Consider the following 288,358-nt stretch of genomic DNA (forward strand, 5'->3'; position numbering starts at 1 on the left):
GAGGCTGTCCTCGAAACAGCAGCCCCACAATTCACAAATGAGCGTCTTAACCACTATGCTAAAGATCCAAGTTCATCTACAGTCATGGTTATAGAACTTATACACAAGCTACAGTATATGGAACAGAACAATGAGAAAGTGTCCACTTTATAGAAACACGCCATGCTTCTATTGTCAAGTATGTTGTTATGTGTAAGATGCAGGGTGAGCTGTATCTCAGCTTTCACAGCGTAGCTCAATGCAGAAATTGAATAAAATCCAATCCAAACTCTTTATGCAACGTTCAAATATTCTGTTTTTCTTTCAGTCAAATTCAAAACAGGTACATATTCCAATGCAGGCTGTAAAAGAATAGCCCTTTTGTATAAGATAAACAATATTACCAATACAGAAATAAACATCTAATCTTGTAAGGTGTGTAGAGACTGTAGATGTGTACAGAGCCAGGTCCAAAGTGCTCAGGACCTTCATAACAATGGATCCTTACATGGACTGGAGTTAGGGCTAAGTGTGACCACCGACTATAAATCTCCTATTAACTAGCAATGGATTGCTACCACTGTCTCGTGTAGAGGCAGTATAAACCAGTGTTACAGATGGAATTAATACATCGCTGGATCCTTTTTTTTGTTGTTGCAGTGAACACAATTTATTTGTATCCTATTTTTCATTTATAACATTTTGTTTAGCTCTGCGACAGCTGTATTTCTTTACCCTGAGAGACATGATGTTACCATAGCCAAAGTATTTTAGTTTGAAAATGATTTGCCATTGCACATATTTTGTCTAGTATAAGTGATGTGATTGTGTACTGTATGTCTGTATGTCACATTTTATATGGTGAAAACAATAACTCCCGTGATGTTGCACCATCTTCACCAAACTTTTAACATACACTCCAAGCCTCGTATAGACGTTTTGGATTGCATTTGGCTAGAATCCAATAAAACTGATTTTATACAAATGTTTTGGGCACTGATTATGAGGAGGACCCTTTGTATGTGTGTGCCCTGCTTCATTAGAGGAAAGCAAACGTTTAACTAGTAAAAAAAATGAATCCACGTTTACCATGATGTAGGTCTTTTTCATTCAGCAGTTAAGAACTGTGAATTGAATGATAACACATTCTGGAATAATTTATCTTTACTGTACATCCTTTCAATGGTAAACTCCTCTGTCTGGATCTCTTCCAGCAGGTAATAAATGAAAGCTCTTTTAAGAGCAAGTTTGGGAGGAGTTGTATTGCTCTAGTCTGCTGCTTTTTAAAACACTTCTCATATACTGTTACAATAAACAGGAGTGGGTGCAGGCCATGAGGATTCTGCAGAATTACAAGAGAAAATCCAGAAAAAACATGCCTTTTCTATTTCAGCGTGGAATTCAGGGAACTGCGCATTTTCCAAGTTGCTTCCGCATATCTGCAACTTTCAGTGCGGGAAAAACCCATAGAGATATTTGAAGACACCAAACTACTTTATTTTTCACCCAATTTAGAATGCCTGAAATGCTACAACAGTCTCTAAGGAAGTGGGTGTCAGTGACAAAAGCATTATGAGCCGCATTTTGCGTAGTTCTGGTTAAAATAAATAAAATAAAAGACAAAGGTGTATTCAGTGTGCGTATGCGGTACGCAGTGTCTACAGAAGTACCATGAAATATTCCTGTCAGGACACTGAGGAAGTCAGCATCCCCGGCCTCTTTTTTTTTAAAGTAACAAAAAGGCTTATTCATTGCCAAACGTGAGCTACGTTAGATGTGTAATGGCTGCAGTATATGATACTGACCTTAGGTTTAGGGTTTGGGTCTTATTTTATTAACAATAACATGATAACCAATCAGAGTGCAGTGTCCTGACAGGAACATTTGGTGGTACCTTTGTAAGAACAGCGTATGCGATACTCCTAGCTGGAACTACGATTGCCTGAAGTTAAGTCGCTCATTATGTAACAGAGTTAACAGCTTAGGTTCTGTCCGTCATTGTAGCAGCTAGACTAAAAGGGGTGGTATTGTTGGAAAGCTTAGAAGCTCAGACTTCCCCCCCCCGTATTCATTTCATATTGAGGTTCAATGCACGATAGTGTTTTTTTTTTTTTTTTTTTTTTTTTTTTTCTATGATTACAATATATATAGCAGTGACCAAACCTGATATTTTTGGAAAAGGGTGTTTTTTTTTTTTTTACACATATTCTCATCTCTACCACATATAATATGCCTGGTCCAGTTGAAAGGACATTTTGTGTAAAGAGTTAAAAAAAAAAAAAAAAAAAAGAATGGAGCGCACATTTTTCTTCTGCTGCAGCAAAAACTTCATGTCAGGCAATGGCAAAAGCAACAGAGAGTGCTCTGTCTCAGTGATGAACAGATGTTAGGTCTCTGAAAGCAGCTTATTTTAAAGCAACACCAGTGTGAATGATGATGCATAAATATATTAGGTGTTTTAAATACTCTATCCTGATTGGTTAAAACAGGTCACATGGGGGTGTTGATATTACAGCATATCACCATGAGTCGGCACTTTTTTTTCAAAAACGGGCAAATAACTGGCAGATATCCATAAATCTAGAATTTAAAAACAGAAACGGCAGACATATTGGAATTTATCGCAATAAACATGACCAACAAGATTTATGTAAATGTTGAATTTTTGGGAAACTGAAGTGGACATGAGATATTAAATGAATTTGAATCGGACACCAATGATTAATTAAAGTAGTGAAAAAAAAGCAATCGTAAGTATTCAAAACTGATCGCTGTTCCTTCTCCCTGAACTATGGCGTTTCCCTATCCCATTTTGAAAATAGTTTCTTAAAAAATATCTCTTAAACTTTCAGCTTTTCACAAAAGATTTGGCTCCCTCTTAAAAGAGACTTTGGGGTTAAAAGATGTTTTTGTTGCCGTTGCACCCGCTGTCCATTCTTCAGTCCGCTTGCCTGCTGTCGCCACCAGACCCACCCTCTTCGCAGCTGTGTGATCTGATGCTGAGCATTCATCTCGACAGTTCCTGCCATACCTTTTAAATGAGTCTAGGTGCGAGGGTATCATGTCTTCTGTTGTGCTCTGCATTGTTTTAAACTGTTTCTTAACACTGGCCCAGTAGTTCTCCACATTACCAAGCTGTAAATTGCAAAGTCAGTTTGATAAGTAACCGAGTATACATGCAAATAACGTCTTTCTCGCCACTGTAAAGCTGTAGCACAAATCTGGTATGGATACCTCCTGTTACTACCCCGGATAACAAAGGATTATTAAAAACAAAACAAAACAAAACAAAAAAATACTAGCAGCACCTGATACTATTTCAGGACTTGTGAGGAAGGGTCTGCATGATTTAAAATAAAGGCAGTCTTACTTGTGCTGCGTGATTTAAAGGCAGACTCATTTGTGCTGTGTCATGATGAAAATGGGCAGTAATATTTTACTTTAAAATGTAATGAATAAACCAAGAATTACAAGAAGTGTAACGAATCAAAACTACACTTTCAATGGCAATGTTCAATTCAACATGTGAAATTATTTTTTAATTAATGCATTTTTTTTTTGTATTTAATAAAAATGACGTTGTGGGCCGATGACTCAATCCAGAGAAGCTTGGATGGAAGCATCCGTAACGTTTTTTATTTGGGGGGGGGGTTGTAATGTTGGTTGATCCATTTCCTAAGTGCAATAAGGCACTTCAGGGTGTGGGATATACTCTAATAGCCACAGGTCCCGAGGGGTTAAAGCCACATGGCTTCGCCTCATGTCTTATAACGCACCTGGGGCCTGTGGATATTAGAGTATATTCCACACTCTGTCGTGCCTTATTGCTTATATATATATATATATATATATTTAGGGGGGGGAATCCCACCAGCACACAAAAATGAAATTCAAGCCCTGCTATTGTTTTAATTCTATACAGAAAAGCCACATAATTACAAAATGTGAAGGTTATATTAAGTGAGAAGTAGATAGCAAGCCATCAGATTCTCCTTGCTGTACCCTAGTTTTACAGGTTAGATATAATAAAGAAGATACATAATAAGTTAAATGATAAGCATTTTTAAAGTCAATGTACATTGAGCATTATTGAGTGTTTAATAGCTATGGGTGATATCTACAGCAGCACCAGGTCCACTTGATAAAAGAAATGACAGATACCTAAAATTCCGCAACGCTTTCCATCTCAAATACAAAGTTATCATTGAAAAAGTCTTCTAGTCGCAATGTTTGTCATTGAACTTTATTTATTTCAGTATGTTTAGTATAGGAGCTCACATTGGAGACGGGCGCTCCCTTTTGTAGTGTTATTTATGGAGACCTTTACTACTCCTGTAATCTCTGCTCTGGAAACAGACTATGCAAACACAATGAAGACATTACCTGGCATGCCAGGAGCTGCTTTACTGGTAGTGACCCTGTAGTTTCATTTGCAATGAAAACTAAAGTGTCTCGCTGTTTACTTGGCTGACTGAGATTCCCTAAGTAGTTGCTCAGGGCATTTCTGGCATCTCACTCGCTGTCTCTCTCTTTCTTGGCTTGTGTGGTGGCTACATCTCAAGGTGGAAGAAAAATACAAATCTTGGCAACAGTTAATGTTAATAAATATGTTACTAACATGTGTTTTATTGTTTGTTAATGGGTTGTTAATGCTTAGTGAATATATGCTAACTTTTTTTTTTTTTTTTTTTTTGTCATTGCTTACTTAACAACTCTAGATCTATCATATTGTTAAAATGTCTTTTTGTTTAAAGGCATTTTAAAGGCTACAGTATTTCTTACAAGTTTTTACTTTAATTAGCTAACCATTTACAAACAATGAAACACACATGTCAGCATGTTCATCAGCTAGTTGTTAATAGTTCATAAATCTGTAACAGCGTGAACACAATCATATACATCATCAATTTAATTAAAAAAAAAAAAAAATTGTGGATGAAAAATAGGCAAAAAGACTGCAGTAGTGCCTAATATGCCTAATATGGTCAATGTTTGTCTCAAAGAAGGGTTCTATCATCAATAAAAGAAATGATAACAAATATTTCATCAGTAACAAATTCTACACGGTAAACTATTCTATACATTTTTTAATTACAATGAAATAGATACTGAATTAAAGAATCTGGCTTACAAAAGAGTTTTATACATTTTCACCAGCACATCCATTCATCATATACTTGCAGGTCTCCCCTAGTAGAAGCAGTGTGGTGTGCAGGGTGAGTCATACAGTCGAATGAAGGGCAGCGCCTGGCTGTGCGATGTCTCCAGCCTTCGCTGGAGATTCCGGAGGGAGTGTTGCATTGGTTAGGGAGGCAAAAACACCAGGGACTAATTTCTCTTCATCAGTGGACACCTGCAACATAACTGAAGATACACATGTGCTATAACATGTGTTTCTTCAAAAACTGCACATCTGAGCTAATGGAATTGCAAAAGTAATAAGATGGATGGAATTGTGTTGTTACTTACAACCACTTCCGTGTTTACACAGATTCCATCTTCCTTTACATGTAGTAAGCACAATTTTTTCGGGATTAAGTCTAACATGCCTAAAGTTATTGGCATAATGAATCGTTATGATTTGTTTACTCTAAATTAACTTGAAAGAATGCAAACATTTGATTTGCTAGTTAGTAAGAATAATGGTAACACTTCAGTTTGGGGATCTGTTATAAGTGATTATAAACAATCTATAAACATGTTATTAATTATGATATTAACAACTATAGAATATAAATAGAAATAATAAGACTATTATACACTTTTTCTATTGTTTTTTTTTTCTTTCTCTATAGTAAATTATAACGGATATAGTCTGTCTGCCTGTCTTTTCAGGTCAGTTTGCCTTTCTTTATCTGTCCTGCTAATTGTATGGGGCTGCTTTGCTTTTGTAATGCAGCTATTATATACTTTTGCCATTTCTTTTTGCCATTGTTTATAATCACTTATAATGGTACCTAAGCTACCAGAATAACCTGTGTTTGTAGTTATAAACCTTGCACCACAACGAAATGCAGTTCTAATAAATACTGTACTAAAGGAAAGAAAATAGCCTTACCGTTATTAGTAAGGGGGTAAATCGCACTTAGCAGACAGTAATTCTTTGCTTATGATTGCAACAATTTCAGGTTCTGCTCTGATGCAGAAAGACAGAGATGCTTTTACAGAAAGTCCTCATTAAATCCTCAGAGACAACACAGTGTCTGTGCAGTGACAGTGTAGTAGTGCTGTACTAAAGGGCTGTGACAGTGGTTTGAGTCACTGGTAGAATGGGACCACAGACATTACTGCCAATGTTTTCACAACAGTACGAACCAATACAAGCTGGTAATTTTTTGCAGTAATTCAGCACATTCCCATCAGTTCCAAGGGGTACCTTTTGATCATCTGCTTGATAAATTATACAATTTATCTGCAAACTGAAATGTTTTTAGTTTGAGATTGTATGTCTCCTGTCCTTTTTCATGTTTGCAATCATTCAAAGCGTTTCTTACTGCAGTTGTTGAACTACTGTTTTTGTGTTCAGCGCTGCTCCTGATGCCTGTCATAGACACATGAAAGATATGCTAGATCAGCCAATGTGTATTTCTAAAAGTAAGAGCCATACACTGCAGTCCACTAGGTGGCGCCGGTGCTTCTTTAGATATAGACACTACATTACATATGGACTGTTGAGGACATTGAGGCCTGTAACTGGGGACAGTTAAGCCCCTTTCGCACTGGCACATTGTACCCGGGTCAGACCCTACCCGGACCGTGACCCGGTGTCACGTAGATTGACTCCACGATTTCACACTGCTTTTTGAAGAAGCAGGGTGGACCTGGATGACAGAAGAAAGTACACAATGTGCGCATGCAATGCCCAGGAAGCAGCAACGTCCACATGACCGCCCTTTCATCTATGCTTGTTACGGATGCTTCCATCCAAGCTTCTCTGGATTGAGTCATCGGCCCAAATGTTGATTACAGCAAATGAATCCCTGCTGCAATCTGGCTCATGCTGTGTCTGACTCAACAGAAATATGGCTAAACACAATAAACAGAAACATTCCTTGCGGAAGTGAAACCTTCACGCAGACGTGGCTGTTTGTTATTTCATCAGCTTAAGAACAGCTGTGCTGCATTTTGTCTCACTCAGCCCAGGTAAAAGCGTGTTGACCCACATCCTGGGGTGGGTCACTGGGACTCGGGTCAACCGGGGTACAACCCAGGTAAGTGATTTCACACTACGCGAGACTGTGGCCCGGGTAGCCAGACCCCGGGTCCGGACCCAGGTACAAGTGTTAGTGTGAAAGGGCCTTAAGAGTACTTGTGTTATTCTGTTCTTCCACAAATGCCTCTCTGTTTGCTGCAGGTAAAACTAAATCTGTAGGTCACTGTTGTTTGTTTTTATTGACAGTGTTTTGTTAGCAAAACAGAATAAACAGAAATGTTCCTTGCGAAAGTGAAACCTTTACGCAGGAGTGGTTGTTTGTTACTTCGTCTGACTGTGAATGCCCATCATGCCTTTTGTCCTGCTCGACCCAGGTCAGTGGATTTACACTATATGGGTTTTTCACCCGAGCAGCCAGAACCCGGGTCGGGCCCCTGGTAGCAGCGCCAGTGTGAATGGGGCTTTAGTAGCTTTGCCCTTGTTTAGATCTGTTATTGTTTGTTAAATGTTACCTGGGGAATTTTGGAGAGAAAATCAGTCGTGCGTCTTTGTAATCACCCCCACATGGCGTCACCTGACAAGCTGCCTTTCAGTTCCCTTCAATATTTTGATGGCAAAATTTAATACTTAAGGTTACATAACCAGGAGACTCAGTATTCATAGAAACACATTTAACTTCAGAGCTAAAACCCTTTTTGGTACCTCATATTTTTTCAGACCTTAAAGTAAATTATTTTTGTTAAATGATAAAATAAGCTTTCCTTTAGATAGCGTATCATACATCTTCACCTTGGTGTGCAGCACTGAGTGCACTTTTATTGAAAAAAAATGTGAAGGAATTTTAAAAACTATTTAATCAACTGTCAGCAGTATTGACTGCATTTTTTTAATTCTTCTAAACCTTTAAGTAACCTTTCTGGAACTTTTTGTTTTCTGGGATGCTGTTCCTCGGTTGACAGCAGCTGAGAGGAGCTTCTACCTGAGTCTAAAATAAGAGGTGTTATCTAGAGGTTAGGACTGAGGACTGAGGACTGGGAGTAACTGTCTGGTCAACTGATTAGAAGTGAGGGACTGATAGACAGTCTGGTCTAGTGGTTAGAGCTGAGAGACTGGGGAGGCAGTGTGGTCTAGTGGTTAGAAATTAAGGAACTGGGAGACAGTGTGGCCTAGTTGTTAGAGCTAAGAAATTGGGTGTTAATGTTTCAGCAAGTGCCCACATAAGGAATGTCCCTGCTATTACTTGCAGCTGTAGGAGGTCATTCAGGTTATATATGACATTTATAAGCTATGTTATTGAGATGAGGCAAACCAGAAGATTAACAACATTCATAAATATGGTAAACCTTTCTTAAACAAATGAGATATTTACACTTGTGGTACACATTAATCAAGACTATCCATACTGATAAAAACTACATTTTAAAGTCTATCGACTTATTGAGAAGAAAGTAGTCTAAGCTGTAACAATAACTTTCTGATGAGGCTTTCACTTGTGTTACAATTAGGAGGGGGCCCAAAAGCAGGTCTGATGGACCCAGCTTCTTTCACAAGGTTCTTTTCACTAAGCTTTGCAAGAAAACATTGTTGTTTACTTTGATTGAGTGAACTGGCTGTAACTGTCGTTCATTAGGCCTTTTAATTTGGGGCATTCACGCATGACTCAGAACCGGGCAACACATGGGTTAACAGTGACTTCAGAACTGCGGACCATGAGTTCAGAGGGTTTTTAAAATAAAATTACTTTAAATAACCCATAGGTTTATTATGAAATAAAGTTATTATGCACAGAAAACACGCCTAGAGAAGCAAGCTAATCAAACTTAAAAGGCAGTTCCTCTGCAATGCCTATAGTTTATAGTGTAGGCCATTGGAAGCATGCTCAACCAAGCATGGACCCCATTTATCAAATCAAATTAGGCACTTCCACAAGCAATGGAGAACAAAGCACGACGCATCCTTTTGAACCCTTTCTTTTACTAATGCAGCAAGTGTTCTTTGCTAATAGAGCAAGACTTTAGTATCTAGGGTTTCACTACCAGCATTGACTCTCCCGCTTTTACTTTACCGAGAGCTCCATGCTGTCTTTTGTAGATGATAAACAAGAGATGCTTTTTAGACATCCCTTTGGAATTGGTAAGGGGGACATGATTGGTTAATACAGCTGGCTTCCCTGGAGGTCTGGGTTCAAGTCATAAAACACAAAATGTGCTGTGATTTTGTCCTCATCACAAAATCACCACATAAATGTATGTTGTTGCGCAAAAATACAGAATAGTTATACATTATTGGTCATGTTAATATAAAAGGTGGAGTGTCTTGAACACTGCACAAGCTAGGCTGATTTGCTTGAGCTGTTAGAGCTTAGTCTACTTCCTACTACCAGGGGTCAGAAAACATGACATCACACAACAAAAAGGATATGAGCATCAGTAAGTACTGCCCTTACAAAAGGTGCTTTTGTATGGCATGTTTCCCATGCTTACACTGTGCATTTACTGTGCTTCATCATGGTGAGCGATGCATTTTGAGGGTCCCTGTGTGGTAGGGCATGGTAAAGTAGTGTGTTGGTTGAGTAATGCGGTCAGTGGAGAGCAGGTTTGCATCCTGGCAGTGCGAAGTTGGCTGTCGTTGCTGGGGATTCCACAGGTAGCGTCCAAATGGCTTTGGCACTCCTGCTGGTTAGGAGGCAAAACCGGCTGGGATTGTTTCTCTTCATAGCTCTACAGCGGACCCTACTGGCCAGGCACCTGGTGAGCTCAATGAGACACCTGCAGGGCTGGTCTTGGTTCTTTAGAGGTCGGTAGCTTTTTTATAAGTGTTACCATAAATTACTTGTGATTTGGAATATTACACTTCTCCAGTTTTTTGCTATACCATGGTAAGCTTTTACAAGGGTTAGTACAGTTTGTCTGGCTCTATGTCCCCCACAATTCAGGGAGCATGGATGTGCACTATAGATCTTCAGAGCACAGGGATTTACGATGACAGTAGGAATGTTACTGTTATCAACAGAGAGTGTGAACAAATGTAAGGGCCATATATCTTCTAGTTACATTAACCCAAGCCTCCCAATGAACTGCTGACTGTAAACTTGTTAGCAACTTGATCTACTGAACACACAGACGAAGCAGCTCACAGCAGCTGACTTAGGGCAGCAGTGTGTGGGTTTCTTCTGCAGTAATAATGTGGAACGCCCTGGTGAGATCATTCTTAGAATACTGTGTTCCATTCTGGGCATCTCAATATAAAGGACACAGTGAAGACAGACAGCACAGTGAATGGAGACCCTTTTTTCACAGAGAGTGGAAGGGTATGGAATGGACATGTTGTTGATGCTGAATCAATGGGATCCTTTAAGACCAAACTTGACAAAGTTTTGAGAACAACCAGCTAATAGGAATCAGACGAGCACAGATGGGCCAAATGGCCTCCTCTGATCCATACATTTCCTTATGTTCTTAGGAAGAAGATACAGTGTATTGATTGATCCAAATACACATAGCTGTGGTTAACCTCAAGACTGAAGTGTACCATGAGGTTTAATGAGGCCATGTCTATAACAAACATATCCTTTAAAATACCATTTTCCTACCCCTCATTTACCTGTAACTTTCTCACAAGGGCTCTTTTTGTTTTCTAAGCTTATTTTCACTTCAACAACAAAAAGTGAGCTTCTAATTTTGTGACTGAAAATACACAGTCTGGAGAGAGCAGACCTTTTTTTATTGAATGACCCTGACCTTTGCCTTTTCCAGAAAAACAATGTGAAACTGTAACTATTCATCTATATACTATAGCACATGTGACACAAAGATTTGAAAGCCCACAATAGACCACACTGCCTCCCAGCCCCAGCATTAACCACTAGACCACATTGACACCCAGTCTCTTAGAACTAACCTTTAGACCACACTTCCTGCCACAGTCCCTCAGCACTAACCACTAGACCACACTTCCTGCCACAGTCCCGCAGCACTAACCACTAGATCACACTGCCTCCCAGTCCCTCAGCTCTGACTACTTTACTTTATAAAATGGCTTAAGTGGGCTGAGCACTTTGACAATATTCCAAGCAAAAGATCTCTTTACCTCATGACTAAGCTTTTGTTTCTTACATTACTCAACCTTTTCTTCTGGAGTGAGCCATTAAATAAACTAAAAACTATTTTTGCTTTGTGCCTAACAACGCCTGTAACAACACTTGGACAACAATACACATCTTGGTGTGTTGCAGTGCCTGAATGTCACTTCATTTTTCAACATGGTATAGAATACTGAGGGCTATGGGAGAGTGTTGTAAACACTAGTATATTGTAGGGTGACTGTGAAGCACTGTATCTTTAATAAAAAAAAAGAGCTTGCCTGCTGTTTTCAAAAGAATTCAAAACCAATTCCCCTAATTTGTGAGACTTGAAATTAAATATCATAAGAATGACATCTGCATAGCTTTGAAATGCCCTGTTCATTTTCTAGGTATACTTTAAAATACTGACCCCAAAGCCATAATGAACTGTGATGGAATAGCAGAGGGGGCAGCTGTTCTGTTGGAATTCATGTGGTTGGTCAAGGGCTACTGCTTTTATCAGAGCAGGTAGTAAATAATTAGTAGCACATCTTGTAACTCTGTGTCCTATTTTTATATTTGTAGTTTTGTTTTACAGGCTTAAATACAAATAAAAACTGACTTATACTTATGTATATCCAGGTTAGATCGCAGTCCCAATATTAATAGGGTTGTTTTTTCTGGAATCTTGTATTCTGTCATATCAGATATGAATAACAATTTGATTCCTGGCAGTACCATCAAATATGAAACAGAGTACCTGTTTTTGCTTCACGCCCTCAATGTGTGTCTGATGTAGATAACTTTATTTCACAGATTATTGATTTAGCGATACAAAGATATATTTTCAACTCCCAGGAGTAGATACATATTGTTTTAACTTATAAGAACAGGAATAACAAAGCGGCCTGTTCAAAATGTAAAAATATATCAATAAACAATGTGATTTTTTAAAAAAAAAACAATAACATATTGTACTGAAAAATGGTTTATAACCATATTTTTAAACAATGGGGCTGATTTTCAAAGACTTTTACTTTTGTTTTTTCAAAAGGACAAAGAGACCTTTTAAGGTTCCAGAACTGGAAATAAACACATGTCCACCTGTCTTCAACATTTGAATACATTGAAAATGACTTTTAACATGTTAAATCGTGTTGGAACCCAGCATATGACAAAATGTGTCATACGCATCATGCACATGGCGGAGTCATATGCAAGAAACACTTATTAACATATTATTGACGTATCCCCCCCAACTCAATACCACACGACCATCATGACAGTAAAAATAGACACAATTAAGCATTCTTACCTTTGTATAAATTAATGATCAGCAGACGAGCAGACTTTAGTGTCAGCCACACAAAGAGCACAGCGCGTGGTTTTCACTAACTGCTGTGCAGATATATATATATATATATATATATATATATATATATATATATATATATATATATATATATATATATATATATATATATATATATATATAAAATGTTTACTTTTTTCTATGGGTAAATATTGGGACTGTCTTCCTATAGATCAGGACGCGGGACATTTGCTAGGAAATCAGGACTGTCCAACCATATAGGGACTGCTGACATGTATACATTTTATTGCTTATTACTATTGTAATCTATGCAATACTTAGTACAAGAGTATATACGGTGCCTATAGAAAGTCTACACCCCCTTTCAAATTTTTCACCTTTTGTTGCCTTATAGCCTGGAATTAAAATGCATTACATTTTTTTATTTATTTTTTATTTATCTACATATCCTACCCCACAACTTCTAAGTGAAAAAAGTATTCTAGAAATTTGTAGAAAATTAATTAAAAATAAAAACTGAAATAGCTTGGTTGGATAAGTGTCCATCCTCCTTATAATAGCTGTGTCCACCCTCCTAAATTAGCTCTGGTCTAACCAATCGACTTCAAAATCACACACCAAGTGGCCTCCACCTGTGTAAAATTGTAGTGATTCACATGATTTCAGGATAAATTCAGCAGTTCCATTTCAAAGCAAAGACTCAACCATGATCACCAAGGCGCTTTCAAAAGAACTCTGGGACAAAGTTGTTGAAAGGCACAGAGCAGGGGATGGGTATAAAAAAAAATATCAAAGGCCTTAAATATCCCTTGGAGCATGGTCAAGTAAATTATTAAGAAGTGGAAAGTGCATGGCACCACCAAGACCCTGCCTAGATCAGGCCGTCACTCCAAACTGGATGACCGAGTAAGAAGGAGACTGATCAGAGAGGCTACCAAGAGGCCAATGGCAACTTTGCAAGAGGCTTTTATGGCCAAGACTGGTAAAAGAGTGCATGTGACAACAATATCCCAAGCACTCCACAAATATGGCCTGTTTGGTAGGGTGGTAAGAATGAAGCCATTACTCAAGAAAGCCCACCTTGAATCCTGTTTGAAGTATGCAAAAAAATACCCAGGAGATTCTGTAGCCATGTGGAAAAAAGTTTTGTGGTGTGGCGAAACTAAAATTGAACTTTCTGGCCTAAATGCAAAGCGTTCTGTTTGGTGCAAATCCAACACAGTGCATCATCCAAAGAACACCATCCCTACTGTGAAGCATGGTGGTTGTAGCATCATGTTCTGGGGATTTCTCATTGGCAGGGACTGGGGCACTTGTCACGACAGAAGGGAAAATTAATGGAACAAAGTACAGAGAAGTCCTTGAGGAAAACTTACTGCCCTCTGCAAGAAAACTGAAACTGCGACGGAAGTTCACCTTTCAGCATGACAACGACCCAAAGCACACAGCCAGAGCTACACTGGAGTAGCTAAGGAACAAAAAGGTAAATGTCCTTGAGTGGCCCAGTCAGAGCCCTGACTTAAATCCAATCGAAAATGTGTGGCATTACTTGACTCAGGGTGGTGGAGTCTTATCCAATTCTGATCTTTCAGTTTTGCATTTTTAATATATCATTTTTCTCTCACTAAAAACTTTTTTTTCCCCTGAACAGTGTGGAGTATGGTCTGTAGATATGTGGAAAAAAATCCTCTGTAAATGCATGAAACTCTGAGGCACTGACACACAAAATGTGAAAAAAATTCAAGGTGGTGTAGACTTTCTATAGGCACTGTATATACCCATATATATATATATATATATATATATATATATATATATATATATTATATATATATATAATATATATATATAATATTCTCAATTGCCTATATCAATGCTTGAACTGTTAACAACGTTATTTAAATATGAGCAAATACATACCATTTTATTTTCCTAAAATACAAAGAAGACAAGATACATTATATGAGAAAGGATTGTCAACTTTCTATTATTAATCCTGTCTCAGATACCTGCCTGTGGTTAATGTCCGATATCGTTGGTTCTGTGTAAAACCTGTTTTGTCAATAACATGAACATATTTTAACTGGCAACCCTGCACGCTTTTCCCTTTCTATCTTTCAGAAATGAAACCACCGGCAGAGGGCACTCTTGGACGACCTCGCTAAGACGCTTTCACTCTGTTCCCATGGCTCTTACTGACCAGAGACAGAAAACTAGCAATGCGAAGGGAGCTGAAGGAACTTGAGTACGAGAGAATAGCCTCTTTGCATTGACACACACTCACCTTGGACCTCGGAAAGTTTTATTTATTTTTTGGATGATGAACCGGACTGCGCCTTGGTTTTGAGAACTGTTGCGGGTGAGTGGAAGTCGCCTTTTACCTTGGACCTGGACCTGTTAAATCTAAAAGTTACACATCTTTTCAGTTCATGGGTTTAAATTACTACATGGACAATTTCCTTTATTCTCGGGCTGAGAAATTGTGAGGGATCTCCGGTCGCAAGTGTAGGGGACTCAACAGCGCTCAGTCACTTACTGACAAGGTAATCGTTATTTACAAACTTGAATTTTGTGGTGCTTTGCTGGGGATTTTTAATGTCTATTTTACCAAATTGTATGTTTTACCTAAACACTTGTATGTAACTGTTTGTTAGTAGTTTTCAACACACATGATGTGTTAATAGTTTGTAAAATTGATGAGCTTTTTTGGTTGTTCTTACTGCATAGTTTGTTTTTTGCAACAGAGATTGTGAAATATTTATCGAAAACCATAGAAACATTAGTCAATGTATGTTTATGTGCATTATAGTTTTCTGTTTTCTTTTTCAATGAAACATATTCATACATTACATATAAAGCATATACATAAAAAATTGGTAAAAAGCTACAGTATTTTTTAAAAATATATTATGAATGCATATAATTAATTAAGAAAGGTTTGAAGGTATGCATCTTTTTGTATACAACAAAAAATCTAGTCAAACTACTTATGACATTATATTCCTTCAAATATACAACTTCACAGACAGAACCGTAATATCATGATAGCATTACACAGTCGACAAATCCAGCAATTTATGTAAAGGTGTGCGTGAGTGAGTGTGTATGTGTTTAAAATCTGTACATTCACACTCGTGGATATGAGTCAGTCTCGTGTTTCACTTTTTCAAAAACAGAGAATAGTGTGGGCGTGAACGGAATGGCTCAAAATTGATGTCTAAGGAATGGTGGAGTTTGTTATGGTTGTGTTGACACAGTGTACAGCGGCTGTAGCGCCGCCTCTTCCGCTCTACCTGTGTTGTAGTTCTTTTACTTCGAACACGTTACACGGACATCATGCAGTCGGAATGCGTAAAAAAGTAACAGGTCTCTGCAACTTCTCATTTGCTCGCTTGGGTTCTCTGGCTCGTATTACCTGCAGGAAGGTGAAGCGAATCTTGACAATGCCTGAGGCGTCTTTCAGTGTGCGTTACATTGGAGATGCACCTCTGCACACCGCATAGCTGTCGCCCAGTGCCACATTTCCTAGATTACAATGCTCTGGTTTCACATCCTGTACCGACGCAGCAGTTTGATATGGCCCAGTTCCACGCATCTCACAGCTGCCCCAGGTACTCTTTGGATTAATTTGGGTCTTTTAGTAATGACGAATCCCCTAGTGCTAAGGTTCTTACCACAGTCCTTAAGTAAACGATTTTAAATCTGTATTTTGTTTTGCAGTGCATCTACCATATGTAGCACATCCTTTCATGTCAATGGCCATCCCTTGGTTGGACAAATTGGTTGATGATTATGAATCACACTGCAGCATCCAAATAATGCAAGGCAGCAGATCTGACAGATTTGAATTGATTTGTTGGTTGGCAGGTGCTTCTGTTTGTTCAATGAAAAAGTGATGACTGTATGTTCCATTATGGGGAACAATATTTATTGCAGAATTCCATCCTTATCTTGCTGGAAAGAACTAGAGGTGGCAATCATTGAGGCAAGTCCATACCCTTCCAGAACAATTTGATCATCCCTGGCATGTAACTTTGAACCAGTCCTGCCCTAGCTTCTCATTGCTGCCAGTCTCAATCATCTGATTGACAGTGTTATGGCAGGGGTTTCTAGTTTTTTGTCCAACACCTGTATGTTTCTATAGCAGACTACTAACTAACACAACATATGCAGTGAAAAGTATGGACTGCAATTGAGCCAGTGTCATGGAAAGGGGTCAGTGGTACCAAGTGTAATGTTTTTTTTGTCCAGCAGGTGGCTATGACTAAAACACAATGCAGGTGTTTATTTTCAGCAGATAGTTGTGGAAAGCTACAGTTTTTTTTTGTTTGTTTGTTTGTTTGTTTTAATAGAGATCATCTATAACTTTAAACATCACTTGACCTCTATAAACTAACATATGATTATCGTATGAATTATGTTAATTTAGGGCAAGTTTTATAGAAAAGGGGGTTTTATTATCTCAAATTCATTCATTCACACCTCATTTGGTATTCTCAATGATCTCAGTGTCTTTTTTTTTAGTTCCCCTTTTTAAAGATAACAGACTAAATGCATGTTATTACTTGCTCAGTAACACGGTTCTCCAGCCATTCTCACAAATACAATGGGATTATTATTTTTAAATCATCTAGTAAATTAACATGAGGGAAAGGCAGCTTCTAATAACGAGAAAATGCTTCGATTAGTATTGCAACATGCACGTTGAAGTCAAGCTGCCTGTAAACTTTGGATGTTTTTTTTTTTTTTTTTTTTTTGCAACTTCTCAAATCCTTTTTCTCTTGCTAGAGCTTTAATTGTTGATTTTTTCCAAACTTCCTCCTAAAAAAAACAAAAAAACCAAAAAAAAAACATTCAAACAAATAACAATGCATTTAGAATGTGAACCCATGTATTTCTATTGCTGCTAATTTATTTTTCACTGTAGTTGAAAGATGTTGTGATGTTCACTCAGACACTGACTGTGTAACATAAGTACGGTTTGCACTGCACACCAAGACTCCAATAAAAGGAATTATCCTAAACTGGCAAGGATCCAACTAAAGCCCCTTTCACACTGGCATGCTCAACCCAGGTCAGAACCTACTTGGGTCAGGACCTGGTGTCATGCGGGTCGGCTACGCAATTTCACACTGCTTTTGATAAAGCAGGGTTGACCTGGCTTACAGACGCAAGTACAAAATGCACGTGTTAGTGCCCCGGAAGCAGTTTGTTACTGATGCTTCAATCCAAGCTTCTCTGGACTGATGTTGATTAGAAAAAATGTTTCTTCATTCCTGCTGCAATCTGGCTCATAATGTGAAACCTAACGCAGGCGTTGCTGTTTGCTATTGAATCGGCTCACGAACGTCCGTCATGCATTTTGTCTCGCTTAACCTGGGTCAAAGCGTGTCGACTCACATCCTGGGGTGGTACGACCCAGGTACGTGGTTTCACACTACACGTGATTGTGACCCGGGTAGCCAGGATCCAGGTCTGGACCCGGGTAGGAGTGCCAGTCTTTAGGATATGGCTGGCATACCCCATACATACCCCACTCCATGCTCCATTGTAAGGTATTTGCTGATGTTAATTATAGATAAACATTGTACCCAATAGCTTGGAATAGGGGTTTTCAACCGGGGGTACAAGTAACCCTGGGGGTACGTCTACCACTCTTACTTGGAAAACAAAAATGAATGAAGAAAACACAAAAGTCGACAAAGTGCAAAGCGACAGAAAGTTATACAGAGCCCCTTTGGATAATGTTCATGCTGGCTTTAATAAAAAAACTAAATAAAGTTTGTCATTTAGTTATAGTTTAATCTTGAGGTTAATGTTTTTGATACAGTAAATATTTTAAATGGCAGACATAAGTATGCTGAGGTGAGAATAGTAACGTGATGTACATTTACAGTGCAGACTATTTTGTATTTTTTATAATGATTAATCCAAATAGAAAGCGAATACGAGTGTTTCCAAAGACATTCCTAAATACTGTCTTTTAATTCTGTGCAGCCAAAGACATGTAATTAAGTTTTAAGAATGAAGCCTACTGTTTGGCATTCTGCCTTAAACCAGCAGTTTGTCAATCCCAGACAGTTGTGAAAAATGATATATTAAATAAACAGGAAAGAATGTGTAATCAGATTATTCTGTATTATATTGCAATTGTGGTACCCTCAAAAGAAGACTGAAAACCCCTGGCCTAGAATTAGCTATCCTTTTTATACCACAAGTATTTGATATATGTCATTTAATTTAATTTGGGTTATGTCGAAAGCCATTATGATTGATTGTAACCTAGCAACCACCTACGGTTTAGTAACACAGTATATTATTTGTGTAAGTTTTTTACTTCTAAATTTTTCCTAAGCAGTTGCAGAATGAGCCTGCCCTGTATCCCCTTCTTTGGGAGTGGGAGAGCAGTTCAGTCTCCATGCTGAACCGGATTGCCTTTGTGAATGCATTTGTGATGTGTCTTGTGATGTCTTAGTGGACCACTGGAGCAGACTTACAGAAAAATATAGTGCAATAGCCTACTGTGTCAATACCTGTAGCAACACAATTTGTATTCATTTTTCCTAAACTTAAATTGAAAAAATATGTGTGTCCCTCACTGATCAGGGGGTGAGACGACTATTCTGTGTGTCCATCACTGATCAGCAGAGGTGAGATGACCTGTCTGTGTTTCCATCATGGATCAGGAGGGGAGAGGATCAGGCTGTGTATCCATCAATGATCAGGAGGAGGAGAGGACCAGTCTGTGTCCCTCAGGAGAGTATCACCCTGATGTCAATCGCAGATGGGAGTGTGCAAAACAATACAGTGTATCTGTAGAAAAGCTTTTGACATCATTATCATTAAGAGCACCAATATTGTTTTTTTTTTTTTTTTAGGAAACCGTTTCATGTTGGGCCCAGCTTGTGAAAAGAAAATCTTCCTCTGTTTGGAATCTCATCTTCCTGTCCAATACTTGGGAATATGGTAGAAAACTTATCTGGAATTCTGAGGTAAAAAGCCTTTTATATTGTATTTTTTTTTTTTATATATATTTTAAAAATTAACTATTTTTGATCTCAAAAGTAGCCTAAAATTTTACATAGACAATAAACACATGTTACATACTTACACCCTTGGCGGGGGATATGTATGTCACATGTAGAATACAAAAATAGCTAACTTTGGACTGATATAAAATTACTTTTTAATGACCTGGTAATATATGGAAAATGGATCACAACATTTTGTCTTCTGTTATAAAAAGTTAATCACAAACAATTTGGCACAATGAGTTCTGAGGGGACGCATCTTGTACCAGGTGCCACCAGTTTTAGCAATTACACTCATGTTAAATCTGCTCTCTTATAAACGAGTGCAATTAAGTAACAAGTTTCATGAGAGTCTGTAGGAAACCAGGATTGGGATTTTAGTGAACAAAACAAAGCATAGGCAGACATGCAGATGTTTTTAATATGAACCACAAATGAAAAAAAGCACCTTAGTGGGGGTTGTACTGTGTTCTTCAATGAATAGGACATAGCCAGAATACTGGATGCAGCATGCCACAAATAGGTACTGTACTTGTAATTCTACTTTTATTAACAATCTCATTGCTATTATTATTAGGCTTCCAAGCCAAAGCCTACTGTTATTGTTAAAGGTTTTTTTGTTTTTTTTTTCCTTCCCAAAACTTTAAACTGCTGCTGCTTTGAAGCTGTGTGACTGATCAGGTTTTGACTTGGCAGGTAACAAGCTGCAGTTGGCGCCTTGACGCATTTTTCGATAAAACCTTTCGAAATCTTCTTGGGAACCGGTGAAGCGATTGATCTGAAACTTGGCATCAAGTTTGCGAAGCAGAAGTTGCTGTGATAAATTTTAATGTCAACATGGCTGCCACAAATCTTATCGAAATGCGCCCCTAACAACAAACTGCTGATGTTTGAAAACCGTTTGTCCAACAAACTCCAAACTTGGAAGTTATCGTCCCAGTAACAGTAGGATACAAATATGTGAAAATAGTGATGTTTTGTAAAACAAGATAGCCGCCACTTATACGTTTACATTTGAAATTTAAACCTGCAACAGTTGACAAATTATTTACTTGACTAACTGTACTGTATTTAGTATTTGACTTGTATGTTTAATATACAACACTTGCACATTTTAATATATAATGCATGCACATTTGGTATTTCATTTTTGTTACCTTTCACCTCCCATAGTGTTTATCATTTAACAGAGGGTATAAAGAAGTTTGGATCAGAATCCAATATCATCCCTTACAAAAAAGTAACATACTGCAAGTATACTTGTGCCACAATTGTCTGGTTTTAGTATACTATTGATACCATTATACTATTCTATATATTCTACTTGCAATATACAACTTTGCATGCAAATAGTTCTCATAAATTTGACTTAGCCACAAGTTTGCCCAGTTATAGATTAGGTCCAAATCCTTTAGAATTAGCTGGGCTGTGGATTCAGAGTCCACTACCCAAGTTTGGTATCATCTGTAAATTTAACAATTTTGCAGTGTGTATAAGTACAGACCGTTGTGTTACCCCACTAAGTACACACCCCCAATCTGATTTTACAACTCTGCTTTGTGTGTTTTTTTTTTTTTTTTTTTTTTTACCAGTTATGTATTCCCATGGACACTTATCCAACTAAGCTATTTCAGTTTTTATTTTTAGTTAATTTTCTACACATTTCTAGAATATTTTTTTCACTTGGAAGTTGTGGGGTAGGATGTGTAGATAAATGAAAAAAAAAAAAAATGCATTTTAATTCCAGGCTACAAGGCAACAAAAGGTGAACATTTTGAAAGGGGGTGTAGACTTTCTATAGGCACTGTATAAAACCCATCACCAGGAGTAAATACTTAGGGAATCATGTATCAGTGTTAAACTTCATACACTTCAACTCGACATGCCGTACTTGTAAACATATATTTGTAATGCTTAATTGTAGTATTATGGCTATTTGTGGAGCAGTCAATAACTATCTTTTCATGTGTAGGCTACTTGACAGTTATATAGTCTAAACTGGACAATAACAGTTCATCCAACTTAGAATAAAAAGATCTGCCAAGTTAGCCCCATTGTTTTTTTTTTGTTTTTTGTTTTTTTTATAACTTGGCCTTTTTTGTAAATATCACGTCATTACTTGGCCAATACATTTATTCTAACTTTTTAACCAATGCTTGTTGTAATTTTAAAGTTTTTCCTAACAAAACAATCCTAGGATCTGAACCAATGCTTCCAGGAGACTAATGCCTAGAGAAAGGTCTTTAGACCATTAGGCCATGGTGGTCACAAAACATTTAATTGAAAAAAAAAAATGGTATAAAAAAGTAATACAAGTGAAAGTTGAAACAAAGTAAACATTTTAATATGCATGTGGTGGTCAAGTGTCTAGATTTGTAAATAAATATAAGTAGAAACAGACAATAATAAGCACCCAAAGAATTGTGATAGTTTTGTCGATCCATCAGTTGTCTGACAGAGTTCTGTATAGAGAGTTGCTTCCCACGTTCTATCTTGGCAGGAGTTACTGGCACTCTCAATATTTCAACTAGGGTAGATATGATATCCAGGATGTGGTACTGGGTCACTGGTATTCCTGGCATATTAATAGTAACTAATTAAATACTTGGAAATGAGCCCCAAGCTAAAATGAAAATCATCAGTCCAATACAGATACTAGCAAGTCCTTTTTCTTTCAGATTAACACAACATCTGTTGCCTTTTAACTTGTTTGATTATGGTTACATGTCTTTAATACACAATGGTATATGCTAGATACAGTGCCTATAGAAAGTCTACACCCCCTTGAACATTTTTCACATTTTGTTGCGACAGTGCCTCAGAGTTTCATGCATTTAAATGATGATTTTTTTCCACTTATCTACACACCATACTCCACAAAAAAGTTTTTTTTTTGAGAAAAAAATTGTATATTAAAAATGTAAAACTGAAAGATCATAATTGGATAAGTCTCCACCCCCCTGAGTTAATACTTGGTGGAAGCACCTTTGGCAGCAATTGCAGCTGTGAGTCTGTTGGGATAGTTCTCTACCAACTTTGCACACCTAGATTTGACGATATGTGACCATTCTTCTTTACAATACTATTCAAGCTCTGTCAAGTTCCTTGGAGAGCGTTGAAATTTTTGATTGGATTTAAGTCGGGGCTCTGACTGGGCCACTCAAGGACATTTACCTTTTTGATCCTTAGCCACTGCAGTGTAGCTTTGGCTGTGTGCTTTGGGTCATTGTCATGCTGAAAGCTGAACTTCCGGCCCAGTTTCAGCTTACTTGCAGAGGGCAACAGGTTTTTCTGAAAGACTTCTCTGTACTTTGCTCCATTAATTTCCACTTCTATCCTGACAAGTGCCCCAGTCCCTGCCGATGAGAAACATCCCCATAACGTGATGTTGCCACCACCATGCTTCAAAGTAGAGATGGTGTTCTTTGGGTGATGCGCTGTGTAGGGTTTGCGCCAAACATAACGCTTTGCATTTAGGCCAAAACTTTTTGCCACATGGCTACAGAATCTCCTGAGTGTTTTTTTGCATACTTCAAACAGAATTTAAGGTGGGCTTTCTTGAGTAATGGCTTCCTTCTTGCCACCCTACCATATAGGCCAGATTTGTGGAATGCTTGGGATATTGTTGTCACATGCATATTTTGACCAGTCTTGGCCATAAAAGCCTTTAGCTCTTCCAAAGTTGCCATTGGACGCTTGATAGCCTCTTTGATCAGTTTCCTTCTTGCTTGGTCATCCAGTGCAGGGACGGCCTGATCTAGGCAGGGTCTTGGTGGTGCCATACACCTTCCACTTCTTAATAATCGTCTTGACCGTGCTCCAAGGGATATTTAAAGCCTTTGATATTTTTTATCCCCTGATCTGTGCCTTTCAACAACTTTGTCCCAGAGTTCTTTTTAGTATTTTGGTTTTAGTATACTGTTGATACCATTATATTATTCTATATATTCTACTTGCAATATACAACTTTGCATGCAAATAGTTCTCAGAAATTTGACTTAATTTGCCACAAGTTTGCCCAGTTATAGATTAGGTCCAAATCCTTTAGAATTAGCTGGGCTGTGGATTCAGAGTCCACTACCCAAGTTTGGTATCATCTGTAAATTTAACAATTTTGCAATGTGTATCTTGGTCCAAGTCATGCATATAAGTGAGGATCAGTAAGGGTCCAAGTACAGACCCTTGTTTTACCCAACTAAGTACACACCCCCAATCTGATTTTACAACTCTGCTTTGTGTTTTTTTTTTGTTTTACCAGTTATGTATTCCCATGGACACTTATCCAACTAAGCTATTTCAGTTTTTATTTTTAGTTAATTTTCTACACATTTCTAGAATATTTTTTTCACTTGGAAGTTGTGGGGTAGGATGTGTAGATAAATGAAAAAAAAAAATAAAAAAAAATAATGCATTTTAATTCCAGGCTATAAGGCAACAAAAGGTGAACATTTTGAAAGCAGGTGTAGACTTTCTATAGGCACTGTATAGAACCTATCACCAGGAGTAAATACTTAGGGGGTCATGTATCAAGATCGACTTGCGCAGCACTAAATTGGTGAGTGTAAAGTATCGCTGTGCTGCAGCACAAATTTGACCACATCACGAATGTATTAATTTGCCCAAAATTAATGAGGCACAGCGTTGCCACATTTAAATACTTAAATACGCTACGCCGGTGTTCAAAATGGGCTACCGGTAGCACAGATTATCAGACAAATCTGAAAAATAGTGCCTCCCCTCCAAATGGGGTACCTCAATTGAACAATAAGTAGGTCATTTGGAGAGGGATAAATGACAGTTCAAAATGGGCTAACCTGTGTTTTTTAATAAAATGTACAGGTTTTAACCCACTAAAGCCTGGGTAGCTCATCTGGAGAGGCAGAAATGACCCGTGTTGACTAAGTGTCTTGACTTTGTATTACATTATTATTATACGACTGATAAAACCAAATATACATAATGAAAAGGATAACTTAATGAACCTAATAATTGTACATAATGAAGTAGCCGGTATCAAGCTATAATTTAATCATCAGGGAAATCAAAAAGGGTAATGTGAACCCTAAATACTCTCCCTTCTTCTCAGTACTCTTCTTCTGTTCCTGGGTTGTTCAGGAAAGTCAGGAGCCCGCACTCTCCATCATGTTATGACTGCTGTCATGATGCTCTTTCCTATTAGCGGCTTTCTGACTTTTTCTTTGTCCCAAATAAGTCTTATTTGTGGACCTTTTAGAGCTGGTGCAACTGTTCTTCCACTTCACAAATCTAATTTTAATATCACAGACGTCATTTACAAATGCGCCCCACGTACAATTTGCCCATGCGTATAATTAAGGCTTGACATGCCTTAAAATACATGGCTAATGAGCAATGGAGTGCATTTCACGGCAGAGCCCATTTTGGCGGTGCTAACACAGCCTTAACTTGCCAAAAGTGGCATGATAATACGGGGCAATTTTAAGGCCAGCGTAAACTCGGCGCTATGCTGTCACAAAAGCTTGATACATGACCCCCAAGTGTTTGTATCTAGCTAAATAATTCCACTTCCATTCATTCATTGATTAGTCTCAAATGTCCAGTTTGAAAAGAAATGCATGTTATACTAAACATGTATTAAAAAAATAATGACATATAGTAATGCTCTTGGTAAAATAAATCTCTGTTTGCAAGCCATAGTTTCAGTTTGTGTTGCTCTTGCTTGGTCATTCCAACTGCCCCCACCCTTTAATGGCTTCTTTCCCACCATAACCAATCGCGTGCTTCCCATAATGACTCACTGTCCGTGCTTGTAACCCAGAAGACTCTTCTTAGGTGAAATGACCTAGGAAGTGCAAACAGATATCCCAAGAATAAAGAAATGGAGAGCTTCCTTTAGCCTACAGTAGTACCAGGTTTCTTGTTTTGAAAGGAAAATACATATGTGTTATAACATGTGTTTCTTTCAAAACTGCCTCTTTATCTAATGGAAGTACAAAACAGGTAAGATTCATGAAATTATTCAGTTAGCTTCAATAAATTTAAAGGGGAATCGGAAATCACAAAATGTGAGGTCAGAACTGCAAACTGAGATGTATCTCAGATGATACCAGCTACTAAACTACAGTACAGTAGCATCTAGTAAAGACATTGTTAAGAGTTCATGGCACTGTTCTATCCTGTTACCTGGGCCTTATTATTATTGCAAACATTTGGATTATCAGTGGAATGTGTTTTTTTTTTTTTTTCTCTGTATTGTCCATGTTGGTTGAGGAACTGTATTCCCAGTGAGTTCTCAATACAATAAAACACTTTCCATAAAAGATCCTTGCCAGTAAAAAATGATTCCCATTGAAGCCCATGCCAGCATAATGCTGTAGTTGAACAGCGGTGCAAGTCAATTGGACTCTGTATTCCTACAGAGCTCCATGCCAGTAGAACAGTCTATTATGTAAGTAACATTATTAAATGTTATAGAAATGACCATTTACAGGTTCTCACTAATGGAGAGTTCTGCTCTCATTGAGGTCCAATGCCAAGAGTGCACTGTGCTTCTGCTCAGGACCTGTAGAATATTAACCACATAAGCTCAAGTCAACAGAATACTCTTTCCCTAGATATCCAACCACACTGGTTCCCAATCTGTCCTTGGTGTGTAAGAATTTACCCATGGATCACTTCCAGAAATCAACATATTTATTCCACACGTGCTACTTATTTAGACATGTTCAGTCAATAACTCTATTGTGCTTTTAGTACAGTCTTTAAATCTACAACAGTTTTGGGTAAATTTGTGTTTCAATTGGAAAAACTCACATTGTAGTGTGACCATTATTTAGTAGATGTGTAGATATCAGCCAGGATGTTATGTTAGGTGTAAACAGAGGCAGATTAATGGAGTGGGTGTGTGATAATGGATGAATGTATGCCTAATTTGAGGTTTTATTCAGGGACCAGCTGGGATTTACTGGGATTTAGTGCAGGCTAGTGCCCTAGCGTGATGGACACTCCAAAACATCAAACTCAAGTGGATGCAGTATTGCTAAATAGCAGCTATTAATACATTAATGATGACTAAGATGGCATTAGAAAACGGAAACACAAATTACAAATATGTAACTCTAATTTGAAAAACAAAGTGTCTTATTACAACTTTTATACAGTTAAAAAAAGACCTCAGCTCCTGCTATGAAACCGGCAAACTAAACAACATATGTTACCAAGCTACATCTCTCCTCAGCCAATTTTCCTCCCCAACCCACTGGAGTGCAAAGGTTGAACCAACAGTTGGATTTAAAGTAGAGAACTCTTGATCTGATGATACACTTCCACACAGTCATACTTTAACTGGGATGAGCCACTGAGAGCATTTAACATTATAAACATTGGCTTAATCCATTAAATAACACTAAGGAGCTGTGGGCCACAATATTGATAAAGGGTTAAAAAGATTGAATGGTGGTTTGTGAAATGTGTTTTTTTTTTAACTCTTTAGCGAAGCAGAACTATGCAAGATTTAGTCTCAAATGAAATCTATCACTTTATCTGTTTGGACCACTTGAGTCTCTCCATGGTTCTGTTGGAAACACTTCCAAGCACAGCCCATAAAGAACAGTGATTGGCTGGCATATCATTGTGTATGGTCTTTTTTAAAACATATTGCAAGGGTGGGACCATTGCGATGTCAATTCAATTTCCCTTGTCAGTTGATAGTGGAATTTCTTTCTCTAGGTGAAATGATAAAGGAAGTGAATTACTATCAAAAGTAAATCTTGTAAATACATATTTCTGTTTTTAAAATGAAAATACATGTTTATTATAAGGCCTGTTTCTTTTAAACAGTATATAGTGAAAGGAGCTGTGCGACAGGTAATATTGATGGGATTATTTTTTTGTTAGATACAACTATGTTAAGCAATCATGTAAAATGCTTCATATTTACAGGATGTTTCAAGGGGCAGCTCTGGGGATTTACAACTTGTTATAACAGCAATTGTCCATATTACCTGAAGAGAGCAGGCCCACTGTTATACATTTATTTGTCGTGTGTAGGGCGAGGTGACTGTGGAAGGGCTACTCAAACTGGTACAAAGAGACGCCTTACACAGTACATCTTAGTTTGTTATAGTTTATGATTTCCTATACACGGGATGACATCCGTACACAGTAGAAGGTGTACTGGATTGCTGCCAAATCCTTAATGGTGATTGGTTGATTTCTCACATGTGATTGATAGTTTAAATGAAACCTGAGGTTTTTGCTTTCCTGTCCTGATACCGGTCTTGTGTTTGATCTTCCCTACAGAGTTTCCATAGCCCTGTCGCTGATTGTGTCCAGCCTGGCGGTGTCTCAGCACTCTGTGGAACACAGAAAGGTAACCTCCTTCCCTCTTCAAATACATCTCAAGTAGTTCAGCACTTGAACTTACAGTGGATCTCCTCTTAGGGGCTGGTTAGTTAATAAGACTGACATCAGCACAAGAAATGTACAACCTCTAAAGAGCTTGAAAACATTTGTCTTTGACCCAAGAGGTTAAAGGTTCATGTCTAGCCCTTGCCTCTTCATTCAATTCAGTGGACATAGATGCCAAGCTGTTACAAACTGCTGCCTTCCATTTAGTTAATGACTCAAAAGGATGGTAAAAGGTGCTCAAATAGATCCTCTAGTAAAGTCTTTTTTTTTTTTTTTTTTTACACAACAATAGTCCTCTGGCTTCAGGTTCACTGTCAGTACCCGTATCAGGGCCAATACATACTGATCATTTTCTGATGATACTTTACATATTTTTAAATCTCCAAAATTTGAATAAACTGTTTAAAAAATAGCTAGTAACAATATTACACTTCAGTAGTCTTTTATTTGGTTATTGTATCATGGACTAGGCACAGAGAGTATCTAAGCAGACATTTCCTTAGTTCCAAGAGAGACAGACTGACAGACAAGAGAGACAGACTGGCAGACAAGAGAGAGAGACTGACAGACAAGAGAGACACTGACAGATAAGAGACAGACTCACAGACAAGAGAGACAGACTGACAGACAGTGCCAAGCAGTTATCAAGTCCAAAGGAGCGCCCAAAGTAGTCATATATTGTACCATGTTTGTTTTCTTTTGTCTTTAACATTTTAAAAATAGGGCATTATAAGAGTTTATTGAATTGTATTCAGTACATCTTAGAAATGAAGTTTTACAGTTCAAACATATTTTGATACCGTTTATATTTGGAATGCAAAGATGCAAGATATTTAATATTTTTAGTCATCAGTATTGATAGCCAGCTAGGAAGAAGGTATTTATTGTAGGGACATATACACATAAGTATAAGCAGCCATACTGTACTGATGGACAGACAGACTTAAAGAAAGCTAAATGCCAGTGATTGAATTAGAGACAGTCAAGCAGATATGGACAGATTTGGTAAGATCATAGACAGATGTACATAAGTACAGAAATGTAAGCCTTGTCAAAGAGAGCTTGATGTGTTAGTAAATACAAGCTGTGTATCGTGCTGTTTCCACTGACATTTTGAGCAGTTTGGAATATTTATATCAGCGAGGGAATGTGTTGCTCGTCCAGCTGTCTGACCTTAACTTGATCCAAAGGGTGACAGTGTGAGAGAGTTGCATTGCTCAGGAAGACAGGGGCAGGAGTGGTACTGTTTCTTCTACACTAAATCACTGAGCTCCTTTAATCGCCTTGTGGAAGGGTGGTGGGTAATTCATTTGACACAGGGGAGACAGAAAGGTGTATTTGGAAACAACGCACAGGTGTCCGGTTTTATTTTTTTTTTGCAATAATTTATTTTAACCCGCAGAGCGCGCTGCTGTCCGTGGCCTTAATACTGCCAACAGTAAACAGGACCATGCGGTTACCAATTCAGGTACAAAGTCCAGTGCACATGCAAGTGCTCAAAATAATAAGAACAAAAGGCGAAAGAAAAAGGGAATATAAAACTACAAAATAAAGGTGCTGCACTCGGCAGCGTTACCCTGACCGTCTCTACCCGCACTGTCCGGGTCTCCGTCCTACACTGCTGTGTTTCCTCCACCTATACACACTCAGGGTCTGGCCAAGGATTCCCCGATCTCTGTAATCTTTCTCTTTTCTTTTGGTTTTTTGTTTTTTCTTTCCTCTTTTTAATTAATGATTTGTTTTGTTTTATTTCTTTGATCTGGCCGTGCTCAGTCAGGTAGCAGAGCTTCCGCCAGCTGGCTGGCTCATTTTGTCTCGGAGGGGGCAGACCAGAGGGAACCCAGAGCATCATTTTATTGGTGCAGCAACCCCCCCAAAGCCTGCCCCTCAGCCACTCAGAGAGGAGGAAAACCCACACACCCTCTTTCCCACTTCTCCGTGTCAATGCCGTGACTGACAGACGGATATTGTAGAGCTGCTGCCCTCTTCCTGCAGCATTATGAATGCACTCAGAGAGTCGGCACAGGTCTCCCCTGTTACACACGTCTACTGGCAGTGTTCTCTGTAAATGGTTAAAGTGTTAGAAAGCCACACTAGTCCAGGATTCTGTCCTGGGATTCAGAACCCTCTTTATATATAATTTAACTGACCAGGTGCCAGGAATTTGAGCAACCAGACTCCAGCTGCTGTAACTCTTCCCTGAACTATACATGCTCATCACAGGATGGGTAAGCCTTACCTCAGTCATAGTCACACATTACAGGATGGATAAGTCTTATCTGAGTTAAGGTTTGCCATGAAGGATTATTCATGGAGCTATGGATGTAGCTGGTTGCTCAAACCCCATAGTCCCAGTCATTTAAATACAACACTTAATTGGGGAGGTCTGAAACCCAGGACTGGGTGCAGGGTTAGAGTGAGTTTTTAACTCAGGCAGTGTTGTCCTCTGAAAAAGGTTGTGTTACATGATTCACACTTCACTGCACAGCACACGTGTAATACATCAGGTGTAGAGAATTTGTCATGTTATTTTATAGTATGAGCTCTTAAATAGTCAATTACAAATTGGATACTGTGACAGAGAGCGAGTGAATCCTGGTCAGAAATTTTCCTCCCAACCTGTAAGGGTGCTGTATAACAGGAATAGTGTGCCCCAGACTGGATGGTATGACAGGTCATTCCAGGGTCAGTTGGAAGTCAGCCATCCAGAAAGGGGGCAGGGCATGACTAAGGGTATTTCAGAGGATGTGGCCAAGCAATCTGTTCGTTTTGTTTTGGTTACAAGAGAACAGACTGAAAACGTATAACCGTGAGTGCTGTATTTTGTTTCTGTTTATAACTGTTTATTAATAATTATTAGATGGCTAAACACACAGGAGTCTTTGCTGTCAAGCCAGCATTAAAATGAGGATTACAACTACTGCACCAAGTCTCTACTCTCTGTGTGTTCACCACCAGCACGGGAGCAACGTGAAAGGACACGGAGCCGTCCCTGGACATTGCCTTTGTTTATTTTGGTTTCGGGACTGAAACCCAGTATTATTTCGCTGAGCAAACTACATATTGGTGTGTAGTTGCCAGCACTATTATTGAACAATGCCAAACCGTGAAATGGAAAATAAAATAACTTGTACCATGAATTCTGTCTGTGTGTTATTATTAGACTGCATCACCCCTACACCTGTGCACTACTAACCACTTTGACACAGATGTCTAAGTGTGTCTCAGTTGTGAGCGAATCACAAAGTTCAATTGCAGACTGATTGATTCCATGAGATACAAAATTAAGTGTATGTTTGTGAAACTTTGAGGTGTCCTAAACTTAGCCCTACAATTATCAGTTATTTTTCTTTACACAGTGTACATTTCAATATAAAATAAAAAACTTCTGCTTTTTAATGCTTACCTATGCTTTACCATGTTTTCAATATGCTGTGTTACACTTTGCTATACTTTTACTATGGATTGAACAGTGTATTTAATACATTATATATTTCTTACTAAATGGGGATCAATATTTATGTTTCAATATACAATATCCAATTGTTATTTTACTTCTCATTAGTCAAGCCCTTGTGAAATGGCCGAAATATTTGTAACAGGGAAGCCCCAGCTGGGAGCTCCCCCCACTGTGTATATCAGCTGTACACTTTGGCTAATGAGGCACAACTAGGATATTGTCATTTTCAGAATGTAAGGAGATTTCCTCTTTGGGGAGTTTAATGAGATTTTGAGATAAGCTGAATCAAATCCCCAAGGAGAGTTTGGTTACAGCTGAGTTCCTGAGATGTGGAGGATTATCTGATGTTTTTTTACATGGCTGTGCACAACGTGAAACCTCTTCTTACCCAGAGCCTCTAGAGAAGAGATCAATTGGACTGCTGTGGAGAGCAGCATTGAAACTGCACTCACTAAAGCAGAAACTGGAAGAATAGCCATATGCTTTAATTAGAAAACATTGCGCTTCCTGTTTTTAGTTGTACAGTGAATAAGTAGATCACTGGGTTACTTCTTGCTGCTAATGAATGTTGTAACTGTACAACACCGTCTTGACCATCAGCCATACCCCCACCCCCCAGACCAATTCCTCTGTCCCAACCCACTTAGAAGGCTAACAAAAACTATTATTAAGTATAATCTTGAGCAACCTGTTTATCTGTGTACGTTTGTAAGTATGTCACTTTTAAACTTTTAAACAGAATCTTCCAAGAATCACACTACTTTCAATGTTAATGGAATAAACTGATTGATTGGTTGTTCTTGTTTTGAGGCTATTTTGGTTCTTCTCATGACAAGACATGTTGCATATTTACTGAGAGTAGCAACACAATATAGATCCAGTACCACTCAAAAATGAAAAGGACCCTCAGTTATTGCCTACAGGTCTGAACACATGGTGCTTGAAAAAGTAGTTCAGACACTTGTGGCCAACAAGTGTGGCTTGGTTTTTGTGTATGCAGAAAGAACGGAGACAGTGAACAATGTCATGCAACAAGTGACTCAGACTCCAGTTCAGCACCTGAATGACGGTGTGACCTTTTGATGCAAGTCCTTCGATGTCTCTTTGTGCCTTGGCCCTACCTAAGCTGTCAAACCAGGTGGAAACAGCAGACATCTTAGTTGTTCTGCTCCGTCGGGGAAATTAAGTATCATGAATAATTGAAGGCAAGTCTTTTATTTCAGCTATTAACATAAATCTCGATAATTTATTCATTTACTGCCAGTTAGTGATTTGGGGTTTTGGCACACAGATTTCAGACTGTTTTTAACTAAATTTAAATCTTGGTGGCAAGAAAATATACCCATTTTAAATGCCAATTAAAGCCTTTACATGTTGTTTTGCTGGATTAAGGTAATCAGCCTCTGGATACTAGGCAGGTACAGTTCCTCTGTGTCCTCATTTCTAATAGCATTGCCTTGTCTCCTTTGTGGCCTTAAGAATGAAGACACTGAAAGGCACACCCCACTGAATTCACAAGCCCCATGCCCTGCGGATTATTCTGCCTGACATATATTGGAGTAAAGAATTAGTCATTATTCTCATGAGAGCCTTCCTTTAGATTTAAATATGTTCATTTTATCACACACTTGAGATAACATATCTGATGTCCAAGGGAGCCAGCAAAGACAGCAGCTGTAGCGTTTCAGAAAACAACGTTAAGGCAGTCACACTGCAATGGCAATGGATCTGCATTGGGAATGGCACCACAATCTCAGTAGTATCAGCCATTGATGGCATCACAGTAGTAACTTGGCATGCAAATGATATGCCAAAATTGGTATGCTTCCGTTTCTCATTGCAGTTTGTTTCAAATCCATTGTGTTGCCTATTGTTGGTCATGCTATGATCTGCTAATGGTCCTGCTGGGTATTCTTCTGGGTAACACACTGGTATTATAATGATTTTTTCGAAAGGTATTTTTAGTGTCTTCGTTCAAAATCTGGACCCTTATTGAGTGATTGTGCCTGTCTGAATGTCTGCCTGTACAGGATAACTGGCAATTAATTTTCATCTTCTCCAAAAGTTTAAAGATTCTTTTAGATTCTATTTGGGTATAACCCTATGAAATGCAGATTTTTAGACATATAGATTTAATCTATACGTCTATACTTCCAAGGAAAGTATTGCAGCAGCTTAACTGTTATAACACAACACTTACAATAGCTGCCAACATGGGAAGCTATACCAAAATCTACATGGCAATTTAGCTGTTTGCACTTTCTCTGATTAATGTGTTACTGTAGCAAGTGAAACCTGATCTGTTTCATAGCGGCTTAACTAGGAGTAGAAGTACTTTAAGTTTCCATACTCTCTGTCAGATATAAATATACTGTAACAATTTGAAAAAAAATAAATGCAGTGTTTTGAAGAACCTGATGTGAGAAGAGTAGGGCCTGGTTAGCAAACTTAAAAAACAGCAATTTCATCAACACCTTTTCATCTGACAGAACACAAAAAGTGTACTGCTAAATCCTTTCGTGTTCGAACTAGTTTGTCATTTTTATTTTATAATAGAATAATCACAAGAGATGGATATATAACGATATTCAAACTATCAATTGTTTTCTGGGTACAATTGACAAAGCCTTGAAAAAAAGAAAATATAATTACAGACTATTGTATCTTTTGTCTTTCAGCTAAAGCCTTTTGCTATTGTGTTATTACATAAAGAAAATATATTATAACATATTATAAACATAACGGATTTGAAAATTAAAACTTATTTTGTACAGAAACAGCTATTGCTATGTTAATTGAAATACAATAAAATGTTATTTACTTTGATAGCTGGTATTATAAGGATTAAAAACAAACAAAAAAAAAAAAAAAAAAAACATACAATACAATGTGCAATATTATGCAGTTAAATAACTCAAAACACAGTAAAAACCAGTAGAATGTTTTTAATGTGAAAGCCAAAACCCAAGAATCTGATGCCCCCTGTATGTGTTTGCACTGGTTTTATTCACATGCAAGTTGAGAGACACTGTATACAGTCAAGCACACTATAAGGAGGCCCCCTGCAAGCTTTCCATCAATACAGTGTTCACTCTTATCTGCCAAGCAGTCCTGGGCTTCTTACAAGCCATGACTGACAATTGTTCAGGTTGTTGGGTGGTTGTGAGTGGAGTGATATTGGCTGTATTTGAAATCAGAGAAGAGTCTGCTGTGCCACAAAGCCCCCTTCGCCCACCCCTTAAACCTTTGTGTACAGTATGTATGCAGTTCAGTCAAACAGTGTTTCAAAAGCTAGACAGAAATAATGTATTTTGAAAAATCGGCTCATGCACCTGAGTTTAAATGACCAAACAGAAGTCTTTTCTCAAGGAGATTGAAAGTTTCAGAAGCACAGATTCTTTTTTTTTTTTGGTTTTGTTTTACCCATTGACATTTTGAGATTCTGAAGTCACTGCATCTCTATGAGCTGATTGTGTTGAATCCATACCTAGCGCCCTACTCGGCTATGTATTGTGCACGTTGCACACCCAGGAATTTGAAACTGGGTTCCAAGCAGGCACTCGAGTGTGGGCAGCTTGATGCTGGTGGTGACAGCATGTTGAATAGGTTGTCCTCTGTGAATGAGATTCAAGCAGCCTTGTCTGCACTTGAGACCAGTGCTTACTTCTGTCACAGTGCTTTGCTGAGGTAGCAGAATGCAGTATTAACAAGGAGTTTAGGCCACCCCGCACAGAATATCCTTGCTAGTAATAACACTACAGCAAATCTTTATTTTTGATGTGTGTTTTTGTATCTATTTAAAAATGGTACACCAATGTTTGAGCTACTTCCATGTCAAACTAATTAGAACCGGTTTGTGTGGTCATGTGTCAAATTAAATGTCCACAGTTATTTCAATTTAAATGTCCAAAGTTATTTATTTTCTGCTTATGCCCAATTTTTAATAAAAGACCCTAACACACCAACCAGTCAGGCAAAGAGTATCATGCCCCTTACAAACACATATAAGTAATTTCCTGTTTAGATCTCACATAGTCTCCACAAAGACCACATCCAGCCAAGCCCGCTTCATATTACTGCTGTTAATGTCACCTTCATGTCAACACATTCAACTGTCCCGGCAGATTTAGATTCAAGTAAGTTGCTGTATTGAAATGTTCTGACAAGTAGTACAGCAGCACAATATATCATACAGAACACTACTATTTGAATGTGTGCAGTTTTTTTCTTCTGTATGTAACTGTTGCTTTGCAGCACTTGCACAGTATAGTAGACTCGAACTGCATATTAATTGAGTACCTGGTACCTGTACTGCATTTTAAGTTCCGCAACAAAACAGGTGTATTGTTGTCTCAAAACCTCTCTTTTTGTTGTTTATTTTGCCAGGCTATTGTTGAACTGAGTCAACTCTTCTCATTGTCCCTGTTTTTGCCCAATCCATTTGAAGTGATATACTGTGCATTATAAAGCCAGCTGGTCTGTAGAACACAAGGCATAGATTAAAATACTGTTCCAGATAATGGCAGCGGAATGGATGTTTATTTAATGCAGCTCGATTCATTCATTGTGACATTCCGATTTTCGGCTGTAGTTACAAAAGAGTTAAGTGGATCCCCAGAGATGTTTGTCTTCAACATGACATCTTTAACATCTGCAAAGCAGCTGGAAACTCTTTATAACATTGCTTGTTATTGCTCAACCCCCCCCCCCCATACACTATACTGGGGTGCTGGTATGCAGATCAAGTACATGCTGTTCTTAAAGTAACCAGCACAGTGCCCACACACACACCATGCTGGGGGTTCAATATGTGAAGCCGGACCTCAATGTCTTTAACCTTCTCAATGCTGTCACACAAAATCTTTTTGCAATAAAAAAAATAACATTTTAATATTAAACAAAAATATTCTGTACAGTGATACAGATATCTAAGTATTATGGGTTATAGCTTAGAAAGGTTCATTTGCTCAGTAATTCTGCAGTTTCTCCATGCTTTTCTAATGCTTAAAATATGCATTTACCATATTATAGTTTGCCATGGTTTTTAATATGCTTTACCATATGCTTACCTCTCTGGGCTGTAGCATGTTTGTCTATACTTTAGCACATACAGGGCTCCCTCTTTATAAGGTTATAGTTTGGAGCCATAGTTCCAAAAAAATCTTTCCAGCACTGCAAGCTACTGCATCTTTATTTCAAACATGCTACTGTATATACCTGAATTGAATTTGAAATCTCAGAAGTGACAAAAATACTAAAGTAGGACTTCACATAACCAAAAAAAGCAGTGTTGATGTTGTGTCCCTCAAGGCTCAATGGGCACTGCTATAACCATTATGTCAATATAAATCTTGTTGTACAGTAGTAACTTGCCATTAGCACCTTGTTCAGCATGAGTACTGAAAATGTGGAATTATTATTATTATTTTTTTTTTTATATAAAATTGGGGTATAGTTCAGTTTATTCCTAAAACCTAAAACGTGCCTGCTCTGAAAAATAATTATACAAATAGGTTGCTTTCAAACATTCAACATTTTTTTTTTTACCCAAAGGAAATCCCTCAGCCCCTTAGTGAATGGTGACTGGAGTTGAAAGGTCAGGGTATTATTAATGTAAGGAAATGTAATATTTTTCCAGTGTATATTTAGCCATTTGGCTCAGTTTTATTTTTTGAGTAGACCACACAGCTGCAGAGCTGCGTTTATTGCTTCACTCAGGCACAGGCATGGACAGCAGACTGTTGTTATATCACAACATATTTAATAAAAAAATAAAATATATAGGTTTCCTGAAATCATCTACCCATTTAAGAGCGACATTCACTGGGGCAATAAAACAGTTGAGCTTTAATTTGCCCATCACCAATAAAAATATAACCTGCCAGATAGACCATGATGGAGGGATAAAATTAACAGATGCTATGATATTGTAAATGTTATGCCATGACAAGACAAAGTAGGTTAGTTTGAGTCCATTTAATACTCAATCATACATTCTGTCACTAAACCAGAAGGTGTGAGGACTTGGCAAAAGCGATCTGGCAAGAAATCAGAAAATCCAACCAATTCCTGCTAAATTTAAATAAAATAAAACAACAACGTGACACGGGACATCTCACCCCGCCTCGGGAGGAAAAATTAAAACTGTTCAAACTAAAAGAAACTATTAAACATTGAAGCATTTGTCATAAAAAGAAATAGTCTACTTCACTGAGAATTTGTATTCCTGTAGATAATTTTCAAAACTCTATTTAGTCATAGAGCCACCTTAGCTTACCTTTTTGTTTTCTTTACATAGAACTAGTCAACTGTTTGAAATGAAACAAATGAAGGCATTAGGCAGCCCAACCCTTAGAAAAGTTACCCATAGTAAAAGCATAGTAAAGTGAAATAAAGCGTTGTGAAAGCATAGTAAAGCATAAGTAAGCATGATAAACCCCAGATAGGTATTGTGAAGCATATTTAAAAAACAAAAAAAAAAACAAAAAAAAAAAAAAACATATATATATATATATATATATATATATATATATATATATATATATATATATATATATATATATATATATATATATATATATATATATAAGGAAACACCAATGAAGGCATAAGAGAACAAGGTTTGCAACGTCCTTTTGTGGTGTTCTCTCAGAAGGTATTATTAAATGTTTGAGAGGTATTGAAGAATCGAGTTCCTGGTGGTCTTTGTGGGGTCTGTCTTGTTACCATCAACATTTAGTATAAGAAGTTACATGTGGTAATGTGAATGTAGGTCACAGTCTATCATGTGTATCTGCCCATAGCACATGTGAGTTTATTTTACTTATTTATTGTGTATTACTTTATTATGTACTGCTTCCTTCATGTGAAAGAATGTTGAATTTGGATTTGTTGCTTAAAGTTTGTCTAGTGTTTAAACATTACTGTTCACTTTATAACAGGGGGTTTACATGCTTACAAAGAAACTCAATTTGTGCTGGTAGACTCACTTGCATTTTGCAGCACACAGTCCAATATTCTCTCTGTGCTTTCTCTGCAGGTCCCCCATAGGATAGAGGCCCAGCAGCATGCTCCCGATGGTGATAGGGGATTGTCGGGCTCCTGGGGCCGCTGGGGCCCGTGGACAGCGTGCTCGCGCTCCTGTGGAGGAGGAGTAATGGAGCAGACCAGGCCCTGCCTGCCAGCGTACCGCTCTGAAGGGGTAGGGTACCACCATAGCACCCCGCCGCTCCCCCCAGACAGAGTTGTGTCTGCCCTGCGCCCCTCTGTCCCGCTGCATCGTGAGGGCGTCCGGCCCACACGCTCCAATGGCACCCAGCACAGGAGAGCAGGAGCAGCAAGGGGAGGGCGATCTCAGGAACGCAGACCTGACCACAGGTACACATGGGTCTGGGGGCATTGCAAAACAAACAAGATTCATGTAAACCCTTTACAGTGCCTGTAGTGAGTATTCTCACCCTTGGACATTTTCACAGTTTGTTGTGTTACAACCTGAAATCTTGATGCATTTAAATGGGATTTTTTTTTCCCTTTGATTTACACAACCTACTCAACACTTTGAACACATTGTGAAACAACAGTTAATGAAAAAAAAAACAGAAATGTCTTATTTAGATAAGTATTCACCCCTCTGAGTCAATACTTGGTAGAACCACCTTTGGCAGCAATTACAGCTGTGAGGCTTTTGGGGTAAGTCTCTACCAGGTTTGCACATCTGGATCATACAATATTCGTTCTTTCTTCTTGCCAAAATTGTTCAAGCTCTGTCAAGTTGGATGGGGATCGTTGGTGGACAGCAATCTTCAGGTCTTGCCACAGATTCTCAATCGGATTCAAGTCCAGGCTTTGACTGGGCCACTCTAGGACATTCTCTTTCTTGTTTTTATGCCACTTACGCTTTGGCTGTGTGCTTGGGGTCGTTGTCCTGCTAAAAGGTGACTCTCCGTCTCAGTCTTAGGTCTTTTGCAAACTGAAGCAGATTTTCCTCAAGGATTTGCCTGTATTTAGCTCCATCCATTTTGCCCTCTACCCTGACAAGCTTCCCAGTCCCTGCCGATGAAAGCATCCCCATACCATGATGCTGCCACCACCATGCTCCACAGTAGGGATGGTGTTACCTGGGTGATGTGCTGTGTTGGGTTTGTGCCAGACATAATGCTTTGCATTTAGGCCAAATAGTTCAATTTTTGTTTCATCGGACCACATAATCTTTTGCCACATATTTTCAGAGTCTCCCACATGCCTTTTTGCAAATTCCAAGCAGGATTTTACATGGGCCTTTTTTTTTTCAGAAATGGCTTCCTTCTTGCCACTCTTCCATACAGGCCAGATTTGTGGAGTACCTCAGCTATTGTTGACACGTGGACAGTTTCTCCCATCTCAGCCTGGGAATGCTGTAGGTCTTTCAGAGTTGTCATTGGCCTCTTGGTGGCTTCTCTGACCAATGCCTTTCTTACCCAGTTTGGGATCTGGCCTGCTCTAAGCAGATTTGGGTATGCCTATACCTTTGTTTTCAAAGCTTCTTGGTCTTCATGGTAATATCTTTGCCTTGAATGCACTACCCAACTATGGGACCTTACAGAGACAGGTGAAATAATGTGAACCACTTTTATTGCACACAGATGGACTCCATTTAAATTATTGTTTGAATACTGAAGACAATTGGTTGCACCTGAGCTTATTAAGGAGAGTCATAGCAAAGGGGGTGAATACTTATATAACAAAGACTTTTCAGGTTTTTATTTTTTTGTATTTTTTCATACACTGAAAGTGTTGAGTGTTGTGTAAATCAAAGGAAAAAAATCCCATTTAAATGCATCTAGATTTCAGGTTGTAACATAACAAACTGTGAAAACATCCAAGGGGGGTGAATACTTTCTATAGACACTGTATATCCATGGTCTCTTTTCAATATACAAAACATCATACACTTCAGCAATGAAGGATGAACAGTCAAACTGTTGTATTTAGATTGTGCATTTAGCAACCCTTAAATTATTATTTAGTTTTTATTAAGATTAACTAGTCAAACTGCTTCAGTAACTGTGTGTAGTATGAAAATAGTAGCTTCAAAATAATACAAGATTGTGCAGTAAGACATATCTTAATGCACGTGTGGGTGTTTGCAATATAAGTCTTACTGCACATCTCATTGTGAGCTTTTGTGCTACATAGGCACAGCTGTTGAACAAAACTATAACCCTTCTATAAGAAGCCATGCGTTCAGGTTACTATTATGTTAAACGTTAGGAAGCCAGTATGAACATATATTTATCAGTAAACAAATCTTTAACCACAGTCCTTGCTTCAATGTTTACAACATTTGTACCATAAAATGTTTACTGCAAACAAATCCTTTTATGATCCACTTAAATACTGCAATTTAGAAATGTTTACTTCCAAAAATAAGCTGAACACTGTATTTTATTTACAACAGTTGTTGTAGACAAGGACAGTCAACAGAAATTGAACTCAATTGAATGAACAAATTGACATCTTGCGGGTCCTTGTGTACATATGTTTTTAGTATTGCTCCACAAAGCGGCACCTCCAGTTAGCTGAACTTTTGACAAGCCGACTCACGTGAGATTAAACCGTGCAATTTATAAAATATGCTGTTGTGACAGTCACACAGAACTCATAAGATTCATTGCACCAGCAGGTGCACAGCTCCCCTGTGCTTCCAGCCAGGGGGTGCTACCCCAGCACCCCTAGTGCCCACGCCCCTGCAATACACCTCAAAATAACGGGAAAAAAAGCATACAAACCATACCATTATAAATATTAGACTTCCTGCAAATTAACTCTCTATGTTCCAGTTTTTATAAAATGAAACTTATACATTTCTAGTGTTAAGCTCTAAATGTATTAAATATGTAATTATAAGTTATGTAATCTAATAATGACTTTTTGGGGGACTGCATCACTATTGGGGCCTTTCCTTTTGCTGTTCTATCCCATGAGCCTTTGTATCCCCTGCTCTAGATTAGGTGAGGTCATCAAACACATGCTAAAGAGAACAAGAAGACTTTTCATTTCTGTCCTGTTCAGTCATTATAAACAGTCCAGACTACTTTTACAACCAAAACTTATGAAAGTAAATGTAATATGAAGCCTTTTATACTCTGTCGCTGGTTTAATTCCAGACAAGGCTACAGTGACTCTTGATTGTTTTGCATATAACAATGGGGGGAGTGGAAAAAATAGCCTGGATTTTCCACTTTCCATAATGAAGTGTTGAAAATAATCCTTCATTTAGGTTATATCATATATATATATATTATATATATATATATATATATATATATATATATATATATATATATATATATATATATATATATATATATATATCTCAGTTGACGAAACATGCTATTTGAGTAAAAGGAAAACATGAAACAGGTGTAATTACAGAAAGTGTGATTATAGTATTATAGTTTTTGACCTTACTAAATGAAATAAGTCCTTATTGCAATGGAAAATAGGGCCCCAAAATACTAGTGATGGTGGAAAACAGGTAACACTTAGCGATACTTATGCACATGAATGAAGTGATGGCTTTAAAGTATTTAGATGTAACTAAATTGTCTTTTTTTTTTTTTGCTTGTATTTTCCAGAGGGAGAGGTAGCGGGCGGATTGTTCCAGGGAAGTATGGGTATGGGAAGGTCCCCTACATCCTCCCTCTGCAGACTGACGCAGGGCAGGACCCCTCCAGAGACCAGAGTCGGAGGAAGCGTCAGGCCCCTCAAGGTTACCCCAGGAGGAGGGGGCAAAGCCAGGGGTACAGCCAACAACAACCCTACCCAGGATCCTACAGCGGCTACCACACAGGCCCCCCGCATCACCACCTCAACCTCTACCAAGACAGTCTGACCAGGCCACAGTCAGCTGGGACCTCTGTTTACCAGCAGAGTCTATACCCAGGGAATAACCCCTCCATCCACCTGCCTGCTTCTCATGGAACTCCCAGCTCGTCGTCTTTCATGTGCGTGGGAGCCTACAAGCAGTATAAGATATGCAACACTGAGGTGAGTGCTTGTAGTGGCTTGTGAGAATTCAAATGTGCATCATTCTTGGACATTCCTGACAAAGGTCTCACGTTCTTATATGTTTAAAATAATAATAATCCCGTATTTAGCTTTTCAAAGTAATATTTGGTAGATTTTTAAGAAAAAGAAACCTGATACTTTCCAGATACTTCAAATTGGGAGGCTTTCAATGCTTGTATTCCCTGGGGTCAGGTAGGAAGTCACTAAGTGGTATTGCAAATTGGTACTCTCTTATGGATACCAGGACCACAACCTTATAATGCAAGACAGCTTCTCCCAGTGATGACACCCTGTGCACCTGTTGTTGGCCCATACATACACTTCCCTTCAATGTCTATTGGGACAGATATGTAAAGGCAGAATGCCTTACCCCACTCAAACTGCTCACAGAATATCTTTGGGATCACTATCCTGTCTTCAAAATGCTAAATGTTTTGGCAGTCACATTTGTTTATGATCCCTGCTTCAAATGGTTTGATGCCTTAGACTGAAGTCTAACTGCTGTATGTGCATTATATGACTGTGTAAGTATAATATATTACTGTACCTGCAATGTCATTACAGAGCAACTTTCGATTGAACCACTACATAATTTGTTAGTTTATTATATTACAGCACTGAAAAATCCTAAGGATTGAAGAATCCAGTTTCTTGTCCACCAGTCACAAACATGCATTGCAAGTGATTGGATTCAACCATACATTTTATTTTTATTTTTATGAAAATCCGAATTTGTTGCTTATGTGTTTCTGGCAATTCCAGAAAGGCTACAAAAAGCTGTCCTTGTCCTGGCATTTCTACGATCCATTCTCTAGCTACGGCATGCATTGTATTCACCCTTGACCATTGAAATGCCGAGAACCAACAAAGTGCATGAAGCTTGATAATATACGAACTCAGACAAATTGCCATGTGTATTCTTATACATAACATTTAAATACATAACTCATATTACAAACACCCAGTACACAACTTATCTGGAGCGCTGAGTACGACAGCAGATGGGTTTCTTTGAGAATTGAGCTGTGACGACCCTCTAAAGTTCAACATTTTTAATTCAAGCCAGGGCATGTTGCAGGGGAGCCTCAGGCAGCAGCATCAGGTACAAGACCCTCCAGGAAAATCATTACAGAAGAATGCATCCTGTGCTACTCCATGTAAATCAGTGGACCTTCACAGGCCCCACTCATCACCATCTGATACAATTTATACTGTTAGCTGCAACCAACAAACAGTTTAAAGTTTTAAAAGTTCTAAATCTGTCACACTGAAATGGTTGTGCCTGTCAATTCTGAATTGATGTTAGGGTTAGGGTTTAATATACATAAGTATATGGTAGAATGTATTGTATGATGAACTTCAGAAACCCTTGCAGTGTTTACAAGAAACGTTACTTTACCTTCATTGCAGCATTTTATTTTAAACATAATCCTGATTGTTTTGATACAGTCAAATATAGTTGTTCAGATTTAGCTCATTCCACTGTTGTCAGTTAGTCATAATTATCAGTTCTGATCACAACTGTGAATTACGAGCAAGAGCTGTGAATTATGACTTTAGGCAAAACATATCATTTCACACTATTAATATTTCAAAACTTGAAAAAAAAAAAAAAAACAGCTGAGGCTACAACAGTTCAGTGCAAGAAGGCATTAATCCCTTACAGACCTGCTGGACGGCCATCACCTGCTATCCCCAGGGGCTGGTCTCTAGTCAGCTCCTGTCAGTTAACCCAAGCGCCTGGCTGAGCTACTGAAGCCCTACCATCCTACAGAAATTTTATACAGGGGTGTTCTGAGTGTGCAACACATGAAGGAATTCACACTGCATAGTAAGAGCTGTGAATTTTATTTTTAAAGGACCAGCATCCAGTTTCTGGGATGATTGCACAGAAAAAAATGTGGGTTATTAGATGTTACAATGGACTTTGGACTTTTGTTCAGTGAAAAAATAGGATTTTTTAAATGCATGCAGCAGGACAATGAGTGCTTCTGACAAATTGCCCTGCTATTTTGAACTGCTGTATATAATCCTGTGTATAGTCTCTTCACATTGGTGAATGGTATCCTTCTAATAAAACTGTGTTAGGTGAACAGTAATATTAGGTTTTATCAATGCTTTGCCCAGTTTCAGTACCTGATCTGCAAAATGGCACAAAAAACTAAATAATGCCTGCAAGATACAAAATATTAGATCAATAGACTCCACTATAAAGTAGCAACAGATTATGTGCTGAGTGATAGAAAGGTTGTTGGCTGTTGGTGTGAATATGGCCCCCAGTACCTGGATTCCAAGCATGTGAACTGTAGACCTCTTCCCATGATCACTTCCCCCTATATATTATACTTGCAAGCCTACCAAGATGGTGGATCCCTCATTTAAAAGAATACCTATTAATATCCTGTAGGTCTGAGGCTGACTGCTTGAGATCATCAGAGGGAAACTGCACTGAGCACATTTATTTCCTCACAAGAGATAGATTGAAAAATCATTCACAGCATATTTAAACAGCCTGTTGTCTGTAATGGAATCGGCATCACGATCTGGGAAAGTGCAGTTCATTAATCCTTCCCCCTGAATGAATGAGATTAATAATTCACTTCCGTTCCAAAGTGAGATGCCATTTCCAGAGAGACTGGAAGAGGCTCTTGTATCACTCTTCATAAGAACCTGCCATTGTATATACCTTCACAGTGGTTGTCATTAATATTTCTTGAGGTAATCGGACACACAAGGACATTGTTTTTTTTTTTTCAGTACTAAACAAAACATTTTTAACCAGCATTACTGTATGTGGCTGAAGCCATGGATTATCTGATGTTGTGGCACGTTATTGAATATCTCAGGGATATCAGAGACACAACTGGAAAAACATCTGTATCAGAACAGTCTTCTTATTAGTATTGATCTTCATTTTTCGTACAGAGTATACTGCAGAAATGTGTACTTGCTGTCACAAGATCATTCACAATTTTTAGTTGGCCATGTGAATTTCCATTAAAAAAATGCATTGCATGTGCCAGAACTCATTACATCTTGATCTGATGCACAGCTGTGGTTAAAAAAAAAAAAAAAATTCAGAGGGATATTTTGGGTTTACCTTTACCTTTGCATTTACTAGAATTTAAATAAGAATTTCTCTCCACCTGCTGCTAATGATAGTTACAGACATTCAGTCCTGTTGCAATAAAAAGCCAGGCAAGACCATAAATATTGAACGAATGTATGACTTTGCATTAGGTCAGTAAGGATTAGTTTTAATGCAATTAAAGGCTGTCCGTTAATCATATTAATAAACACCACTCAATACAGTACAGTTGTAGTCACCCAGAAATGCTGTTTAAACTATGGGAAATGTCCCTGGGTCCCTTGCTCGAGGTCTTCGGTCTTCTTAACACCCCCCCCCCCCCCACCCCCCCACAACCCCTTCAAAAATGGAAGTTACAAACTAAACAACTGGTAGGAGAAAAACGGCGCAGAGGTTAAGAACGTTTTCACATAAAAACAAAATATGTTTTTCACATAGAAGCCTCTTGGTATTTTTGTTAATTTTTAGAAAAGCCTTAGTTTTCCTTTGGATAACTGTCCTTTGTTATCTGTGTTTCTATACAGGCGTGTCCACCAAATGGACGCAGTATCCGTGAAGTACAGTGTGCCTCCTACAACAACCAGCCCTTCATGGGCAAAGTCTACGAGTGGGAGCCCTTCACCGAGGGTAAGGCAGCTCTCACCTGCTTGCAGAGTGAATACCACTTCTTTTTTTGTTACTCTCTGCATTGACTGCTCGATGCATTTTCAAGGTGATAGGTCTTTAACTGCTGTGCCCACCAATTTCGCAGTGCAGCCAGGGCCTCTTAAGATCAAGTCCCACTGGCCAAAACAAATCTAAAGCAGAATTTGGATACACCCCCAGTACTGTAATCCTATGCAAGCGGCAAAAACTGATTTAAAAAAAAAAATAAATAAAAAATGTGCTTAACTGTATTTGATAGATCTTAACTGAGAGAAATATAATGGAATTTAATAGAGCAAAATGTTGATTTGCATCTTATGTATCTTAATTGGGCTTCACTGTGTGCTGACATGGTTCATCAGAGATTCAGAGACCCACATTATGCCAGTGCATCTGAAGTATAGTACAGTAGTGCAACCCATTATCTGTCGTGAATGCAGTCCTCTGTTTCTTATATTCAATGTTTTATAAAAGCAACAAGCCTGACAGGCAGATCTCCATGCTGATGTAATTGCACACATATGGTTTTGAAACCCTTGGCCCGTGGCCAGGTATGGAACTCATGTTAACATAATCATGAGCACCAAGGGACCCATTTACAAAGCAATGTGTCCACCGTAAAGTTTTATCCACTTTGTTTTCTGAAAGATAAAGCAATTAGCTAATGTTACAAAGCTAGTAAGAAATAGCAACTCCAGATCTACTGTAAATACTGCAACTGGTTAAGTTTCTATTAATCCAGCTGGTGTTTTCAGCAAGGAGCGATCTACATTGCCCAGACCTCTACATTGTATTTTAAATCCTTAGGCAATCAGGTTGCTCCCTTCACTCATATTCTGAGACCTTATCAGTTTACATACAGGGCGTCTCACATATTGCAGAGCTTTCAAATGCGGACTTGATATTTAATACAGCCAAAAAACCTGGCTTTTATTACTAATCTAAAAATAGATTATTCTTCCAACAAGAATACTGAGAATGATAAAGTTTGAAGAGCGTATAAGCAGGACAAACAGAAATGTACTTCATTCAAGGCTGAATCTTAACCCTTTTCAGTGAAGGTAATATTGTTTACCCAGATACCTTTAAATTAGGTGCTTATAATAAAAAAAAAAAAAAAAAAAAAAAAAAAAAAACATAGCATACTGTTATAAAACATATTTAAAGAATGCTGAAGCATTGTTAAGTATTATATAGCCCAGAGAGGTATGGATAAGTCTAAAAACATTTCAAACTATGGTAAGTGCACAATATAATACAACACAATATAAATGACAATTATGGAAAAACAAAATTACTGTGCAAATTTACTGTGGTAAACCTTTTCAAGGGTAGTTTCAGGTTCTCTGCAACATGTAATATGCTGGCTTTTAGATCTCCCTATATTAGGAATTCTGGCAGTTCTGCAATGATAGACGATTTAGAGGAATTTATATTGAAAAATAGACCTTTGAAAGGTAAGAAGCATGTCCAATCTAAAATCAGGATTCCAAGCATGACTGTAATTCACCCTGAGGGCAGACAGCTTTATCCATTTACACTAATTTTCTTGACTGGTTTGAGATATGACTAGCTGTTGTCCCTGAAATTTTGATCCCTGTACTGGGCAGTCATTGAAGGACAGCTGACTGGGTAGCTTTATTCAACTCACCCCTTCGCTTCACACCATTACCTTGCAATGCTTACTCTTTCTACCATCAGTGTATATAGTTTTAAACTTATTTTAAAATACAGTCAAATCTTATGTTGATCATTTTATCTGTGTGCCTGAATAATATTTAACTAACGATTGCTACTAAAATCGCTGCTACTAATTTAATCACTGTTTCTGTTTAACACAGTTGTAATGTGTGCAACCAGTCAGAAAGCTAATTTCAAGAAGCCTCAAGAATCTAAACATCGATATTTATAAGACTGTATATATACATCATCCATATGTCTATGGAAAATACATTGATAAATCTTGAATATATATATAATATGTAAGCACAAAGGTGTACTTTATTATTTTACATCAAAAATGGTGTATCATTCCTGTATCACTCCTGTTTGTAATCCCACGAGTTTTACCTGTAACCCAAGTCTGGTTATTTCACCCACACAAAACACAAACACTTTATGTGATTTTAGCGCTAGTGGTGCAAAGACAGTTCCTGTAGTAGAAAGGTGAGTGGTGATGTCCGGGTTTTACGTTGGCCTGCGACTACAGCTCCGGATCGTGTTTAGTATTCTTGGTGAGAAGACAAACAACACAAGACAAACAGTGTTATTACACAGACTAACAGAACACTCACAGTTTTGGTATGGACAATATGGGCAACTTCTAGGTTGTTTGAATTAACCATATGCAAAGGAACAGATCACTGAAGTTACGCCCCCCTATTTATACCCTCGCCCATGACCTCTAGGTTAACGAGCGCATCTGCTCCTCCAATCCTCAGATGCCACGTCGTCTACCGTCTGGGTCAGTGAACTTCTGTGCTGTAGCTCCGCCCCTTTCCTAAATGGCCGACTTCCACCTACCCTACGGAATAAATTGTCTTGCCATTTCCTTAAGGTTACTCTGTTCCTTTTTTCTAATGCCCTCACAGGTCAGGAAGGAGATCTAACACAAAACATCATTCGATCTCTGTCACAAGGCTAAATTGAAAACATTTACACATTTAAATGTTTAACCTCTAAATTATTGACACCTATAACCCCTGAGAACACATAAATGTTGCCATCTGAACATTGTGTTGCTGCGTTTTCTGTGTCTGAATCACTGCAGTTGTAGGCACACTAAAAACAGCAATGTCAGTTCATGTTATTTACCAGGAAGCATGTTACATTACAATATGTGATAGTCATCTCCCAGTTGATTACTGACCCAGGAAACCTATGCTAATTGTATTTTAAAAGATAATGTACACAAATATATCACAGGAGAACAATGTAATCCATTAGAGTTACTGTGAGGCGTGTGAGTAAAAATGGATTTTCCAGACAGTGATTTACGTGTAAAAATTAAAATTTTATTTAATATTACACGGAAAAAAAAAGAAAAATAATAAAGAAGGATGTGAGGGAGGGAGTGCTGGAGTAATCAAAAATAAAGGAACGGAAGCCTCTTAGTCCTCTTCGTGCTCTGCTTAAATCCAAAAATAAAACAAAAAGGAATAAAAACAGAAAAGAGCCAAGTTAGTAAGGCCTCCGTTCGTGACACAGTCCAAAACTCCCATGTACTTCCCTCCAGCCTTTTTTCCCCCGCCTCTGTTCCTTAGGACCAACCCCGAACACAGTAGCACGTTCTTTTTAGTATGCAAACCCCGCCCCGGTAGTCAGTGGATCACCAATCCCAAACTGACAGGTATCCTTAATTTCACTTGACTCCAGTGGCTGGAATTTATATACTCGTACTTCCTCCCCTCACCAAGGTGCCGCCCCTCAAAAAGATGACTTTTGTCATGGTCACAAGACCTTGGTAAGGGAAGTCCCGAGTTGGTTTGATGCCTTCTACTGTTGGGAGGCTGAATTGCAGACCGAAACCCCTTTGACTCATCACAGTTACTTCAACCATATGTGAGAAAAAGCCCAAGTCCTGTTAATACAATTATGGCAGCATTAAGATTCTTTTAGCAGAGGAATCTCCATCGTCTAGCCAGGCTCTGTACTGTATCTAGGAATGGGATAAAAAATAGTAACCTCGGTCTCCTGCATTAGAAATAAGAATGGTTTGACAGCATGCCTTTCAGTAAGATGCGTTTGTATGTATATGCTGAAGCACCTACAGTACTGTGATACTTTGGTACCAGGAGTCTTAATGATCTGCTTGTGAGATTCAGACCAGAACACTGTAAAGTAGTGTGATGAACACTAATAAAATACTTATACTAGCCTGCTTATACAATAATGGCGGAATAAGCTAAATGCTTCTCTAGTCAGTAAAAAAAGCTGTGCGTGCTGCAATTAAAAACAGAATTGGTTCTAATGGAGCTACGTAGCCTTTTGGATAATGTACTGTTTGAGTGTACAAAATTACACTTCGAAAGAAGATATGTGGTAGCCTACAATAACTGTGTTTCCAGCTTTCTTTAGGTGCCTGATAAGAACAATACATGTATTTTGTGGCAGTATCATAAGTTATATATCAATTAGCTATCAATCATCCTAGTGAAAGCATCTTATATGCTGTTGTAAATCTACAAATCTCTAAAAAACACGGTTTCAATTGCTCATATCTCATACACCATTTAAGAGGTTGACTTCATATATATATGTGTTGTGGAAACTAACGGTACCCTTCACTTATACTTCTGATCTGGTATGCCATATTGTGGCCCTGTAAGGTCTTAATTTTGGGTGATAAAGACCTGCTGCTTTGACATGTACATTTTTTAGGGCAAGTTTGATTGCATGGCATAAGTGTGTTCCAATGCTTAATACAAACACAACAAGGTGAGTGTGGTATACAGTAGCTAGCTATGAAGTTACCTAAGCTGTAGACACTACTGGAGTCACTGTGTTACAGGTATGGAAGCTGTGCGTGTGTGAGGCAGTTCTCAACACGTCCTGCTCTGAGCTGCACAATCCTCTCTGTTGTTCTTAAAAGCACACATTTTGAGGGAGGCGGACAGCAGCAGCGCTGGAATTTGGGCGTGAGTGTCAGGCCCCAACATTTCTGACATGTGAAGTCATCTAACTGGAATGGGGAGCAAAGAACCAACCTGTGAGCAGGTATACCCATGTACTGTACAAGTCATGTTGTGGTTTAGCATGCCTTCATTAGGCTAATATAGCGCTATACTACATACCACCACAGTGTTATAATGGGTTAACACTTTGCGTCCTTGTCCTCAAGAAGTAATATTAGCAATGTATTGGAGATTTCTTTGTAATTAGTGCTGGAAATTTCACAACACACAAGTGATGTTTAGATGAACTGTAGACTGTGTGGAGTTATTTGCAGGAGAATACTGGATTCTTCATCTGTTTTTCTCTCTTGACCACCCTATGGGCCTCCTGAACGAAAACACACTCCCCAACATGAACTCTTACTTGACCTTGGCAATGGCAATGTTTAGATGTTCCTGGTGAACGACAGCATTAACTGATCTTGTGAGCAAAGTTCAAAAAGTGGGGGAATCCTTCTTTGTCTTTTCTTCTTCTCCTTCTCATAAATACATGCACTTTGTATGAACTCTTTAGACGATTCTTTGCATTTTACCTCCATTGGGGTATTTATTTTAGAACAGTGGCTCTCAAACTTGAATCCTTGTTCCATTGGGGGTCCTCAAAGGTGGTCCAGGGATCCTCAGGAAATTCTAAAAACATCTCATTTGTAAAATATACATATTTGCAGTACTTACAATGCTTATACTTACAGACAATGATGTTCTTTAAACATCTTCTTGAATGTGGAAGGTTTTCTTTGACTTGTTGGTTTTTAATTGTTTTTGAAAAAGGGGTCCCCCCCAAACAAAAACGTTTAAGAACTGCAGACTATGACAGGTGTGTCAGGCCTTTGATAATAAACTTTAATTAAGCTGACTTTGATTATTGTCACTGCTTTTGAATCAGTGAGTTAGTGTTGATAAATATACACATCAAGTCACCTATGAGTGGACTTGGTTTGCATGATTGCACTTCTGTAGTGTACATGCTAAGATGTGTCTTAGCTCAGCTATACTATAGGGGTATTCGTTTTTTTTAAATAAAAACACATAGCCCGTGTCTGATTTCTTCTCAAGAAGGTTCTTTCATTTCTTCATCCAAACACCTGGGTCACCTCAGTCCCCCTTCTGTATGAGACACTAACCTGTGGCAGCTTCTAGGACCGATGCCACCGTGTGAAAGCTCTTAGTGCAGCTGGACTCAATGGCATTACAATAATGAGGCAGGCATGAAAAGGGGAATCAGGGTATTCTCATTAGTATTGCCCTCTCCCTCTCCACTGGAAACACCCCAGCACTCTCACTCTCACACACACCATACTCACACTCACACATAAACACTCGCACACAAACACTCTCAAACACAAACACTCTCACGCACACAAACACTCACACACACACAAACACGCACACACTCTCACTCTCACACACAAACACTCAAAAACAAACTCTCACTCTCACACACACAAACACTCACACACACACTTCCATAAACTGAATACCCAGCATTAAGAACAAGATGAAACAGCAGCATTTATGTCACTGGCGATAGATAGAACATGCATGGTACTTTTGCATGAAGGTTTGAATCCTATTTATTTTCTGGTCACATTCTGCTACATAACTTATATAATAGCTAACAAACTTAGTAACTGCATACCAAATAGACAGAGTCATTGCATAGCAAGTTCAGAAACCATCACCATTTTCCTTCCCCCTATACTGAGAGAACATGATTTTTTTGTTCCCTCCATTACAGGTGATTTTTGAATAATTCCATGAAAATAAAAAAAAAAAAAAAAAAAAAAACTAATCAGATTGGGAAAAATACAACATTAACAAGAAGACTTCACAAAAAAAAGGCAATGAGTTTGTATAGAGGTAATTTTGAATAACAGACCAAACTGACCAAGTGAAGAATTGTATTACTGTGTGAGAGTTCAAAAAGGAGTGAATGGATCATGAAAAAAGCTTTCATTCATGCATCAGACATCTGTGACCTTTCAAGCAACAAGAATATCACGTGAAAGGTCAGCAGCTTTGTGATATTGCCATCTAAAAGTATAGTTCCTACCCTGTATTTTTTATTGCAACATGGTACAGAGGTAAATCCTATGGTAATTGACTAATCTCACTGGGCTTTACCAATACTGGTACTCTCAACTTTGGTTCTTGAACCAACCCTTCAACCAGGGGTCAAAATGACATTTTTTCATAAAGCTGTATGGATTACAAGGTTTAAATCATCTCACTTGCAGGAGTCAGAATCCATAACACCAACGCATCACATCCCTTATAAAAGTTTCCAATAGTAAAAACATAGCACAATGTAACAAAGCACAGTGAAAGCATGGTAAAGCATAGGTAAGCATTGTAAAACCCATAGAGGTGTGGTAAAGCATGAAACGATTGAGTGCGAACAGCCAATCAGCTTCCAGATCTAGCAGGCTTCTGTTTTGTATAGATGCCCGCTGGAACGTTGAAGTGCTTAACAATGAACTATATTTTAAAATCAATCCGTGCAATACCGGCTTTTCCCCTTAACATTCTAATCTACAACTAATCTAGTAACATAAAAACAAAACTTCTTAAACATAATTTCTGACGCTGGTCTAGAGACAAGGGAAATCTGTCTGTTTCAGGATACCGTAATGAAGGCTCAATTCGCCGCTACTGGACAGCAAATCAACAGGGAAGACACAATTGGTCCACAATTCTGTTATCGGCTAGATCCAAACAACACTCTCCATCAAAAATAGCCAGTCAAACTTCCAACCCTGTTTCAGTTCTTTCTGCACCAACCAATGCACTCCCTGCCTGCTTGAATGACGCCCCGCTGTGTATGTCATTTTTCTATTCTATATGTTAGGGACTATTTTCCTCAGCAGAATGTTAACTGGCGAAATATCAGAAGTTCAAGGTAAATATGGGTTTTAAAGTTTTTTTAAAAGAGAAAATAAATAAATCATTTTCTAATAGCGATAGAGCCCTCTCGATGCGGGCTCTACCGTGTGGTAGATGACCTTGTCTTTCGTTAGCACCCTCGCCTACGGCTTGAGACGCATAACTCCAGCTGTGGTCATCTACCACACGATAGCGCTCTCATCGACGGGCTCTATCGCTTCATAATTAAAAAGCATGGCACACTATGGTAAACGTATTGTAACCATGGGAAAAGCATGAGAAAACTGCAGAATGACTGCAGATTTGCTGTGGTAAACTTTGGGTGACATACATTGGGCCAAATACTGCTGCTGACCCTAGGAAGGAGCTGCTACAAAGGTGGTTTATTAAAGCACAAGGCAGGTAGGAATGCAGAGACTCTATTTAGATACTATAAAACAGGTTGGTTAACTAATTGATTGATTGGTTTCAGAATGACTGAGGAACATTGTCCTTATTCTAAAATTGCACGTAGCTTCACAATGATTAGCCCTTTTCCATACACTACATGCATAATACAAGTGGAGTGTAAGCAGTAGTCTAGCAGTGAAATATTGCACAAATGAATTGTGAATACGCAAACAGATGCATAATCCAAATAATGTAAGCATACTATTAAATTCTTAATGCAAGTTTCAGTAAACCAAAACGTAAGAATTATACAATATAGTGAAGCACGGTTTAGCATAATAAATACAGTAATGAAGCATGGTAATGCAAATGCAGACAAGTACATGAATGCCAATAATACACTCAAAAAAAGCTACGTATATTTGGGCAAAGTATATATTTGAAGGAGGTACCATATAACTGCAGTGACAGAAAAAATAGCAGTGACAGAAATACTGATATATATATATATATATATATATATATATATATATATATATATATATATATATATATATATATATATATATATATATATACTATATGTATAGTATATATGCAAAGTCTGTTTTGGAAACCGAAAGGACGTTTCAGACAAAACACCTTTGGCTTTGCAGAAAATATTTAATTTTACACTATAATATAGATATATATTATGTATAATGTATATATATATATATATCTATATATATATATATATATATATATATATATATATATATATATATATATATATATATATATATATACATACACACACACTTTATCTACACATCCTACCCCACAACTTCCAAGTCAAAAAATATTCTAGAAATTTGTAGAAAATTTATTAAAAATAAAAACCGAAAAAGCTTGGTTGGATAAGTGTCCACCCCCATTGTAATAGCAATCCTAAATTAGCTCAGGTGTAACCAATCACCTTCAAAATCACACAGCAAGTTAAGTATCTTCCACCTGTGTTAAATTGTAGTGATTCACATGATTTCAGGATAAATTCAGCAGTTCCTGTAGGTTCCCTCTGCTGGGTAGTGCATTTCAAAGCAAAAACTCAATCATGAGTGCCACGGAGGTTTCAAAAGAACTCCAGAACAAAGTTGTTGAAAGGCACTGGGCATTTCAAATTGGCAGAAAAATAACAAAAATAATTGGCAATGACTAAATTAAAAAAAAACAAAACAAAAAAAAAAACTCTCGGACAAAGTTGTTGAAAGGCACAGATCAGGGTATGGGTATACAAAAATATCAAAGGCCTTGAATATCCCTTGGAGCATGGTCAAGATGATTATTAAGAAGTGGAAGGTGTGTGGCACCACCAAGACCCTGCCTAGATCAGGCCGTCCCTCCAAACTGGATGATTGAGCAAGAAGGAGACTGATCAGAGAGGCTACCAAGAGACCAATGCCAACTTTGCAAGAACTATAGACTTTTATGGCCAAGACTCGTCAAAGTATGCATGTGACAACAATATCCCAAGCACGCCACAAATCTGACCTGTGTTTTACTCAAGAAAGCCCACCTTGAATCCCATGTGAAGTATGCAAAAAAACACTCAGGAGATTCTGTAGCCATATGGCAAAATGTTTCGTGGTCCGACGAAATTAAAATAGAACTTTCTGGCCTAAATGCAAAGCGTCACATTTGGTGCAAATCCAATACATCGCATCACCCAAAGAACACCATCCCTACTGTGAAGCATGGTGATGGCAGCATCATATTATGGGGATGTTTCTCAATGGCAGGGACTGGGGCACTTGTCAGGATAGAAGGGAAAATGAATGGAGCAAAGTACAAAAAAGTTATTGAGGAAATCCTGCTGCCCTCTGCCAGAAAGATGAAAATGGAACGGAAGTTCACGTTTCAGCATACAACGACCCAAAGCACACAGCCAGAGCTACAGTGGAGTGGCTAAGAAACAAAAAGGTAAATGTCCTTGAGTGGCCCAGTCAGAGCCCTGACTTAAATCCAATCGAAAATTTGTGGCATTACTTGAAGATTGCTGTCCATCAATGCTCCCCAAGGAGTAAAAAAAATGGTCAAATATAGCCAAATGTAGATGTGCAAAGTTGGTAGAGACCTATCCCAACAGATTCACAGCTGTAATTGCTGCCAAAGGAGCTTTCAAAAAGTATTAACTCTGGAGGGTGGAGACTTATCCAATTATGATCTTTCAGTTTTGTATTTTTAATATATAATCTTTTTCTCAATAAAAACTTTTTCCCCTTAACAGTGTTGAGTATTATGTGTAGATAAGTGGAAAAAAAAAATCCTCATTTACATACATGAAACTCTTGAGGCACTGACACAACAAAATGTGAAAAAAGTTCAAGGGGGTGTACAGGCATATTATATATATATATATATATATATATATATATATATATATATATATATATATATATATATATATATATATATAGATATATATATATATATATATATTACATTGATTATTTGTTAAACTATAAGGCATAGTGTATTTTGGTCATATTCATTATTGGCTAATGTTCACTAAATGCTTGTATTTAACGTGTTTTCTTGAATGCTGTTTCTTATATTATGTGTAGTGCAACATTTTTGTCTGTGACAGTACAAGTTAAAGCTCTGTGAATAGGAATATGTTTCCAACCGATTTATCTGCTGCACAAATGTGAATGTCAATGAAAGAATAACAATTTTTAGTTTTCCTTAGTTTTGAATGTTAGTATAATGCAGCAGTTCTATGTTAAGAAATGGCCTGAAAGTCTGCAGAACTAAAGCCAATGCCACACTGTCCTCTTGTGGCAGTAAGCACTCCATGCACCTCAATTTATGGTAGTCTAATCTTCCCCACTGTGCATTGCCAATTTTTGATTAAAATTGTGAAAACTACTTCTAACCTTGATTTTCCTATGAGTGAGATTAATATCCAGCACTTTGTTCTGAGTGTATGTTATTTTGATTTTTCATTTGTTATGTTGTTTAAACAGTAAAGACACAACAAAGGTAATTATCAATTGTAATAGGTAATTATTAATCAAAATGCAAAATAAAAGAAAATAGTAAAGCAGAGATTAAAGATTAGAGTGAATGTATACAACACACGGTAAACAAAGTGTTAAAAAACTACAGACTACAATGCCAGTTTTAAGGGTGAGTCAGCAGTATTAAACTACTGGAAAGCCCAACATATCTCCATGAATTCTCAGTGTAAATGGCTCTGCAGTAAATAGACACCTTTTGACACCATTCTCCCCTGTTGTGCTGCAGTGCGAGGGGATCAGCGCTGTGAGCTAAACTGCCGGGCGCTGGGCTATCGCTTCTACGTGCGGCAGGCTGAGAGGGTCATCGACGGGACGCCATGTGATCACAACGAGTCGTCCATCTGTGTGGCCGGCCAGTGCAAGGTAGGGTGCCGTGGGTCACTGACTTTGTCTGTCTTTGCAATGTGGGTGACGCAACACAAGGGGCAGGTGTGTCAGTTTAAAAACACGGCCATTTGAGTCATCCTGGCCGTCGTTTGCTGGAGGCATGGTAGGAGGAGCCATGTGAGATTTATCAGTGCTGCTTCTTTAAGTGAGAGTTCTTTTTGGTGTCTGTAGGACTGCACTGCATGCAGTAAACATTTGTAAGGGTCAGTATTTGGCTTTACGGTAAACATATTAACTAACCATTCGATTTAATCAGCTTACACACTGGATAAGCCACAGTTGGATTTTATAAGAGCTTTTTTACAGCACCTGGGAATTGCATCAACCAGTACAGTTATCCATGGGATTACCTGTTGGCTGATGCAATCCAGAATGATTTTACAGTGCTGTAACATTCTCTAATACAATCTAGTTGGGACTTGTCCTGGTGAGGTTAGCCTATAGTCAAGTGGACACATGTTTTGGACGGTGTTCTTTGTCTTCATTGTTAATTGTTAAAAGAAGTCTCCCTAAGTGTACCATTTTGCAGTATCTCTTATCTTTTGAATAGGGCTCTTATTGTGTCTAACTGGGCCACAACAAATGAGCTTTAAAGGATTTGGTTGGGTTTGGCATGCTTTAACATGTAAATGATTAATTCATTTTATAAAAACTACTTGAAAACAACTTTTCAGATTATGCTTTGGGATGATTAACTGTTTGCTTTAAAAAAAAAAAAAAAACAATCCCCCCACCCCCCCATAAAAAACTCAATGTAATGAATATTTTATTACCTAACTGATCGTTAACTATATTTCAAATCTATAAAATCGGGAATCTTTGTAGGATATTACACACTTGCCCCTCATGATACTGGAATTCAAACTGAGCCTGAAGTTGCATTGGGAGTTTGAAGAGGTTTCTGGAGGGTAGACTTTGTGGGTTAGGGAAGTGAACATTGTAATCTAGCCAGCCAGACGACAGTATAGAGAGTCTAGGCACAGATTGAGGGCACAAGCACAGAGCACTGTTACTGTAACCAATAAAAACTGACAGTGTGCATTTGGCTTAGACTTTGACTTGAAATTCGTCTAAATGAGAGTTCACTGTACATTACTTAAAGTTACATTCACCAGTTAGAAAAGGATCATTACAGGTTATTAAATACCACAGACACATCACCATGGCTTAACTTCACATTCGAAATGCAGGTTTTTGCCCAAGTACTGAAATGAAGTCAGAATGGGCTGTATTCTAGATTGTAGAGAGCCCCATTGTGGGCCACCAACACCTCTGCATATTCTTCAGTAGCAAAACAGACCAGGCTGATTGAGATCTGACGAGAACCCAGGGGGCAGCAGACAGGACAGGAACTGTCTAAAAGACTTGAAGCTGAAGTGGATTTATTTACCCTGGGTACTGTAAATTACTGTGTGCCAGAGAACCAAGGAGCAGGGTCTTCTGCTTATAGGAACATCTGCTATCCATTTCCACAACACAACTGTGCCTTTCCTCTAGTGGTCCCTGCCACTTCTCCTTCTCACTCCACCTGACAGTGTCTTTATTGGTAGCCCTGGAAACTGAGAAGAGTCTAGTCTAATTACCCTCAGGACTAAGGGGTAGCACAAAGAGTGTCAACATGAGCTTCTCCAGCAGGCATGTCTTAAAGTAGTACAACCATTAGGGCTGCTTTTCATCCATTCAACTCCAATTATCTGTGTTTTCACAGTGATTACCCAATCCATATATCATTATCTCTATATTATAAAGCTAACAGAAAGTTGAACACTGTCTTAGGCCATCATGAAGTAGCATTTCAGGCCATAGAGAATACTGCATGGGTAGTGTATGCTATGAGGGTGGGCATTACATTCTTATTTATTTCTGGTCTTATTTTTAGTTCTGTGTTGCTTGTTGTGGACGGGGCTTACTCAAGTCTGTGAGTTATTAGCTCGTTGGGGTCGCGCTCTGTTGCTGGTGTAAATGAGTGCGTATTTCCTGTAATAGCAGGCTGGTTATTACAGGAAATAACAACTGGACGAGCCCATTGAAAAAAGTGCTCACCCATTAATATACCCCAGTAAAGTGCAAACACCTCACCACTTTGATTAAATTTTAATGCATTATTGTGCCACACCTGTTAGTGACAGGGGAAGATTTTATTCAATGAAATTAGTTGATAACATTTCAAAATTGTGCTTTTTCATAGCACCCTCTTTCTTATGAAACAATAATTCATATTGTAAGATATTTCTGTAGACTATAACAAAGTTGTGTTTAGGAATGTTTTATATCAAATGTCTTTTGCTGATCGGTGCTTTCCTTACACAGCGGTAAGTTGATTTTTCTTTCTATTCAACGTATTTCTTTCAAATGGTATCAGAAAATTAACAGCTATATCTCTATAGCTAACCTAAATAAAATAGTAAGTTTCTTTTAGACATGGCATTTGGTTGAAGGAAACAGTAACACAAACATGCAGTACAGCTCAAAAGAAAATGTCAGATTATCTCACGAAAAGTGTTTAATTTTAAATGTTTTTGAAAACAATGTCATATCACAAACAAACAGGTTTGATTAATCCAACGGATAATTACTTAATCAACAGAACTTGTCAAGATTAAAACCCCTAATAATTTATTGCCTGTTGAATGATTTTTCTGTTGATTTCTCTCCTGCACATGTTTAATTGAAAGCGTAAGGTTTGTGTTTAACCCTTTATATAAAAAGAAACACAGTGAAAATGTAATTCTGAAACCTATTACTGTAGAAGATTATAGAGAGTAGGGCTTCTTAAAACAACTCCACAAAAAAAAAAAAAAAAAAAAAAACATTTAAATACCAAAAATATGTGGTTGTTGAGGGTCAGTCAGGCCTTTTATTATCCACTCTGTGAAATTCATATTCAGAAGTAACATTACAAGGAGTAGTTTTTACAGATAAAATTACTATCTATCTTACATCTGGCTATCTGTATACTGTAATGAAGTAAAATTCCACAAGGTGGCACTATATGATTTGGCATGGGTTTTCATAACACTTAACTAAAGCAATAACTGAAGCTTGTGGAAACATCACAAAGAACAGCACATGCTGTCATTCAGAGAAACTTTTGGCCCTTAATTAAACAGCTGTCATCGGGACATCTTGATTTTATAATGTGTCTCTTCTTCTTTGTTTCTGAGTTCATGTGTTGGGACTGTTTGTTGTTGAGCTGTGACAAGTGTAGGTGTTAAAGTTAAACTGGAGGAATGATGATGAACATCTCTCATGTTCTATGTCTGTTAAAGTAAAAGTAACATTACGTAAAGTCATTAAGTAAAAGTACATTAAGTGAAACACAAATATGAAACCTTTACTGATAGCAGTAGACCTTCACTGTATGTGATATTATTTATCACTGTGGGTCTAAGAAATCAACAGAAAAACAGAAGGGAGACTACATCAAAACAAGGACAACAATTCAGGTAAAATAGCCATTAAATGTATTTATCTAAATGCTAGAAGTCTCAAAAACAAAATGTTAGAACTTGAAGCTATTGCACTAACAAGTAACTACGAAGTGATAGGTGTTACAGAAACGTGGTTGTCTGAGAGTGATGGAGACTAATGTAATATTAGTGGTTATAGACTGTATAGGAAAGACAGACATGACAAAAGAGGTGGAGGGGTAGTGCTATATATAAGAAATAGTCTTGAAGCCCAGGTGTTAAATCTGGGTGAAGAAAACAATGCCGAATCAATATGGGTCAGAATAATGGACAAAAATTCAAAGGGCATAATAATAGGGGCATTCTTTTGACCGCCAAATTCAGACACTGAGCAACATAATCTGTTATACAATGACATTAGAAATGCGTGTAAAAAAGTAGAAGCCATATTTATGGGGGATTTCCACTTCTCCCATTTAAAATGGGAAAACACGGTGAGGAGCATGACAGACAAAATTGAAATTGTGGAAATGACAAATGACTGCTTCCTAACGCAATTTGTCAAGGCCATGACTAGAGGGGAGGCATGCCTTGATTTAGTCTTTTCAAATAACGAAGACAATAACTAAAACAGAGGTCAGAGAACCATTGGCAAACTCAGGTCACAACATGGTGTCATTTGGAATGCTTGTTAAAACCTCAAGTAACAATTAAAGCTAAGGCTTATAATTTTAAAAAGGCAAACAATGAAGGAATGAAACAAAGACTAACAGAAGTAGATTGGAGTAAAATAGAGAAAACATTCACTGAAAAAGGATGGCTGTTTTTCAAAAATGCAGTACTAGAAAAATCAAAATCTAAAAACAAATCTAAATGTAAAACTAAAATAGAATGGTTTAATAGAAAAAAAAAAAAAAAAATTCAGAGGAAAAAAAGGTACTTTACGGAGAGTTTAAAAGGGACCAAAAACAAAGTACACAGAAAGAGTACTTGGAACTGCAAACGGAAGTCAAAAAGGAAGTTAGAAAAGCCAAGAGAGAGATAGAAATGAGCATTGCTAAGGGGGCTAAAACCAATTCCAAAAAGTTTTTCTAATATTGTACCAACAAAAGAACATTCAAGGAGGAAGTAAAATGTCTAAGAGATAGAAATGGCAAAATACAAATGGCAAAATCATAGATGAAGAGAAAAAAATAGCAAATATATTAACTTATTACTTTTCACAAGTTTTTACAAAGAGGATACAGACAACATGCCCCACATGTCAACCTGTTCCTATCCAGTTTTAAATAACTTTAGCATAACAGAGGCAAAAGTGTTAAAGGGACTAGGAGCTCTTCAAATAAACAAATCCCCTGGGCCGGATGAGATCGTCCCAATAGTACTCAGAGAAATGAAAGAAGTTATTTACAAACCACTAACCAAGATCATACAACAGTCTCTTGAGACAGGGGTTGTACTGACAAACTGGAAAATTGCAAACGTAATACCAATCCACAAAAAGGGAGGCAAAACCGAACCAGGTAACTACAGACCAATAAGCCTGACTTCTATTATATATAAGCTTATGGAAACTATAATAAGATCTAAAATGGAAAATTACCTATATGGTATCAGTATCCTGGGAGACAGTCAGCATGGTTTTAGGAAAGGGAGATCGTGTCTAACTAACCTGCTTGATTTTTTTGAGGATGTAACATTGACAATGGATAATTGCAAAGCATATGACATGGTTTATTTAGATTTCTAGAAAGCTTTTGACAAAGTTCCACATAAAAGATTAATTCTCAAACTGAGCACAGTAGGGATTCAAAGAAATGCATGCACATTGATTAGGGAGTGGTTAACAAGTAGAAAACAAAAAGTACTGATTAGAGAAGAAACCTCAAGGTAACCAGTGGTGTACCACAGGGATCAGTATTAGGTCCTCTGCTATTCCTAATCTACATTAATGACTTAGATTGTGGTATAGTAAGCAAACTTGTTAAATTTGCAGATGACACAAAAGTAGGAGTGCCAAACACCACTGCAGCAAAGGTCATTCAAAATTATCTAGACAGCATTCAGAACTGGGCAGACACATGGCAAATTACATTTAATATGCAGGCAATAGAAATCTGCATTATAAATAACATATGGGAGATACTGAAATTGAAGAAGGAATATATGAAAAAGATCGAGGAGTGTATGTTGACTCAGAAATGTCTTCATCAAGACAGTGTGGGAAAGCTATAAAGCAGGTTAACAAAACGCTTGGATATTTAGTGAAATTATTGAATTTGAATCAAGGGAAGTAATGTTAAAACTTTACAATGCATTGGTAAGACCTCATCTAGAATATTGTATACAATTCTGGTCGCCTCGCTACAAAAAGGATATTGCTGCTCTAGAAAGAGTGCAAAGGAGAGCAACCAGAATTATCCTGGGTTTAAAAGGAATGTTATATGCAGACAGACTAAAATAATTGAATATGTTCAGTCGTGCACAAAGAAGACTACACGGTGATCTGATTCAAGCATTTAGAATTCTAAAAGGTATTGACATTGTCGACCCAAGGGACTTTTTCGACCTGAAAAAAGAAACAAGAATGTTAGTTTACCTACCGTAAACCTGGTTCCCTGAAAGAGAAGCTGGCCACCAAACATTGTTATGGGGTACACTCCTGCCTACTGGTAGGTGTCACTGAGCTCATATATCAAAGCTGTTGATAGGAGATCACGTGGGTGTCCGACTGTAATGGCTGCATAGCTGCACCTCTCTGCAAGCCGTGGCACTATTTACTTATTTCAAATCCTAAAACTATCCTCTATAGATCTAAATCTGAGACACATGCAATACGCAGAAGGGAATAATACGATTAAATTCCTAGAAAATGAGATCCCTGAAATGCTTAAACATGCTTTTGAGGGGCCGTTAGAAATTGGGAGGGCTCATAGACCATTATTACCCAAACCAAAAGAGGGACAGTGACCGAGAGTGATCATACTGAAGCTGTTGAGGTTTCAGACAAAGGAGGAAGTCCTGTGCAGAGCAAGGGAGATGCGGTACCTGGCATGGAACGAATAAAACATTACGATATTCCCGGATTACTCAAAAATTCTGGCGGATAAAAGAAGAGCTTTTGCTTCAGTCAAGAAGGATCTGCATGCGCAAGGGATTAAAGTCAGCTTGCGCTACCCAGCCGTTTTGGTGATACACTCCTTCGCCACTCCTGAAGGAGCTTCAGATTTTGTTAAACAGAGAACACGAAGGCAGGGACTCAGAGCAATGCTAATGGCTGATATCAACCCTGGAGCGAATCAAGATTAGCTGAATAATTTCATATAAACAAAACTTATACCGGGCTGACACCATAAAATATACCCTGATAACATTAACATTATGGTTGTTTTTCTTTCTTTTCATTGGATGATACTAAAGTGGACATTATCAATCTGGTTATATAGTTGGATGACATTTGATGTGATGTACTTATACAGGGTATTTTTTTCTGTTCCTTTGCCCTGTCCCTCCTCTTCCTTTATTGCTGTTTTGGGTGATGTAAAAGTGAATAATTACTGTTGTTTTCACCACATTATTGAAATCTAGGCAGTAGCACATGTAAGTAGGGTCTGGTAGTGTAATTATTTAAAATTATTTACTTGAGCGTTATTAATGATCAAAATGTGCTACAGGTTGTAGGGTTAAATCAGTTTGATTATGCAGCTCACCTCTTCTTACAGAGGCAACAATAGGATGTATATGTATGTGTATGTATGTGTGTGTGTATATGTATGTGTGTGTGTGTGTGTGTGTGGTATATATATGTGCATGTATATATGTATGTCTTCCCAGCTCTTCTGCAGCAATTCCCAGAGATGTAGGGCACTTGTGGGTAGCATTGCTTTGACTCTTCTGTCCAGTTCGTCCCATACAAGTTCTATGGGATTGAGTTCTGGAGACTGGGCAGGCCAGGTAATTAGATTGAAATGTCCTTCACTTTTCTTCTTCGCCAGATAGTTCTTGCACAGCTTTGAGGTGTGTTTCAGGTCATTATCTTGCTGAAGAATGAAGGACTGCCCAACTAGCCATAATCCTGATGGAATGGCATGCCTCTGAAGTATGTTATGATAGCAATGCTGTTTGAGCTTGCCATGGACTTGGTAAAGATCACCAACTCTGTCACCAGCAAAGCAACCCCAGACCATGACACTGCCTCCTCCATGCTTGACAGTGGGAACCACACATGCAGAATTCATGTGCTCACCCTCTCTGCATCTTACAAATACTTGGTGGCTGGACCCAAATATTTCAAATTTTGACTCCTCGGTCCATAAGACCGACTTCCACTCTTCAAACGTACAGTTTCTATGTTTTTTTTGGACCAGGCAAGTCTCTTCCTCTTATTCTGCACTCTTAACAATGGTTTCTTTTCAGCAATTCTTCCAGTTAGGTCAGCTTCACGCAATATCCTCTGAACAGTTGATGTTGAAACATCTGTACTTCTAGTAGCACTTAGCTGAGGTTGAATTTCAGGTGCAGTTAATCGCCAGTTTAGCAGTCTTGTGAGTCGAATGAACTTGTTCTCTGATTCTGAGGTCACCCTTGGTCTGCCTGACCTTGTTCGGTCCTCATGAGTGCCAGTTTCTTCAAATCGTTTGATGGTCTTGGCCACAGCAGTTCCAGACACTTGCAAAGTTCTTGCGATTTGTCTTAAAGATTGACCTTAATTTCTTAAAGTAATTACAGACTGTCTTTTTTCTTTGTTTAACTGAGCATATTTTTTTCAGTTTCTGCTCCCTTACATTCAGCAATGACAAACTTGTGCCCAAATCAGGACCCTCACCTGTTAACAATAATTGGTGACAAAAAGTTAATTAGGTAACATGCTAGTTAACTCTAACAAAGACACTTTTATACTTAGGTCAGTGTTCTAACACCATGTTGTACACATTTCAGACTTTTAATTGATTTGGGCTTCAGACTAAAATCCCCTTGCTTTGGGTGACCATTTCATTGCATTTGACAAGATTACATTTTCATTTAAATAAAATTTTTGAATGCAATTCACTTATGGTTACCAGCTTATATAAGTACACATATCATATAATGAAATATTGAGTGTTTATAGACAAGTTAAAAGCATAGATAATCATGAAAAACCTGGTTTCAAGCAGGTGTACTCAAACTTTTGACTGGGCTTCAGACTGTATAATTTTGGATTCATTTTGCCTGTGTATTTCACAGTATTGTATATAACTGTTATAAGATCTTTTATACCTATTTCCTAATTATTGTTAATTGCAGTGCTGCTGCTTGCATTGCGTTGTATGTTGAGGTTAGTTTATATAATATCTGTTGTGCCAGGTTTGCTGGTGTGAGCTATTGTGGAAGACTGGAAAATTGCAAACGTAATACCGATCCACAAAAAGGGAAACAAAACTGAACCAGGTAACTACAGACCAGTAAGCCTGACTTCTATTATATGCAAACTTATGGAAACTATAATAAGAGCCAAAATGGAAAATTACCTATATGGTAACAAGTACTGGGAGACAGTCAACATGGTTTTAGGAAAGGGAGATCGTGCCTAACTAACTTGCTTGATTTTTTTTGAGGATGCAACATCGATAATGGATAATTGCAAAGCATATGATATGGTTTATTTAGATTTCCAGAAAGCTTTTGACAAAGTCCCGCACAAAAGATTAATTCTCAAACTGAACGCAGTTGGGATTCAAGGAAACACATGTACATGGATTAGGGAGTGGTTAACATGTAGAAAACAGAAAGTACTGATTAGAGGAAAAACCTCAGAATGGAGTGTGGTAACCAGCGGTGTACCACAGGGATCAGTATTAGGTCCTCTGCTATTCCTAATCTACATTAATGATTTAGATTCTGGTATAGTAAGCAAACTTGTTAAATTTGCAGACGACACAAAAGTAGGAGGAGTGGCAAACACTGTTGCAGCAGCAAAGGTCATTCAAAATGATCTAGACAAGATTCAGAACTGGGCAGATACATGGCAAATGACATTTAATAGAGAAAAGTGTAAGGTATGAAATATGTACATTATAAATATCATATGGGAGATATTGAAATTGGAGAAGGAATATATGTGTGTTGTATGTCTTCATCTTGGGAAGATTCATACATTTGAAAAGTGTTATTTAAATCAGGGAATAATGTTAAAACTATACAATGCACTTGTTATGAAGATTCTGTGCAGTTCTGGTACTCGCTAAAAAAGATATTGCTGCTCTAGAAAGATTTCCAAAGAAGAGCGATTAGAATTATTGTTAATCATATGCAGACAGGCTAAAAGAATTGAATCTGTTCAGTCTTGAACAAAGAAGACTACGTGGCGACCTAATTCAAGCATTCAAAATTCTAAAAGGTATTGACAGTGTGGACGCAAGGGACTTTTTCAGCCTGAAAAAAGAAACAAGGACCAGGGGTCACAAATGGAGTTTAGAAAAAGGGGCATTCAGAACAGAAAATAGGAGACACTTTTTTACACAGAGAATTGTGAGTGTCTGGAATCTGCTCCCCATAATGTTGTTGAAGTTGACATGTGGGATCCTTCAAGAAGCTGCTTGATTGGGATCAATAAGCTACTAACAACCAAACGAGCAAGATGGGCCGAATGGCCTCCTCTCGTTTGTAAACTTTCTTATGTTCTTATGTTCTTATGAATGAATCCAGATGACTCTGAATAGGAAGTTTACTCATCGCAATGTTAGTGTTTTTTGTTGATGTTTTGATCCCAGCTGTTACGGGTTTGCTGGCAATCGAAGGTATGCCAATGTTTCTATTCTCCTTGAAGATAAAGCATGGAAAAGTAGCTTGCTTTTTCTTTATTTGTCTTGTCTGCTTTGTTTTTTATTTGTATTCTAGATATGTCTGTCACTGTACTATTGGGGGAAGACTCTGCCATTTTAAATTCTACAAATTACGTATGACTGACAAGAACAGTGAGCCTGGTCCATGGAAGACAATTACATGGAATGTGAATGGCCTTAATCACCCTATAAAGAGAAAAAAAGTACTGGCTTATTTAAAATCATCCAAGGCAGATGTAGCTTTTCTGCAGGAAACACACTTGAATAAAAAGGAATCTAAAAAACTTACAAAATCTTGGTTAGGCAGGGCATACTCAAGCCCAGGTACTTCCAAGAGTAGAGGTGTGTCCATTTGAATAAATAAAACTTTAAATTTCTCCGATACCAAGGTCTTAACTGATTCTGAAGGTCGTTATATTATAGTAATGGGATTGCTTATGGGAGTTCCTGTCATATTTTGCAACATATATGCTCCTAATGCAGAATGCCCTGATTTCTTTCATGGGTTGTCACAAACCTTATTAGATTTGGGTGATGATCCAATTATTCTAGGCAGAGACTTTAACCAGATTATGGATTGGGATCTGGATAGGTCTAGGTCACATGCAGGCGCAGAGAGTAGGTCAGCAGCTGCAGTCCATCAGTTGTCCATGGACTTAGGTTTAAAGGATATTTGGATACTAATGCATCCACACAGTAGAGATTATTCTTTCTTCTCCCCTCCACACAATATTTGTACAAGGATTGATTACTTTCTTGTCTCACAATCTTTGATTGACATGACCCTTACCTCCCAAATTGGTAATATAGTTATTTCTGATCATGCTCCAGTTATCTTATGTCTCTCTCCTCTTTAGCTGTCCCAAAAAGTTGCAGATGGCATTTAAATACAGAAACACCTGTATTGTGTTAAACTAATAGAGAGAGAGAGAGAGAGAGAGAGAGAGAGAGAGAGAGAGAGAGAGAGAGAGAGAGAGAGAGAGAGATTGCGTTCTTTGTGGAAACAAATAACAGGGAGGACACCTCTCTTGCTTTCTGGTGGGATGCACTCAAGGCATGTCTCAGAGGTAGAATTATCTCTTACACCACATTTAAGAAAAAATGGCCAATCAGAAAACAGCTGAGCTGGAGAAGGAAAGGAAGTCCTTGGAACTGCAGTATGCTCAGCTGAGGGACCGAATTGTATTTAATAAAATAGTTACTGTTAAATATGAACTGAATAGGATTTATCATAGAAAGGCTGAGTATGCTTTATTCTGCATTAAACAATCATACTGGGAATCGGGTGAAAAACCAGGCCGCTTATTAGCCTATAGATTAAAACAACAAAACATGGGAACTTTATACAAAAGGGAGGAACCAAAAATTTTAACTGCACAAATTAACAAAAAGTTCAGACACTTTTATAAAAAAAGTATATACTTCTCAAGGCAAGCTAAATACACAAAATATAAATAGTTTTTCTGCTTGTTTGAACCTCCCTCGGTCTCAGATAGTGATAGGGCACTGCTAGAGGAGCCTCTTAGACTAGAAGAGATTGAAGAGACTATTTGCTCAGTGCCTACTCAAAAAGCACCTGGAGCCGATGGCCTGTCTGTTGACTTTTATAAAAAGTTTTCGGCCAGGCTTAGTCCTATACTGCTTGATATATACAACGATGCATATAGTTTGGGTATACTACCCTCTTCCATGCATGCAGTAATTATTTCTTTGATTAATAAAAAAGGCAAAGACCCTCTTAACCCTGGCAGTTATAGGCCAATTTCACTTCTCAGCGTGGATGAAATAATACTGGCAAAAATTCTTGGAAACCGCTTGGCACAGGTAATCAGGAGTATTATTCACTCAGACCAAACTGGTTTCATCCCTCATCGCTTTAGCACAGATAATCTTAGGCGTTTAATCAATCTGCAGTGGGTGGTGCATGATTGAGCTTTTCCAGTTATTGCTTTGTCACTTGATGCGGAGAAAGCATTTGACTGTGTTGAACAGATATACTTAGTAATGGGATTGCTTATGTATATCTTATGTGTATCATTTTGGCTTTGGTGAGTGCTTCATTAAATTGATCACTACACAATACAACTCTCCTTCCACCTCTGTCCTCACAAATGGTCTTTTGTCTGAACCCTTTGAGCTGCAGAGAGGTACGAGGTGATATTCTCTCGCTTCTGCATTCTTATTTTATTTTATTTATTTTGTATGTGTCTTTTATTTCTGATTATACATATAATTCTATGTGTGTTTTATCATGTAAAGTGCTTTGTGACGACCCCCGTTAAAAGCACTATGCAAAAATAAAGATTGATTGATTGATTAATTTATTGAGGGGTGCCCCTTATTTTCATTTTTTTTTACGCTGGCATTAGAACCCCTTGCCCAACAACTTAGGGAGGATCCACAAATTCTTGGCATTAAGATAGAGGACAAACAGTATAAGCTGATGCTGTATGCTGATGACATGCTTTTATTCCTATCGCAACCTGAGGTTACTATCCCTAAATTGTTGCAGACTATTGACTTATTCTCTGCCTTTTCAGGTTATTAGATAGATTGGGAAAAGTCTGAGGCCTTCCCGCTGTCTGGTTACTGTCCCTCCTCATTGTTCTCTAAATGGAAGTTTAGGTGGTCTCCTAAGGGCATTTGATATTTGGGTATTTTGATTACTTCTAACTACAAAGATGCTGTTTCAGAAAATTTTAGGCCTATATTAACTAAGATAAGATGGTCCAAAAGTTATCTTTCATTATGGGGTTAGATCATTTCGATAAAAATGATGATAGCACCTATTTTCTTTTATACATTAGCACAACTTCCATTGAAGATTCCTGACCCTTATTTTAAAGAAATTGATAAGTGTATTTTGGAGTTTTTGTAGGGCACTTCAAGGCCCTGCTTGGGACTTAAAAAAACTACAAGCTTCTCTCTTTATAGGGGGATTTGGCCTACCCAACTTTAAATGGTATTACTGGATGTTTCATGTAAAACAGATTAACATATGGAGACCTGGATGGAGGGGTGGGCCTAAGCCTGATTGGTATGATATGGAGGTAGAGGCGGGAGGTGGGGTTCCCCCTTGGTCTTGGAATTTCCAGACCCTGCGACCCAGTCTACAGGATCACCCAACAATTATTGTCACCCAAGAGGCTTGGTTTAAACTACTTGGAGCAGGGCACTGGGAACTTCATAAATCATAGAGATATTCAAATTGGTGGTAAAACAATTTTTTGGGAACAATGGAGTATGGCGGGCATTAAACATGTAACTGATCTTTCTCAGGAACACACAAAATGTTTTTTTTCAAAAGTTTCGCTCAGGTATCAGAGAATTATGGTCCACCAAAATCAGAATTTTTGAGACATCTTCAAATACAGAGTGCTCTTTCAAAGTGGTTGTGGCGACCCGCTGTATGCCCAACAGCTAACCCTGTGGAACAACTTTTAAGTAAACAGCTTGGTAGAAAAGGATTGGCCCCCAAAATCTACCGTATTTTACTGGATCAAACCCCAGACCCCTTAAGCAATGTGAAACATCAATTGGAATCAGAATTAGAAACTGAGATCTCCCAGGTAGAATGGAACTCATGTATAGAAAATCTGAATACAGCCTACCGAGAAATAGGCAATAGGTTTGTGCAGGCTAAGATACTACACAGATGGCAGTGGACCCCCAAAAAGCTGCATAGGCTTAATATTTCACCAGATGATAAATGCTGGAGATGTAATGGGGAGGTAGGTTCAATTACACATATCATATGGTCCTGTCCTATTTTAACTAACTGATGGCAACTTATCTCACAGATCATGTTTGAAGTTGTAGGAAAACAGTTCCCTCTTTCCCCAAAGCTTATAATGTCGGAGTTGACTTATCGGAGCTAACACATTTCCAGGTGAGGTGGATCACTTTGGCAATTACCACATCGAAACATATACTTCTGAGATGTTGGAAAAGTGATTCAGCACCTGCATTTGAGGATTGGAAATTTCACACCTTGGGACAAAAGCAGGGTTTTCACGCAGTGACCCTCTGCTACCATCATCGCAAATACGCATACAGGAGCTATGCACAGATAGCGCCTGCAGCTCATTAACCCGCTTTGCGGAGGGGATAGCCAAGAGGAAGGCTGTTTTCATGGACAGGGGCTTCAACTCGATGGAGTATATAGGCTCAAATGGGACCTGCGTAAGAGCCAATCTCAAGACTCCATTCGGGGAGAGTGGCCTTCCTAGGAAGGAGCAATCGGCGAGAGCCTCTGAGAAATCGGGTAGCTAAAAAATGCACGCCTGGGGACACTGAGTCAACGGGGCATGGCAAGCAGAAATAGCCGCTAAGTAAACCTTCAGTGTGGAAGGTGATCTACCAGCCTCGAGCAGATCTTGAAGAAACTGTAAGACGGCAGGCATGGAGATTGGATCATGACCATAGAACAGCAACAATCTTGAAAACGTTTCCACTTATAGGCATACAATGACCTAGTGGAATGCACCCTAGCATTCTACAGCATACCCATGATGATGTCTGACAGCCTAAAGCTGACCAGTTATCCCTTTCAGGGTCCAGAACCATATCTGGAGCCTGCCCGGCTCCGGGTGCCAAAGTCTGCCTCTCGTCTGACTGAGAAGATCCCTATGAAGCGAGATTTCCCAAGGCGGACCACTCAATAGCTGGCAAAGGGATGAGAACCAGATTCTCCTGGGCCACATGGGGGCCACAAGGAGAACTGAAGCTTTCTTCGACCTGACCTTTTCGAGAAAGGCCGGGAGCAATGGCAGAATCGGAAACGTGTAAAGGAGCGCTCTGGGCCATACTGGGCTAGGGCGTCGATGCCGAGTGGACCGCCGCAGCGGTGGAGGGAGTACAATAGGAGCAGTGTGTCATCTCTGCCAAAGCGAGAGATCGACCTGCGCCTTCCTGAAACATTCCCAAATGCGCTCCACCACGTGAGGGTGAAGCCGCCACTCCGATGGGTGCGGGCCCTCCCTCAAGAGGAGGTGAGCAGCCCGATTCTCCACGCCTGTTTGGCCCAAATCAGCAGCCTGAAGGATAGGTGGTGCAACTCCGGGGACCAAAGGCCACCCTGGTGGTTGACATATGCCACCACTGATTTATTGTCTGCGCGGATCAGCACATGTCTTTTCCGCACCATGGGTAGGAAGTACTGGAGGGCAAGGAACACTGCTTGCAGCTCCAACATGTTGATATGCAGGGACGTCCGGCGGCCCGACAAGGGTCCGCTGACTCCTCTGCCTTCGCAGACTGCTCCCCAACCCGAGTTGGAGGCATCCATCGTCACTACCCTGCGCCTCCATTCAGACTCCTTGGCGCAGGGGAGAGGTAACCTCCACCAGCGCAGGGCCACTGAGCAAGCAAGGCACACTGTCAGCTAACGGTGTCTGTCGCACTTGGGTTGCAGATGGAATGCATTGAGCCACGCTTGCAGCAGGCGCATGCACAGTAAACCCATCCTGATGCTGATATTGCTATGGCACAAGACAAGGGGCACCCCCAATCCATGTCGAGAGAGGGGGAGTTGGTGCTGGAGAGCTGCTACTCTGTCGTCTGACAAAACGGCATGGTGGACAAAACACAATACTTCAACAAATATGGCTAAAGGCTCTGTCCACACTATGCCTTTAAATTGTATTAGTTGCCTTTAAACTGGCTTAAAAGTGCTAAATACGGTTAGCATCTACACTACACAGTGTTTAATACCCGAGAACCGGATTCAAGACCACCACAGGGTAGTCTTGAGTGTGGTTCTAAATTAAATCGCATCAGGTAGTGCGGGTCATCAGAAGTGTGGACACTGTAATACCGAACTGCATTTTTTGTGCATCCTCCAATATCCCCAAATTCTTTCTGATATGTTTTGGCGTGTGGACATTACAAATACAGTACTCAGAACAGGTGCCTGAAGGAGCTGAGAATGACTATAAATGCTGCTGTACCATATACAATTTTTGAGGCTTGTTTCAAAATCGTGGATCATGGAGCGATGTGATCAGATGCCGAAATCAAGGCACATTGGTATCTGGAGCGATTAAATTAGTCAAGGAAAACTTCAGAGTTCAAAACGAAATGCACAAATTATAGTAAAATGTACCTTGTGTTTTTAAGAAACGAAGCCACAATGTTCATGCTAAGAAGCACTATATCTTCCGTCAGCACAGGCTCCATATTTTCTGGGTTGCTGGGTTGTAAACATGAAATACAGTGCATGGCGGGATAATGTCACATTAAGTCCCACAGCACTGCTAGGAACTGTAACCAGACTATTGTTGGCAGGGAAGATAATTGTCTGCTTCCCTGCCAACCCAAAACCACACTAATCATACATAAAACATTTAAATAATAATAATAATAATAATAATAATAATAATAATAATAATAATAATAATACAAATAAAAATACCCCATCACAGAGACACATACAATCAAAAAATCATAAAAAAGAAGTGCTGTTGTATTAAAATCATTAAATATTAACCCAGAGTATATTAAACATGTATAATTCACCCTGAAAATAACTTGTTTCCGAGTTGATTTAATTTGTAAACAGGAAGTCTCAGAGCCATATCACAGATACAAGAAAGACACGAAATGTTTCAAAACCCAATGGCACATAACTGATCGCTGGTAGAAAACAGCTGGAAATCGCATGCACATTTTGTACAGGAAGATTGTAATATGACAAGCAGAGTGTAAAAAACAACTAAGAAACAGGCTCTGTGAGGCCTTCATAATTTATATACTCCAGAAGTCTATAAATTGGATTTCGTCTAAGGCATTTGACAGCTACTTCCCTGCCTCTCTCTTCCCACCCCCTAACCCTGTCAAAATGTATATGTCTGTGTGCGCGCGTGTGTGTGTAACAGGGAGGTTGTTACGGAGGTGGGTTGTTCACTGTATGAAAAGCCGGACACAGAAATTGAGTTTGACTTGGTTCACAGGCACATAGGGTTATTGAAAGCATAGTTCTTGCAGTAGTATTTGCAAGGTACCTCCGCTTGAATACCAGCAATGGCGATACCTAGCATGGCGAGAGACAGAACAGGGAACCACATGATGTACCAGAAATGGTGACACCTTGGGCACATATACACAAACAAGAGTGTCAACAAAGTACAGGGGAGACGGTAACAAAACAATGCAAAAATAAAACACAACTAGAAAAATAAAGTTGACCTACAGGGGGCTGAGTGCTACCTCCACTAAAAGGAGGGTCCCGCTAACAGAGTATATGCGCTAACCCCCAACCCCCCCCCCCCCCCCCCGCTATACTGGTTGGGGATCGTGCCTCCGATCCTGTAAACTAACCCTAATCCAGAACAAGCAATAACAAGCCCTGGTTACGCACGCTGACTCTTCATTTGCACAGATTAACGGTATCAGATGCTTACTATTTCATAGTTTTGCTCTCCTGAACTTAAGGGTTTGCTTGGTTGCTTTTCAGCTGTCTCATTTTGCTGAAGTAGATTCAGTACTCTATCTTTTATTAGTCACAGCCGACATCGACATAACCATATATATATATATATATATATATATATATATATATATATATATATATATATATATATATATATATATAGGTTTGCAAAATATGATTTGGAAATAATGAAACCAAACACACTTAAAAGTCAATAACCTAACCTTAATTATCCAAATAGAAAACACTTTACAAACACTCACTGGTGTCAATTCCAATGTTTGAACTTTACACTCCTTGAGCCTATAATTGATGTACAGCTGTCTTGTACCCGGGCACTTGTAAACGATATGTGAACTTGGTCAAGTTGTTTACTAAAATCCATATGCTGTAGACACGGCGTCCACAATGCCTTCATAGGAAGGAGGGGTTTACCTCAAGGTCTGGGAATCCCCAGTGTAAAAGTAACCTGACTACTTACACACTGGTGTGGTTATTTATGGCCCCCACTTTGGGTCAGCAGCACAGACTTGTAATGAGTTTGCACCCTTCCTTGACCTTAACTTGACTTGGGGTCGGGCGAGACATGGGAACAGTTGGCTTGTGTAAACATGACAGTGCTGGAGTGTCTGAGCCGCTCTGCTGTGCACATCTCAGTCTCCTTCTTGATTGTAGGCTTCACTTCATATCCTTCTCAGCTGTTATCTGTGTTGGAGGCTCCACCCAACATCAATTTAAAGTGCTCACTCTAATTCACTTTAAAGGTCTTTGTGCGACATACTGAACAAAATAGGTAGCACTGCCACTGTTTAAAGTCACACCAATTGCATGTAGGGCATAAGCAGGCATTAAGGGTGGGGTAATGGGTGGTAGTGATGCTTCATTTTAACAAAGTGAATGCACGACTGCTTTCTAGTGATGGTTTTCTGCAAGCGTTGGCAGTCCACGGATATTAGTCAATGCACCCACTACACTATGGGACAAGAGTGTTGCAAGGACAACCACGATCATGCCCCTTGTGAAGCTACAGAGATTTTTCTCCAGTTTTGTTTTGTTGTTGTATAATCATTCACAGATCTCACACATGAATTTGTTCAGACGAGGGAATGTTCTTAATGTACTTCTGTAATGGTTTGGCTTGTCCGTGTATGATAGTGTTTTAGAACAAGCAAGAAACACAGCAAAAAACACTGTAGCTGTTTCATGTTACTGTATTTATATACCCTGCTTGTTTTTCTACCCTCCTTGTTCTCTGTCTAATGTGTTTTATCTGGCAACCAATAACTCCATGTGCTGATTGACTGTAATACCCTTTGCATATGTGTAAAGGGGTTATCACTTTCAAGTTTGGATACAATGACACACTCCTCTCCTCAACAACTTGTGACCGAGTGCTGTACTTTCTTATCATACAGGGACAGAGAACTGTTTTGGTTCCTTTGTCCTGAGTTGTCTGTAAATCAGCGTTCTATTTCTAAACATATTTGCCAACTCTATTGAATTTTTTTATCTACACATTATGGGTCATAAATCAACTGGGAAATACAGAATGGAGCAACTAATTCCCTAGTTGATTAACCTATGATACATGAATAAAAATCTAAAAACAATCAGGATTATGTTGAAAATATATATTGCTGCGATATAGACAACCTGGAATAGAGCAATGGTAAAGCAATGCGTTTCTTGCAAACACTACAGGGGGTTCTACAACACTAAAGGAATGGTAACCAACCAAACTCCGTAATCACGTGAGCCACTTAATCATTAGTCCCTTTTTCATTGCGGTGGAAGTCTTTTGGTTCAGAGCTTGTGCGTACAGTCTTCTCAAGAACAAAATGATCGATCAAAATAATTATATTAAATGGATTTAGGTGTTTCCTATCACAGTGGCCAAAATTCACACTGCACACATTCTTTTTTTGTATTTGACCCATATATTCCTTTGCTTGCATGCTTCACTCATATAATTGATTGCTTTGGGAAAGATGCACTCACACCATGGTATTAGGTTTCTGTCAGGCTGTTAGGAGAACGAGTGCATGCCTGGGAGCTTGCTGAATGATCGCAATAAGTCTGACAGGAAAACGAAGCCTTCTTTATGAGGTTTTTGATAGAGCAGTCAAGCTAAGTGAACCTTAAACTCCTGTAAAATGGTACTCTAAATTATCTCTGTGACTTCTGTCAAAAGACGTCACCTTTGTCCTCAGTGAAAAATCTTGCCACACACTTTCCACAGCTATGGTTGTGTTTGTCTGTGTCCAAACATGTCTGCAACTTTGGTGTTACTTTCACTATCACTAACCTCATTGTCATCAGAGTAAGTTTCATCATTGTCTTGGTCTGGCACATTTTCATGTCCAGATTCATCTTTCAATAACTCTTGAAAGTACTGCAAGACTTGCTGTACATTTTCACTAGACAATAAGTATTTTTTACAGTTGTTGATAAATACATCTGGTCTGAAAAAGTCTCATGTTGTAGCTATTCAAAATAAACCCAAAACTTTCAAGTTCAGAGGCTCAATCATATGATTGATCTCACGTGCACTGAGCTAAAACGTTCAAAATGTCAAAATGACAGCTCTGGTAGTTCTAGGTATAATGTATTATTTCTTCATAAGTTTCTGCAAGCCTGAGTCTAATGATGCTTTGAGACGTTTAATACATATATTTAGGAAAAGTAAGAAAAAAAAAAAAAACACAGATGCCTAGCTGCCAAACAGTGGAGAAAAATGCAATTAAAAACTGTGATCAGTCAAAATGACCCCCAGTAGTTCTAGTGTTTTTAGATCAATCAGCTACTAAGAATCGGATGAGCATAGATTGCCCAAATGGCAACCTCTTGTTTAGAAATGGGGCAACTTTTACAATTTAAAAACAATTTCCAACATTTTCTGCAGCAGTAATAAATGTTTGCTTTTATACAATATGTTACTGACATTGGGTTTCATTTGTCTGCCGACCACTGGAGGGTGGTATTATCTATGGCAGTTCTTAATGTTGTTATGCAGATAATGAAGGCTTTCACTGTGGATGCATATACTATATGGGTGTAGTTTTCAGCAGTACATAGAAATGACTGAACTTCAGCAGGTAATTGTTGAAAATGACAGTAAAAGTTGTGCAAGTCTTCCAGTAGCTGTTTTTAATAGACACCAGCACTTTATTCAGAAGTTTAACTACAGTACAAGTTTGTTCTTGTATCTATCTATCTATCTATCTATCTATCTATCTATCTATCTATCTATCTATCTATCTATCTATCTATCTATCTATCTATATATCTATATATATATATATATATATATATATATATATATATATATATATATATATATATATATATATATATATATATATATAGATATAGATAGATAGATAGATAGATAGTGGTTCTCAAAAGTATTCACCCTCCTTGGACTTTTCCACATTTTATTGTGTTACAACATGGAATCAAAATTGATTTAATTATGAGTTTTTGCCACTGATCAACACAAAAAAGTCCATAATGTCAAAGTGAAAAATTAAATCTACAAATTGTTCTAAATTAATTACGAATACAAACAGAAAAAAATTGATTGTATAAGTATTCACCCTCTTGAGTCAATATTTGTTAGAGATACCTTTGCAGCAATTATAGCCATGAGTCTATTTGGATAAGTCTCTACCAGCTTTGCACATCTGGACCCTGCAGTTTTTGCCCATTCTTCTTTGCAAAATTGTTCAAGCTCCATCGAGTTGAATGGGGACCTTTGGTGAACAGCAATTTTCAACTCTTTCCACATATTCTCAATTGAGTTGAGGTCTGGGCTTCGACTGGGCCACTCCAGGACATTGACCTTTTTGTTTTTAAGCCTCTCCAATGTGGCTTTGGCTGGATGTTTGGGGTCATTGACTTGCTGGAAGATGAATCTTCTCCCAAGTCCCAGGTCTCTTGCAGACTTCAACAAGTTTTCCTAAAGGATTTCTCTGTACTTTGCATTTTGCCCTCTATCTTCAGGAGCTTTCCAGACCCTGACGCAGAGAAGCATCTCTATAGCATGATGCTGCCACCACCATGCTTCACGGTAGGGATTCTTTGGTTGATTCGATGTATTGGATTTGCACCAAATGTGACGCTTTGCATTTGTGGTGTTAGGCTTGCTCTAAACATAGCGCTTAGCGTTGAGGGCAAAAAGCTCTATTTTGGTCTCATCAGACCATAGAATCTTCTTCCACTTGGTCTCAGAGTCTCCCACATGCCTTCTGGCAAACTCTAGCCAAGAATTGATGTGAGTTTTTCAATAATGGCTTTCTTTTTGCCACTCTGCCATAAAGGCCAGTTTTGTGAAGCACCCGAGCTATTGTTGCCGTATGCACAGTGTCTCCCAGCTCAGCCGTGGAAGACTGTAACTCCTTTAGAGTTGCCATAGGCCTCTTGGTGTCCTCCCTGACTAGTGCCCTTCTCACCCAGATACTCAGTTTTTGAGGACGGCCTGTTCTAGACAGATTCACAGTTGTGCCATATTCTCTCCATTTCTTAATAATGGACTTTACTGTGCTCCGGGGATATTCAGTGCCTTGGAAATGTTCTTATATCCTACCCCTGATTGGATGTTCTTCCAGGGTTCTTTGTGACTTCCTGGATGATTTTACACATTGCTCTTGGAGAGATTTTGGCAGGACTGCCACTCCTGTAAAGATTCACTACTGTCCCAAATTTTCTCCATTTGGACAATATGGCTCTGACTGTGGATTGGTGGAGCCCCAGTGCCTTAGAAATGGCTTTGTAACCCTTGCCAGACTGATAGGCATCAACAACTTTTTTTTCCAGAGGTCTTCAAGAATTTAATTTGATCGTGCCATGATGTTCCTCTAGAACATTTGTGCTGATAACTTCACTCTGATTGTTAGGGCCAAAGTTACTCAAATTTATATTGGGCAGGGCTGGCCCAAATCAGGCCTGATTGTTAACCAAAGTATTCGAACAGCTGACCCTAACTAAACCTTTAATTGGGTTGAGTTAACTAGGGGGGCTTTAACTTTTTCACACCTGAAGATTGCATGTTTGATTACCTTACACATCAAACAAATGAAAGACGCACCGAACTTTGGTTTCATTTTTTTTTTCTCAGACTCCCTCTATATACTACTACAACCCACAAAAAGATCTGACCAAATTCAATGTGAAAAATGTGCAAAAATTCAGAAAATCAGACAGGTGGCAAATACTTTTTCACGGCACTGTGTGTGTGTGTGTGTGTGTGTGTGTGTGTGTGTGTGTGTGTGTGTACGGTGCATTGCAAAAGTATTCATACCCCTGACCAATTCTCTCATATTACTGAATTACAAATAGTACATTGAAATTTCCTTCTGTTCGATATTTTATTTTAAAACACTTAAACTCAAAATCAATTATTGCAGGGTGACATTTGTTTTATGTTCGGAAATATTTTTAAGAAAAAGAAAAATAACGGAAATATCTTGCTTGCATAAGTATTCAACTCCTACACATTAATATTTGGTAGAGCCACCTTTCGCTGCAATAACAGCTTTAAGTTTTTTGGGGTAAGTATGTACCAGCTTTGCACACAGTGTCTGAGTGATTTTGGCCCATTCTTCTTGGCAGATTTTCCTACGAGGTTGTTCAGGTTGGTTGGACGACGCTTGTGGACCGCAATTTTAAAATAGTGCCACAAATTCTCAATGGAATTGAGATCAGGACTTTGACTGGGCCACTGTAGGACATTCACCTTTTTGTTCTTGAGCCACTCCAGTGTTACTTTGGCCTTGTATTTGGGAACATTGTCCTGCTGAAAGGTGAATTTCCTCCCAAACTTCATTTTTTTAGTGGACAGAAGCTCTTGCATTTTTTTCCTGTATTTTGCTCCATCCATTCTTCCTTCAATTGTAACAAGATACCCAGTCCCTGCTGATGAGAAGCATCCCCACAGCATGATGCTGCCGCCACCATACTTCACTGTAACGATGGTGAGTCTTGAGGCATGGGCAGTGTTAGGTTTGCGCCACACATAGCGCTTTGAGTTTTGGCCAAAAAGCTCTATCTTGGTCTCATCTGACCAAAAAGCCTTTTCCCACATTGCAGCTGGGTCACTCTCATGTTTTCTGGCAAACTCCAGACGTGCTTTCACATGGTACTTTTTGAGTAATGGCTTGTTTCTTGCCACCCTCCCATACAGGCCAGTGTTATGCAGAGCTCTTGATATGGTTGACTGGTGCACCATTACTCCACTCCCAGGCACTGAACTCTGTAGCTCCTTCAAAGTGATTGTTGGCCTCTCTGTGGCTTCTCTCACATGTCTCCTTCTTGTTTGAGCGCTGAGTTTTGAGGGATGGCCTTTTCTTGGCAGTGCCTGGGTGGTGTGATGCAGCTTCCACCTCCTGATTAATGATCCAACTGTGCTCACTGGGATATCCAAACACTTGGATATTATTTTGTACCCTTTCCTTAATCTATGCATTTGTATTACTTTATCCCTAACTTCTTTAGAATACTCTTTGGTCTTCATTTTTCTTCAGATTCAGAGCATTACCAATGATCCTTCAACAGTGGGGTTTTTATCCAGAAAATGTGACAGCAACTTTAATGGTTCCAGGTGGAGTTCAATGGTAAATTAAAAATATTTCCGAACATAAAACCAATGTCACCCTGCAATAATTGATTTTGAGTTTAAGTGTTTTAAAATAAAATATCAAAATATCGAAATTTCAATGCACCATTTGTAATTCGGTAATATGAGAGAATTGGTCAGGGGTCTGAATACTTTTGCAAGGCTGTATATATATATATATAATATATTATGAGGATGCAGGGAATATATTATATATAGATATATATAATATATATATATATATAATATAGTTGTATTTTGTCTGGTTGATTTGTCAACAAAAATCTATATATGCATAATGTCAGTTAATATTTAACACATAAACAGAGTTTGCTGGAGCGGAATGTTAATTAAATTTTTGACTGAAAGGTGATTTTCTTAATTCATCTGTGTTCAAACAGTTTGACTAATAACTGTTTCATTTTTAAATGTGTGCATGTTTTTTTTTTACGTCATGTATAAACTGTACTGTAAATTCACTTTATAAATGTAAACTGAGTTCCTTATCTGCCAGCTCTGTCCCTTAATTAAAGAGAGTTAGGAGAAAGCCATGAGGGTGAGTCTGAAAATCACACCAGTTTGAGAGGAGGGTGGAGGGCTTATTTTAATGCTATAAATGTTATCTATTGAAAGATACATTTTTTTTCTGTTTCTCTGAAACTATATACATTCCGTTGGTGTTTTCACCAAAGACATATTAAAGGCCCATTTATTAAAAAATAATACATATAAAAATAGAATGAAGTGAGGTCTGCAACAATTCAGTGTACACATTTTAGAGAAGTTGTATTAAGATCAGTGATATAAAGACCTAGACTGGAATGAAACTCCAGGGCCAGTGACTACTGGTTTGGATCATTAAAATAGGTCTTAGACCCTATCAGGTACATTGTGCTATGTATGTGCTCTCTTATATGGTTCTCCTGGGATTTAGTGGGGGAGCAGTAACAGAGCGTCAGGAGTCGTAACTCGCAAGGTTTCACCATGACTCTAGTCTATGAGTGATCTCAGTTTACTTTTTGTTACAGATAAGGATATGTCATCACATAAATACTTACCATGTTTGTGTGATGGGCGGATACGTCAATAACAAACAAGCCTTTGGATGAGTCTGTTATCCTTCACCGCTTACATCAATATCGTAAGCCATGGTTTGCATGACATACCTTGTTTATGCTACAAATGCTTACATCAATAAGAACAAACTGTATGTATGTATGTATACTCCTTTTATTTAGTTAATATTGTTTTATCCCTTTTGTCTTCAAGCTTCAAAATGCCGACTGCATAACATAGTGAGGTGCAGTGAGAGAAATGTGTAGTGCTCAGGAAAATGAATTTCTATTTAATGGAATTGAATTACATAAAAAAAAAATAACATTATTCTGTAGCTTGTCATTACAAAACAGCAAAATAGAATAGAATTCCATATATGTGCCAAAGATTAGCAAACAGATAAATCCTGTAATATCAGGTTCTCATTTTGTACATTTTGGCAGCAGCAGTCTTCTGTCTGTCGATGTGTTTTAACGCCAATTAATAAGTAACTTAATGCAACGAGATTAAAATAAAAAAAAAAACAAAGACAGAATTGGATTCTCACTACTATATAAAGTGTAGTTTCCAGCTGCCTTCAACTGTCCCAGTGGAGGAGAAAAATCTTTGTACAATATTTAGGGATAAAGTTCCCAGAATCCTATTCCCAATTCTCCTCAGTGGGCAACAGCTAGGGCAGGCCTGATGAAAGCAGGGACCCGAGAGTCTTTCAGCCCAGGAGGATCAGCACTTAGGCAGCTTTCATAACACACCCACTGGCCCGGGAGAATTAATTTTACGCAGTTCAGCATGCCAGCAGTAAGCAGTCTATCACCTTGCATTACGTTATCCTTATAGGTCTTCTTAGTTTTTTTTAATTTTATTTTGCAGTTGTGTGGAATGTCAAACCATTTCACAAGTTTAGCTAGCACAAGTGTAGAAAAGTTTTGCATAGAATAAATAAAGCAATATAAAATCACAGAGAAGCATTATGAAGCATTGTAAAGACATCTCTAGCCTAAATACAGACTAGCTCACCTTATGCTAAATTACTACAAAAGGGGAAGCGATATCTATGAAATTGTCATTTGAGGAGTGTAGATTATTAACCTGTGCAATTTACAGTATATTTTGCTGAAAGGAATATACTGGAACTACCGCTCTGTCTGTCTGTTCTTGTCACACATTTTTACCTATATCTAATCATTTTTCACACTTAAACAGAAATTATGAATGGTTCTGTAATCAATGCCAGGTGCCAAAGTGTCCCCACGACATTAGACATCCTAACCCAGTAAAAAGTTGTATTCTCCATACAGTGATCCATTTCTATTGTATAATGGTACTTATTGTTAACACGAAGACTGGAAAGGAAAATGATGTAGTATTGAGAAGAGGTAGATGAAATTACATTCAAAATGAGCCCAAACACCTAACAATGCATAATGCATTCATTGACTGAACGTTGCTTTGTAAGGGTAAGGTGTTATTTGGGAGAGAGTCGTTCTGTACTGTGCTGTACTGTATGTGCTTTGGCCCCCCCAGTGGTAACTGGCCCTCAGGTTTGGAACACCTAATCCTGGCTGTTAAAATAAAGGTTATCTTGATAACTGCTCCTATACACTATGAAATTAATTAAGTAACCAATGGGAATTTGTAACAACAACGTAATACTACACACATACATTACAACATAGTGATTATATACTATTCTAATAGTGGCACCTTATTGGTTGCACTATTGAAGGCTACATTTGGAAACTGCTTCTTAGTATTTAAAAAGAAGAAAAGGATACATATGCATCTTTACATATGAGTTAACTACACAACAGTAACCAACCTTAGAATACTCTCTCAGCAGATCACTTGCAACTGCTCAATACCTGAAGAGTATTTTTTGTCAATATCACTTTCTACTTGATACAACAGAGTGAATAAATCAACATGTATTGCATTCAACTCTGGGGAATAATATTGAAAATAATTGATTACTGATAGTTCACATTTCTTCAAAAGGTTTAATCATTTACCCTGTTTCATTGTAAACTGTATATAGTATGTGAAATTTAAGTAAATCCAAAAGTAAATTAGAAATATGCAGAGCTGTAGATAAGCTGCGTACTGGGAGTTTTACACATTTAAAAAATAGGAATTAAATATAATATTTAAATGTAATGCATAGGGAATACACATAGCAATTTTGCTGCACAGGTTGAGTTTGCATGTTATAAAGCTTCATGTATTTTGCAGTGTCTGAATGGTACATTGTCTGGGGCAGCTGTAGCCTGCCTGGGAATTGCCAGAAACACATGACCAATAAGTCCAATAAGACCAATAAATAAGGGTTTTCAAAAAAAAAAAAAAAAAAAAAAAAAAAAAAGTTCAATAAATAAATAATAAAAATTCAAACTAAAACCTATGGTTGAATCGACTCGGTTGCAATGTGTATTTGTGGTAAGAATGCTTCATTATTTCTATTTTTACTGTCATGATGGTCGTGGGCTGTTGAGTTGGGGGAATACGTCTATTATATGATAATGAGTGTTTTATGACCCCTCCTATGTGTGTGATGCATATGACCCGCCCACCAGAGACAAACATCCTGCTGAACAGTTTCCAAATGTTGGCAAGTATGCACCTGACTGTAAAGTCTTCTGACTATAGAGAATAATAATATGTTTGTGAGTGATAATATGTGTGTGAGGTCTCATGCAAATTCCCTGAGATAAATAAATAAGCAGAGCTGTCAGTAATTTGGCAAGGGAGGGAGGAGGCTGCCCCGGTGGCACTGGATGAAGTGTCTAATTGTCCACTGGGAGAAACCCTGCCGAGGCCACAGCTGCTCGTTAGCCGATATTTTCTCGGAAGTACCCGATGGCACGAATGCCATGAATTCCTGGACTCACACTGAGGGAACTTGTGTTTGGAAAGGTGTTGAGCTCAGCAGGAGAAAGGGGAGTCTGAGTCTGCTCAGCGAGTGGCAGTCACACAGAGTCATTCTCAATTCTCTTAGCGATCTTGTGGATGCAACACACTGAGACACTTTCCGTCTCAATTTCATCCCTTTCCTATATTGCACGCTAGTGACCCCTGCTGGGAGAGATGTGGTAGAGCAGCTGCAGGCTTCTACACAGCCACTACTGCCTGTCACTGCTTCTTGATCAAAATGTCTATTTAACTTTTACTCAATTCATGTCATGTTATTTATGGAAATTAGATGTACATGTGCAGTTACAATCATCCCACTTACAAATTGTGGACTGGACAATCTGATTTAAGCATGGGACAGATGTGATTATCATTGCATTACACTGAGAAATGCCTTGCTGTTTGGATAGAGATTGAATTTTTGTACAGCAAAGTAAAAATCCTCTGCGTATACTGTATCTATTTCTATGGAATGACTTGCCTAGCTTGACTAGTTTAATCTGAGCCTTGTTCTGCTGTCCTCTTCGTTGGAATACATGTTTTGTAGATAAACGGGACTCCAGCATTGAGTCCGGTAAAATAATGAGAAAAGGTAGTTCCAGGTTTATTTTTTACAGAGTCACAATGATTTGAGCTGGGACTGATGAATAATGAATGTGTTCCTCCCTCTAACGAGAGACCCTCGGCTTCAGCAGACCTGCCAAAGTAGACAGGCGTTGCCGTGTTTTCATAGCTGTCAGACCGCAAAGAGAAAGTCAGCAGCAGACTTTTTTTTTTTATCTTATTTTTCTTACACTACTTTAAATATTTTCGAATGCCCACAAGAGACAAAAAAAGACTTTTATTTAATTTTTTTAGAAGAAAAAAATCTGCCAGAGAGGTTATGATAGTTTAGATGACCCCTCTTTTTTTTTGCCAAAACAGCTAAAATCAAACAGTAAGCCTATACACAGATTAAAAAAAGAATTACTGGTGCACCCTTGATGACATAGAGATACCTTAGAATATGATGCAGTCACAAGTAAATATGCCAAATATGCCAATAGTAAAATTACCAGAGAACAGGCTTCACATTTATCCTAACAAGGTTAGACATGAAACTGTTTCTAAAACTCAAGTTATGTAACCCTGATTGCAGTCAAAGAAATTGTTAAAATCTTTCCAGAATACCTCTAGACTACATTTCTATTCTAAAATTTCACAGAAAAATGACCAATAGTTTGCCTTAACCCTTTTATTACCATAGTAAATTAACATTTTTTTCAGGCTTTTCCGATATGTTTACCATAACTTACTGTGCTTCACTGTGCTTCACTTGTGTTTTATTTTTAAAATATGCTTTACCACACTGTACCTCTCTGGGCTTTACAAGGCTTACCATGCTTTCACAAAGCTTATTGCACTTTGCTATGCTTTTACTATGGTAAACTTCTCTAAGGCCACTCCTCACTAACTGTGCCATGGGGTGAATGCACTAACCTGTAGACAGAGGATTCTTTGTTTCTGTTTACAAACAAAACACAATTTCCTCAGAAGTCTGTGCTCCTTTAGTTCCATGGTTAGGTTCTTGTTTTTGGAGTCAACAATCCTGCATTCAATCCAGGTTACTTACACTGCCAAGGGTAATTTGAAGATTGGATAATATTTTAATTTATTGTTCATAAAGAAATAATTTAGAGAAACACCATCCAGATGCAAATAAATGACCTACCACATTAAAATGGGGAAAAAAAAAAAAAAAAAAAAAAAACTCCTCTTCCACCTCATCCAAGTGTGCTGAATGATGTCATTTGAAGTGAATTTGTGTTTACATAAATAGTATGGGTGTTTTGTTACAATAAAAATGGAATTAGTTTAGCATTTACCCTGTGTATTCTCTTTTTATCAGAAAGCAGGCCATATTGACAGGCCAGTTTATTCCCATATGTAAACTTATGTAAGGACACACACTTCCTCCACCTGAAAGCTGCTTGTCACAAAATCACTCCCGAGACAATCATACTGTTAACACAAACGAATAGAAAGTGTCTATGCAGTTTTGACAGATTTTAATCATTGTATAACAGTGATTCCCAGCCTACCTTGGAGTTTTGGGAATTATCCATGAACCAATAGTATGGCATTAGTACTTTAGACTGTTATCTTCATTAAATATAGGCTGCTTTACATTTAAAACTTCAGCAACTTTTCCTCCTGGGCAGCATGTGTTTAATATTTCCTAATCCTCAGATTTGATGGATGTTCATTAGAGGCACAGAGCTTAGTTGAGCCCCTCATTGGATAACATTTTTAATCATACTTTAGCTATGTTATTATTTATATTACCTTTCATTTGTAATCTTGGTCTAAAAATTAGTAAAGCTGGTTTGCTCTGTGGAGTCGGTGGAGAGAGGTGAGGTGGTTATTTTTAATGCATCACTCCAGGAATATGCCGAAATGGAAATCAAGTCAGCCAGTCATAAGAGTACAGAATAGTAGCCCATCTCTTGAAAACTGGACAAAACCTACTGTAATATGGAATTTTGGCACATATGTTAAGAGACCACAGTGCAGCTCATAAGAAGACAGTTTACCATATTAGATAAACTGTAGAAACTGTGCACATCAGCTAGGGACAAGGTGGGGTGCTGTGTCTGCTCGAAAAAATCTGTAAAGAAAAATAGGTTTGCAGTTATTGTCGTACAGTTTTCAAAAAGAGGCTTGAAGTAAGGGTGAGCAGAGCTTGTACTTGTACATTGCCCTGCCATTAAAATTAGCAGTTTTGAAACAGAGGGGACATATATTATATCAAACTGTTACATAACAGCACAAAACTGAGCAGAAACAAGCACATCACTATCTTGTAACTTAGCCTCTTGGAATCAGTGAGATACTGTATTACATTCTGCTCCAGATTTTGCTACACTGAAGTTCAATTAGTTTTGACCCCAGTTAATTTACATTGGCAGGTAGTAGTCCAGGTAGTGGTGAGTCGGGGTGTATGGAACGGTCCTTCAAAACTGTAGAGGTCTGTCTGATATCTGCCAGGCTCAGTGCTTTCTGCGCTGTACATCTGCATGAGTGACCAGGGGTTTCAGTCAGGCAATCTGTAGCCAAGTCCATGCAGAGTCCGTTGTACCGTATGTTAGCTCATGTTCACAGAGCTGACAATGTCCACAAGATTTTGTCATGGGTTGGAAAGGACCTGGAGAGCAGGGCACGGTTTGTGATTATCGAAGGGCGGCCAGGCCGACGTTGTACAGCGGTCAGACTCTCTGGACGATACCTCACAATAATATTCTGCACACACCCATTTGAAGACAAGATCTCTGGCAACATGCCTCTCATTTTGTCCACAGTCAGAATACAAAATTACGCAACATTGTTTAAAAGGTGCAATATCATGTGCACTTACTCTCCACGGCATATTGTATACTCCTTCTGAGCTCCACGATGCAGATGGCTGATAATGACACTAAGGGTGTGGAGGTATTGCAGGTATTTCTGATGATAACAGTATTTTCAAGGGTGCTCATTTTAATATGGCAGGGCAGTGTACAATCTATAATGTTCTCTTAGCATACAAAACCTTACAAACCTTTGCATTAAGGATAGTGTATGTAGGCTCTGCACTTCTGTATATACAGCAGTTAACATCCACTGATTTTACAAGGAGTGCATTCCTGTGGTTCTCAGAGAAGTGGTCTGTTTATTGAAGTGATGGTTTCCCCAGTCCAAGGCACGGCCTTTTCGATTACTCCGCCGACAGTTGCATCTGTTTTAAGCATTCCCAATCCGGGGGCAGACTGGCTTGTAAACTGTGAAGGTGGAGGTGGAGGCTTTGCTATACGTCTTGCATGGGCAGGGGGGAAACAGCATCCTTCCATTCACATCAAAAAGTCTAAAAAGTTTTGTAGTTGCGATTTCCTAATGACACTTGAAATCTACTGGAGTCATCTCATGTCATGGGGGAGAGCTTGTCGACAACGATAAAACAAGCAACCGTACAGCCATAAATAACTTATGAGGTTACAGCACAGACAGGTGGAAGTTTAAATAGGTCTTTTATCACTGTTTTATATGTTCGAAAGGAAAGGATAAACAGAATTTTTACACTGTAATATGTAGAAAGAAAAGGACCCAGTGCCAGAATTAGATCTAATTTTTATGATGCGTAGGGATCGTAAACACACAATCCATAAAGTATATGACCTATATAAAGGTTGAAGAAACAGACTTTTCAACTGCCTAATGCTTTCAAAAAACATTTAGTTCCTTTAGACATTCCTTTAAATGTTAAGCTACCAACATCTCACAATAGAATCAGTGAAATTATTGTTCAGAGGTTTTGATGCTTTATAGAGTTCAATTTGTGATATTCCATTTAGGAAAAAATTGAGGCAAAGTGGGTATTCAATTTTTAAAAAGCTGTTAGAGTTTAAATTCTAATAACCTTAGTTTCCATTGATTTTATAAATAGTAGTTGTATTTAGATCTGCCACCATTTGGACCAATTTAATAGACTGCATTTTGAGTTTGATTTTTCAAAACTACAAGACCACGCTTCCTCCCAGTCCCTCAGCACTAACCATTAGACCACACTGTCTCCCAGTCTTTCAGCACTAACCATTAGACCACACTGCCTCCCAGTCTCTCAGCTCTAACCACTAGACCACACTGCCTCCCAGTCTCTCAGCTCTAACCACTAGACCGCACTGCCTCCCGGTCTTTCAGCTCTAACCACTAGACCACACTGCCGCCCAGTCCTTCAGCTCTAACCACTAGACCACACTGCCTCCTAGTTCCAGAGCTCTAACCACTAGACCACACTGTCTCCCAGATTACAGACTGCATGGAAGCAGTATGGAAAGGACAGCAGCTGTGGACAAGATTAGGGAAACAACTGTAGTTTTGTGTGTGTCTGTTCTGGCTGAAGGAGTTTGTACCAGCATTAAATTTTCCAGTTGCCCCAATCGAATAGTTTTTTTATTGGGATCAGCTTGTTGTTGTTGGTGTTTCCAATGGTAGTGAAAGGCACTAGTTCAGACACAGCGATACAGTAAGAGTCTAGGATGGTGCAGTGTTCTTCCCCTCATGGGCCTGGTTTCAACTGAAATTTGTTGGTCTCCACAGCTTAAAAATAGAATTTGATGTTTTTGTACTGAATAGAAGCAATAGCTTACCAATACTCGAGTAATTATCTTTGAGAAGTATTTGTCGGCAGGTATTAAATAAATCTAAGCAAATTAATTAATAGGTTTACAACTGATGATCAATCAATGACAATTAGCTTCCGTTCTGGAAGTGAATTTTCCTCTCATCCGAGATGCTGATCTTTTTACTGTCATAATGCAGACTGGTGCAAGACTAGTAATTGCAACTGGTTATCGTGTATTTCTTTGTCGCGTTTAATCAGCGATTACATACCGGTGTTGGCCAGGACTATAATCTCACAATGCATTGCAGGGACGATGCACCTCTAAGTAAACAAGCAACGTGAAAAAAAAAAATGATTTCATATGACAAGGAAAAAAGAAAGATAAAAGAAATAATGGCTTCCAAAATATAAATGGGTTTTAGCTAGTTTGATTACACTATGTAACACAATTTTTGTTCCTGGGTAGTAAGCGTTATTTCCTAATTGCTTATGCCTCAAAAGTATAGAAAATGGCTATTATTCCCCACAGACTTTGCTTTTGTGACCAGGACAGTGATATTTTGAAATTTACCTATTTCCAATGAGAAAACAGGCTAATTTGTGTCTTTTCGTTCACATAAAGTCAGAAAAAAACAGCATATGAATCCAAATTAACATGTATTTATACTAAAGTAATACAAAAAGTAAGTAGTTTTTTGGGATTTACGATTATACTGTAAATCACTTTCACAAATCAGCCCCCAAATGTCTCCCATCATGTTCTTGTTATACTGTCCTTGGTAGCGGCGTTCAGTCCAGTATATTCTGGTGGAAGCACTCACCTTGCTCCTCCGAGTACGCTCCCATGTTCTCCTTGAATTTATCAAGATGAGCATCAAGGATATGGACTTTGAGGGACATCCTACAGCCCATTGTGCCGTAGTTCTTCACCAGAGTCTCAACCAGCTCCACATAGTTTTTGCCTTGTGATTGCCCAGGAAGCCCCGAACCACTGCGACAAAGCTTTCTCCTTACTAGTGAGCTTCTTGGGGAATTCATTGCACTCCAGGATCTTCTTTATCTGTGGTCCGATGAAGACACCGGCTTTGACCTTTGCCTCAGACAGCTTAGGGAAGAAGTCTTGAAGGTACTTGAAGGCTGCCGACTCCTTATCTAGAGCTCTGACAAATTGTTTCATAAGGCCCAACTTGATGTGCAGTGGTGGCATCAGCACCTTCTGGGGGTCCACCAATGACTCCCACTTGACGTTGTTCGTCCCCACAGAGAACTCGGTCCGCTGTGGCCAGTCCTGCCTGTGGTAGTGCGCCTTGGTGTCCCTGCTGTCCCAAAGGCAAAGATAGCAGGGAAACTTGGTAAAACCGCCTTGGAGACCCATCAGGAATGCCGCCATTGCAGCCTCTTGATGCCATCTCAGAAAAATGCAGATATGTATCCACTTAGGCAGCTGGAACTAAACTGAACTGGTGGGCTTAAGTCCCCTGTATTTATACTACTATTTACATTACTGGAAAGTTCTAGAAAGTTCTAGAAGTTACTCCAAGTTTACTCGGCACTGAATCTATCTGGAATGTTCTAGAAAATAGGTACATTTCATAATATCACTGTCCTGGTCACAAAAGCAAAGTCTGTGGGGAATAATAGCCAATGTTTATACTTTAGAGGCATAGGCAATTAGGAAATGACACTTACTACCCAGGAACCAAAAAAAAAATAATTGTTACACAGTGTTATAGTAGGTTATAAACTAGAGTCATAGAGTTGATGTTAAGGCAAAAGCTGGGGAGGGGTGTTGACTCAAGACAGAGGCGAAATAACAAGCAATGTTACTGTAAAATGGTTGTCTGTTCTTGACTTTTCCTAAATACATGTATTAAATAGACTGATGACGTTTGAAAGGTAGGATTGCAAAAATATTAATAATAAAAAAAGTTATAATCACCTCCACCTTTGACTGCCTTTTACAACACATGTTTTTATTTTGAATATAACCTACAATATTCTATTTTATTTTTATATACAAGTGTGTTGTTATCTCTACTGGACTTAGCAGCCATCACTTATTTCGTTTTATACAAGGAATGCACCAGGGAAAATATCAGTAGGAGAGATTTCATCTTGAAGCTAGGCACAGCGCTTCGCAGAAACATTTCCATAAGAAAGCTGCAAAGCAGCAGGCTGCTGTAGACCAACCTGGATTCTGTGCTGCACCGAGTGACTCACACAAGAGAAAACAAACTTTTGTTTTAAATTAAAAACGACTTTCGTTTTTACAGTTTTGTGTGTACATAGCCTACTGACACCGGTTTACACACTAGTTTATTTTTAAATTTGTTTTAAGTTTCTAATGCTTCTAATGCTAATTGCTTTATATGTGGTAAGTAAATAAACCCTTTTATGTTTAGTTGTTCATTTAAATACAATGTTTCGACTATACAGATGTTTGATATGATGTGTTTGAAAAAAACGTTTGAGTTTTATCAGATAGTTTGTCTTTCATTTTAGTATTGATGTTGTTTAAAATGTAACCGTCATAATGACTGCCAGCAGCGGTTTTAGGTGTGAGTATAGCCGTGATGGTTGTAGTGTTAAATGGTGAAATACAAAGTTAAGGGTTTGCCTGAAAAAAAGGGTGCAGAGCAAGTCCACTGTAATGTCATTTTAAATCTTCATAAAACACACATTAACATTTAAAGCTGAAGTCTATTGTAAAACAAATAAATAAAATGGATAAAATGGATGTAGCTTAACATGCAAGCGTAATCAATCGGACTCGGAATCTGTATTGTCGGATCCAAAAGGAAAAGTGCTTACAATGTATTCAGTCAATGCGCAGAGCAGCTACTGTACTGCACAGCCTGTTCTACTCACCTGAAGTGCAAGATCTGAAACCTCAGGCATTATTTGCACATGTTTTTTTTTTTTTTTATTTATTTAAAAAAAAAAAAATCAGATAAAAGTGGGTGTGGGGCGATATTTCAAACATGGGCATTGACTCCGGTATAGTAAATCCTCCTGTCAGCTTGTTATTGATTGATATTCTCGGGCAATTAACTAATTTAGGACTTGGTTGGAATAAGGACCATGACTAGAATTTATCTTGAATAAGTGGAAAGCTTTATTTTGTGTTGCAAGTAATTCACAAGTTTTAGTCCATTTAATTAATACTTAACATCAAATTTCTTTTCAATACTTAGGTAAATAAGAATAATTAACCAGTACAGCTGCAGGTACATATTTACTGCTGAGCAGTGCTCTGTATGTTCAGATCCATCTCCTTAGAAAACAACAAAAAAAAAACAATCTGTGTATAATGCCTACTGTGCCTTTGAAATAATTAGGTAACATTCACCTTTCTTGTGGACAGAATTGAACAGGATTTGTTTTGAGTTCCACCTGGGAAATGTTATGAATTCGCCAGGTTTCACCAATGTTAGTTTTGTATTGTTTAATTGTTTAAATGTTTAATTGTTTACATGTTTAAATGTTTAAATGTTTCCATTCATTGTTTCTATTTTCTTGTTCTTGAAAATCTTCCAGGTTGTTTTTCTTTTTGGGTAATTTTATTTGTAGTTGATTTAGGTTAGAGGTTGCTCACTCGAATGGTGTAAATGTTAACCTGACATTCCTTCTATGTGATACAAACTTTCAGAAACAAGCCAAACTGTCTGATACAAATTATACATGCTGTATTAAATTGACATCAAGGTCTACTACATATTGAGGTAGATGTAAGTATATGCGCACTGCAAATAATTGCAGGTGCAAAATTCAAATTACATTGCGGCCAGGCAATTATTTTGCACTGTGCCCTATGTAAGATTAAGAGCAATGAAAATTACTCAATCCGCACAAATAATGATCTGCAGTTATAATAATGAGGGTCTCAATGAGTGCGTCAGTTTATTTAGCTGCCCCACACTGGTGAATACAGAGAGCAGTAGGCGCTGTATAACATTTGTGGAGCACAAAAATACAAACCAAAAAAAAAAAAAAATATGTCAGAGGAAGGGCAACAAAGTCCACTTGGCGCACAGAAAAGAAAATAAGTTTTCTGAGAAGGAGCTGAGAGTCACTCAGCATGAAATAGAGTTGTTTGGAAAAGCCTCAGCCAACATCAGTTGTGTTAGTTTCCTTAGGAAATGATATATATTGGCCTGCCCTTTTCAGAATGATATCCAGGACTTTGCCTAGCATTGGAAAAAGTGGATTGGGCTATCCTTCCAGACATTCCAACTGTGGTCTGAAAGGAACCAGAGGCTAAATAGTGCAGAGAACAGCACTTTCACATGTGCAGGGATAGCGGTCCCTAGATTGATGCTGGGGTTAGGCTCATCCCTCAATTCAGCTATTAGGTCTAGGATGACCTGCAAAGTGAGACGATAACGCTTTACAGCTGTATCGTCCGGCATCACAAACAAACTGACTTGGATTGAATATGCAGGGTCTTTGTACTGCCCTTCTCCTCTGAATGTGTTCCTGCCTCTCAAAAAGAGACAAATGTCGCTGCATCAGGAAGTGAAGCACAGCAGCCATCCTGAAGCCAAGGTCTCTGCAGGTGTGCGCTTTTATATAGATCTTAATTACTCGCTTCTACAATGCTTTGCACCTTGTAAGATGAGTTGTACAGTTTTTGGAGGGTCAGCAATTGCCTAACTGCAAGGCAAAATCCTTATATCACATTATTATTATGAATGGTATGTCAAAATATCATTATTATTACGATTGGTATGTCTAAATGTAAGGAGCCAGTTTTGAGAGCAATCAGCTACTTGGGACCAGACGAGATTAGATTGGTCGAATGGCATTTTCTCATTCGTAAATCTTCTTATAGTATGTGCTCATAAAAATATTCCCTCAGTAGTGTCATTCCGCCCTTACCATAAGTGATAACGTATATTTTTTAATTTTAATCACATTTAAAGAGTAAGTATCAGGGTTCCGGAAAATAAAACATTACATGTCCCTGTATGTTGCTACAACTGTTTAAATAAGGTAGCTGTCATTTTTCTTCTCATTGTTAACATCCTAACAACATTTTACACTTTACAATTTTAAAAATTTCTTTCACATATCTGATTTGGGGTGATATGAGTGTGACTATTGCCTCTGAGTTTGCTTTAATGATATTTTAAAGCAGCAATCCCTAAATACCACCAGTCTAAATTGCATACACCTGTTAATAAGTAGGTCAACACGTTTCCATTGATGGAAAGCATCAGCAGGATAAATATAGATTATGATAGTCACAGTTGGACTATGCCCATGGTCACTGTTTGCATCATTGTACCATTTTAAGTTTCCTATCTATGAACCTATTTTATTATCCTTATGAGTTTCGGCAGGGCAACGTCTTCCAGCCATACAAAAGGCTAGTTTCACAAACCCTGATTAGTTTTAATCTTTGACTTACCTAAATTGACATCCAAGATTAGTGCTAATCGGGGTCTCTGAAACAAGACACAACTGTTTAATAATGTTCAAAAATTTATTTAAAAAATGGTGATCAAAGGGGATGTATATAAAAAAATAGTCTTACTAATAATACATTTTGAGTACTGCACATTACATTGTAACATCTGGCATTCATAAAAAAGGCATGTTTAGTTTTTCCCAGAACAAGTACAGTGTAATCCAAGTTAATGGTAATGTTAATAAATAATATAATAATAATAATAATAATAATAATAATAATAATAATAATAATAATAATATAATAATAATAATAATAATAAACTTTATATAGCGCCCTTAAAAGATATTATTAGTAAGTATAAATAAACCACTCAGGTACATTTCCTGCAACAGGATGCAATTTGAGAAAAAACAATAATAATATTTAAAACTCTTTCAAAGCTCTGAATCGTTTGTGATAAAATGGACACTCTGAAGAATTGTCATTAGAAAGTGCTGAATCCTTGAATCCCAGTCAGTTTACACTCCCCATGTAGCCCGCCCCTTTTACAAGGTGACCCTGTGACCGCCTGAACTCTCAAGCACGCCTCTGCGGGTGGTCCTGTGACAATCAAGCCCTCACCCCCAAAGTCGTGGGGCGGGCATGATTACTTTTATTGGGGGGCTTATTAGGGGGGGTCCGTAAGGTAATTGGGGTCTCTGAAGTGTTTCTAGTGAGTATAATGTAAAACAACAAGAACCTTCTCAGAACATGAATGTAACTACTCCTTAGTGTAACTAAATTGCTTTTTATGTTAGTTTAATGCTATTGTTTTAATCCTCTCGGCTATGAATATATCATTGTTCATCTAATAACTGATCTATAACTAACATTAAAGCTACACTGCAAATTAGTTTTATTAATATAAAACCATCTTTATACAAAAATTCCCTTTGTACATGCACCTTGTATATAAGATTACATTTTATTCAGTGACACCACAATGGTAACACAGGGATTATTAGGATGATAACACAATGGGAACATGTTCATTTTTTGACGTATAAGCAATATATATATATATATATATATATATATATATATATATATATATATATATATATATATATATATGCACATTGGTGAATGCAGCACACAGATGAAGTGTAATCATCCCTGAGGTTACCAGGCCCTGCTACAGTACTACTTAGTTATGTCATTAATGTAAACACTAGTAAATTGTCTCCAATAATATTAGTTAGTATCTAGTTTTTTGGTGCAATTTCAGAAAGAGCAGATGTTGTGCGCTCAGAATTCTGAGGTGGTTTGTCTGATGCAGGTACTCGACTGTAAGTTGATTGATATTCTTAGTATTAAATTAACTTAATACATCATTTAGATATAACATCTACTTTAATTGTGATGCAGTACATCTATAAGGTTATGATCTGTAATATTAACATTGCGTAATTGAATTCATGCTGTTGCTGCTTAATAATTGGCTGAAATTAGGGATAAACAACTCAAAGTGTGGATTGTTTTCTAACTGATTGTTTAAGCCACTTAAAACATTTCTTCCTAATTGATACTTGTATGATAATGAGATTCAATTCATTGTTAATTTAGTAATTGGATTTGGTTCTTGCTCTTTTGTTACGCTTCATTCAAACAGTTAAAATGTCTGTCTCTCATATTGTGGGAATGTTGTCATGAGTTCCTCAGAGTTTGAGTTTGAAATCCCACTTAAACAGACTAATGTGTCTGTTGTAAGTGTAGATAGTAATGAGGACTATGTAACCACTGAAGGTAGAGGAAGAACATGAAATTAGCATTAGAAAGCTAAAAATGCATAAAACAAAGGAATGTGAACCGGGAGTAAAGTTAATGATCGTTTTGACAAACCTAAAACAGATGAATACCTAAATATCATTGCCAGCAATCGGTTTTAGAGAAGTACTCAGGTAAAATGTAAGTGAGCTTTAAGCTTGTTTAAAAAATGGTTGAATTAAATAAATTTTAAATCTGTGTAATTGATGGAGATTTACTAAGTGATGATGAAAGTGCTGCTGTTCCTGAACCTGTCCAGGAGAGATGTGAATACAAATTAGAAAGGGGGGGGGGTGTTTATACTCATTCTGTTCAAAGCCACACAGACACTTTTGGCTAGAAGAGTCATAGAATTAATCAATCAAAAGATCAAAGGGTGACATCACAGAAATGTTTTAAATATAGAATAAACACTGGTAATCCATTACTAGAACGCACTGTTCCATGATAGCAGCATAACAGCAGCAATACTAGAGTGCTACTGTATCACAGCAGCTTTACAATATTTAATCCAAATCTTTACGTTGCAATCGCTTGTATTACATTCATGCTTACACATAAGACTATATTTATTGAATATTAAATACATTACCTTACAATGTACAGCTACTATTAACACACATAAAAAACTTCAAGCCTTCCAGAAGTGTGGTGGGAAACAGAGCACTCGCTGCATATGGGAAACATATCAGTAACAGACAGCTGGATTAGTTCCCCTGGTTGCTCCCTTTAAGCCTGTGTGTTTAACCAGAGAAGGTACTGAGGGAACCTATGAACAGAACAGTGGGAATCACAGCCTCTTTACTAGACTTATTGGCTCATAAACCTAAGCAGTTTGTGGCTTACTGGGTTACTCAGCAATAAAGGCATGCATTAGTTGAAAACAAGCTCATCGAGAGACAAAGCGGGTCGCACAGCAAGCAAAATAGCACTAACCATGCATCCCATTAGAGGACCTCTTGTGTCTGTGATTGCTGTGATGAACCTCACAAAAGAGTTAATGTTGCAATGCAACTTTAAATCAACGCATTTCACGGTGCTTGAACATTACTACAAGCAGAAAACGGCTTTATTACTTTACTGTAGCTTTTGGTGTTGCACATGTGTGCTTTAAGGGAATCAGGGCTTACTAGGCTGATTCTGTGAAGCTGTGAAGCCGTGGAAATGACGTTTGTAACCTGGGTAAATGTTTTAAATGTTGCACTCAATTTACTCAGTGTAAATGAAAAATATGTCTGTATAATTGTTCCCTATTATTCAATTAATGTTATTATCAGTACAGGATAGTAAAGTGCAAAACAAGACATCCCAATTAATGCAGTTTGTGAAACTTTAAAACAAACAACAATCAGTGGGTTTGAGTATGAACTCGCCTTATAAATGATCTGAGCATTTTTCATAAGCAATTTTTAGATTTGCAGGTGCACCAAATTTTAAAAGCTGTGTACGTTGCCAGGCTAGTTTAAATATAGTGTGCTTAATTAACATTTTTTAAATACAGTACACTAATCCTTACATGTCTAAAATACTTGTTGAACTGGCTTTACAATAAAGTCCAGTAGGAGCCACTGTTAGTTATAGCTTGTGTTTTGAAGAATGTGAGCTACACACTTTTTGATAGTGTTGTGTTCATTGAAGGCTGTAACAGTGCATTCCTCTAGTCACAGTGTATTCCTCTAAAGTCACAATGCATTCCTCTAAAGCCACAGTGTATTCATCTAAAGTAACAGTGCATTCTTCTAGTGACAGTGCATTCCTCTAGTCATAGTGCATTACTGTAAAGTAACAGTGCATTCCTCTAAAGCCACAGTGCATTTCTCTAAACCCACAGTGTTTTCCTCTAAAGTAACAGTGCATTCCTCTAAAGCCACAGTGTATTCCTCTAAAATCACAGTGCATTCCTCTAAAGTAACAGTGCATTCCTCTAAAATCACTGTGCATTCCTCTAAAGTAACAGTGCATTCCTCTAAAGTCACAGTGCATTCCTCTAAAGCCACAGTCTTTTCGTCTAAAGTAACAGTGCATTCCTCTAAAGTCACAGTGCATTCCTCTAAAGCCACAGTCTTTTCGTCTAAAGTAACAGTGCATTCCTCTAAAGTCACTGTGTATTCCTCTAAAGCCATAATGTATTCCTCTAGTCACAGTGCATTCCTCTAGTCATAGTGCATAACTGTAAAGTAACAGTGCTTTCCTCTAAAGTAACAGTGCATTCCTCTAAAGCCAAAGTGTATTCCTCTAGTCACAGTGCATTCCTCCAGTCACAGTGCTTTCCTCTAAAGCCACAGTGCATTCCTCTAAAGTCACAGTGCATTCCTCTAAAGTCACAGTGCATTCCTCTAAAGTAACTGTGCATTCCACTAAAGTAACTGTGCATTCCAATAAAGCCAGTGTATTCCTCTAGTCACAGTGTAATCCTCTAAAGTAACAGTGTATTCCTCTAGTCACAGTGCATTCCTCTAAAGTCACAATGCATTCACTTAAAGCCGCGTTTCTCAAACTGGGGGTCCCGACTCAAAAGGGGGTCGCATGGCTATTGCAGGGGGGTCGCGTGATCACAAAATGCAGTCCTAACCTTAAAATCCTAGCATTTCATTACAGCGCATATACACCTGTTAATCCCTAACAGTAAAATATGAATTATGAAGCCAGCCCTCCCACTGTGTTTTAGTGGTCAGCTAATTACCTTTTTTTATTTTTGTTTTATTTTACTCAATCAGAGATATACCATAAGCGCACAGCCCAATAACAGAATCACCTCTCCCCACCCACGAATACCTTCTCATATTTAAGCAGAAAAAGCTTTAAAAAATAATATTGATAAATAGAAAATGGATCTCGGTCTGTAGGCTTTTTTTTTTTTTTTTTTTTTTTGCACGCTTTCTTACTAAGCCGCACGCACTGTGACGCAGACTAGTATAGTTACAAATATAAGGTAGAAAAAGTTTGGCAATCACAGTTGCCAAGTCCATTTATAATAATTTATTTATTTATTTTTTTTAAACTTCGCTTTAATCTTTTGAGAGCGGGTCGTGTGATTGACTGGTGTCAATGTATATATGTTAGAATCCCCACGAGTTCAACTAAGAAAAAGCTAGAACTTCAAAAAAAAAAAAAAAAAAAAAAAAAAGAAGAAAACTAGAACTACTAAAACATTTTTAAAAACTGAATTTGTACCCCCTCTCCCTCCCTCTGAAATGGGTTGGGCTTGTTTTGGGCTTGTTTTAGTTTTTTTCTTGTGAGACATGGCAACACTATCAGCAATAGCAATCTATTATGCTTATTTTTGGTTTGTTAGATTGTCCGAGATGAGTCCATACCTCAAAACAATTTTCTGAAATAGTGTTAATTTAAGTAAGGGACTGGGAGTCTAGAATTGGCAATAGGGTTTGTGAAACGAGGAAGGTTTTTTTGTAATACCCTCTCATGTGTCGAAGTACTATAAATGTAAGTAGCTACTGTACAAAGTATACAATATATGTGTATGAAATCGTTTTTTATTTACCGCTAATTTTATTCAAGTAAGTTAGCATATGGTATGATGCATATAGATGCATTTGGGGTCCGTTCTGTTCTTGCTCACAATATAATACATTTGTGGTTTACTAAGAGAAAAATATGGTTGATGATCATTTTAAATCATTAATTATGTGTTGATAGCGTTCATATTTCTTGTGCTTCTGTAGTCAGTCAGCTTCTCCAATCTCACCCAGCATTTAATGTCAGTATTTTTTTAATGGTGTTTATTTTACTCTATACCAGTGTTATTAACCATCATCAAAAAAATGTCTATCTACCCCCCAAACAATATCCTTGCTACACCACCGGTCCAGGTTAATACTAAAGCGATTGGGGGTTCAAGGCACTTAAGAATTCGTTAAGTTGCAGGAAGGTACACAGTTGTATGTGTGTGTGTGTGTGGGTGTGGGTGTGTGTGTGTGTGTGTGTGTGGTTTTTTCCACTTAATTTATATTAATTTTTGCTTCAGATTATGCCATTGCAGAGTTCTTATTTTTAATCAACACAGTTGTTTTTGTGTGCCATTTTATTATATCTGAAAACACTGTAGAACCCCTGAAGTGCCCTTCCATAATTAAGTTGGGGCCCTCTTGGTGCCCATCTGTGTGCAGTACTCTAGAATCGCCACTGTCTGAGATGTAAGTCCTATATTTTATTTTACACACATAAATGTTTCCTTAGGCACAGTGTATCACAGTTTATTCCTCTAGTCACAGTGCATTCCTCTAAAGCTACAGTGCATTCCTCTAAAATCACTGTGCATTCCTATAAAAGTCACCTTTACATGTTTGCATTCTGTATACAGTATCTAAACAACTCCTTATCAAATTGGCATGACACTTGACAGTATCATTATTAAGCACTATTTATTGCAATATATCAAATTCTGGGAATATATGTCACCTGTCTATCCATTCATTGAACTGTCTGTACGTCACCCTTTTTGCACACATCTAGAGCAGTGGTTTTCAACCTGTGGTAGGTGTACCAGTGCTGGTATGTGACAGGCTTGCAACCGGTACACACTGGCATATGATTCCTCAACCACAATACTCCCTCAATCATAATGTATCAATCTGTGTACCACTGAATCATAGAGACATGTTTCTTAACCACAATACTCCCTCAGTCATAATGTATCAATCTGTGTACCACTGTGTAACAGGGCGAGCAGCCCTGTACATTTATTTAGTTGTTTATTTTTAGAACAAGGTTTCCCCCTCCGCCCCTGTGTTATTTTGTATTTGTTTGTTTTATGATTTATAAAGCCATGGTTATTGGTTTTTGTATTTATTTATTGTATTTAAATATGACGGCGTAGCCGTGCGTTTTCTTTTGTTAGTGTTCTGTTTTTATTTTGAAACGTGTTCTGGCAGAGGCGAGGGAGTAGCTCATCCTCTGCCAGCAATGATTAAAAACCTTGTGCAGAAGGCGGCCATCTCCTGATTAATCAAGTGATTAATTTGTTGCTAAATTGGGAGATGATCACCTGTATATAAACCTGCAGCTCTCTGCACTCTGGGTAGGGTGTTCAGAGGAGGAGCGAGAGCTTCATTTAAAACAAAAAAAACGTACAGGAACAGTGAAGGCGATTTGACCAGCCTGACCTGGAGTTTATTATTTTGTTTTGTGTTTGAGATTTATTTTTGTTTGCCCTTTTTATTTTCTGTGCTCTGTCTGCCTGCGAGCAGTGTTTATTTTGTTTAAATATTTAATTTTTTGTTGTTCTTTAATAAACAGCACACAGCACGTCTTTTCACTACAGTACCCTGGTTTGTTTTTTGTTTCTCTTTCTGGTCACCACTCAGCCATTTCCTGTCCCCAGTGGTGTGATCACCAGCGCCTCCTGGACGCAGGCTGGAAGAGGTACTGCAGAAGGGTACTGCAGTTTTTCGTGTTCTTTTTTTTTTTTTTTTTTGGTTGTATTATTTCGTGTGGAGTGAAGAAGGATGGGAGGAAAAAGGAGGAGCTGGAAGAAGCTGCAGCAGCTACAGGAGAGAGGTGAGAGGAGGGTGGTCACAGGACCCAACCTCAACTGGGACCCCCATACTGGGAGGAGGAGCAGTGGAGGGCTGAAGGGGCCCCCCTGTGCGTCATGTGCAGGGAGTTTGCACATGACCAGGAGGACTCTCCATATGAAGACCCCTGCTTCTGGAAGGCCTACTCAATGGGGACGGTGTCCTGTGCGTCTGGATGGTTTTGGCTTCTGGGGACGGTGTCCTGTGCATCTGGATGGTTTTGGGTTCTGGAGCAGCAGACCCCATCACCTCCACAGGCCGAGAGAGAGAGAAAGGTGATGAGAAGGAGGCAGAGAGGGGACATGGACCTGGAGTAGGAGAAGTCGGTGCATCCACAGCCCAAGAGGGAAGAGCCCGAATGTCCTGCGCCTGAGTGGGAGGAGCCCGAATGTCCTGCATCTGAGTGGGAGGATCCTGAACATTGTGCGCCTGAGTGGGAGGAGCCCAAAAGTCCTGAGCCTGAGTGGAAGGAACCCGAACATCCACAGCCCAAGAAGGGGGAGTCGGTGCATCCACAGCCCAAGAGGGGGAAGTCCGAAAGTCCACAGCCCATGTACCCACCAGCAGAGGGAGAATTTGGTTTCCCCACTGCAGCCAGAAGGGGAGGAGCCCCTGCCGCCTTTGCTGCCAGAAGGGGGGGAGCCCCTGCCGCCTTTGCCGCCAGAAGGGGAGGAGCCCCTGCCGTCTTCGCCAGGAGCAGAGCAGCAGGAGCTGCCTCTGTCTCCACCACCACCATCCAAGGGAGAGGAGCAGGAGCTGCCTCTCCCTTCACGACAGGATGGACCAGGTCAAGAGGCTGCCGGGCCTCAGCAGCCCCTGCATGGTTGCTGAGGGGAGCACGGGGGAAAACAGCCCAGCCGCAGTGGCTGTGAAGAGGGCCAACCCCAGCACTACATCTAGTCCTGGCTCTCCTCCTGCAGTCGCCTCCCGAGGGTCTGCTGCCGCTATCGCCTCCCGACGGTCCGCTGCCTGGACTACGTGGCCTGTGGCGTTGCACAAGGGGGGGAATATGTAGCAGGGCGAGCAGCCCTGTACATTTAGATGTTTATTTTTAGAACGGGGTTCCCCCCGTCCATCCCTGTGTTATTTTTTGTTTGTTTGTTTTATATGGCGGCGTAGCGGTGCATTTTGTTTTGTTATTGTTCTGTTTTTATTTTGAAACGTGTTCTGACAGAGGCGAGGGGATAACTTGTCCTCTGCCAGCAATGATTAAAAACCTTGTGCAGAAGGTGGCCATCTCCAGAATTAATTAAGTGATTAATTTGTTGCTATGAGATGGTCACCTGTATATAAACCTGCAGCTCTCTGCACTCTGGGTGGGGAGTACAGTTGAGGAACGAGAGCGAGTGATAGATTAATTTAAAACAAAAAAAAACGTACAGGAACAGTGAAGGCGATTTGCCCAGCCTGACCTGGAGTTTACTATTTTGTTTTGTGTTTGAGATTTATTTTTGTTTACCCCTTTTATTTTCTGTGCTCTGTGAGCAGTGTTTGGTTTTGTTTAAATATTTTGTTTATTTTTGTTCTTTAATAAATGGTGCACAGCGCGTCTTTTCACTACAGAACCCTGGTTTGTTTTCTGTTCCTCCTTCTAGTCTGACGTCACCACTCAGCCATTTCCTGTCACACTGAATCACAGAGACATGTGCCTCAACCACAATACTCCCTCAATCATAAGTGTCAGCCTGTTTGCACCACTGAATCACAGAGAAATGAGAAATTCTGATTAGAGGTATTTGTTGTGAACTTTCAAAGTTCCTGATGAGGAACAAAAGCAGCCACTCTGTGTTGGTGAACTCTTGTCAAATAATTAGATGATGCTGTCACAGTTTCAGTGAGAAAACCAATTGTAACGGGGTAGGTCTCTGTTTTACAACAACCGTTAAGATTGCACATAGTTACTGCTCCCTGCTGGAAACACTGGAAACTTGAAAAAGTTGATTGAAAAAACACTGATCTGGAGGTTCGCTTATCAAATTGTGATAAAACATTGCTAACTCTTGTTCTATACTATTCTGTACATGCTGCTGATATATGTCATGATCATAAACTTTTTAATCGTAGTGGTAGCTATAGTATCTTACTGACATATTTGTTTCACAGACCGCTAAAGAAATGTGTGCTTCTCATAGTGATTTTAAAACTGAGAATAAACTTCTTTTCACAAACAGTTTCACTAAACTTTTGTAGTTTGTGTTATTTTCTTTAAAGTTGCAGGGAAGGAGATCAAAGGAAAAAGGGTTCACCTCAGGGCAAAGTTTATCACATTTTATTCTCTAATAATAAAACATGAAATTTTAATGAAGACCAGTTCAGCATATTATCCATGTACTAGGGTGTGTTGGATTTTAAATACCTTCAAAAAGAAAGCAATTCAAATCTATTGAGCAGTGTGTTTTCAGTGACCCGCTGATTACATCGCTGAACAGCAGTCACACTTGTACAGCAACAGCAACAGTGCCACAGAGCCACCTATTGACTGGAGTAATGCAGGTTTAAAAATCTTTGTTATGGTTGTGATGAGCCTGAAATTCTTCTAGATGGGGTGGATATGAAACACTTTTTATTTCCATTGAACTTATACAAAATGTATCACCCTTTAATTTATAAAAGGGGAAACTACAGTGGTTTGCAGAAGTATTCACCCCCTACCAACAATGTCACATTGTTGAATTACAAATAATATATGCACAGTTTTTCAAACAAACTTTTTGTTCAAAGCTGTAGTGGTTAAACTGAACATTGTTATATGAGGAGGAAGTTAAATGTCAGCAAAACTCAAACAGGTTTTCCTCAAGGATTTGCCTGTACTTTGCATCATTCATTCTCCCCTCTATCTTGACATGCTTCCCAGTCCCTGCTGAAGAGAAGCATCCCCATAACATGATGCTACCACCACCATGCTTGACAGTTGGGATGGTGTTACCTGGGTGATGTGCAGTGTTGGGCTTGCAAACGGACGTAACGCTTGGAATTTAGACCGAAAAGTTCAATGTTTGTCTCATCTGACCACAAAACATTTTTTCTCATGTCTGGAGTATCGTCGACATGTTTTTTTGCAAACTCCATACATGCTTTAAGATGAGGCTTTTTGAGTAATGGCCTCTTTCTTTCCACCCGTCCATACAGGCCAGCTTTGTGTAGGGACCAGCTTATTGTTGATGTGTGAACACTGACTCCCATCTCAGACACAGAACTTTGTAGATCTCTCAAGGCCATTGTTTGCTTCAGATTGACATCCCCAACCAGTTTCCTGTTTGCCCGACTTCTCAGTTTGGGTGGGCGACCTGATCTGGGTAGTGTCTGGGTGGTATGATGCATCTTCCACTTCTTAATGATGGAATTCACTGTGCTGAGAGGGATAATCAGCACCTTTCAAATTTTCTTGTACCCTTCTCCTGCTCTGTGCCTCTCTACCACTTTATCCCTAATTTGTTTCGAAAGCTCCTTCATCTTCATGGTTGCTTTGTTGGATCAGTGTGTGAGTTGCAGCTTGAAAGTCTTTATATATCTGAGGGAAATTATCTAAAAGTTGAACCACTTTGAGTACACATAGGCTGAAACAATTTCACTAATTTTATGACCTTTCAAACAAATCATTTGCACCTGAGATGATTTAGGGCTCTAGTAGCAAATGGTTTGAATACTTATGCAACTGAGATTAATCTGTTTTTCTCTGTAAATCTTACTTATTTATATTCTATATGCATTTTTACTTTATCAGTGTGGTGTAGTTTGTGTAGATTCTACATGTAAAAGTCTTGGAGTACGCTCAGGTGCCAACAACATGTGAAAACATTGCAGGGGGGTGAATACGGCACTTGATGCCAAAATAAACAGACAAACAAAATGGAGTAACACTTAAACAAACAGTGGACAAACAAACACAGTGAGTCAAAAAAGTTATTTACTTTAGTTTAGTTTTTAAGTCTCTCCTGTCCACACCCATTCTCCACTCACCGGACACAATCCTGAGTGAGTAAAAACATGCTGCTTTTATGCAGCTGTACCGAGACTTGATTGCTAATCAATCAGTCTCGATACAACTGCACGTGAATTAAGTTAGTGCAATTTCCCGTGCTCACATATTATTACATTTTACCTGCACGTGAAGTGCTGTGTAATCCTTGTGCCTTAATACAAATATACATTTTAAATCACTCGTGTTACACAGACCCGTTTATATCCCATGTACTAACTATACACCAACATTAACACACTACATACAACATAAAACACAAATAAATAGCACAGGGGCGGGGCACTTTGCCACATCTACCCATAGGGTATAATGCCCTATTGCAAAGCATTGCACCCTGATATTTTCACATCAAAAACATAACAAAAATTGTATTCAGGGCTTGACATCGTCTTAGTTCATGAGAAAGGAACTAAATTAGACGAAACAAGTTGGTTAGGTCACAGTTCAAGTGTTTACACATGTTTTTGGAACAACAGTTTTGCAGCTGTCTTTTTAAAGAACCCTTCCAGGTGTCTGTCAGCCTGCAACATCATTGTGTGTGGAGCGTGTGAGCTCAAGAGCACAGCATGCCAGGTACCTACAACACAGCAGTCACAACACATGGACAACTAGAAGAAAAGGCAAGCACACCGTTCAGATAGTGTATTGATCTGAACAGTAGCAGATACAGAGCACGTATTTTAGGGTGGGGTATTACAGTCGTATTACTGTATAATACTATATATAATGTTGACTTTGTAAATTCTTGTAATATATGAAGACTATTTTTATCTATAAACACACTGCTATTCTGGCCTTGCCTCATATTTTTGATGCTGGTGAATAAATGTCCTGCTCATCTCCTGTGCACTGCTATGGTTGTTATACAGCTTGTTTGCTACATGCATTAAGTGTTTGAGTTATTGTCATTATCCATACATTCAAAATGAAGGTAACATGTATAAAAACTCAAGTAGACACACTAAAACTGGTTTACTGATTAACAATGGCAGTTAGTATTTTTTATATCACTTGGTAAGGGAAGCTAAAGGTATGTATTGATTTGATATCAGTAGTTGCTTCTGACCATTTATAGACCATTCATAGATTAGTAGCTGTCTTGAGACATTTACCATTTAAAGAAGTGTGACACAGTGTTCCTTGATTTGTTTGGTTTCAGTTGTAGTCTTGGGTATAGGTTTTTATTAATGTCTATTTTTCCTCATAGAGCTACCTTGTTTCTCCAGCAACCACACATACCGCAAGCGAGTGTGTTAGCAACTATGCACAAGAGCCAGACTTGTCTGCATTCGTGGTATAGAGATGTACTGTATAATAAACTGAACTAAACTGACCCACTTGTATCTTTCTGCAAATTTCCTCATCTTCATCCTCCAGCAGCCTAGATTTCAATCCAAATGTAACCTGTAAAATTCAGTCCTGTCTACAGCTCAATGTGCATGCTTACACAGGTGGATCTATGCATCAGCTACTGTCCCTGTAGCTTCTGTTTCTTCCCTGGCTCGTCACTCTCCCGCCCCCCTCTCCTTCCTTTCCTTCTCTTCCCTCCCTCCCTCCCTCCCTCTTGCAAGGCACTAGTCCCTCTCCATCGAGATCAGTTTACAGTTTTTTTTTTTTTTCCAGAGAGGTGGCTTGGAGCAAAGTGATTTAGTGGCAGAGTGGAAAGCCCTCTCGAAGAGGTAGAGTGCTGAAAGAGAGCGAGCCAGAGAGAGTGAGTGTGAGAGTGAGCAGCACAGAGCTACTGGAATTGGGTTAATGCTGCATTGAAGATTTGTCTCTGGCTTTTTAAAAGAATGTTCTCCGCTTGCGTCCTATTGCTGTTGATATGCCTTCAACCACGTGTGTTGGGGAAACCTTTGGCAGAGGTAAGCTGGTTTGTGTGGCTTATGTTTGTTTGAAAGCTGTTTTTAATGTATTCTGTGGACTGCGTTATACACTGAGCATTTGCTTTTAGTTATTCAGTATTTTATTTGTTTGTTTGTTTATTGCCATGTGAACAACTTACTTTGTACATGCAGAGAAATGTTTTAAGTATTATATGAACTTATGTGAGTGACCCTTTTTATATGTGTACGGGATATAAGGGTTAATGTAAATTAAACATTTGCAGTATTCCAAAATATGTATACAAAGGTGGTTTACATGGTTTTCAGCATCCCAACTGCAAACCAGGCAAACAAAACTGACTTTAAAAAGTATCAGAACAATTTTTCTTTAAATGGTCTTATCAATGTAAAGGGTGCTGTATCTACTCAACAGTACCCTGATATTCAAGATTAAATTGAGTCTGTGTGCTGTAGTCCTCCTGTTGCTCCTAATCTCAGCAGTTAAGTTATAAGGGTTTGTGGGGACCTCCTGTTGAAATACTGGTGAGCTCTGAGGGAGAAGCACTTGAAATGTGCTGCCCCTGGTTTAACCTCATGAAATAAGGATGTCCCCATAGGAAAATGTGATCTAAGTAGCAGCTTTGTTATAGCAGCATAAGCAGCAATTAAAAGCTCTTTACTGAAGCAAATAAGTTAACATTTCAAACACTGAAGACAGAAAGAAATGACCCCCTTGTTTCACCTGTCATAAAACATTGTGGATCATCACATCTTTAATGTGTTAGAATACCTTAAAAATAATACTGATGCTAAAATCACACAGGGGGAAGACAGACTTATTGTGGTAAATATTACAAGAAAACCACTTTACAAATCATTAGCCATTCACGTAATATTTGAAGTATTTAGTTAAGTGAATAAACAGTCACAGAGTCTCCCAATACAGGAAGGCAGGAAAACATGCTTAAAGTTATCAGTGGATTTGAATAGAGCACCAGAGAATCCCTGCATCACTCACTTTATCTTTAGTGGTAGACCTGAGATAAGCACACATATTTATTAATATAGTGAAATAAACTCTAAATGTAAGGTCATCACTTATATTAAACAGCATAAATCAGTTTAAAATGATGAAAGCATTTACTTAAACAGCCATATTTCTCCTGGTATCTTACGTTTAAGATTTTATTTTACTGAGGTGTTGGAGTAGATTAGTATGTTTATCACACAGAACACTGTGTGCAACAAATTGATTCTTTTACATGTTTAATTGATAAAAAGCATAATAATAATAATAATAATAATAATATAATAATAATAATAATAATAATAATAATAATAATTTCCCAGTAGTACTAACCTTTACAGTGCAGGAGAAGCACTTTAGCTGAACCGTTTTTACAGAGGCTGAAGGGTGTGCATTCTCTGGAATGGTACTGAAAAAATGATTCATAATTTACAGTTTACTGAAGGCAATGAAATTTGCTAGCACATTATTCCTCTCCAAAGTGTAAAGCTGTTAAAAAGTATTACCTCCCCTGAACATGGTTTGATAGCTGCAGATATTACTGTGGCTTGGCTCAATACAGCTATAGCTCCATATTTCTCAGTAGTTTATATGCTGTTCTTATAGGGGTATAACTAATAAAATAATTCAATAAATCCTGTTGCGCAATTCCATTCTCTATGTAAAACTAATCTGTACATTTTTGAAAGAAACCCATATTATAGCAAACACTTATTTTAATTAAAAAAAACATATATATCATTTACCAGTTTCATGTGCACAACATAATGAATGGCAGTACAAAAGTGATGTGATGTTGTTGGTGAATCTACACTTCTTAACTTTATTGAGCCAGGTATCATTCATTTGACTGAGTTCAGCCATTATTTTGCACTCTCCTAATAGTAGCAATGGTTCTGTAGTGGGGATAGGCACCGAACAGTTTACAAGTCAAATAGATATGTGGAAGTCAAAAACTGAGTCTGTTACTTATTTTGTTTACACTGGAATAAAGATATAATTGCAAATCTGCTGGCAACTTCACATTCTGTTTCCTGATTGCTTTCGAAATAAGTAATTCTCAGCTTGTAATGTTTAATGAATAAGCAGTTACTCTAGTAATGTTTTTGTGTGCTTAAAGTAGTGAACTAGCAGTACCAGCATTCTGATTAAATTCAGCTGTTTGCATTGAAATGTAAAGTAATAATGGAAGCATGCAGCTTGCTGTGTGGAATAACTCACCATGGTATTTTAGGTTCTGTCTATGTTCTCTCAAGCATTTAACAACACGATGTTAACACCACTGTCACAAAGCTTAAGGTATGTTTAGATCAATTTGTTTCTATGTACAAATTGCTTTTGTCTAAACTGAATACAACTAATACAAAACTTGTATTAAATCCATTCAAATAAACTTGCAAAAAAAAAAAAAAAAATCTTCTAATACTTTAAATGAGTCAAAACTTTGATAATACGGGCCAGCACAGTGCACCCTCACTATAACAAGCCTGTTGGGGTCCGAGCCTTTTGTTCGTTATATCGAGGGGTTTGTTATAGAGAAAGGGCAATCAAAATGAACGATACACTGTTGGAGTAAGTTAATGAGATGAGACTGTGAATACAAGTATAATTACATGTACCTGTTCATTTCATCTATGCAGTTTTCTGCCTTTGCTTTATGAAAATATTCATTTAAACTTTTCTTCAAAATCAATCTAACATCCAACATGCAAGAATCTCAAACTGAGCTTTTATTCCAAATCAACCCAACATGAAAACTTTGACATAAAAAGTTAATCGGATCCTGATTTATTTATTTTTTTGTTGTTGTTGTTGTTGTTTTTTTTTTTTTTTGTTTAATCAATTTTGCTTTGCCGCATGATTGCTGAACAAGCCAAAAAACTGTGCTTTTTGACAACCTATATTCACAAGAGATATGCCTGCTTTACTCCTTTTTTTTTTTCAAAATGATACTTTCCAACTTTGTTGCAACATAAAAAACTTTTATTTCGGAGGCAGTTGCACAGCATGCGCTGTGTTGGTGGCATCCCCTGCGTCCATGGACCAGGTTCGTTATAGCCGAAGGTTTGTTATAATGAAGGGTGTTAGAGAGAGGGTGTGCTGTATTATATAGGGTTATGAGTTATTGGATGGCAAACGTCTGTGTATGTGGGTAAGATGGCATGAGCAGAAGTGAATGGACTGGCTGAAAACTATGTCTATGTGCTATGAGGGCCGATATAATCCATAAACAGACTCGAGTCCTATAAAAGTTATATACTGAGATACTATTAATATCAAAAAGACATCTATATTTGTTTTCCAATAATTAACAGTCTTTGTTTAGTCTATTAATTTCATTTTCATTGAAAAGAGGGAAAAGGACAAAAATGTTAAATGGTGGTTGATTGTGATATCACCGTTTTGCAGCTGAATGGAATTCCGAGGGGTGCATCAGGGATTATTATTATTTTAATTTATTTATTTATTTTTAATGCAGGTGCCGTCAACCATACTGGTATGGAGAATACAGTACAGTAAAAACTAAAATTAGTATGGTTAAAGTCATAAACGGGTTTTTTTGTCGTGAAATACAGACATTAAAAAGTGCATTCTAATTGGCTGAAGAAGCTTCAGCTGTCAAGAGTAAATGCATATAATTAATTTAGTCGTAAACAAACTCTTCTTTGAGTCCCAAGAAGGCTTATTCTGATGGGGGTGTGATCTCCACCCTCAGCATAGATTTTGAACAAACCTCCAACCTCCTGTCCATGGGCAGAGAACAATGAGGCTCACTGAACCCCATCTGAACACAATCCTTACATAAACTCAAGGACTAGTAAACACAGGTAGAGGAGCTGCGTTTATTGAGTGGTGTAATGGACCATTATGACTTTCACATTTAATACAAATACATTGTTTGACAAATAAATATGAGCAAGGATTGTAATGTAAGCATGACGCTACCTTATCTGTGATTGTAAAACATATTGTGTACATTCTAGAAGCTTGGTATTACTGGTGAGGAAAACTTTATAAAATGCAGTAACAAATAGTAATTCAGAAAACCGTTTCAGGAATCTAAAATGGTCAATTCATTCAGCATGGGTTTTCAGGCTGTAATGCACTTAACGCGACTGCTTGTAATGATGCGTTACATAATTTAAATGTTAAATCAACTGAACCTTCCTTGCATTGCCATTTACCCTTCTTTAGTTCTAGACCTGATATTCTTCAATTTATACTTATTTTAATAGTTTTCCGATATGAATATTAAGTTTGGTACTGTATGTTTGAAAAACAAAATCTGTATTTTTTTTTTTTTTAGTTTTTGTTTTTACATTATTTAATTCAGGTAATAAATTAGCGAGAAATCTAGTAGATGTTTTAAATTAAAGTAATACATTAGCTCACTTGAAAATATCTAGTTGAACAGCTAAAATGTATTTTTGATTTTGTTACAACAATAATTGCTTGCTCATTTTTATTTCTTTTTAATCCATTGACCGTTGAGGTTAATAAACCATGCATAACATACATATGTGATTCCAATAAAAACTAGATGAGTTGCACGCTAATATTATGTACTTTTCCAAATCACAGCTCTAATCCTAATTATATTAACTGGTATTAACTGTAAAGTAAATCCAGATATGTATCTACACTATGTACTTACAGTATGTATGTATGTACAATCCCCAAGCCTTGCTTCTCTAGTTAGATCAAATGGGCACTGTTGCCAAAACTGACAAGGTCTACATTTGTGATATCTACCCTACAGGACTACTGTATATGTGTCAGATTGCATGGTACAGTAGAGATGTCTGCCTTTTTTCTATGGTATGTTGCCTTAGGGGCTAAGGTGGGATCTCAATGGTCAGTCTGTACCCTGAAGGTTCAGCATGGGTAGAATAGTGAGGGGCCAAGCTAGTGTGTGGAGTATGGGCATTCAATTGAGCTGAATTGTGTGGTGGTTTTGTGCTGTGGCTCAATTTCCAGGAGGGCTACAGTAGGCTAAGACCTTACACTCATTTCACTTGTGACCTGTTCTGCATTTAAACTCAGGCCCCCATGAAAGGCAGCAAATTATCCCACTGAATCTGTTTTCAAAGCCCAGCCGAGTTCAATTTTGCTGTAACTTTTCTGCTGCCTTGATTAGGTTTTTATTGTTTTTTTAAAAACAGCAGTGGTTGTTTTCGTGATTGCAGGCTGTTAAAATAAATGTCAGACGTCATTCCGGGTCACTGGTTAGTGGCGTCAAAACTCTTCAGTGGGGAGGCGGGTTATGCTTTCCGTTTTGGTTTTAATTTCATCTTAAAAAAAAAAAAAAATGCATTTCCTGTACCAAAGGGTTTTCCAAATTCCGAATTAAAAAAATCAGTAATAAGTAGGCTGTATTTTTACCCCTTTTTTTTTTTTTTACAGCATATCCTGGCTCATTTATCAAACTCATTGCTGAACTTTTTTTTTTTTTTTCTAACCAGAATCTGTTGTAGCTTGCATACTAGAACCAGTGGGGTTCTAAACAACACATTTCATATAAAACAGAAAAAAAAACATCCCTTGCTATAATCCTGAAACTGAAATATATAGTTTTATCTGATCCCACTGTTTTAGTGCGGTTTACTGAAATGTATTGCAGGGTTTCTTAAAAATCATCAGTTACAATGAGGAAACCAGGTGATAAGACATCACCTCACAATCTATATAAGCAGAACAGAATAGGCAGCTCTAGCTATCTGCTTCATTGGGAGTAAGAATGGAACATCATATGATCAACTGTGCTATCTACAAGGCCTAGAGCAGTTAGTTAGTTGATGACTAGGATAGAGTGTCATTCTTTAAAGTTTTACATACAGTGTCTTTCAAAAGTATTCACCAACCTTGGACTTTTCCACATTTTATTGTGTTACAAAATGGAATCAAAATGGATTTAATTAGGAGTTTTTGCCACTGATCAACACAAAAAAGTCCATAATGTCAAAGTGAAAAATAAAATCTACATATTGTTCTAAATTAATTACAAATACAGAACAGAAAATAATTGATTGCATAAGTATTCACCCCCTTGAGTCAATATTTAATAGAGGCACCTTTGGCAGCAATTACAGACATGAGTCTATTTGGATAAGTCTACCAGCTTTGCACATCTGGACACTGCAATTTTTGCCCATTCTTCTTTGCAAAATTCTCCGTCAAATTAGATGGGGACCTTTGGTGAACAGCAATTTTCAACTCTTTCCACATATTCTCAATTGAATTGAGGTCCGGGCTTTGACTGAACCACTCCAGGACATTGACCTTTTTGTTTTGAAGCCACTCCAGTGTGGCTTTGACTGTATGTTTAGTGTCATTGTCCTGCTGGAAGATGAATCTTCTCCCAAGTCCCAGGTCTCTTGCAGACTTCAGCAGGTTTTCCTCCAGGATTTCTCTGTACTTTGCTGCATCCATTTTGCCCTTTATCATCACAAGCTTTCCAGGCCCTGACTCAGAGAAGCATCCCCATAGCATGATGCTGCCACCACCATGCTTCATGGTGGGGATGTTGTTCTCAGGGTGATGTGTGGTGTTAGTCTTGCGTCAAAAATAGTGCTTAGTGTTGAGGCCAAAAAGCTCTATTTTGGTCTCATCAGACCCCAGAATCTTCTTCCACTTGGTCTCAGAGTTTCCCACATGCCTTCTTGCAAACTCTAGCTGAGATTTGATGTGATGTGACAAAGGCTTTCTTTTTGTCACTCTCCCATAAAGGCCAGTTTTTTGTAGCACACGGGCTATTGTTGCCATGTGCACAGTGTCTCCCAGCTCAGCCTTGGAAGACTGTAACTCTAGAGTTGCCATAGGCCTCTTGGTGGCCTCCCTGACTAGTGCCCTTCTCACTCTGATACTCAGTTTTTGAGGACGGCCTGTTCTAGACAGATTCAGTTATGCCATATTCTCTCCATTTCTTAATAGTGGACTTTACTGTGCTCCGGGGGATATTTAATGCCTTGAAAATGTTCTTATATCCTACCCCTGATTGGTTCTTTTGAAAAACCTTATTCTGGATTTGCTTTAAATGTTCCTCCATCTTCATGGTGTAGTTTTCTGTTAGGAAATGTACTAACCAACTGTGAGACCTCCCAGAGACAGGTGTATTTAACCTGAAATCATGTGAAACACCTTAATTGCACACAGGTGGACTCCATTCAACTAATTATGTGACTTCTAAAGACAATTGGTTGCTCCAGAACTTATTTAGGTGTGTCATAGTAAAGGGGGTGAATACTTATGCAATCAATTATTTTCTGTTTTATATTTATAATTAATTTAGAACAATTTGTAGATTTTATTTTTCACTTTGACATTATAGACGTGTTTGTTTTGATCAGTGGCAAAAACTCCTAATTAAATATATTATGATTCCATTTTGTAACACAATAAAATGTGGAAAATTCCAAGGGGGGTGAATACTTTTGAGAGCCACTGTATATACATTGAGAGTCGATAAGCCGGTTGTGATGAAACTTGGGAATGTCATTCTCGAGCAACTGCTAAAATCAGGGGACATGTGGAGGAACCTGTCCATCTCTCTATCCATGCAGACATTTATGGATCACAATTACAGTACATTATTGCATCTAGTGGATGATCCCTCAGTTGTGGTGATCTGCTTTTTTCATGATTTTGTATTTATGTTAACTACAGTCGTAAGTTTAGTTTAAAAGAAGCGTGGCAGTGAGTTGAATAGTTGTAGTATCTGTATCTGAAATCAGGTGGTGCCCAGATAATCGTTTCAGTGCCACATTGTTTAGCTACAGTATATTAATGACACAGACCACTCACTTTCAGACAGTGTCTTTACAAGCTGGATTCAGTGATTCTCTTAGTAATGTTCTGTTAAGGGTGGAGTCCAGTAGAAATTCTCAGTTCACTGCCAGATTTTTTAACATATTAATGCATGTCTTTTACCATACTTTTACTGTTTACAAACCATTTGATATGATATGTCATTGCCCTTAGATTTTACTACCAGGGATGCTTTGTTTGTGTTCGCTAAAACTCCCATTTGTACTGACTTTCAACCCACAATTCCCCTGTACAATTGAGAACCTGGATAAAAGAAGGTAATGGAATCGCTTAGCCAGATGAGATTGGTTCGAAAAAGGCTAAGTGGGAACAGGCTTTAAGAACTCGGCATTGCCTGTGAATTGATAGCTGGAGTTAATGAAATAGTAAGTCATGGTTAAAGTGGGGTGGGTTAGCTAATCCACATATTGTCCTGGGTGTTATTGCTCAGGCCACGGGGCCTGCTATTGCAGAGGTAATGCAATTAGAGAGGTGAAGGGGGTTAGCGCTGCCTGCCATTGTGCTGCTGTGCAAGCAGCAATAACTGGAGTAATAGGATTGCTATTAATTTGGATGGTTTGAGACAGGGTAGCCTCCTTTCAACAGACATACATCTTTATTGCAAGAGGGGCCCTGTCCTCACCCTGCAGTGCGGAAGGCAATATATTTCTATAGGTTTAGATGACTACCTTCATTCTTATTAACCCTTAACCTCCAAACATTCCTCAAAGAATGGTTTGCATTTCAGAGTTACAGTATATTTGCAAATAGTGGCACCTAAAATAATTTTTATATCCATAGTTCATATAGGTCTAATTATGTGGAACCTTCTGCATTAAATGTTCCCTTGCCCTCTTCGTGTAGCACATTCCTTTTAATTGCCATTTCTAATACCGACATACTTGAAATAGCTAGACACATTATCAAGAGTCACAGTAGTAACTGCCAAGATAGAATGGGTGGAGCAACTACAATGACCAGCCTATATAGTAACTTTATGGGGAAACTAGGATACTGACACTACTATCCCAAACATTCCGCTTATGTGTTTGTGTAAATATAGATGTTTTTACCACCACATGTATATCAAAATGTGGTTAATTGATTAGGAGAAACAAGAGGCAAAAAAGTGAAATACATATTCTTGTTCTCTCTTTTTAATCTTCTCAAAGAAGCAAAACATACAGCAAATGAAACTCAGTATACAGTGCCGAGAAAACGTTTATGAATCCCTTAGGATTTTCACATATTTCAAACCTAAAATGTTACTAAATCTTAATCTAAGTCCTAATAATAGATAAAGATAACCTGATTAAACAAGTGACACAAAAACCTGATACTTTTTCCACATTTATCCACAGTGATTCAACATTCAATATCCGTGTGTGAAAAAGTATGTGATTCAGTAACTGGTGGCACCATCTTGAGCAGCAATGCCTTTAACTAAGCGTTTCCTTTAACTTTTGGTCAGTCTCTCACATTGGTTTTGAGGAATTTTGGCCCATTCCTCCTTACAGAACTGCTTCAACTCTGTGACATTTGAGGGCGTCCTTGCATGGACAGCTTGCTTCAGGTCCTGCCACAACATTTCGATGGGGTTTAGGTCCAGACTTTGACTAGTCCATTCTAAAATGCGGAATTTCTTCTTCTGCAGCCATTCTTTTGTAGATCTGCTTGTATGTTTAGGATCATTGTCTTGCTGCATGACCCACTTTCAGTTCAGCTTCAACTCACGGACTGACAGCCTGACATTCTCCTCTAGAATCTTCTGATACAATGCAGAATTCATGGTTATGTCAATGATGGCAAGCCATCCAGGTCCTGAGGTAGCAAAGCAGCCCCAAACCATCACACTCCCACCACCATGCTTGATGGTTGGGATGAGGTTCTTCTCTTCGAACGCAGTGTTTGGTTTTCGCCAAACATAATGTTACTCATTGAGGCCAAAAAGTTCTACCTCTGACTCCTCTGTCCAGAGAACATTGTTCCAATCATCTGTGTGCTCTTTGATGAACTTCAGATGGGCAGCAATGTTCTTTTTAGAGAGCAGTGGTTTCCTCCTGGCTATCCTTTCACGAACACCATTCTTGTTCAGTCTTTTTCTGATAGTTCAGTCATGAACACTCACATTACCCAAGGTGGCCTGTATATCCTTGGATGTTACTCTTTGTGACTTCCTTGTGATTTTCCGTTTTTTTCACTCTCCTGGGTAGAGTGACTGTGGCCTTAAACTTTCTCCATTTGTAGACTGTCTGACAGTGGATTGGTGGAGCCCCAAATCCTTAAAGTGTTTTGTAATATTCATTGTTTGTCTAATTCATACATCATTTTGTTTCAAAAGACATGGAATTGGTTAATGTAAACCCTACTGGATAAATTTAAGGAAATGCTGATTTTGATTCAAGAAGGATATCATGGTAAAACTATGGAATTTCCATACTTATCATTGGGGTTCACAAACTTTTTCTCGGCACTGTACTTGTAGAGATTGAGAGGAATGTATGGATATCTGACCAAAAACATTTCACATAAAAAAAAAAAAACAGGCACGTTTATAAAGAAAGGATCTCCCATATAAGGTTGTGATATCTATAATAGGTCCACTTCTGTCCTTCTGTCTATATCTGTCACACTCCACTTGACAAAATCTGCCTTTATTTTGAGATCCTCACCTCTATCATAGTCTCCTAAAGACTTTTAGGATTGCATTTGGTCATAATTCAATACACAATTCAGGAAGTATTTTGAACGTGTCAGGTATTGTACAATTATTATGCAGTTATGAGGCCCTCTGTAGTCATGCACTGGCTCATGTTATGGTCCATCAAAACCTAGAATATTGAATTAAAGTACAGCAAACAAATAAATGAAAAGGTTTTAACCAAAGGCTGTAAACCACTAACAACCACACCTATAATTGTTTTCCTCTCCCCTAGCCCAAAGCTATGGGCTGTTATATAAGACTTGTACTTGTTGAATCCAGGCCATTGTCATCAGTGTTACTAATTCTTTTGATGAGTCTCCAGGTTTCAAACCCTCAATTTGCATAAAATACTGGCATGTTTTTATTTACAGTCAGCACTCACATATCCAACCCTATTAAATGTTGACTTCAGTGACGATTAAGCGTGTGACGCACGTATGATTATTTCATTTTGGCTCGTTCCAACCGATGTCCGTTTTTCAGGAAACATAAAAATGATACACTATCAAAAATACATATCAGAAATGACTTTGTTTTAAAATAAGTAGGCTTCCATTTATATGTACTGTATTGTTTTTCTTGGTACAGTACTATATGTTCATCAGAAGTAGTATTTTAATTCAGAATGATATGATTCTAAAAATATCACGTTAACTGTAATACAGAACATACTTTGAAATCCTATAAGTATTGTAGCGGTGTATAAAATTTCCCATTAATGAAGTAACAACAATATGAAATCTAAATGTTATCCATGCACAGCACAGCGTAAAATGTAAAAGGCAATGCAATTTAGCAAAAAAATAAATAAAAAATAGTTTCCAGAATTAAAATAGTATCCAAAGTCAGTTTAATTGCAGAATATAGTGCTCGATAAGGCCCTAATGTCACAGTTCATTTGCAAATGAAAATCCACAAAAGCAGCTAAAGATCACAGGTAAAAAATAAAATAATCACAATATCTAAAACTGTTTATTGATTAACTGACATTACCCTCGCTTGTCTCGTTCGCTTTGTTTTAGTTGCATTTTCGTCATGTGAAACTGGAGGAAGCGCTGTGTAACTGCACAATATAAGACAGACTGATTTGGCATTAGAGAGAATTAAAAAAAAACAAAAAAAAAAAAAACACAGGATGTAACGGATATTCAGATATTCAGATAACATTGAAGAGACGCGCTTTGTATCAGAAAACTGGTGACAGAGTCGGAAATCGCGTGTGACAGGTAAGTGCATTAATTTGTTAGTGTGCTGACTGTAAGTGCTGACTGTAATTATAGGTGGCTATACTTATGTGTTGTTCATGCTGAAATATCTTAGCAAAATAGAGATCATGCTAACAAGTGAGTTACTATACTAAGTGGCGAGGGGGAATCACCTAAGTAAGCACGTGATTAAATGGGAGTCTGATTCCACACTATAATTCTCCCTCATGTGGACAGAAACATTGATTGGTTGTTAGTCTAATGAAATAGCCTGGTATTCATACAACATTTAAGGTTGAATGTTTATATCACATATCATTAGTATCTGTCGATGCAAAGAAAATGTGTACAGACTGGCAGGTGACAGCTCGGGGTTAAGCCGTGACAAAACAAGAAAGCTTGTTTCACAGCTTGTCAGCTTGTTTGCGTTGACAAGGCGCTAATTACCAGAGCAGATAGTGCCAAGACCAAAGAGAGAGTACAGGGGAGGGGAAGCTCAGTGCCTGCGGGAGATGCTAACATATTGATATTGCCACTGCAAGACCATGAGCCTTCGAGACAAGAAATGTCAGAAAAAACACCTTAAAGAGTAAGATGCAATGAGGACTTACCTCATCAAGTACACGTCCTACAACTTCTTAATAAAATGTTTACTAAGTTTTAAATAATTTTTTTTTAAAAATCACATGCAATTCTGCCAAAAATATTAACTAATTACTTTTTTTAAATGGACAACACAACTGCATAAAATATACCACTGTTTTTATTTGTGTGGCTTGCTTGGTTCTTTGGCCTTGACCACTGCCTGCCTTTCTGTCTATCTGTCAGTTCATGATGCCATACACAAATCAAAGTATCCTGGAGCTTTATAGTCATACTAGGTATATTTCCCACTGTGCAATTAGAAATTGGCACAAAACCATGTGAGTAGTTTGTTGAAACACAGATATGTTAAGGATGACTGAAAAATATGATGTATATTCATACAGAACCTTACCCTAAAGAGGTGCTGATATGTTGTAGTTGAGTTCTGATTTTGGCACCCTGAGGCAAGACACCGTTAAGCAAAGGGGTCTCTCTACAACTTTTATGCACACCAAGTTCTTGCATGTCATCCAGGAACAACGTTTATTGAAAGGCACATTTTGTATTCATAGCACAACCTGACAGAACTGGTTGCCTCAGGAAGAAGTCAGTACCAGAGGTACAGACCTTAATTCATTGTAACCAAGAGCCTGGTAAGAGCTATATTTAGTCTAAGAAATATAGCTCACCTGATGCACTAGCTATGTACAGGCTGTCAGATATTAGGTCACAAATGTAATATTGTCATTTTCTTCTATGTGGTTTCCTGATGGGACCATAAATGCTGCTTCAGAGAAGTTCAATTGATAGCTGATCTATACCCTTTCCATAATATAATCTGATGCTTGCTTATAGCTTATCTGTAACACTTTACTTAAAATGTGGCCCGACAATGTGGCTTTAACGTGTTTTCCTTCTCTGCATTTGTCTCATAGTGTGTATCTTACCTTTTTTTTTGTTCGTTATCCTCTGTTTTGACTCCACTAGAAAGTAGAAAAAGAGTATAACTTGTCAACCTGCTGCCTTCTAATGTGACGTGAGTAGTGAAAACAGATTAGTGGATAAAAGACTCCATGACCTGAGAATATAACTAAAGCTTTGATAGTTTGTATTTTTGCAGACACTAGTATGAGCATTCTATAGACCAAAGGTGAGCCTAGAGATAAACTTGTGGTTTGTCCCGCTAATGAATAATACAGCAGGAACCTTAGAATTGATGTTCTCTCTGAGCCCAGTTCTAGGCCCTTGGGAATGTAACACCTGTTTATAACTTTTAACTCATAAATTAATCTGTAATTTTCAATACCTTGGGAGCCATTTCCCATTAAGTTCCCAACATGCAGTAACTTGCATGGTTTATTTTACCAATCACTTTCATTTAACTTTACAAAGCTTTCTATTCATTTTGTAAAGGTTGAATACAGTAATTGTATACCCACTCTGATGTGCCATTGTGATGTATGGGCTATTTTAAACTGCATGCAATTGTGTTGAGGCATTGAATTACAGAATCTACAACAATTGCCATGCAAGACTGTCCTATTGCACTCTGCATTCATGCTCGTTTCATTGTGGAGTTGTATGCCATTTAGTTCAGTTCCATTTTTCACCCTTATCACCTCTACTCAGAAGACTTTAATTGCATGTTTTGGGAAGTTTTATGGAGCTCGGTTAAATTGAGGCTAACGCACACAACCACTAAGAAGTTTATAAAAGACAACCCTTGTTCAATGGCCCAAGGTCCTTCCTTTTCACCAGCGCTCCCTGCCAAGGCACCCAAAGGTTTGTTGGTGAGACAGAGGGAAGGAGGCTCCAGGTCAGACCCAGGCTGATCCAGGATATGGAGCCATGACCACTTTAACCCAGACTGATAAAAGAATTGAAATCAGCTTGCAGCTTTCCAGCCACATGTTTTCCCATCTTGCATTGGTAAGCAATCATTTCTATCATCCTGTTAGATGTAACTTGACATGACAGCAAAGCACAATGACACTATATCACCCCTGCATGGAGCCTCAGAGAGGGGACAGCTGGTTACTGCTAGTGAACTTGACTATATCAGGCATGGTTTCTCTTATGCCAATGTTCAAACTAAGATGTTGTATAGATAAACATACATAAAAAGATGCTTTATTCACAACAGGATCAGTTTGTGAGTGGAAACAGTAAACAATAACATAAAGAGTCCAGTTAATGAATGACAGCCTCTTTGTAATTAATATCAGAACAACATCTATCTACAGTTGTATTCATATATCTTTTTTTCTGGCCACTTTAACAAAAAAATGAAAGATTTAGGCAAAGAACCATATCGATGCATTCCAGATGTATTTGAAATTGTATACCAAAACTACTCTTAGAGCCTGCAATGCAGTCATGGCCATGCCCCCAAGGGCACAAAAGGACTGCGGTCACAGATCTCAGCGACATTTTTCCTTTCAAGACTGACTAATCGGAGAGCCTTGTTCAGACAAGTACATTGTTACTTCTATCTGTATATATTTCACATTTTTTGTGTTTTACACAAAGTATAGGTGATATTTAAACTAATCACTGTAATAGTTTTTAACTAATTCTGTGTATTTGCATGCACTACAGCCTTTTGCTTGTTATGTCCTACTGCAGCCTTGTGCCCTGCATGAAGCCTGCGACTCAAGTCGCTCCTTCCCAGGTATCCAACAACGTAAGTCGGCTGACTTCTCTCCCCACAGGCACATAGCTCTGGCTGGAGCTTATTTAGTTTCTCGTTTTTGCTATTACTGTTTTTTGTTGAGAAAGTATTTTCTCTTTATGTTTTTTTTTTTGTTTTTTTTTTACAGGCGCAGGCCTGTCACACGTGCAGCAAAAGCAGGCTCAGTAGCACTGCACAGGACCAAGATACTCGCTTCGGTTGTTGTTGCTTGCAATTTCAACAACAGTATCTTGATTCTGTTTTGGAGACAACTTTTTAGGTTCATGCCAAGGAGGCACTCACTAATCGCAGCTTCTGCAAGTTTTTTGGGCTTTTCTCCAAGCATACGCTTTAGAAGAGGTTATCCCACAGCTCGAAAAGATCGCACTTCCCTATCACCTTTTCTTAGAGAAGTGGCTGCATCTTCACCCCATGACTGTGCATCAAGGGAGAGCAGATGACGCACCCAGGAAAGTAGCCCAGGCAGGAAACCGTCCTCACGGTTTTCCACATCCTCCTGGAACTCTGCTTCTCCTCCTCCCCCGCGGATAGATTCTGAGCAGATGGGAAAGATCTGGGCAGCTGTTTCCTACTAAGGAACAGTTCTTACTGAATTACTGCAGGAATGTTTGTCACCACCTTCCCCGCCTGTCCCCTTGGGGCCCATGGGACAGTGAGTGCAGATCGGCCACAGGGGGACAGGTGGGCGAACAGGAGATGGCATTCATGTCTGAGGACGTGGAGTCTGACAGCACGACCCCTGCGGTTAAGATCTCTGTTGGCATTTTCCTCCAGTTGAAGCTTCAATTGCTGCCTTGGTCCAGGCGCCTAATTTGGCTATCCAATCCAGAAACCTGGCTGTGCTGGTAGCTGCATGCAGGCAGCTTTGACTTTCCCAGGCACATGTGCCTGACAGGGACAAAGCACCTCTGTTGGATGCCCTGATCATTCCAGGGCATACACTCACAAGTGTGAATCCACTAAGGAGCTGGCTCGCCTGGTTCCCAAGCGACCACCTCCAGTATGTAAGTCAGTGGCAGACTGGTGCCCTAGGTCCCAGCAGCCTCAAAGACTGGCACAGCCAACTGCACCCAGTGCCAGAGGTGATGATCAGGACTGGCTTTAATAGGCACTGCCCTGCACAGAGACAGAAGCCACAGGCTAAGCTGTAGCCCTAAGAATTTGCTGCCATAGGTTCAGGGAGCAAGCTGGACTGTTGCGCTCAGTGCACCAAAGACATCTGGGTGTTTACTACCATTCAGACCGGCTACTTGCTGCAGTTCAAGCATGATCCCCATCCCCTTTCTGGGGCATGATTACATCAGTCATGGACCTACAGAACAGCACTGTGGTGTCTTAGGAGGTAGCAGCAAAAATGGACTATTCGCATGATAGATCCCCTACAGTTGGATGAAGGGTTCTTCTCCAGGCACTTCCTAGTATCAAAGCTGGGCCCCATTGAGACTCAAAGGCATCAGAGTACTCAATTATCTGGACAACTGGCTAATTTGTGCACAGTCTCCAGCTCAGGCAGACGCCCACATGGAACTTGTCACCAACCACCTTCAAAAGTTGGGCTTTACAGTGAATCATGCAAAGAGCTAGCTCATTTCTTCCCAGACAGCCTCCTATCTTTGAGTGGGCTTGGACTCCGGAGCCATGCTGGCTACTCTGTTGGACGGCAGAGTGCACAGAATAGCCACCTCTTTGGAGCTCTTTCAGCTCAACAGAGTGCTCACAGTATTAATGTTCCAGAAATGTATGGGTTTGATGGCAGCAGCTTCCCAGACCCTTCCATTGGGTTTCCTGCCATGGTCCCTCTGCAGCCCTGGTTCAACAGCAGGGTTTTTAAGCTCACATTGAACCGTGACTGCTTATTGACAATGATGGAAACAGCCGGCCCATCAATGCCTAGGTGTATTGCTGGGCAGTGTCACCAGAAGGGAAGATGTCACCATAGACACGTCCAGCCTGGTCTCCATAAAGTGGCTCTCAAAAGTATTCACCCCCCTTGGACTTTTCCACATTTTATTGTGTTACAACATGGAATCAAAATTGATTTAATTATGAGTTTTTGCCACTGATCAACACAAAAAAGTCCATAATGTCAAAGTGAAAAATAACATCTACAAATTGTTCTAAATTAATTACAAATATAAAACAGAAAATAGTTGATTGCATAAGTATTCATCCCCTTTGCTATGACACACCTAAATAAGCTCTGGTACAACCAACTGTCTTTAGAAGTCACATAATTAGTTGAATGGAGTCCACCTGTGTGCAATTAAGGTGTTTCACATGATTTCAGGTTAAATACACCTGTCTCTGGGAGGTCCCACAGTTGGTTAGTACATTTCCTAACAAAAACCACGTCATGAAGACGAAGGAACATTCAAAGCAAATCTGGAATTGGTTCTTTTGAAGAACTTATCAGGGGTAGGATATAAGAACATTTTCAAGGCATTGAATATCCCCCGGAGCACAGTAAAGTCCACTATTAAGAAATGGAGAGAATATGGCATAACTGAATCTGTCTAGAACAGGCCGCCCTCAAAATCTGAGTATGCGGACGAGAAGGGCACTAATCAGGAAGGCCACTAAGAGACCTATGGCAACTCTAAAAGAGTTACAGTCTTCCAAGGCTGAGCTGGGAGACACTGTACATATGGCAACAATAGCCCGGGTGCTTCACCAAACTGGCCTTTATGGGAGAGTAGCAAAAAGAAATCCATTGTTGAAAAAAACTCTCATCAAATCTGGGCTAGAGTTTGCCAGAAGGCATGTGGGAGACTCTGAGACCAAGTGGAAGAAGATTCTATGGTCTGATGAGGCCAAAATAGAGCTTTTTGCCCTCAACGCTAAGCGCTATGTTTGGCGCAAGCCTAACACCACAAATGCAAAGCGTCACATTTGGTGCAAATCCAATACATCGCATCACCCAAAGAATCCCTACCGTGAAGCATGGTGGTGGCAGCATCATGCTATAGGGATTCTTCTCTGCGTCAGGGCCTGGAGGTCGTGAAGATAGAGGGCAAAATGGATGTAGCAAAATACAGAGAAATCCTTTAGGAAAACCTGCTGAAGTCTGCAAGAGACCTGGGACTTGGGAGAAGATTCATCTTCTAGCAGGACAATGACCCCAAACATACAGCCAAAGCCACACTGGAGTGGCTTCAAAACAAAAAGGTCAATGTCCTGGAGTGGTTCAGTCAAAGCCCGGACCTCAATTCAATTGAGAATATGTGGAAAGAGTTGAAAATTGCTGTTCACCAAAGGTCCCCATCTAATTTGACGGAGAATTTTGCAAAGAAGAATAGGCAAAAATTGCAGTGTCCAGATGTGCAAAGCTGGGAGACTTATCCAAATAAGCCTCTACCAAATATTGACTCAAGGTGGTGAATACTTATGCAATCAATTATTTTCTGTTTTGTATTTGTAATTAACTTAGAACAATTTGTAGATTTCATTTTTCACTTTGACATTGTGGACTTTTTTTGTGTTGATCAGTAGCAAAAACTCCTAATTAAATCCATTTTGATTCCATGTTGTAACACAATAAAATGTGGAAAAGGGGGGTGAATACTTTTGAGAGCCACTTTATCAGTGTTTTAGAGTTGCAGGTAGTTTACCTAGATTTGATAATTTTTTGCAGGAGAGTCATCTGCTCAGGGTGACAAACTGGGCAGCGGACATCCTCTGAAGGGGAGTCCCCTGCAGCTCATAGTGGAGCCTTCACCCCGAGATTGGTGAGCCTCATCTGAGAAAGGTTCAGCAGAGCAGAGATAGACCTCTTTGCCTCCCAGGAATCAACCCACTGTCTCCGCTGATTCTCCATAATAGGAATAGGGGAACGGCTGGGAACAGATGCCTTGGCACACCAGTAGCTGAAGCATCTGTTATACACTTTCCCACAGCTCGCCCTGCTCCTGCTGTGTCTGGAGAAAATCAGGTAGGACCGGACCATGGTTCCTCTAATAGCGGTGCTCCTGTAAATACCCATTGGATAATGGTTACATTCCTCTTTCAGGGAACCAGGGTTATGGGAACCACATTTTAAACACTTGAAGAAAGTTCTACTATATGAATCATATCTATCCTTCTGTAGGTGCAGAATTCCACGAATTGCATATAGACAAAAGGAGCTCTCTCAGAACCAGATATGTAGCTTAACACAACATATGCTAAATTTATACATAATGTTAGCTTTTGTCTGAAGGGTTACAATTTTGTGCTTTATCTGGGTACAAACCATAATTCTGTCAACCACTTAAATGCTGTGGCAAAGTGGTGCATACGTGCAGGTGAGTGCAGTGCAGAGCGGATTAATCACACAGACAAATGATTTACAGGTGCAAGGGTGTTTATTAATGATTATAATGTCCAGAGCCTTATGGCAGAACCTGCAAACAATAACAATGATGGAAGTGGTACAGCGGCATGTATCACTCCTGTTTGTAAAATCCCACGGGTTTGACCCGCAACCAAAAAGTCCCGTCTTTTCTCACCCACACAAAACACACTCACAGACACAGTTCCAACAGTGTGTGATTTTAGTGCTAGCGGTGCAGAGACAGTTCCTGTAGTGGAAAAGGTGACTTGTGATATCCGGATTTACGCTGGCCTGCGGCTGCAGCTCTGGATCGTGTTTAGTATTCTTTTCGTGAGAAGACAAACAACACAAGACACACAGAGTTAGTATACAGACTGACAAAACACTCGCGGCTTTCGGTTTCAATTTATACGGGCTCCTTCTATGTTGTTTGGTATAACCATATGCAAAAGAACAGATCAATGAAGCTACACCCCCCTATTTATACCCTCGCCCATGACCCCTAGGTTAACGATCGCATCCACTTCTCCAATCCTCGGATGCCATGCCGTCTACCGTCCGAGTCATTGAGCTTGGGTGCCGTAGCTCCGCCCCCTTCCTAAATGGCTGACTTCCACCTACCTTACGGAATAAACTGTCTTGCCATTTGCTTAAGGGTACTCTGTTCCTTCTTTCTAGTGCCCTCACAGGTTGGGAAGGAGATCTAACATCAAGTGTCATTTGATCTCTGTTACAATGCTCATATACAAATAAATTAACATACATATCGCCTTTGTATTATTATTATTATACTGCACTGTACTGTACATGCCTTTTTTCTCTCCTTTTTGTATTATTTAGTCAGTCGTCATTCCAAAGTGCTCAGTGGCTTTCCTAACCTCATAACTAGACAGTTATATAAGAGCTCAGTGTGACAGACATTGCAGGAAACTGTTAGCATTAGATTGTGCCATACTTACAAATCTGAAACATGCCAGTATTATTATTTTGAAAAGAATGCTATTAAATCAGCATTACTGTCAGAGCTGTTATTTTTAATTTACCACTGATGGGGATCAGAATGCAGACTGATAGAGTTACATCTGTAATCTAGACCTGTTTTAAATTCCTAAAAAGTTGGCCCACGTTAAAGTCTGCTGGTTCAATCCTCCTTAAAACTTCAATGCTGGCATTAGAACAGTACATTCAAGTTGAGGTTGAGAACAAATTCTGTTTGAATAGTAATATCCTAATGGATTAATACTTAAGTGAGCTGTAACATTCAAGATACAACCTTCATATTTGCTTCTATCAGATACATGGTTTCACAGAGATGGAGATTATGTCACAATACTGATTCATATGGTACTTGGAATAGGAAAAAATGTTATTAAATGGTAAACCTGCAACTGCAATTAACAACCATAAAAAAATACTATGGTCATTTAGGAACAGTTAATCACAAAGGAAATACAATGCCCACTGTTTATTTTATTATGAAAAAAACATAAGGTATTGAAAACAGTGAATTAGTGAAGAGCCTTTAGAAAGTAAAACATAGTACAATTTACTGTCAACAATGCCTAGCAGTGAATTAACCATATTAGTGAATTATAGAATCATGCCATATTGAGGGAGTACTGTAACAGAAGAGAAGGTTGCTGTCAGGCTTTGGAAAGAATTGTACGTATAGTATACATTCTGTGAGGATTTTTCATCTTCCCCGGTTTAGACATAAAAAATCTGGCAACCAAAAGACACAACTTGCTCTTAGAAGTAAAATCATTCATGGAAAATATTGTATTCAGAAATAAGGTTCTATAGATGGCAATGCGTTTTCGAACCCAAGTCCCTCAGCTCATAACCAAACAGTGCAGCCCTCACCTCTTAATATTCACATGCCAAATGCCAGGTACTTTTAACTTCGATTAGCTCTTTGGTGAAACTCTTCAGTACACAAGGCAACTTGTCCACATGCCACTCTGTGGTTTGAGCCCCTTCTCTCCTCACAGCGATATGTGAGCAATGATGGATGATCTCACTTTGCTCTGTCACTCCCTCCCCAGACACTAACATTGTCAGCTGTTTAAATCAAGACAGGTTTTATTGCTTTGTCTGCCTCAAAGACGATCTCAAAGGTTCCCATCTGTCTCTCCTTTCCTGTGGGTAAGACAGCCTCAGATGTAGATTAAAAAAAGTCATACAACATAGCACAGAAAGCAATAGACATGTATTCATTTAAAATTTGGATTACAGATTATACCATATTCATAATACCAATTTATTTCATTATTAAAAATGCCAGAATGGTAAATTAATGTATTTAATTTTACACAACATAATTATATGTGCACTGTTTTAAATGTAAAACTTGATTATGGATATTGCAAATAATAATAAAAAAAAAAAAAAAAAAAAGATTTTTTTTTTTTTTTTTTTTTTTTTTATGTAATAATTTATGTGATTGTCGAACGTATTCTCCTATTAGCGATTCACAAGAAGAGGAATTTGGGTATTCAAGGTTATTCTAACAAAGATTCTCCTGTTTCTGTTTTAAATTCCACTAAGAAAGTACACTTGAGTAGTCATCTTGAATGCTTTATTTACAGACCATCCGCCCCTTTTTGAATTTCCACGTATGATTCTCATTTCAGTTATTACTCCTAATTTTAGTCGAATGTGTTCACCTGATCAAGAGGTGTTCATAATTCTCCTGATTTATAAAAAGGATTCAAAATGGTGCTTTTTGTATCTAGCTGAAATTGAGGTTTTCCCACTGTTCCTGGAAGTAGGGTGACCACCCGTCCCTAATTGGGTGGGACAGTCCCTAAATGTAAAGATCAAGTCCCGGTCCCGGGCTTAATGCCTTTCACATGGTACGCACAGCTGAACCATACTGACATCTCATCTCATGCCGATAACGACTCTGCATCAACATGTTACAGTGTTTTAGTAAGAGTGCTGCATTTTTGTTCTTTCCAGTGTTTCCCTTTTTAAAAATGAATAAACACAGCGCGCTGCCATCGAGAGAGAACAACAACAGTTATGTTTAAGAGTAAATTCCATTAAGTAGTAAGTACAACAAATAGATAAGAACGATTTCAAATAAGAGCAATTACAAATAACATGATTACGGTTACCTTTAAGAGTCTCACCGGGTTCTTCAACTTCAAGCCTCAGTCTCACCTGGTCCTTCCGCTTGTCCAGCATTTTCAAAGTCTCGGATCACTATGTGGGACTACAGGTCATTGAAAATATACTGTACATAAAAATGTGATGAATAAATAAATATAAATGAATCAACCTACCATGTCACCCCCATTTAACAATTTCTCCATTGGATTCCTGTTGGACATTGATAACATATAGGTAAATAGGTCCCAATGGAACCTGGTTGCTGTTTGAGGACTGCAGATATTGGTTTAGCTGCTGCATAATTCTGTGCTAGTACATCCTTGAGTTGTTACTCTCCTAGGCTGAGGGACTCACTGCCTACCTACATTTGTGATGCAGGATCAGTTCACACCTTTAAATTTAGGCTTAATACTTAATTTCACAAGGCTTATACAATACAATGCGGTTATTGTGTTGTATATAATTGTATTGTAGGGTTTCAAAGAGAACCCATACCACTTTTACTGCCTATGTGTTTATGAATACCTTTTGCCATTTTACTATGAAATATATCTTAATCAAAACTACCGTTAACCTCAGAACTAGTCCTAGCCCCAACTACTTAACCTGTATCTAAACAATAAACACTCTTAAGTGAACCTATAACTCACACACTCTGCATCTAAATCACTAGATTTGGTGGTTGTGCAATGCATTCCTCATTGCCTAATAGTCCTCTCTAGTGAAATTGTATTAACCATTGACTACAATGTATGAGTTCCACAATATTTAATATTTTGTCTTTCTTATTCAGGCTCTCAACATTTTTTTAAGCTGCTGGAGTTTTATATGTATCCAATATACTTGTTAACTACTGGGTATACAGTATGTAGTTATATATTTATCATCTATATATAAACTAATTTAAAAAGTAGCCCCCCAAACAAAACAAGGGAAGGCAGAGAACTGGAGAAGAGATCAATGATGAAACCACCAGGATCTGGCTGTGATATTGGATACAATATCTGATATTTTATTTTAACTGAAATTCCACCTCTGTGTGTCCCAATGTGGGGTTAAAGGTGCAAGAACTACAATCATTTGAGAAAAGGGTGATTAGTGTGCAATGTTTTTTTAGTTAAAACAAAAATGTCTATTAATGAAAATAAATCATATCCGTTAATAACTATAACTAAAACATAATGTAAGACGATAATGAAATAGTAACTAAAAAACAACTATTTCAAAGACCCCACCTCCCCCCCCCCAAAAAAAAATGCCAGATCCCTAATGATTTTTTTATATTTATATAGAAAAAAATAAATAAAACAAAAAAAAAAAAATTATTATTTTAATTATTTGTATTTATTATTTTATTTCATAATCTTTTTATTTTTATAATTAAAAAAAATAAAAAAAAAATTTAGTGATAGTATCTATATATATATATATATATATATATATATATATATATATATATATATATATATATATATATATATATATATATACACACAGAGGCCCACACACACACAAAGCAAAATATTATTGTTTACCTAAATTAGTGCTTATTATATTTCCCTGGGGCTCATCCCTGGGGCTAAATAAATCAGCTGAATTTGACATTGAAATATGTGTGGTGGATACGCACTAAGCAGTTCAGGCTGTCGCTCTGTGTGGGGATGTCAGCAGCAGAAACTCTTGAAGATAAACACCCTGTTAATTATTACTCAGCTGAACAGGAGGCACTCTAATACGCCATCTCCCAGTGGATGTGGAGTGTTCCGGAGGTGTGAAGTGACCTGCCTAACATTTATCCACTTAAAAAAGGACCAGCTAATACATAAGGCAGAAATCAGAAAGCATTTCAACAATGCATACCACATGAATGCACTTTTTATATCTTGCTGGACAATGGCATCAGGAGGGAACGTGTGGGTTTGATAGCTAGATCTGCAGAAAAAAAAAAATCTGAAATATAAATTGAGTCTGAGAACTAACTATTTGTACATGTAACTGGTTACATTTTTTCAAAGCAAAAGTTACAGTAATACAAGTTCCCCAAGACTGCGAACAAATACATTGGAAGCTTAGGCTAATATTCGAGGGAGGGATTGTTGAATGATTGCTCTCTCATTAGGGTTACACCGTGTAACAATTTATTTATTTATTTTTGTTCCTGGGTAGTAAGTGTTATTTCCTAATTGCTTATGCCTCAAAAGTATAGAAAATGGCTATTATTCCCCGCAAACTTTGCTTTTGTGACCAGGACAGGTAAATTTCAAAATACCACTATTTCCAATGATAAAACGGGTGAATTTGTGTCTTTTCATTCACATAAAGTCAGAAAAAAACAACATGTGAATCCAAATTAACATGTATTTATACTAAAGTAATACAAAAATGACTACAAAAGATTTAGAAGTGAGTAGTCTTTCGAGATTTACGATTATACTGTAAATTTACAGTATAATCATGCAATCATGCACAAAAGCACCTTCTCTGGCCTCAACATTGCATTTCATTTTGAATTTACTGACTCATTACATCTGGGAGGTTACTAGACATCCTCTGCTTTTGACCAACTCTGAGGACACCTGCTTTATAGCCTCGTGTGAATCATGCTTTGCTCATTTGATAACCTTTTGAAACCGGCACCTAAAATGTGAATTCACAAACCCCCCCCCAAAAAAAAAAAAAAAAAAAAAAATCCAGACTTTTTTTTCATGTTGAGAGCAGCCAAAACATTTAGATATTCTGTAAGTAGCACACTGTCTACCAAACTCATGCACACTATTGCACCAAAGACACCAGTGTCAGGATTGAATTGTTTCTCATAACTATATATTAAAAATAAGTCTTGGTATCTTTCTCTGTCAGTAGTGCTGTTTCCATCCTGAATCTAGGTTTGTGCTTGAGCGTCAGTATAATAAATTATTAGTAAGATGAGCTTGTCACTGCAGTCTCACGCTGGAAGCCCATTCATGTAAATATTACATTTCCAGATGAACCGATGGATCTCTCTCTGCCAAGTCTTATAGATAACCCAGGGCAGCTTTCCAAAAATCTTCTCCTGCACCATGCAACCCAAAACCTTCTTTAAGGTTGAACATAAAACCTGTTCCTGTCGACTGCATATAATGGATCTGGAACTCCCTAGGGGACATACCCCTCGGTAATTTATCTTAGTGCTTAGAGCAGACAATGGCATCAGGAGGGAACGTGTGGGTTTGATAGAAGATTAAATGATGCTTTCTGTTGTTTGTTAGAAGTTACAGTAGTAGTAAAACATGTAAACATGTTGTAGACTAAACAGTCATTGTATGGGTACCACCATAATTCTGAGCTAAATTCCCAGGGTAAGTTTTCAGTTTCACATGCTTATGTATTTATCAAATAGGTCTTATGTTACAACTTTGAACTACTCAATGGAGAGGCTGTAGCGCTCGCTATAGTCATCCACGGTGCTGACAACTACCAGCAGACTTGAACATGCCCCAGCTTAATTCCAGCAGACTAAGAATCGTGTTGTTCAGTTAAAAGAAAATTATGTTTGATGGCAATGCCTTAAACCACAACACATGCCTCTAATTCAGACATCTTTAGATGCCTCAACACTATACATTGCATTCAGTGAAACCTGGCTTCATATCCCGTGACCTGTGGAAGTTCCATGCCCACCTCATCCAAAAGCATCTCAGCTGGGCTCCCCTGTAGGGTCAGCTTTGTAGGGTCTTTGTCAAACCTGTTTCAGCTTGGCAAGAAACCAGCAAGAAACCTGTAGTTGTATAATTCAAATCCCATCTATTGCTGGACACCAGCAAACCTACTATAGCGTTGCTGCAATATTCTCACTGCGAGACCTTGGTGGAGCAAACCAATTGACCTCATTGGGACTATTGTCAGTGTCCATTTAAAACTGTAATAGTGGAAAGTAGCCTGATTGTAAAGATCAATAAAACTTGTTTTGTTAATTAAAACTGTATTTACTTTTATCTGTTATTAGAACAAGCAGTTCAGCTCTCTAATTTGACTTCAGGGTTTTCAAATCAAAATAGAACCACTATTATTCCTCAAAGCATCCCTAAAACAGTGGTCACAGAACAAACTTGTGAGATAGCTGTTTCCACCACAAGTAAAGCCCCTCTCAGATAACATTTCTCTTTTTGTACTCTCTAGGGTTGTTATAATTTCCTAAGAAGTACAGTACCAGGCCCCAAGCTATGCTGTCTCCCGGTCCCCTCCTCCTCTCTGTTTCTGTTTCTGAACTCAGATCTGAGGCAATGGAAAAGCTATTATCCCTCAAGCCAGTACAGGAAAATTGGAGCATTCAAAACTGTGAATATCTCTCCATCTTTTTTTTCAAGTAATCTATAGTACCCTTATAAAATGTATACCGTGGTATTAATGCAATGCGTTGGACCCACTAACCAGTTAGAGGTATTTTGTGAGGGTGTGCTGCTACTCGTATTATCAGAGTAAGTGCCTTTAAGATATATTTGTCAGTATTTGATAAATCAAAACACATTTATGTATTAATGTGTTTATTTCAAAAGAAGAAAAGCTGCCATTGCTTCACCTTTACAATTGAATACCAATCAATGGTAATTAACTTAATCAATTAGTGCTTTAAAAGCCGATTGGAAGCTCATTTTCCTCTCGTCCAGGGTGACATTTTTACTGTCGTACTTCTGTGCCGAGGCCGTAAATTGACAATGAAAATATGTTTCTGATTCGTCAAGTAAATGTGACCTTTCCTAACCCTAGCATAAGCTACCACTGTGGAAACCGGCATATGTATTTCTATGTCGTGTTTGATCAGAGATATTATCTTGCCCAGGACTATGCACAATTATCTGCAGAGATGATGCATTTCTAAGAAAACTAAGGAACATAAAAAAAAAAATATGTCAAATGAAAAGGATAAAAGATAATACAATCACTTATAAAATATCAATATTTTAGTTTGGTCATGGTTCTATATTAAATAACACTATCAGATTATTATTGTCACTTAGTGCAAACTGTGATGGATTTTCCCTTGACACCTACTACTAAGAATGAATAATTAATACTAAAGTATTTTGGTGGCTGTTATGTAATATTGCATTTAAAGTTGTAAAGTTATTTTTGCATTGTTTTATGCTAGCATAGTTGTTTAATTTCCCTTATTTTGCCCTTTGAAATATGTGTCTTTTAAAATATGTTTGGTAAACAAAACAGTCGGGACAAACTAATTTTCTGGTATAGCATCCCAATGAAGGGCACTTCTATCCACTTCTATCCACATGTCATTCCACCACTTCTACTTAGCTGTTACTTTTGTCTCTCAAAAGTGATCACCCCCTTGGACTTTTCCACATTTTATTGTGTTACAACATGGAATCAAAATTGATTTAATTAGGAGTTTTTGCCACTGATCAACACAAAAAAGTCCATAATGTGAAAGTAAAAAATAAAATCTACAAATTGTTCTCAATTAATTACAAATACAAAACAGAAAATAATTGATTCCATAAATATTCACCCCCTTGAGTTAATATTTGGTAGAGGCACCTTTGGCAGCAATTAAAGCCAGGAGTCTATTTGGATAAGTCTCTACCAGCTTTGCACATCTGGACACTGCAATTTTTGCCCATTCTTCTTTGCAAAATTCTCTGTCAACTTAGATGGGGACCTTTGGTGAACAGCAATCTTCATCTCTTTCCACATATTCTCAATTGAATTGAGGTCTGGGCTTTGACTGGGCCACTCCAGGACATTGACCTTTTTATTTTGAAGCCACTCCAGTGTGGCTTTGGCTGTATGTTTGGGGTCATTGTCCTGCTGGAAGATGAATTTTCTCCCAAGTCCCAGGTCTCTAGCAGACTTCAGGAGGTTTTCCTCCAGGATTTCTCTGTACTTTGCTGCATCCATTTTGCCTTCTATCTTCACAAGCTTTCCAGGCCCTGACACAGAGAAGCATCCCCATAGCATGATGCTGCTACAACCCTGCTTCACGGTAGAGATGGTGTTCTCAGGATGATGTGCGGTGTTAGGCTTGCGCCAAACATAGCACTTAGCAATGAGGCCAAAAAGCTCTATTTTGGTCTCATTAGACTATAGAATCTTCTTCCACTTGATCTCAGAGTCTCCCACATGCCTTCTGGCAAACTCTAGCTGAGATTTGATGAGAGTTTTTTCAACAATGACTTTCTTTTTGCCACTCTCCCATAAAGGCCATTCAACTAATTATATGATTTTTGTGTGGCAATTGTGTGAAACAATTGGTTGCACCAGAGCTTATTTAGGTGTGTCATAGCAAAGGGGGCGAATACTTACGCAATCAATTATTTTCTGTTTTATATTTGTCATTAATTTTGAACAATTTGTAGATTTTATTTTTCACTTTGACATTATGGACTTTTTGTGTTGATCAGTGGCAAAAATTATATTATTTTATAATTAATAATTAAATCAATTTTGACTCCATGTTGTAGCACAATAAAATGTGAAAAGTCCAAGGGGAGGTGCATACTTTTGAGAGCCACTGTAATATCCCATTGACCATGTGAGATGCCAACTTCATATGTTCATTGTTATGGAAACTGCTCGGAGAAATTCTAAAGGCATGCTTCACTTTGAACTGTAACCTAAGGTGGTTGCCAAATTGTGACCTGGTGTTTTTCTTTTCAGATGTGAGACTAAAAGGATTTGAATTTGGCTGCATTCTTTGATTCTGTAGGTTAGCTTCTTGCAGCATTCATCATGCAGTCTCCAAAGCTGACACTGTTGCTGGATTTCTGAAAGTTTATAGCGTGTTCTGGCAGGCCTGTTGATGTGAATAGTATGGGAGTGTGTTTTTATTGATGATTGACAGGGATAGGGTTAAAATCTAATCTTTGCCACTTTTTGTGCAGAATGTGGCTGGGGCTTAATTGAATAATTGAGGATCAAATAAGCCCAGCCACATTTTTTAAAAGGAGAGCAAAATCCTTTGTTTGGGAGAGGAGTTTTGGAGAGTGTATGGACTATGTTTTTGGGGAAGTGAAGACCGTTGTCCAGCCTGAATTGAGGTGACTTTTTTGGCATTTGTTTCTTTATTTTGTGTGTTTAATAAAAATGCACACAGTGCTTAACTGGGGAGTATGGGTGTGCTTTCCTGCACTGTCCAGCCTTGACTGCAACACTACCCTGCTACACTTGTAAATTAATGTCACACAAAATCTTGGTGTTTGTGCACTCATGGTGTCTGTATTTTGCATGTATGCGACAGTGTGCGTGTCTCTGACTGTCTGTATGTAAAACCAGAAGCATCAACTTCAATAGAAAAAATCCTGGAGCACAGTCTGTGATCAGAAATACCTCAAAGGGATGCAAGCTGGGAATTTATGAACTTGACCTAACTTGAACCCTCCCAACCCCCAGGTGGCGATGTCTGGTTTTGCTGTTAGCGGAGAGTTTATACCAGCATAGTTGTGAATATAGCTTCCTATAGTGCAGAGAAAGGGGTCTCCATGACAACTCTGTTCTCAGAAACATCTGTCATTGGTATAATCCCAATGGGTAGGGGGATGGAACGTAAAAGCTACATTATGGCTATCAGCCTATGACATGATGATGTATGATAAATGAACAATACATCATACAATGAGCTAAAGAGATTTCAACAATAACTCATATACCAGACACACAGCTGGTTTAAACCTAGAGAAAGACACACTACATTTGAAATCTTATTATACTAAACAAAATCTTTGTATCAACTAGACAAAAGTTGTTGCCAATATTTTCATCAACGTTTTCATAACATTAACTAAAACAGTTGTCTGATTGTCCAGGTTTTTTTACAGTACTTCCTTGGGATTTATGATTCAGTGCTTGAAGTTTAACCTGCTAGTTTTTGTAATTTCACTGGGCTTAGACTGAACAGGATGACATCCAAGTTTGGAATTTTTTGCCTATAAAAGGTAAAAGTAAAATCCTGTTAGGACTTGAGCAATTTATGATCAGCAACTGAAGGTCGATGTGGTTAATCTTGGCACCCATTGCCATGACCTGGACAAAGTTCCTACAGTAGCCTGTTGCCACTTTGCCGGGACCCCCACTTCTCCTCCAGGGAGTTCTTTCCAAACCTGTTAATTGTCTCAAAGAAATCTTATTTCATTTAACACACCACTCAAGTTTCAGGAGTAACAAATGCTTGTAATTCAGTGCAGGAGCCTCTGCACTAAAAACATATGCAGGCATTCAGGATTCTAGGGCAGCTGTTTACAGGGTTAGAGCATGGACACCCTGCTCGGATTCAGATGACATTTGTCTTGTGATTTGTAGTTCTGTTGTCAGGTATACTTTACCAGATTTATAGTCAAGTGTGATTTGGTTTCAAGAAAAACTTGGACTCTGTATTCTGTCTTGTTGTGGATTAAATGTAAATGTCTTGCAAGAAATGCACATGCCAAACACAATACAAATGCAAAAAGCCTGAAAACATTATTACAGACAGTAACTAAACTCAAAAACAATTCAGTACCACTGGCCAGCTGGCTCCCAGCTTCAGCAGGCTTCAGAATGTGATCCTTTTTTTATGAACATTTTCCGGACTATTTTCCTCAAACTGTTCTTAGCAGAAGGACACCCAACGTACCTTTTAAGTTCAAGGTAAATCAAGGTTTTAAAATGCTATTGCAAATAAAATAATGAGACGAGGCAAATATCAAATAGTGATTTTCCCTATCACTTAAGAGACTAGCATTCACAGGTGGATGTTTTGTTTTCATATACATGGGCCCTTTATGAATCATTTAAGCAGTTGTAAACAGGTATATCTTCATCATAGTACTGGATGTTTTACCAAGTCTTTCTGTGGCGCTGGGACAGGGCAGACCCATCTCGTTTCTTTTGTATTTGTGTAATCAGGTGATCCTTGAAGCTAGTTGTATTTGTCGTATTCCATGTGATACAGGCGTGCTGTACACTATGGCGCTGTTCCACTAGGATGACCAGCGAGTATTGCTGATACTGCAAAAGTCCTCCACTGTCCGTGGTGCTGAACCAGCCAAGTGACACATACTCCTGACTTGGGTTCCCAAAATGTGAGTTTAAGCACACAAGCCATACTTTATTTACTGTAAGAAACAAGTTATATATTACTTAGACACTTCTTATAACAGAACAAGTTAAATACCATTGATGTTTGATCCACATTATCTATAACGTGCTCAACCTAATTGCAAATCTTAAATAATATGACCCTGAATGAAAGGCAAGGATTAAAAAGTAATTTGAGAGATTTTCTCCCCAATTGGCTTGTTTCTGTTTGTTTGGTGACACGTCACTGAAAGTGGATGTGATCACATTGTCCTGTTTCCACTCTCTGCCTCAGTTTCATTGTTTTTGTCAGCTGTGAAAATGCTGTGAGTGAGTATGTCTGCTTAATACCTCAGTTAAAGAAGAGTGCATTTGCTAGGCATGTTGGGAATGGTGGGTTTGTTTCCTTTTTTGCAATTATGGGCATCATCATAGATCTTATAAGCAATTAGCTAATTTCTTATAAAGTAGCTCAACGATGCTGTAAACTTATTTGTAATTGTTTATTTCATTTAGGATTGTCACATTGAAGTGAAACACCTTGTTTTCAATTGTGTTCCATAGGAAGCAGTCAGACACTATCAACATCCAATCACAATAACTAAATAACAAAAACCATTACACTGATGAGGCTCAATTAAAAAACAAAACTCCAGAGATTGTCTAAGGATTGTCCAGCTATATATACATCAGAATGAGTAGCATGTTTATAATAATGAGCAAAAATGCTGAAATATCCATTCCAATTCACGTATATAGTCATAATAAACCATGTACTACAAGCAAAAAATAAACAAATAGTAACCCCTTCTAGGTAAATTTTATTACTAGACTCATTTTGAACTATTGATCTCAGTCGCAGTTTTGATAAATAGTTTAGTATAGTATAAAATCATAACGTTCTGTAATGTATGAGACTTTTAGGTATGATTTATGGTATCTTACAGCCATTCCTGTTCAAGGCCTTGTATAAATCAGGTATTTCATGATTTAATAGAATGTAGCAGGTTGACCTTGCAATGGATATTCCTATCCGGATGTCTGGAACCTTGCAGGGTCAATGAAATAATAAAGGACCAGGCTGGATCAAAATTCCAGACTGACTGACTGCCAGTGCTGTCATCCAATCGGCTGTGTACTCTTTCTTCTGTTACTGTTCGGTGCAGGGCTTGGTGCCATTGCCCCTGCCGAGGTGTACTGCATTCTCTCTGCTTATAGGCCAGTGTCTGTAGTTTGGAAAGTTTCAAAGCAGCTTAGCAGTAGGGCCCTTGAGGAGATGAAGCAGACCGTATAAGAATGGCACTGGCCGGACTCCAGGTTGGAATACAGTAACCCAGAAAGGCGTGCACTAATTATTGCCAGTGCAGTTTAGATGTGCTTGTTATTTAAACAAGCCACCCGCCTCACTGCCCAGAGTGTGTCTGTGTCTGTAATTGATACCCTCAAATAAAACTGGAGCAATTTGGAGTTAAACTCATACAATTAACACTTCTCTGGATGCCAACTGTGATGAATTTTCCCTTGACATGCTATTGAAACCTTTAAATGAGAAGCTGATTGGTTGATTGATCTGCAGAGTAGAATGCAGTGGGTTTGAGTAGCCTTCTGGGTAGAGGGCTGGGCTTAAGTGTGGAAGGTAGAGGTTTTGAGTAGCTCAGTGGTTAGAGTGCTGTGTTGCAGTGTGCAAGGTAGAGGGTTTTAGTAGCTCAGTGGTTAGAGTGCTGTGTTGCAGTATGTAAGGTAGTGGGTTTGAGTAGCTCAGTGGTTAGAGTGCTGGGCTGCAGTGTGTAAGGCAGTGGGCTTAGATTGCTAGACTGCAGTGTGTAAGGTAGTGGTTATAGTGCTGTGCTGTAGTGTGGAAGGTAGTGGGTTTGCATAGTTCAGTGGTTAGTGCTGGGCTTTAGTGTGGAAGGTAGAGGGTTTGAGTAGCTCAGTGGCTAGTGCTGGGTTACACTGGAAGGTAGAGGGTTTGAGTAGCTCAGTGGTTAGTGCTGGGCTGCAGTGTGGAAGGTAGAGGGTTTGAGTAGCTCAGTGGCTAGTGCTGGGTTACACTGGAAGGTAGAGGGTTTGAGTAGCTCAGTGGTTAGTGCTGGGCTGCAGTGTGGAAGGTAGAGGGTTTGAGTAGCTCAGTGGTTAGTGCTGGGCTGCAGTGTGGAAGGTAGTTGGTTTTAATAGCTCAGTGGTTAGAATGATAGGCAGTGCTGCTTACTGTTGAAACCTGAGATAAAATAATGCATTGACATTGATAGGAGCTGCATCATTGGAGTTAAACTGAGCTACTGCAGAGGCAATGATTTTGTACCAGGAAGCAGAGAAACGTGTTCTAGTAGTACTAGGACAGTATAATATGAAATACAGCCAGAGAACCAAAAAGCTCAGAAGAAAAGAGAGTCAGTGAAAATACGATTTCTTCTAATAAGGTTTGAAAATTGATTTTAAAACGATGATGCTGATTGCCAGACACAAGTTAGGAATTGGAAGAATAATGTATTGTCCTCTTTCTGGGCATCTAGCACATTCTATATATACAGCAAATAGACTGCATTAGAAGAGTAGACAGCAAACAGATTACTTTAGAAAAAAAATAGGTTCACTATAAATCCCTGTAAAGTGGTTTATAGTGGAACTTTTTTTGTATTGGAAACAGAACAAACAGTTGAAACCCACAAACCACTAGCTCTGATCAGCATACCAACATACTCCAATTTCTCTCAGGGCAGCACTCTTTTAATGGTAAAACTTGGAAATATTGACAGGAAGTGTACTGTTATATATTATTCATGGCCATCACAATATACATATACATACATACATAGTGTGTTCTTATTTAATTTACAGGGAAAGGACTTTCGTGTGCTAATTGATGCGGCCAGCCTCTTGAAGTCCTAGATTAACACTGGTCATAGTTTAGTTTAAAGGATTAGGATTAAGGATTAGGAGTGACAGGGTATTTATCAATAAATACATCTGCATTGTGACCTGGTGACCCTGGGCCTGAACGCTATCCTCCTCAGAGGTCAAATCTTCTGTCCCTCCCCTCAGACCCCAGTGACCAGATAGATTAAGGCAGAACTGAATGCTGTCCCTTTTATTGTGTGGGTGAAAGTGCTTGGTTTAAAGGTTTAGACGTGTCATTCATCCAGGATTAAAAAATTATGATGTACGGATCAGAGATTAAGAATCGGATGAAAGGTGAAGTAATTTGAGGCTGTATGGCATAGTGGTTAGAAATGAGGACTGGGAGGCCGTGAGGACTAGGATTTAGAGTTAAGGACAGTATAACAGACTTGAGTTACAAGACTAAAATACATTAACAAAACATGGATACTAAAAACAATTATACACATTGTGGCAGAGCGAATCCCTGCCTGAAATTAATATGTTGAGGGTTGGCAGGGAAAGGGATAATTTGTGTTCCTGCCAGAGAAATGTAGGGGTGTGGATGTGTTTGCACAGCCACAGGTGTAATTATTTTGTTAAATTAATTAATGTCACCTGCCTGTAGCAGGCAGATATTTAAAAAAGACCAAAATGTTTGTACAAGGAAGTATTTGTGTGTGTGTGAGAAGAGGCTGTCAGTAGGAGCAAGGTACTGTGTAAACCTTTGTGTGTTATAGGATTTTTGCAATTGGTAAACAGCTTATCTGCCCGATAGTTAGAACTGGAAGTGAAACACTTTTTCTTTTATCTTTATTTTATTTCTTTTTTATAGCACCTTTCATAGTGGACAACCATCACAAAGCACTTTACAAGATATTAGACTAGGGTGTGTGAGCAATGCATCATTTATAGAGACACTTACAACAATGTTTCACCCAAAAGACGGAGCACAATGGAGTTAAGTGCTCCGTCACACAGTGAGTCAGTGGCTGAGCTGGGATTTAAACTGGGGACCTCCTGGTTACAAACCTGTTTCTTTAACCACTGTAGGTTTAGTTTTTAATTTTGTAAATAATAAAATCTGCATGAATGTGCTTTAAAAAAATACCTTTCTTGTCTCTGGGCCTGCTTTAAAATGGCTATCGAACCTTTAAAAGTATTTAGAAATCAATTAAGATGACTTCATTACAAGAGATAAAGGTGCAGTGAAAGCATGACGAAGTACGGTATATCATGGTAACAATGACAACATGATACTTGATTTGAAGAGTTGATACCATTTATGAGATTAACTGTGATATACAAACAGTAGCTGTCATGACCTCAAAAAGCCTCTTCTTTAGGTTAACGTGGAAATTTAAAGGATCGGTTTTATATTTGTTTTGGACACCATGGTGATGCAAGTGCATTGGTATGGTATATACATGGCAATATGGTGAACTGGATAATTAGTTTGCAGACTTACCCTGGAAACTTGTCTAAGGAGCTGTACTTTACTCTCTTACAGTAATTACAGAGCGAGGAACTCAAGCAGGGAGGAAGTAGCCACTCCAATACAGTATCAGTAGACAGTGAATTGGAGCATCAGGATACTTAATACAATGGCACGCTGTCCAATGCAAGTCTTTAATTCCTGGGCTATGTAGAGTGATTACATTATAGGATCTGAGTGCATACATGGAATACCTAGCTGTTATTAGGCTAGATACATAGTTGGCGTTTAAACAGAAGAAATAATCCTTTTTTTATTGGTTCATCTTCACACACACACACACCATTATCTAAAATGATATTGCTGCTGACATTGTTGCTCAGTAAAAAGTATCAAAATAGATTTAGAAATCCCTGTCAATGAATCAAGTACATGCTAGCAAAGTATTCCAGTAAACCTTACCTAATGTTAATCGCTGTTTCTTTCATAGCACTTATTGAATATACAATCCATGAATGCCTTTATGCACATTTCAGTGCAGCACTTAGGATCATGAAGGAACTCGGTAGACATTGAAAAAATGTGAGTCATAGGGTAAGCAGCATTTGTTTAGTGACTATGCTTGGGGGAATTGTGTTGCGTTGAGATCTGGCTTGTTGACTATCTTCTTTTATGTGAACTCTTGCAGAATGCAGAGATGTGTATTTGTACTATTGCATTGTAATATCTCGAAGGAGCAATCGATCCATTTTTTTCACTAATTTCTTAGAAAAAAAAAGACTTACGAAATGAAGGCAGTACTGTACATTGTGAGGTAAGATTTACTGGAATTATTTTGTTTGCTCCGTGTGTGTAAGCGCATAATTAAACTTGGTAAAGCTAAAATAACTATGCAGCTGGATTATTGTTTATTTTTCTGCAGTGGTTTTATTAACTACAGCACTACTTCCAAAATGTGAAGAACCTGCAATTCTTTTAAAGAGAAGTAAATAGTCCATTTACCACCCACTGTACTAAGAGCACAGGGTTGAAAAAGTAAAATAGAAAATAAAAAATGTTCTGATTACATTTTAGGGATTTTAAAATTTTAAAGAAATATGAGTTGTTTTAAGCCAGTAATGCAGTCCCTGTGCCGTATTAAATACAACGTTTCACTGTTTTAACTTTGGCCGAGAAGCTGACACTGGGAAAGCCTTCCTTATGATCAACTCTCTCAGATCCTCACAGCTGCACCCTGAGCTTGCCAAGGGTGGAGCCAATTCTCAGCAGAGCTAATTACCCTTGCACCAGTGTCTGACTTCTCAAATGGATCTGCTTCCCAGTCCCTTAGTGTCAACCACCAGACCACAAGGCCTCCAAATCCTTCAGCTCTAACCATGAGACCACATTGCATCCCAGTCCCTCAGTTCTAATCCACGAGACCACACTGCATCCCAGTCTCTCAGTTCTAACCATGAGACCCCAGTTCTTCAGGCATTTATGAGTCTTTTGAAAGTGCCTCAATCCTCTGAACAAAATGTCTGCTCCCAGGTTTCATTTGGGGTTATTTAGTTCAATTAGAGGCAACAATGGACTTTGGCACAGAAACCTAAACACAGAATCCCACCCAGCCATTTTGTCTTTCCCAGTCTCCCTCTGCCAACTCTATTATTATTGTAACAGAAACTCATATATATATATATATATATATATATATATATATATATATATATATATATATATATATATATATATATATATATATATAAAGTCAGAGCAGCCTAACTTGTTTTTTTTTATTTTATTTCCAAATAGATTTTCCCAGAATTGTGCAACCGTCTGTTTTAAAATAATAATCGTTGCATCAGCACTTGCATACAGCATGACTCAGATCAGCTTTGATGGTGATGCATATTGATGATTAAGATGATGAATGTTCCATAAGCTGGAGATTGTTTTTGACAGAGCAGCCACGTGCTTTCTCAGTTTAATGGTGGACATGCCTATTAGACATTAGTGAAAATCTCAAACGGTATCTGCTAATGCAAACATCTCAATGTTTCATTTATAACACTATGTAACACAATTTTTGTTCCTGGGTAGTAAGTGTTATTTCCTAATTGCTTATGCCTCAAAAGTATAGAAAATGGCTATTATTCCTCACAAACTTTGCTTTTGTGACCAGGTGTGACAGGTTGACGAGTGGATTGAGGCTCAGAGACAGAGTAAAGGCAAAAATAAAGTTATTTATTAAATAAAAAATAATCAAATAAACAGGCACAAGGACCAACAGAACAAGGTTCAAAAAGAAACAATCAAAAATGAACTTAAAAAGTAAACGGTTAGGTTGCAGGTCTTCCTTTAATTCTAAACAAAAAACTATCCAACATAAAAGCAAACTCCCAAACAAAGGAACACTCCAAACAGAAAAACACACTGCCAGCCAGGGCCTCTCCCTTGGCTTTTATCCCCTGTGGCTGGAGCCCAATTAATCAATTATTATTCAATTAGGCCTCCAGCCACATTCTCACATGTTTTTCTGGCAGGGAGAAATTTAACCCCCTCCCTGCCAGTTCCAATCATATTCGTATAGACGGGGAGTTCACCGTCACACCAGGACAGTGATATTTTGAAATTTACCTATTTCCAATGAGAAAATGGGTGAATTTGTGTCTTTTCGTTCACATAAAGTCAGAAAAAAACAACATATGAATCCAAATTAACATGTATTTATACTAAAGTAATACAAAAATGACTACAAAAGATTTAGAAGTGAGTAGTTTTTCGAGATTTACTATTATACTGTAAATCCCTTTCACGAATCAGCCCTCAAATGTAGTCTCCCATCATGTTCTCGTTATACTGTCCTTGGTAGCGACGTTTAAAGTCCAGTATATCCTGATGAAAGCGCTCGCCTTGCTCCTCCGAGTACGCTCCCATGTTCTCCTTGAATTTATCAAGATAAGCATCAAGGATATGGACTTTGAGGGACATCCTACAGCCCATTGTGCCGTAGTTCTTCACCAGAGTCTCAACCAGTTCCACGTAGTTTTCGGCCTTGTGATTGCCCAGGAAGCCCCGAACCACTGCAATAAAGCTGTTCCAAGCCGCTTTCTCCTTACTAGTGAGTTTCTTGGGGAATTCATTGCACTCCAGGATCTTCTTTATCTGTGGTCCGACGAAGACACAGGCTTTGACCTTTGCCTCAGACAGCTTAGGGAAGAAGTCTTGAAGGTACTTGAAGGCTGCCGACTCCTTATCTAGAGCTCTGACAAATTGTTTCATAAGGCCCAACTTGATGTGCAGTGGTGGCATCAGCACCTTCCAGGGGGTCCACCAGTGCCCCCACTTGACGTTGTTCCTCCCCACAGAGAACTTGGTCTGCTGTGGCCAGTCCCGCCTGCGGTAGTGTGCCTTGGTGTCCCTGCTGTCCCAAAGGCAAAGATAGCAGGGAAACTTGGTAAAACTGCCTTGGAGACCCATCAGGAATGCCACCATTTTGAAGTCTCCTATGACCTCCAAGAAAAATGCAGATATGTATCCATTTAGGCAGCTGGAACTAAATTGAACTGGTGGGCTTAAGGCCCCTGTATTTATACTACTATTTATATTACTGGAAAGTTCTAGAAAGTTCTAGAAGTTACTCCAAGTTTACTCAGCACTGAATCTATCTGGAATGTTCTGGAAAATAGGTACATTTCAAAATATCACTGTCCTGGTCACAAAAGCAAAGTTTGTGGGGAATAATAGCCATTTTCTATACTTTTGAGGCATAAGCAATTAGGAAATAACACTTACTACACAGGAACCAAAAAAAAAAAAAAATGTTACACGGTGTAATCAGTGGTAACTAGGCTCTGATGTGAAAAGTGTAAGAATTTGAATTTCTCTTGGAATTCAAAAGGATTTAGCCAATCTTTAAGAATTTTTTTCAAAAATCCAATTGCAATGCAGCCTTTTACTAAATGACCCTCACTCCTGGTAGCACTTTTATCCACGTTCCTCTATAAGCCACAGAACAGTGGTGGCTTAATGGAGCATTCACACATCCAAGATATGTGTGTGCCATCACACCATCCAGCTGTCACCCATATTCCAGTCTTTGTCTATAACTTGTGATATGTTCTTGTGGCAAAGTGGTTTGCAGTGCACAGATATAGAGGTGATGCAGTGCTCAGGAATGATTTGAAACAACACAGCTCACAGTTAAACAGCTCTTTATGGGTTAATTGTTTTTTCAACCAGAAATAATAATACCTGGCTCTACACAACAATATGTGTCACGCAGGTAAACCACGGGGTTCAGTCCAGAAATAATAATAGACACTAAGCAAGATACATAGAAACACAACACGGTCACAAGTCCAGAGTGAGTGCTTTTAGTGAAAATGGTGATTTACAGGTTTATACATGTATAATGGATATTAGCCTTCTATAAACGACAAACGTAACAGTTTAATAGAGAAACAAAACAACACACAAAAACTCACACATTCTTTATAACATAAAGGAACAGATCGCTCGGCTACATTCCCTGATATACCTTCAGTCACGCCGATTTTGGTATTGAGTGCAATCACGTGGCTTCACCCCTTTTTTGGATGGCCGACTTCCGACTGACCCTGGAATAAACTGTCAAACCATCCAGTCCGGGGCACACTGTTCCTGTGATACGATGCCCTCACAGGTCGGGAGGGAGATTGTTGACTCAGATTCATTCGCTCTCTATCACAGTACTTTTGCAGAGAAATAAGATGCCAGCTAGCTTGCTTTGCATGTCACCCCTATTTGCCACTGAATTAAACAAAAACATAGAATATTTTTAAAATGCTCTGGATATGTTGCTGCTGCAGTTAAAGAACAGAATACATAAGAGTACACCAGTGCTGTTAATTTATAACCACTAGAACCCTGGTTAGGAAGCATCCAAACCATTTAGAAATGCACAGGAAATGAGCAGCTGCCATAGCACTATCAATAGTGTGAAGGGTCACCATGGGAAACCAGAACAGAACTAATGTGACAAATACCGTGGAAATCTATAGGAAAGTTCTCCAGAACTGCGTACAGCATCATTGCGCCACATCATTAAGGACCTGTGAAACTGTCTGTTGTATCTGCTGTCCTGTCCATCTTGACTGAAAACTGCAGTCCAAATTAATCTGTCATGTTAGGTACAGCCCATTACACAAGCATGAGGGTCACATTGCACATGTTTCTACTTTTTTGTCCAACCATTTTGGAAGACACAGTATTCCAGTGCCTTCGCATCATAGATTAATTACTTTTATAAATCCTGCTTCAAACAGAAATAATGCTGAGTTTTATGGGCTGAACAGAACTTCAACTACACACTACTGAATTGCAACCTATAGGAATGCATACAGCAACCATAAACCACTAGACCACTCAAAAAGAGTCTACAAAGACATGAAGACAGTGGAAGATTTGATAAAACGTAATGAGCATTTTAGGTTGAAATTGAATTGAATTGCATTAAATGTGTGTGATTAATAAACGTCATCAGAGCCCCTTGATTAAACTTGACAAGTCTTTTGAAGTCAGGCCCTCTGTTATAAAACACAATTTCTAATGTATTGCAGTATAAAACTAAATATAATCAAGCTACTTCAGTATACAGGCCAGATAGGAATTCACGGAAGTTGAATTGCATATCCACTCCAAAGTACACTTACTATTGCTTATTATGTATAGTAATGTTATTACTGCACTAACTGTCATTCTGGCTTTGGTAATGGAATTATTTATCAATATATAATAAAACCAGGATAAATATTGACTGGTGTTGAGCAGATTCATAATCAGAGCTGCCATTCTACCAAGGTCAAACTTAGGTTTCAATAGCTGCAGTATTTATATGACTGCTTGGTATTTACTATTCAGCCTCCAAATCTATCTTACATGGCAAACCAACAGAGAACATTAAGGAGTATTTTGTACTTTTTGTTTGTACCAGAATTTTTACATGAGCGTCAGCATTAATGATGCAAAAAAACAAGTAAGGACATGTCCTTGATGTCCTCAAAGCTAGTTATGGCCATGGAGTTGAGTCTTATGGTGGAAATTATTACACCAAATGTGGAAAAACATTGACAGAGTTACAATGCCTCATAGCGAGAGAGGCTTCAGAGACAATATCCTGTTTATTTTCTTTACTATGCAGTGTGACACTGTTTCTTCAATTTTCAAGACTTCTTTCGGGTTAATTAAAAATATGCTGGTATTTAAGAAGACAGAGGTTTAGACATGGGAGCGCTCAGAGGGCAATGTAGACAGTGAAAATGACAATATACTGGTTTTGTGGGCAACAGCCTAAACAATGTGACAATGTATTGGTTTAATAATAAATGATACCGCCGATGAAAAGCTGAGGTGCACACTACACACAGCTAACAAATAACTTCTTAGAACACATGTCTGTGTAAAGTTTAATCAGTGTTCAGCGCCATGCTTCCTCAGACTGTATAAACAAGTTATTTATAGATATTATAGTGGAGTCTTTGTTCTCACTTTTCCAGTAAGTCTGTACTCATTGCAAAATCTGTAAACACTTGAGGGCTGTGAGCAAGTGGACTGCATGCTCCTGGGGATGGTGTAAAGGATGTGAGTGCATTTGTGACTCACCTGCAAAGTAACTGATAGAATCATACTGTAGGATCAGGTTGACTGAGAGTTGATTCATACAGGATTAAGCCTGTTAATGTTTAATACTATCAATAACCTGCCAATACTTTTTGATAAACTATGGCAAATGTATTGTATAACCATGTGTTGTTTTCAATATTGTATTAAAGAGAACATTATGTTCTTAACACCAGCTTAACCTTTTGTAATAATAGTAAAGAATGTGCCTGGAGAACATGATCAGAATAATGTGCTCCAGCAACATCATGTGTGATTCTCTGTATGATTTAGCATAGAAAGGATCTATTGGTAGTTGATGTTAATCACAGTGAGATCCATTGTTGGGGAGATGTAATGCATTTTTTGTTTTTCTCTCCCCTCAAACAACATTTAACACAAAGCTATTTGTCGATGATTGTGAATAATACAGACCTGCTGGTTTCTGGTATGCTGTCTTGAAAGCTAGATGACATATTGAAAGCTCAGCAGTTTAAATAAATGTGCCTTTTTAAACACTGCTCTTATGATTTTGATTAAATGAGTGCACTTACTTAAAATGAATATCTGTGCTTTATACCATCTAAAATGCTAGAATGATGTGAGTTCTTAATCATCATATATTACTGGTTGTGCGCTCGTGGGTTTGTTTCAAAGGTCATCATTGTAGGTTACCTGTCTCTGGGCAAGGTGGCCAGTATAAAAGTATTAATGCATGGATTTAGAAACACATATCATGGAATAATAAACAGATGCAAATTATTATACAAATTTACTGTGAATAAAATATTCCTTTTTTTTTTTTACAAATCTATATTTCATTCTTTCTACACAGGCACTGACTCTGCAGACACCATATTCACTTTATATGCTCCATGTTTTTAAAGGCTTGGTTATTATAGCTTTAAAGTAATTGCAGCCAAAAAAAAATGATGCTATCTCTTATCCCTGTTGCACTGCCATTAGCCACAGATTTGAAAGGAACGCATGTTATAGCAAACACGTATTTTCATTTTAAAACATGATATCTGTTACTAATTAAGTTAAAAGGCAATTTAAATTGTATCTGCCTTTTTTCACAGGAAATATGTTATACAGTACACCCTCGCTATAACGCCCTTCATTATAACGAACCTTCGGCTATAAAGAACCTGGCCCCTGGACCCCAAATAAAAAAAAAAAAAGATCATATAAACACACACTGGCAAAATCCCCAACTGTACGCACAGGATGCCACCTCTGCAGTGAAGTCAACACTTTTGTCTTAACAAAAAGCATGCGCTGTGTAACTATGCCTCCGAAATAAAAATCATTTCCTTTTGCAACAAAGCTGTAAACTATGTTGATTGTTTCAAAAAATGAGTAATGCAGGCATATCTGTCGTGAATATAGGTTGTCAAAAAGCACAGTTTTTTGGCTTGTTCAGCGACCATGCGGCAAAGCAAAATTGATTAAACAAAAAACAACAACAAAAGCAACTTGAGGATCTAAACTTTCCATGTCAAACTTTTCATTTGATTTGGAATAAAAGATCAGTTTGGCATTCTTGCATGTTGAATAAAGATTTAGTGCACTTTGAAACGATTCTTGTCAAATTGGTTTTGAATAAAAGTTCAGTTTAAATTCGGGATTTTTGCTTTTTGTACTGTGTTTTAATTCTTAATAATAAGATAAAACAAAGTCAAAATAATGCAATTCTACTTTTATTCACAATCTCATTACTCCAACAGCTTATCAATGTTCTTTCGCTATAACAAACCCCTCGATATAAAGAACAAAAGGCTCGGACCGAAACAGATTAGTTATAGTGAGGTTGCACTGTGCTTGCACTTCCTGGATCATTTCACCTCCGCAGTGTCTTCTGAGCTGTAGTATATTATTGGCTAAGCGTGTCAGTAAATAGGAGAAGCAGCTGATTGGTTATTGACAAGAAAGAATCCTTTGAAAGGGTGAAATGGCCAAGCAGTAGAAAGCATTGCTATCAGAGGTTTCTTTAATCAAGTGTAGTAGTAATAAATAGTTTTTGGAGACATTTGAAACATGGGGGTATTTGTAAGTATATTCACAGTGCAAATAATTGCGGATGCAAAATTCTAATTGCACTGTGCCCTATATAAGCTTAAGAGCTATGAAAATTACTCAACATTCACAAATAATGATCTGCAATTATGATAACGAGGGTCTCAATGAGCGCATCCGTCTGTTTAGCGGCTGCACTTGCAGAGTTAGGAGTACAGAGAGCAGTAGGCACTGTATGACATTTGTGGAGCATGAAAATACAAACCAAACAATATGTCAGAGGAAGGGCAGCAAAGTCCTCTTGGCGCATGGAAAAGAAAAGAAAAGTATTCTGAGAAGGAGTTGAGAGTCCTTACGGCTGAAGTCACTCAGCATGAAACAGAATTGTTTGGAAAAGCCTCAGCCAACATCAAGTTATGCTAGTATCCTTAGGAAATTATATGTATTGGCCTGCACTTTTTAATATGACATCCAGAAATTTGCCTAGCACTGGAAAAGGTGGATTGGGTTATCCTCCAGACATTCCAGCTGTGGTCTGAGAGGAACCAGAGGCTAAATAGTGCATCAGGAAGTGCACCACAGCAGCCATCCTGAAGCCAGTGGCATGTCTCTGAAAGTGTGTGCTTTTATACAGCTTTTAGTTACTAGCTTCGACAATGGTTTGAACCTTCTAAGAAGAGGTTTCAAGTTTTTGGATGGTCAGTAATTGCCTAAGTGCAAGGCAAAGTCCTTGCATCACGTTATAATGTTTTCGCCTGCTTAGTATCCAGATCCAGCCCAATTCCATGCTATTTTCTTCATGAATGCATTTCAATATAATTGTAATGGATTAATGATGGCAAAGTGAAAATTTGATAGCGGGTGCAGAACAACAGGTGAACATACACCACTTTTTTTTGCGTCTTGTAAAATCATACTTTACGGCTGCTAAGCATGATTTACGGCAACATTATGGGGGTTTTGCACCAGTAAAATCACTTACATCTACCCCATTATGTACAGAACGAATTAAAGAGCCCAGCAGGTAAGATTGGTGAAATTATTAACAACAATTACCTTAAGATTTTGAACTTACTTAAAAGCAGACTTTTAAAGTGTGTGTTATGGTTGTATAACTGTAATAGTTTGTAATCATGGTTCCTACAGTACCAGGATATATAAAAGGATATCCTGGCACTAAGATTCTCTACTGTCAGCTTCACACTGTGTGGGGTCAGCCCTGAGAATTACTGCGCTGTGTTTGATTTCTAAAGGAAGGTTTCAGGACAGTACAGTATGTCCATATCTTGCGGATGCTGTATGCAGGAGGAGTAGGAAGGGGAGTCAGAGACTACTTTCCATGGTTGGGCTTCTCAACCGCAACACCTGGAGGGGCACAAAAACATTTTAATGGCTCTTTGTGACAACCTGTTCAGGACGCCAAATCTGGTGGAGAGAGATAGAAAGAGGGAGTGTGTGTGTGTGTGTGTGTGTGTGTGTGTGTGTGTGATTCTTATTTGCTGAATGTTTGGTTCCACAAATATTAAGACAAACCAATTATTTTTTAAGTAAACTTTATTAGTGTAAAGTTTCCAACATCACCCTTGTTAGGAAGGCACCATCCATTATTACAGCGTCTTAACTGTAGAAGTCAGCCACACACCGACTAGCACTAGACAGTGTATATTAAATTCATTGAACTACAGTAACGAGTATGAATGCTCAACTGTTATACCCCATCTTTTTATGTTCCTAAAATGAAATCTTCACGCTGGAATACATACTTAGTGAATCTGCCCCAGATGTCAATGTTGCCCCTGCTGTTTGAGTGGATATATGGGTATGTGCATATAGGTCTAACTGATCTTATAATGTGCTGCTGTTATTGACACTGGGTTGTGTCCAAGTGTACAGTAATTGTGAAAGTACAGTATGGTGGTATCACTTTGCATAAAATGGCCCTAATTGAGGGAGATCTTCAGACTGTTTCCATGAAGGGGACTGTCACAAAGTGGTCTTAATGGTGAGCTGTTCACAAGGGAGGAGTCTACTGTATAACTTGTATAGTCCCTGTGCTCTACCAGCATGCCCGGTCGGCACTGTACAGCATGTATGAGCAATGAGTACCCTGTTTTACCAGTAAGAGTGGCAGAGCCTGCCCGGTCACCTGTGAGTCACACTCTGAATAACACTTGTTACATTCCACTGCTAATAACTCACTTAGTCTGCGGTACTTTTTAATATTAACTTAACCTTCAATGCCAGGATATTTTCTGACAAGTATGTTCGGCTATAAGTACAAAAGTAGCGCTATTAGTACAGTATAATCAAAAAGTTAATTAAGTGTGACAGACATATACATGAAAGACAGGCTCCTCCATATTCTGACATTCTCAATAATTTATGGTAAAGAATGTTGTCACATACTTTCATAATTTGAAAAGCAGTCCTATAAATCTAAGTAAAAATGATTTGATATTTTGACACGACTCTTTAGTTGAAGTATTTCAAGGACTGTGGTATACTGTACTGTACATATAACTGTATGTGGCATAGTTTATTGTGTCAAGGTTAGACAACTCTCAGAACTGTATTTATGGCACCCAGGCAAAAAAACCTGTGAACTATTATTACAATCCCAAGCCATCAGAAACTTGCAATGCAGTTTTACTGGTTCAAAAAATGGGGCTCATCAAGTACTTGTACCCATGGTTCTAGTTTTGAGTACTGTTTGCATTGCCGGGGGACAGAAAACTTACCATATGCAGATATAATATGTTGCATCCTTCATGTACAAGTGTTCTGTTTTTTACAGACCAAAAGCAGCCCTGTGCTGACAAATAAAAGTTTGGGTGGCAGTGAAAGCATCAACCATCGCGGGGTAACACAGAGAATCTCACATTTTAGCAGCACAATTCTTTAATCAGAATATTGAGGCCAATATGGGCAGTTAATAAAGTCCAGCCGCTCAGATAGAAAGGATCAGACCTATGGACAGCTGTGCAAGCAGAAGAACGAGTGTCTCTGAACTCTTTCTTCTGCGGTCAAGCCATTATAGTCATGTTACTAAAGTCAAGGGTTGTGAAGCACCATGTCAACCACTATTTGATTTAAACTGTGTTTTAGCCTTGCTGTGCTGTGTGTCTTTTCTATCCCTCCCAGCTTAGCCGAATACTTCTCTTGCCTATAAAGTCCAGAAGAGCCAGATGAACAATAACATGGAAAGGAATGCTTAGGGACTTAAAATATCCCCTCGCCTCCTGAAAATGCAGTGATTGGAAACAGATTGTTTACGAGATGCCAAAATACCATTTGTGATTTAATGACCCTGACACAGAGTAAAAACTCAAAAATAAATGTGATATAAATCTGCTTTTTATTACTTGAATTCTTTCCCTTAAGACCAATTTCAGATAAACAAACAAGTAATATGGAAATGATTGTTTCATATTTGTCCCAACTTTGTCAAGCTTGTCAAAATAGATGGGAAATATAGATGGTTTTAGTTCAATCACTGGGGTGGTATGTGTCAGGGTTGAAGTACATTGACCTCTATTTATCAAAGCGTTTTACTTCAGGATGTAATTTGCACTAGATCTCCTCATATTTTGTCAAAGGAAACACACAAGCTATGCTACACAACTAATAATACAAACTAAACTTGGACTTCCTAATGTTACTTTAGCTAAAATAGTGCTGATTAACCCTACTGACTAGGCACCCTGTGAGCTCAGAGCAGACACCTGAAGGGCTGCCCTTTGTAATCCAGAGGCAATTAACTCACATACATTAACCGTGGGGCTTCTGAGTTGTTTCTTACTGGTTTTGTAACATGTTTTGCCTTTATTTTTCTTCTGTGAAATGGACACTATAATACCCAGTTGTAAGAATAATTAGGCACCCTGACATCGAGAGCAGGACTCTACATTCCCCCACAATCTGTCAGGTCCTCAAAACCATCTTAACTGGAGAACCGATTTAGACTCGTCTGATTGTGATGATACTTAGTACAGGTGTCCAGATGGGCTTTTAATTAATTAAGTCTGGCTTTGGAATTCTGTACCTAGTTATCATTTATTTTAAAACTAGTAAGAAACCACTTAAAACAACCAAAAGTAAGGAGATTTACCATTCCAAAAATTTGGTATCAGAAAATATAAAAAAATCCAGTGTGAACAAACATGTTCATGTGTTACCAATTCTGAGACCAGTCACTGAGATGAGGTTAAAAGGTCTTTTATGCAGTTAAGACGCTCTTTAGTGTGCGGTCGTGCTTCAAGCAACTCCCATTACATTACACATGCTCTTATTTGACAGACATTTCTCTTATCTGAAAGATCTCTTGTTTCAGCACCTGTTTTTTTTTACTTGATAATTCCCTTCTTGAGCATTTTCATCCCACCTAATGGATGGTGGACTTCCATTTTGAGTGCTGCATGCCTTAAATAACCAGTCTTCAGACAAAATTAGAGCAACTGCAGATGTATACACACTTCACCTAGAAGGCTGACAACTAAATCTAAGGAAGGAAGCTTAAAACAACCATGCTGTTTCTCTTATTGGAAACCATGGAAAGAATGAACGTGTAACACTGCCATTGAAACCCCCTGCTTGACTTGACTTGACTGGGTTTGGAGAGCTAAGAATCTGTGTTTTATGGGCGTTTAGAGAGGGAGACTGAGAAGGTGGGGGGTTATACACTCAGCTGTTCCCAGATAAATAAAGAATACAGCCGGGAGTAGTGTAAAAGGCTGTTTGGGGAATGCAGAGGTTTTGTCTTATTGTCGTCCAAGTTTTCTATTTCATTCGGGTGTTGAAAATATGACCGTTCACTCTACAGATCATTAACGTTCTCCCCCTGAATGTGCTGGTGTTCTCTTTATTTGTATAGATGTTGCTGGGCCACAATCGCAAGAGAGCTATAAGACTGGGCAGCTCATTTATTTGTGAATTAGGGCCCCATTTACTAAACGTTTTCTATTCTCAGAATTATAATCTTTTATGGTTGGATTAAGTGTGGGTTTCACATTAGCATTATCCTCTAATGGCTTTGAAAATGTGTTCCTTTACATTTCACATGTAGGAGAACTGTGCAGTGAATCCAGTTGGAGGGAACTCATGAATATTTAAATGAACGTTTCTCATTATTCGTTAGTACCCTTTTATGAGAAAGCCAGAGGGAATGGAGTTGATTTCTTCATTGATTACCCTTATAAAAGTTTCCCTTATTAAAAACATAGCAAAGTGGAGTAAAGCATAGTAAACTCATGGTAAAGCTCAGATAAGCACTGCAAAGTCCAAAGAGGTATGGGTAATATGGGTAATTCATATTCTGGCACCTGAAAGTTACATGTTTAGATAAGTCAAGTATAAATAAGTTTAATAAATAAATAAATAAATAAATTTACATATTATGGAATTTAGCTAGCTTCCTAATCAGTAACATTTTAATCTGCAGCAGACCAATTCATTTAGGAGATGAGAGATTGGGAGATTCCATTTTCAAATGTCATACTTTCATCCACTGAAAAACTGAGAAAACTGTACTGAATTAGACGAACTATCTAATACAAAAGAACAAATAGCTTCATTTTACCCAAGTGACTTTAATTTTAGTAAATGAGGCTGTTAAACTTTCAAGGAACAATGGGCCCCTATTTATCAAAGCCTTTTAGTAGTGTCCAAGTTATTTCTTACCAGTGTTGTATCACTGGAAAGTTTTCAGTGCTGATTCCATCCTCGAGTGATTAACAGTGCCCCGGTGATCTGCTGTGTCTGTGTTGTTTAAATCTAGTTTGGACACTGAGTCCCATTTCTCCCACATATAATCTCTCATTTTAAGCAGCCTCAGCTAAACACAGCTTACTTGGCTCCTTGTTTGGGGGGGTTCATAAAGAAATACAGCTTCACATCACAACTGGAATACACAATTTATACCGTTCTTATCTGACGTTTCATTTTGTTATTTTGAGATGTTCATTCAACTGAAATACTCATATCTGCAGTAAAACCCACATAAGGGTGTTTTCAGGTGGCTGCATGATTGCTGTGTCATATTTTCTATATGAGACATATAGACAAATTAGCTTGTGTAATGGGGGTGGGCTTATACATGAGATACTTGAAGGGGCTTGTTTCAAGACTATTTTTAGAAAACAGTAGAGGAGAAAGAAAAACATAAAAATCTATCAAAATACTTTTACAATGTCTTGTCGTGCTGAGACTCATAAACATCTTAGCCCCCATGTCTTGTATTGGAATATAGCTCAAGTTTTCTTCAGAGACACGTGTGTGGGCTTAAACCAGATGACTTACTGCTCTGAAAAAACAGCGTCTACCCAAGTATAAGCCCATGCTCCTCTTTGCGCCATCGTACAGTACAGCTATTGGTGGAAGGTGTGAGAATTAGGTGTGTCTGTGTCTAGTGTAGTCTAACTTTGCCTCCCCTCTCCTCCCCCAGAGCCTCGGCTGTGATGAATACCTGGGCTCAGACAAGGTGATGGACAAGTGTGGGGTGTGCGGGGGTGACAACACAGCCTGCAAGGTGGTGTCGGGGGTCTTCAAGCACACCCTGATGAAAGTGGGCTACCACAAGGTGGTGGAGATCCCTGAGGGGGCTACCAAGATAAACATCACAGAGATGATCAAAAGCCGCAACTACCTCGGTAAGTACTGACAGTACATGCCATTGAAACATTGCGCCCCCTTCTCAGAGGCTTTCCCCAACTTAGTGTTGTAATATGAGAGAGACATGAGGACCTGTTCACATTTTTGAGACTAATGCAATATTCATGAAACTGACTACATTCCAAATAACAATAAACAATTGAAATACAGTTCAGTCTTACAACTGTCAGGGGGCAGTTGTGCGAAGCAACCAGTTAGAGTTGAGAATATGATCAGTATCCCCTAAATCCCTAAATCCCTAACTCACCAAGTCACACAACTATAGAGACTGGTCATCTGAGCGATGTCCGGGGTTTCATATAAGAACCAGCCTTTAGGAACGAGTCAATTAACATTTTCATGGTGGAGGGAGCTTGATATCTACTTAAATCCCTTGAGCTGAGAATGGTCATTTCTATTTTACACATTGAAGTTTGGATCACATACAGTTGTGTTTTGTTTTTAACCTGAGCCCAGCACAAACCAGCTTTCATTAGAGCTTGTCTTCCCCTTGTTTTCTGCTTTTTAATTACATTGCAGTCCAGGTTACTTTCCTCTGCCTGTTCCAGTGAAGGAGGAGGGAAAGGGGTCAGTGGTGTAATAGCTCTGACGAAAGTATATGGTCATTATGAATATTATAAACCATGTATGATAAATCAACCTATTCATATAGACTAACAATTTGTCAAAATCCCAGTGCATCTTATGTTACATTAGTAACCGGTGTGCAACATTTATTCTAAATGATATTGCAATTGCTGATAATGCTGTGGTCTGCTACAGGTTTCTTCAGAGTAATATACTGTTATAATAATGGTATTCCAATGGTATTCTTCAAACTCAAGAGCTTTGATGGAAGAGCAGAGAAAGTGGCCCTTATTAGTGGTGACATCAATATTAATGCATACGTACAATAACTTGATGCTCTTTCTAAACATTATAGTTTGGCTGGCATCCTGCCTTGGTTCAAATTCCTCCAAAAATCCAGCTAAGCTCTTTAAACTGCAACCATCTGAAATCAATGCCAGTTTCAAAGTTGTTATTATTATTATTATTATTATTATTATTATTATTATTATTATTATTATTATTATTATTATTATTATTATTATTATTATTATTTTAAATGTTGGTGATTTTATTCAGCATTTTTTGAAAAGGGAATCTTGGCAAAACTGTTATTTAAAAACTCTCACATTCACATAGTGGCTAATATGCAACAACCCTATATACATAAGCACGATTGTAATCATACAGAAGTTAAATTAAAACCTACTCCCAAAATAACAGTGCATTCCAGCCTTACAATGCCGTGGTAATTCTCTGAATTAGAATAGCATCTTTGGCAATAGAACAGAATTAATGAGTCATGAAAGCATCTGAATTCCAGAGGTGATACACAACCCAACACAATGTCTTCAGTTTTTTAATATTCAACATAACCCTAATATTCAATAACTACATTGTCTGTTTCAAATCATTACTGCCTCTCAATAGCTCTTATTTTCCTGTTGTTTGTAATGATGCTGTGCCATTGCTTTCAGAAAGACTTACACAGTAGCTGAAGTGCTTGTCTGTGAATTACAAATGTTTTTAGTGTTTCTAAATGTACATATGTATATGTTAATTAGTGTACTTTCTATGTTACTGAAATTGTAGCCCTAATTTTATATTGTCAGCCAATGGAATTGCATGCAAAAGGCACAGGAGCAGAAGTTGGGGAAGCAGGAATATGGCATGTTTAAGTGTGCATCATGATTCAAGACTAATGGGCTCTTCCGTTTGTGTTTAAACACTGTTCAGTCCAACTCATACCTAGACGGTAGAGGATGAAAATAAAGAAAAAAACAATAACAAAAAAGTCCACTTCAGTCTTGTGACACTGAGAGAAGGTTTGTGACTGGCAGATTACCTGATCCAATCCGAGGCCTGGGCCTTACAGCGCCTCCTAATCCTATATTTGCATGCATCAGAGGAGCTTCAGTTTGCCACTGTCTGCAACACTGATTTGAAACATCAAACAACAGCCTGTGACTCTCGCCACACTTCGCTATGCGCTGTCACTGCACTGCCTGAGGAATACAAGGGCACCTGGTTGCTGTCGACTACTCCCCATTAAAACCTGACCACGTCAAGAAGGATTTATTTGGATAGGAGCTCAACTCTCTGTTTAGATTCATGTTAAGAACTTAATTTAATATCCGTAGCAGTAACCATGTGTTCACCAGTGCCATCTGCTGGGCAATTGATACATAAAATGTCCTGTCTTCCATCCGCCACCTTAGAATTCAGTAATCAAGACATGAGAGTCAGAAAGACAGGTGCCTGCACCAGTGTGACAGCTCTATTACCCTGTCTTTCAATCACTGATAGCAAGAAGAGGGACAAAGGCAACAAAATTAACCAATAAATCATTTCTAAATATAGAAAATTGGTTAGAAAAAGTAAAGTATTATTCTTACAACATTTTAGTCTACAGAGCTACAAAGTGAGTTCTCAAGGTGTCTATAAAGCATGGCTTTAAATAGCACCATTCCAGCGATGGCCTGGTGCTGTCAATGGCGATGATCCAAAGGGCAGCGCCTGTGTGTATGATCATTTGCCAAGGCTTCTTCATGAGCCAGGGATTTAAGAAGGTGTTTTGCTTGATTTCTAAGGGGATGCATGCACCGCTAGCTGCTTTCATTTCTGATTATAGATCAGCGTGAGATCTTTGACTTGTTTTTATGCTTCTGTCTTTGCTGCTTCGCTGTTGATAGATTGACACATTTGTTCAAGACATGTTCTGAGTTGCTATTCCTTATTATGTAATCAGATATCATTTAAAAGGCAAAGAACAAAATACTGCAATAAACCCACACATTTTTACATCATATTAGCATAACAACTTTCTCACAAGTCTCTTATACAGTAGTTCTGCTGTAGGTTATTTTGGTTTGATGTTGGTGAAAGGAGCAGAAGAACTGTCAAGCGAAGTTAGGCCAAACCTTTTTCCTAAGAACCTCTGCGAAACCTAATTTTTGATGTTCAATCTTTTTCAAGTTACTGTTTTTATAATAATAAACCCACAAAACTGGGCGAGGGTTTCACCCCAGTGGCAATTGATTAATTTTTAGTAACGGTCTGATACTCTCTCTTCCTTAAGAAGTCATCTCTCATGACTGCCTACCGAGTTCTTTCATTCACTTAATGACGTTTTTTGCTTTTACATTTTTATATTTTATTTAAACATTTTAAAGACAAAAACAATTTTGTTTTTCTCATAATTGACAATGTTTTACGTCGTATACATTTCTGTAAATGCTTGAAAATGAAAACATGTTACAATATACAAACAAAACATAAGGAGTATCAAAGCAATGTTCAAGAAAATTGAAAATTGTCTCTAAATCTTGGTTTCCTCAAAATAGCCACCCTTTGCCTTAATAACAGCCTCACAAACACGAGGCATTCGGTTAACAAGTTTCAGCAGGAAATCACCCGACATGTCTTCCAAGCTCTTCTACAGCAATTCCCAGAGATGTAGGGCACTTGTGGGTAGCTTTGGTTTGACTCTTGTGTCCAGATCGTCCCATAAAATGGGATTGAGATCTGGAGACTGGGCAGGCCAGGTCATTAGATTGAGTTGTCCTTCACTTTCCTTCTTCGCCAGATGGTTCTTGCACAGCTTTGAGGTGTGTTTTGGGTCATTATCTTGCTGAAGAATGAAGGAATGCCCAACTAGCCGTAATCCTGATGGAATGGCATGCCTCTGAAGTATGCTATGATAGCCATGCTGATTGAGCTTGCCATGGACTTGGTAAAGATCACCAACTCTGTCACCAGCAAAGCAACCCCAGACCATGACACTGCCTCCTCCATGCTTGACAGTGGGAACCACACATGCAGAACTCATGCGCTCACCCTCTCTGCATCTTACAAATACTCGATGGTTAGACCCAAATATTTCAAATTTGGACTCATTGGTCCATAAGACCGACTTCCACTCCTCAAACGTCCAGTTTCTGTGTTTTTGGCCCAGGCAAGTCTCTTCCTCTTATTCTGCACTCTTAACAATGGTTTCTTTGCAGCAATTCTTCCAGTTAGGCCAACTTCACACAATCTCCTCTGAACAGTTGATGCTGAAACATATGTACTTCTAGTAGCATTTAGCTGAGCTTGTATTTCAGGGGCAGTTAATCGCCGGTTTCACAGACTTGTGACTCGAATGAACTTGTTCTGATTCTGAGGTCACCGTTGGCTTGCCTGACCTTGTTCGGCCCTCATGAGTGCTAGTTTCTTCAAATCGTTTGATGGTCTTGGCCAAAGCAGTTACAGACACTTGCAAAGTTCTTGCGATTTGTCTTAAAGATTGACCTTCATTTCTTAAAGTAATTACAGACTTTTTCTTTGCTTAACTGAGCATATTTTGCCATTTTCTGCTCCCTTACATTCAGGAATGACAAACTTGTGCCTATGCTACCTATATTTATAGTAATCATGGACCCTCACCTGTTAACAATAATTGGTGACAAAAGGTTAATTAGGTAACATGCTAGTTAACTCAGAGAACATTTAACAAAGACACTTTTATACTTAGGTCAGTGTTTTAACACCGTGTTATACACATTCAGACTTTTAACTGACTTGGGCTTCAGACTGAAATCCCCTTGCTTTGGGTGACCATTTCATTGAAATTGACAAGATTTACATTTTCATTTAAAAATTAAATTTTTGAATGCAATTCACTTATGATTATCAGCTTATATAAGTACACGTATCATATAATGAAATATTAAGTGTTTTTTGACAAGTTTATACAGTTAAAAGCATAGATAATCATGAAAAACCTGGATTCAAGCAGGTGTACTCAAACTTTTGACTGGTACTATATATATATATATATATATATATATATATATATATATATATATATATATATATAGTTTGTTATTTCATAAAGACCATTAAAGGTTTTAATGTGGATAGTAGGTTGAATTATGCCTGTTAAGCTAAGATTTGATAGGTTCTGCTTTGTTGATGTCTGTTGTTTTACAGTCTAGAGAAGTTGGTCTCTGAATCTTGGTAACGGGTAATCTTGAAACTAACAGCGATAATGAGACGTAGTTCAAATATTTATTGTCAAAAGTCATTCACCTTCATTTTCAGTTTGAATAAGAAAACAGCCACCTCACTGTAGGACTGCGTAATGGTAAGAGTTTTAAAGATTAAGGGGGTTGATGACTGATCTGATGTTTAGAGTGCAGGGCTTTAATATATCTGTCATAGGACGGCCATGGGCATGGATCCCAGTCTCCCTGCATGTAGTAAAACTACAAAACCCTGCTTCATGGGGTAGAAGCCAGGCTCCCAGGATGAATTTCACTGCATCACTCGAAACTGAGCTGCATCAGGAGACCCTTTAAAGCTAATTTGGAAACAGCTGGCTCCCAAAGACTCGCTGCTCTGATTGCTGATATATACCTAAGAACTAGCTATTGGTTTCGTTCTGAGATGCAGAATAAAGCAACTTGTTCTATTTTAAGTAAAAGTGATTCAATGGTTGAGAGAACAGCTGTATTATGTATCAGAATGATGAACACATGTGTTCCATGACCAAGCCAGCTTCCTCTTTTACACCCAGGAACTCGAGATCAGATGTTAGCGAGCTAACGACCTCTGGAGGCCAAGCCAGCCCTGCAAGTGTCCTCTGTTGCTCACTGTGTGCCTGGCCAGCAGGGTTCGCTGTAGTGCAATGAGTTGAAGCAGTCCCTAATGGTTTTGCCTCCCTAACCCATGGGAACGCCAGAGCCAATGTGACGCTTCACTTGGAATCCCCAGAAAAGACTATCGACTTGGCACAGTCAGGACCTGAACCTGTGCTGAATGACTCACTGCACAACACATGCCTGAATTTTTACCATTAGCGTCTAGTGGCTCGTGAGTCTTTTTAGAAGCACTTGGGGGTTGTTTGTATGTCTAGCAAGAATATATATCTAAACAGAAACAAAAATAGAGAATTGTGTACAAAACACACAATGAAAAAGGTAATACAGTATCCACCACTTATACAGTCCATGGTTATTTCGGGCAGCGGTTTATATCAGACAAATAACATTTGCCATTCACACTGATTTCAATAATAAAGGCATTGTTTATAATGTGTTAAGCACTCCATATATTTCAGACAAACCCCGCTATTTGGATCTCGTTATGTACCATTCACATATATTTAAATAACAAACGCATTTCTTGTACTTTAGTAATCGCTCTTACTAATCCACCAATCAGCTGCTTTCACCTTGTTACCATCCCATTTACACATATGTCAATAATAAAGGCAGCACTTTACTGTAGTAAAAGCTTGACCGATTGATCAGTCAGCTGTTTGCACCTCGTTACTGGCTATTTAATTCCTGTATGCAGTGTTGGGTTTAAAATTTGAAAAAACAGCATTGACTGCAACAGCAAGCATGATTTGAAAGAAAAAGGCGATGAGCATCAGCACAAAAATTCATCGTAAATAAAATGTCTCTGTTAGATGCAGTGTGCTTTCTAAAGCATGCTTGGAATTCTGCAAACAATTGGAAGTAAGCAAAGAATGCAACATTGCTTAAAAAAACCCAAAAAACGTGGTTTTCTGTAGTTGAGGAGGAGAGTGCTGACAAAAATACAACCAAAACTCTCAGCTGTTTCACCTTGGCGACCAGAAACAGACACCGATGACGTAAGCGTGCGTGCTGCGTTTGTAACACTGCAACCTGCTATGGAGCAGCTTCCGGATATAAAGCCGAATTGGGATTTTTTAGAAAACGCTGACTAAGTTTGCTGTCCATACTTTCAAAAACAGGCATCCAGATGCATACCACAGAGTTCTTCATTGGAAACAACTTGCAGTAATGTAGCCTACCTGTTCTGTACATTTCTGCATTTGCATTACTTGTTTGCACTTACTACTTATTACATTCATAGGTTTTAATGCATCTGTTTTATTAGTGTAATGAGTATCTTAATCAAGATTGTTAACCGCATATACACGGGTTTGTTTTGATTACTGTACTGGTGATTGGGAGACACTTTGAATGTCAGGGTATTGTGTGGGAGTTTATACCGTCCATCGCTTACTGCGGGTGAATCACGTTAACACAAACGCGCCCGTTCTAAGCGGTGGCAACTGTACAGGTTAAGTGAGTGCACAGGGTTCAAGTGGCAAAAAAACACATACAACACTGTAATGTAGGTAGATCTCTTTAGGCATCTCCCTTGTATTTCATACAAGTTTATTTGGATATCTGTTTTCACCACAATCCATGTGCAAAGTTTATGGCATTATTATTATTAGTATATCACTTAGCCAGAGGAAGTAATCATAGTTTGATTTATAGCATACAATTACTGTAGCTTTTTATTTGGGCTGTATATATGCACGTGTGTTTGTCATGGGGAAAAATTGCAGTGTATCCAGATCATGCTCAAATGCTGGTTTTCTACTCCTGTAGTATGTCACTCATTCCAATTAGAGCCCCCATGTTGTTCCAGGAGGGAGTGTGCATGAACGCTGTCCAGTAAAAGTTGATTTGTGTGATGTGTGAATATGCATATAAACATAGGACCATATTCAAGCACAGAAGCCAAGGGAAAGTATGCTTCCTGCACAGACCAAGCACAGAATCTGAAACTGCTTTTGCAATCCTCTTCCAGATGTGCCATCACAAACCCTAAAAGCTCTGTTTAGCTTGGAGAGCAGCGCGCAATAGTCTGTACTTCTGTTTTCTGTGCTTTCTGTCATTGCTGTCATTCGTGTATAGTGTGCTTGTTAGGGCCTTGCCAGTGCTTTAGCTGTCAGAATCCTGGTTGGTGCTAATGTAATAGTTGTATTGGAGTTGCTGGGAAATGGTGCAAAACACGCTGCTTAGAGTGGTGCTGACAGCTGAGCAGAAGTGAGGATCTGAAACCGGTTTGCAAGCCCTGCGTCTGTGAGTGCAAAGCACCAGTTGTATATGGTGATGTTTTTAAATCTATTTCAGTGAACATTAATGAATATAGTTGTAGCTTTTTACTTGGTACGCAACTGCATTTTAGGTTGATCGCATCAACCCCTCTGCCTCTCAGAGATCATTTTATGTGGTGAAATCATATTTACAGGGTATATAAACACAGCATGCTTAATTTTTCTGTGGCCATTCCTGATTTAAACTCAGGCCCAAAAAGCTAGTGAATATTGACATTTAGGGGAGTGAAGACAATTCTGTTATAACTTTCAAGGTTGCAGTTCCCAGATTTGGTCACTGGGTGGCACTGTTACAAGTTCCTTCCTTTCATGCGTTATGTGTGCTGATATTTTTAAAACATCCATGTAGTATGGATGTGTGATGTAGAAGTGGGGGCTTTTTATTTTTATTTTAGCCGACTAATGGTACTAGACCCCCTAGGGAGGTGTTTATTCAGTATTCAGATGAAACATGGTTTGGACATTCCTTAGCTCAAGGTAGTGAGCATAGCATAATATGGGAGTATTCTGAGATTGTGTGGGTGATGCAATAATACAGGTAGAGTGCTAAGCATCTACTGTAGCAGATAGACATATTTAAGACAGAGATCTCTACCCATTGCTGTGGGTTCATAGAAGAGGAGACCTCTTCATATCTGGAGGTACTGTAGTTTGACAAACAGTGGCTTGCGAAAGTATTGACCCCCCTTGGCATTTTTCCTATTTTGTTGCCTTACAACCTGGAATTAAAATGGATTTTTATTTGGATTTCATGTAATGGGCATACACAAAATAGTCCAAAATGGTGAAGTGAAATGAAAAAAATAACTTGTTTAAAAAAAATTCTAAAAAATAAATAACAGAAAAGTGGTGCGTGCATATGTATTCACCCCCTTTGCTATTAAGCCTCTAAATAAGATCTGGTGCAACCAATTACCTTCAGAAGTCACATAATTAGTTAAATAAAGTCCACCTGTGTGCAATCTAAGTGTCACATGATCTGTCACATGATCTCAGTATATCTACACCTGTTCTGAAAGGCCCCAGAGTCTGCAACACCACTAAGCAAGGGGCACCACCAAGCAAGCAGCACCATGAAGACCAAGGAGCTCTCCAAACAGGTCAGGGACAAAGTTGTGGAGAAGTACAGATCAGGGTTGGGTTATAAAAAAATATCTGAAACTTTGAACATCCCACGGAGCACCATTAAAGCCATTATTAAAGTATGGAAAGAATATGGCACCACAACAAACCTGGCAAGAGAGGGCCACCCACCAAAACTCATGGACCAGGCAAGAAGGGCATTAAGCAGAGAGGCAACAAAGAGACCAAAGATAATCCTGAAGGGGCTGCAAAGCTCCACAGCGGAGATTGGAGTATCTGTCCATAGGACCACTTTAAGCCATACACTCCACAGAGCTGGGCTTTATGGAAGGGTGGCCAGAAAAAAGCCATTGCTTAAAGAAAAAAATAAGCAAACACATTTGGTGTTCGCCAAAAGGCATGTGGGAGACTCCCCAAACATATGGAAGAAGGTACTCTGGTCAGATGAGACTAAAATTGAGCTTTTTGGCCATCAAGGAAAACGCTATGTCTGGCGCAAACCCAACACCTCTCATCACCCTGAGAACACCATCCCCACAGTGAAGCATGGTGTTGGCAGCATCATGCTGTGGGGATGTTTTTCATTGGCAGGGACTGGGAAGCTGGTCAGAATTGAAGGAATGATGGATGGTGCTAAATACAGGGAAATTCTTGAGGGAAACCTGTTTCAGTCTTCCAGAGATTTGAGACTGGGACGGAGGTTCACCTTCCAGCAGGACAATGACCCTAAGCATACTGCTAAAGCAACACTTGAGTGGTTTAAGGGGAAACATTTAAATGTCTTGGAATGGCCTAGTCAAAGCCCAGACCTCAATCCAATTGAGAATCTGTGGTATGACTTAAAGATTGCTGTACACCAGTGGAACCCATCCAACTTGAAGGAGCTGGAGCAGTTTTGCCTTGAAGAATGGGCAAAAATCCCAGTGGCTAGATGTGCCAAGCTTATAGATACATACCCCAAGAGACTTGCAGCTGTAATTGCTGCAAAAGGTGGCTCTACAAAGTATTGACTTTGGGGGGGGGTGAATACTTATGCACGCTCAAGTTTTCTGTTTTTTTGTTTTATTTCTTGTTTGTTTCACAATAAAAAATATTTTGCATCTTCAAAGTGGTAGGCATGTTGTGTAAATCAAATGATACAAACCCCCAAAAAATCCATTTTAATTCCAGGTTGTAAGGCAACAAAATAGTAAAAATGCCAAAGGGGGTCAATACTTTCGCAAGCCACTGTAGGTAATCCTGGGAAAAAGGAGAAGTTTTTTTCTTCATGTTTCAGTGTTTAGATGCTACAGCTTCACCTGGTGGTTACTGCCTTCCAAAAACAAGCTTAATTGTCTCTATACCAAAAAGTTTTTCCAATTTATTGAACTGTTTCTATTTTTATGAAAGTACTACATACAGTGCTGTGAAAAAGTATTTGCCCCCTGTCTGATTTTCTGCATTTTTGCACATTTTTCACATTGAATTTGGTCAGATATTTTTGTGGGTTGTAGTAGTATATGGAGGGAGTCTGAGAGAAAAAATGACACCAAAGTTTGGTGCTTCTTTCATTTGTTTGGTGTGCAAGGTAATCAAACATGCAATCTTCAGCTTTGAAAAAGTTATTGTCCCCCTAGTTAACTCAACCCAATTAAAGAGATAATTAGGGTCAGCTGTTTGAATACTTTGGTTAACAATCAGGCCTAATTTGGACGAGCCCTGCCCAAAATAAATCTGACTAACTTTGGCCCTTACCATCAGAGTGAAGTCAGCACACAAGAGGCACATCATGCCACAATCAAAAGAAATTCCTGAAGACCTCCGGGAAAAAAAAAAAAAAAAAGTTGTTGATGCCTATCAGTCTGGAAAGGGTTACAAAGCCATTTCTAAGGCTCTGTAGCTCCACCAAACCACAGTCAGAGCCATATTTTCCAAATGGAGAAAGTTTGGGACAGTAGTGAATCTTCCCAGGAGTAGTCGTCCTGCCAAAATCTCTCCAAGAACAAGGCTTAAAATCATCCAGGAAGTCACAAAGAACCCTAGAACAACATCCATGGATCTGCAGGCTTCTCTCACCTAGGCTAAGTTCAGTGTTCTTGATTTCACCATCAGAAAGACACTGGGCAAAAATGGGATTCATGGCAGAGTAGCAAGGCGGAAATCACTGCTCACTAAAAAGAACATGAATGCTCGTCTCAAGTTTGCCAAAAAGCACCTGAATGATCTTGAACAATGTTCTATGGACAGATGAGTCAAACATGGAACTTTGTGACCAACATGGGTGCTGTTAAGTCTTGCAAAAACCAAACACTGCATTCCACAGTAAGAACCTCATACCAACGGTCAAACATGGTGGTGGTAGTGTCATGAATTGGGAATGCTGTGCTGCATCAGGACCTGGACGAGTTGCCATCATTTGAAGGAAACATGAATTCTGCTCTGTATCAGAGAATTCTACAGGAGAATGTAAGGCAATCCATCCATGAGCTGAATCTGAAGCGCAGCTGGGTCATGCAGAAAGGCAATGATTCGAAACACACAAGCAAGTCTACATCAGAGTGGTTGAAGAACAAGACATTTTTGGAATTTTCTGGAAGTTTTGGAATTGCCTAGTCAAAGTCAAGACCTAAACCCCATTGAGGTGTTGTGGCAGGATCTGAAACGAGCAGTTTATGCTCGAAAACCCACAAATGTCATTGAGTTGAAGCAGTTCTGCATGAAGGAGTGAGCAAAAATTCCTCCACGGCGCTGTGAGAGACTGGTCAATAACTACAGGAAGCGACTGGTTGCAGTTATTACTGCTAAAAGTGGCATAAACAGTTATTGAGTCTAAGGGGGCGATTACTTTTTTGCACAGGGGCATTGGGTGTTGCATAACTTTCTTTAATAAATAAATTAAATAAGTATCACCATTTTGTGTTATTTGTTCACTCAGGGTCCCTTTTTTATTTAATATTAGATTTTGGTTGAAGATCTGATAATATTCAGTGTCAAAATTATGCAAAAATGCATAAAATCAGACAGGGGGCAAATACTTTTTCATGGTACTGTACATGAATTGTTAGAATCAAGGCAATGTATTTGGATGTCATTTTACTGGGCATACTTCGTCACACAGTATTATGAGTTTAAACTGGAATGAGTTTATTGATTTTACTTATTCCAAGGACTTCCTTGAAGGGGTGGTGTGACAGGGTCTTCCTCAAGTCATGCGTGTGGGTAGCCGCTGTTCAAGCATACAGAGAGACAGAGGTGGTGTTGAAACGTCGGCACAGGCGCGCAGGATTTATTAACAAAAACATAAAATGAAAGTAAAATAAAGGCGATCATGTGACGTTACCAGCGATGATAACGCACAGAGGACAAATACAGCAAACTGTACAAAAAGTGCAAATAAAACACAATACCCCAAACTATAACTCAAAAGGTGACGTGAAAACGGCAGGCCTTGCAGCAGCCCCGATCACAGCGATCGCCATGCTTTTATATTGACGCTCTGTTGAGACACGCCCACCTGCCTGCTGGAACAGCTGATTGCTTTCAGCTGCTGCTCCACGCAGACGGGTAATCGTCCCCAGCGGAGCGCCACAGCAGCTAAACCATTAAATCAATTGTAACAATTAACACAAAAACATACAATAAACTACATATTTCATTGTGCAAGGCTTACACTTTGCCACAGGTGGGCAAAGCATATTTTTTACACCACCTAGTTGATTTGTGGGTGGCCAGACGGTTTTGACACAGTGACATCCATTTGAAAGGAACAAGTTCCAATCTACAAGACTGAATGGAATCGCTTCTGAAGGTTTTTATTGCGGTGCCCTTGCTGTTTTCATAATCTGATCCATTCTTTGAAATAAAACTCTGCACCAAAGGCAATTGTCCTTGGAGCGCTACTTAAATAATGAATTGGGATCACGTCCTTACAAATAAACTGACCAAATGAGCTGACAGCTGGGGAAAGAACTTCCCCTGAAACCTATTTACTCAGCCGACTACCAGTCACAAAGGTTTGTATCTGTTCCCTTGGTTTTGATTTCTATTGGCGCTAAAATGGGATTAGTTATCTCTTATATACTTAGATTTTCTCAGAGATGTGGCATCTGAGAGGCTAGTCAGTTTATCTAAACATAGTGGCATGTGAAATATCCCCAGCATCATATACTTCTAGAAATGCTAAAATAAACTACATAAATTCAATGACAATGCAGTATATATTGAAAAAGACTTCTAGTCAAAAATGTGTTATTTACGTTATTTAGCTTCTAGTATTTTTACTGACACTGCTACAAACTGCTAAGAGATCACTTTTAGCTTATTTTATTAAGAAAACAGTATAGCGTGATAATGTCTCTTGACATGGCATCTGAAAAGGTTAAAGCAAGAACAGTCTTGTTTGTTGATCTAAAAGCTGATATGCTCTCTCACTCTTTTCTCTTCTCTCGGCAGCACTGCGCACTCGGTCTGGGCGCTCCATTATCAATGGCAACTGGGCAATCGATCGACCAGGGAAGTACGAGGGCGTGGGCACAATGTTCACCTACCGGCGCCCCAACGAGATCAGCAGCACAGCTGGGGAGTCCTTCATCGCTGAGGGGCCCACCAGCGAGATCGCTGATGTCTACGTGAGTATCCAGGCCTCAGTAGTTCAGAACTACCCCCTTAGCAATGGGCTGACCATTGGACACCCTTTTATTATGGAAAATTAATGAATGTCACGTGCATATGAAAAGCATAGAAGTACAAAGAGAAATATCAGGGGACTAAGAGTGGTGTAGCTAGCTTGGGCCTGGGTTTGAATCTGGTTGAATGAGTTTGATGGTCTTTGGCAGCAGTGTAGTGCACATCACAAACCTAGCCATACAATGTGGACAGGACTGAGGAGTTTGTCCTTAATCTTTTACAGTTACTACATTTAAAAATCGGTCATTCCTGGTTCCTGGTAAATCTATAAAGAATGCCCCTGTCTACTAACACAAGTGCATGTGATACTGGCCCTAAAGTTTAAAGCCTTGGGAACTAAATATTTTCAAGATCTATCCATTTAAATTTGATGTAGTTTTTAAACTGCCAAATCTTTCAGTTTGTTATATGACTTAGAATGGCCATCCTTTTTGCAAAAAAAAGATTTCTCATTTGTTAAGTACCATTTCTAATATTGTATTCTTCATACAGTATGTGGTTTCAAAAATGAATGACAACCAGTAATAAAAAGTGGACTAACATAGCATAACCTCAGTAATTGTAGCTAACAAAATAATTACATAAATTGTACCTGTTGTGCACTTTTATTAGCGACACAGGTCTCATAAAACATGAACACAGTTGGCATCCACCCACTTGGATAAGGGTCCTGGTGATCTAGGATTGTGTTTGCTTTCCAGATGATATATCAGCAGCCGAACCCTGGAGTCCACTATGAATTCATTCTGCCAGTAGAGAATCTAATCAGCACCCAGCTCCCTGCCGACAGGAGGTCCGGTGAGTATCAGCACCCAGGGAAAGACACTGCACTCACTTGAGCAGCGTCTTTGTGGGCAACTTACATTTAAAAAGAAGCGCTGATCTCTTTGAGTGTCACACTATATAATGTGCATTTGGTCACATTTTTTTTAACTGTGGATTAGAAGCATCAAGGTTCTTGGTCCATAGTCCAGACTGTCTCCTGTCTTCAGTCTGGACTGGATCTGTTGAGAAGAATGGCAAAAGATATCACCCAATCTTGTGCTAAAAGCTGTGTAGAAGGTAGAGGTAGAATGTGGAATTGTCGAGAGAAAATCAGTCGACTTTAATCATGTATTTGATGGGGTCTGGTCATCTATTTGAATGTACTTTGTTGTTTGTGCACAATATAAAAAATTGCATAAAATCTTTTCTTAATGTTCTAAAATGTCATGTATGCTCTTCCTCATTCCATCTATCCAAACCCCTTTCAATTCAAACAGCTGAATACAATATAAATACTGCCATTGCTAGTTCACTACTAGTATACCCTTTAAACACACAACACATTTTTGTTGAGTTTGTAGTTTTGCTGGTGGTAAAACACTGCTCTGCTGTTTTGATACTGAAGTTACGATAGTGACTACCAGTTTCTCAGGTCAGCTGTCACTTTTCTAATTGACTATTCAGTGCTATAGAAGCTGTAATAACCAAAGAGTTTTAGTACTTTTTTCTTCACTGAACATTTTTGGACTAATGGTAACACAAATATGTACTGTCAGAGAGATCATTTAGGAACAGCACATTCAAACTTTGCCTGGTCTCCCTCACTTGATCATCACTACACAGAATCATGTTTTTCTGATTTAACTTCAGATTGCATGAAAGCAATTGTTTGTTGGAAACACTGCAAGGTGTTCTGTAACCCATTAAGTTATGTTACTGAGGAGTGCGTTTTGAGTTCACTTTCTGTGATAACGTTGAAACCAGGAGAATGTAGCAATTTGCTTGATTTAACTGTACAATGTCTCTAACTTTACTAACCAGGGGACCCCCTAAACGGTCAGCTAGGGGTGTTGGACAGCAGCAACCCCAACAGAGAAGAGTACGAGAGCCCACACAGCCAGGGCGGGGGGGATTATCCAGGCAGGAACCCCAAAAGCCATGTCCCTGCAGCCCTCCCACCCAAGAGGCAGCGGGATTACAACTGGAAACAGGCCGGCACCACCGAGTGCACTGCCACCTGTGGCAGAGGTAGGAAATGCAACCTCAATATCTGGTATTGGAGATACCCTATGAGAAACACTAGAAAGCAGTGTCCTGAAGCATTGCTGTCCTGAGGCTCTGAATGGATTGTACACTAGGCAGCAGTGCCCTGCATGCTTGATGATGTTCTGGCTCCCAGGCTACACTACTGTACTTTCTGCTTCAATGTACCTCTTCTCTGTCTCTCTTCCCTGCAGGTTCCCGGTTTGTGATCTTCCGCTGCGTACACAGAGTGAGCCATGAGGAGGTGTCAGACAGTTTGTGTGACACCGGGTCCAAGCCCAGCGCTGAGGAAGAGCCCTGCAATGTCCAAGCCTGTCCTGCCTTGTGAGAATCAATTGACTCTTTTATTTAACATTCATAGGGCCGTGGCGTTCACAAAGTGAGTTTATACAGTAACCATGGGTGTTTTAACAACTTACAACTGCTGACATCTGCCTTACCATTTAGTACTTCTTGCTAACTGCTTAAAGTATTGTAAAAGCCATCAAACCTACTCTATAAGTACATTTTACTTATAGACTATTCTTAGAACTGTTGTTACGAGTGACTTAGTGCAGTGCTCCCCCTATAACTCACTGTTAGGCCATGTTTCCAGTATTGTAAAAGCACTATATTTTACTGTATTTACTTCAACAATTTACTGTTTTCACTGTTTCACGTTTTCATTTGAGGCCCATGCATAGAAACTATACATGGAAAATTTAAGGAATTATGTTGTTAGTTTTGATTTTGATTGTTTTACAGCTGGGACATCGGCGAGTGGTCAGAGTGCAGTAAGACTTGTGGCTTGGGGATGCAGCACAGGCAGGTTCTGTGCCGGCAGGTCTATGCAAACCGCACCCTGACCGTGCAGCCAAACCGCTGCCAGCACCTGGAGAAGCCCGAAACCACCAGCACCTGCCAGCTCAAGATCTGCAGCGAGTGGCAGATCCGCACTGAATGGAGCTTGGTGAGTGACCACCCATTAAGTACTGTAGACAATCTCCCAAAGCACTCTGTATTTAATAATGGTATACTGTAGTAGTGTGTAGATATTGGCATATATTAGCAATGATGGATTTTTTTGAGTGACTATTTCTATTTCGTTATGGATTTGCAAGCATGTTGGTGGAGTTTTCCTGGCATCATCTCATTACTTCCTTACTCCTGGAGGCCTGGGTTCAGCTATAGCTCACTTGTTAATCCTGCCAATTTATAATGGGTCGTGAAACTGTCTTTACTCCTTATACAGTACCAAACTTTATGGGAAAACTATGGTATCACCATCACAGTCCCAGTTGTTTGACTGCCACTCTAGTTATGTGTCTGTGCAGATCTAACCACCACATGTATGGCAAAATTATTATGCGTTGATAGATTGGGAAAAGAAAGCTAAAATGTAATCTAATTTGATCAAAATGTAGTCAAACCATCCATCTCAAGACAAAGCAAAAGAAAGTCCAAATAATGTAGTTATGTATAAAGAAAAAGAGTAAAAAGATAAAAAAAAAAAAATACAAAATTGAAAAGAAAGAAATGTACACATTTTGAAACACAGTTTATAAATGTATTTAAAAGAAGTTAAACTGTAAAAGTATGTTTTTAATTTGGATGTAAAATCATTAACTGATGTAGCACTTCTGAAATGAAGTTGCAGTGCATTCCACAATCTGGGAGCATGGTAACTACAAGCACTCCCTCCCTTCCTTTTTGTTTGCACTTGTGGGAGGCACACCAGACCCGCATCAGGTGACCTTAAATCACATGGAAGTATACAGGTGAATACAAGCTCCTCTATATGATCTGGTATCACACCTTTAAGTGTTTCATAAATCCAAAGTCCAATTTTAAAATCAACACTAATCTTCACTAGGAGTTACGTGGTCTCTTTTCTTTTCGTTCTGCTGAGAAACCATGCAGCTGTGTTTTGTTGAAGCTGCAGACGAGTTATGGCATGACCCAGGAGCCCAGCAAACAGAGCATTGCAGTAGTCAAGTCAGAATTACACAAAAGCATGGATTAGTTTCTTAGTATCAGACAATGTGAGGAATGAGTTTTGCAGATGGTAAATAGAGACGTTGGTGACTTTGAGAGTATTTTACTCGAAAAATAAATCAGAGTGCAAGATTGTCAAAAACTGTTCTTGTTTTTGTTTTTATTAAAGAAACAAAGTGATATTTGTAGAGATTGAGATGAACAAAGGAATGCAATTTGTTATTCCAAACTCCAAACAGCCAGGTTCAGTCATATAGAGATGTGATATTTATACAAAGGGGCAAGACAAACTCCCTCTTTTTATTGATGTTGCCTTTAGTCTGATTATTTATATATGTATATAATATATATATATATATATATATATATATATATATATATATATATATATATATATATATATATATATGTAGGGCAGCTGGCTTTCTGTATATATACACACACACACATTTTTTACAGTTATTTTGATGAATTTTCAAATACTGTTATAACAAAAGAAAAGGGCAAACATCACATGCCAGTAAAAGGGTTAAAGCACAATGTGTGAGTGTTTGCTTCCCTCCTCAGTGTTCAGTGCCCTGCGGTGTGGGTCAGCGCTCGCGGGAGGTGCGTTGTGTCAGTAACGTGGGAGACTTTGTGGACGATGAAGAGTGCAACATGAAGCTGAGGCCCACCGACATTGAGAACTGTGACATGGGGCCCTGCGCAAAGAGCTGGTTCTTCACAGAATGGGGGAACAGGGTAAGGAAGTCTCCAATATACTAATTAATACCCAGAGTTATCCAAGTACATCTCAGCATTCCTTATGTCTGACTGAACAGTTCAAAATCCATGAAAAGAAGCATTATTTTTTTGTGCAAATTCAATTGTGTACAGATTCATGGGCCCAAAATATTTTCATAAATAGGAGGTCATAACCCTCATGTAAAATTGGTTTCAAACAGGCAATAGTTTAGCAATTAAGTCTGTTTTATTTATGCATGACATTTTAATGGTTAATTGGTGCAGTTCGTGGTACAAAATTGAAAATGTACCTGAGGGTGCACTTCTGTTCACACAAGACTTGGCCAGTGTACACGCATCAATCCACATGCTGATTGTATAGATTCTATCAGCACATTGTGATAACCCTGCTAGACACACCCAGTAATTGTTCAGTGTGTTTTTTTCCACTTCAGCACCAGTATTCAACACAAGCTCAAAAGCCAAAGAAACAGCTTTGGGAACAAACTGTGAACCAAATTATGCTAATTTATTTTATTTTTTTCCAAAACTAGCAAACCCTTGGCCACATAATTTACACAGCATACATATGATGTTGCGCAATTTGACTCCAGACCAATTCTTATAATGTAATCAGCATGATCACAATTAAAACAGCATCAACATTTGTATTCCCGTATAGTGCAGGACAATGGGCATCACTGTCTCCATCAACAAAAACAGTACCATGAGCCAATTCTAAAGACGAGTTTGATTGAATTTTCAGTGTCTCCTGTTACACATTAGATGGGAATCATCTGGTGGTAACGTGATTCAGACAGGGGTTGAGCAAGACAAGAGACTGCTATGCACCTTCCTCTTTTAAATGTAAAGCCTTGGTCACCTGGTCGCATGGAAGGACATGTAACCCCTTACCACCTTACAGAACAAGAACAATAATTGCTATAGAGAGCTACTGTATTGTGGTCTCAGTTACAGTCCTCAACAGTAATTCAGCGCAATGAACACTGAGCATAAAAGGATACAATTAGAGACCAGGGTCTGGATGGCCATAAAGACTTAACTGCTGCCTTACCATGACACAGAGCCTGCTGGATTGAGAAAGGAGGAGTCCCTGGACTGAGGTTGGGCAGTGCTGTTCTGTTGGGCTCAGTGAGGTTTGCTTTGGCAGGAGCACTGGCACTGCAGTCAGGAAAGGGATTCAGATGGGAAGACCCTGAGCCAGGATTATCATGGCAGTCAGGGGTATGGCAGCCACAAAACGCGAGGAGTACATTTATACAATCTGAGACGGGCAGGCTGTAAATTACAGGGAGCACGAGCTGCAAATGACTTCTACAGATGCTGGCGCTTGCCTTCCATTTCTTTTCTTTTCTTTTTTTTTTTTTAAAGTTGGACTCTTTTCCTGTGTTTAAAAATGACTGGCTTCTTTGTTCTAGATTTTACTGCTTGGAGTGACAGGTCTTGAGAGTTGAAAATGGAGGGTTTAGATGTTCTCATTATTAAAGTGCACAATTAATCTCATTATTAATCTTTAGGCATATCTCATAAACCATTTCAGGTGTTACCTTGTTTTGGTCAAAGTGTTTTTGATTATTAATAATGATAATAATTTAAAAAGATTCTTATAACATCACCAGAATGATAAGCAAACACTGTATAAGATTATACTGATATCGGTTATTGCAGCAGCTCTTTTGAAAGACGGCCCATGCCATCCTACAATACTAGGCCTGTGCTGTCAAATACCCCCATAGAAGAGCGCACTGCACACGAGGTAGTTCAACAGCTGCTCTTCATTTCTGCCTCTTTGAAGAACCTGTGATCCTGGGACACAGTTCCTGTAGAGATAGACAGCAAGGAAGGAAGTCATTACACACTCAGTTAGAGGGGAATAATGCAGTCCTTCAGAGAAGCAGAGAGACTGGCCTGTACTTACTCATCCTTAGGGCTGCAGGGCCACTGTGTGGTTTCCAGGGATTGAATCAATGGAGAACAAACTATCCATGTCAAAACCTGGCTTGAATTATAGTGGCCTATTGCATCATCTTGTATTTTTCAGTCATTCTAAACTTTTTTGGGTTCTTTTGGGTTTTTATCAAATAAAAATGTTACGAACCTGAGATACACAGAAGCAATGTAAAGCTCCAGGTGATTGTAATTAGGTTATCATAATCATAAGGTTGGCATCATAATTTGGGCCTAGCCAAGCAGCATTCCCTTCATGATAATTGGACTATAGAAACTGTTCAGTGTTCCTTGGAAGAGTTTCAATAAAAAATTATTTAACTCTATATCAATAATTATGTTGCTAGTCCTAGTAATAGGCTATACCATAGCTTTTGTGGTATGGATATTTTTTAACTAAAATTGAGAAATGACTAATGCTGGAAGGACAGTATAGTTGTCTTAGTAACCAGAGATGTGCTTAGAAAATACATGGATTGCCTCCTCTTAAAACACTGACATGCGTTCCAGGTAATGTTTCTAAAAGGTTGGGTTTATTAATCAAAAATAACATAAAACCCAATGAACAATGGAAGGTCAGCTCCTTCACAGTGTAGCCAAAACACTTTCTTTGCCAAAATCTACAGCAGAATGCATACCTTTTAAGTGGAAAAGTGCCGGGGTTTGAGAGATGGAGTTGTGTTTCTTCTTTTGTTTAGAGAGATATTTACAGAATCTTAGTGAGGGGATTTATTGCTGGGTTTTTTAAAGTGAGCCCTTTCCTGCAGACATTAGCTCAAACTATCAGATTGTGAAGGACGTGATGAGCACAGGCATTAATAAATAACTGTACAGTATGCTGGGTTTCTGTTAAGCCAAGCTTCTTAAAATAAAAAACAAAGTTAAGAAGGGTCTTATCAAAAACATTATAAGCAGTGGCAGATTTTATATCCTCCATTTTTTAATTCATTTAATAGACACTTATTTGTCAGTTAGGGGTGGTAATAATAATAATGGTAAAATAGGTCCCTCATTCTGTTTCCCTATCAAACTAAACTGTATTAACTTGTAAAAGGACAATGGGTATGTGTTTGCTCCACTGGTTTTGACACAGGTGCTCTCATTACAGTGCAACGTCTCCCTCCTTAGTGGGGTGCTTTGCATTTCCGCATGTGCAGGCTTATTTTAGATAACTTTTAGATGCAGATCCAATGATATCATGTAAACAATTAATAGTCACATTGTAATGAAACAGCTTCCAAAAAGTAAACGCTGTATTTCAAATAAATCAAAACGCTTTAATAAAGGCTAGTGCAATTGTTCATCAGTTGCTCTCTCACTATAGTTCCTGTGTTTTCTCTGTGCAGTTTCTCCATATATTAAACCACAATGTGCTCCCCTAAAGGATCTGTGCTTTATTTAGATAACACAGGTGTACTTACTGTTATGTCTTCGGGGTGGGAAGGAGGGAGACGATACCCACAAGAGTCCTGCCCCATTAGACTATCAGCGTTGTTTTCATTTTTTAATAAATGTGCTATTTTTCTTTTTAGTTTAACCAGAAAATAAATAATGTTAAACAGATTATCATGGTGAGCTAGTCTGTCCTATTTTATTAGATGCATTTTCTAGTTAATAACTTACCAAGCAACACAAGAGGTATACATAGATTGATGGATACAAATAGATAGATAGCTATAGCTGAAATGTAAACTACCTAATAAACCTCCATAAAGTGTCTTGGATACAGTTGTGTAGCCCCAGAGGGACAGACTTGGCCAGTGCAATTGGCATAACACAGGCCAAGCTGCAGATCTGGCAGTGGAGAGAACACATTTATTTTGTCCAATTTCTCTTTGTGTGTGAAGAATGTAAACAATCCTTTCTGGTGCTCTTCCTGTGTCTGAACAGAGCAAGCATGTGTACACATTGGACAGCGCCTGTTCCAACCTGTAAAACAGAGCCCAGCTTTGCAGTGTGATCAGAGTTCAGTCTACACCCCCGCTTCGTCCAGTTTTCACAATACACCCTGTGGGATATGAAGTGGTTTAAAATAGTGGGAGGTTCAGTACTCCATTTGTTTATTAACTACTGTACAAGGGATTTCAATAGGAAAAATCGATAAGTAGGTGAATAACTTATTTTACGTAACTCAATTATTGGAAGAGAACAGGACTGATTTCAATCATTTTCACCTCAGTCTCAGGTGGTAAGATTGTCTAATGTACCTTGTTCCTTTGTTCTCTACAATAATTGTGTTCATATTAGAAATACATCTGCTTTGTAACCCTGTCTTGCCCTTAAATAGTTTGTTCTTGTAGTTTTGTAAATATTTGTTTGCATGCCAACCATTGTGGATACTGCTTGGACTGAAGAAATGCCAAGTTTTTTTTTTTTTTTTTTTTTTTTTTTAAAGCAAACTTATCAACTTAGTCCCATTACTGTAAAGATCAAAGTGGTGTTTGTCAGAGTAATATACTCTAATTATCTGTGCATTTGTGTTGTACCGTACTTCTGTATATGTGTGTTTACGTGCTGTGTGTGTCTTATATCGTTCTCGTTGTTTGTAAATGTGCTCCCTTCCCCTCTGTATTTACCGCCATTGTTTTACTCTGTCTCTGTTGCTGTGTGACCCTAGCCTGCGTGCAGGAGCATGTTCTTTGTCTCCCCTGTGATTGGCCCGTCCCCCTTTATCAGTCATGTAGTGCCTGGTCTGTGTCTCCCCTGTGATTGGTCCCATTTGTGAGTCACTGTGTAAGCACGTGTTCAGTGTGTTCCCATTGGCCCGAAGTGTGTGACTGAGGACTAATGGGATGTGTAAGCTTTGAATAAAGGGGTGGGCTGGGTTTCTACGGCCAGCAGTGGATTAGCCTGGACCAGAACCGATGCTCTCCAGGCTGTAGGGCGCATCCTGCACTACACACTTTAATCCCCAGATTTTTATATTTTATTAAGGAAAATTAATCTGGCGTAAATACAACTGAAATATCATAGAGCCTATGAAATGATCTAGCATTCCAAACTATACAAACGATACAAGAGAGCATTCTTAAAGACAAGAACATACAGATGGCAGACATTTTTTAACAACTGGTAAACATAAATGTACTTCATAAATGGTGTTAAAGGTGGAATTTAGTCCTATGAAAACTGTCTACCCCCCAGTTCCCTTCCATGGTTAAGTCACGTCTCCCTCCAGGTAAGGACATCTGTTGCTATGGTTTCTGATTTGTGTATTTTCATGTCTCCCTGCAGTGTTCTGCGGACTGTGGAGTTGGAGTCCGGTCCCGATCTGTGCTGTGCATGACCAATCACATAAGCAGCCTCCCCCTGGAGGGGTGTGGCCATGAGCGCCCCGCAGAGGTCATGGCGTGTAATAATGGCCTCTGCGAAAGCCGAGTGCAATGGTTCACAGGCAGCTGGAGTCAGGTGAGCACTTTCGTTTACCCTCTTTGCTCCAACAAAGCCTAATACACCATTGAACACTGGACCGTAATGCCTGGGTTTGCTTTCTGACGTCATACTTATTAGTGACCAAAACAAGTTAATCTATTACAGATAACTGAGTAATCACACTATCCCAATTTAAAGACAATGCTTGTGCTATTATGCACTGCTTGGTATTAATTGAGCCAAATATTCACATTTTCTGCTTTCTGTTGAAGCATATTGGTTTTCTTAAGTAAAATGAAAAAAATCCTGTTAATTGCAAAAGGAGATCAGATAGTCTTAAGAATGGATAGATTATGATAGCGCTAGAGCAGAGTGAGGGTGGATGAGTGGATAGAGCCAAGTGTGGGTGGAGGAGTGGATAGAGAAGAGTGAGTGTGGTGGAATGGATAGGGAAGAGTGAGGGTGGTGGAGTGTATAGAGCAGAGTGAGGGTAGGGGAGTGGATAGAGCACAGTGAGGGTAGAGTGGATAGAGCAGAGTGATGGTGTAGTGGATAGAGCAGAGAGAGGGTGGCAGAGTGGATAGAGCAAAGTGATGGAGTTGGAGTGGATAGAGCAGTGTGAGGGTGGTGGATAGAGCAGGGTAAGGGTGGTGGAGTGGATAGAGCAGAGTGAGGGTGGTGGATAGAGCAGAGTGAGGGTGGGAGAATGGATAGACCAGAGTGAGGGTTGAGGATATAGTAGGATGTTGGTGGAGGAGTGGAAAGAGCATTGAGGGTGGAGGAGTGGATAGAGCACAATGAGGGTGGAGGAGTGGATAGAGTAGAGTGAGGATGGAGTGGATACAGCATTGAGGGTGGAGTGGATAGAGCAAAGTGAGGATGGAGGAGAGGATAGAGCAGTGTAAGGGTGGAGGAGTGGATAGAGCAGGCTGAGGGGGAAGGAGTGGAGAGAGCATTGCAGGTGGTATAGGTAGAGCAGAGTGAGGGTGGAGGAGTCAATACAGGAGTCTGTATTTACCGCCATTGTGGTGGGTAGAGAAGTGTGAGGGTGGTGGATAAAGTAGAGTGAGGGTGGAGGATAGAGCATGGTGAGAATGGAGTGGATAGAGCAGAGTGAGGGTGGAGCAGTGGATACATCATTGAAGGTGGAGTGGATAGATCAGAGTGAGGATGGAGGAGTCGATATTGCAGAGTGAGGGTGGAGGAGTGGATAGAGCAGAGTGAGTGTGGCGGAGTGGATAGGGCAGAATGATGGTGGACAAGGGGATAGAGCAGAGTGGGGGTGGAGGAGTGGATAGAGCAGTGTGAGTGTGGTGGATAGAGCAGAGTGAGGGTTGAAGAGTGAATAGAGCATTGAGGATGGAGTGGAAAAAGCAGAGTGAGGGTGGAGGAGTGGATACAGCAGAGTGAGGCTGGAGTAGTGCATAGAGCAAAGTGAGGGTGGAGGATTGCATAGAGCAGAGTGAGGGTGGAGTGGATAGAGCAGAGTGAGGGTGGTGGATAGATCAGTGTGAGGGTGGGAGAATGGATAGACCAGAGTGAGGGTTGAGGATATAGTAGGATGTTGGTGGAGGAGTGGAAAGAGCATTGAGGGTGGAGGAGTGGATAGAGCACAATGAGGGTGGAGGAGTGGATAGAGTAGAGTGAGGATGGAGTGGATACAGCATTGAGGGTGGAGTGGATAGAGCAAAGTGAGGATGGAGGAGAGGATAGAGTAGTGTAAGGGTGGAGGAGTGGATAGAGCAGGCTGAGGGGGAAGGAGTGGAGAGAGCATTGCAGGTGGTATAGGTAGAGCAGAGTGAGGGTGGAGGAGTCAATATTGCATAGTGAGTGTGGAGGAGTGGATAGAGCAGAGTGAGTGTGGCGGAGTGGATAGGGAAGAGTGAGGAGGGACAAGTGGATAGAGCAGAGTGAGGGAGGAGGAGTGTAGAGCAGTGTGAATGTGGCTGATAGAGCAGAGTGAGGGTGGGGGAGTGGATAAAGCATTGATGGTGGAATGGATAGAGCAGAGTGAGGGAAGTGGAGTGGATACCACAGAGTGAGGCTGGAGGATTGGATAGAGCAGAATGAGGGTGGTCGAGTGGATAGAGCAGAATGAGAGTAGAGGAGTGGATAGAGCAGAGTGAAGGTGTAGTGGATAGAGCAGAGAGAGGGTGGCAGAGTAGATAGAGCAGAGTGATGGAGTTGGAGTGGATAGAGCAGTATGAGGGTGGTGGATAGAGCAGGATTAGGTTGGTGGAGTGGATAGAGCAGTGTGAAGGTGGTGAATAGCGCAGAGTGAGGGTGGATGAGTGGATAGAGCATTGAGGGTGGAGTGGATAGAGCAGATTGAGGGTGGTGGATTGGATAGAAAATAGTGAGGGTGGAGGATTGAATAGTGAAGCTTGAGGGTGGATGAGTGGATAGAGCAGAGTGAGGGTGAAGGATTGAATAGAGCAGAGTGAGGGTGGAGTGGATAGAGCAGTGTGAGGGTGGAGGAGTTGATAGAGCACTGAGGGTGGAGTGGCTAGAGCAGATTGAGGGTGGAGTGGATAGAGCAGAGTGAGGGTTGAGTGGATTGAGCAGAGTTAGGGTGGTGGATAAAGTAGAGTGAGTGTGATGAATAGATCAGTGTGAGGGTGGAGAAGTTGATAAAGCACTGAGGGTGGAGTGGCTATAGCACATTGACGGTGGAGTGGATAGAGCAGATTGAGGGTTGAGTGGATTGAGCAGAGTGAGGGTGGTGGATAGAGCATAGTGAGGGTTTTGGAGTGGATAGATCATTGAGGGTGGAGTGGATATATCAGAGTGAGGATGGAGGAGTCGATATTGCAGAGTGAGGGTGGAGGAGTGGATAGAGCAGAGTGAGTGTGGCGGAGTGGATAGGGCAGAGTGGTGGACAAGGGGATAGAGCAGAGTGAGGGTGGAGGAGTGAATAGAGCAGAGTGAGGTTGGAGGATTGCATAGAGCAGAGTGAAGGTGGAGTGGATAGAACAGAGTGAGGGTGGTGCATAGATCAGTGTGAGGGTGGAGGAATGGATAGACCAGAGTGAGAGTTGAGGATAGAGCAGGCTGTGGTGGAGGAGTGGAAAGAGCATTGAGTGTGGAGGAATGGATAGAGCACAATGAGGGTGGAGGAGTGGATAGAGCAGAGAGGTGATGGAGTGGATAGAGCAGAGTGAGGGTAGTGGAGTGGATAGAGTGAAGTGAGGATGGAGGAGAGGATATAGCAGTGTGAGGGTGGAGCAGTGGAGAGAGCATTGAGGGTGGTGTAGATAGAGCAGAGTTAGGGTGGGGTAATGGATAGAGCAGAGTCAGTGTATCAGAGTGGTTAGGGCAGAGTGAAGCGGGACAAGTGGATAGAGCAGAGTGAGGGAGGAGGAGTGTATAGAGCAGTGTGAGTGTGGCTGATAGAGCAGAGTGAGGGTGCAGGAGTGGATAGATCATTGAGGGTGGAGTGGATAAATCAGAGTGAGGATGGAGGAGTCGATATTGCAGAGTGAGGGTGGAGGAGTGGATAGAGCAGAGTGAGTGTGTTGGAGTGCATAGGGCAGAGTGAGGATGGACAAATGGATAGAGCAGAGTGATGGTGCAGTAGTGGATAGAGCAGTGTGAGTGTGATGGATAGAGCAGAGTGAGGGTGAAGGAGGGGATAGGTCATTGAGGGTGAAGTGGAGAGAGCAGAGTGAGGGTCGTGGAGTGGATACAGAAGAGTGAATGTGTAGTGGATAGAGCAGAGTGAAAGTAGAGGAGTGGATAGAGCATTGAGTGTGTAGTGGATAGAGCACAGAGAGGGTGTAGGAGTGGATAGAGCATTGTGAGTGTGGTGGATAGAGCAGAGTGAGGGTCGTGGAGTGGATACAGCAGAGTGAGTCTGTAGGATTGGATAGAGCAGAGTGAAGGTGGAGGATTGGATTGAGCAGGGTGAGGGTATAGTGTTTAGAGCAGAGTGAGGGTGGTGGATAGATCAATGTGAGGGTGGAGGAATGAGTAGAGCATTGATGTTGATGGAGTTGATAGAGCAGAGTGAGGGTGGAGTGGATAAAGCAGAGTGAGGGTGGTGAATAGAACAGAGTGAGGGTAGAGGAGTGGATTGAGCAGAATGAGACTGGAGTGGATAGAGCAGAGAGGGTGGTGGATAGATCAGTGTGAGGGTGGAGGAGTTAATAGAGCATTGAGGGTGGAGTTGATAGAGCAGAGTGAGGGTGGTGGATAGAGCAGGGTGAGGGTGGAGGAGTGGATAGAGCATTGAGGGTGGAGTGGATAGAGCACATTGAGGGTGTAGGTGTGGATAGAGCAGAGTGAGTATGGAGCAGTGGGTAGAGCAGAGTTATGGTGGAGTGGATAGTGCAGATTGAGGGTTTTAGATAGATAAGTATGAGGGTGGAGGAGTGGTTAGAGCATTGAGAGTGGAGTGTATAGAACAGAGTGAGGGTGGAGGAGTGGATAGAGCAGAGTGAAAGTAGAGGAGTGGATAGAGCATTGAATGTGTAGTGGATAGAGCACAGAGAGGGTGACAGAGTGGATTGGGCAGAGTGAGGGTGGAGTAGTGGATAGAGCAGTGTGAATGTGGTGAATAGAGCAGAGTGAGGGTGAAGGAGGGGATAGGGCATTGAGGGTGAAGTGGAGAGAGCAGAGTGAGGGTCGTGGAGTGGATCCAGAAGAGTGGGGCTGGAGGAGTGGTTAGGGCAGAGTGAGGCTGGAGGAGTGGATAGAGCAGAGTGAGATTAAACGAGTAGATAGAGCACAATGAGGGTGGACTGGATAGAGCAGAGTGAGGGTGGTGGATAGAACAGAGTAATGGTAGAGGAGTAGATAGAGCAGAGTTATGGTGGAGTGGATAGTGCAGATTGAGGGTTTTAGATAGATACGTATGAGGGTGGAGGAGTGGTTAGAGCATTGAGAGTGGAGTGGATAGAGCAGAGTGAGGGTGGAGAAGTGGATATAACAGAGTGAATGTGTAATGGATAGAGCAGAGTGAAAGTAGAGAAGTGGATAGAGCATTGAGTGTGTAGTGGATCGAGCGCAGAGAGGGTGGCAGAGGTGTTGATAGAGCATTGAGGGTGGAGTTGATAGAGCAGAGTGAGGGTGGTGGATAGAGTGGAGGAGATGATAGAGTATTGAGGGTAGAGGGGATAGAGCACAGTGAGGGTGTAGGTGTGGATAGAGCAGAGTGAAGTATGGAGTGGATAGAGCAGAGCAAGCGTGGTGGATACAGCAGAGCGAGGGTGGTGGAGTTGATAGAGCATTTAGGGTGGAGTGGATAGTGCAGTGAGGGTAGAGAAGCGGATAGAGCAGCGTAAGTGTGGAGTGGATAAAGCAGAGCGAGCGTGGTGGATACAGTAGAGTGAGGGTGGTGGAGTTGATAGAGCATTGAGGGTGGAGTGGCTAGAGCAGATTGAGGGCAGAGTGGATAGAGCAGAGTGAGGGTGGATTGGATAGAGCAGACTGAGAATGGTGGATAGATCAGTTTGAGGGTGGAGTGGATTGAGCAGTGATTGTGGTGGATAGAATAGAGTGGGGGTGGAGGTGTGGATAGAGCATTGAGGGTGGAGTGGATAGAGTAGAGTGAGAGTGGTGGAGTGGATACAGCAGAGTGAGGCTTGAGGAGTGGATAGAGCAGAGTGACGGTGGAGTATTGGATAGAGCAGAGTGAGGGAGTAGTGGATTGAGCAGAGTGATGGTGGTGGGTCGATCAGTGTGAGGGTGGAGGAATGTATAGAGCATTGAGGGGGGAGTTGATATAGCAGAATGAGGGTGGAGTGGATAGAGCAGAGTGATGGTAGTGGATAGAACAGAGCAATGTTAGAGAAGTGGATAGAGCAGAGTGATGGTGGACTGGATAGAGCAGAGTGATGTTATTGGATAGATCACTGTGAGGGTGTTGGATAGATCAAAGTGAGGGAGGAGTCGATAGACCAGAGTGAGGGTGCAGGAGTGGATAGAGCAGAGTGAGGGTGGAATCGATAGAGCAGAGTGAGGTTGGACTGGATAGAGCAGTGTGAGTATGGTGGATAGAGCAGGGTGAGGTTGGTGGATAGAGTAGAGTGAGGGTAGAAGAGTGGATAGAGCAGAGTGAGGGTGGAGTGGATAGAGTAGAGTTAGGGTGGTGGATAGATCATTGTGAGGGTAGAGGAGTGGATAGAGTAGATTGAGGTTGGAGGAGTACATAGAGCACAGTGAGTGTGGAGTGGATAGAGCAGAGTGAGAGTGGACGATAGAGCAGAGTGAGGATGGTGGATAGAGCGGATTGAGGGTGGTGGAGTGGACAGAGCATTGTAAAGGTGGAGGATAGAGTAGAGTGAGTGTGGTGGAGTTGATAGAGCAGAGTAAGGGTCGTGGAGTGGATAGAGCAGAGTGAGCTTTGTGGAGTGGATAGGGCATAGTGAGCCTGGCGGAGTGGATTGAGCAGTGTGAGGGTGGTGGATAGATTAGAGTGAGCGTGGAGGAGTGGAAAGAGCAGATTGAGGATGGAGGAGTGGATAGAGTAGTGTGAGGGTGGTGGATAGAGCAGAGTGAGCATGGACAAGTGGATAGAGCAGAGTTAGGGTGGACTAGTGGATAGAGCCTTCTGTTATATCAGAGTGTTAAAGCATAGAACCCTGATGACGTATATTAACAAAAATGCTTGAGCAAAGAGCATGAAGTCTTGAAATGCGCTTGCTTCCCTGGAATTCAAAGGGCTCCTCTGCTGGTCCTGGTCTCATAAGGGTAAAAATGTTTGAGGGTTCTTGGCTGCGCATTAATTGTGTGGAGGGGAGGGAGCTGCCAACATTTCCCATTTTCATGGAATCCCTTGTGTGTGCAGTGGAAGGTTAGGAAAGCAGATCTAGCCCACTCTATGCCCTGGCCCTCCCTCTCAACAAAGTCCCCCCTGGCTTTCCCCTTAAGTTTCAGACCACCAAATGTTAGGTAAAGAACTACTACAGCAAAATAACCTCTCATCCCTCAACTAGCAAGATTATTTTTGTAATTATAATGTGTACCCCAAATAACGACATTAATTATTTCAAGTTTTTTTTTTGTTTGTTTTATGGTGCTTGCAATAATTCTCCGTGGCTCTGGGTTATGTTGCTCCAAGATGAGTCGTTGTCATTTTTCTCTAAATCAGTCTTTATCTGGTTTTGAGCTGCTTTGAGCTGTATTGGTAAAGTTCAACCAGCCTTCCTCATTCCTTTCAAACAATGTGACCTTTCAACCTTGTTAGCCCCACCCACTCTCTCTGTCCATGTAAAGCAAGTGGGGCTGGCAGAGTTGAAAGATCATATTGTCACATGATTTGGATTGTATATGTAAGTCTTTTCAGTACCAGCACTTACTTCAAACAAGCTCAAAGTCAGGTAATGCTTATATAGAGAAAAAGATAATAACTTAATATTGGAGCAACAAAACATAGTACCACTCAGAATGATCGAAAAACACATACAACATTAAAGGAAAAAGCAATTCCAATAACACTTGAAACTATTTGTGGCAGTAGTGATTGCAATTATTACAAAAGAAACAAAAGTTGCGCAGCAACATTATTTACTCTGGAGTAACATAAGATGATACAAGCTAGTATAAATTAGAAAGTTAGGGTCATTTTATAATTATACAGTCCTTTTCTGATACATATAGTGACCTGATTCCTTAGGTTAACTCTCCGGACATTCACTTATATATGATTATAATATCACCATTTGTTTCCTGGTGGTCAGTGTTCTGCAGAGTGTGGCAGTGGCACTCAGCACAGAGAGGTGGTATGTCTTCGGAAATCAGAGGACAGCTTCACAGTCTTGCAGCCCTTCGAGTGTCCCTCTCTAGAACGACCACCGAACCAGCAAACCTGCAACTTTAAAGCCTGCGGCGCTAAGTGGTACCACACAGACTGGAGCTCGGTAAGTGCCTCATGGTCTGGCTCACCTCCTACTGGCACTACATCACTAATGCTATAGAGAGATAGTCTGACAGAGTGCAGACTTCAGTAACCATCATGCATTTCTCCTTCAGCCGCTCTTTTTTTCTACTTCATACGATTTGACTCTTTTTTGGGTCAGATTAAGCCAACATTTCACATCAGTTTTCATCACATGACTAATCCTTTCTCTTCCTTTTCACGTGTGCTTGATTAATCCGACAGAATGAAACTCGTTAATGTTTAACTTGGGATTTCTCCAGATTAATTAACATTTTGACGGACACATACATGCAGTGTTTATGTTCCTGCTGGGCCGCTGTTAAAAAGGGTACTTTTATATCCTTCTCATTAAAGCGTTTGTTAAATCGTTTTATAAACACACAGCACCCAGTTGTTAATATAACACTGTGTAACAATTTTTTTTTTTTGGTTCCTGGGTAGTAAGTGTTATTTCCTAATTGCTTATGCCTCAAAAGTATAGAAAATGGCTATTATTCCCCACAAACTTTGCTTTTGTGACCAGGACAGTGATATTTTGAAATTTACCTATTTTCCAGAACATTCCAGATTGATTCAGTGCTGAGTAAACTTGAAGTAACTTCTAGAACTTTCTAGAACTTTCCAGTAATATAAATAGTAGTATAAATACAAGACAAGAGCGAAAAAGTACTCCATGGAAGCATCTGTTAAGATGTGTGAGGCCTACAAGGCATATTTCAGCATGCCTGTCGGGGATCAAGACAAACCCTGGGCACCTAATTTCACCTGCAAGCACTGCAGAAAAACTGTGGAAGGTAGACAATTGTTGCTCGGAATTTTATGTTATAAAATTTGCTAAAATTTTTAAAATTTAAAAAGTTTTTAATTTTAAAATGTTTTACAATTTTCAATGTTATTGAAAAAATGTATCATATATGAAAAATGTTGCGAGAATCTCTTACACATTAGTCATGGGTGAAATAAATGTAATTTTGTAGGATGGTACAGAGGGGAAAAGAGAGCCATGAAGTTCGCTATCCCAAGAATTTGGCGGGAACCCACTGACCAGTCAAGCAACTTCCACTTCTGCATGGTGGACCCTTCCAAACGTCGGACTGGCAAGAATGCACCTGCTATCACGTATCCGGACCTTCCTTCATCCATCGCCCCGGTACCACACTGCCATGAGCTCCCCATACCCACTCCTCCGGAGAGAGAGCAGCCGTCTTTAGAGTAGAGCAGCAAGTCAGAGAGTGAGGAAGACGTTGTAGAGACGTGGTGGAGCTGAGGAGAGAAACCCATACTACCCCAACCAAAAAGACCTCAACGACTTGATTAGAGATCTTGGTCTCACCAAGTCCAATGCCGAGCTTTTGACGTCTAGGCTCAAGCAGTGGAACTTGTTGGATGAAAGTGTGCAAGTCGCAGATCAGAGGAAGCATCACCAACCTTTTTCCAGCTTCTTCACCCGTCAAGATGGGCTCTGCTTCTGCCACAATGTGGCCAGTCTGTTCGAAGCAATCGGAATCGCCTGTAACCAGAATGAGTGGCGCCTCTTCGTTGACAGCTCATCCAGGAGCCTCAAAGCCGTGCTGCTCCATGATGGTAACAAGTACCCGTCTCTTCCCCTGGCTCACTCGGTGCACCTCAAAGAGGATTACAACAGCATCAAGACCTTGCTGGACGCCTTGAAGCATGATGAGTACGGCTGGGAGGTCATAGGAGACTTCAAAATGGTGGCATTCAAGATGGGTCTCCAAGGTGGTTTTACCAAGTTTCCCTGCTATCTTTGCCTTTGGGACAGCAGGGACACCAAGGCGCACTACCACAGGCGGTACTGGCCACAGCAGACCGAATTCTCTGTGGGGAGGAACAACGTCAAGTGGGAGCCACTGGTGGACCCCCGGAAGGTGCTGATGCCACCACTGCCACTTCGAGGCTTCCTGGGCAATCACAAGGCCGAAAACTATGTGGAGTTGGTTGAGACTCTGGTGAAGAACTACGGCACAATGGGCTGTAGGATCTCCCTCAAAGTCCATATCCTTGATGCTCATCTTGATAAATTCAAGGAGAACATGGGAGCGTACTCAGAGGAGCAAGGCGAGCGCTTCCACCAGGATATACTGGACTTTGAGCGTCGCTACCAAGGACAGTATAACGAGAACATGATGGGAGACTACATTTGGGGGCTGATTCGTGAAAGTGATTTACAGTATAATTGTAAATATTGCAAAACTGCTCACTTCTAAATCTTTTGTAGTCATTTTTGTATTACTTTAGTATAAATACATGTTAATTTGGATTCATATGTTGTTTTTTTCTGACTTTATGTGAACGAAAAGACACAAATTCGCCCGTTTTCTCAATGGAAATAGGTAAATTTCAAAATATCACTGTCCTGGTCACAAAAGCAAAGTTTGTGGGGAATAATAACCATTTTCTATACTTTTGAGGCATAAGCAATTAGGAAATAACACTTACTACCCAGGAACAAAAATTGTGTTACATAGTGTAATCAGTGCAGTGATAACATACACTGCAAGATACCGTCATATACTGTCATTTTACAGTTATAATTCCCTCCACAGTGCTCCAAGTCGTGCGAGGGTGGGTTTCGAGTCCGAGAGGTGCGCTGTCTTTCTGACGACATGACACCCAGTGACCACTGTGAGGCCCAGCTCAGGCCTGACGAGAGGGAGACGTGTAACACCGAGCCCTGCGTACCTGAGATAGGTGAGTGACAGCGGCTGCTGGGTTCATGGGCGCAACAGGATGCACAGTTAGTTTTTTGGGTCCGAATGTGAAAGCATACAGGGGTTGTGCAACTTTATCCATAACACTTTGAATAGGGTGTTTGGACAACAAGGGTCTACCAGGACAGCATTGTCTTTACAGTCTACAAGCTGGTTTAATTGTTCTGGAAGGGAGCTCCATTCCTCAATAAACTGGCTTTTATTCCTTAAGTTTGGGAATCAGAAGTGGTCGTTTAGCCCATCAAAGCATATCCCTTTCCCCTACTAAGGTTATCACATTGAATAATTCCACAAAAGTCGCTTGTGGATTGTCACAATTTTCTGTATCATTAATAGATTTCCTCAATTTGCATGCAATTGTAATGTCATTCCACCTCAGCAGTGTCTTTGTTGGCAATGTATGTCATGACTGCGAAGCAAGTCAGCTCCCACCACCCTAAATCACCCAGGAAATGAAGGACTACCTGAAACAAAGGCATGAAATTGATTGTTCTTTAACCTGGTATATGTGATAAACCAGGGTAAGTTTGCCCCTTGCAAGATCTTTAAACATTGTCATCTAACGAAAAATGAACACTCCATAACCACTGGTAGGAAATAAAATATCTATTTATATACAATTATTATTACAAAACACATTCTCCCAGTGTGCAGGGCCTCTACCATTTCACATACATATGATACTATATATATATATATATATATATATATATATATATATATATATATATATATATATATATATATATATATATTTCTGTGATGACATACTTAAAATTCTGACATATTTTCTGTGATATGGAAATCATCCTTCACCTGGGCCTTGAAGATGGCTGCCATATTGAGTTTATGTGACTTTTTGGTTTTGAGATTACTTAATGTTTTGAGATTTACACCGGTACTAATATTAACGTAAAGCAGACTGGTTCTGCATCTTTAGTAGAGTGTTACCCTAAAATGGTATAAACTTGGGAGGGGCTTTTATCATATCTTAGACATATTGAACAGATATTTAATATACAGTATGCAAAAAAAAAAAAAAAAAAATGTGATCAAATATTAACGTAAAGCAGACTGGTTCTGCATCTTTCAAGTAGAGTGTTACCCTAAAATGGTATAAACTTGGGAGGGGCTTTTATCACCCCTTGCTTACTTAATATCTTAGTATCCCTGAACAGATATCGGTCTTGTCATTAAATATATGCCCAATATCTCTGTCCCACAGGTACGTGGTAGTCTCAAATATTACCAATTTACTACCAATGCAGAATGACCTTGTGTGGACAATTGTTCTTCAATGTACCATCAAACATGATTCTGCAATCGTGACAGCCAAAACCAGTACAAATGTGGCATTACTCTTGGCACATGTCATTTTTTGGGGTAAAATGAAAACAGATGCCCCTGTTGGTAGTACATAATATCTGGGGTACCACTACACTTGTGGGACTGCATGAAAAAGTGGGTGATAAAAGTTCCACCCCTAATCGTTCTGCATTCCTAAAAATAAATAATATTTATGGGAACCACTGCACTTGTGTGATGGCTTGATCATTAACAGGTTTTAAAGGAGGATACGATTAGCTGTTCAGGGCACCAAAAATGATTTAAGTTAGGGGTCTGAGTGGGATAAAATGGGAAATAAATGCCCCACCCCCAATCATTCTGTTTCAAGGCTGGGGACGCCATCATTCTGACTGCCAGTTTATGTAGCAAATAGAAGTGCGTGACAGCTAAAATGTATGTAATGTTTTCATTAGCTAAAACCCCTTGAAGACATGTATCCCTGTAATCACCCCAATTTACAAAACTACGGTTTATTAAGAAAGGTTTTCTTGGGGTCTCCTAGCTTAAACGGTGCTTAAAATAAACTTCTACTAACTCTCTTCAAAAACAGTGGAAAGCACTGTTAAGTGGGTGACTCACAACCCTTACTGTAGGCACATGTTGCCCTCTAGTGGAATATATGAAATAGTTTGATGATTCAAAGAAACATACAGTATATGCAGCAGGAATGAAATGCACTGTCATTTGCAAACAGTTAGCCAGAGAAACATTTCACAAACCTTTAAAGCTACAATCAGCAGATAAAAATGTGATTTGCTCAGACACCTTGTTCAGAAAAAAAAAAAAAAAAAAAAAAAAAAACTTAGTATCCCTGAATAAGTTTAGAGTGAGTAGCAAATGTGCCAATACCGACTGTTGAAATGTGACATTTTCAGTTTTCATTTTGCATTTCATTGGAACCATGTGATATGCACAAATGTGCTTCAACAGCACAGTATCATACAACTGTTCTATTTTCTAAATGGGGCTACCCCATTTTTAATACCCATAAAGAAGTGCTCCCCTACAAGATTTCAGAATCTTTTCTCAATGGAAGCGGGGACTGGGTGACCCCCTTTTGTGTCTTGTCCATTTTGTAGGTATTACATTTGCGCACAACTTATATAAACACTGGATCAACACAGAAGCTCTTGAGTCTCTATTAAAAATTTTTAGAAGCAAAAAGTAAACAAAGCAGATAATGCACACACGCATAGTGATCTCCATGGAAAGCCATCTGAGACAAAAATGTGTTGTGCTGCTTTAGGGCGAGTCAGAATTTGATGGGACAGAAAAAAGGCAAGCACATCGTTTTTCTATTTTAACATGTTCCATATTGTAAGGTCTTGCTGTAAAATAAAGGCACACGCACAGGGGCCACGGCCACACCCCCTGCCCCAGCTGCTGTGTCTGCCTTCATTCAGAGCAATATACAGGCATCTATTACTTTTTGAAAAACGAATGAATGTACAAACGAATATTTAAATTATGAGCGAATATCCGAACCTGAAAATCCTGTGCTCGTCCCAGCACTAGCTTTAAGTGATATAAAAGAAATTGTACCTTTGTATCTTTCAGATGAGAACTGTCGAGACAATTATTTCAACTGCAACGTGGTGGTCCAGGCCCGGCTCTGTGTGTACAACTACTACAAAGCTGCCTGCTGTGCCTCCTGTACCCGTGTGGCCAATCGACATCCAGGATTTCTGGGGCGCAGATAACACCCGCCCCCTACAGGCACACTCTATCCCAGCAGCCACTTCTCTACAGTCCTGCCTGCAGCGTGACCCTAGATTTAGACCATGGCTTGTCCAAAAGAGACAGCGGCCCCATTCCTCTGTGCAGTAACCAGGCCAGAATCCCATCCCTCATCAATACACAGGCAAATGGCACACAACATCCCTGTGATGCTTATAAACCCCTTTAAACAAGACTTCAGGACCAGGACAAAGCATTCTCATTGAGAGGATACTGAAGACGTTTGGTTTGTCCTGCATTTTCACTGGTTTGGAAGCAACATGCATCCTTATTGGATGTGCGGGTATTCAGTTTAACATTGGGCATTCTGATTGGACGAGAGAGTTAAAGCATTATATCCATCCCATAGTATACTACTTTCGAATTTGATGAAAGGATGTAATGTACTGTTAATAGAAATATGACAGGGCCATGATAAGTATTCATTTACACCTTTGAGTGGCTTTGTATTATCATTTGTGTGTTTTTCAATCATGTAAGCATAGGGAATGTCCTCTTACAGTAGGTTTGGAAGTTTGATTAAAAGCACCACTGAACAGGGAAATCATATAGAGCTACTGTATTTTTGATTGAACTCATCCTTTTTTTCCATCCATTAATGGTCCTTAAGCTCCCTTGTCTAACAGGGACAGCAGCTAGTGGATTGATGGTACAGAAGCAGCTGGACTTCAAGTCAAATATGGAATGTATTTTTTATACCTATAGAATATCTCATTTGGCTTAGCTTCAGAATGCTGCAGTATACATGTGAATTATGAACTAACTTACACAGTACATTCCTGAATGAATACTTCTTTTGCACTGTACAACCAAGCCACGTCTGGGCCTCACCAGGAGGACCCTGGTTGTGTTTCCACTGCAGAACCCGAGCCGTGCTGCTGATGTCACACGCAGTGAACGCGTCCAGTCGCATGTAGATGATGCTGTATTAAGAGGCGCTTAATTTGAGTTGAGAATGGTAGATCCAGAAGTTTCTTTGTTGACGTTCTTCATATATTAGTGAATACAACTGAGCGTCCTCAGCTTCCCAATGCTGTGCCATATTGTTCATCTTCCTCAAGTGCATTGAGTGATGCAGCGTATTGATGAAAATCATTAACCCCGCCCTGACCCTGATCGTCCCCATGAGTCACATTCAGATGTGTTGTGAGGACAAAGTTTCACGGTTTGGATCTCGCTTGGCTTGACAAATAGCCAGTGTCCTTACAGCTCGGACATGCCTGTGGAAAAGGGGTATCCGATTTATATCATTACTTTTTACAGACCCTATAACTGAACACATCACCTACACACACACACGCTACAAAATACAAAACTTCTTGTTCTTATCTGAATTTTTTTTCTTGTAAAAAAAAAACTTCAAACGTTAAAAATCTGTCTGTAATTCTTAACTTATTTTTCAATAAATATAAAAACTTAAATTGAAAATAAACCTCAGACCCCGACAGCTGGTAAGTGTATGGATATTGTAATGAGGGGTACTGATTTGATGATAAGAGACTGGTTGAGAGACTAGTCTCCAACTGAGACTGGCCATAACAAGTAGCAAACCTTAAGACATTTCGAATAAACAAAAACATTTGTCAACTATCGGGATGTATGACTGCAACTGGTGGCAAATTCAACTCAGTTTTCAGCACATAACTTTGACTCACAGCGGTAACGTGCCTGTGGGTGGCAGTAACGTGCCTGTGGGTGGCGGTAACGTGCTTGTGGGTAGCAGTAACGTGCTTGTGGGTTTGGTTGTACTGCTCAGGCGGTCTAGTTGAGAATTCAATACCAACAACTACTGTAACTATGTTTAATACTAGTAACTAGCTTTCTGTGATGAAAAATCTAAATTCTCTGATAAACATTTTTTAGTCACACTGTGTATAAAGGATAACATGAGAGAGAGAGAGCTAGAGAGAGAATGAATGAATGAATGAATGAATGAATGAATATATTAATAAAAGGTGTTCTGGACATACTTTATCACATATTAGTAATAGTATTAGAATCTGGGGGGTCTATGATGACCTCTGGTTGTATGTCACAGTGGATGTAGGTTGTGGTGAAAAAGTGCCTTGTTGCCTCCAGCCTTGCTTCCATCTGAGATCTGAGAAGATCAACTCCGAGGTGGCCTGGCTGTACCCCACTAAAAACACAGTGCATCGTAGTTTAAAAAAAATGGAACCTAACAAGCAAGATGTATGGATTCAATCGTTACACAGTACTTCAAGGAAGGCCTTGACATGATTGGCCATACCCTACTAAAATACTCGCAGAATCTGTAATTGCTTTACTTTCCACTTATTAAGCAAATATAATTTAATTGGTTAATATATATAGTTTGAGTACACTTGCTGGAAACTAGTTTTTTTTCATAATTGACAATGTTTTACGTCATACACGTTTCTGTAAATAATAGAAAATGAAAATGTTACAATATACAAAACAAAACATAAGGAGTATCAAAGCAATGTCAAAGAAAATTGAAAATCTCTCTTGGATTCCTCAGAATAGCCACCCTTAGCCTTAATAACAGCCTCACAAACACAAGGCATTCGGTTAACAAGTTTCGACAGGAAATCACCCGACATGTCTTCCCAGCTCTTCTACAGCAATTTCCAGAGATGTAGGACACTTGTGGGTAGCTTTGCTTTGACTCTTCTGTCCAGTTCATCCCATACAGGTCTTTAGATTGATTTGTCCATCACTTTCCTTCTTTGCCAGATATTTCTGGCACAACTGAGGTGTGTTTCGGGTCATTATCATGCTGAAGAATGAAGGACTGCCCAACTAGTTGTATTCCTGATGGAACGGCATGCCTCTGAATTATGCTATGATAGTCATGCTGGTTAAGCTTGCCATGGACTTGGTAAAGATCACCAACTCTGTCATCAGCAAAGCAACCCCAGACCACGACACTGCCTCCTCCATGCTTGACAGTGGGAACCACACATACAGAACTCATGCGCTCACCCTCTCTGCGTCTTACAAATACTCGGCGGTTGGAACCAAATATTTAAAATTTTGACTCATCTGTCCATAAGACTGAATTCCACTCCTCAAATGTCTGGTTTCTGTGTTTTTTGGCCCAGGCAAGTCTCTTCCTCTTATTTTACACTCTTAACAATGGTTTTCTTTGCAGCAATTCTTCCAGTTAGGCCAGCTTCACACAGTCTCCTCTGAACAGTTGATGTTGAAACATCTGTACTTCTATAGCATTTAGCTGAGCTTGTATTTCAGGTGCAGTTAATCGCCAGTTTCGCAGACCTGTGACTTGAATGAACTCTGATTTTTAGGTCACCCTTGGCCTGCCTGACCTTGTTCATTCCTCATGAGTGCCAGTTTCTTCAAATCGTTTGATGGTCTTGGCCACAGCAGTTACACACACTTGCAAAGTTCTTGCGATTTGTCTTAAAGATTGACCTTCATTTCTTAAAGTAATTACATTTTTTTTTCTTTGCTTAACTGAGTGTATTTTGTCATTTTCTGCTCCCTTACATTCAGGAATGACAAACTTGTGCCTATGCTACCTATATTTATAGTAATCATGGACCCTCATCTGTTAACAATAGTTGGTAACAAAAGGTTAATTAAGTAACATGCTAGTTAACTCATAGAACTTCTTACAAAGACACTTTTATACTTAGGCCAGTGTTCTAATACCGTGGTATACACATTTCAGACTTTTAACTGACTTGAGCGTCTGGCTGAAGACTGACCCTTGCTTGGGGTGACCATTTCATAGTAATTGACAAGATTTACATTTTCATTTAAAAATGTAATTTTTGAATGCAATTCACTTATGATTATCAGCTTATATATGTACATATGTCATATAATGAAATAAAGTGTTTATAGACAAGTTTATACAGTTAAAAGCATAGATAAGCATGATAAACCTGATTTCAAGCAGGTGTACTCAAACTTTTGACTGTTATTAATATATATATATATATATATATAATATCTATAATATATAATATATATATATAATATATATTTCACTTCTTGCAAAAGACATTCAACGAAAAGACATTCAAAATATGTTTTATGTTGCCATATCAAAATTATGTATGATACAAGACATACAAAAAAAATGTGGGCTACCTGCTTTATAATCAGATTTTGTCCAAACAATGAAATCTAGCGTAGTGACTTTTTAAACAAAGCTAGACAATACGAAATTACAATTTTGTACGGCAGGAGACTTTTCAGTAATAGTTGAAGCATGAACTGTGTACCCTTCAATAGGCAAGAACAACTGTAGATAATCAGACAGAGTTATCAACTGTTCCTCAAACTCCTTTGTGTAAACCAGTTGTTAAATTGTAAATTATGCCACTGGAGAGGCGATTGTGCGTATTATATGTATTTAGAACATGCTAATGTTATTTTCTAAAGGGATTTTTTTAAATTTATGTGCATATTCTGTCCATTTATTTGAACATGTTTAAGGAAAGCTGGCTAAGTCAATACACACATGTAACAGCTGTCGATGTTGAAGGCTGTGGTCCTACAAGAAACAGCATCAACACTGCCTTTGAAAAAGGGCATCTTTTTACAATACAAGTGACATGATCTGCTTCTTGCATTCGGATCCGCAATAGAGCAGCACTAAAAATAACTATTTTAAATTGGAGCATGATAAGGAAGGCTCTGCCTTTAATAACACCATGTAACAATTTTTTATTTTTCTTTTTGGTTCCTGGGTAGTAAATGTTATTTCCTAATTGCTTATGCCTCAAAAGTACAGAAAATGGCCATTATTCCCCACAAACTTTGCTTTTGTTACCAGGACAGTGATATTTTGAAATTTGCCTATTTTCCAGAACATTCCAGATAGATTCAGTGCTGAGTAAACTTGGAGTAACTTCTAGAACTTTGTAGAACTTTCCTGTAATATAAATAGTAGTATAAATACAGGGGACTTAAGCCCACCAGTTCAATTTAGTTCCAGCTGCCTAAGTGGATACATATCTGCATCTTTCTGAGATGGCTTCAAGAGGCTGCAATGGTTGCATTCCTGATGGGTCTCCAAGGCGGTTTTACCAAGTTTCCCTGCTATCTTTGCCTTTGGGACAGCAGGGACACCAAGGTGCGCTACCACAGGCGGGACTGGCCACAGCGGACCGAGTTCTCTGTGGGGAGGAACAATGTCAAGTGGGAGCCACTGGTGGACCCCCCTGGAAGGTGCTGATGCCACCACTGCACATCAAATTGGGCCTTATGAAACAATTAGTCAGAGCTCTAGATAAGGAGTCGGCAGCCTTAAAGTACCTTCAAGACTTCTTCCCTAAGCTGTCTGAGGCAAAGGTCAAAGCCGGTGTCTTCGTCGGACCACAGATAAAGAAGATCCTGGAGTGCAATGAATTCTCCAAGAAGCTCACTAGTAAGGAGAAAGTGGCTTGGAACAGCTTTGTCGCAGTGGTTTGGGGCTTCCTGGGCAATCACAAGGCCGAAAACTATGTGGAGCTGGTTGAGACTGGTGAAGAGCTATGGCACAATGGGCTGTAGGACGTCCCTCAAAGTCCATATCCTTGATGCTCATCTTGAGAAATTCAAGGAGAACATGGGAGCATACTCAGAGGAGCAAGGTGAGCGCTTCCACCAGGATATACTGGACTTTGAACGCCGCTACCAAGGACAGTATAACGAGAACATGATGGGAGACTACATTTGGGGGCTGATTCGTGAAAGTGATTTACAGTATAATCGTAAATCTCGAAAAACTACTCACTGCTAAATCTTTTGTAGTCATTTTTGTATTACTTTAGTATAAATACATGTTAATTTGGATTCATATGTTGGTTTTTTCTGACATTATGTGAACGAAAAGACACAAATTAGCCTGTTTTCTCATTGGAAATAGGTAAATTTCAAAATATCACTGTCCTGGTCACAAAAGCAAAGTTTGTGGGGAATAATAGCCATTTTCTATACTATTGAGGTATAAGCAATTAAGAAATAACACTTACTACCCAGGAACAAAAATTGTGTTACATAGTGTAATGGATCAGACTCATAGGCAATGAATTGTACATCTTTATAAAGGATCAGCACTGTGGTATTCTGTGATTTTATCTAAACCTTGACATTTTCCTTCATATAGACACAGACTTGAATATACCAGTTCTGAAGATTTTTCAATGGATGAGCTTTTGTGACAAGTTGCTAGAGGCAGTAACTTGCATGAATACACTAGCTCTGATATTCAAACTTGAATATTGAATGACTGTATGAGCTGTATGCAAATACAGGGGCTTAAGGATAAAATCTGAAACATTTTTCGACTTGATCAGGGTTTTTATTTTGAATACAGAATTTAGTTTTGGAGTTTGTGAAAAAGAATCAGAACAATTTGCTGTCCAATTTTATAATCCCGTCTCCTATAACCGATTACACGCTGTAACTTGGGCTAAATTCACTTTACTGCTCTGCTGGGTTTGCAACGCTTTTTTGTAGATGGGGGAAAAAAACAACGGTGAAGTGGCAGATATATATAGCCAGACTACCAGTATAGACACTCAATATATAAAATAAACATTTACTAAGATTATTTTGCATAATTTAGTGTGTGAATCCAAAGAAACCCTGTGTTGATATTTTTTTGCAAGGGCCCAATGGTGGATTCAATTAATAAATTACAGCACCTGTCTTGTTCTCTTTAAACACTTACCATTATAAAAGTTTGCCCCAGTAAATTTGCATGGTGACTTTGCAGTTTTCCCTACACTAACCATTGTCTATCGCAGTTTGCCCTGTTTTTTTTAATGCTTTACCACCTCTCTGGACTTTACACTGCTTACCTATGCTTTACCATACTCTCACTGGGCTATAATACATGTTGCTATGCTTTTACTATGGACAAAATATTCTCATAGCTGTTTATTTCTAACTGTCCTCAGTAAGATTTATTTTAGAAAGTAAATCTGATAAAAGTATTAAACTAATTTTAAAAAATAGAAGCATTCTATCTCATTTCATTCTAATTAGGTTCCTGCCTTCAAAAAACTAAATGTTTCTCTCCTGTCGTTAATACCAGACCTTTTTTTTTTTCAATGATGTAATAGTTTTGATGGAGATGTAAAAACAAATGTTGTGCTCTTTTAAGTGTGGTAAGCAAACTGAGTGTCAAACCTGATACTGCCAGCTTGAGTGATTCTGTTTGTAACCACTAAGTATTGAGCATATGGATATTATGTATTCAATGTTACAAGCCTCAAACTGCATTATGTACTGTGTCTGTGTCTATACAATGGATGTTGGCATTATAGCATCCAATGTAACCTCTTTCCTTGTTTGTCGTGTCTTGTTCAGTGTTTATTGAGCTCAACACACTTCTTAAAAGTTGCTCCACATACAATAATGTACTCTGCCTTTCTTTGATGTGTACATAATGCACAATTTGTTTTATTTGTTTCTGTTTGTTTTCACTAAAACAAACTCAGCCCCAAACCTGGATACAATGCAAAACCTGCAGGGGGGGTGGGGGGGGGGGGGGTGGTGGGGGGGGGGGTACCTGTTGGGAGGCTGTTGCTATGGAAACAATCCTCTTCATACCTGCGCAGTGAACTTCGTTGTTTTCTTTTTTTTCATATCCTACCCATCTCACTCTAATGGAAAAAGAAAAGCAAATGTTAACTATTTTTGTTTACAACTAATTTATTTTTATGATTGTCAAAAATAAATAAATAAACTAATTAAAACTCCTTCAAGACTGTCAAAAGTTAATGCTTGTGGGTATTGCAATACAACTTAGAAGAACTCAGAATGACATTTTCACCCTTTTATTCTCTAAAGACATTGGACTAAATCCATATCTCATTGTGTAGCCCTTTCTAGTGTTATTGCTTATTTAGGTCCAACTAAGTAAGCATTTGTGAGGTAACAAATGAAGCTGGTATATGTGCAGCAACAAGCAGGCACTACAGCTACAGCAGCATGGGCACAATCTGATGTAAAGAAAGGATTTTATGTCAGCTTGGTAAGTGGCGAGTGGTGGGGGTTTTCACTCATCCCAAACTCTAGCTTGTAAACTTAATTCAGTGAATTAGTCAGTTTTCAGGAGTTCTCCATGCTGCAGATCTATATAGAAACCCAGAAGCAGATCAACTTGCACCTCATCACCCCATCTCTCCAGTGTCATACCATCACACATATTGGAATGGAAACTTTATCATTTTTTATTATTTATTTATTTATTTATTTATTTTAAATCAAATAAGTTGCATACCTATTAGGAGCAACTAGACTTGCATATCTTTTGTATATCACCGGCACAATCGGTAACTGTAGGCTAAGGATCCCTGGTGTCCTAAACCCCTGCCATTATAGTCAATCCCACTATGTATTTGAAATTTACATTTAAACATATAATACCTGATTGACTTTGCACTTGCAGCTTGTTGCAGTTGGCTGCGGAGACAGATTTTCATAAGGCCTATTTGCTTTGCTATCAACATCCTTATACTTCTTACCGAGCTCTACCTCTGGTTGCTATGGGTGCTATAAGTAAATGTGTGGGACGCTAAACCAATCGAAGTCTGAGCTGTGTGGAGTATAAAAATGGCAGAACTCTTTCAACAATAACTCTAAATACTCACTTAAAAACATAAGGAAAAAAAACAAGAAAAAGGAAAGCTATAGGCAAAATTGAATTTAAACCAGAAAACTGATTAATTAGCATTTTGGCTAACACTATTAATGAAATATGGTGCTTATGTTGTAAAAATACAATTGTCCACTTTAAAAACTTGATTTAATATTTAAATCACATACCTCTAGAGCAGGGGTCTCCAACCTTGGTCTCGGAGAGCCCCAGTCCAGCAGTTTTTATAGGTGTCTTTACATCATCAGTGACTAAATATCTGGAACACCTCTTAATCTTGACTAATTAGGCCAATTATTGGTTCAATTAAGTAACAGAGATTGGTTGAAACAAAAACCAGCAGCCACAGTAGCTCTCCAGGACCAGGGTGGAGACCCCTGCTCTGGAGTCTGTGTTGCTGACCGTATTACACTTTTCCTTGCTGTCTGTTTTTGTCATTGTGACAAGTTGGCCAAGTGGGGGCATTCCCAGACCAGACAGCTGATAGAGAAACACACAGGGAAGTACTCGGGTGAAAGAGCTGAGAGAAAGAAACACACAGGCAGGTACTCGGGTGAAAGCGCTGTGGTGAGTTTTTATTCAAACAAAAATTAAATAAATACTTTAATAAAAACACTGCTCACAGAGCGAAATAAAAAAATTTAAACAAAAACAGGTCATGAACACATATAACAAACACAGCACCTAGGTGAAGCTTGGCAGCAGCCTTTACTGATCCTACCATGTAGTCTGTTTTACTTTTGTTTTCTCCTCGCTCATGCTGTCCTGACTCTCTCTCATGCAACACCACCCCGCCGACCAGCAAAAGCTATTGGTTTTTATACTGGTGACCGTCTCTAGATTATCAACAAATGAATCAATTAATCAATCCAGAGACGGTCACTTTCTGCACAGGGTTTTTATTTGCACGGCTGACAGTAAATAATCACTGACTGCCGATCATACATTCACACGAGCTTGTAACATCGCCTCCTCCAGACCACATGTAAACCAGTAATAAACAAAACATACTTGTCTTAAATAAACACAAAACACCTTCAAATCCTAACCATACATCCCCACAAACCACTCTTTAAATACACCTGTTTTAAAATAAAACAGTACATTTTCTTTTAAATAACAATACACCACGATACATTTTAAATCATAACAATATATTCACCCCTGCTAAACAAACACAACACATGCATTTATAGGCAGGGCTTTTCCCTGCCCCCTCTCATTACGTCCAGGGCTTTTCTTCTGCCCTGTCACATTTACAGTTTGAACAGTTTGGGCACTAATGAACACACCTGTAGGTTTTACAGGGAATGTGTCTGGTTAGCAGGCTCCAGTTGCTTGTTTTATTAACTAACTGCACACAGTAGTAACTAAACCTCATTAGTTAAACATGCTCTCGCTAGGATCCAATTAACCCAACTGTTGCAGGTCCCTCAGGACTGTGGTGCTAATGAGTTTAGTGACTATCATTAACAGTGATGATTAAAAAAAAAAAAAAAAAAGCAGTCTTCCTTAAACACTCCTACCTCAACAAGAAATGTGTATTTTTTGCATCACAACACAGCATATTGATAATAGCTCTGTGGTTTCTGATTCTAGTTTGTTTATAAAGAGGTCTGTCTCATGAGAAATTGTATTCCTCCTCAAATTCAGGAAAATTCTGTGAGGTAGGTTTTAAATTCACCCCTGGGCCCACACAGTGCTGTAACAGAGCCTCTAACTCTCCTTCAATCTGTCCCTTCTATACCTTACTGTTAAACTGGTATTTTATTGTCAGGTACCAATGTACGGTAAGCCTTATAGGTTAATAATTAAGGCATTATTTGTGAATACTCCTTAATACAAGATGTATGGGCTGTTTAAGAGTCAGCTTAGAAATACATTACTGTATGAATCAGAAATACATCAGCAAAACCCCAAACCAAAGTGCAATTATGAGCAATAAATACACATTGAACTGAGAGGCAGAGGGCAGAAATACAACTGCTATAATTACAAGGTTGTCTGAATAATGAAGGGAAGAATTAATTGTAATTTCCAGCACTCACAGGCCCATTGATCACAAGCAGAACTGTCTATGTACAATGTACCCAGCAGAGATTCAACACATTCATCTTTGCCAATTGCAGCTGCAGATTTCATATACTCCACTAGAGGGTACTCACAAAGTGAGCAATAGACATGGTGTTCCTCTTGAATAGCATACAGTTGTAAAGTAGAAATCACAAAGGAGTCTGTTACCCTTTTCAAAGGTAACCACAGTAAATGTGTATGTTAATTTTCCCCCACTTTGCATTTACCTAGTTTACCATGGTTGAGCAAGTTTAATATGCTTAACATTATCAATCTGTGTTTTACATTGCTCACTTGCTTTCAATATACTTTATTACACTTTGCTATGCTTTTACTAAAGTAACTTTTATAAGATAATCTGTTCACCCCTCATTGAATTTTTCTTTACAACTATTGCTTCAAAAATGTTGAGGGTACAGTAGAACAATATAAAAATGTAACTGTTGTGCTTTGTGCTCTTTCAAATGCTTCATCAGTCTAACGCAGGGTAGACTAATCTAGGATCTGTTACATGTTTTTATTTTATGGTTACTTACACATTGTGCACACAGAAACCATGCATCCTTTACATGATGAAACTCTATGTGGAATAGAAGGACACCCTCTTTACAGCTGTATGCAGGAAGGTCAAAGGGTCCTTTATCTTATACAGTAAATGACCAAACCCCAAGAGGTCCCTGAAAACTCCCAAAAATAGCAACTGTACCAGCCTCACTTCCAGACCATTCATCTGTTACCTACAGTAGCAGCACAACAGATCCCCAGACATATCCATTGCTCTACAGTGTACATTACTTTCTACAACATATGTTTTCTTTTAGAGGAATCATTGAGAAATATAAAAAAACTGTTCTGAGATACTGCCTAATTGTAACATGTTATATAAGATAGTTTATTAGTGCATTACATGTTATATTTAATAGAGTATTTATAGTGTAGTAATAGGGTACTATAAAATAGCAGTAGATAGTAATATCACTAAATAATATATAATACAGTAAAATGTAAATAAAAATCTTACATATGTATTTGCTACTTAAAGTAATTATAGCTAACAAAATAGTTCCATAACATATCCCTGCCAGTCAGTTATTCATTTTATAGATCTGAAATGTGCAGTTCTGAAAGAAACACAAGCAATAGCAAGCATGTGTTTTCATTTTAAGAACATGACATCTGGTACTACACTAGGTTAAAGCAGTGCTTTTAGACTGTGTTGTACTTTCCAGGTCAGTTTATCTGGAGGGTGTAAACAAATAACCAGATAATATTTTCAAATAAAATCAATTTCTTTCAAAACTGCACATTTGAGACCTATGTAGCTAATGGAACTGTAATATGGCTAGGATCTATGGAATTATTTTGTTAGCTGCAATTACTGATGTTAAATAAACCTTTCTAAACCATGTATTGAGATTTTAAAAAAGTAATTTTATGTTTGTTTTTTTTTTCTATACTTATTAAAAGTAATAATGTGAGGGATAAAAAAACATTAAGTAATTCAGTGTTTCGAGTGCTGTTAGGCAGGAGAATCTGTGGATTATTTTCTTACCGATTGAACACTTTGAACTGAAATGCCTGCATTGGTCTCCAGCCTCCAGTATGGAACTGACAAGGTCGGAGACACTGCTGATGACATTGTGAGACAGTCCCACATCAAGCCTCTTAAAGAGCTGCTTGGATTTATTATATACACCTCGCCCTGGATGGCCAACATCATTGAGGGCCGGTACTGTAAGGCACAGCTAGATTTGTGAGCATGTTTAGCACTGAGACCGACCATTTATTTACGCAGCCAAGTAATCAAGCTTTGTTTTGAAAAGGTTGCGCTTTTAGGAAAATGGTTGACTTTAGTAAAGGGCAAAGCAGATTTCAATAGGGAAAAAAAGAAAAGAAATGTCAACGTCTACAAATGCAATATGATCTAAGGTGTCCCCATATTAAGAAACCTCACACGCACACATACACACACACGCAAACACACACACACACACACACACACACACACACACACTCATAAGAGAGTGAGAATGTCTGTTATTTCATTTCACTGTAACGACTGTTAGCGCATTGTCCGAAATGCTCCAAAATGCGTATGTGCCATTTGTAAAGTATTCTTGTTTCCTACAGTGTATCATAACAACACAATAAAAGCATACTTAGACATGATACTTAACACTCTGTTATTGAGTAAGCATGCACCAACATGTGCTGCTACAATTGTTTAAATAACATACCTGTCATTTTTTTTTCATTGTTAACATCCTGACAACTTTTTGCACATAAAGTCTGTTTCAAAGCTCTTTTCAAAATGTCTGCTCTGATAGTCTAAGGATTGTTTCCCACATTGTCAAACAGTGTTGAAATAAAAAAACTAAAAGTAAGTAGACATCTAGAAGTTACAAAAAGCAAAGCTTCTGGACATTGAAAAGGAAAAGAAGAAAAAAAAATACTCAAAGGAACATTTCCTGGACACCGGGTGTCCTATTTGACTGGTTAAAAAAAAAGAAAAAAAAAAAAAACTTGTTACACACTGATTTTAAAGTACTTCCTTCGCCTGACCTAAATCACCTGCTATGGGAATTTTATGCCAGTGTCTGTAGTTTATGTAGCCAGTTACAAGATATGTGAACCTTTGAGCCGGTCTAAAGTGGTTTTTAAATAGTCCGGCCATACTAGACCGCAAAGTCAGTTTGATAAGGGACCCACTATTCCAGAATAAAAACAATGTATTTATTTACTTAAGTTTTTATTTATATCTTAGATGTGAAGAACAAGCTTACTTGGATTCCAAGGGAGCCTATGGGAATAAATTAATTATTTGTCCACCACAATGGCAAAAATAAGCAAACTTGCATGTCACAGCCTAATGGCTGGTACACACTGGGCAAACGATTAACACTGTTGCTATCAACACAGCCCCTAGTGTTAAAATTGTAGAATCAACAGACTTGTTCCCAGATCTCAACTTCTGAGCACTGTTGTTGGTGACTCGTGTTTCCACTTGTTTGATTGAAATAGCTTATAATTGAAGAGATGCAGCAAAAAATGTTCAATGATGTTTTAATTGAGCAAGTACGTGGCTTTCCTTGGCTTTATGGCATTGGAAGGGCAGATTATAAAGACCAGTTAAAAAAATAAAATTCCTGGCAGGCTGTCTTGAAAGCCTTGTAATTGGATGGTGAGCAGAATATAAACATTTATCTTTCTTTTCGTTAACTTGGCAACTTAATCAAGCATTAATACATCTGAACATGAATAGATAAATGAAAAATCTATAATTACCTAATAGGTCATTTGAATATTTGTTACCATCTATTTTAGTTTTCGAATTTGATGATCGAGTGAAATTCTGAAAGCAAAGTTAAAGCAAAATTGTAGGAAGCAGTAAATTAACAAATAAAAATGCCAGCACTTTACGTTTACGTTTTATATTTCCACTCACTGGTTACATTGTTTTATAGAAGTCTAAACAGAAAAGTAATCTCTTGTCACAAATGGACCTAAAACCTGTCTTCCCTTGTACAAGGTTCAATAACCTTTTTTGAGTGAAAGGTGTATGTGGCAGAGATAGATGTCTCTTTGATAGAAACAGTTTACTTTATTTGAAGTCTTCCCACTGATGATGGGAATGGGAATGTAGAGATGGAAGCTCTGCTAACAAGATTTAAGTTTTTGAAGGTATCAGGCTTTTAAAGGCACACCTGTGGTGGCTTTGATAGATTCATTGAGAGCAGAATCTGACCCAAGACTGTGACAGCTACTGGAAGCAAGCTGATCTTTGGGATGCAAGTTGAACATTTGTGAAACTGATCATACTGTAAGATGGGCACATTTGGGTAATCTGAAATGTAAAGAAGGTATCCCTACTAGACGTGTCCAGATAACTCGCAGGTTTTAAGTAAAGGCTATTGTCTCTCATACCTGTGAAAAGATGGCTGGCTTGTCCTGTCATGACCTTCACAGAACCACTCAGAGCTGAACCAGAAAAGAAAGTTGAATCCTGCTGGAATAGAGCTACTTTGCATGACATAACTAGGAGAATCTAAAATGAATGAATGAAGTACCCTACTTATAACTGCATTATGATATATTATTTTTGTTAGTATACAATATAATATGATATACCCTGTTATTAGTCAATCGTATTATTATTTAACGAGTTGTTTGTAACCAGTAAGAATATTATTAGTGGAACTGGATGAAGTCTGTGTAGGAGAGTGTAATGGAAATATAATGAGTTCTGGTTGGAAATCTCCCTCCCGACCTGTGAGGGCACAAAATAGCGAAAGGAAAGGTCCTGAAATGGGCTGCCCTGACAATTAATTTCCAGGGTCAGGAAGTCGGTCAGCCTGGATGAAGGTGAGATTCTGTTACAGGAGCTTATTGACCTGGAGGGTAAACGAGGTAGCAGCTGCAAGCAAAAAAAGCAGCTGCAATTGTTTGTCAAGGGGTCATGCATAATAGTGTAAAGGGGCTGGGGAATCAGTAATCTTTTCCTTTGCTTGGATTTGCACTTTAACCTGGAAGGACTGAGATAGAGAGTTGCAGTAGTGACTGCCGGAGAAATAATAAAAGGAGAAACGTGAAAGAATATTCGTAAGTGTTGTGTTTGTTTGTATTGTCTGTTAGTAACTGTCTGTGTTTATTGAACCACCAGACAGCTAACACGTATCTGGAGCTGTCGCCTTGGGCCAGCACAAGCCGGATCATCACTGCACCAATACAGTCACAAAACAACATTGTTTATCACCCACCATGAGCACGACCACACGCACCCAGGACTGGTGACCGTGTGCCATATTATTGTGGGGCAGATATGTCTGAGATTATTGTTTGGGACTGTAACCCTGTTGTTATCTCTGTGCAATACACATTGTTGTGTATTGCTGGGATTTATTATTTGGTCACCAGACCCGGATTATAATTAAAACCACTTTCCTACCGGATTACGGTTGTTTGTGATTACTTCTGCACTGCATCACCTCTACACCTGTTCACAATCACCAGCTACTTTGCCACAGACAGTTAATTGCTAAAAGCTCATGCTGGCAAATGAAAGAGTCTCTCTTATCAGGAGGTAGAATCTCTAAAATAAACATGAAGCTTTCTTTAGCATTCCAGTTTAGTGAAGCATAGAATAATAATAAGTACTAGTAGAAAGCTTATAAAGATTTGACACTAAGAGAATACAGTGCAGAAATTAACTTGAAGAAAAACTTCAGTCAAAACATAAAGGTGCCAGTCTGTGTCAGCCTATAGTAGGCTTGACAAAGAGAAGGTAATTAATATTGGTAACCTTGTTTGTTTGAAGGGCTAAGTGGGGGTAGCAGAAGGACTCTTAACTACTAATGCAAGTTAGAATGGTTGTGAGGTTCTGAAATCCAAGATTCCTATAATAAATTACATTATACATAATAAACAATATCTCATGGTACAAGAAAAAGGGAGTCATGGAAGATTAGACATGGCTTCATAAATCATAGAAATTAATGAAGACCTGGTAAAAACCAATCAGGGAAACCACGTTCAGATTTAGAAAGAATGCCATGTGTCTGAAAAAATGCACACAGAAGGCTTTTCTGTAATGATGAACTTGACAGAGAAGCAGGCAGTTTGGAACCTGCCTGGACAAAATTTTTGTAGAAGCACAGAGATCATGTTTAGTTTTAGAGCACTGAATGTCTAACATGAGACTATTACATTCTAACTATATGTTTAATAGCCTAGATTTAAGTGAAACTAATTTGATTTATTATTGCTGACCTACAAGCTTGCTATGAACCTCCTACCAGCCTTTATCCAACAAGACTCTGTTAATTTACAGTTAAATTACATCTATACATATAATGAAGCCAACCTATTAAGAAGGATATCTTATGTTTAAAGGGAAATATTTTTAACCCAGGATTGGAATAGTTAAACCAACATGGATGTTTTGTGTGTGTGTGTGTGTGTGTGTCTATATATATATATATATATATATATATATATATATATATATATATATATATATATATATATATATATATATATATATCAGATTCCTTGTCTGACTTGTTGCTACACAGGCTCACTGCTGTGTATTACCTGATTGTAATTTACATAGCGCCCCTTTTAATGTAAGGCACAGTTAATCCTCTTGATTGTTTCTTTGCTTATTCTGCTTTGTTATTTGCTAAGTTTAATAAGAGGGGTGTCTCCAGACAGAATGTCTTCATGAAACAAGCAGTGTGTAGTGTAGTGACTACACCCCCTTTACACAGTAAAGTGATCAATTTCCTTTTAGGAATATAGCTAGAAAAATAGCTTTGAGCTTGTTTCTTAACGGTCAGATAAAAATAATTGAATTAAGAAATGGTCATGGTTTAACATGGCTAATTATAGCTTTAGTAAAGGCAGGTAGAGTGGAAAGAAATAAACTGAAGCCCCGTCTTGAGTCCAGTAATTTAGGTCTTAGTTTTTCAGCATAACAGAATGCAGTGCTCTGCCATTGTCGCCATTTTTTTTTGCTTTACGACTGGCAATATGATCTTTAATAGTATTGACTTGTACATTGTAAGGTTTTGTACAGTTTTTTGTACTCTTAAAAAGGTAAGAAGGGGAAAGCACTGAAACTCTGTGCCTGATGCTTGGGTTTTCAGACAGATATGATTAGGAACACACCCTTATCTGTGCCAAGAAGATTATCTAGGTTCATATAAAGATGGATGTGAATGAGTTTTTCTTGTTTTTTCTTCTGTCATTTATCCTGTACTTTTTGTTATCTAGTTTCTGCACAGGGTAAGCAGGTGCTGACTGTCAGTGTGCTTGAAATTTGTATTACACCATGCATCACACTAGAGAAATATAGACCAAATATGGTCAAGAAAGCAACACGAGCTGAGTGTATATCTGTGCAGTACGCAGTGATTTATTCAGACAAGAACATCCACTGGTGCCTTTAAGAGTGACAAGAACTGTATTAGTTGTGCTGTCTTGCTGTTTACTGTTTATCTTGCTTTGAAGATATATGTCCAGACTATACTTGATTAAAACAAAAGAAGAGAACCTCACAACATGATCAATCAAATGACAGCAAAGCTTGCAGAATACTATCCCACCATGCTCATATAGATAATCAGAAAATGTTTTAGCTCTGTCATTTGCTGTAATGTTGCATTTCTTTTCCTTTGTTGGTGCAGTCGCCATGTTGAATTTCAACAGAGAAGCATGATTTCTCTGCTGAGTAGCTGGTTGTAGTGCAAAAAAAAACAAAAACAGAACACTGGAGTTGCAGGAAGAAAAAGACAACACTGCAAAAATCCATTTCCAAAATGCCTAATTCAGCAATCGCGGAAAATCCGTGGCCCTGACTGATCGTTTTAGAGCCATAAGAGATCATAAGAGCAGTCTCACACAGCAAATGAGTAGTTAAATGTGACTGCAGTAGCTACAGCACATTCCAGAACTTTAAACAAGAAGAGTAAGTTTGATACAAGTCAATCATTTCCAGGGGAATCCTTATCCAAGTTTCAATTAATTTTTTAACAATGATAATATCATTTGCATTTATATTTGCAGATGTTACACATTTTTATCACTGAAGCTGCCAGTGTGCGGTGCCAGTAATTCAGATTGTATCCTCCCTCATTTCAACAGGTATCACTATTTTCTTAATTATCCTACCTTTTTTCCCCCAGAGGCTGGTACGAGGCACCTCTTCATGAAAAGTTTTGCGGTATAATTCAGCACAAACATTTGCAGTTATATTCTGTGTGCAAATCAACATGTCTGCATTTTTTATTTAAAAATAATAATAATAATAAAAAAAAAATTTCCTATGTGAGACAATTTCTGCAAATGTCTGTGCAGAATTGTAAATTCTGTAATAATTTCTGTGATAGCAGAATTGGGGAATCCTGGTAGGATTAGTGATTAAACCTGTTCGTTTATGATAAAAAAATAAAAATAAAATAGTGTTGGATGTAAAGATGTACGCAGAATAAAATGAAAGCAGGTGAGTAGAACACGTTCTTATTACATACTGTTTCACACATGCTAACATTCTGGCAATTAAATATAGTTTAATATTGATCACTTGATTTGGTATGTTTGATGTTTATAAATAAATGTTAAATTAATGTTTGGGGAGGGGGGCCCGGAGCCAGCATTGCAGCCGTTGTGTGTGCTGATGCGCTGGGGAGGCAAAATAAGCTGATCCCTGGAGCCAGCATTACACTTCAGCCATCAACACCAGACAAAGGGTATCTACATCATCCAACTGAAAGCAACACAAATGGATGGAGATGCAGATGGATTACATTAGTTTACTGTAAAGCTGGTGCTTATCTTGGCGAGAGCCGAGTTCAAATCAGCATGAAGCTTTAACATCTACTCTCATGTAATGGAAATCAGTCCTGCACTGGGGCCCATCTTCCTCTTCCTCTGCCACTGGTATTAACCAAGGGGTCATGAGGGAGGGTATAAAATAGGGGCATAGCAAAGTAATCTAGTCCTTTGTAAATAGTTAGAAAACAACCTAAAAGGTGTCCCTGCATTTGAAAGAAACCATGAGTGTTTTGTTAGTCTGTCCTGTAAACGTTAGTTGTTTGTTTTGTTTGTTTTCAAGATTACTAGCATGATCCTGAGCTGCAGCCACAGGCCCGTATTAAACCTGGACACCAGCACCACAAGCACTTAATCCACGCTCTGTAGGAACTGTGTCTGTGTCTTTGTGTTTTGTGTGGGTGATAAAACTGGACTTTGGTTGCGGGTCAAACCCATGGGATTATACAAACTGAAGTGATACACGCTGCTGTATCCCTTCCATCATCTATTATTTACAGGTATTCATCATAAGGCTCTGGACATTGTAAAACATTTCAGTAAACACCCTTGCACCTGTTCATAATTGTCTGTGTGATTTGTATCTGCACTGCACTGCACTCACCTGTATCTACACACCACTTTGCCACAGGAGGTAATTGAGGACATTTTAAAAGCTGATGGCACATTTCCAGTTGATAAAGACAAGTTAATTTTATGCAAAATAAAAGGACCAATAACATGCAGTTGTGGAGTAAGTAATTCAGAAAAAAAGGGATCTAATAGACATGTAGGAGACTTCATTGATTTTATCAAGGAAGACAGTGTCTGGAAAGAACTAAACAGGAGCGAATGGATGAATTAGGAATTAGTACTGGGCCGTCATCAATCTCAAGGTGATTTAGAATATTGTGTGGGAAACAAGGCTGCCTTGATTCTAATGGTAGAAAATTTAACTTTGTATTCAAATTTAAAATACAGCAATTTTATTTTATTTATTTTTATTTTGTATTGTAGTATTTCAGTAGTAAAAATAGCAATTACAATTATTTTACAAATCAGGTACCTGGCGCGCACATTCATATTTAGTTGAAGGGGTTCAATTAATAAATTATTTCACTTTAAATTGCAACCAAATAAGACAAATGAAAGGCCATATTTAAAAGAAGAAAAAAAGACAAAGAAATGTGATGTCTTAATGTCATACCGTGCATATGCAACAGTGCTGATGAGTGATTGTGAAAGGCAGGCCTTTCCCTTTATTAAAAAGCTTCATTACATTTTGTCCCACAAGCACCAAAGCTCTCTTTGCAGTAGGAGTCATTCCCCTTCATTGACAGATGGAAAATAATAGCCAATTTGTCATGCAGCCCAATGGGGACCTATAAAGCATTTCTGGATCACAAAGTAGCCCTGTCAGCCAGGGGTTCATGGCACAGGGTTGAGACTCCTTGTGCTCCAGCAGTGCCATTTGGCCAGACTATTTAATCATTATCTATCTGTGGCAGGAAGCTTTTAGCTAAGGAATGGAAAGGGCAGCAGAGTCAACTTTACTTGAGAGCATAAACAGCTACCAAAATAACTCCATAAATCCTACCTGTTTTACGCTTCAAATGTGCAGTTTTGAAAGAAACATGTATTTTATATTTTCATTCCTAAATCTGGTACTAAATTGAGTTCCTTGCCTTACTGTCAGGAAATGTGATACACTTACACGTCCTAAGTGACCTCAGCATTGTCTTCTGGGTCAAAGCTTGTTAGTCAGTAGGGAAGCACTTGGTTGGTTAATGACAAGAAGGAAGCCATTGAAGGAGTGGTGACATTTTCATCTCAAGTTAACCCGTAACTATTGTCCACCAAAAAAAGTTAATTAGGTATTATCCAGGTCCATCGTTTATTTGGTCTAAGAACCAGACAAATTAAATTAATTTAACAACGATGACAGTAGCAAAATAAAACAACATTACAATATTTCAGAGCAGTTTTGTTACTCAGATGCAATTTGGACACATGTTATAGGCTCATTGAAAACAATTCTGCATGGACAAATGGACAAATATGTTCTCCTTTGAGATTTGGGTATGTCTTCTTCAGGGATTGTGTCAGCAGATAGCAGAGTTCTGAGAATATCTACTGTAAGGGAGCAGAGTTTTCGAGGTACTTTGGTGTTGGTGACTCTGCATTCCATAATGGGATGAGTGAGGGCTTTCCCAAGCACCTTGTGGAGTTCGGAGCATGTTAGGCTCTCATTTGGGGGTGTAGACTTGTTTAGAATGTCATGGAATACCACCATTGGTCAACGTGATGTTCTGCAGGATGTGGAATGGGTAGAACACTTCTTATCTAGGACATGTACTCTACTTTTCATCTTTTGTTTTTGGGTGACGTTATCGACTACCACTTGGTGGTACATTGATGATACCAAAATAAATGATTTTCCCTTCTTGGGTACGTACAAAACCATAGTGGTGGAACTGAACCCGAACACCAAGGAACCAACTTCACATTTACGATTTGTTTGGGGGAGGAATTTGTCACTTGTTTTACTTCATAGTTCCCACTTATGTCAGATTCATCTTCAGCCTGCCTGCTGTCTGGATTTGAGGTGTACCAGTTGTCAGCTGTAATACTTTTCTTTGTTCCTGCGACTGGAGGCCAAACAATGACAACTTGGGGTGAATGAGGTCATCATCTGATCTTGATTCTGAGTCTGTCATCCCTGAGCACATTGTTAAAAGATTAGAGGATCGTTCTGCATCTACACTGTTGACAAATACAGTTAAGAACAGCAGGGCAGGAGCTGCAAATTAGGTTTTATGCTTTTCCCAGACTTTAAACTATCCTCCCTTTAGGTTTTGCATTATCAAGGGTATGCAAAGCTAATTTGAAAAGTTCGTTTCTCCTTTAAAGCTGCCCCCTCCGCTTTCATGAATCTGTTTGGGATATTGCTGTGCTAGTTGCTTAGAACTTAATTTTGCCACTTTTATGTAGTTTCATGTATATATTTACCTTTATTTGATGTATGCTAACCGCTTTAATTTTGCACTGCTGGCAATTCAAAAGACGTGTCCTGCTCACTTCCTATTTTCATGCTGAGTGGAAAAATGGCAAAATTGTGGGTTTCGTGAAAGCCGTGACCACGTATCCTTAATCACGAGCCATTTTTATCAGTATTGGCAAATGACAGGCACAGTGACTTTATATCAAACCACAGTTTATACGGCAGCCCTGCTGGTTCATTGATATTAAAGATGCCAGAGGTTTTTCTTTTCTCCAGATCAAGCTTAGGGCTACATTTATGCTTCTCCAATTTGTCTTTACCTTTCATGCACATTTTTTAATCACTTTTACCTGTTTGCTGTTGTAAAAGCAACATTATGCATGACTTTTAGGTTTCTCCTTTGAAGAGGATTAAGACGCCTATTTATGCCAGCTCTGATAGAGATGTAACTTTGCACATTGTACTCGTTTCCGTTTGCGTTCCTTACAGAGGCATAAAACTGTTTAAGTTGCTCTTTCAGTACAGTCGCACTAGCATTTTCAAATTCAGTATCAAAATGCTTTTCAGTTAACCATTTCTTAGGGTGAGGTTAGGACTGGCATTAGAAATTTGGATTATCTGGTTGAGTGGCTTTCAATTTAACAAACATGGAACAGTTCTGATCATATGTGACAGGGAACGAGTTCACTGGTTCCTGCATAAGTGTGTGTGTGTGTGTGTGTGTGCCTGTGATTAAATCAGCTGTGACGTGCAGCCGGAGAAGGGTTTGCTTCCCAACCATTCGTTGGTCGACTCACCGACTGGCCCTCTAGCTAAGATGATCGGGAGGTCCGGATTGGCAGGGGGGGCGTGTCCGGGGGGGGGGGGTGTGTGGGGGGGGGGGGGGGGGGGGTGTCTGTGTGGGGTGTGTCTGGGGATGCTGCGCAGAGCTCAAAAAGTGGCTGCGCTACAGCTTGGGGTGATTGCAACGCCATTGGCACACAGACGGGTGTGGTGTTTGTTTACATCAAAGCGGGGAGTGTCCACTCTGCAGGAACTGCTATCATGGGACCATTTAAACTGGCCAGGATTGTCGGAAAAGCCCAGAGTCTCTGGGAGGCTGGGACTTTGGAAGCAACAGAACAGAAGTAGGTCAGCTTAGGGGATGTGGATCCCAAAACAGTACAGAGAGGGTTACCGTACAGTAGTAGGTTCCTGGAGCAGAACGTTCCTTGTAGTGGGACTAGCACTCGTCACTTTGTGTGTTAACCTTTTATTTTTAGCTTTTGTTTTTCTTTTTATTTCTTTATTAAATGTGACACTAGGTCTACCATCGCTGGTACCCTAGTGTCAGTTCGGTGTTCAAATTAAATCTGTGTGCCTGTGCAGTGTATCAGCACTAATGCTCTGTGTCTGCATTTGTATTTTCCAGTGACTACCCACGAATGTAACACGTCACCCTATTACACCATAATTCACTTATTATGGCTGCATAGGCAATAACATCTTTCATGTCCAACACAAGCTCGTTCCTGGAATCAATTACATATTTTGAAACAGATTCCGATTAATCATCTGGCTCTTCATAAAAATCCAAAAGGACATTGTTTACAACACGTCAAAAAAATGAGCAACCAAAGGAAATACAGCTTCCTTTGTTTGACGCATCAGCAGCAACTGCAAAGGGAGAACCACTTGCTTTTAACTTTTCAACTGCTGTTTTCACAGGAAACAGCTCAAGTACATTATCCACCAGACTTTCGATTGTTGTTCTTCCCAGTCTCATCTTGTTATACAGACCAGAGGTGCCGGCATGGATTAAAAAAGAAAAAAAAAAAAAAGTGATGAGGCAACAATGCAGGATGAATAGACCTGTGCACTAAGACCCTTCAAATTGTATTTGCAAAACACAAAGTTAGTACTCGTAACATTCTTTCAAGAGATAAATGTAAAGCATCTGACTTTAACCTGAGGTTCGTATTACTACAGCTGTTAATGTATGAAATACAGGAGGGTAAATCAAAAATTTGCATATCCTTCCACTGTAGTAACCCCTTAAGGTAGATGTCTGAGAAACAAAACAGCTATAGATTTAACTTATTGTTAATTCACAGACCACAACTTGGCAAGAAATCATTTGTTGCCATATGAGAGAATTAAAACCTAAGGCAAAATTTTCTCAACCACTTGGCTGAATAAACAGACAAAAGTTTAAAAGTACCCAGCAAGAACAGCTAATGTTTTCTATTTGGGTTCTGTTGCTGGTCAAGCATGACACTCTGTCCTTATGCGTATGAAGCACTGCTACACTGTTTATCCTCTGTGTAGCTGTAGTTGCTTTTAGGTAGGGTTTTAACCTTCGAAAGCATGAAAAAGATCTCTGCAGAAGCTGATGAAGCTGTGATAACCAGGAAAAGTCTTATTTGTTTTGTCACTTCAGAGTAGAAATGAGCAGCAGAGCCAAACTCATTTATTTCCTTAATTATATAATGTAGTAAGTTTGCATCTTTTCCACACATGATCTCTGGCAAGGCAACTAGCTAGTTCAGTCTGTGAGAATCTAAATCACTTCCGATACTTGTTGAAAGTCTACGAGTGACATATTGTTAAATCGTGAAGCAGACCGCAACAACCTCTCAATGATCAAACCTCTTGATCAAACCTCTCATTAATCTAGTTTATTAACACATCGGAAATCTGAAAATATGTTTATCTATCTTATGGGGTGCTGGACTTGTAAGATGTGGTAGAACTTGAATCTGAAGTCTTTCTTGGAAAAATCTGAGGTTTCTATACATCAAGCTGTGTTTTTGATCTGTTTGCGGCCCACAGCAAAGCCTGTTCGCATAGAACAGACTTATAGCATTCTGAAGAGAGCTGCAAACGTAGTTCCAGCATGTGCAGTTCTGCATGACATCTGTATTGCTGCTAGCGACGTATTCCCCATTGATGAATTCATCAGTATGCCTGCTGGCGTGGTCCCAGTGAAGAAAAATTAATGATCAAATGCGAGCAGGACAGCTGGTCACAAATGTTGTTGTCAACAACTATTTCTGAATGTCCTGCCACAGAATATATTGGTTTGATTGTTATTTATAAATAAGAGAAAGGTTGTAAAAGTTAATCATTATTTTTTTTTATAGTTTACGTAAGATGTAAATTTATGGATGAAAGTTGTGGCTTGATCCACTTTTTCATTTGTGTGACATTGAAAAGAAAAGCGCACATTATTTTTTTACAAAATATTTCCAACTTGACAGTAGTGTTTTTGAGAACAAAAATATAACATCCCATAATTAGAATTTTTTTAAACTTGTATCTTATATTCTATGACATCTCTACACAAGATGTCAGAACATAAGATACAGGTTTGTGTTCTATGACATCTCTACACAAGATGTATTGAAATCTGTTTAATGTGCCTTCTGTAAAGATAACAAACTGATTACTGGTATATGTCATTTCTGACTGGACTTGCTCTGGGGGAAAAAAGGCACACAAATATATGTATACAGTTATTTAATTTTACTACTAATATAAATGATCACTTCAAATTTAAATTGAACAGATTTGGTCATACAAAGCTGTCATTTAGGGTCCTTCAGTATTTCTGCAAAGTCAGGTATTGTATGAAATGTATGAAATAATTAAACAATAAGGCACAAGAGGGCATGGGTTGTGCTGGATAGTGTCACTTGTTGCTATGTTATCATGAGGCGTAGACGAGTGAATGCAATCAACCAAGCACAAGCCATGCCTTCAAGTGCCTTATTGCTTTTATGAAATTGATTTATACAACTACTTGTTATTGTTTATATTCAAATCCATGATTTATTCTTACATGATGTAATGGTGTTCTATATATTGTGACATCATTTTTACTTCTATCTTTAAATCTGTATTAATTCTAATTAAGAGATAGTGTCCGCCGATGAGGGCTCTACCATGTGATAGCTAACCGTGATGGGAGTTATGTGTCCTGAGCCAAAGGCTAGGGCGCTAATGAAAGTCAAGGTCAATTACTAGATGGTAGAGCCATCATCGAGAGGGCACTATCGCTATTAGAACATTTTTAGCATTGTTTTCTTTTTAAAAAATCATCTTAAAACCTAGATTTACCTTGAACTTGCATTGATTCGTCGGGTGCCTTTCCACTGAGTAAAGACGTTCTAAGAAAATAGTTCTGAACATTTATTAAATAAAAAAAAACAAGAATTGCATACATGTAAAGAGAAAAACAATAAATTTTTATTTATTAAATCAGTTTTCATTTTTTACTAACTTGTTAGGGTTTAAAACCTCTATTTATAATTTGACGATGGAGTCTGAACTACCAATACAATCTCTCATTATAGAGTTTGAACTATAAATACAATCGCTCATTAAATATCAGTATATATGTTGGGATAGATCTCTACCAACTTTGCACACCTAGATTTGGCAATATTTGACCATTTACAAAACTGTTCAAGCTTTGTTAAGTTCCTTGGGGAGCGTTGATGGACAGCAATCTTCAAGTCATGCCAAAAGTTTTCGATTGGATTTAGGTCAGGGCTCTGACTGGGCCACTCAAGGACATTTACCTTTTTGTTCCTTAGCCACTCCTCTGTAGCTTTGACTTTGTGCTTTGGGTCGTTGTATGCTGAAAGGTGAACTTCCATCCCAGTTTCAGCTTTCTTGCAGAGGGCAGCAGGTTTCCCTCAAGGACTTCTCTGTACTTTGCTCCATTAATTTTCCCTTCTATCCTGACAAGTGCCCAACTCCCTGCAGATGAGAAACATCCCCATAACATGATGCAGCCACCACCATGCTTCATAATAGGGATGTTGTTCTTTGGGTGATGAACTGTGTTGGGTTTGCACCAATCATAACGCTTTGCATTTAGGCCAAAAAGTGCCATTTTAGTTTTGTCAGACAACAAAACTTTTTGCCACATGGCTGCAGAATCTCCTAAGTATTTTTTTGCGTACTTCAAACAGGATTCAAGGTGGGCTTTCCTGAGTAATGGCTTCCTTCTTGCCACCCTACCATAGGCCAGCTTTGTGGAGTGCTTGGGATATTGTTGTCACATGCACACTTTGACCAGTCTTGGCCATAAAAGCCTGTAGCTCTTGTAAAGTTGCCATTGGCCTCTTGGTAGTCTCTCTGATCAGTCTCCTTCTTGCTCAGTCATCCAGTTTTGAGGGACAGCCTGATCTAGACAGGGTGTTGGCGGTGCCATGCACCTTTCACTTCTTAATAATCGTCTTGACCGTGCTCCAAGGGATATTCAAGGCCTTTGTTATTTTTTTATACCCATTCCCCTGATCTGTGCCTTTCAACAACTTTGTCCCAGAGTTCTTTTGAAAGAGCTTTGGTGCTCATGGTTGAGTCTTTGCTTTGAAATGCACTACCCAGCAAAGGAAACCTATAGAAACTGCTGAATTTATCCTGAAATCATGTGAATCACTACAATTTAACACAGATGGAGGCCACTTGGTGTGTGATTTTGAAGGCAATTGGTTACACCTGAGCTAATTTAGGATTGCTATTACAAGGGGGGTGGACACTTATCCAACCAAGCTATTTCAGTTTTTTTTTTTTTTTTTTTATTAATTTTCTAAAAATTTCTAGAATATTTTTTTTCACTTGGAGGTTGTGGGGTAGGATGTGTAGATAAATGAAAAAAAACAAACAATTTTAATGCATTTTAATTCCAAGGTATAAGGCAACAAAAGGTGAAAATTTTGAAAGGGGGGGGGGGTAGACTTTCTATAGGCACTGTATATATGTGTTTGTTTTAGTAAATGCATTTTTTAAATAAAGACTTTAAATAACTATACAAACCTTGTATAGATGTGTTTCAGTTCATTTGCCTTTATAGACATTAATTTGAATGTTGTTGCTAATTGCACAGTTAATAAAATAACTGTGAATTGCTGCAGAAGGAGGCATTAAAGACGAAGTAATGGGGTCCTGAAAAGTCAAAGAAAAGAAGTGTTTTTTATTGTGTTTACCCAATCATGGGCCCAGAATGACACTTCAGTATGATCATGTTACACGACTACAGTCCTTAAAGGGTTAATAGAAATGGAAAAGATCAGTTAGACCATTTAACAACAAAAATGCTGACATGGACTCAATGAATTAGACTTCAAATAATTTAATAATATGTAATATTTTAACTTAATGTACATTTTAAAACTTTTTACTTTTACCTGTTGTTGCCACAATGGACTCCAATCCCCCTCTTATCCCCTCCATACTGGGTCTGCCTTGCAGCGAGCATGTCTTCCAGAATAAACCTGCCATTCCACATTTTTCCATTGCCTGGGGATGCCAGCTTGCTATTTCCCCAGCTTGCTATTTCCTTGGGATTCCAGCTTGCCATCACCTAGGAATGCCAGGGTGCCACCGCATGGGGATGTCTGAATATCACCACCTCCATTGAAACCGCTTTCACTGCTGGAGTACGCTGCGCTGCCTCCATTGCCAGAATGTCCCGCGCTGAGGGCAGCGTTACCACTGCTAGCACAACCATCTACCTGACAGCCAGAGTCTTAAAACTATGCATCTCATTGGCCAGTTTCACTAGTTACAGTGTGTGCAGCTCTAGGATCAAGATTTTGGATCAGTGGAACCAGAGCCACTTAGTAAAACACCTTCACTTGATCCGACTCCAGTGATCCCAGATCCAATCCCATTTTTTTATCGCGTCAGTAGAATCTCCTGGTGTCAAAGATAAAACCTTATTCTACATTATCTGACACACAAAGGGAAATAAAATAATATCTGCCTGATTGTTCCTATAAGACATGTTTCCACACAAACCAGCTAAAGAACTGGTCTTTTTATCTTATGTCCATAATAAACAATTGTCCACATAAACCACATTAAGCAGAGTGCATTGTTTGAGACAAGAACAAAAAGTTCAACACTATTAAGTAAGGAGTAAGGCATGACAGGGTGTGGGATATACTCTAATATCCACACGCCCCGGGTGTGTTATAAGTCATAAGGTGAAGCCGAGTGGTTTTAAACGTCTGGGGCATGTGGATATTAGAGTATATCCCACACACTGAAGTGCCTTATTGCACTTATAAAATGGATCAACTAACATTACAAAAAACCCCAAAAAAACAAAAAAACAAAAAACCTAAAAACATGTTTTAAGTAACAAAAAAGTCATTTTTATTATTAAATATCCTTCCACCTCTGCCTAACCTTTGAAAAATAGACCCTTAATACATTATAAAATGCATTAATTAAAAAATAATTTCAGATGTTGAGTTGAACATTGCCATTGAAAGTACAGTTTTGATTCGTTACATTTCTTGTAATTCTTGGTTTATTCATTACATTTTAAAGTAAAATATTACTGCTCATTTTCATCATGACACAGCACAAATGAGTCTGCCTTAAATCACGCAGGACAAATAAGACTGCCTTTAAATCACGCAGTCCCATTCTCACATGCTTTTATTTATTTATTTATTTATTTATTTATTTATTTATTTATTTATTTTTTTAAATCATCCTTTGTTATCTGTGGTAGTAACAGGAGGTATCCATACCAGATTTGTGCTACAGCTTCACAGTGGCGAGAAAGATGTTACAGTATTTGCATGTATACCCGGTTACTTATCAAACTGACTTTGCAATTTACAGCTTGGTAACGTGGAGAACTACTGGGCCAGTGTTAAGAAACAATTTAAAGCAATGCAGGGCACAACAGAAGACATGATACCATCATACCTGGACACATTTAAAAGGTATGGCAGGAACTGTCAAGATTAATTTATAAATGTTCAGCATCAGATCACCCAGCTGTGAAAGGGGTGGGCCCGGTGACAGCAAGCAGGCAGACTGAAGAAATGACAACGGAAGCAATGGCAACAAAACATCTTTTAACCCAAATCTTTTGTGAAAAGTTGAAAGTTTAAGAGATATTTTTTAACTATTTATTTTCCAAATGGGATAGGGAAATACCGTAGTTCAGGAAGAAGGAACAGCGATCAGAATGGCGAGTTTTGAATTTATTTGAATACTTACTTTTGCTTTTTTTCACTACTTTAAATAATGATTGGTGTCCGTTTCAGATTCATTCAATATCTCATGTACAATTCGGTTTCCCAAAAGTTCAACATTTACTTAAATCTCGTCGGTCATGTCTATTGTGATAAAATCCAATATGTTTTTGTTTTTAAATTTAGGTGTATGATTTGCCCCTTTTTGAAAAAAAAAGTGCAGACCCATGGTGATATCCTGTAATATCAACATCCCAATGTGACCTGTTTTGACCAATCAGGATATAGTATTTAAAATACCCATTTTATAAAATGCAATAATCTTAAAATAAGTTTATTTTTAAGTAATAAAAACCAGCATGGACTTGGACGTGAAATATAGTGCCTTGAAATGACCCCTTGAGAAGAGCAAGAAAGCGTGACAGAGCATGGCAAACAACCTCAATCCCTCCCAGACAGCCATCGTATTCACTCAGATGGACTCCTGAGTTCCCCTGTAATTGAAAAATGTCCATCTGTGATGGATCTAGTACTCTAGTAGAGTAAAGTTAGGCTCTATAATGAATGAGTAATGGTTTCTCAATTGGCATTGTGTTTCCATGCTGGGGAGCAGCGCTGCAAGGAAGGTAGGACAGGAGCGTTTGTCATGTAATGTGTTTACTATCCCTTAATCTTCAGAGGGTGACACCAGTGTCCTTGACAGCTGAAGGACTGGGTGGAATGGGGGGCAGAAAATCGTTAATGAAAGCGTGTGACTCAGTTGTTTGCAGACTACAAAGTTGTAAATCCCTGAACCACTTACCTGCTCAAAACCTGAATTGAAATCATCTTCCTCTCACCCTAGCCGAACCTGTCCTGTCCCAATACCCATCTCTCTGTCTTTTAATGTTAAAAAGTCATTGATAGGTGAAATGGTAGCCATATCTGTCCAGAGATGATAGACAACGAGGAGAGATGATACCTTTTATTGGACCAACTAAATGATCATTAATCAAACTCTTTCTAATAGTGTGAGGAACAATGCTGTGTGGCAACACAATAAACAATGACAATAACAAAGACAAAATAAACACATAAAAAAGCAATGGACTGCATAAAGTGAGTATTTTAATGTTGATTATTTTTATATGAATTATCAGAACGGCACATGTTTTTGTTTTGGTGCATGTTGCTTCAAAATATTTAAAAAACGTGTTCAGTTCAAGACCCACCAAGTAACCATCATGATGATATAAGTTTGTTGCAGGACCATCAATCTCATACAGTAGATCTTGTCTGTGAGTAACTGTATTCCATTTTTTTTTCTTTTATACACCTGGATTAGTATAGAACAAGGGGCATGACAATTTGATCTTCCATCTGCTGCACAGGACATTGATTTTATGCTGCGATTTCAATAGAACATAACCACAGTGAAAATGTTTCACTATTAAAATATAGGATTCTTACATTGTTTTTGTTTTTGTTTGTTTGTTTTTCTCATGAACTGGACACTAAACAAAGAATGAAAGCACATTAATAGTACATTTTGGAGTAAGTTAATGAGATGAGATGGTGAATAAAAGTAGAATTCCATGTACCTGTTCGTCTCATGTATGCAGTATTCTGACTTTGCTTTAAATAATTAAAATGCAGTACAAAAAGCAAAAATCCCGAATTGAAACTGAAATTTTATTCAAAATCAATCTGACATGAATCGTTTCAAAGTGCACCAAATTTTAATCCAACATGCAAGAATCCCAAACTGAGCTTTTATTCCAAATCAACCCAACATGAAAAGTTAGACATGGAAAGTTCACCAGATGCTCAGTTTTTTGGATGTTCTTGCTTTTTATGTAATCAGTTTTGCTTTGGCAAACAGCTGCACAACAAGCCAAAAAGCAGAGTGATTTTTGACAACCTGGTTACACAGTGCGCACTTTTCATTAAGACAAAAAAGAGTTGCCTTCACTGCAGAGGCGGCACCTTGATGTTAACAACGTGTGTTTATATTATCTGTTTATATATATATATATATATATATATATATATATATATATATATATATATATATATATATATATATATATATATATATATATATTTTGTGTCCATTGGCCAGATTTGTTATAGCGGAAGGTTCGTCCTAATTAAGGGTGTTATAGTGAGGGTGTACTACATATATATATATATGTACAGCTCTGGAAAAAATTAAGAGACCACTGCAAATTGTTCTTAAATCAGCATCTCTACATGTATGGCAGCCATTCCATTCCAGTGTCTGTTGAATTCCAACACAGGCACACCTCATTCTACTGAATGAGGTACTGATTAGGGGATCACCTGAACCAAATCTTATTTAACGAGGAAAAGTATAAAAACCACTCCTGTGGTCGTCACTATCCTCTTGCAATAGGACCAGCTTGATGGCAAAACAGTGCTAGTAGTACCTCAAAAGTAATTGGAATCAAAAAATAACTATTGACCATGCCCAAAGAGTTGAAAAGGAAAGTTTTGAGTGAGGAAAAGAAGGGTTCAATTCTGGCTTTACTGGCAGAGGGATACAGTGAGCATCGGGTTGCTTCCATCCTTAAAATTTCAAAGACGGCGGTTCATAAGAACAAGGTCAAGCAGCACACATTGGGGACAACAAAGCTACAGACCGGCAGAGGGCGAAAACGACTCTCCACTGACCGGGATGACCGCCAACTCATTCGAATGTCACTCAGCAACCGTAGGATGACATCAAGTGACCTACAAAAAGAATGGCAAATGGCAGCTGGGGTGAAGTGCACGGCAAGGACGGTTCGAAACAGGCTCCTAGGGGCAGGGCTGAAGTCGTGCAAAGCTAGAAAAAAGCCCTTCATCAATGAGAATCAAAGAAGAGCCAGGCTGAGGTTTGCAAAAGACCATAAGGATTGGACCGTAGAGGACTGAAGTAAGGTCATCTTCTCTGATGAGTCCAATTTTCGGCTTTGCTCAACACCTGGTCGTCTAATGGTTAGACGGAGACCTGGAGAGGCCTACAAGCCACAGTGTCTCGCACCCACTGTGAAATGTGGTGGAGGATCGTTGATGATCTGGGGGTTCTTCAGCAAGGCTGGAATCGGGCAGATTTGTCTTTGTGAAGGACGCATGAATCAAGCCAAGTACAAGGTTGTCCTGGAAGAAAACTTGCTTCCTTCTGCTCTGACATTGTTCCCCAACTCTGAGGATTGGTTTTTCCAGCAGGACAATGCTCCATGCCACACAGCCAGGTCAATCAAGGTGTGGATGGTGGACCACCAGATCAAGACCCTGTCATGGCCAGCCCAATCTCCAGACCTGAACCCCATTGAAAACCTCTGGAATGTGATCAAGAGGAAGATGGATGGTCATAAGCCATCAAACAAAGCCGAGCTGCTTGAATTTTTGCGCCAGGAGTGACATAAAGTCACTCAACATCAATGTGAAAGACTGGTGGAGAGCATGCCAAGACGCATGAAAGCTGTGATTGAAAATCAGGGTTATAAGTTAGTATTGTGTTGTTTAAAAATGAATCTGAACTTATTTTCTTTGCATTATTCGAGGTCTGACAACACTGCATCTTTTTTGTTATTTTGAGTTGTCATTTTCTGCTCTAAATGACAATATTTTTATTTGGAATTTGGGAGAAATGTTGTCAGTAGTTTATAGCATTAAACAAAAATGTTCATTTTACCCAAACACATACCTATAAATAGTAAAACCAGAGAAACTGATAATTTTGCAGTGGTCTCTTAATTTTTTCCAGAGCTGTATATATATATATATATATATATATATATATATATATATATATATATATATATATATATATATATATATATATATATATGTGCAAGTGTGTGTGTGTTAATTAAAAAATAGGGTTATATGAGATCAAATCTTACACAATATATAACAGTGTCTGAAAAGGATACAATATGGTTACTAAAATAAAATTCAACGAAAATCTTGTAAATGCAATATGGACAGGAAAAAGATTGTGAAGTTTTACCAAATTACACAGCACAGTTCCTATTCCCCTTGTTGATTTATTTGTTGGGTCTGTAGTTATTAGCACAGCATGAACTGTATGTACATACATTATTAGTGTATTTGACCTATTTTCTGCTTGATGAAAGAAAATCTCAGTTCTTGTGCACACCCTTTGAATGTTGTCTGTCAGTTTAAACTAGTTAAGAACATAAGAACAGAAGAAAGTTTACAAACGAGAGGAGGCCATTCGGCCCATCTTGCTCGTTTGGTTGTTAGTAGCTTATTGATCCCAGAATCTCATCAAGCATCTTCTTGAAGGATCCCAGGGTGTCAGCTTTAACAACATTATTGGGGAGTTGATTCCAGACCCTCACAATTCTCTATGTAAAAAAGTGCCTCCTATTTTCTGTTCTGAATGCTCCTTTGTCTAATCTCCATTTGTGACCCCTGGTCCTTGTTTCTTTTTTCAGGCTGAAAAAGTCCTTTGGGTCGACACTGTCAATATCTTTTAGAATTTGGAATGCTTGAATTAGGTCACCACGTAGTCTTCTTTGTTCAAGACTGAACAGATTCAATTCTTTTAGCCTGTCTGCATATGACATGCCTTTTAAGCCCAGAAAAATTCTGGTCGCTCTTCTTTGCACTCTCTCTAGAGCAGCAATATCTTTTTTATAGCGAGGTGACCAGAACTGAACACAATATTCAAGATGAGGTCTTACTAGTGCATTGTACAGTTTTAACATTACTTCCCTTGATTTAAATTCAACACTTTTCACAATGTATCCGAGCATCTTGTTAGCCTTTTTTATAGCTTCCCCACATTGTCTAGATGAAGACATTTCTGAGTCAACAAAAACTCCTAGGTCTTTTTCATAGATTCCTTCTCCAATTTCAGTATCTCCCATATGATATTTATAATGTACATTTTTATTTCCTGCGTGCAGTACCTTACACTTTTCTCTATTAAATGTCATTTGCCATGTGTCTGCCCAGTTCTGAATCTTGTCTAGATCATTTTGAATGACCTTTGCTGCTGCAACAGTGTTTGCCACTCCTCCTACTTTTGTGTCGTCTGCAAATTTAACAAGTTTGCTTACTATACCAGAATCTAAATCATTAATGTAGATTAGGAATAGCAGAGGACCTAATATTGATCCCTGTGGTACACCGCTGGTTACCACACTCCATTCTGAGGTTTTTCCTCTACTCAGTACTTTCTGTTTTCTACAGGTCAACATGTCTACATGTCCCACTCCCTAATCCATGTACATGTGTTTCCTTGAATTCCTACTGCGTTCAGTTTGAGAATTAATCTTTTGTGCAGGACTTTGTCAAAAGCGTTCTGGATATCTAAATAAACCATGTCATATGCTTTGCAATTATTCATTATCGATGTTGCATCCTCAAAAAAATCAAGCAAGTTAGTTAGACACGATCTCCCTTTCCTAAAACCATGTTGACTGTCTCCCAGGACCCTGTTACCATATAGGTAATTTTCCATTTTGGATCTTATTATAGTTTCCATAAGTTTGCATATAATAGAAGTCAGGCTTACTGGTCTGTAGTTACCTGGTTCAGTTTTGTTTCCCTTTTTGTGGATCGGTATTACGTTTGCAATTTTCCAGTCTGTTGGTACCACCCCTGTGTCAAGAGACTGCTGCATGATCTTGGTTAGTGGTTTGTAAATTACTTCTTTCATTTCTTTGAGTACTACTGGGAGGATCTCATCTGGCCCAGGGGATTTGTTTATTTTAAGAGCTCCTAGTCCCTTTAACACTTCTGCCTCAGTTATGCTAAAGTTATTTAAAACTGGATAGGAACTGGATGACATGTGGGGCATGTTGTCAGTATCTTCCTTTGTAAAAACTAGTGAAAAGTAATCATTTAATATATTTGCTATTTTTTTTTCTTCCTCTACGATTTTGCCATTTGTATCTCTTAAACATTTAATCTCCTCTTTGAATGTTCTCTTGCTGTTGTAATATTGGAAAAACATTTTGGAATTGGTTTTAGCTCCCTTAGCAATGTTCATTTCTATTTCTCTCTTGGCCTTTCTAACTTCCTTTTTGACTTGCGTTTGCAGTTCTGTGTACTCTTTCTGCGTACTTTCTTTTTGGTCCTTTTTTCGCTGAATATTTTTTTAATTGATCTATTAAACCATTTTGGCAATTTAGTTTTACATTTAGATTTGTCTACTTTAGGGATGTAATTGTTTTGCGCCTCTAGTACTACATTTTTGAAGAACAACCATCCTTTTTCTGTGGGTGTTTTCTCTATTTTACTCCAATCTACTTCTGTTAGTCTCTGTTTCATACCTTCATAGTTTGCTTTTCTAAAATTGTAAACCTTAGCTTTAGTCATTACTTTTGGGGTTTTAAAAAACACTTCAAATGAGACCATGTTGTGGTCTGAGTTTGCCAGTGGTTCTCTGACCTCTGTTTTAGTTATTCTGTCTTCGTTATTTGAAAAGACTAAATCAAGGCATGCCTCCCCTCTAGTCGGTGCCTTGACAAATTGTGTTAGGAAGCAGTCATTTGTCATTTCCACCATTTCAATGTCATCCTTCGTGCTACCCACCGGGTTTTCCCATTTTATATGGGGGAAGTTGAAATCCCCCATTAGTATGGCTTCTCCTTTGCTACACGCATTTCTAATGTCATTGTATAACAGATTATTTTGCTCACTGTCTGAATCTGGCGGTCTATAGCATGCTCCTATTATTATGCCCTTTGAATTGTTGTCCGTTATTCGGACCCATATTGATTTGGCTTTATTTTCTTTGTCCAGGTTTAACACCTGGGCTTCAAGACTGTTTTTATGTATCGCGCTACCCCTCCACCTCTTCTGTCCTGCCTGTCTTTCCTATACAGTGTATATCCACAAATATTATATTCGTCCCCATCACTCTCAGACAACCAAGTTTCAGTAACACCTATCAGATCATAGTTACTTGTTAGTGCAGTAGCTTCAAGTTCTAGAATTTTGTTTCTGATACTTCTAGCATTTAGATAAATACATTTAATGGTTGTCTTACCTGAGTTGTTGTTCTTGTTTTGATGCGGTCTCCCTTCTGCTCGAGGATTTTTTCTCCAAGTAGACTGGTTCCCTTGTTATTTAAGTGCAGTCCGTCCCGTCCATACAGATAGTCCTCGTTGTAGAATGTTGTCCAATGATCAAGATAGGTGAAGCCTTCCCATGTGCACCACGTCTCCAGCCATGCGTTTTGATTAGACTGTCCTATCTAGCTATTTCAAATTAGCATAGCAGATAAAGTTTAAAAAACAAAACAAAACAAACAAAAATAAATAAATAAATAAAAGAGAATAGTGTTTGCTGTCAGTGTCAATGCAGTGCACAATAGCAGCTTGTCTTGGGTTTGAACGATGAGTTGAGAAATTAAACAGCTGGATGCAGTCTGATTACTTTCTGCAACTTTACTTCAGCCTATCACAGTAACAACACACGCACAGTGCTCTCTTCTTATGGGAAGCCAAATTATCATTTAGAGAAATCTTAAATTGCATTTTAAGACATCTTGAATATTTAGAGATATCTTAAATAAACCCTTTTCATGATACATTAATTTTGTTTTCAGATATCTTAAAATCTAGTAAAGATATCTCACATTGATTTACAGATATCATTAAATAATGTTTTGCTGTCATTTAGAAATAACTTTTGGTTCATTTAGAGATATCTCTAAATCATTTAAAGATATCTCAAAATGGACAGGAAGTCCATTCAAAACGTATAGAATTTTCACAGGAAGTCATTTAGATATATCTTGAAATGACTTCCTGTTCATTTTGAGTTATCTTCAAATAAACAGGAAGTTATTTACAGATATGTTTAAATGATTTAGAGAGATCTCTAAATGAACCAGAAGTTATTTTGAGATATTTCTAAATTAGTTACAGATATCTCTAAATTAACAAGAAGTTATTTAAAGATATCTCAAAAGAGGGCTTTAACCCTTTACAATCTATTTATTCAGCGCCTATCAGGTGCGTCAGGTCCAATTTATTTTCACAGGCGCTGTTTATTTTACACACGCTGTTTAAAAGTATTTTTTTTCACAGTAAAACCGGTTTAAAAGGCATTGCATATCAACAGGACACTCAGTACTGCATCTCCAGCCAAGCCCCACCCCTTGTTTGTTGTATTTATCACATACCTCTTCATAGTCGTACATACTGATAAATCATCTCCTGATCATTCGTTTTATCACCAAACTCCTCAATAATGGGTTCCAAGTCATTATTTTATTACTATAACATCTCAAAAAGCTATGCAAATGTCTGTGATATTCTTTGAGCACTGGATGCGGAAGCAGATTTCTTCTTTGTTTATGTCCGTGTTATCTCTATGGTGCAGGGGAGATGTGTATTGTTGAGATCTGCCCCTATTTTTTTGGCTTCTCTCATTTTGTATTGGTCTCACTCGGCTATTGAAAGGCTTTCTCGGCATTTTCTGGAGAAAAAACAGCTAGAGACCTATGCTTGACATCATTTTGATAATTTTGGACAGGGTCCAACATCGGACCAAAAAGGGAAAATTGTAATGTCGGATCTTATTAAGGCCCCTTATTCCAGTTCTAAAGCTTATTAGGCTCCTGCCTACTGAATTAATTTAAGCCTATTTTTATATCAAGTCTGAGAATTCATATTCATCCTGTGTTTGTTGTTACAACATTGTTTAGTCAGGCCTTCCTCCTCTCTACCTTTGCAGCAGCATCTTACCTGCTAGAGGTAGTCAAATAGCTAAGGTAAAAATAGTTGAACAGGTTGACTACTCTGCACTTTAAAAACACATATTAGTATTTGATAATGTATGATCCTGTATTTGTGAATGTATGTATTTGTAAAACTGCTGTTTGTGCACTGTATTTTAAATACTGATTGGCTTTGACAATCTCCAGTACTTTACCCATAATGTATTCACACAGACCAGGATCCCCAGTGGTTTCTTCCTATTTGGGAGTCATTACTTTCCACTGTGCTTGCCATCTAGTTTATCATATTAAAAACAATAATAATAATACCACTTGCACCCCCCTCCCCCCACCGCACATATGTAGGGCCCTCTTCTGGGGTCCAGAAAACCATCTTTTGAAGGTCAATTATGGTTCTGGATTTTGTTTTGTTTTTTTAATAGTAGATGCCTTTATTAACATAAAGCAATTATGTTACAATGATTCTAATATATTAAAATGTAAAGCTTCTAATCAGACTCAGAACTCAGAACTCCTACCTATACAGTAAATGAGAGTCAGTAGTGTAAACATATTTTATATCTGACGGGATTCTCTATAGATATATCTTTAGAAATATATAAATGAGGTCCGCCCATTCAATGCACTGAAAAGGGAGAGGGAATCCATTGGGAGTTAAACAAATTGGTGAAAGATATTGATTGTGTTTGATAAACGGTTACTCCAATCACTTGGGATAGAGATTGCATTTGTAAAATTGAACAGCTGTCAGGCAGGGCTATCATATATATCCCTCATCTTAAACTACATATTCTGGTTATCAATCAATCAGAACTAAAAGAGTTTAACTACCACTGAGACTGTCCATGTCCAAGCACCCTCTTATATTCATTTCACTGGTAAAGTACTCGTTGAAGAATTATTTTTTTTCAAGAGTCTCTTGGCATCATCATCGTCAGAGGCACATTCAAATTTGAAATGCCCATTATTCCCCTACAGCCTGATTGGGAGCTGTGGCAGGGACTGCATCCAAACGTACCTCGAGGAAGACCTAGGCGATCTGTAGAAGACGAGCTTGCCAGCTTTATGATTATTAGACCTCTTAGCAGGCTGGTGTGCATGCCTCGACGGAGTGACAGCACCGATGTGATTTTTGCTATTTTTAACACACCATCAGACCCATTCTTTTCATTACATTGATTGTTTTAAGTAACAGGTAGGTTGCTTAATTACGCATCTCATTGGCTTGTGCATGACTAAGGTTAAGAGAACCACAGATTACTGTAGTAGCTGTCATTTGTTTGTAATTTTAATCTGTTTTTGTTTTGTTTAATATCTTGTTTTGGTTTCAGTGATGTAATACTTGCAATGAAGAGTGATATGGTTTTGCTCATGTGACATTGTATTAAAGGAAGTTGTATACCCATTAAATCACAAGTATGACTAAGAAAACACACAAAACAACCATACAATTGTCATGTATTTCATAGAGAGTATTATCAAAAAAATGTAATTACCACAGATATGAACAATCAAAGGCTGCTTTTTAGCAATTACTAAATCAAATTTGGAGATGGCTAATAGTCTTGATAACTACCCAGGGTACATGTTTAAGTGATGTATCTCAGTAAGGGCCTGTGGCACAGTGGCTGCTGAGTGAGTACAGGTGCAGAGGTGATGTAGTGCAGGAATAACAGACAACTGTAATCAGGTTTGGAAAAGGGCTTCATTTATCTTTTTAATCCAGGTCTGGTGACCAAAAGAATAAGCCCTGGTAATACTCACCAATGAGTAATGAATGGAGCTAATAATAGAAATGGGTTGCAGCCCAAACAACAAACACTTTATCTGTCCTACAGTAATACTAAACAAGGTCCCCAGGCCTGGGTGCATGCAGTAGTGTTCGTGGTGAGTGATAACAGGTTATTTGTGACTATTGTGACTGTGGTGTAGTGCTGTTCCGGCTCTGTGCTGGCCCAAGGCAACAGCTCTGGATATGTATTAGCCGTCTGGTGGTTTACAAACAAAGACAATACAAACAAAACACTCACGAATATCTTTTTTAGCAGTTTTCACTGGATCCCTCAGGTCATTCTAGTTCTTCACACAAAAACCAAGTGATGGCCCCTTGGTAAACGAGTGCAGCTGTCGCTACAATCTGCAGCTGCTACGTCGTTTCCCTTCCGAGTCAATATGTTCTTGCAACGAATTCTCGCCTTCTTCCAGACTAACCGACTTCCTGACCCTGGGAAAGAACTGTCAGGCCAGCCTGTCCAAAGGACACTACATCCACTGATTAGCGCCTTCACAGGTCGGGAGGGAGATTTACAACCAAGATTCTTTATTTTTCTGTCACAGGGCCGTACTGAGGTCTTTCATATCTCTCTCTCTCTCTCTCTCTCTCTCTCTCTCTCTCTCTCTCTCTCTCTCTCTATATATATATATATATATATATATATATATATATATATATATATATATATATATATATATATATATATATACTGTTTGTGTAAATAGTGTGTGCAGGAATGTAAGGTTTGTCCCTGCAAACAATCAGAGGTGCGGCCATTCCCCAATTAGGTAATTGGGTGCTAATTGTAAGTGGCCACCAATATAAAGGAGAGTACAAATCCTTTGTTTGGCAAAGGGAGTTAGGTGAGTGTAATTGTTTGTGCACTTTGATTTAGGAACCTTTAGTGGTCAGCATAAGAGTAAATGTGTGCACCAGCACTTCACTGCAGCTTCTGTCTCTGAGTCTCTATACAGAGCTTCACTGCAGCTTCCGTTTGAGTCTCTAAACAGAGCTTCACTTCTGCTTCTTTCTCTTTGTCTCTATACAGAGCTTCACTGCTGCTTCTGTCTCTGAGTCTCTATAGAACGCTTCACTGCACTACAGCTGAATCTGTAATTCCTGCCTGTACCATCGTGGGCCACAGCACTATCCTGTCACACTATGAAAGAGTACATTTTAGATTTTCAGTTTATTCTTAATTTACTGTCCGCATAAAATTTGAACAGAATATTGCTTCATTTTTATATACTATTGTCTAACAGAACACACATTTGTGTGTGAGGGGTGAACGGAATCCTTGATTTAGTACCCAGGCAGTGTAATAAAACAGTTCAACATACATTAACATTTTAACTGTACCTCTCCTACTGCCAGTCGATAGCTAGTATATATTTCCTGAGGCTATATACTGACAAGTGCAGCTGCTGTATTAGAGATATTCAAATGGCTCTTGCCAAACAGGAGTAATTACCGGTTTAAACATCCCAGTGGTTTGGAGATTGTGTGTCAGTCCCTCTGAGCTCCACAGTTGTGAATGTATTTGCTATGGCTTTAGCATCTGTCTTGTTGTCAGTGTAATGAATATCGTCGATTCTGAAGAATAAGAATTGCCAACATTACCTTGCAGTGCAGAATCAGTGGTGTGATTCAGAATGCATAGGTTCTCAAGGACTTCAATTGAAATCAGACTGGAGGAAAAAGACCCAGGTCCTGTTGCTGAATAGTTAATCTCTTAACTGCCAAAAACCTAGATTGAAATCCACACAAAATGATCCATAGTAGTACTGCATGGGAATGGTTCTATACAAAAAACAAAGATAGTAATAGGGTAGCTGCAATGTTATAAGTCATAGAAGAATGAAACCAATTGGGGGCCCTGGGTGGCTCAAGATGAGTCTTACGGTCAGTGGACCTTACAATGGAATGCTTTAACTTTTCTCTAAGGATGTCTGATTTAATGCAATAGATGATTAGCATACCAACGATAACAGATAACAGTTAACATCACATAGCTAAAAGAATCTGCCATATTTTAAAATATGTCATCTCCAAAATAATTTGCACCAACAGGACATCTATATATCTATATATATATATATATATATATATATATATATATATATATATATATATATATCTATCTATCTATATATCTATATTTCTATATATCTATATAGATATATATATATATATATATATCTATAATGGTGTTGATGTATGAAATTTGTCTAATCCGAGTTTGTTTGAACATTTTTGATTTTGTTTTAATACTAAATAGAATAAATACCATCTGCATGAGTCCCTGATTGTTAAAGGGCGTAAAGATGATTGTCGGCAGTTGTTAAACAGGATGTTTTTTTTAAGGGTTATGAACTGTTAAAATTGGTCAAAGCATGGAAGCTCTACTGACTGAGTTCTGTCTCTTTTGTGTCAGTGAATTGCCCACCACCCTTCCACACATGGTGTCAGAGTGGGATTCACGCAGCAGTGCAAGAACTGAGTGAGACAGAATGGATCCCCAACAGTTCGCCTCCATGATGGACTTCCTGCGCCAAACACTAATGCAGGGGGGTGCCAGACCTGTGGGACCGGACCCAGGATTACAGCGGCTGACAAAAATGACGGCAGAGGATCGACCCAACACCTACCTATTCTATACTATGTTGATCTCTGCTGGGTGGGCTCAAGTACAGTGGGCTAGCCATCTCCTGCCACAGCTGACGGGTAAGCCACAGAGGCAGCAAGGACCCCTTGGATACGGTATCAATGATGGCCTACCCCACTCTGAAAGCTTGCACTCCCTCAACCACGTGGGGGCGACTCCAGAGGGCTACCGCCGCAAATTCCGGGGAAGATTCTCTGTGGAGGATCACCCCGGGGCCATCGCTCACCGCCTACAGGATTATGCCAGGGGATGGCTGAGTTCAGGAGTGACCACTACTCCCAGGCTAGTGGAAGTGATTATAGTCGAGTGGTTCCTGGAGTGCTTGCCTCCAGGGCCATGCTTATGGGTGCAACAACAGGCACCTGCCACCCTGGATTGGGTGATCCGATTGGAAGAGCATTACCAGGCAGCCAAAACAATGCCCATTAAGCTGCCTGAAAAAATGCTCCAGCATCATCCTCTCTACAGACCTCAGGGAGTACGAAGGGACTGGGGGGGGGGGGGGGGGGGGGGTAGTCAGGTCTTTGGATGGAGTGTGGTGGCGGGAACTCCCAGCCCGAGAACCGGGGCAAGGTGAGTTCACCCACGGGCAGCTGCAATGTTGGACCAGGGTCTCGCATAGCCACCTTACCGTCAAGCCCCTTTGATGGCTCCTTTGTTTCATCCTCCTGCTGAAGCTTCATGGTGAGAAACCAGCTGGGATACAAGCTGGGAGGTGATCCACATCGACCGGGATTGCCCAGCTATGGGATGTGACCTCACCCAACCAAGTAAGACTGTTCTATTCCAGTCACTCCAGCAGACAGGTTTTGTTATTCCTGAGTCAGTGGATGATACACAAACCCAGGTTCTCTTAGATTGAGGGTGTAGTCAGTCCCTAATACAAGGGCGCTTAATTTCACCAGGACATAAGCAAATAACAGGACAGGTGCATATTAAATGTATTCATGGGGATGTGTGCACTTATTCTAAAATGTATGTGAATTAAAAAAAATTTCCAGCAGGTGACGCGAGTATAATTGGGTTTGTGACCTCGGTTGCCAGAGCCTGTAATTCTGGGGTGGGACTGCGAGCAGTTCAAAGATTGGTTGGCTGCTGTGACGGTCCCGTCCTCCCTATTGGCTAAGAAAGAGGAAGTAATTGGAGAGATCTTCCATTTTCACAACCCTACATGGTATTGCCATAGATTTAAACCCTGATAAACTAAACGTGAATGCTGGGCTGCTAAGAATGAGGGCTGCCAATGAAGGGAGTCTGAGAAGTTTCAGGTGGGGGCGATTGGTGAAGAGTCTGGGGGGAAAGCCGTGATGTCAGCACAGGGGTCTGGTTCAGCTGCCTCCGCTCAGGATCGACCCGAACCCGAGCTAGAAGCCATGGCAGCTGATTTTTTTGCTCGCTCCCATGACTTCGAACTCAAGCAAGGGCATGACAATGTGCTGGGCAGGCTCTTTGACCAAGCAGCTGTGGTTAGCCCATAAGTGCTGCCATGTACTCTCACTTTGAAATTAATCGAGACCTGTTGTACGTGTTGAAATGTTACCCTAGATGGGGGAAGTGCGTTACCAGTTGTTCATTCCTCAGCCCTTTGAGGAGGATTTGTTGTAATTGTCTCAGGCTATTCCCCTGTCTGGTTATTTGGGAAGGGACGAGACCAAAGCGAGGCTTGTGGCATGGTTCTATTGGCTGGGGCTGGATGGTGACGTCAGGCATTCTTTGTGAATGCTGTGGGGAGTGTCAGAAGGCCAGCCCTAGAGCCATCCTACAAGCCATTGCAACTAGTGGAAGCTCCGTTTGAGCATATTGAATAGATATAGTTGGACCGCTAGAGAGATTACATATACCTATTAGTCATTTTGGATTATGGTACGTGTTATCCCGAGGCTATTCCCTTCCAATCTGTGTCTGCTAAATCTGTTGTCAACGAGCTTGTGAAGGCTTGCTCCCAGGTGGGGTCCCCAAGGAGATATTGACCAACAAAGGCAACAACTTTATGTCCCAGCTAGTTCGTGGAACATGTAAACGTTTGGGGATTAAGACCATTAGGACCTCGGTTTTTCACCTTCAGACCCATGATCTTGTGGAGCATTTTAATAAGACCCTGTGGCAATTTGGCCGGTGATTGTGAACAGGTGTAGAGGTGATGCAGTGCAGAAAAATTCACAAACAATTGTAATCAGGTAGGAAATGGGGGTTTTAATTATAATCCGGGTCTGGTGACCAACAAAAGAAAAACGCTCCGGCAATACACAACAATGTAATGTGCAGAGCCAAACAAATGGGTTTACAATCCCAAACAATAAACATTATCTGCCCCACAATACTAAAACACGGTCAACAGTCCCGGGTGCATGTAGTAGTGCTCGTGGTGGGTGATAACAGGTTATTTGGTGACAGCTCGTGCAGTGCAGTTCTGGCTTGTGCTGGCCCAAAAAGCGACAGATCTGGAACGTGTTTAGCCATCTAGTGATACAATAAACAAGACAATTACTAACACTCAAAACAAACAAACACTCACGAATATTCCTAGGCAGTTTCTACTGCAGCTCTCTGTCCTTCCAGGTTTATGCATACAACCCAAGCGAAGGACAAGATTAGTGTTTCTCTGGCCCCTTTTATGCTACCCCGCATGATCACTTGGTAAACGATTCCAGCTGCATCTATAGCTTGCAGCTGTTAACTCGTTTACCTTCAGGGTCAATACATTCCTGCAACAGAGTCTCGCTTCCATCCAGGCTGACCGACTTCCCAACCTTGGAAATGAACTGTCAAGCCAGCCCATCCAGATACTTTTCCTTTTGCTATTTAACATCCTCACAGGTCGAGAGTGAGATTTACAACCAGAACTCATTGTATTTCTGTCACAGACCCTCAAAAACATGTTGCACAGATTTATCAATAATGGCGTGTGCTACTGGGAACAGATGATTTCCCCTCTTCTCTTTGCGACCAGAGAGGTATCTCAGGCTTCTACAGGGTTTTCACCATTCATGCTGTTGTATGGAAGGAGACCCCAGGGTGTGCTTGATCTGGTCAGAGAGATGCGGGAGGAATAGCAGGATAATTCGACCAATACTGTTTGGTATGTGTTGGACTTGCACAAACGTCATTAGTTTGTGGGAAAATGGACGCATGACAATGCAGGCTCAGTGCAGAGAGGAGACCCAATATAACAATGCTATGCATGTTTCAGCCAGGGAATAAAGTGCTTCTGTTGTTGCACATCTCTGAGCCTAAACTTCTGGCGAAGTAGCAAGGACCTTATGAGGTTACACACCGGATTGGGATGGTGAATTATGAGATCTGCCAGCCGGAGCGACGGAGAGAAAAGCACATTTCTCATGTGAACCTCTTGAAGCCCTGGTTGCAACAGGAGACTTTGTTAGTGGCACAAGCAGATGATGTCACAGACCTAGGACCTGATCTTTCTGTGTTCGTGAAGGAAGTGTTGGTACAGATTGCAGATAATCTCAAATGTCAGGCTCGGGCGCTGTGTTTTCTCCCGTCCTGGGGCAGACTCAAGTAGCCCACTATGACATTGTTAAGCCAGGGGCACCTGATCGCCAGAGGCCGTACCGCATACCTGAATGCAAACAGCAGGTAATAAAGTCAAAGATTGACAAGATGCTCAGACTGGGTGTATCAGAGGAGTTCCAAAGTGATTGGAACAGTCCAATTATTTTAGTGGAAAAGCCAGGGTCAATTCAATTTTGCATTGACTTCAGGCGAGTCAATGAAAAATCAAAGTTTGATGCTTAGCCCATGCCCTGAGTAGATGAGTTGCTAGAGCGTCTAGGCATGGCTCATTTTGTGACGACACTGGATTTAACGAAGGAGTACTGGAAGATAACCCTGGGAATCCAGGGAGAGGACGTCATTTTTCGACTCACTTCGGTTTGTACCAATTTAAGACCATGCCCTTTGGGTTGCACGGAGCACCAGCCACTTTCCAACAGATGATGGCCGCATTTTGCGGCCCAATTAGCAGTACATCACTGCTTAGATACATGACGTGGTTATTCATAGTGAGAATTGGCAGAGTTATCTGTGTAAGGTAGCAGCGGTGCTGCAACCTTTGCGCGAGGCTGGGCTCACTGCTATCCCAAAGAAATATGGCATTGGGCAGTGTTGCTCCAGGAGGTGCAGGGAAGCGAGCACCCGGTCCTGTATATAAACAGGAAGCTCCTTCGCCGTGAGAACAACTATAGTACCATCGAGAAGAAGCGCCTCTAAGTAAAATGGGCAGTCCAGTCATTCAGGTACTACCTCCTGGGGCGACACTTCACCCTGGTTACAGATCATGCCCCCTTAGCATGTCTTCACTGTATTAAGGATAACAATGCCAGAATCACAAGGTGGTACTTGGCCCTGCTGCCCTATGCCTTCAGGGTAGTCCACCGAGCAGGGAAACTGCATCAAAATGCAAATTTTTTCTCTCGGGAAGGCATGGAGGGAGTGTACGTTTTTTTGGGTTTGGCGCATGCATGGTTCTTCAGGGAGAGGGCAGCAACCTGTAAGATCTGCCTGTCAATGACACAGAGAGGTGGGACGAGGTTGTGTGGTCTCTCTCTCTATCTGAATGGTTGGGAGGTGGGCCTTGGGGGATTATAAAATAATGCTCTGTTGATCCGTTAGGTCAGCCCCTATAGAATGACAAATGAGCAAGCTCTAATTCTGGACCAAGAACGGCCAGAGAACGAAAACAAAAGAAAATAAATATAGGGGTAGCGGAGAAACCATGGGCAAGCCCCAAAAGTATAGACCATAGTCTGAGGGAACGGTGGAGTGTAGGATGGAGACCCGGACAGTGCAGGCAGCGACGGTCGGGTAAATGCTGCAGAGTGCAGCAACTTTATTTTGTAGTTTTGTTTGTACTGTTTTATTTACCCTTTTTCTTTGTGACGTTTGTTTTCATTATTATTTTGAGCACTTGTATGAGAGGCATTACAAATAGAGTTCTGTTTCCTGTGTCATTGAATTGCCCACCACCCTTCCACTCAGTGAAATTAAACGAGTGATGTTGATCAGTATATATGTGTGTTAGCTATTGGTAATTATTAGCGGTCTTCATTTGTTTTGCATTTACTGTTTGGGTTTATGTAAATATTAACTAAAATGAGCTTGCTTAGAAACTGGCTTGTTTTGAGTGGGTGTGCTGCAAAAACAAGAAAGTGAATGCCCTAGAGTGGCCAGTTATTGACTCAAGGGGGTGAAAACTTATCTAGCCAATCTATCGGTTCTAATTTCACAAAAAGAAAAAAAAAAACTGACACAAAGTGTTGTTTCAATAGAACGGTTATCTTGCCAACTCACCCAAGTGTTGAGTTCCCTTTTTTTTTATATCAAATTACGTAAAATATAAAGTCCAATGTTGTTGTTATATGAACTGTAAAAAGATCGGGGGGGGGGGGGGGGGGGGGGGGGATACTTCCTATAGATAGTGTGTGTGTGTGTGTGTGTGTGTGTGTGTGTGTGTGTGTGTGTGTGTGTGTGTGTGTGTGTGTATATATATATATATATATATATATATATATAATATAATATATATATATATATATATATACAGCTCTGGAAAAAATTGAGACCACTGCAAAATTATCAGTTTCTCTGGTTTTACTATTTATAGGTATGTGTTTGGGTAAAATGAACATTTTTGTTTTATTCTATAAAATACTGACAACATTTTCTCCCAAATAAAAATATTGTAATTTAGAGCATTTATTTGCAGAAAATTACAACTTGTCAAAATAACAATAAAGATGCAGTGTTTAATAATGAATAATGCAAAGAAAATAAGTTCATATTCTGCAAATAAATGCTCTAAATGACAATATTTTTATTTGTAATTTGGGAGAAATGTTGTCAGTATTTTATAGAATAAAACAAAAATGTTCATTTTACCCAAACACATACCTATAAATAGTAAAACCAGAGAAACTGATAATTTTGCAGTGGTCTCTTAATTTTTTCCAGAACTGTATATATATAAGAAAGGTATTGACCAAGATCTGTAATAATATTATATATATATTATATATAATACTATATATATATAATATACTATATATATTATACTTGATATTTTCTTCCATAAACAATATTATTTTCAAGATGATGTCATAATATTATGATTTTAATTATTCTGCAACACTAAGTCGATTATAAAAAATAAACATAAATAAATGTTTATTTAGGTCTAATTCCTGGTAATGTGTTGTTGATCTAACTTTTTTATGGGTAAAATATTGCATACTGTAACATCTGCACATTATAACAGACTTTAACTAGGTGGTAAATTGGTAAATTGATTGGGCAGCACGGGGTGACGTGAGACCAGCTAATGCTAGCTCTGCTTTGACAATTTAAAACATCATCCTGCGCCTGATATTGTGGCAATTCACATTACAGGTAATGATTTTGGGAAAATTTGAATTGAATTCTAACGTTTGGGGCTCGTTAGATAAGGATGTGATGACTGCATCTAAATGAGAGTCTACTTGCATAATATTCTCTGATATCGCACGATTATTTAGGTATTTCCTTGAGATAGATAAGGCACGCTACTTTATAAATAAGGAACTAGCTGCTCATTTAAGGGATATGGGGTTTTTCTGAGATTAGCACCAGAACATAAACAACCTTGAACTGGCTATGCTAGGGAGATGAGGTGCATCTTCTAGATATTGATAATGAGACTGTTCAGAATCTCCAACATGGATTACTGCAGTACCTTTAAATGTAATTTGAAGAAAACCAAAGACTGCTTTCAGAGTCACCACATCTTTTTTTTGTTTAAATAAGCAACACTTCACACAGATATTTGTTACACTGGGAGGCTCCCTGGCTGAAAACGGGGTTCGAAAACTACTGCAGCACAGGCAATGAATGGGGACTGCAGTCCGTGGACCCAACTGAGTTCCAAGAGGTTGCCTGCAGAAAGAACATATTTGCTTTCTATTTGTAACTGATCAGAACTGGAATCAAGCCAGGGAATTAGAAGCCACAATTTGTATTTCCCATCACTATACTCTTAGCTACCCAGCTCTCAGACTGCTTCCATTTAAAATGTGCCTTTTGTTTCCTCAGAGTTCACTCAGGGTCCCATGCTTCTAAATCAGCTGTGTAGGTGACAGGTCTTACAGCTGCCATTCCACTAAAAGTTGTCATGCGCGTCTGTTACAAAATAAGTAATGGTCTTTTCATTGATTGTGACCAAGTCCCAGGAGAGTTTTTACTGTAAAGGGATGCTGAGCTTTGTCATTAACACCTAGAACCGCCACTGCTTTGTTATGAAAATGAAAGTCACACTGATACAACTGAAAAATGTTATTCATAAACATCATATCTAACATTTGCATCACATGGAAAATTAAACATAAAAGGCTTTATTTTTAAAATGAGCACATATACAGTATGACTACAAACAGAGAACAAATATAATAAAACGCACATTTTAAAAGAAGCAGGTATACATATGTACACACAAAACTGTAAAACTGAAATACTACATAAAAATAAAATATAACACTACTTCCAGTATGACGGCTGCATTGTACTCTATGGAGGAGCGTACGCGTCTGCCAGCTGACTGTGCCTATATCCAGGAGCTGTGCTGTAAACACAGCCACAGTTCCATTGAACACTATTGTGTAAACACATGTAAACTGGTACAAACAAACCTGTATTACCGAAATGTTTTATTTTTCTAAAAGTTATATAAAAAAATAATATATAAAATACATTTCATATTAGGCACATAAGTTGTTATCCTACCTGTCATTTCAGTTTGATGTATGCATCTGAGTGCAATTGTCGTATTCCATTAAAATGATTACTTTCAAGATTAAATATTTTCTTCGGATATATTCCCAGTTGCAATTGTGGAACAAAACGGACTGTTGTCTCCCAGGTACACTGAAAAATAAGCAACTAGGCTTTCACTGAGTTGGCATCGACAAATCCACTATCATAGCAATCTCTGTCTAGTTGTCAATCTACAAACAAAGGCTTGAAAAAAAAAAAAAAAAAAAAAAAAAACATGTGTGCTAGGAGGAGGGGGTGTGTCTTGTTTGCTGCATTTGCAAAAATAATAGAATATCTTAAGTTATATAAAAAAAAGACACGTATTGTAATGCCTGGGTAACATTGACCCAGGTGACGGTTCTAGGTAGAACTGTTTATAACTTTATCATTTTTGCGATTCTGGCTATCAAACGGCACCAAGATATTTAATTATTATATTTAGGAAAAGTCAAAACTGGACATGCACATACAGTTTACAGCGGAAGAGTAATTAACATTTTAAGTGCAAAATGGGTCACAATGACCCACATGGCAGTTCTAATGTTAAACCTATGTGCTATCGGTTATATTCTGAAGCCATTACAGTTACTCAAGAAATTTATGAATGGGTGTGACAGAGATCGAATGATGCTTGGTGTTAGTGTGTATATAACCTGGGCTTTTTTTTGTGGGTCAAACCTGGGAATTACAGTTATGAGTGATACACGCTGCTGTATCACTCCAACATTTATTATTTACAGGTGTTTGCCTTAGGGCTCTGGACATTGTTATTATTATCAATAAACACCCCTACACCTGAAAGTAATTGTCTGTGTGTTTTGTACCTGCACTGCACCGCACTCACCTGTATCCATTCACCACTTTGCCACAATGGGAAACTCCTATTATGACTAAGAATTATAATACAGTCCTTTACCTCTGAGTGCCATGTAAGAATGTAGCCAGGATCAGATATTAGCTGAATCTGTATTGCTTTTAATCTCTGAAGGCCAATGAACAATCCCTGAATCATCATCTAAAATAGCTTTATTATGGTAGGTGACTGTAACAACATACCATCACTGGCTTCTCACTGGCTGGCTGCAGATCCCTGATCGGGCACTCTGGCTGTATGTACTAGCCTGTCATTTCCCAAGTTTGAGCTTAATATACCGGTATTTATCTAATTGTTTAAATACACTTGGCATATCATTTAATCTTGGTGACTTTTTAAGACTCAAGTTTAGGCGCCTGTGGCTTCAAATGGCTCTGACACAGGTCTTCTCTGTAGGTATTGCATTCTGGGTATGCTATTGTTGCTTCCTGCCTCCTATCAGTGTCTGGTACATCGTCAATATAAGAGAAGTTCTGGGGTGTCATTTCTTAGAGGGTTGGTCTGTCTTCCTCCAGTTCTGTATTCTGATGTCTATCCTCTCTAGTATCATCATACTGCCACATAATTTTTACAGGAAGACTTTTTGGGAACCCTGCACGCAAATAAACAATATTTTTTCAAAATCGCTGTATTCTGTTTATAGCTGTTTACATATCTAGATACTTCGGACAAGATGTTTTTTTAGTTTCATAGGCTGTCTGGGATAACAAAAAACAGAAATTGCTATGGATTTATTTTTTGCTAACGTTACATGCATTGGAAACAAAGTTGTTTTTAAGATCTGTTTTACTCTCAGAATCCCCAACAGTCACTAAGCACTACTTCAGATTACAATGATACAAAAAAACTCAGGTACTCTTTAGGAAGTGTAAAAATAAATGTTACAAATTGCACAGACTACCTGCAGTATGTGTCGATAGTCTTCTCATCTCTGTCTGGGAGAGGTCTGAGAGACAGATAAAAAAGAAGGATGTTCCTGGCAAGTATTTTAAAACATACTGTGGCAAAATGGTGAGTGGATACAGGTGAATGCCGTGCAGAGCTGATACAAAACAGACAGACAATGATTTCCAGGTGCAAGGGTGTTTATTGAAAGATTTACAATGTCCAGAGCCCTAACTCTTTGCCGTCTATTTATTCAGTGCTTGTCAGGCGCGTCAGGTCCAATTTATTTTCACACACAGTGTTTACTTTACATGGGCTGTTTATTTTTATTTTTTTCAGAGTAAAACAGGTTTAAAATGCATTTAATCTCAACTCGGTACTGTATCTCCAGCCAAGCCCCACCCCTTGTTCGCTGTATTTTTCACATATCTCTTTATAGATGTGTATATTGATAAATCCTCTCCTGATCGCTCATTTTATCACACATAATGTGATCCAAGTCATTCTTTTATTACTATAACATCTTAAAAAGCTCTGCAAATGTCTGTGATATTCTTTGAGCGCTCCTTTGTTATGTCCATGTTATCTCTGTAGTGCATTGGCCTTTTTTTTTGGTTTCATTCGGCTCCTATCGGTCTCTTGTCCAGTTTTACATGTACACCCACACTAAACACAGAGCACAAACACAGTTTTTAGTAACAGTGAATAAGTGCTAGTGGTGTGATAGAGATCTCCGTGAAATGCAGTGATGAAAGTTATGTCCGGGTTGATGCTGGCTTGCAATACAGCTACGGATCGTATTACTGGTAGTCTACTTAAATAACAATATAAACATGTATATGTTTAAACACTGTTATAAATTAGATGTTAAAATCACATTCTCAAGATTGCAATTCCTTCTTCCACTGAGCACACCACCCCACCAAGTGCCCAGACTGTTTAGAACAAAATTTCATTTATAATACATAAAATAAACTCATACTCTGCAAGCCATCAACACTTTAAACACATACAACATCAACTGTCAACACATCACTCACTTCGTTTTGTAAGGTAGCTCTCAAAAGTATTCACTCCCCTTGGACTATTTCACATTTTATTGTGTTATAACATGGAATCACAATGGATTTAATTAGGAGTTTTTGCCACTGATCAATACAAAAAAAAGTCCATAATGTCAAAGTGAAAAATAAAATCTACAAATTGTTCTAAATCTATTACATAAGTATTCACCCCCTTTGCTATGACACACCTAAATAAGCTCTGGTGCAACCAATTGTCTTTAGAAGTCACGTAACTAGTTGAATGGAGTCCACTTGTGTGCAATTAAGCTGTTTCACATGATTTCAAGGTCTCTGGGAGGTCCCACAGTTTTTCTTAACATAAACTACATCATGAAGACGAAAGAACATTCAAAACAAATCCGGAATAAGGTTCTTCAAAAGCACCAATTAGGGATAGGATATAAGAACATTTCCAAGGCATTGAGTATCCCCCGGAGCACAGTAAAGTCCATTATTAAGAAATGGAGAGAATATGTCTAGAACAGGCCATCTTCAAAAACTGAGTATCCGGGTGAGAAGGGCACTAGTCAGGGAAGCCACCACGAGGCCTATGACAACTCTAAAGGAGTTACAGTCTTCCACGGCTGAGCTGGGAGACACTGTGCATACTGCAACAATAGCCCAGGTGCTTCACAAAACTGGCCTTTATGGGAGAGTGGCAAAAAGAAAGCCATTGTTGAAAAAAACTCACATCAAATTTCAGCTAGCGTTTACCAGAAGGCATGTGGGAGACTCTGAAACCAAGTGGAAGAAGATTCTGTGGTCTGATGAGACCAAAATAGAGCTTTTTGGCCTCAATGCTAAGCGTTATGTTTGGCTCAAGACTAACACTGTACTTCATCCTGAGAACACCATCCCTACCGTGAAGCATGGTGGTGGCAGCATCATGCTATGGGGATGCTTCTCTGCGTCAGGGCTGGGAAAGCTTGTGAAGATAGAGGGCAAAATGGATGCAGCAAAGTACAGAGAAATCCTGGAGGAAAACTTGCTGAAGAGACCTGGGACTTGGGAGAAGATTTATCTTCCAGCAGGACAATGACCCCAAACATAAAGCCAAAGCCACACTGTAGTGGCTTAAAAACAAAAAGGTCAATGTCCTGGAGTGGCCCAGTCAAAGCACGGACCTCAATCCAAATGAGAATATGTGGAAAGAGTTGAAAATTGCTGTTCACCAAAGGTCCCCATCCAACTTGACAGAATGGGAAACGATTGCAGTGTCCAGATGTGCAAAGCTGGTAGAGACTTATTCAAATAGACCCATGACTGTAATTGCTGCCAAAGGTGCTGTATTTGTAGTTAATTTAGAACAATCTGTAGATTTTATTTTTAACTTTGACATCACAGAGTTTTTTTTGCCTTGATCAGTGGCAAAAAACTCCTAATTAAATAAATTTTGATTCCATGTTGTTACACAATAAAATGTGGAAAAGTCCAAGGGAGGTGAATACTTTTGAGAGCCACTGTATGCTTTTTAAAATTATTAGTTTAGCTTGACCAAGGAGAAAATTAGCTAATTTAACTTTGTACTTATTCCACTTAGAATAATTAACCTCATAGATAAAAACAACATGCGAGAATGTCATTTTTAAACTGTTAAACAGACCTTTTATTAAGATAATCTGAGCAGAAAAGAAAACTATGAAAAACAGTTTCTCTCTCCTGACAAAACATACACTTATCTGCTCCTGACTGAATAATACTGAGAAAAGAGTTCACAGCCACAACTTTGTGCAGAACACTCCACTCGATATAAGGGCCTAGCATGTGAAAGGTGATGAGAGATCGATGGTGTGGAAAGGAAAGCATGACCATTTTTATATAGACTGTTTTCTATATAGAAGACTGTTTTGATTAACTCAGTTTAGTTCAGTTTATTTTCATTTGAAACTTACCTCGTCACTAAAAAACTGTCTACCGGATTGGAACCTTAAACACTTTACCTAATTTGCATAATGTATTCCTTGTTGATTGTTTGTTACTCTGGGATTAGTAACTCATCTGCAAATCCTCTTCGTGCGACTCAGTCTTACTCTTGGAATAAATAATTCTGGAGTAGCATTACTCCAGAATTAACTAATCCACCTGTATGCAAGCCAACCAAAGTGTTTGCGAAAGATAAGCTCAAAGACAGCAGAAGGCCAAATCAATGTTAAGTGATCCAGGATAATACTGGCATGATAGCTTGTCAATAGAAGGATCAGGCTGGTTCATATTTCATCTGTATCTCTCCAGTCGATTGTTTTCAAATGGAGGCTATTTTGTGGTGTCAAATGCAAGTGAAAATATGGAGCATGATCACTGTGGAATGGATACACTTGAAATGCTAATAAAAATAAACAGTTATGCCAGTGTAAAATCTTACCTTATTAGGCTCTGCAGCAAAGACTTGGATTTATTGGTCTGAAGGGAAACAACAGGGGTTGTCAAAGAGACAAATAGTCCCAAAGTCAATGCAAAGGCTGAGTTACTGTCTAGTATTACATTAAAAAGTCAGTGGAACAAGTTAACACACAGGGTTCTTGTAACAGACACACTAATCGCTGTCCCTTTAAGATGGGAGACCCAGTTTGAGTACCAAGTGTTTCACAGTGGTTGGCTATTAAAATGTTCAAATGGGTCTGAGTCTCCTTAAAGCAAGTAAAGACCCTGTGACACAAAGGAGGTTTAATAGGGTGAAGCAGCAACAAAGGTATTGGCTTACACAGTTGATATATATATATATATATATATATATATATATATATATATATATATATATATATATATATATATATATATATATAAGCAATGGCTCTATCAGATTGTTTATTTGCATGCAGGGTTCCCATTACTGTCAGGCGATCATCTCAGCAACATTCTGGATGAATAACCCGGAAGATGACTGTGTATCAGCTTTTCATGGACTTGGTTCCATACAAAAGAAGTATTGATAACCTGATTCTAAACATTCAGAATAACTGATTATAAGATTTATTCCAATAAAACACTAATATCATTTTCTATACTAGTCTTAAAGGCCTGTATTTTAATTGTCATTTGGTCATTCTTTGGGATTGTGGATTGTGGCTGATGCTATGCAAACCCGATAGACAACTGAAGACAATGAACATATCCACCTAATGTAAACAATCCCCAGCAGGCTACATAACTGTTAGTATTTTGCAACCACAGAGTATTTCTCTTATACCTTGTCACAGGAATTATAAAGATATAATTTATGATGGGCAGGATACTTGGAATTTGTGACGCTTACTTTGCAACAAAATGTTTGTTACAAAACACAGTACTAATATGAATTATATATAGTACTTCTATGTTGTTTATATATATATATATATATATATATATATATATATATATATATATATATATATATATATGTGTGTGTGTGTGTGTGTGTGTGTGTGTGTGTGTGTGTGTGTGTAAATTCTTTCATTAAATAGACTCACAATTAATACAATGTATATGACATATTTGGTATAAGAGTATCACAACTTTGTACAAGGATAAAAAACAAAAAAACAAAAAAAAGAAACAAAAACTTTTGTTCTACCAATCGTCAGTAACTAGAATCTGTATATTTCCTGTAAAGTCAGATTCAGCAAGTGACAGCTAAATGGTTAAGGTAAGCCAAGGAAACTTCTGTTCAGTTTTCAAGTTACCTAAAATTACAAGAAGATGGATGCTGTTTACAATTATTCTACTTTTAAATATGTTATAAATGATGATGTTTCTGTGATTTCATATTAGTTCAGTAAAATAATACATGTAGCATAATGCATTCAGCTTGTAGCATTAAAGGCTTTTTTATGAAAGGACTGGGAATCACCAACCTTAACTGTGTTAAATTGTATTACAGTATACTGTAGTTTTAATAGCGCTATGCTGACTGAAAAATATGTCTGGGTTTGGTCTGTGGAAAAAATGGCAGCATAATTGTGTTAAGGGACAATGAGTACCGGGTGCATTTAACAGATATAATGAGTCCTGCTTTCAATACACTCTGATGACAACATGTCGAAACTCGTCAGTGTGTGTACCTTCACGTGATTTGATTGGCTCTTGTAATGCTGATTGGGAAATATGCAAATTGCATTAATCATCAAATCGTGTGAAAACACAAAGTGGGTGGAGCTCATTTAGCTCATTTAGCTGTCCAGTTAAATATTTAGCTAAATATTAAATCTAGTTAGGAAATTTAAGATTTAGTTAAATATTTAGCTAAATGTGAATTTTTTTTTTGAGAATTAAGAGTTCACAAATTCCAGATTTATTTGTGAATAGCTAAAGTGTGATTCTCAAAATAAACGTTCAATAACAAAATATATATTTATTTTTAAAATAAAGATTTAGCATTTAAATGTTGAAAAGTTACTAAATATTTTAAGATTCATAAATTATATCTTAATGTACATGTTTAAAAAAGTATTTATTTATTTTCACAACATTTATAAATCTGGGGAAAAAATACAAGATTTAAGTTAAATCTGGAAAAAAAGATGTTAACGCTTTTCTTACACATGGCACTCCATATATATATATATAATATATATATATATATATATATATATATATATATATATATATATATATATATATATATATATATATATATATATGCTGATGCACAAAAGAAACGCAACTCTCAGGTCTAGAGGATTTAATCAAAAATACAGATCGTAGAATGATCGTAAGTTTTCAGTATAAAACGTGACACACTGTCAAAATGAAAACATTACAAAGTTAGTATCAGGCATGACCTCACTGAGCATTAACACAATCCTGGCAGCATTGACGCATAGTCCTGATCAGCCTCTGGATAGACTGCTTTGGAATGTTCTGTCACTCTTCCTGTGCAGCTGCAGCCTGCTGGCGAAGTTTGGCTGGTCGTGGTTGCACCACTGTTTGGATTGAACAATGCAATAGTCAACATAATGAACTTGGGCTGGTGTGGTGACCCTTTGCCTTCCAGGACATGGCCTGTCCCTCATACAGCTGATTTCCTGGTTTCTCTGGACTAGTCTGCTGATTTTTGAAGCAGAACATCTCCTTTTCCAGGCAACTTCTCTCACAGACAGCCCACGTTCAATCACTTGTATCAAAAACACAAGCCAAGTTTTCAAGTGGCTGGGCACTTTTGATAACTTGCCATTTTTTTTCACATTTCCAATGTGTTTTTGTTTCAGATTAAATACACAGGTGAAAGGTCTTGCTGTGAGGAACAGGTCACAGGGTACAGCATTGGCTTCATGGGGCCCTGTGGCGGAGTGTCACGCCCCTTTGATTATTTTGTTATTATTATTATATTGTTTATGTGCAGGCAGTCGAGCACCGTCCATCTTATTTACTGTTTTGAGACCGGCGAAAAGCCAGTCTTTATATTGTGTAGTGGGTGGGGATCGAGTTAAAACCCCTTTCCTAATACCCTTGTGGGAATGTGGCTGGAGCCTTAAGGTAATTATTATATCAAATTAAGTAATTAAGGCTCCAGCCACAGACTACAAAAAGTTCCAGGCTCCAGGCTCATTAGGGGAGAGGGTGTTAGAGGAGAGATGCAAGTGTGGGGTAAAAAAGGTAATCAAAGTGTAATCAAAGTGTAAACAATTGCTATACATGCTGGTGAAAAACCAACATGATGCTTGTTTATTTGTTTGGCCAACGTGCCTCTTTGTTTGTGCTTTGTTTGTTTAAATCTTTCATTTTCTATTATTATTATTTAATAAAACTTTGAGCATCCTTGTGCCTGAGTTTCACTTGCTACTTTCTGAGTCAGTGTTTCTGGTCTAACGTCACCCCTGAAAAGCCATCCTAGTCACATATGGTGTCAGAAATGGGACAACAGCGCTTCCAAGTGTCAGACCAGAAAGGAGTGTTTTTGTTTTGTTTGGAAGAAAAAAAAATGGGAAGAGGTGGCAAGAGAAAGCAACAGCAACAATAGCGCTGGGCTGGTCGCAGGTTCCATTGCATCTCTACCACGGTGGATGTTTGCCTCGCCTGTCTGGATGAGGAAGGGTGGTGCTTCCGTGTGGCGACGTCAGGTACCTTCCAGTCAACCAGAGCTATGCATTGGCAGGAGATGGAGGAGCCTGAGTGTCCGGCATCAGTGGGAGCAGTCTCACTGGCTCAGAGGCTGACAAATTCACTCTCCTCTGTGGGAATCTGGGGCTGGCAGGTGGAGCCTGGGAGGAATGCCGAAGAGGCCCTCCCTGATGTGATCAACCTCCTGTGGGCCAGAAATGGAGAGTGATGGGAAGCCTCGGAAAAGCAACACGGCCCAGTGTCCCTCCCAGACATTGCGGACATGATAATCCACTACCTAGCTGCAAATATGGCAGGGCTCCCTCTATCTCCAGCTCCATCATCTCCAGCGCTAGAGGGAGAGGAGCCATCGCTGTCGTCTTCAGCGCCAGATGGAGAGGAGCCATCGCTGTCATCTCCAGCACCAGAGGGAGAGGCCTCGCCACTATTTGCAGTGCTAGAGGGAGAGGAGCCATCACTGCCGTCTCCAGCATCAGAGGGAGAGGAGTCATTGCTACTGCCTCAACCAGCAGAGGGAGAATGACTGCTGGTTTCCCCTCCACAGCCTGAGGTGTAAGAGCACAAACGTCCACAGCCCAAGAGGGAGGATGCAGAGTGTCCACAGCCCAAAAAAGGGAAGCCCCCAGGTCCACAGCCCAAGATGAGAACAGCGGAGGAAAAGTGCCTGCTGTTTCAACCTCCACCAGTAGAGGGAGAATGCCTGCTGGTTCCACCTCCACCACTGTGGGAGAAATACATGTCATTCCCACCACTACCAGCAGAGGGAGAATACCTGCTGGTTTTACCACCACCCTCACAAGGAGAGGAGCAGGAGCTACCTCTGCCTCCAACTCTACCACTCAGGGAAGAGAACCAGGAGCTGCCACCACAGAGCCAGCACTACCCCCTGAGCACTATCTTCCCTACACAACACAGCACAGACACAAGGACCACTTTCCCGGGATTAAAGGTAGAGCCTCACCAGTCCCCTGCAAGTGAGGGAGAGTTGCACCAGTCCCCTGCAACAGGGGGAGACTACACGCTGCTCCCATCTTCGGCGCCAGGAGGCTACACGCTGCTCCCACATCCACCGGTTCCACCACCAGGAGCAGAGCAGCAGGAGCTGCCTCTGCCTACGCCACTAACAGGAGCCAAGTAGCAGGAACTGCCTCTGCCTCTGCCACCTCCACCAGCAGAGGGTGAACTCCTGCTGGTTCCGCATCCACTGCTATGGGAGGACTGCTTGCAGCTCCCACCTCCACCAGCAGAGGGTGAGTACCTTCTGGTTCCATCTACCGACCAAGGATGCCTGCCTCACTCTGCCCAAGGATGCCTGCCTCGCTCTGCCCAAGGATGCCTGCCATGCATCACCTGGGGTTGCTTGCTGCTCCACATCGCCTGGGATTGCCTGCTGCTCCGCATAGCCTGGGGAGCTACCGGTTACAGGGTACGAGGGAGAAATGGAGCTCCCGCTGCTGCCTCTATGGCCAGGGGCTCCCCTACTGAGTTCGCCTCTCGAGGGTCAGCTGCTGCTGCCTTCACCTCCCGAGGGGCCACTGCTGCTGCCATCGCCTCCCGAGGGTCCGCTGCTGCTACCATCGCCTGGGGTCGCCAGCTCTGCTTTGCCTGGGGTCACCGGCTCTGCTTCGCCTGGAGTCGCTGTCAGCCCTGCTTTTCCACAGGAAATACTGTGTCCGGAGCCTAACAAGGGAGAGCTGACAGCTATGAAGAAGGGGGGATTAGTCAGGAGACCATCTTCCCCTGTAGCACTTTTGCTGCAGGGAATTTGGTGTCTGGAGCCCAACAAGGGAGAGCTGCTGGTTATGAAGAAGGGGGGAGAGGTCAGGAGACCACCTTCCCTCGCAGCACTTTCGCTGCGTCAAGACCTCCCACCTCGGCTACCACCCTATTGATGCCCCTGTTTCTGGGCCGGGATGGTGAACCAGGACTTTGGGGGGGGGGGGGGGGGGGGGGGGGGGGGTGTGTGTGGGGAGGGGTGGCCTTTTAAGGCCATGTGTGCTATGTGTGCGCACAAGGGGGAGCATGTGTGGCGGAGTGTCCCGCCTCTTTAATTATTTTGTTATTATTGTTATACTGTTTACGTGCAGACAGTCGAGCACTGTCCGTCTGATTTACTGTTTTGAGACCAGCGAAAGAAGGTCTTTATATTATGTAGTCAGTGGGGATCGACAACCCCTTCCCTAATACCCTCATGGGAATGTGGCTGGAGCCTTAAGGAAATTATTATATAAATTAAGTAATTAAGGATCCAGCCACAGACTAAAAAAAGACACACTCAAGGCTAATTATGGGAGAGGGTGTTAGAGGAGAGACGAAAGTCTGTGGAAAAAAGGTATTAAAAGTGAAAACAATTACTATACATGCTGGTGAAAAACCAACACGATACTCGTTTATTTGTTTGGCCAACGTGCCTCTTTGTTTATGCTTTGTTTGTTTAAATCTTTCATTTTCTATTATTATTATTTAATAAAACTTTGAGCGTCCCTGTGCCTGAGTTTCACCTGCTACTTCCTGAGTCTGTGTTTCTGGTCTAACGTCACCCCTGCAATCCTATCCTGGTCACAGGCCCAGAGGAAATATTTACTAGACACCCATTTAACTTGCCATTTACAGTTGTTAGAAACGTTCTGCACTACTAAAGTCACTCCCCCATTAGAAGCGCTGTCTATTCCCTACATATCAGAGGACGAGTGGTGTCTGTCGCAAAACATGTGAATCTCATTGGTTTGTTGTAATTTCCAGATTGTACATGTAGTATTGGTTATATTGACATTCATATACACTTTTATTTCTAATCTGTTTCAATAACTGTCATGAGATGTTGTTTTATATGAAATAATCTGTTCATTCAGCATTTGCATTTGGAAATGTAATAAATAACCTGATCTCGTAAAGATGCAATGTTGTCCATTTGCCCTTTTCCTGCCAACTCTTTACAACACCAATGATCTAGCATCCAGAGTTGCTCCTTAATCAGATTCTTTATTAAATAATCATTTATTGTTCATGGTCATAGAAAGCATGTCAAAATTTGAAGTCAAAAGCAATAAATGCCATTATTGAAAACCAAGAAAGTGCACCATTGGGAAACACATTCCCATAAGAACACTATTTATACAGAATCTATATTAAGTACTGGTCTCAAACAGGTTCAGAAGAGTCAGACACAAGAGTTTGGAATTAAAACACATTCATTGATTTCTGAATGGTCAACAAATAATTCAGTATGAGTTTACAGTAGCTATCTACTAGGAGTATGGATTATGGATAGCCAACATGGGTCTCTTGAGTCGTATATGCTGTCTTAACAACTAAATCCTGTAGATACCAAGATTCAAAGGGTCTGATTTTCACCTGACAACTGATGGGGTGAAAGGAATGGTTAATATGTGTGATGCAGCTTGCCTTTATTCTAATATAATACTTTAATTTTATTCAAGTTTGTGTATATATACACACACACACACACACACACACACACACACACACACACACACACACACACACACTGATGTTCTAATATGACATTTATATGTTATTGGAATGCAATTTTCGTCCATTTGAAAACACATGCTTCACAATTACTATTGATTTCCAGCTGGTACAAAACTCATTGCACAGTAATGCTTTTGGGATAAAATACAGAACAATTGTTCCACACAGTCATTTTGCATTGGTATTAAATCTATAACATTTGGCGTACACCACTGCACCTGTGGAACGGATTCATAATTAAAAGGAGCCCTGATCGAGAAAAACTCTACCCTGGTCATTCTACATTCCCAATATCTCTATTTATTTATTTATTTTTTATAAGAGGAGATGATTAGGTATTCAGGGACACCAAGGTATTTACTAATTAAGGGGTCTGAGTGGGATTAAAGGAGAAATAAATGTCTCCGCCCCAGTCAAGGCCAGGAACACCATCATTTTGACCATTTAAAATATAAAATAATATTGACCAGAAACCATACATTGTTGGACTATCAGTTTGTTTATATTACCTTCAAGTTTTCTGGCCACTGTGAAATAAACAGCTGCTACCCAGCTACTACCAGCAGCAGCTTGCTAGCAGGGGTAGAATGCCACATGTAAACTCTGTTTTAGCCCAAAAGGATATTTTCTTATTCTGTGTTCACATTTTTGGGTGTTTTTGTTTACTGATAACATATTACAAAAAACAGCAAGAAACCCAATATGTCTAACACACGTTTATGAGGTATTTACCATCCTAAACATGTAAATAAACAAATAAATCTAAAAGCATATGGGACACTGTACCTTTAAGTGTACTTAACATACAGATTAACTAACTAGTGTTATCAGCAGTGTAGCATGACCAGCTGTAGATCACAGTGAAATACCCATGCCAGTGAAGGGATCGTGGAAAGATGTCAAGGTTAGGAGGAAAATGCAAGTTCCAATTTGAACAACACTCCTCGCAGCTAACAAAAGAACATCACACTTTGTTATGCCATGCACTTCTATTCACTATTGAGGTATCAAATGTCCAGTAAAAGAAAGTTCTTAATTTTGTTTGTCATACCTTCAGGGAAGTCTGTTACTACTTCACTTCTCAGGTCATTTCACATCAGCGGTGTCAAAGCTGTCTGCAAAGCATGAAGTGAGGTCAATTTCACTCTCCAGATGAAAGGGACAAGACAATGCTGAAAACAAGGACTGCTCACAGACTTCTTGAGCATTGTGTGGTACCAGATAAGTTATTCTTTCAAAATTGCACATTTTATTATTAACTATTAAACACTAAATCGTGCTGGATTTAGAAATATTAAGAAACTTCATCCATCCAATGACAAATATTTCAAAGTATTTTCATTGAATGTATTTAGTTCCCTAGTATTTCCAAATCCAGCACTACTAAGGCCTATATAGTGAATGGATGTGCATGGTGTGGACAATCTGTGGAATTATTATGTTTGCTACAACCTTAATTGCACTTTCTTGCCATCGTGGTTCAGCTGAGCACTATCAGGAGTTCAGAACCTGCTGGGAATTCGTTTGCTCAGGTTCTTATTTACCAGCTGCAATCTGTGAAACTGTCAATCATTCAGAAACACTCATCTAGATATATGCCATTAGCGCAGGGAGCTAAAAAAGTTATTTTTTTCAGAGAAAAATATCTATAGACCCTGAAAACTGAAGCGCTCAGGGGGGCCATGTTGGAGATGGGTCCCAAGATTGATGGAATCGAGAGATAATATATGATGATGGACAAAACAATCAAAATCCAGGACTTCAGCTGTGAACTATGCTGATTTATTTCTGGTACTCCACAACAATTGCTGTTACTAAAAACTAGTTTTCCAGGTATGTCTTAGGAATAAAACCTCCTTTCTCTGGCTCTGGGCTTTTCTAGTCTTTTCTATGTGGCATGTACCAAGGGTTCTCCAAACTAACTGCCATACACTACCACCCCTCCCCCTTATGTGGTCAGTTGGTACATTTGAATCCTTGGGTTGTGGTGACATGACCCACTCCCTGTAAAGGTACATATCACCATTTCATAATCAGTAAAAAAAAGAAAAACATTACAATATACATAAATGACTATAATGAAGTTTAATAAACAGTAAATAAGAAAGAAAAAAAAGAACCACACACTTCATTACCTTGTTACCTTGTTACCTTGTCATAGATAATATGAGGTACAACTGAGAGATTCAACTGTAGTTCCTCAATAAAAGAAAATCTGATTTAAGTTCTAGGTAATGATAACAAGGGTGTATCTAGTTCCTTTTTTTCTTTCTAAGGTCTTTGTTCATAAACCAGAACTAGTCGTCACCAGCACAAGATGTTGCATCACAATGAATGTATCCTTTAGAAATATATTCAAATTATAGAGATTTGAAAGCATTGATATGACTACTACCTGTACCAGGCAATCCCACTGGTAGGGTTACCCCCTAGCTCCATAATGAATGGACACTTGAATACCCCAGGTTGGGAGTCTTGCTTCAGTGTACAGTGAAACTGCTGTGTATTGAGAAGAGAGTCTCTTTCATGCAGACATACTGAACTGTGTGACCTACTGAACAAGCTGACCGAGGCTAGGTGGCACCTGAACTGGATTAGGTTGAAAGGACAGTTGAATTATGTACAGAATATTCACATGTGCAACAACAATCGTTTAGATGCAAGGAAAACATAAACTAGTGATGTCCTAGTGGAAAAGGACATTAAAACATCAAAGGACTAGGAGTTTAAATAGGCAAGATACACAAATGATCTCATGAAAGTAGCTACTCAGCAGAGTGAAAAGACTATAAATATCTAACAAAACTAAACATTTTGCGCTCCACATCGAATGCTAACCAAGGTGCTGTCACTCTGCTAAGCGAAGTTGCAACTCTGGGACTAAAAACAGACCCAAGAAGAGCAAACGAGTCATGACCACAAGCAACGAGACTGAGGCCCGGCTAGAAGACCGCCGTAAAACTTACAGCAACTGTTATCAGACAAACCAGTCTGGGTCTGCTGTACACCTAAAACCACAATATCCAAAAGAAACTGTGCCCTGCTACCGGTGTAGCTAAAGATTCAGCAAAGAGGACAGAGCGGACGGGTGCTGTTGTGGATCCTATACTGAGGACTGAAGACTTTGTTGCAGCTGTTGTTGATTCTATCAAGAATTAGAAGCTTTGTTGAGTTTTATCCAATGTAGGATTGAAGACTTTATTGCAGAGAGGAGAGTTTTTGTACTGGACACTTCAACAGATTGATTTTCCAAGCCAGCAGACCAAAAGTCTAAGCTTTAAGGAATGAGTACAATTCCCATTGCATTTTCCTTTCATGGAACTAAATTAATTAACTGTAATACATTCACTAGAAGTTAACTGTTAATTATTTAGTTTGCACACTGTGCGTGTGAAATAACTTTTAGTGAAACTTGATGAAGTAACTATAAGTAATCTACCTCATATTGTTGTATGAAGAATTTCTTTAAAAGTAAACTTGCCATATCCTTAATCTACTTTATATACCATTAATAAGCTTAATGTGATATATTCTAAGATTGTCTGCATCAATTGTATGTGTGTGTGTAAGGACGGAGACAGCCGGTGTCATATTTCAAGTGCCTGCTAGCCAGCATGAGTGCAGTGAGAGATTTGGACTTGTTTCTTTTGTTCTTAGAGACAAAGAGATTTACTTTCTGACTTTTCTGATTTCTGTTTATTATTTATGTATTTAATAAAATGCTACTATTGATTAAACATTCCTTGTGTCTAGCGTTTGTATGTGTATTCATAATAAATCTTTCTAACATGTCAATTCAATATTATTAAGAGAACTAATTAACACAGATAAACATTAAATTATCAATTTTTGAATTGTTTCTACACAGTTACCCTGTCGCCCTTGTTACACTAACACTAAATCCTACCAAATATATATTACCATAATTATACCGTAACCATAAAATGAGAGAGGATAGGAGAATAGAGTGATTGACAGTATCAAAGGCAGCAGAGAAATCAAGGAGAATTCGGACAGAGGAGAGAGGCAGCACAGGATTAGCGAGTTAGTGACAGGGAGGAGAGCAGTTTCAGTGGAGTGAGCAGAGCATAAACCAGATTGGGTGGGGTTAGAGAGATGGATATTGAAATCACCTAACAGAACAGTTGGGGTTCTCATTATCTAAAAAAGCAGAAATATTCAGAATTGCTTTTCCTACAAGATCTCAAACTCTCATCAACTCATATATCAGATGTGCGTCTTCAATAGAAAATGCAGCACTGAAAAGAGTGCAATATCAATATAAAAAACACCATAACAAATTTAATACACAAAGTAATGGTGTGACAGGATAGCGCTGTGGGCCCAAGATGGTATTAGCAGGAAAGAGATTCAGTCAAGAAGCTACAGTTCAAGCGCTTAAGCGCACATTTATTAAACAAAACAAACAGGAACAAAATAAACAGGCACAAGGGCCAAAGTAAACAGGCACGAGGGCAAAATAAAGCTTAAAAAAAAAGATCAAACAGTTGTAGGCTGGGCATTAGCATTCACCACAAAGTTACCAACAACACACAGTTTCACACGCCTAAACTCCCTCCACCAAATAAAGGATTTCTGTTCCCGTTTATACAGGTGGACACTCCATAAGTAGCACTCAATTACCTAATTAGGGAATGCCCACACCTGTGATTGTTGGCAGGGACAGAATTAACCCCATCCCTGCCAACCTTACACTCCTCACACACTATTTACACAAGTAGGGCTTTTGCCCTGCCACAAATAGTAATACATATTAGATAAGATGTTCTGGAATTATTTTGATACTTAGGGAATATCTACTTTAATCTTGTTGCAGCTTAGACACTGAGCATTTTCACCCGAGGGGACATTCACAAAGCTTTTACAAAGCACCATTTTTTTCTGCAAAGAGAAAAACACCCTGTAATGTTTCAGTCAGAAATAACAACCGCATGAATCCACAGATAAAAGACAAGAGAGGTGATACCTTTTATTGGACTAAATAAGCAATAATTACTCACCAGTTTTGAAGACCTTAGAGTAGAAAAGAGAGATTGAAAGCTTGTGATTAATTATTATTTAGTTAGTCCAATAAAAGGTATCACCTCTCCTTCTCTTAGTCAGTCAGAACTAAACAATAAAAAAAAAACCTACAAGCTTTTTGTAGCAGGGTGGTAGGAAAGCCTTGCTGTTTGAATATGTTTGTTTATTTTTAGAACAGGGGTTCCCCCTCTGCCCCAGTGCAGTTTGTATTATGATTTATTTGTTTGTGTTTGTTTATATATAAATGTCTGCGAACTCCGTGTGTTTTGTTATTGTTTTAACAGCGTAGCTGCGTTTTGTTTTGTTATTGTTCTGTTTTTATTTTTGAAATGTGTTCTGGCAGAGGCGAGGGAGTACTACATGATTAAGTAATTAAATGATTCATTTGTTGCTAAATCAGGCAATGGTCACCTGCATATAAACCTGCAGCTCTCTGCACTCTGGGTGAGATGTTCGAAGGCGGAACGAGAGGAGCGAGAGGAGAGAATCGAGAACGAAACTTAAAAAGAATAATAAAAAAGATCAGTGAAGGCAACTGCCCAGCCTGACCTTAGGTCAGTTTTTTATTTCGTGTTTGTGAAGCTTTTTGTTTATTATTTTATTTTTGTGCTTTGTGAGCAAGTCTTTTTTTGTTAAAATCTTTTATTTATTTTTGTTATTTGAAAATAAAACAGCGCAAGCGCCATTGCACCGTACCTGCAGTGCTCTGTTATTCTTCCTGCATCTGGCCTGACGTCACCGCTCAGCCATATACGGTCAAACCCTTAAATTAAATTTCTCAGTTGTTTACTCAGAGTGGTAATGACACTGTGGGTAGATGGGTTTGTCCGATTCTAACCTGATGTTTTATCTAGTGTACAGTTTAAAAAACTGTCCTCGGTGGGATCACACTGATATACTGAAGAGATTTCCTCTCAAGGTATTGAAGGTATGAGGTTAAGAGGCCATTGCTCCCTTGCATTAGCACCAAGCTTGAACACTTTAACCCCAGCTCTGTGTGTGATGACCCATTGAAATTTATCATATAGAGCAGAGCATCTGCAGTACTTTTCTCACCCTGGCGATTGCAGCAGAGTTTTCTTATTGCTGAGGCACCGCCACTGATATCTGTACATAGATTCCCTGCAGCTCTGCTCTCTATGACACTATCTGCCACTGCACTAACTGCCTCCCTTGTTAGATTTTATGTACTTGCTGCTGGCTGTGGAAAATACACTGGTGGCAATGAATATTGAGTCATCTTACATTCTTCGGTTATTCTTACGTGAGTCGTTCTCTGCTATAGGGCTACAAAATCTGTCCAATGGAAATTCTAAAAATCTGTAAACATAGTCTTCTTGGACAAATAGAATTGTTTATAAATCAATTTTCATATACAGGGTGATTGTTACATTTGTGCCCTTGTTCAAACACACTGGCCTTTGGGTCCCTTACAATGTACATATAACTGTAATTATACAAGAACTGGACACTGGTCTCTCATTGTTTTCATGGAGGTCAGCTACTGGTGGAATTGGTATACAAGTGGGTATTTTTGTTTTCGTTCTTGAGTGTGTTTGCCAGCCTGGTTGTTTAAGTATCCTGGTTGAATTATTGTAGATCACAAGAGGAGAGGACTTATATAGAAAGGTGTATATCAGTTGGTGCTGGAAAACAGTCCTGCGAAATGTAATGGAAACATTTACTGGTGACAATTTTTCGACTGGGGGACGGTTGTTTGTTTTAGTGCATTAAGTTGTTTTTAGTGAACGTTTATCATTTATTTTAGTTGATTGTGTCTTCCCCCTGTCAAGTTGTCTGTCTTCTTGTCATACCTCAGTTGAAAGCTGGTTAAATGCAGTGTCTTTGATGAAGTACTTACTGTAGTTGAATTGTCGATCTACCCGCAGTTGGTGTTATGATTTACTGTAAATGACTGAAAAACTTGGATGATTGTGGAACCAATTGTGGGTGAGTGCAGCACTGCAGAAACTCACATTGTCCCAAATCACAACATAGATGGTCTGCTCTGGCTCATATTGCTCTCTCTCTTGGAGTGGGATGAGATGATTCTTTAGTGTGTCCAGAAAAACAAGTAGATGGGCTGTGTTGTATGGGCCGAGTGGCATGGTGATGGAGGACCCTATGATGGCTGCACACATTGTAACATTTCCCCCCGCGTTGGCCAGAGACATCCACTGTTGCACGATAGCCGATGATGTTCCTTCCCCGTTGCCTCCTCTTGGTTAAATTGAACCCTGCCTCATCAATAAAGACGTACTCCTGTGGAGTAACACTTGAATCAAGCTCAAGTATTTTCTGCAAAAGGAAACATGACCATATCAGAACAACAGCAAAGTTAATACTGTAAAGTGATTCATAGTCAACAGCACTGTTTCTGGAAACTATAGAAGATGCCTTGGTGGGGAAAACCTTCTTCACCTTAAGAACTTCGATCTGCCTTGGAACTAAACTTTGAATTGAACTGCAACCAAAAGACAATATCTTGAAAGAGGATTAACTGCAATTGACTTTCTACATGGGATTTTAAAAGAAACTTCACACATTGTTCTTGGAAATCTAACAATTTGCAACGAAACTCCAGGACTCTTAAAGTAACTCTCAAGTTTTGCACATTACAACTGGACTTGCAAAACTTTGAAACATTCCTGTTCTTAAAACCTTTCTTCAGTCTCTACAGGGGTAAATATATAATTCATAACCTATCAAGAGTTGTCTATAGCTATTAGATTTAGAATATCTATTATGTGTTGTCTTTGCTTATCCATGTGTGCTATATAATAAAACTAATTAAAAATCATTATTTCTTAAATTGTCTTTGTTTTTTTTGTTTGAAACAAAGTGCACTTTTACAGAGAGTAAACATTCACAATTTAATCAATTGAAATTAAGACAGAACTGCAAATTATAATGCATTGCTGTAGTTTATAGCATAATTGGTGAAGTATAGTGACTAAGTTGTTTAATAGTAATTTGTGAGGAAACCACGTTGTGATATGACCTTAGATATAAAAACGTAAATATACACGACATAACGGGGGCTCAACCGCGATATTAATATCAATATTTCATAACCATAAGCAAAATTAAATAATTTTGTACTCATTTATTTGAGATTTCATTAATAGTGATATTAAACAATCTTAGGTTTAATTTTGAATTTTTTGTGTTTCTCTGTGAACAAAAGTGCCTTTTATTCAAACAAAACTATTGCACAATGGTGATTGGAAATTCTAGGCTGTAATTTAATTAAAATTCCCGTAGTTTGATAAATACAAAAATTGTAATTATGGAGTCTAAGGATTCAGTGGAGGTTAAATTGCTAAGGACTTATTATTAAAAATCAGAACACTCTGATGATTTTACAGCTTGGGGTACAGGACATACTAAGATCATCAATGAACAATTGTTAGCAATAGAGTTGGGCCAGAGTACTTCTTTTGAGGTAGATTGTTACAGTAAGAGAATTCTGGAGGTTTCCCAGCGTAAAAGTAAAAGATGCCATGATTATAGTCTAAGTCTACTTTAATTCTGTTGAACATGGAACGCTGATGTCGTATTGAAACTTTGTGTTCTGAATTGTCTTCTTTGAAAAGTGAGTGTGAGACTAAGGTGAATACTTTGCAAGCTAGAATAACTGAACTGGAAGCTGAAGTTCATGCTTCTAGTACTAATGAGGAAATTGGTGTTGAGATTTAAAAATGCAACCAGGAAATAAAAGTATTGAAGTATAACATTGAAAATCTTGAGTCAGACTTGAGATCTGTTAGAGATGAGGTTGTTGGATTGATACATGAGAAGAAATTGTTGGAAGATGAACTTCAAAAAGAAAAGGAGTTGAATAGCTGATAAAGATTGTAAAGCAAAAGAGGATGACAAGTCTTTTGAAGATGCTCAGAATAAGTGGAAGCAAAATGTTGGTCTTTTGGAACAGAAAATTGTTGCATGACTATCAAGAGGTTGAGTTTGAGAATCATGAATTACAGAACACTCTGGCAGAAGTGCAGCATGCTTTAGAGGAACAAAGTAGACAATTAGATGAATGTTGGCAGGTAAACAAAAATCAGGAATTTGCAATTGAAGAAATGGCAAAGGTTTCAAGAGAACAAACTGAGTTGGTCAGCAAGCAAGTTGAAATAATTAGAATGCTAAGATCCTCCACTGATGATGTTGGTGATTCACACTTTCATGAGAACCCTTCTGCAAGCAGGCTGACCATGAGTGACATGCCATTTCAGAGGCACACTCATGGTCAGACTAGGAGAGATGAGTACAGAAATGTGAAATCTGAGAGAGTTGAGTACCTTGGACAAAGGGTTCAATTTGGTTCTCCTGGGACAGATCATTTTCCGCTAGGGGTTCTGATTGGTCTCCGGGAAGTGAAAGTCCTAAAAATTTAGATGGGAATGTGTCTTACCTTAAGGAGTTTAATTTCAAAGATCTGTTGAATCACATTGGTGGCAAGTATGATTCTAGTAAGGAGTCTTCAAATATCGAAACACATATTGATCTGGTTTGTGACTTTTTAAGGTTCCGGGAGTTTAACAATGAGAAAGAGCAAGTTAACTATTTGCGAATGACACTCGATGCAGCTGCTTTCACTGGGAGTACAGGTTTGGATGAGTCAACTCTAGGAAACTTGAACATGTTCTGTAAGAGATTGTGCAGGAAATATGGTCAATACCTTAACCAGCAGGAAGCCAAGAGATTTGCTTATCAGATGCAGTGTGGTAGACAGGAGAATCCCAGGGATTTCCTAAATCGGTTAAGGAAAGCCTATTTTTATGGACAAACTATCCCTGACATTGATGACAGTGACTTTCAAAGTTTGTATCTTTCTGGCTTGCCCAATAACACTAGGGTCAATCTTTTCTCAAACTCTGGTGACAGTCTACTGACAGAATGGATAGCGGAAAGAGCTGAGAACATTTGGGAAATCTACAGAACTAAAAAGGGAGGTAATAAGGAACCTATTGCAGAGGTGTATGCTGTATCCAGCTCTCCTCTGTTACAGATAGAATCTGAGGCTACTCGGAAACAAAAGACTCCATCTGAGTTTAAACCTGAATCTTCCCCTCCTCCTGCTAGCTCAAGTAAATATACTAAATATCCTCTGACAAACAGTAACTACCAGGGTTGAAATGGTTATCGCAAAAAGAACAAAAAGAAACAATACCAAGGAAATCAGAGAAATCAAGGGTACACGAATAGACCAAATTTAGACCAGATGTATGAGCAGAATCAGCTGTTGTCTAGAAAAATGGATGATGTTCTGAAAGCTCTTGGTCAATCTAACATTCCCATTGCTACTTCTGTTGCTCCCCATACTGTATGAAATACAGGTCGGACAAGAAATAGTCATAGTGGTTCTACACAGACAAAGTAACTTGCTGTGTCAGAAGATACTAAATGAGTAAATGGTAATGAAATTTTAGCAAGGATTAACGATCAAGAGATTATGGAAGTGGTTGAAATCTCAGAATCTGTAGTGAATTTGAGTGAATATAATATACTGAACAATACAGATATGTTTGTGAAGGATGCTATAATGTAAAACTGATATTCTCGATAGTTTATGAGACTGACGTGTGCAAAACAATGTAATGTAACATCAAGGTATGATTCGATCAATACAATTACTTAATTATCCATGAAAATTTAGTTCTCTTGGTTAGGAAGCAATTTGTTCACGAAAGCAGGAATGCTTTCATTGTCAGAGGCGTTATGACATGTCACATGGATACTGTCTTAGAGACTGAGTTCTCTTAATGAACAAATAAGTTGTTCAAGAAAGTTTGTAAACTTTCATAGCCTAGTGGTTTATAATGAATCTAGATTGAATTCTAGACGTTTTCAAGGAGTAAAGTATTTCACTTGTTAAGATGTTACATGACCTAAATCTCGTGTGGGAACACAGTGATTTTCTGGATGAAAACCAGACACTATAGTGTACTCATTGTAAATATTCAAGTCAGGTCAATCAATCAGTCTTTTCTTTTTTAAATGTATTTTCTTTGTATATTCCCAAAGCAGGAGGCTATTAATTCAGCAATAAAAAAATACCCATGCCTATTACACATTCTAAAAAGTTGCTAAGGTGTTCACTCCTTGTTTTACTATTCCTCGTATTGCATTAATTTTGTTGTTAAAGTCTTACCTGGATAATGCAGTTATGTGTGCTGAGGCATTTGTGGGTTCCTATTTATGTGATTTTAATGTTTGTGTTTGTTAATAAATTCTCTCACTTGAGTTGAACATATCTTATTTAATTATTATTTTTTTTTAATATATAAACAAATATAAATAACTGAGAATGCCTAAATGATCATCTATTTAACTTTCAAGGTTATATTCATGATACATTTACTAAAACTAGGGTTCAGAAAAATGGGCTATCATCATGGTATAGTTTGTTTAAAGTTAAGCATTTATTTTGCACCCTGTCTGTTCCCACCTGTTTTAAACATCCTTGAACTGACTTGAGATAAAGGAGGCTTGAAGCGTATAAATACTTCACTCAAACACAGAGCAGCCTTAGCAAACGACACAACATGAAGTATTTTATCCTACTTGCGTTATTCGGAGTGGCGGGTATGTATACATTCTATTGAAATCATATACAGAGTTACATCCTAATGGTAGCTTTAGTATTTTACCAAACCATAACAATAGTATTATGATTGCTGACAATGTTAATAATAATATGTTTTAAATTTTTTTTATTTTTATCACATATAATTGCTGTTTGGACTGTGTATTTTAACAGACCGTTGTTTTCAGTGTTAAAACAACCGTTTAAGGATATGGTGTTGAACTTGAATTCATACTGACCTGTATAACATAAGAGCATAATCGCAAAAAAAAAAAAGATTATATATATATATATATATATATATATATATATATATATATATATATATATATATATATATATATAAAATAGGAAATTGGAAATTGGCTTGATTGTGAAACCGAAGTATGCCCACAGAACCTTCTCCTTAGCCGGAGGTGTCCAAAGTTAGCCTTTCCACTCCTGGTCTTTGCTCCTACCCTGTTCTAAATTCTTTAATTGAACCAATTAAACCTCCATCCAAACCACAATATAGAAAATCAGATAAAAAAAAAACCAGGGCCCCTGAATTAAAAAAGATTGTGATGACGGTTCTTTCTCTCCTTCCAGTCTCTGCCCCTGTGGAGGATGACAAGATTGTGGGTGGGTACGAGTGTGCGAAGAACTCCGTCCCCTACCTGGTGTCTCTGAACATAGGCTATCATTTCTGTGGGGGCTCCCTGATCACCAACCAATGGGTTGTCTCAGCTGCTCACTGCTACCAGTCGTAAGTGTAGCTAAACATTGTAAAATGCAATGATTGTTTAATATGATGAATGTGTTCTTCTACTTGTACCTTCAGGGTGACACAGGCATACATTGATTTAAGCATAGTTGGGAGTTACTTCTATTAGGTTGCCTATAACACTATACATGACGAGCATGAAAAATGCCTTGAGTTTTAACTTTCAAACTTTTATCATAGACGTTTCGGTTGCATCTGAATGTAATCTAATAAGTTACTTCTGATATTATACATATTTTTACAAGTATTCATGGACTTTTTTTTCTTTTTTGTATGTAAATAAAAATGTATATATACCTTCCTGATGTTGAGTGAACACAACATGCACAACAGCAGATTGTTATAATAAAATGTTCCCAGAAAAAAAAAAAAAACAGCTGCACTGACTGTTAATACAGCTACAGCATGAGAATAGTGCTGTGCTAAAGACTGTAACCCTTGTAAGTGTAGTGTTGGTCTGTTTAAATTGCAGGCGTTTGCAGGTGCGTCTGGGTGAGCACAACATTGCTGTGAATGAGGGCACCGAGCAGTTCATAAGCTCTGCCAAGGTCATCCGCCACCCCAACTACAACTCCCGCAACATGGACAATGACATCATGCTGATCAAGCTCGCCAGCCCTGCCACTCTCAACAGCTACGTGAACACTGTGCGTTTGCCCAGCCGCTGCGCCAGCGCCGGGACCACCTGCCTCATCTCCGGCTGGGGGAACACGCTGAGCAGCGGAAGTGAGTGCGCTCTCGTTCATTCAGGTTTCATTCGGAAGGTGGGAGGAGTTTGTCATAATAGTGTAACAGGTTAGGTTGGCTCGGGATTGAAGGATTTAAATATATATGTAAATACAGTATCATTGTAAATCTCGAAAAACTACTCACTTCTAAATCTTTTGTAGTCATTTTTGTATTACTTTAGTATAAATACATGTTAATTTGGATTCATATGTTGTTTTTTTCTGACGTTATGTGAACGAAAAGACACACATTTGTCTGTTTTCCCATTGGAAATAGTGATATTTTGAAATATCACTGTCCTGGTCACAAAAGCAAAGTTTGTGGGGAATAATAGTCATTTTCTATACCTTTGAGGCATAAGCAATTAGGAAATAACACTTACTACCCAGGAACAAAAATTGTGATACATAGTGTTACTAATAACTTTACCTGCACTGGCCAAATTCTTAACATTTTTAGAAGGACATTTTGTTTCCCATTTGTAAGGCAGAGAATTAACCTGTTCCCTGCCAAAAAAAAAAAAAAAAAATTAGTACTGGACTCCCCTGCTACCAAACATGCTTCCAACAGTGCAGGGTCTACCCACCCTGTCACCATTTTTACAGAGTTATTAAAAAAAATGTAAACTCTTTAACACTAGCAATCTGTCTAAGAAAGATAATTCCTCTACATCCTGCCCTAGTAGTACAGGAATGAGACATGACTGAAAATCACACAGCCTACCAATAAACTAACTAATTATTCTAATATGTGCTATAAACATGTGTTCCCCTCCCCAAGAATCAAATGCCAGATTAGGTGTTTTTTTTTTTTTTTTTTTTTTCATTATAACAAATCAAAATTGCATTTGAAACTGTTGACTCTCTAATTTGGTTCAGCATTATAAGGATTTTATTCAGTCTCACTGTGGGTTGAACATTATGAAGCTATGAACTCATTCTGCTGCCCTGCCTCTCTGTCTGTGCCCCCAGCTAACTACCCTGACACTGTGCGCTGTCTGAAAGCTCCCATCCTGAGCAGCACCCAGTGCAGCAACTCCTACCCTGGACAGATCACCAACAACATGTTCTGCGCTGGGTTCCTGGAGGGAGGCAAGGACTCCTGCCAGGTAGAGAAGCTTCCATTCACAATTCATTTTTGGAACTGTACAAGTGAATAGAAGAAAACATTCCATGCTATGGAAATGAATAGAATACTGAATAGAGACATAATAGCAGCAGCTAGCAAGTAGCCAGTAAGCAAAGTAAATGTTGTGGCTGGTGTCTTCATCACTTACAAGTTTTCTAAATTTCACCTCAACACTAATTATTAAACTATAGCATTCACAATTCACCATATACCCTTTCATAGGAAGTTACAACTATGTAACTTTTTGTACCCTAGCTGCTTTTCCATTTTATTGCTTCTAATTGATTCCTGTGCTTGTGTGTGTGCAGGGTGACTCTGGCGGCCCCGTGGTCTGCAATGGGGAGCTCCAGGGTGTGGTGTCCTGGGGTTATGGCTGTGCCCAGCGCAACCAGCCTGGAGTGTACACCAAAGTCTGCAACTACAACTCCTGGATCCAGAGCACCATCTCCTCCAACTGAAAGATTGATCCCCGGGCCTTCTTGCAGTCTCTAACTCAAATTGCCATCTTCTGGAATCACTGTCCATGCTAATGTTGTTATGTTAACATGTAGACAAAATAAAAGATGAACAGTATGAAAATCTAAATGTTGTACAGCCTTGTGGTATTGTTATTCGTATTCATTCACTCACATTACTGTTTAATGTTTTACCTGGAAAACAACCAAAAGGGGTTTTATTCATAACTTTAAAGATTTCAGATACTTTACATTGTACACAATATAAATTACAAAACTATAAATAAACACATCAGGCATTTCATTTCTCCTCAGGGTGTTATTATCAATACATATTTGAATATCTTATCCAGCACGTTGGAAATGGACTTCCATATATTATCTTTTAAATCTCTATCTTTATAATTGAGATGATAAAGCTCTAGGTATTTTTCAATGGCCATTTTAGATCCTGCTTCACCCTGGTTGACACTCACTCATGCTGGGGAAGTGGTTAGGTTTAATGTTGGCTATGCACTACTTTTGATTTTCAGTAAATTGAATCTGACCTTTTGATGAGTTTGGTAGCGAGTCCTTTGCTGTTCTCTGCGAGCAGCATTGCCCATATGCTTGCATAGCTAGGTGGTATCTAGCACAACAACAAATAAGCATCAGAATGCAGACCACTTCTCAAGGTATGGATTTTAGGAGTATTGTGGGAGGGGTCGAAGAAATGTTAGAACCTGGTTCTCTTTTAAGGGCAGGGGTATGTGACAGAGTGGCCTATGCATTTAATTTTTTTTGGTACCAACGTTTTTTGTTCTTACTCCAAGAACCTTTCTACTGTACTTCCCTTCAGGCATGAATGTGTGAGTGTATGTGATATGCATGAGGAATGAATTCTTATTTACAGTACCTTTTCCCTTTATCCCAAATCACTGCAGCTTTCCCCATTCTTGGAGAAAAAAATGCAAAATAAAACTTTGTTCTCCTTGTTGCTCATGATAGCTTGTCACCTGTGTATCAAAGATGTTTGCCAGGGACACATCAGCATATGGCAGATGGCTGATAGTGCCACATCAGCAAAAACAATATGGCTGCGAAATTCAGGATTAATGGTGCTATTGAAGCATTTTGGATTGGTGTGGTTTTTTTTGTTTTTTGTTTTAAAAATGAGAGATGTATCTTTAAACGAGAGTTGCCTTATGGGATATTGCCACTATATATAAGGGACAGAAAATCCTCTGGGGTGAGTTAAATTCTAGCCTTGAAGTGGATGCTAGAGTGAGAGATAAGCTGTGTCTTATCATTATAGCACAGAGGAAAATAAGTCCCATTGATGTGTAAAATTAATAGTTTCTTTTTTTAATTTGATGTTATTCTGAAGTGCATTTGTGGAGATGTTAACATTGTGTATTTCCTCAATGTGCAGTACCAGTTGATTCACAGCGCTGCATTAGCCTCCACCATTAATGTGGTTGCTCTGTGTGTCTGGAACAGTAAAATCCCCAATTTTCCTCTTTGATATCCTCACTGCTCAGCTACAATCTACTAATTGACAGTTATGTGAGCCCACATCTATCACATGAGGACTTCAGTAAGACCAGAGACTTTGCAACCATGGTAACAAACGGTTCAAAACATGTCTGCAGCAATATGTTTTAAACATAGACAGACATGAATTCATTGAGAAAAAAAAAAAAAGAAAATTGTAGGTACTGGAGGGCTAGGATTGATAACTTCTGTCTTTAAAGTCAAGTCAGTTATGTGTATATACTTACTGGTGATTTATTTGACTCCCTTATTAAAATTTCCCAATACAATAAAAACATCTTGGAATGAGAGATCAGCGAGATCACAGGTTTAGGATAGAATGTTTCTCCAACATTCTCACCCACCCACCACAAGTCTCAAATGGCACAATTAAAGCAGTCAGTCAGTGGATCAATGTCATTAATCTTGTGAGCAGATGTAATTGTGTCTCTTGTTCAATGCCTCCGATACTAAAACTATACAGATCCAGGCGAGTGGATGTTAGTGTTTATTTGTCCAACAGAAACCTAATTGGAGACAGGCTGTGCTCTCTTTACCTGGAGAGATTTATAAAGATTTTCCATGGCTTCCGTAAATCGATGTTTTTAGAGCAAACACGTCTTGCAATGAACCTGGCTTGTAAATGATGCTCTGGCTTCTGTCCCCTCACAATGAAGGCTTACTGTCCAGTCATAATGTGGGGCATTGTTCCTTCTTTGTGTAGCTGACAAATCCCTACCCCTTCTGGACAACATTTCAGGTCAGCTCTTAGAATTGCAGTGTGTAGGACTTCACATATATTTTGATACCAAGCTAATTCTAAATAAAGAGCTTCTGAAGTTTAGCTCATAGATTCGTTCTTAATTGAAAAAACAATAGTGAATCTACAAAAGTGTTGATATAATGAACAATTACTAAGGTTCACAAAGGCTTTGTTTTTCCCCAATCTGCCAATTATACATCACTGTTTTTACTGCACCCCCATTTTCAATGTTTTTACAAAGGAAAATCCTTTTAAAAATGTATGACTTTATTTTTTAATATAGCCAAGACTTCACTGAACTTTTTTTTTTGTTCAGAAACACTGTAAAATGTAAGGTGATGTTTTATTTCCCTCTTCCAAGTATCAATTATATCTGCATCTTAATCCATCTCATATGTATGTAGTTTCCCCAGTCATATATTTTCAGTTTGCTTTTCAACATTGTTCTTACACTGCTGATGTGTCATTAATTACATAATAATATTAATAACACAATCTCCAGAGATTTCAACAGGAATTTAATTTCCCTTCTGCAATGACATACGGTGACCTGGAATATCCTTTTAGCTGTGAATGAATAGCATTATGCATCATCCAGCCAAAGATAGATGACCTCTAGACCCAATCTATCTAAAGCATGCAGTATTCTTTTATAATTACAAGTGATGCTCCTAGACAGGATAGCAAACACAATCTGTCCTTCGATTCTGTGCGTTTCAATGTTTAGGAGTAAACAGGATAACAGTAGTTACTGGATTTTAATTAAGCATCTGTGTCTGATGCAGCAGTCATTCCAGCGAGATAATTGACTGCAGCAAGGTCAACTAGTAATTATTGGTGCATGTTAATGCTATTATAAACCAAAAAGTATATTTTGTGTTTATAATTTGTATTTTTTGTTTGTATCAGATTTGAATGTGATTTGTACTTGCTTGTATAAGGGAGATTGGAATTTCTGCATACACAACACTTTCTTTCTTGTCGCAACCATACAAAAATAGAGATTTATTTTTATGTCAAAAGAAATCTACAAAAGGGCTCCGCATTGGCACATCCAGTAAAGGCACTCCGCATGGTGTGCAGGATGCACCCTATAGCTTGGAGATTGCTGGTTCGAATCCAGGCTATTTCATTTGCCAACCATGACCAGGAGTTCCAGGGGGTGGCACAAATTTGGTCAAGCGCTGCCAAGGTAAGGATGGCTCAGGTCGGCAGGGTAATCCTCAGTTTACCGTGCACCAGCAACTCCTGTGGCCAGCAGGGCGCCCGTGGGTCTGCTGAAGAAGCCACTCAGATCTGTGTTTTCCACCAGCACCATGGGTTTGGTGGCTTCGCTGTGGATCTGCAGTGCAAAAAAAAAGCGGCTTGGCAGAGTACGTTTTGGAAGATGCATTTCTCTGCCACCATTTTGCGAGTGGGCGAGGGGGTGGACCAGGATCAATACATACAATTGACAATTCCAAATTGAGAAAAAATGGGGTAAAAAATCCATTGGCGACTACTAAATAATAAAAAAAAAATCTATAAACTAAATAATTAGGTGGATAAAGTGACTGCTTCTGTAGTCCTTGGCAGAGCTAGAAACAAGGTGAGTTTGCTGAAATGTTACTTGCATATTTTCTAGCAATGCAGTTGAACATGCCAGTACACCACAGGACTTTTCAAACATCCTGCCACTGCAAGTGTTGAACACTGATCATGTTTTTAGTTTTTGATAATGAAAGCATCTTTTCACTTCTGGTTTTTGCCTTTAAGTTATTATTTGTTTAAATGACTGCAGTAAAACAAATATTATTACTGCAGTGATGTCCACAGGTCTGTTTACATGTTGGGTTTTAGTTGTTTCATTTAGATGTCAACCAAATCAGTTCTGATAATTTCAGCAAACCAGCATTACTCAAGAGTTAATCTGCCTGAAATGTTGAAATCATTTATTTATTTATTTTTAATTTTTGTTCAGGGTTTTCATTAATGTAGCAATGCTGGTGATGACAGTATGGAGCAGATGGTTTTTATAATGTAAAGGGACAGTAATAAGCTTTTTAATATTTTGTGTACTGGGTGTCTGACATTGCAGAAGAGCAGTTTGGGCTAAAGGGCTGCTGAGTGGTTCTGTCTGGTCAAGCTGTGATGTCTCTTATAATATAACACATTGGGAGACTACTATTAAAACATAAAAAGGTTTTTGGTTGGTACAAAGAAATATGAATGGAAAAAATGAAAAGCTTCTCTCTGGATATTGTTTAGCGAGCTGAACCAGATAAGACATACAAATCGGTAACAGTGATTGTGAGTGAGTCACTCACTGAAAGGGCTCTAGACAGGCTTGCTTAATAATCAGATCTGGGGTTACATTGGTATCACTAGAGATCCAAGACAGTTGGTCTGGAGTTTCAGATGCCCTTAATGTCTGATCTTAAGAAAGTTTGGGATGCTGATAATGAATGTACTGTCTTGACAGCTTCATTTCTTTAGCAGCACTCTGACAAGTAAGGGCTTGGTAATCTAGTCCCAGTGTCAGCACCAGCACTGACAGAGAGTGAGTTTGTCCAATATGGGGTAAATTGACAGCTTTAATATTATCCTAGCTGGGTTTTTTAGGAGTGTCATAAATCATCAAGGGGGAGGGGGGGTTAAATAAGCATTGTTGATGCATGACAAGTTCCGTACATATTGTACTCTCAATATTCTAGGTTGCAATGGAAGCTATGTTATTCTCTGTTTAAATTGTATTCAGTGACCCATGCACTAAAATGGATTGACAAGCGCAGCATTAGTTGAAGGCCATGGAAATGATAAAGCTGTGTTGGATAACTGAAATATGAAGGACACAACACAGCAGAAAACAAAGTTTGTTTTTGATTTACTAAACATCATGTTGGATACACCACCAGTTTAGAGCTGAAGTCTTGAGACTGGGGCCTTTTTTAAAACAATATTTTTTTTGCCTCTCACCACACACCAATACCCCACACAGCTCAGAAGAACTGAAGGTTCAGTGGGGGTCTTCCGATTCCACGAGGAGCCAGCTTTCTTTAACACCCAAGAACTCAAGAACAGATGTCAGTGAGCTACTGACCTCTGAAGGACAAAGGCCAGCCACAAGGACAAAGGCCACACAGCTCAGGAGAACTAAAGGTTCATTGGGGGTATTCCGATTTCACGACGAGCCAGCTTTCTTTTACATCCAGGAACTCAAGAACAGATGTCAGTGAGTTACTGACCTCTGAAGGACAAAGGCCAGCCTTGCAGGTGTCTGTCCTTGAGCTCCCCGGGCGCCTGGCCAGCAGGGTTATCTCTGGTGTGATGAGAAGAAACAGTCCCTGCTGTGTTTGCCTCCCTAACCCACAGGTGCGCCACAGCCAATGCAGCAGTCCTTTCAGAATCCCCAGTGAAGCCCGACGACTTTGCTCAGCCAGAACGTGAACCTGCCTAGTATGACTCAATCTGCACACCACGCGGCTACATTTTTCCAGGTGAGCCACTCAGGGACCCCTCATGCTACTTTTTAATATAGAGTCAATAGAAGAGTGATGAAAACATATTTTTTCTAGTCTAAAAAGTATTTGAAATGTTTTTGATTGCACAGACCCTGTCTATAGAATAATTCACACTGGCTAAGTCTGATGAACATGTGAGAAACTAAAAGCACTTTTCTGCACGTGAAAATAAATGACAGTAATAAGATTGAAATTGCCATTGTTTTAAATAAATGGCATATGGTATATAAATGGCATATGGCTCTACTTCACAAAAGTCAATGAAATAGTTTGATTTAAACAGTATCTTAAGAAAATAATTAACATAATATTATTGTTGTAAAGTGTAAGATTCATGCAGTCATTGTACATATATAGTAGATATATATATATATATATAAGATATATATATATATAATATAGTAGATATATATATATATATATTATGACATATAATTGTGTATTTTTAACCTACAGTATATACAGTACTGTATTTCACAAAGGATATAGATATGATTCCAATTGAGATTATGATTCGCTATCCTGTACTGCATATTTTATAAAATAATAACCCTAACCCTAACCCTGCATGCACTTTGTCATTCATACTAATGATGACAGGTTAACCCTGATAGCAATAACATTGTATGTGTGAGAATATAGAGGGGGAAGTGGCTTAACAAAAACAAAGTATCCCCAAAGGAATAGTCTAAGGGGATCTAACAAGAAGTAAAATGGATATCTAACAAAATATCTGTATCATACCAAATAAAATGGCACAGAAACAGAAAATGTTCACTGGACACCACCGGTAACAAGTATAAAGGCAATTTATAAGGTGTTTGTTCTTTATCAGATGGAAATCTTGAATTCACATGACCTCAATATGGTTGTCATCTCACAGGTTAAAACGAAGGGTCTTTTTTTGAAAATATGAAGTTGCAAGATAAGGTTTATATTAGGAGTTGTAGTCGCTTCTGCTTAATTAACACATATACATTATGTTCACATAAGATAATCCATTTGTAAAACTCACGAATGCGGATCAATGACAACCTACAAAGGAATTTCACGGGGCGTGAGCTGGGGGTGTAAGAATAGGGCAGAAGAAGCAGAAGGGAGCGGTAAGTAGGACAGAGTTCTGGCTAGAAAGGACTGGACCTAGGATAGAAGAGCAGGCGAGGCCCACTCTAGTAGCAGACTAGCGAAGCTGGACATGGAAACTAGGATAGAAGGTGGTCACTGACTGAGGGCAGCAATGCCGACACAACCCAGGGGCGAAGGACCCAGCAACCGAAACCAGATAGAAAGATGGTCACTGACTGAGGGAGGTGATGCAGACACAACCCAGGGGCGAAGGACCCAGCAACCAAAAACACATACGAGGGTTATGACTCGGGGAGCTGCCCCTTGGGAGGAAGAAGGTCCCGGAAGACCGGGAAACAAAAGGAGATAGAGAGGGAGAGGTACCCAGCGTCTGAGACTTTTGTAAAGGGGCGCTCGTTAGACCCCCAATTGACCGTGACTTCACGCTGCCTGGGACCTGAAATAAGAAAAAGGCATAGAGGTTAGTATGAAACTCGAGCACAGAGTAGCCACGTCCCGAATCGAGGCAGAATATGGAACAGAGCCTTGAGTGAGGTAAGATAAGCGCAGGAGCTGTGAAAGAACAGAGTGTGGCTGGGGGTCTACTCTGACTCATATGGTGAGAACCCTCCCTGAAGGTAAAGGGAGGCTGATGCCTAGCCCTGAGGTCGGGGAAGTGAGATTTACCCCCCAAAGGATGGACCCCCGGCTCCTCATGAAATCTCCCACACTGTGAGATGAACAAAAGCAGCACATGCCAGCGCATAACAAACAAAAGACCAGAAGGACAAACAGGACAAACAGGTGGATGGTTAGTAATTTAGTAGGATGTGACTATGTGTATACCTGCTGCTCAGTGGAGAGGAAAAAACCCCTTGAGGCTGATTAGGGGAAAACCTCTAGTGGCCCTGGCAGATAGGTAGCCCCCACTCCGGACATGCTAGCATTTTTAGAAGGAGCAGCAACTATATCAGGGAAGGATGAATGAATGTAGAAATCCACTACAGAGGAGGACCAGCTCCCCCACATTTGTGATCAGGCTGGGGGAAAGGAGGGAGGGGGGTGAGAGTCGAGGAGGGAGGCTTGCTCTGGAGGCGAGGGTGGAGAGGAGGGAGGCCTGTTCGGAGGCGAGTCTGTAGAGGAGGGAGCCATGCGAGGAGGTGCGGAGGGAGGCCTGCTCTGAAGGAGAGGGTGTAGAGGAGGGAGGGACTGCTAGGAGGTGAAGGTGGAGTCAAGGAGTAAGGCCTGCTCTGAGGCGAGGGTGGAGAGGAGGGAGCCATGCGAGGAGGCAAGGAGGGAGGCCTCCTCTGGAGGAGAGGGTGGAGAGGAGGGAGGTCTGCTCGGAGGTGAGGATGGAGTCGAGCAGGGAGGCCTGCTTGGAGGCGAGGGTGAGTGGACCGACCACGCTGAATTGATCCAATTAAGGTATGCAGCCAAGTGATGGAGTAAGCATGGAAGGCAGCCGAGAGGCAGCTGATCTCCATGGGGAAATCATTGTAGGGGGAGAAGCGGCTTTTCTGAAGAGTGGAAATGATCAAATGGAAAATGTATCTTGATATAGACAGACAGGCAGGTGAGGCAGGGGGAAAGCTCTTAAAAATCCCACAGAGGGTCAGGCAGAATACTGGTATGGAGAGACTGGATGAAGATGGAGAGAATCCCTAGCACAGACGATGAGAGCCAGGTTTTGATTGAAGGGCTATGATTATTTGAATCTGGGCGTGGAGGGTTGAAGACACTGAGCAGGCTGTAGAATTGGAGCTCTGAACAAAGTGGAGGGCTGCAGACATGTAATGCTGAGCAGGATTCAGTCAAATAGCATCTGGAGAAGCTGAGGATTCTGGATGGGGGTTGTAGAAGCAAATGGGACCAACTGACTGAACTTGAATACCTAAAGTAGAGGCAGAAGGAGAGCTGGAACTGAGGGCTGAGGTGGCAGCTGGACTGAATGAACATATGAATCAGCTACTGGGGAAGCATGGCGCCTTTGCGCCCCATATTCTAGAAATGAGGGCAGAGATGAGATGCCACCTTTCTATATGTTAGTTAATACAGGATCGAACAGCGGTTTGCTAATATCATGTCTGCTTAAAATGAAAAAGGTAAACTCACATTCAGAGATTTGGGTTTTGCAACGCCAGTTTTCTCTTAATAGTGGAACTCCTTAGCTCATAATCAAGACAGATTTCCAGTTTTGTACCATGTCTCAAACCAAGTATTAATGCTGTAACATTTGGGAGGATGAGCGGAGATATGAATAGGATTGCTGAGGAAGTGCCCCGTATTTTGATTAGATGGGGATTAGCGTTAGCCTTGATTGTGGGAATGCTGCCACGATCTACGTATTGGAGGAAGGCTGGAGCATTGTAGGCTCTGGAGAAGTGCAGCTGCAGATTTAAACAGTAAACTAGAGTGACTTTTTCAGCTGCAGTAGTGAGCTGATCTGAAGAGGGAGTGGAGATCTGCTGTAGTGTGGAGTGATTAACAGTAGAGGACGGGATCTGCTGAACAGAGCAGAGGTCTGAGGAAGAAAACAATGGAGTGCTGGCAGTAGTGTGCAGAGGCCCAGCTGTGAGAGCAGAGATCTGCAATAGAGAACGGAGGAATACCATCAGTAGAGTGCGGTGGTCTGCTGCAGAGGGTAGGGATCTGCTGAATGCAGTAGATATTGGTCTTTCAGTGTTAAGGCAGATGTAGATGGAGCCAGAGATGGGGCTGCTTTTGGGCAGAGATGAAGGTTGCAGAGATCTGAGACCGCTGCAGAACCAGAGAGAATGAAGAATGTGTTGCTCCGAGGCATCTGCAAAACCTATTGATTGGTCGGGAGCAGTTTATTGTCTATTGGGGGTAAGAGGGCATTGACTGGAACGTTGATAAATCGTAGGACATGGTTCCATGACTGACTGGCGGCTCGCGTTGATGAAATGATGACTTTGATGAAGCTAGTCGGATTGGAGGAGCAGTGCCAGATGAGGAAACATGAATCTGGGAACAGGAATAAGTTGCAGGAATGGATGTGTGATGCAGGGAAGCAGGAAGTTACTATGATGGTAGATACTGAGCATCTCAAAAACAGCTGAGTAAGGTTGCTTCATGACCAGGTCCTTGAAGAGAGGAAGAGTTGGAGAATGTCAGTTGCTACAAAAGGTTGAGGAGGAGGGGGACTCCTGAGAATCCCTCGGAGTGACAACAAACTGCAGGAATGTATAGAAAAGCTGGAGCGTGCAAGCTTCCCAGTGATAGCAAACCAGCTTAGAGATGGGACTGTCGATGTCCTGTTGAAGGAGCTTTAGAGGTTTTAGTGGAGGGCCAGTCTGTCTAATAAAGATGCGGACAAGTTGAGAAATGAAGCTGCGGTTTGGACGGTGCTGTTGCTGGGCTGGAGGCTGGAAAGAGCAGGAAAGACTAACGATGGAGCTCCTGCAGCCGAATGGAGAAGCTGAATGATGAGATGCAGCACTGGAGCAGGTAGGGGAATATTTGATAATATCTTGGGAGCACTGCGCAGAGAATTGTCGTCCAGTGAAAGGCAACGAAGTGTAGATTAGTGGTGAAGCACGAAAAGACGGCATCTGAGCGTTACAAAAACGAAACACTAGACAGTGAAGGTGCAAGTGATCAGGGCTTAAATAGAAAATAGGTACTAATTGACAGGAAATTGGAAGCACCCTGCTGCACACCCCCTGAACTACGCTAGCTAACATTTAAAAGTCTGTTTTTTTGTGATCAACACAGATGAAAAACAAGACTGTGAAAGACAACTCTCATTTCAAGATTTGTTTAATATGCATAATTTAAGCAGTGTGAATTGGGTTTCAAATGCAGCTCCTAGATTTTGATAATCAAAGCAAAGTTTGATGACAGATGATTTATTTTGTAGGGAGTAAGTAAGAGATACAAGATGTGCCTCATCTTGTATCACTAAGTTGCATTAAAATTAAAACAGTACATACAAAACAAATGTTAATATTCCCTTCAGTCACTGTGTGTATAATTATACCACATTAAGTTTCCAATCTATTTTATATTGGCGGGACAACTTCTCAAGCTTTATAGAGTTTTACATTTCTAAAGAATAAAATAAAAAAATTGTGACTAAAGTAAAAATATACACTACTCAAAATAATTAAAGAAGCAAACATTAAATATAGAAAAAAAATCACCTTGAGCATAAAGTCATTTGATTATTAGTCAAATGGCTGCTTTCTGTGCCCCTGGGCATCTGCTAAGAAATAAATAATAAGTTGACCGCACTGTTTGTTGTTGTTGGTTTGGGAATCATGGCTTCTAATGGATTTCTGACTGAAGTCCAGTTTAAGTGTTGGAATCTGAGGACACACAAAGATGTGTATCTGGTTCATTCAGTGTGACCCCCTGTAACAAAGTGCCCGCCCCTGTGTATATTATCTGTTATGTGTTGCGTGTGGTGTGTTTAAATGTTGGTGTATAGACATTGGTACACGGGATATAAACGGGTCTAACACGAGTGTTTAAAAATGTATATGTGTATTTAGGCACGAGGATTGCACAGCACTTCACGTGCAAGTAAAATGTAGTAATATGTGAGCACGGGGAATTGCACTTTATTAATTCACGTGCTGGGATTCAAGTGAATAATTAATTGGTAATTGAATCCCAGCACAATAGTATATATAGATGCACGTTGTCACATACTGGTTTTTTGGGTGTTCGGTGAGCGGAGAACGGGATTGGAGACGGAGGAAATAAGCAGCAGCAGCAGTAGTAGTAATGATAAGAGGGGAAAGTATCCGCTCACCGTGTTTGTCAGTGTCTGTGCGTGCACCGTTTTGTTAAGTTTAGTCTGTTTTCGTTTGTCTATTTATTTTGGCGTAGAGTGCCGTGTCCTGTGTTTTTCGTGTTTGTGTAAACCTTTTATTTGGTATTAAACCGGCGCCAACAGGCGTCTTCATCACTTCATTTCATCCGTTCTGTGTTTTGTGTATTTCATTACCTTTCCTGGTTCTGACGCCGCCCACTTCGGCCGTCTCTGTGACACCCCCTTATTTTGTTTCCAGTGTGGAGATCGTATCAAACCACCGATTTGTACACTAGACATGCTGTGGGGTCAACCACACCTAACAGTGTCTGATGTCTATACGCTATGGAGGCAGTGTGGTCTGGTGGTAAAAGAAAAGGGCTTGTAACCAGGAGGTCCCCAGTTCAAATCCTGCCTCACTCACTGTGTGACCCTGAGCAAGTCACTTAACCTCTTTGTGTTCCATCTTTCGGGTGAGACGTTGTTGTAAGTGACTCTGATGCATAGTTCACACACCCTAGTCTCTGTAAGTTGAATTGGATAATGGAGTCTGCTAAATAAACAAATAACTATGGCACTGAGGAATTGCCAGTACACTCCACATGGGCGCAAGATCCACTTCAAGACAGCAACTGGAGTCATAAGCAACCAAATTGTGA

General features: G+C 39.0%; 2 protein-coding genes across 4 annotated transcripts; both read left to right on the forward strand.

Moving 5' to 3' along the window:
• The first annotated feature begins 14,702 nt into the window (after positions 1 to 14,702).
• On the forward strand, positions 14,703 to 200,503 carry LOC121294588 (thrombospondin type-1 domain-containing protein 4-like). Of its 3 annotated transcripts, XM_041218433.1 has the most exons (19): positions 14,703 to 15,071; positions 19,407 to 19,520; positions 27,267 to 27,300; positions 27,840 to 27,909; positions 38,447 to 38,784; positions 42,024 to 42,435; positions 46,069 to 46,171; positions 57,421 to 57,557; positions 160,398 to 160,602; positions 174,108 to 174,283; positions 175,043 to 175,139; positions 176,148 to 176,354; positions 176,564 to 176,693; positions 177,114 to 177,318; positions 178,911 to 179,084; positions 184,269 to 184,442; positions 192,086 to 192,265; positions 194,853 to 194,997; positions 197,922 to 200,503. In XM_041218433.1, exons 3-19 carry the CDS (start codon positions 27,272 to 27,274, stop codon positions 198,062 to 198,064), a joined length of 2,925 nt encoding a protein of 974 aa, XP_041074367.1. In that variant the 5' UTR covers positions 14,703 to 15,071; positions 19,407 to 19,520; positions 27,267 to 27,271; the 3' UTR covers positions 198,065 to 200,503. The 3 variants fall into 3 exon arrangements, with proteins under 3 accessions (XP_041074367.1, XP_041074365.1, XP_041074366.1); XM_041218431.1 differs by lacking the exon at positions 27,267 to 27,300; XM_041218432.1 differs by lacking the exon at positions 27,267 to 27,300 and having other exon boundaries at positions 14,703 to 14,887.
• Positions 200,504 to 272,966: 72,463 nt separating this feature from the next.
• On the forward strand, positions 272,967 to 276,184 carry LOC121294403 (trypsin-3-like). Its single transcript, XM_041218068.1, has 5 exons — positions 272,967 to 273,006; positions 273,596 to 273,752; positions 274,243 to 274,496; positions 275,471 to 275,607; positions 275,936 to 276,184. The coding sequence occupies exons 1-5, from the start codon at positions 272,967 to 272,969 to the stop codon at positions 276,083 to 276,085; spliced, it is 738 nt and encodes a 245-aa protein (XP_041074002.1). The 3' UTR covers positions 276,086 to 276,184.
• The last annotated feature ends 12,174 nt before the right edge of the window (positions 276,185 to 288,358 follow it).

The sequence above is a fragment of the Polyodon spathula genome, chromosome 19 (genome assembly GCF_017654505.1).
Source record: "Polyodon spathula isolate WHYD16114869_AA chromosome 19, ASM1765450v1, whole genome shotgun sequence".
Taxonomy (NCBI): domain Eukaryota; kingdom Metazoa; phylum Chordata; class Actinopteri; order Acipenseriformes; family Polyodontidae; genus Polyodon; species Polyodon spathula.

Excerpts from the sequence above, each read along its gene's own strand:
- LOC121294588 (XM_041218433.1), top strand. The coding sequence starts at position 27,272 with ATGATAAAGGAAGTGAATTACTATCAAAA. Across the intron at positions 38,785-42,023 it reads GAACGCAGACCTGACCACAG|AGGGAGAGGTAGCGGGCGGA; the intron begins GTACACATGGGT and ends TGTATTTTCCAG. Across the intron at positions 179,085-184,268 it reads TCACAGAATGGGGGAACAGG|TGTTCTGCGGACTGTGGAGT; the intron begins GTAAGGAAGTCT and ends GTCTCCCTGCAG.
- LOC121294403 (XM_041218068.1), top strand. The coding sequence starts at position 272,967 with ATGAAGTATTTTATCCTACTTGCGTTATTCGGAGTGGCGG. Across the intron at positions 274,497-275,470 it reads GAACACGCTGAGCAGCGGAA|CTAACTACCCTGACACTGTG; the intron begins GTGAGTGCGCTC and ends CTGTGCCCCCAG. Across the intron at positions 275,608-275,935 it reads GAGGCAAGGACTCCTGCCAG|GGTGACTCTGGCGGCCCCGT; the intron begins GTAGAGAAGCTT and ends GTGTGTGTGCAG.